Source organism: Mytilus galloprovincialis, chromosome 14, assembly GCF_965363235.1.
Source record: "Mytilus galloprovincialis chromosome 14, xbMytGall1.hap1.1, whole genome shotgun sequence".
Classification (NCBI taxonomy): Eukaryota; Metazoa; Mollusca; class Bivalvia; order Mytilida; family Mytilidae; genus Mytilus; species Mytilus galloprovincialis.
The window spans coordinates 2,267,520-2,555,877 of record NC_134851.1 but is presented as its reverse complement, the minus strand read 5'-3'; the positions used below and the strand labels follow the sequence as shown (position 1 = coordinate 2,555,877).

At 32.3% G+C, this 288,358-nt stretch overlaps 4 protein-coding genes and 2 long non-coding RNA genes across 15 annotated transcripts; 3 read left to right on the top strand and 3 right to left on the bottom strand.

The window, feature by feature from the left end:
• The first annotated feature begins 1,942 nt into the window (after positions 1-1,942).
• Positions 1,943-10,894, top strand: LOC143059520 (uncharacterized). 2 transcript variants are annotated; one of them, XM_076233035.1, is made up of 5 exons: positions 1,943-2,288; positions 3,183-3,409; positions 4,167-4,374; positions 5,166-6,278; positions 8,564-10,894. In XM_076233035.1, the coding sequence occupies exons 4-5, from the start codon at positions 5,666-5,668 to the stop codon at positions 9,931-9,933; spliced, it is 1,983 nt and encodes a 660-aa protein (XP_076089150.1). In that variant the 5' UTR covers positions 1,943-2,288; positions 3,183-3,409; positions 4,167-4,374; positions 5,166-5,665; the 3' UTR covers positions 9,934-10,894. The 2 variants fall into 2 exon arrangements, with proteins under 2 accessions (XP_076089150.1, XP_076089151.1); XM_076233036.1 differs by having other exon boundaries at positions 8,564-9,771.
• Positions 10,895-63,148: 52,254 nt separating this feature from the next.
• On the top strand, positions 63,149-219,994 carry LOC143059534 (innexin unc-9-like). 7 transcript variants are annotated; one of them, XR_012973506.1, is made up of 4 exons: positions 63,149-63,381; positions 94,994-95,133; positions 119,884-120,035; positions 213,338-213,359. XR_012973506.1 is itself a non-coding variant. In XM_076233049.1 (4 exons), the coding sequence occupies exon 4, from the start codon at positions 213,417-213,419 to the stop codon at positions 214,641-214,643; it is 1,227 nt and encodes a 408-aa protein (XP_076089164.1). In that variant the 5' UTR covers positions 63,177-63,381; positions 94,994-95,133; positions 119,884-120,035; position 213,416; the 3' UTR covers positions 214,644-219,994. The 7 variants fall into 7 exon arrangements, 6 of the variants coding, with proteins under 6 accessions (XP_076089164.1, XP_076089165.1, XP_076089166.1 ...); XM_076233049.1 differs by lacking the exon at positions 213,338-213,359 and adding an exon at positions 213,416-219,994 and having other exon boundaries at positions 63,177-63,381; XM_076233050.1 differs by lacking the exons at positions 63,149-63,381; positions 213,338-213,359 and adding exons at positions 63,475-63,576; positions 213,416-219,994.
• On the bottom strand, positions 102,582-110,308 carry LOC143059589 (uncharacterized). Its single transcript, XR_012973527.1, has 2 exons — positions 110,223-110,308; positions 102,582-103,458 (listed from the first exon to the last, which is right to left on the bottom strand). It is a non-coding gene; the product is annotated as an uncharacterized LOC143059589 (long non-coding RNA).
• LOC143058870 (uncharacterized) lies at positions 181,831-183,803 on the bottom strand. 2 transcript variants are annotated; one of them, XR_012973265.1, is made up of 2 exons: positions 183,082-183,803; positions 181,831-182,217 (listed from the first exon to the last, which is right to left on the bottom strand). It is a non-coding gene; the product is annotated as an uncharacterized LOC143058870 (long non-coding RNA). The 2 variants fall into 2 exon arrangements; XR_012973264.1 differs by having other exon boundaries at positions 183,117-183,803.
• Positions 219,995-227,090: 7,096 nt separating the features above from the next.
• LOC143059681 (monocarboxylate transporter 12-like) lies at positions 227,091-247,218 on the top strand. Of its 2 annotated transcripts, none has more exons than XM_076233224.1 (6): positions 227,091-227,189; positions 234,870-235,086; positions 240,017-240,160; positions 241,291-242,172; positions 243,874-243,999; positions 245,197-247,218. In XM_076233224.1, exons 2-6 carry the CDS (start codon positions 234,882-234,884, stop codon positions 245,358-245,360), a joined length of 1,521 nt encoding a protein of 506 aa, XP_076089339.1. In that variant the 5' UTR covers positions 227,091-227,189; positions 234,870-234,881; the 3' UTR covers positions 245,361-247,218. The 2 variants fall into 2 exon arrangements, with proteins under 2 accessions (XP_076089339.1, XP_076089338.1); XM_076233223.1 differs by lacking the exon at positions 227,091-227,189 and adding an exon at positions 230,610-230,849.
• LOC143059680 (solute carrier family 2, facilitated glucose transporter member 3-like) lies at positions 247,206-280,974 on the bottom strand. Its single transcript, XM_076233221.1, has 16 exons — positions 280,875-280,974; positions 272,442-272,533; positions 271,317-271,568; positions 270,192-270,307; positions 269,689-269,854; positions 267,677-267,765; positions 266,902-267,030; positions 263,625-263,791; positions 261,026-261,150; positions 259,822-259,980; positions 259,405-259,548; positions 258,171-258,358; positions 256,751-256,966; positions 255,768-255,843; positions 254,637-254,764; positions 247,206-252,433 (listed from the first exon to the last, which is right to left on the bottom strand). The coding sequence occupies exons 2-16, from the start codon at positions 272,527-272,529 to the stop codon at positions 252,200-252,202; spliced, it is 2,277 nt and encodes a 758-aa protein (XP_076089336.1). The 5' UTR covers positions 272,530-272,533; positions 280,875-280,974; the 3' UTR covers positions 247,206-252,199.
• Positions 280,975-288,358: the final 7,384 nt, after the last annotated feature.

Genomic DNA, 288,358 nt, shown 5'->3' with positions numbered 1-288,358 from the left:
CAGAATTCAATATTTTACAAGGAGTAATCATGGAACTAAGGAAAACTTGCATGAAGTTCCCCGGGATAATGGTTAGCAACGTCCGAGGATATGGGTTAGCAACACCCAGGGGCTATGGGTTTTGTAACGACGTGCGTTAACCAATCAAAATGTACAACACCATGATTCAGAAGTATAAAATGGCTGGTCGTTTAGTACCAGTTACAAATATTTATTAAAAAAAGGTTTATCACCAATACTGGTTTTCCTCATGAAAAATACACAACAGAAAAGAGTTAAGCAATGCTAAATGTCCTGTTCAAGAATCCCACCGGACGGCGGTCTTAGAACTCACTATACACATGATAAAGGGGAAATTCTAAATGTATATCTGTTCTAACTAAATATTTCTAAAATTTTATAAATGTGATCGAAAAAGATTAATTTACGAAAAGCATTATTGCATTGATTTTAAAATGTTAAGTTAACTAGCATGACTATTGCTTTTTTTCCCTTTCGAAGGTGACGTTTTGTGAAACACAGATAGTTCTTAAAGTGTGTAAAACACATATGAAGCATCAATGTCTACATATGCATCAATATCTACATATGCCAGTGGATTAGATGGCACCTGCGTGACCCATTATTCATTAATTAGTCCAGCCATGTAGCATTTTTAATAATATATGTCTTTACCTTTTTTTTACATTTTTTAAATTTTTGTATTGATAAATATATAATATGTAGGACTCTAAAGTGCGAAGGGGACGCTAATGTACGATAATCACGCTAAAGTCCGATGGTATGCACTAAAGTAAAGTGACTCCATACGTTAAAGTATTATGGTTCGATAAAGTATGGAGGTAAGAAACGTAGTTGGATTATGAAATAAAAATGTCGTTTATACATACTAAAATGTGCATGCCAGAAAATATATTAAGAATATTTGGCTAACAACTTTCAAAACAAATTACAGAGAAGTCGAAGGGGGCTTTAAGTTTGCACTACGTCCGTCCGTCCGTCCGACTGTCCAACCGGCAAATTAGTCATGACAAGTTATAAATCAAATTTGAATTTTATTCGGGTCTGATGATTAAGTCCAGAGTTATCATGGTCCATATCTCATGTTAGAGTACTTCATTTTGTATGTTAAACCATATTTCTATACAAAGGGAGATAACTTACTTTTTAAAAGGCATTCTTTGGTCAATTGTTTGAAGAATTTTGTTATTATGTATAAACTAATTTTCTGAATGCTATATATCTATACTCATGATAAATGAATAAAGTTGAAATTGGGTGTCGCGTTTTCTTCTTTTAGATAAAATCCATGAATATTGTTCCACAAAGTGGTAATGAACAACGTAGTTTATTATGTGTTCATTTCAAGATTATTTGGGGGGGGGGGGGGGTATGTGGGGGGCTAAAATCGGAAAAAAAGGCCAGTTCGGATAAAACGTCCTTCACGACGTTCGGCTATGATATTTTGCAAAATTATGTCCCTTAGACATTTTTTGAATAAATGTCTGCTTCTGCACTTTTACTATACTGTGAAGTCTAGAAGTTCACATGCATAATACAAAGTTAAAAAAAAATAAGTTGGTTTACAGTATACAGAATTACTGAAACAAAACGGAAAGTCCATTATCAAATAGCAAAATCAGTCGTAGTCGATTGTTTATGAAATAATGTTTATATTAATTCACAATCAGCTATTTTCTCTACTAATATCTTTGTTAGACAATCTGAATATAAAAAACATATGATATCTTGGACCCAAAAAAGACATGCTGACATCCACTAGAAAATTCTAAAATTGTTGTATTTTTTCCTTTCAGCCAATTTCCAAAGCACTTTTATGTGAAAGTATATACATACTAGTATTATAAAAAATATGATATCATCATCTTGAGCAGGGTATAATAAAACAATTAAACACAGTTTATTCTTATAACAGGTGATTAATGCTAGCCAAGATTACAAAGTTCATTGCTGAGTATTTTTTATACGTCAGAGGTATCCACGTTTTATAATGACGTCAATTTCACAACTTACAGAAGAAGAGAAAAACTTCACCAGATTTTTCTTACTTAACTTTAAAGTATCTCCTGATATTGCAAGGCGATACTTTGATGTCAAATTTCCACCGGCACACTTAGCTTTAACTATTAACAATAATATGAATGCCATCATGAAATTAAACAAATCCAGAAGAATCAATGCAGCCCAACTAGAAATTCTAAGGGGTGTCCCTGGTACTATATGGCCATCATATCTTCCACCTATGACTGCTGGAGTCGGATCAACAGGTATACATTAATAATAAAGTTTATAATTTCCTGATGCACTCTCATTCTTTCAAAAAAAATTTAGTAGGCCAAACTAATGAATGTGACAAATAGCACTTGTTATTGAACCATGTAAAGATTCTTTGTTGATCGTATGTGTGAAAAAATAATGCTCTTCTAATAAAAAAAATATAGAAAGAAAGACATTGTTACGTTAGGAAAAAAAAAGAAAAAAGTAGTATGATTGCCAATGAGACAACAATCAACCAAACAGCTCATAAGAAAATGTAAACGCTACAATGTAAAAGGTTACCGAATAAGTACTTTCAACAATGTGCACACATCATATCATTATAAAAGCTATATGTTGACATGAATTATCATTAGTATGGTCATACATATAAATTAACTGTAAACCAAAACTCGGCATTTTGGAAATACCAAGGCTTTCCTGCCTCAAAATTAGATAACTACCTTAGCTGTAGGAATTTTCGGTCCTGAATTCACTCAAACTTCGTACTTTAATTGGTCTCTTAGTTTTTTTTCAATCGAGCGTTACTGATGAGGCTTTTGTAGACGGTATCTATGAGTTTATATACCTATAATCTGAATGAATGACTTTGCATCAGAAAGATGGTAGATATTCGGATATAACTTTTGTTTGGTTTGGAATATCAATCCTTTTTTTCCAAATAAATATTCTGAATTTGTCAAATTATTTAATATTACAGTATTAATCCAACTTAACTTACATATACTGCTAACGCCGAAATACGAAATAACGTTTCAACTCTACATCTTATAGTTTGATACGTTAATTGTTTTTAAAAGATTAAAGTTTTTTCTCGAAAATAATCAGAAGTGTCAAATAATTTCTCTGAAATTGACCCGTCCACTTTCTATCCTTTTTTCTAGCAACTTCTTCCAAGGACTTTGATCTGACAATGATGATATGTCTGTTACGTAATATAGGAGGTTTACCTGCACCTACGAATGGATGGGATCGACTTCCGCATCCGAATGATACGTTACCGGGAGCGGCCCTTGCTACCCTGAAGTGGTACAGAAACCAGTTGGCTCATACAACAGTTACTTCATTTGATAACAATGAATTCCAAGACAAATTAACTATGGTTGAGACGGTACGTTATTTTAGTCAAAGCAAATGCATATTCATTTTGTTTAGATATTCCTCATCGTAATTGTAATAACCAAAGAACACGTACTTGTTTGGTTCAGAAAATCTTCATTGTAATATATGAAGTAACATCCAAAGCACATGTTTTATTATTGTTTAACGATATTCCCGACATGAAACAATAAAAAATGTCTCAAACAAAATAGTATCACAAAACTACCGAAAGATGGCTTGCATATATATAATGAATACGGTAGGAAAAGTTTAAAATTTATTGTTAGACAAATGTTTTCTTCACCACAATTGAATGCTTGTTTATATGTCCAATGTCATACATTGCATTGCATATGTAACAGCATGAAGCTCATCAGCTTCTATTAATGTACCAGTAGTTTAAGATTAATTCGCATCTTCGGACAATGACAGGTGTACTATCATGGTCTCAGCTACGGCTTGTGACTATAGAAACACTGCGAGAAGTATTCGTGAGCGGATAGATTCTTAAAAACAGACGATATTTTGTGAAATGTATACCCTTGTAAATGCACTTCAAACAAGAGCGTCATAAACCTCAATATTTGATTCATTTTAATTTACTTCTTTTCAACTTCTACAAACGATAAAAGTGATAACATGAATTATGTGATTTTTTTCAAAATAAAAACATAAAATCTGATAAATGTTTAGAAGGATATGACCCATTAGGTATTTTTCATCATCCTCATCAAGTACGCGTATACCATGTACCGTTCTCATTTTAGGCGTTGCAAATTTTAAATAATGGTCAAAGACCAAACGAAGTAATTGAAATATTGAACTACGATCTTGATGGAGACCAAGCAAAATTATTAGCTAAAGATGACCTGGAGCAACTTAAAAAAGTGTATCTGGATCGTGGCAAGGAAAAAGAACAAATAGAAAGTGATTTCTCCCATTACAGGAAAGGCAATCTTCCGATTCACATCGCAGGTTTGTGTCAGAGTTTTACAATATTAACATTTTGAAGTCACTTAACGCAGGTCGAGTTACAGTTGCATACAGTTCTATAAATCGATATTGCGTTTATAAAAAGAAAACGGAAAATACAAAAAATGTGTTCATGGTCAGTTGTATGTTCAGTTTAACCCCGCCACATTTTTGCGCCTGAAGGTGACCTTCTGATGTTGTGTACTCTATGGTCGGGTTGTTGTCTCTTTGACACATTCCCCATTTCCATTCTCAAGTTTATCAGTAACTCAAGTATGACTTAGTTCTGAAATGTACATGTAGTTAATCATTACTAAAAAGTAAAAAAACAATAAAAATACTGAACTGCGAGGAAAATTCAATACGGAAAGTCCGTTATCAAATGGCAAAATCAAAAGCTCAAAAACGTCGAACAACTGGCATATTCCTTACTTGATATAGGCATTTTCTTAGGTAGAGAATGCTGGATTAAACCTGATCTAATAACTAGCTTAACATCTCACTAGTATGGCAGTCGATTATCTTGTCAACGATGTGCCCGAAGTAAAAAAATGTTGAAATTGATCATTTTGTATATAGATAATGCCCCTTGTATTAATAACTTGAGAATACAGCAAATTAAACTATTTGACATTTCAACTTCCAAGAACAAACAAACATTTTAACTACAGATTTGTTTTCCATTATGAAAGATAATTTATAATCTTATTAACGTTAAAATAAGCTTATTTAAAGATTTTGCTCAATATGTCAGTACCAAATGCATCTAAATGACTGTATATTTACTTTTACAGAGGAGAATGCAACTTTGGTTGAAACATGGATGAAAGATGATGAATATTTTCATGAGACAAAGGGATCTGAGCTTGTTTATGATCAAATGGAAGATTGTAGCTGTATTTTGGTGACATGAAATTTAGGATTTGGAAAGACCGCCACCATCCGACATGTCGCAATACAATATAAACTGAAAGGATTTGAAATAATTTCCGTAGAGTCACCAGAGGACATAATCAAATACAAAACAAATGAAAAACAAGTGTTTCTTATCGATGATGTCCTTGGTAAATATGATTTGGATCTGACACTGTTGGATACCTGGGAAAGAATCAACGAAAAGTTAATAAGCAGCATAGAAACAGGACACGGTTCAACAAAACTATTGTGTACACTAAGATTAAATATATCACTTCATCAGAGATTTAAAAATGCAACCACAATTTTAAACAAAGTAGTCATAAATTTAGAACAAGAGACTACAAGTCTTTCAAAAGAAGAGAAGCAGAAAATATTAATGAAACACCTGATGAGAAGTCATTTAGAAACTGAAATTGAAACAGAGGAAGTTGATTTAATGTGTAAAACGAATTATGCATTTCCTCTTCTTTGCAAATTAGTTGTAAACAATGAGGAAAGATTCAGAAAAAGAACAACATTCTTTAAGCAACCATTATCACTTTTAGATGAGGAACTTGATAAAATGAGTAATGAAAATAAGAACTTATATTGTATTTTGCTGCTATGTATGATGTTTAACGGCTCATTTAGTAGAAATATGTTTGACATTGACTCTGATGAATGTGATAAGAAAATATACAAAATGACGCAAACTTGCGGACTTCAAAGAAACATTTCTAAGATTGAACTTGAGAATGGCGCCCTTTCTGCCTTAAGATCTTATTTCAGAAAAGACAGTAACAATTTCGAGCAAATTCACAATGTTATTGAACAAACTGTCGGTTGGCAGTTCTGTACTATGAATCCCAAAGGAATATTTGAAAAAGCTTTAGAAAACGCTGAACAGAAACATCGGCAACACGTATACCAGGATAGTGAAAAGGAAAAAGATCAGATAGAGCATGTTAGCACTGTTGCGTTGAAAGGAAATTTTTTTAAAAACATCGCAGGTTTGTTTCAATATTTATCAATAAAACCAGTTTGAATTGTCTAATCGCTGGTCGGGTTACAGTGTAATAAATTATTTGTTTTTTAACTTCACATTAATTTCCAATCGTAAAGCAGAAAGCACCTTAACGTCGGCTCATGCTAACTTGTTCGTTAAATATTCAATTTAACCTTGACAAAATAAGCATTATTTTGGATATATTTTTATACAAACGCAAAAATTTCCGTATACTGTTGTGACGTTATCATCGTCGTCCTCGTCGTTTACACTCATTTGGTTTCTAGAAAAAAACTAAAGAATAAATGTGTGGATCTCTAGGAAATTGTATCACAAGGTTACATACCACAAACTGAATAGTGTGTGGTGTATTGTCTTAGCTGGGTTTTTTTAATTAGGGGCTATAAAAATTCCAAATTAACCATTATTCTTGTTTTAAAATAATAACTTGGGTTTAACTAAGTAACCATATATAAATTATTTCGTATAGGGACATGTTTTTTTACAAATGATTATAGAATGCAGTGAACTAAAAAAACAAATTAAAACTCCCGACCCTTTGGGTTTATAGGTCACTTTCTTAAATAACAAAGGTATGACGGATAAATAAATCAATTTTATCGAATATTTTCAAATAACTTTTTTTTACCTTTGGGGGTTATGGTCCTAACGATTATGGAAAAGCAATACTTGTATAATACTTTCCAGAAATCGCATATTGTTTTACTAATTTCAGTGCGGTCTAAATTCAAATTCTTTATCTAATATACTTTATGAAGCGGAATTTAATCTTCTTGTATATAAATACTTATGTAAGCCCGATATTTTAATTAGTCTACATTGAGGTCTAAAAGGTTCAAAATTATTCTTTTTTTATTTCATTTAAAATTGACATCTTTGGGATCTTTGATATAACTTTTCTTACAATTAACTTAGACATTTCAATTTGAGGCACGTTGTCGAGTTAGTCAATATTAAGGTAAAAAAGGACCAAAATTAAACATTATTTAGATTTTCACATGGTTCTTTGATAAATGGAATCTAACGGTGTGTTTAGATTTTCGATTTTAGAACTGGTTTTTAAATTGGTTCACATTAAGGTACAAAGTGTTTAAACTTATTATAATAAACTTAGTTTGGTTTTAACAAAAAATAAATGCAAGGAGTTCTTTTATATGTTGAATCTTATCATGTTTCCTTTTTTTTATGAGGCCAATTTTTAAGTTTAGTCAAATCGGGGTACAAAATGTGAAATTTTGCTATATTGTAACCAAAATTTAACACATGGGTTCATTAATATGCTTAATCTAAACGTGTATTTACATTTTGGATTTTACATTGAGGTTAAAATGTCCACAATTAAATTTTGTTTGATTTCATAAAAAAAAATATATTCTGATATGCCTATTCGAACCATGACTTGTAATTATTTTTTGGATATTGGATCGTATTTAATAAAAGTTCAATTTAAAATTTTCAGTTCTATGACCACATGAAACATATATGCTGTGTCAAATATGCACAATCCAAATTCAAAGCTTAATCAATCTTGAATGTTGTGTCCATACCTGTCCCATCTGTTCATGGTTCGGTATATGATAAGTATCAAGCTGCGTCAAAAAAGCTATTAACTAGTCATTATTATGCATCGCGGACGATTTTAATTTTTTCAAATTTGTTAACCAGAGATTTGCCCTTGAAAATGGGAAATACATTGCATAACCAAATTTAGGATTACCATTTTTTACTTGAATATACTTCTATATCGAAATATTTAAAACTTCAACACGATCAGGATGTTAGGAACAACTAACTTTAAAAATGTGCATAGTTAGGTCCGAGACCACAATTATTTCGTAGTGCATTTCTTTTAGAACATAAATGAATATTTAAAAAATCCCACCTGCGCTTTCTCAATTAAATTTTTACAATGTGTTGTACTACTTTTGGGACAAATTATATCAAAATTATAGAAAACTTCATTGGCTCTAACTCAAAATATGGACAATTTTATGTTTAGGGCGTCTTGAAATCTTTTGACAGCTTCCGAAGTGCTAATTTTCAACCTTTTTCAGCTGGACCAAATCACTACTTTCCTTTAAAATTCTGGACCCAAATTTTTTAACAGTGTAATTTCACCCCCCTACTTGCAATTTGAGGCATTAAAATTTTTGTGGTCTCAGACCTAATAGTTATTGCGTATTGTGTCAAATAAATTAAAGCTTGATAATATGAAAGCAATCCGTATTCGGAGGTACAACTTAGTTAGTCAATATATGATTTTTACAGATGCAAATGCAACTTTGGTTGAAACATGGATAGAAGATGATGAAACTTTTTATGAGACACAGAGATCAGAACTTGTTTATGAAAAAATAAAGGATTGTAGCTGTGTTGTGGTGACATCAACTTCAGGATTAGGAAAGACTGCAATTATTCGACATATCGCATTAAAATTCATACAAGAGGGATTTGAAATTATTCCCGTAGAGTCACCAGAGGATATACTCAAATACACAACACAGAATAAACAAGTGTTTCTTATTGATGATGTTCTTGGTAAATACAACTTAAGTCCGACAATGTTGGACACTTGGGAAAAAATCAACGACAAACTAGTAACCTACTTTGAAGACACGGGTATAGGTTCAAAGAAAATAATGTGCACAATGAGATTACAAATAGCACTCCATACAAGATTTAAAAAAGCTTCCACAATTTTAAACAAAGAAGTCATAAATTTAGAGTGTGAGCCTTATGCTCTTTCAAAAGTAGAAAAGCAAAACATATTATTAAAACACCTTCGGAGACGTAAGCTAGAGGAAACAGTTGAAAAGGAGGAGGTAGATATAATGTGTGAAACGAATAATTTGTTTCCTCTTATATGCAAATTAGTTTCAAGTAATGAAGACAGATTCAGAAAAAGAATTGCATTTTTTAGGCAGCCATTATCACTTTTAAATGAGGAGCTGAACAAGATGAGTAATGAAAATAAACAGATATATTGCGTGTTGGTGCTGTGTATGATGTTTAACGGTTCACTTAGCAGAAACATGTTTGACATTGACTCAGGTGAATGTGATAAGAAAATAAACAAAATAATGCAGACTTGTGGACTTCCAAGAAATATGTCTAAGAGAGAACTTGGTGATAGTGCACTTTCTGTTTTAGGATCGTATTTCACAATGGACAGTAATAGTTTCCGACTTATTCACGATGTTCTTGAAGAGACCGTAAGTTGGCATTTCTGTACTATGAATCCCAAAGAAATGTTTTCAGACTGTAATATTTTGTTTATAAGAGATCGAGTAAGAATTTATTCTGATGAAAACAAAAATGAAAGTGTTGGTGAAAATATTGTGATAATTCAGGAAGATGAATTGAACGAGGACCATCTTAGACCGTTGTATAATAGGTTGTGGGCTGAAATAAACAATGGCAGATTTTCAAATTTGTTGATGAGTCAACTTTTAAAGAATAAAAACTTTGTCCATGCGTTTGGAACCCATTTAGAAAAAAACAAGAGCACACTTGGATCCAAAAAACCCTTTTCTAAAATTAGTTCGGAGCGGAGAAATAGCTTCCATCCGTCTATTTTTCAGGAGTTTTTTAAGACTGTATCCATTGATGAATTTCGTGATAAAAAAAGATGCCATTAGTCGAGTTATAGTGGCTAAAGTAAACAGAAGTACACTAATGGACTGGATAGTTGCCTTCGGCTGTTATGAATTATTTCAATTTGCTTGGAGCTCGATTACAACCTCAGAACAGAAATGTATTCTCGGTAGAGGTTATATGTCTAAGTCATTCCTTCCTCTGGCTGTCCTGGGTGGTAGCTTAGGTATTGTAAAAGAATTAATTCGTACTGGAGCAGACGTTAACTGTTTTTCCGAGTTTTGGGAAACACCTTTATTTATAGCAGTTAAATTAGGTCGCTGTGATATTGCACGCTTGCTTTTACGCAATGGAGCACGTGTAAATCTTCGAGGATGGTTTGACATGAAGATTCCAATTTTAGTCACTTCAAACAATTACCATTTAACCCTTTTAATTCTTAAATATGATTTAAACCAGACCAAACTTCATAAAGCAGTCCGACATAACGATCTACATATTTTGAGATCAAATATTTCATCCGATATTATTGATAATAAAACAAAGAGCGGATGGACTGTCCTCCATTACGCTGTATTATTAAATAATTTAGAAGCTGTTAAGATTTTATTCCATGACGAATTGACCCAGAAAGATGAGTCTTATCCTGACTGTTTGCAAGTTGATCAAAGAGAATGTGTGTGGAGAAAGCCGACACCTACAGTAAGCATAGCTGACAAATACGGGTTAACTGCTGTCCATCTAGCAGCTATCAACAATAATACCGAGATACTAACTCTGATGCATCAGCATAAAGCTGACGTAAAGGTCCGTGATACTCTCGGTAGAACCCCTTTACATTACACAACTAGTGAAAGTGCAAAAACATTATTACTCTTTTATAGCGCTCAAAACTAACCTTTATTATAACGCAGATGATAGAAGAGAGAATACACAAACAGACTTAAATCAGCTTTCATAACAAGATGTTTTCTTATTACTCTACAAACTGCTTCAGAAATAAATGTATGACTGTATAACACATACCAGACAGTGAGAGTGATGCATCTTTACCTCTGTTATAATAGTTATAAAAGGTCACATACCAGACAGTAAGAGTGATACACCCTTACTTCTGTTATAATAGTTATAAATGTCACATACCAGTCAGTGAGAGTGATACACCCTTACTTCTGTTATAATAGTTATCAAAGGTCACATACCAGACAGTGAGAGTGATACACCCTTACTTCTGTTATAATAGTTATCAAAGGTCACATACTAGACAGTGAGAGTGATACACCCTTACTTCTGTTATAATAGTTATCAAAGGTCACATACTAGACAGTGAGAGTGATACACCCTTACTTCTGTTATAATAGTTATCAAAGGTCACATACCAGACAGTGAGAGTGATACATCTTTACTTCTGTTATAATAGTTATCAAAGGTCACATACCAGACAGTGAGAGTGATACACCCTTACTTCTGTTATAATAGTTATCAAAGGTCACATACTAGACAGTGAGAGTGATACACCCTTACTTCTGTTATAATAGTTATCAAAGGTCACATACCAGACAGTGAGAGTGATACACCCTTACTTCTGTTATAATAGTTATCAAAGGTCACATACCAGACAGTGAGAGTGATACACCCTTACTTCTGTTATAATAGTTATCAAAGGTCACATACTAGACAGTGAGAGTGATACACCCTTACTTCTGTTATAATAGTTATCAAAGGTCACATACCAGACAGTGAGAGTGATACACCCTTACTTCTGTTATAATAGCTATCAAAGGTCACATACTAGACAGTGAGAGTGATACACCCTTACTTCTGTTATAATAGTTATCAAAGGTCACATACCAGACAGTGAGAGTGATACACCCTTACTTCTGTTATTATAGTTATCAAAGATCACATACCAGACAGTGAGAGTGATACACCCTTACTTCTGTTATAATAGTTATAAAGGTCACATACCAGACAGTGAGAGTGATACACCCTTACTTCTGTTATAATAGTTATCAAAGGTCACATACCAGACAGTGAGAGTGATACACCCTTTCTTCTGTTATAATAGTTATCAAAGGTCACATACCAGACAGTGAGAGTGATACACCCTTACTTCTGTTATAATAGTTATCAAAGGTCACATACTAGACAGTGATAGTGATACACCCTTTCTTCTGTTATAATAGTTATCAAAGGTCACATACCAGACAGTGAGAGTGATACACCCTTACTTCTGTTATAATAGTTATCAAAGGTCACATACCAGACAGTGAGAGTGATACACCCTTACTTCTGTTATAATAGTTATCAAAGGTCACATACCAGAGAGTGAGAGTGATACATCTTTACTTCTGTTATAATAGTTATCAAAGGTCACTTACCAGACAGTGAGAGTGATACACCCTTACTTCTGTTATAATAGTTATCAAAGGTCACATACCAGACAGTGAGAGTGATACACCCTTACTTCTGTTATAATAGTTATGAAAAGTCACATACCAGACAGTGAGAGTGATACACCCTTACTTCTGTTATTATAGTTATCAAAGATCACATACCAGACAGTGAGAGTGATACACCCTTACTTCTGTTATAATAGTTATAAAGGTCACATACCAGACAGTGAGAGTGATACACCCTTACTTCTGTTATAATAGTTATCAAAGGTCACATACCAGACAGTGAGAGTGATACACCCTTTCTTCTGTTATAATAGTTATCAAAGGTCACATACCAGACAGTGAGAGTGATACACCCTTACTTCTGTTATAATAGTTATAAATGTCACATACCAGTCAGTGAGAGTGATACACCCTTACTTCTGTTATAATAGTTATCAAAGGTCACATACCAGACAGTGAGAGTGATACACCCTTACTTCTGTTATAATAGTTATCAAAGGTCACATACCAGACAGTGAGAGTGATACACCCTTACTTCTGTTATAATAGTTATCAAAGGTCACATACCAGACAGTGAGAGTGATACACCCTTACTTCTGTTATAATAGTTATCAAAGGTCACATACCAGACAGTGAGAGTGATACACCCTTACTTCTGTTATAATAGTTATCAAAGGTCACATACCAGACAGTGAGAGTGATACACCCTTACTTCTGTTATAATAGTTATAAAGGTCACATACCAGACAGTGAGAGTGATACACCCTTACTTCTGTTATAATAGTTATCAAAGGTCACATACCAGACAGTGAGAGTGATACATCTTTACTTCTGTTATAATAGTTATCAAAGGTCACATACCAGACAGTGAGAGTGATACACCCTTACTTCTGTTATAATAGTTATCAAAGGTCACATATCAGACAGTGAGAGTGATACACCCTTACTTCTGTTATAATAGTTATCAAAGGTCACATACCAGACAGTGAGAGTGATACACCCTTACTTCTGTTATAATAGTTATCAAAGGTCACATACCAGACAGTGAGAGTGATACACCCTTACTTCTGTTATAATAGTTATAAAGGTCACATACCAGACAGTGAGAGTGATACACCCTTACTTCTGTTATAATAGTTATCAAAGGTCACATACCAGACAGTGAGAGTGATACACCTTTACTTCTGTTATTATAGTTATCAAAGGTCACATACTAGACAGTGAGAGTGATACACCCTTACTTCTGTTATAATAGTTATAAAGGTCACATACCAGACAGTGAGAGTGATACACCCTTACTTCTGTTATAATAGTTATCAAAGGTCACATACTAGACAGTGAGAGTGATACACCCTTACTTCTGTTATAATAGTTATCAAAGGTCACATACCAGACAGTGAGAGTGATACACCCTTACTTCTGTTATAATAGTTATCAAAGGTCACATACTAGACAGTGAGAATGATACACCCTTACTTCTGTTATAATAGTTATCAAAGGTCACATACCAGACAGTGAGAGTGATACACCCTTACTTCTGTTATAATAGTTATCAAAGGTCACATACTAGACAGTGAGAGTGATACACCCTTACTTCTGTTATAATAGTTATCAAAGGTCACATACCAGACAGTGAGAGTGATACATCTTTACTTCTGTTATAATAGTTATCAAAGGTCACATACCAGACAGTGAGAGTGATACACCCTTACTTCTGTTATAATAGTTATCAAAGGTCACATATCAGACAGTGAGAGTGATACACCCTTACTTCTGTTATAATAGTTATCAAAGGTCACATACCAGACAGTGAGAGTGATACACCCTTAGTTCTGTTATAATAGTTATCAAAGGTCACATACCAGACAGTGAGAGTGATACACCCTTACTTCTGTTATAATAGTTGTCAAAGGTCACATACCAGACAGTGAGAGTGATACACCCTTACTTCTGTTATAATAGTTATCAAAGGTCACATACCAGACAGTGAGAGTGATACACCCTTACTTCTGTTATAATAGTTATCAAAGGTCACATACCAGACAGTGAGAGTGATACACCCTTACTTCTGTTATAATAGTTATCAAAGGTCACATACTAGACAGTGAGAGTGATACATCCTTACTTCTGTTATAATAGTTATCAAAGGTCACATACCAGACAGTGAGAGTGATACATCTTTACTTCTGTTATAATAGTTATCAAAGGTCACATACCAGACAGTGAGAGTGATACACCCTTACTTCTGTTATAATAGTTATCAAAGGTCACATACTAGACAGTGAGAGTGATACACCCTTACTTCTGTTATAATAGTTATCAAAGGTCACATACTAGACAGTGAGAGTGATACACCCTTACTTCTGTTATAATAGTTATCAAAGGTCACATACTAGACAGTGAGAGTGATACACCCTTACTTCTGTTATAATAGTTATCAAAGGTCACATACTAGACAGTGAGAGTGATACACCCTTACTTCTGTTATAATAGTTATCAAAGGTCACATACCAGACAGTGAGAGTGATACATCTTTACTTCTGTTATAATAGTTATCAAAGGTCACATACCAGACAGTGAGAGTGATACACCCTTACTTCTGTTATAATAGTTATCAAAGGTCACATACCAGACAGTGAGAGTGATACACCCTTACTTCTGTTATAATAGTTATCAAAGGTCACATACCAGACAGTGAGAGTGATACACCCTTACTTCTGTTATAATAGTTATCAAAGGTCACATACTAGACAGTGAGAGTGATACACCCTTACTTCTGTTATAATAGTTATCAAAGGTCACATACTAGACAGTGAGAGTGATACACCCTTACTTCTGTTATAATAGTTATCAAAGGTCACATACCAGACAGTGAGAGTGATACATCTTTACTTCTGTTATAATAGTTATCAAAGGTCACATACCAGACAGTGAGAGTGATACACCCTTACTTCTGTTATAATAGTTATCAAAGGTCACATACTAGACAGTGAGAGTGATACACCCTTACTTCTGTTATAATAGTTATCAAAGTTACCAGGATAATAATTTAGTACGCCAGACGCACGTTTTGTCTACATAAGACTCATCAGTGACGTTCATATCAAAATATTTATAAAGCGGTATTTTATACAAGCGGATACTAGTGATTGCATAAAAACATAAAGAACATATTGAATGACATGTATATTTCAGCATTTGAGTTAATTATGTCTTTCGACTTTCTGGTGGAAAAACCTTTTGATTTTGTTGTATATTTTCCTTCGATCACATTTTGTATGCTGAGATGTTTTTTTTCAGTTTCGCAAGATATCGAGAAAAAAAAAATGGTACATGATATCGAACACTGAAGACGCTTTCGCAATTGACCCTGTGTAACCGTACACTTCCTCCCGATATAGTTAACTCCCTGTTCACGCTTTTCTTGTTTCTACTTCACCTTTGCAACCGTAAAAAAAATATTTTTCCAAATTGCTCGTTGTATCCTTAGAATGTTTTGTTAAATTTGTGCTGAAATACATTTTGTAATACAGCAATATGAGAGTTATATCCCCTTATGTTATTGACATATTAATATATAAATGTTAATCATGCGCTGTAATTTACAGAAAGGTATTTTGATATGATGTCCTTTGTCCCCCGGCAGAAATTTGAGGTCACGGTCAAGGTCAATGTCGTGATCTAAATTTTTGATGATAGATTTTGCTCTTCTAGTAACTATAGTAGATTAGACGACCAAAAAAGTTTTTACTATATAAAAAAAGATGTGGTATGATTGCCAATGAGACAACTCTCCACAAGAGACCAAGATGACACAGAAATTAACAAATATAGGTCACCGTACGGCCTTCAACAATGAGCAGAGCCAATACCGCATAGTCAGCTATAAAAGCTCCCGAAATGACAATGTAAAACAATTCAAACAAGAAAACTAACATTTATGTGTTCCTGTATATTATCTTGTGTCTATGTGTGTTTTTTTTTATTTGTATTCGTTATGTAATTATCAAAAGAGGGAAAACAGAAAAAGAAACATAAAGTTTTCATTGTTTACATCTTTCATGTCGATGCATCTTATCTTTTAGATTTAATAAATAGCTTAAACATTTACCGACAACAGTATAAAAATGAGGAGATCGTTATAATTGCTAATGAGATAACTATCCACATAAAAGTCAACCGTTCGGCCTGTTGTTGTTATTTGTTTTTTTCTTTTAAAAAGATGATTTTAAATTGCTAAAAACATAAGTTGTAAAAATTGTGAAATTGTTGAATATATTCCGTAAACAGTTTAGTATTGTATAAAGTTGTTATACATTTATAACAAATTAAAAAAAAACTTTGAACTCTGCGTTAAATATATGATATTTACCGCTGGTGCAAACCTACATTCACAAATTAAAATTCACTTTGAAATCTGCGATAAGTATATGTGATATTTGTCACTGGTTAATTAAAATCTGCTTTGAAATCTCCATTAAAAATGTGATATTTGTCAATGATGCAAAGATACATTTCACCAATTAAAATTTGCTTAGAAATCTGCAAAAAATATGTGATATTTGTCACTGGTGCAAAAATACATTCACAAATAAAAACTTACTCTGAACTCTGTGTTAAAGTTTTGATATTTATCACTGGCACTAAAATACATTCTCAAATTAAAATTTACTTTGAAATCTGCGATAAATATATATTTGTCACTGATGCAAACCTACCTTCACAAATTAATTCCCTTTGAATTCTACGTTCAAGTTGTGATATTTGTCACTTGTGCAAAAATACATTTACAAAAACATTTTCTTACTGGTGCAAATCTAAAATACATTCACACATTCAAATTAACTTTGAAATCTGCGTTAAAGTTGTGATATTTGTCACTGGTGCAATAATACATTCACAAATTAAAATTTACGTTGAAATCTGTGTTAAATATTGGATATTTGTCACTGGTACTAAAATACATTCACATCGGTTGGTTCCAAAATAAAGTGCGATTAGGTTATAAAATGTATAGATATATTTTTTCTAATACAAGTTCTTTTGTGGATGATGCCGAATAAATGACAGGAAATCACATCTCACCGTTATAAGTATTACATTTGTGTATATTGTAGTGATATATTCATTCGTTAGCAGTATAGTCTAGTTTTTTTCTATATATTATATCAATATTTCTATTACAGTTATATCTATATAGCAGATTATCTCTCGACATATTCTTCCTCATGCGTAAACACAAATTTTCGAATTTTATGATTTGTTACTGATATATATTTTTTTCAGGACAAAACATTTTCTTATCGTTTATCTTTTTTCTTAAAAATATTTTCATTAATATTAATGGATGAAATTAATATAAAAAACAAGTGATAAGGAATGTTTTTTTGCACTCAATAATGTCTGTGTATTTATATAATTAACTGTGTGCAGGATTTCTGTGCCAACATAACACCGGAATTACCGCTCAAGTTCATCCACTTTAAAAAGAAAAAGAATAAAAAGGCAACTACGTTTTCTCCTTGATAATTGTGCAGTGTGTTGAAGTGGCGAATTCAAAGGAGACCAGCGTCCCTAGTTTGATTGGGAAATAAAATAAATTTGCATAAAATAGTTTAACAAAATCGATTCGCTTTGCTCGGCTGTATGTTTTCACTTTATTACGCCTCCTTTAAAGATCCAGGATCCGTCGCTGGGTGATACTGCTTTTAGGGAAAATCATATTATAAGCATAAAATATACAAAGTGATGCCCCTGCACTCAAATCAAATAACAAAGTCAATGTATAGGACGTTTTGTTTAGATACTATCGTGTCTCAGAGACGAAGATGATGCCCCCGACGATGACACATGTTCTTTTAAAATACACAAAGTAGTGCATAGGAGTACATAGGTCTATAGTTCACTGAAGGAGAATTTTTCGGAAATGTTATGTACTACTTACATATGTATGTATGCTAGTTTAAACTACAGACATATCTCACAAAAGAGCATATATTTATCAAATCAAAACATTGACAACATGCACACCTTCAATATATGTACAAACAAATAGAAAACTGAAAACTTCCTAGAATTCAAACTGTAGAATGAGTTATTCGGAAAGACTATGCGTTTCTTATGACAGTATACACTCTAAAAAATTACAAGTTCAACAATTTTCAAAAAGAGAAAATATTAAAAAAAAAAATGAAACCTTGACCACATGTACACGTACAATATGTGTACAAATATTCACCAAAGTGAATATTTCCTAGCATTCAAACGGTAGCAGGAGTTATCCAGAAAGGCTATGCATCTCTTATGCAAACTTATTCTTGTAAATACTTTAAAAATGACAAAGTTAAACTGTCTTCCAAAAGGGCATGTATTTATAAAAATCAAAACACTGACTACTAGTACATACACACTTTCAGAATATGAGCAAACACCAAGGAAAGTGAAAACATCCTAGCATTAAGACTGTAGGACAGACGGGCAGATATAAAACAATAGCCTTCTAACTTACAGTGGGGGGGGGGGGGGGCATAAAAGCGTTATCAGCTCCAACACAGGATATGGAAAATTTAATGTTAAAGGGGCCATGAATTTGTATGCCCCCGCTGTCGCAGAGGGAGAATTAAACTTGCCAGTACGAACGTACGTCCTTATTTCCGTTCTATAACTTTAGTTTGATTCAATCAAATGTTATGAAACTCATACACAATGATTATTGCCACAACACACAGCTAAGTTTGAATTTTGGTGGCATCACTTTCACCATTATAGAGCTATGCCTCTTTTAAATACAAATGGATAAAATGCTGAATTTTTTTGCTCCGTTCTTGGACTTTTGTTTGCCTCAACCAAATGTTATGAAACTTATACACAATGCTTTTTACCACAAAACACAGATCAATTTTGAATTTTGGTGGCGTCACTTTAACCGTTCTAAAGTTATGACCCTTTACAAATGGAAAAATTGCTGAATTTTTCGTTTCCGTTCTCTAACTTTAGTTTGCCTATACTAATTGCTATGAAACTAATACACACTACGTATAACCACAAAACTCAGATCAAGTACACACTTTGTTACTGTCATTTATTTTACTATAACTTTAAAATATGATAATTATGCAAGTGGGAGATCAGTCATTTCAAAATAAAGTACAAATTTGGAATTTGAACTTTTCCAAAAAAAAAAGTTAAAATAAATGCAAATTAATTTAAAAAACCAATAACATATTGCTTTGTTTATATTTTTTTTCAAAATATGCAATCTTACCAACACCTGAGAAAAAAATATTTAAAAACGGTGTGCCAGCTGGTGTTCAATTTTGTCCATCCTGTAACTGATAGCAAAAGTGATAAGAGAAAAGAAAATATCCAATGAAAAGGGTGGCTCACACTTGCATAGCAGTGTTCATTTGAAATCTCATTGACATTTATTGTTTATGTAGATTACCCCAAAAAAATCTGCAGATAGTCTGTACGTTCAGGAAAGTCATCACATTTCTTATTTTTCAAACTCTCTTAAAAAAAAGTTGTGGAGACAGTGGCAACGAAAATTTACTTGTATGTTCCTTTTCAATGATACTGACTGGAAACTTAGTCAATAGATCAGTTATATTGATTGTCAAAATTATGTTACACATTTTTGGGGACAGGAACGAACAAAGGCAGTAACAGGGAGGACAAGGTGGTAACAGTAGAGACAAAACATAATTTAGGTCACAAAAAATCAATAACAAAATACTCGGTTTTGAATTTCCTAGGGATAAAAACGAGAGATATAAGTATTTAAACATTATACACGAACAATTCATACGTGTATTATTCTTGTCCGGGTCAAACAAACAAAACGAAAACAAATGAAAAATTGGTATTGCTGTTTTTTTTCGTCAAGTATGAAGTAAGATTTGAAGATTTGGTTGCCGCAAGTCGACAAAATCAGTATACATAAGATGACATGCCTTTCTGTGAACTACCGCTTTTAAGATCAAGTTCAGCATGTTGGTTGTTATTTATTTATCATATTCTCTTCCTGAATATGTCTTTAAGTGTCCATGGCACTGGAGGCTAACCAATTACCAGAATAACCACATCGTGCCGTCTTAGAGAAGGTTGAAGATGTAGGCGTAAAAAGCAAAACTAATATCATATGTTTAAAAACATGAGGACATGTTAAGGACACAACAATACAACTGAACGAAAATTCATTATTTTTTTTTTATATTGCCAATGATTCTGATATACATGTATCTAGTTTCTGACACATTTTAACAATTAAATTGAACTAATTTGATCTGACGTTGACACACGGTAATCACTCTCATGTTTTTATTTTCATCGATGTCAATCATCCGGTAAAGATGAATATTCATTACTACCCTCGGTGGTTAACGTCCCTCAGGGCCGTAGCGTAATGGAGGCAAATGAGGCAAATGCCTCTCTTTTGAAAAAACGACCAAACTTTAGAAGTGTCATTTTTTTTAATTATGTATTTTACATTATCAATATGCGAGTTTCGAGTTTCAAATTATCTACCGGCACACTACATAGTGTTGTGTCCAATCTGCAGCCAGCAGCGATTGCAGCTTTTACCATAGCGGTGAAGGTAAAAAAAAAAAATAAGTGTTCCGAATAAAAAAAATTGAAACAAATCTTAATGTCGTTACAAAACTGGTTGAAGACGGGTTCTTTAAAGAGAAAAAAAGATGAAAAAGGTAACTCATGAGTATAAACACCCCTCATAAATAGGCTGGCTTATTACTTTCCTTGGTTTATTTATGAATCGATAACACTGTTAGTTACCAATGTTTACACTATCAACTCACTGAACAACACAATTGTAATGCTAATCGATAAAATAATTCATTGACCAAAAATACAATAATTATTTATAATTAATTTAAACAAAATCATGAAGCGCCTTTTCTATGGAAGTCTTTAATGTATAAGGCAATCCATGATTTTTATTTATCTTTAATAAAAGTATGAACTATATTTTTGGTATTGTTGTCTGATTATGATCAGCATTGTCTGGTTGTATGCTAGCGTGTTCCATTGATTCTAGGTCGTGGGTTCGAACCCCGGTAGGTCAAACCAATGACTTGAAAATTGGTAGAATAGTGCCTGTCTTCCAGCAGAATGTTTACAGGTAACTTGTGATCACTTGTGACAAGAACGTCAAAAATCCGGATAAGTAACAATGTTGGTCTAGTCTTCTCTGTACCTATTCTTATGGTTAATGATTATGTATAATAAATATATCCTAATTGATGCTTAGCTCGTCTTTTAGAAAGCTTATAACTTGCTGTTGGACATAAATATATATATGCGCTGGACATGAGGCTAAGCGATTGGTGATGTAGTGTATCAAAGGTGTGAGTTCGAATCCCGCTGAGGGACGAACAAAAAATTGTCAGTAGAAAATCTAACTCTAACACTGTTTGGAGTAATTTTCAGACTTATATATATATATATATATATATATATATATATATATATATATATATATATATATATATATATATATATATAAGAAAGTGTGTTGAAGCTTTTCAATAGTACTGGTCACAGGAGAATCGGAAAGTTTTGGTTGACCAACAGAGATTAACTTTTAAAATTTGTTTTGTTACTTACTAGGCTAGCTAATAAAAAAAGCCCCGCATTTCTGTTATATATTTTTTTTTTGTTTGTTTTTTATTATGAATAGTAATGCTGAAATATGCTTCTCCCGTTTCAGGCACCCGAACCCCCTAAAAAAAAAGGCTCAAAAATTTCGCTCGTTAACTTAAGTGCCGACCAGATTATTTGGCTCTTCAGTCATGGTCTATTGACTTAGAAACTTGATCTGAATTTACATGTTTTGTGATTGTCTGCGTAAGTTCCCCTCAGTCCTTTAAATTGCATAGTTTACATTTTGAATTTGAGATTACTGTAAATTCAGAAATTATTGTGTGCATTTATTATTGAGATTTTGTCAGTTTAGACTTTTAAAAATGCGATTTTATTTTTTACGATTTTGAGAAAAATCCTGTTTAATTCACATAAAATATTTCAAAATGCGAGATTAAATTATTGGGTTTACAACTTTGTCGCATTTTTCGCAATAATAAAAACCTCACAATAATTTCTGACTTTACAGTAACCAATAACACTAAGTCAATGATATTTAGTATGCAATTGTAATATCATTCCCTCTTATATGGCCCTGCCACCCATAGTTTATTGACTTGGAAACTTTTGCATTGTTTTGATGTTAAAGTTTGTGTTTGTCAGTTTTTAAGGGGAACTTGACATATGAGAAGTCAATGGTATTTGGTATGCAGTTGAATTGGCATTTACAATTTGCGAAGAGGTTATTCAGCCCTGCACCTTCAGTCATGTAAAAAAAATAAGATGTTGTATGATTGCCAATGAGACAATTCTCCACAAGAGACCAAATTACACAGAAAATAACAGTTATAGGTATGGCCTTCAACAATGAGCAAAGCCCATACCGCATAGTCTGCTATAAAAGGCCCTGAAAATGACAAATGTAAAACAATTCAAACAAGAAATGTAATGGCCTAATTTATGTACAAAAAATGAATGAAAGACACATATGTAACACATCAACAAATGACAACCACGTGCACTGAATTACAGGCTCCTGACTTGGGACAGACAAATACATACAGAATATGGCAAAGTCAAACATGTTAGCGGGATCTTTTGCTTTTTTAGTATTTTACTAATAGATTAACTTAGTTTTTTACAGTGAATATTTACACAGTACCAGTCTGAAATTATTTTTTTGTATCAAAAGTCCTTATTTTTTTGCCCTAAAATCTGAACATTTTTAAATGTGATGATAACTTAATGAAGGCATATTTTATAATGTCTAATTGTTTCTGTAAAAGATTTTAATCGATTGCATCATAAGTGGTGTAGTTGTAATGTCAATGATGTAGGGAAGTTCATTATAAACTGATTTTTGTCATAATTTTGCAAAATTAATGACCGCATTTTGAAAAAAAATAACAGTGGCCACCGACATCAACAAATACTTATGTTAGAATATTCCTCATTTACCAATTTTTTTAGTTTTCACCATAATTTCATTAAGCGAGGGGTGGTGCCACAGATAAAATTTAAAACACGGTTTAAAAAGGTTGCAAATCTCTTTAAAAAAATATGATTTGGTGAATCAACTCAATTGTCTATCTGTTAAGATGGAAAAAAAAACATATTATGAGTTTATTACTTTGGAGTTAGTGTAATCTGAAATTTGCCAAAAAAATTTGACATGATTATTTAACTGGAAAATTACATTGAACTGAATGCAGACCTGACTGAATTGTTATATTAATTTAACTCCCACTAGATAATATTCTTCGCACAGAAATAGATTTTTAATTGGGAAATGGACTTTTAAATGTAATGTCTACCAAGTTTGAAGCAAGATGAAGGGAAGCCCTAATGAACTACTGATATTATATACATACCATTATCTTAGTCTGTCCATATCAAAGATTTTGCCAAATCCAAGGATTTGTATATTTAAGTAAGAAGGTTCTTTTACTATACAAATCCTTGCTATGTTTTTCTGCAAATGTCCACCCCACCAGTCACTGTTTTATAAGATTAATTTATTGGGTATCATAGCATAATATACAGAATGGCATTAATTCTTAATTGCCACCAATTGTTTGTGGGAAGAATTTGTAAAATAACTTGTTACAATGTTTGCCAAAATCTACAATAATCCTACAAACAAAAACAATAAAATAAATTAAAGAATAACACAACTTTTCCTGTGAAGAAATGTGTTTACATTAGAACAAAATATTTGGGCCAAAATGGAATCATTAATAGAATATGTGATAAAAAAAAACTTTAGAAAAGAATAGTATGCAGACTAAGGTTCTTAGTGTGAGAAAAGACTTTTAAACAGTATAATTCAAATTCTAAAACAGGCATATAAATCATAACAAAGAGAGACATATGATATACTACTCTCATCCATCCATTCTCATAACTGTCATTCTGATTGGGAATGATTCATCAGGAAACCAATATAATCACAAGTCAGTTGACCTGGTATGTACAAAGAGGGATAACTCGAACATTTTTTTAAAAACATTTTAACACCACAGAGCATATAAACAGAACACATTAATTTATATAATGTATCTAATTGTTATTAGTAAAGGCTTGGGTAAAGATTTGTTTTATATATTTTAAAGACTACAGCTTACATAGCGACAGGGGAATATATGTAGCTGTTACTTCCATTTTAATTTGGGTATTTTTTCCAAACAAAACGGTAACCTATTCTTCAACTTAGAACAAATTGACTTAGCTGGTAATACTATCAACAGTCAGATATATATACAAACAAAGGAAGAAAGATAACTTACCGATCATGATGCCAGTGGTGTCACATTTGGTCTGATATTGGCGAATTTCTGATTTTTTTTTACCAAATCATAGACTCCAGGAACTGTCAAAATGGCTTAGCTGTTTAATTCACCTTAAATTTGACCTTAACCGCATCAGAGACATATATACACATATATATGTCTCTGACCGCATTATTTCATACTTCAATTTTGATTATAAAAAAAGGAGGCATAATCTATAAAGATCCGGAACATGTGAATTATCTTTAACGAGAAAACCAACGACCTGATTTGAGACAAAACAATTATACACTACAAAACAACCAATTACGACAGACAACAAACAACGACAACCAACGAACAACGGAATCCTGACTTGGGACAGCACATACAGATTGTGACGGGTTTAACATGTTTGTGAGCCCCTAACCCGCCTCCTTACCTTGGAAATTTGTGTAACAGTACAACATAAACGGCAAAAATGTTGACGAATTCCGCGTGTCGCATAGCAAATTATTTTTAGCCCATACTATATTGTGCACTGGCAACTATTTGGAAGGGCGACTTGTGAATAACAAATAAACGATAACTCCAATGGATGAAGGCTTGCAAGTTAGGTCATCTGGGATGAAGGGCACAGACTAACGATTTCAATTTATACAAGAGGTTGGACAGGGGTAGACATTTGTCCTTGTTACAGACCTCTTTGAATTGCCTCAATCAGTGGCGGATCCAGAAATTTACATAAGAGAGGGCCCACTGACTTCCTATGAGGGGGCCCGCTCTGGTCATGTTTCAGTGATTCCCTATATAAGCAACCAAATTTTTCACCGAAAAGGGGGACCGGGCCCCCTGCCCCCCCCCCCCCCCCCCCCCCTAAATCCGCCTCTGCCTCAATGGTTGTGCAAGTTGAAGTAACATTTGATAATTGTTGTGTGTCTGAAGCATATTAATCTTGGTTCATTTTCCGCAAGACCGCTGAAACCTTACGTAAAAACGTGTAAATGAATGTGGAATTTGCAAAGAAATAAGGTGAAGTTGAACGTTGCCTTTTTATATAATAATAAATACTATTAACATCGATTGTTTTGACGTTGATTATTTTTCCATAACAATTTATATAAAACTGTTTGTATCTGTTAGTTTTGAACATGCTTTAAGTATTCGGTTAACCGATAAAACATATAAAAATGGCTGTTATTGTCAGTCTGGTCGGATTAACCCAGGTTAACGTGATAACCAACAATGTATACATGTAGGTTAGGTTTGTATTACCGGTCGTTAGGGTGCTTGGTGTTTTTTGAATGAGTGATTGAAGAGAGTATACAGCGCACTGTTTTGTTGCGTAAATTGAACCCAGCATGAAACATAATAAATTGAAATTGCAACAGTATAAATCGACAAACTATAACGTGTATACATATTGCCTCTATCGAGATGATGACATTTTATATTTCTGATAAACCTTTTAAAAAAATGATTAAGTTTTAAATAGTTAATTACTTAACGCCCAGTGTCAAATAGTTCATGCATATTCCAGGAGAGAACAAATTAACAATACATACAATAGGTAGGTTCTTTGGTAGAGGTATCCGAGATTAATGTTGGAGAAGTCAGGAAATGAGAGTACGTTGGAAATGGACAGACATTAAGCCTTACAACAGGTTTAGTACGGACCCCTTAAAAGGATGTTGCACTCTCTTTCGGATTCAACGTCCACATTCTGACCTGGCGTGGTTGCGAATTTGAACATCCCGCATAACCACATAGACGCCTCAACTGCCTGTCGAAGGAAGAGAAATGATACGATACTTATTTCCCAATCACCTTTGGGGGGTTAACAATTTATAGACTGGTATAAGCTATATGTAAAGGTTCCGTGGCTGCATGATATGTATAAAACCACTTAAGGTAAGATGTCCGATTTAAATATAATGTATTAGAAAACGTAGTAACATTCTACACGTACCAATACAGAGACAGATGCAATCACAGTACTAATTTATCGTGTCAAATGTAGAAAAATCCGACCGTTCGGAACACATCTTTAGTTAAGTAGTTTTATTTTTTGCTTACGGTACCAATTTAGTAAGACGATATCCTTCATGTAATATTTATGTCAATGTTCAACCAACATTACTATCTTTAACTCATTATTAGCACTTAATAAAAATAGCTCCGTAATAAAATATACGATCATATAAACAATCAGTGTTGAATTTATGGTTAGCAGCTTCTACTTAATTTCGTTTAATTAAATTGTCGTAAAAAAGCAAATGAAAGACACTTCGACGTAACGAATTAGCGTGTTTTCTGTTGTTGCTAAATTTAAATGATTTTACGGATTTTACGACTGTTGCATACATATAAGTAGCTTCCGTAATTGAGATTCTACTGTTGCAACGTTTTATCTATTATATATTACACAATAACTTCATAAAATGGTTGCGTCTATATAATTTATTTATGATTTTAATTTTTCGAAGCCCTTTATTTCAAATTTCAGTTCCATTCTTATTTTTTTTAAGTGACTCTTAAAACATTTATACGCATATGACGATTAATATGTTCATATTGTCGTTACTACAATCCCGTCCTCTTACCTTGGAATTGGCCATTCCAGGTGGGGATGGATGACAACCCTAAGAATGCGAAGATGTATAAATTTTCCACCCCTCGGAAAGTACCATCCCTCCCCTTTAGCATAAATTAACTAGATTGGCCCAATAAGACCTACCAAATTACACTTATCACTGGCTTTATTATCTATGCTCACAACAATACATAGAAAGCATTGAAAAGTTTCAAAAGAGGGCTGCCCTATGTGTAACCAATCAATATAGGAACACCTCAAGCGTTGGTAACATGTCACAACACTTTGATGGACACAGCCTCTCTGACAAAAGAAAAGATTCACGATTGGAAATGTTAAATATGGGGTTCGTGTTGCTAATTCTTTAGATTTCTATGTTGTGTCATGTGTACTATAATTGTTTGTCTGTTTGTCTTTTTCATTTTTAGCCATTAGCAGTTTATTTTCGATTTATGAGTTTGACTGTCCCTTGGGTATCTTTCGTTTCTCTTTTATATAAAATAGAACACAAAAAGGGTGCAATACATAAAAACAATAAAATAATGTCACAAAAAAGATTCAAATTCGAACAGCTTTCATGGCAATTTCCATCCTGCAAAAAACAGTACAGAACAAAGTCTTTTACCCGAGAACAATAACCGACTCGAACAAATTACATAAGAAATTCATAAATTACATATATATGTTCAGTAGACACACTCAAATCTTCAATTTCAAAACATCAATATTAAACTCAACTACTAACATCAAACTAATTGTAAATTTGTAACTTTTGTTTAATTTTTAATTTGTATATATATTTATATATGTTTTGTAAGTAAGTTAATTTCCTCTGACATTATCTTAAACTTGTTGAAGGCGGTCATTTTTTTTGGTAGAAATATAAATGGACAATAAAATATAAATAGTTGAACAACACAACCGGTGACCATGTGGAGCAGGATATTTTTACTATTCCGGAACACCCGAATTCAACTCCAATTCATTTGGAGTGTTTGTGTTGCTTAGTCTTTGGTTTTCTTTGATATGTTGAAATTATTAAACTGTTGTTTGTCGTTTTTGCCATGGCAAAGTAAGTTTTTGGACTTTTGAATTTTAATACCACTTCGGTATCTTTCGTGTCTATTTTACATATAAATATAATATGAATCTGATAAAACCAACGAAACATCCTTCGTTACACTATATAAGATGAGAATTCAGAAGGACACAAAAACAAGCACAAATTATAAAAGAAGAACTTACACATCGCCATTAGTTCTGTTTAGAACATTGTCGGCTGGTTTCTAAAGTTAGATGCAAAATGTAGAAGGAAAAAGTGGGGGTGGGGGTGGGCGGTTTTTGTGGGGGGGGGGGGGGGGTACAAAATGAAATCAATAAATCTTTTTTTTTTTTTTGTAATTTGCCAAAATATATTTTTTATCAAGAGTTATTTACAAAAATATATACGTTTTCCTCTTCTCACCCTTTTTTTCTTCTTCTTAAATATTTAAATATCTTCAGATTTGATATAAACAAAAGAAAACTTTAAGATCATTCTTTGCAACGTTGACCTCTGGTACAACCAGAGAGGTTATACTGTCTTTTGTTAAAATACGAACCCGTAAATAAGCTAGGAATTATTTCATGTGTTTCGGAAGGGTACTTCTAGTAAGAACGTTCAACGTATATGATATCCGCATGTTTGAAGGGTACGTATATCATTGTGGTGATAACTCTCATTTACGTCATTGTAACTATGATGATTAAAATATTTTCATGGTAATCAATGATACAGCTTGATATTTTAAAGTCCAAAACTATCAGTGACTGAAAGTAAGAATAGCCTTTTCCTGATTTCTGCAACATTTAAACTTTATGATTGATTCAATAAACTCGTCAAAGATGCATGTACCAGGATTGAAATTTCATATTTGCACCAGACGTGCGTTTCGTCTATAAAACACTTAGTGACGCTCATTGAGGACCAACATTTCTTAAACGTTTTGCTAAATACAGCTAAGGTAATCTATTTCTAAGGTACATGTAGAAAAGCCTACGCATTTCAAAAATTCAACGTTTTGTAAACAGTTAATTTATGATTATGAACATATCAAATGCCGACTACTGGGCTGATGATACCATTTTGGAATTAAGTCTCAACCATCAGTGTCATCGACCCAGTGGCAGTAAATAAACTCAGCATAGATACCAGAATTGAATTTGTATATACTAGTCAACAAAAGAAACGATACACGACTATGGAACTAAAATTTATCAAATTTTTTTAAATATAAAACAAAATGTGATACACAATTTTAAAAAGCTTTCATTTGCAATGTATGCACATATGATAATGAAAATCAAAACCTTTTGGAAAGTAGCTAAATTCTGTGTAAACGATCATAGTGTGCAAATTAATTTTGCGAAAAATTACATAAAAAAATGACACACAATTTTCAAGTACTAAATGAGTTTTCATTCTATTTTTAAAAATGTGTGCTAATCAAGTTATTTTCATGTTGTAACTAATGGGTTGAAATGTTGTTTCTTTATTTTTTTTTGTAAAAAAAGAGTTGTTTTTTGAAAAAAAAAAATGCAACAAAAATACTGTTTTTCGTTCCAAATCAATGCTTTAGACATGTTAGATGTGAAAAATGAAAACAACACACTGTAAATTTGGAACCTTTCAGATAAGTATAACGATTGTTAACGTTTTTAGAATTTCCCTTTAACATACTGTCTATGGTTAATCAATTGATAATGTAAGTTATAAATTTTTAACGATTTCTTGTGGGCCGAACTTTGCTTTACAAATAATCGAAGAAACTGTATGATTTTTAAAAGAGAATTGATGGCACACATTGTCTTAACCTTTAAATGAGAGGTTGGCATCATTAGTTGGAACTTCTGATTTTAAAATTGTCGTTTTATGTAAAATTTGTCCATCAATTTAAATTTCGCCAAATGACGTCATGAAAGCCAAAAATATTTTTTCAGACGGATTTATATTTCCATGGTCATTAATTTTAACTACCTTCAATATTGGTCCTATAAACGTAAAACTTCATCTTTAATTTGAAAAAAAAAGTTGTGTATCGTTTCTTTTTTTGGCGAGTATATTTGCCCCGGTGCGCGTTTTGTCTACAAAAGACTCATCAGTGACGCTCGAATAAAAAATATCAAAAAGATCAAATTAAGTACGAAGTTGAAGAGCATTTTGAACCAAGTTCTTTTCGATCGGCTTTTGTGTGAGGATCTTATCACAGTATTTGTAATAATTAATGGTTTATTGGTCCGAAACAACATGAATTACGACTCGCTTTAGTATCTGCATTTATTTTACTAATATTTGTACGGACTGTTGTATGTAATAGAAATAAAATTCCAAACAGAGAGGTTAATGGGTGTTGCTTAATAATGTTAATAATTTCATCACCAAAGTCCTGTGGTCATAAATGTATTAAATGTCAGTAATTGTCACAAGGCATTTTTCATTAACAATTTGTATATATTGTTCACATAATATGGCAATAATAGTATACATATTTTTATCAACACCTTTTGTGTATTTTCTCACATTTTTAGCAACAATACTTTACACAAGGTCATTTTTTTATACTAGTCAGCCTTGAGGGATTGACACCTTTACTCACAACTAAAACGTGCAAAATACGTTTGCAAGATTAAACTTTACAAATAAAATTGAGAATGGAAATGGGGAATGTGTCAAAGAGACAACAACCCGACCATAGAACAGACAACAGCAGAAAGTCACCAACAAGTCTTCAATGCAGCGAGAAATTCCCGCACCCGGAGGCGTCCTTCAGTTGGCCCCTGAACAATATATACTAGTTCAGTGATAATGAACGCCATACTAAACTTCAAATTGTACACAAGAAACTAAAAGTTAAAATAATACAAGACAAACAAAGGCCAGACGCTCCTGACTTGGGACAAGCGCAAAAATGCGGCGGGTTAAACATGTTTGTGAGATCTCAACCCTACCCCTATACCTCTAGCAAATGCAGAAAAGTAAAGGCATACCAATACACACATTAAACTTCAGTGCAAGAGAAGTCCGAGTCTGATGTCAGAAGATGTAACCAAAGAAAATAAACAAAATGACAATAATACATAAATAACAACAGACTACTAGCAGAAGCATACTTATAGTTAAATATTAGATAACTTTATGAAAAAATGAGGTTAATCTCAGTGCTTAAAAGGAGTGAGGAGATCCTGCTTAATGTTGATACTAATTTTTGTTCATCAAAATCACTACGGAGAATATGCATTAAGGTATGATTTAAGGCCAAGAAACTAAACACTTTTAAACATAAATTCAAGTAATCACGTAACGTTTAAAAATGAAGTAAAGACAAAGACATGATTAAGTTTACCCTAGATTTCTGATGTCAGACATGAAATGTGTCTTTTTCATAAAAAATAAAGAAAACTGATTGTTTTATATAGTTTCTTCCCAAATTTCTTTTGTTAAAAAAGAGACACGAAAGATATCAAAGGGACATTCAAACTCATAATTATAATATAAGCTGACAATATGGCTAGAAACTGCAAAAAAAAACAATAAAAAAACCGACGGTACAAAAAACACATAAACATAAAAAACTAAAGACTGAGCAACAAATGCTCAGCTAAGAAACAAATTAAAATAAAGAAACATATTTACATAGTCTCATAATTTTTTTTTGTAAATAAATTAGCCCTTTAGTATTCTCGTTTGATCATTTATATTCGTGCTTTCGGGGACTTTTAAAGCTGACTTTGCGGTATGGGCTTTGCTAATATTTGAAAGCCGTACGGTGACCTATGGCTGATATTTTCTGTGTTATTTGGTCTCTTATGGAGAGTTGTCCCGTTGGCATTCATACCACATCTTCTATACTTTTCAGAAAAAATAATCCATCTGATATAAACAACCAATAACAGACACTTACCATTGTAACAAATGGTCAATCAACTGTATCGAGCAAAGACATATAACATAAACGGTTAAAATTGCCCGACAATCTCACCAAACACACAACAAAAAGTAGTAAACTACTGTTTAAGGCAAGGGGGGGGGGGAGGATTTTGCTCCCTGAAACATGTTTCATTCGGTATTTTTGTTATATTATTTTTTGCTATTTGTTGTTTGTTTGCTCATTGTTGAAAACAGTAGAGTGAACCATAGTTTCAATGTTCTACGTCGTCATTTGGTTTATGGTGGAGGGTAATTTTATTGGCAATCAAACCTCATATTCTTATTTTATGTTGAATAAATAATGACGCTGCGGACGAGGTTGGTACCAATTCCATTTTGCTATAGATTAGCATAAAAAAGAAGAATAGTCTTGAAAATAATAATAAAAAAAATAGGAACCGAAATTTAAAGTATCCAAAATTATAACACTAAATTATCCCATGTTTACGCAAAAACGTAATGTCCAAAAGATCGGAGTTCTTTTTCTTTCCTAGGGTATTTTTTTCTCCGATCATCTTAAAACTTCACCAGATTATAGCTATTGTTATAGTATCATGAGTATTTCGCGTATTAAATCTAATCGATATCACGGAAACCGTTATCCGAAAAATGATATTTTTGAAAATGGTCTAAACAATGTCCAAGTATATATAAGGTTAGCATATTTCGGGTGTGCTTATTTATACCGTGATATTGGAAAACCTGAAAGTAAAAATATTTATTAAATTTTTAAAGTTATTTTTACTTTTCTCCTGATTCATGATATTTTTTGCCGAAAACTATGCGTATAGTTTCTATTGCAATGACTACAAAACGGATAGCCATCTTGTCACTACGAGAAAAAAACCCGCTGTATTTTCGGTTTAAACCAGCTGTTTATCAAATAAGCATTGTTATATCATAGAAAATAAAACTTGGCGGTATTTTTTTTTCTGTTTTTCTTATTGAACAATATACCTTTATTTGTTAGGCAACACGGTTTTAAGATCGTTTCTAAATGTATAGCCGTTTAGTCACAACGTTTGCAAATGTTTGATTACCTATATATTTTGCGACAAAAAAAAAAAAACATCGGGAAAATATAAAATATATAACGGTAACGTAAATGGAAAGAACTGCAACAAAATGAGTATAATTGTATAGATATGCCAAAAAAAGGGAATATAAATTCACAATCTAATATCTATTAAAAATAAATCTGCGTCAATTTGGAAATTGATCTATGATTCATTAATGCAAACTGCTGCCGAAAGGAAAATTATTAGTTATTGTCTGGAAAGACTGACAACTCCTGTAAATGAATATTCATTAAAGAAATATGAATACGAACACTTTGAGTTTTATTTGTAAAACTATGCAATCTCAGAGAAACCGAAATCGGTTACAAAATTCACAACAGTAAATTGACCTCATCAACTATATGCTTGAACGCCTGAAACGTTCTTTGAAATCGTCGTAATCGCCTTATTAGAAAAACCATCGTGTAAACGCTTAGTTAAGTTAGTATTAACATCGTGCGCAACGTAATAGCAATGATTTTCATATATTAATTTAGATGAATTCCCACACATTTCTGACAAAATGTCATGTTTGACTCTATTCGATAATTTTTGCCTTAAAGTGTTTATTATTTTTATCACAAACAATCCTGTGGTCGCTAGCACTTTAATGTGCGTGAGTTTGTTCACATGATTTTTATCGTTTAAGCTTGTGCTGAACATCAATTGAGTGATCACATGTACAGCGGAAAAGGTTTCATATGTGACGATAACAATATGCAGACAACCTGATACTTTATAATCAATACAAATGCTAAAAAGGGTCGATGCCACTGCTGGTGGACGTTTCGTCCCCGAGGGTATCATCAGCCCAATAGTCAGCACTTCGGTGTTGACATACAAATCAATTATGTGTAAATTTTCTGTTTACAAAAGTATGATTTTTTCGAAATACTAAGGATTTTCTTATCCGAGGCATATATTACCTTAGCCGTATTTGGCACAACGTTTTGGAATTTTTGGGTCCTCAATGCTCTTGAACTTTGTACCTGTTTGGCTCAATAACTTCTTTTGTGTGAACATCACTGATGAGTCTTATGTAGACGAAACGCGCGTCTGGCTTGTTAAATCATAATCCTGGTAACTTTGATAACTAATTAGGTATAATTAACAATATGAAGCGTTATCATTTAAACCACGCAATAAAACAAAGACACTCAGTCTCACCGAATATGTCATTGCAGGTGCTAATAACCCTACGATTCATTGTTAATGAATTATAATCTTTCGATTTCATATTAGACCCCGGTATAATCATTGACGTCAGATATGGCTATTACCAATATTACTGATAGGTTATTTTGGGGAAAGTTAAAAGGAAACTTGTGGATAAGCAGACTGACATTTAAAGTATTAATGACCAAACGGAGCTAAGTGTTAACAAGTGTCGATCAATGTAGAAAAAAATATCTTTTAAACAACGTAACTTTAATACGAGACTTCTTACCACCACACTCTTATATTGTGTTATACATATAAAAAATAATTATAAATTGCAACTATTTTAAGATGTTCGCTACTCATTTCAAAATTACAATCTTTTAAAATAGTGTGATAAGTTGATAGAGCATAGATCATAAACGCACAAAAAGTAGAAACGTGCTTCTTTTTGAGCTATAATAGTTATCAAAGGTACAAGATTATAAAGATTATAAGCCATTTAAAATTTTGTGGGAAATCATTCTCTCTAAATTTTTCAAGCATTTAACATAGGAACTCTTTTTCTTTTAAAAAATCTGAGAAAAATAACAAGGATTTTATTTTTTTCAAATATGGCTTTTAAACTATATGTAATAAACAAAAATGAAAGGAACAGTAGGGGTTATCGGGGGAAATTAATATTGACACTTCATGGCTGAAACTAAAATATCTGGCAAAAATCAAAAGGATTATACATAGAGGCAACAGTAGTATACCGCTGTTCGAACTTCATGAATCGATTGAGAAAAAAAACCAATTCCGGGTTAATTTATACTTTTGCAAACAGTAAATTGTATAAAATGACTACATACATTGTACAACGTTTATACCGCGATCTTACTATGCTCCCATCAATAACGTCAACATCGTGTTCCATATAAATACTGATCTGTTCCGTCTATTTCTCATTAGTACGTAGATGTCATGGAAACAACACGGTCATACAACCAAAATATACAAGAACTCGTTGGCGTGGTTGTAGGGGTAGAGGTAGAGAAAGAGGGGCCTCTGATACGAGTCCTAATCCAGTAGAAATGTCTGACCGACTTATCCAATCTGATTCACAACATATTGCTGGTCCATCAAGATCAAATCAATTCATACCTCGTTCATCAACTGATTATAACCAAGGATGAACCCAACGGCGTCTAAAATATGTTTTACGAAATTTTCCTGTGATCTTACTGATTTATATCTTCTTTCTCAGCACAGTAGAGTATTATGAACACAAAAAAAATGGTTGGATCGCGGTGAAAACTTGATGCTCGTAGCAAAGACACTGTGAGATCATAGCACAGTCTCTCTGAATAAAATCGCGCTTTCGCTAAGCTCTCGCTACGATTGTACAGCGACCGTTGGGATCCTACCACGACCTTACTACGCTCTCATTATGATACTACTACTACAAGATTTTACCATGACCGCACCACGATTGTTTAGCCACGTAAATCATAATCATTAAGACCTCCCTAAGAACTTACCACAACCTCTATATGTTTAAAAACAACGAAATCGAAGCCAAATTTGACACCTACCAGAATTAACTCCTTTGACGTTTCTTATGACTTTAAGTCATTGGTTTTAGTTGAATGTAGTACTTAAAGTTTTTTCCTTCATACACCTAGATTTATTGCTAGCTAAACTTCTCATTTATGACGTATTATATTTGACAACGTGTGATCAACACAAACAGACATAATAGGTAAACATGTCAAAAATAAGGGTACATCAGTCAACATTATAGTATTATCTCAAACACTACAAAAATAATATTTAAACACACATCTACCATGGCACTATAACACAATGACATAATGTATAAGTACAGAGCCATATCATATGTAACAAAGAAACATAAAAAGGCATATAGACAAATATTTAAAAAAAAGTTATAGAACAATAACACAATGACAAAGTGCATTCAATGTTTGATTTAGTATTTTTTTCACTCTATGGTCGTGTTCGCCAGCTCGTACCTTTGCCTCGCAGGCAATCGTCAAAACATCTAGGAAATAAGACTCGTTATTTTCAAGTTTTTTCGGCATAAAGTTAGGTCGGACACATCATTCCTGTAACAAAAAAATTGGGTTAAAAAATCTGCCAAATTCTTTGTAAGAATTGCATTTTTTAACACAAGAATAACAAAATCTGTCATTTACCTACCTTAAGGCTGGGCCTTTTTTGTATACATAACCTGACAAAATGCGCCAGCTATTAGTGTATATAAGACTTGTATATATATCGGGGTTATTGAGTAACAAGATGAAACGTGTTTGAACAAAACCCACGAAAGACAAAATACGCCAGCTATTTCAGACGGTCAAAAAGAGTTTGTCATGGTTTCTAACTCTCAGAATTAGGTGTGTGAAATTTAAAGTGTGTGGCTCACTTGCAAAAGGAAATCAATATAAGAAAAGTTATTATCATAATTCTAATTCAAACATTCCTGTATCAGGTATAAAGATACTAATTTATCAGATCAGTACTTAAGTTTCATATAAAAGAAGAAATGTTGGCACTTTTAGTATCTGTCGACAAAAAATTTAGTTTCAGTATACTCAAAACTAAGTACCAAAAAGAAAAAAAATATGATGCCGGTATGGAATCATCAAGAAAAGTCATTGTTGGCATCCTATATCGATGAATACAACACATTTAGCAATTTGAAACTTCAAACTTTTAACTCTAATGTATAATATTCAATTTTGACGTACAAAAGTATCCTACTACCAAGCTGGTACAAGAATAGTAATCAAAAGAAAGAAATATTGTCTCCTTGTATTGTTTTCGACACAATGGAATTGTTTTGAACGTGTTTGAACAAATTCAATATAAGACGAAAGACGCCAGCTATTTCACACGGTAAAAAAAAAAAATTTTTTCATGGCATCTCACTCTCAGAATTCGGTGTGTGCAATTTGAAGTGTGCGGCTTACTTGCAAAGAGGAAATCAATATAGTTCACTCTACCTCATGTTTTGTGTTGTCATGTCTTTTGTTTTCTGTGTTGTAATTTGTGTACTTGGTGTCTTATCGTATTTTGCGAAGGCAATGTCAGTTTGTTGTCCAATGAAAATCCACTTAGTATCATCCGCGTCTCGTATGTAAAATTATAAATATTTCAAGTAGGTTCAATGTTATCCATATTCTCACATAGTTAGACATTCGTCTTCGATTTAAATTTCCTACATAACTTTAAAAAAAAACATAAAAACATCTCTTCATCAGAAACTGTTTTCTTGATTCTCACTTTCAATTGACTGATTAGAGTCATTGGACTTTTAGTTCATTTTTCCACTCATTTATGGTATATTATTATGGTCCTGTATATATTGCATACTTTCTTAAAAGTATCATATATAAGATATAGTTAAAGTACTAAATACCTAAATATAATATTTCAACGATATTAATTTAAGTATATTTTTCGTTTTTTTTTGGCCATTCATGTCATGATATTATTAAATTAAAAGTACTTTATTTATTTATTTTTTGCGCTAGTCTCCCTTATATCGTTAGAGTACTTTTTACTTTTCTTACTTTTGGATACTAATCTCATGATATCATTCAAGTAATTTATATTTTTGGTTATTGGTCATCTTCATGATATCATAAGAAACCCTTATATTTCCGTACTGTTGGGTTTCAAATTAATACCATGATATACATAGTAAAAGTTACACAGTGTGCTAAAGGAAAATACCAAACGAAAAATGACAGTGAAAAATATATACGGGGTCTGGATATTCCAAAGGCAATGGGTGATTGCAAAGCTCAAAACCCATATGGAGTTTTATAACCCCGTATATTTGAATAATAAAAGATTTGAAGTATACCGCATATAGATTAACACATCTAAAGGTTATTGAGAATAAGGAACGGTCTTCATCAACGAATCGTAGTCGGTACCTAAAATGTCACTCTACTACACGTGTCCAATAGTCTTGCCGATTTTGAAATATCTGTTATGTTTCTAAAACGTTAATACGTTGCCATAGTTTTATTTTCGCGAGAACATAAAGTGTTAAGCTTAAATACAAATTTTAGAGCTGCACACCTTTTGAACTTCAAAGAAATACAGGTAAGCTTTTTTTCGATTTTTATCAGGGATGACAATATTTTTTAATGCTATTGTTATGTTTTAATTACAGTATTTTAATAGTTGCTTGATTGTTTTTTTTTTTTTTTTCATCATTGGTCTGAATGGAGTAATATTTTAGCATTTCCTCATCGAAAACATATATATTTTAAGATTTTTTAAAGCATTTAGTGTCGAATATAACCATTGACCCCTTCATAAGTAATGTTTGTATCATATTAGTTCGCTTTGAAAATGGTCTAGTTTATCATGCTCCTGAACTGTTTTGGTTCCTGTATATCATGTTCCGTTCCATATATGGCTTTGAGCGTTCCTGAAGAAAAAAAATATAAAAAGTGCTTCGAAGGCAAAAATTTCGCACAGTGTTTTTTGTTTTTTTTTCCTTTGGTATGTCTATTTATTTGTATTAGTGGATTGTTTGTAATTAAATCGATCAGAGAACTTGAGATCGCTTGAATTCCATTGGGGTTCGTGTTACTCAGCCTAAGTTTTGTATGTTGTGTTTCGTGTACTTTTTTTGTATGTTGTCTGTTTTTTAGCCAAAGCAATATCAGTTTATTTTATTTCTATTAGTTTGAAAGTCCCTTCAGTATCTTGTGCCTCTCTTGTACTGTTAAATATTTTTTTATTAGTTCACGTTATTTTATATATATATATATATATATATATATATATATATATATCTAATGTGTACAATTGCAGATTGTTAATGCACCATATCGTGTGTGTCAAATACAGACACGCTTCTGAATAATAAGGGTAAGAAAGAATTACTGTTGGTTTGATAAACATACTAAAGGTGATGCCAACAAGTTTATAATACTTTAACAAAACTATACTGTTTATACAATTATTGATAAATTGAATATTATAATCACACAAAACATATTATACATAAACCATGGCTGTTGAAGGTCTAGATGTTGCTGATCTCACATTTAGCAATTCGGTAGTGTCATGTTGTCCCTGTTAAACGAATATGACAAACAACATGCTCGGAATATTATATTTGACATTCTAACTGACGTATTAGTTTTATACAGTACAGCCGACATTCGTTATACTGATCAGAAACCTAACCGTTAATTTAAACATCGTAAATTATAGAAATTATTAATACTTTATATCAATTGCAGAGAGCGAAATATAGATTGATAATTATCACATCAAACATGTAATAAAAATTTGAAATTTAAAAACAGTGTAAACAGTAGTAATCTATTGATCATAGATATATCTGGAATTTTAGCTTAACAAAAATTGCAGGCCGTAATTCCTACATTTGGTGCATAGATATAAGAAGATGTGATATGATCCAAGTTACAATTTATAAAGTAAACCATTATAGGTCAAATTTCGATTTTCAACACGGAGCCTTGGTATCGATTATGAGTTTATTTCTAAACTTCTTTTACTGGTACTCGTGTTATAATAACAGAATATGCATTTATAAGTGTAATAAAATTGAAGTAAAATATATTTATTAACAATGCAATGACGTAATGTCAATGACATAAAACAAATGCAAAACCACCAACCATCATTAAAATTTTCCTTTATTGAATAAAAATCATATATCTACAGTACTTCATTCAATGAGTGTAGTAATCATTAAGTCTAGTCAGTAACCTGTCGAGCATCTTTCATGTCCAGCTATATTTGTACATGAAAGCATATCGTGGAGATATAGTTCATAAAACTTTACCAGCTGCATTTATGTTTTTCATTTACAAAAAACTAGCCAGTACATCTGTATTGCATGTGGCTAATTAAAACTTGGCAGAATATTTCTAATTATATATGTTTTCTCAATAGTGGGCGATAAAGAGATTCTTAATTATGTAATGTTTGACTTCTTTTATTTGAGCTCAAATTTCAATAAATGAATGCACATCGTACACGTGTTGAGCTTTTTGATAGGGGTACAATAAAGTTTTGCTCATCGAAAATTTTAGATATACTTGTCACTTAATGCACAAGCTATTTTCTGTTCTATCTTACTTCACATGTAATTCGTTTAATTGATGTTTTAATGATTTAACCCCTTTAAAATAGTCATAATGTTGTGCTTTTTTGTTCAATAGTTATCAAAGGTACACGGATTATAACTTAACTGTTTACAAAATTTTGAATTTTTGAAATACTTAGGCTTTTCTACCTCAGGTATAGATTACCTTAGCTGTATTTGGCAAATAACTTTCAGGAATTTTGGTCCTCAATGCCCTTCAACTTCGTACTTTATTTGGCTTTTTTTTCTTTTTTTTTTTTTAAACTTTATTGGATTCGAGCGTCAATAATGAGTCTTTTGTAGACGAAACGCGCGTCTGGCGTATATACAAAATTTAGTCCTGGTATCTATGATGAGTATATTTAGTACACCAGACGCGCGTTTCGTCTACATAAGACACATCAGTGACGCTCATATCAAGATATTTATAAAGCCAAACAAGTACAAAGTTGAAGAGCATTGCGGATCCAAAATTCCAGTGTATATAAGGCTGGTTTACTTCGTTGAAGCCGTTTTTTTTTTATCAAAGTATAAGCTTAAAACATCTGTATTAAGTATTACAAAATTTAAGAAGTTTTACCACTGTGTTACCATACAGAAAATGTACTAACCATAACGACTTCTGTGTACTGTGTAAACGTTCGTCGACAATAAAATCGTTTATTTTGAGGTAATTTTGTGTGAAGGTTTTTGGTACACTGTATGTTTATGTTTTTTTCATGTCAATAGTTCATATATAACATTCTAGACCACAACGAGTTAGACGCAATGTTTTCAAGTATTAATCAATCCTTTCTGGGTAAAGAATACGTTCGAGAAAAGCCACAAGTTGACATAAAGACACGTTAAAAGAGTGAAATAGAACTATTTGTGTGCAACGTTCAATGTAAAGCCCTAAAAGCAAAGTTTCCAGTCAAAAAGGGTCTTTATTAAGTGTAACAGTTGAATTTCAATTGTTCGTGGATAATTAAAATGTGACTTATTTGTGAAGTCATAACAAAAACTCTTATTCGTACTTTAAAAAAAAACGTATATATCTCCTATTAACTTATTGGGACTAGTCTGATTCAATTATTTGTAATATTGTTTAACAATCCTAATTTCAAATATGAGCTACAACTGAGGGCATGCGTATTGTCTGAACATTATGTTTACGATTGTTTGTTGTTGGAATGTAAAGTATAAACTGAAAATGTGTTGTACGGTAATAAATTATTTCAAAATATATAATGATAATATAAAATTGTAGAAACAAGTTGTTATTTTTGCTTCAAGTATAATAACAATAATAGAAATATATGTTTAGTAACAATATGCCATTTTAAAAATCTACTTTTATGTTCCTACATAGCAATACTGTACATTTATGAAGAAAAAAAAACAAAGGCTGTGCAAATTTACTTTGTTTCAGACATATTATATGATAGATTCTGCGAATTACTTAACATATGAACTTTAGAACTAATCAATAGCATGTATGCTAATTTAATTGCATTAACCAAATTTTGTATTCAGTTTTTTGAATATTCAAAGATTTTCATTATACCAGTTATTGTAAAACAAATGACCGACTTCCGTGACGTGTCACCTCATGTATCTCGACAAAAAAAAACTAAAGCAAAACATGACGTATAATTGCTTGTTAAATATCATGTGACTTCCATTACAAGTTACGTATCATAGATAAAGTAACATTTATCGAAAGCAGATATGCAACAACTGTCGTAATCAAACACACATGGCGTTACATATAGTTATAACTTGCCAGCAGGTGCCCTGTATCACTTTTATGTAACACATGCCAATGCATAAAAATAAAACTTCAATTAGTAAATAGTATTCAAATTAAACGATATATCATACCAACTTGAATAAATAAATAATTATTAGTTTAATAGACAACTTTCGAGTTCATCCGTCAACGGAAAAAAACTCGTCAATTATGCGCCTTTATGACGTCATTTACCAGATAGAGGGGATCGCCTATATCCCTGCAGTATTTACGTCCACCAAGCGTCTTAGTGATCGTCATTGTGAAGGATAAACTAGAAATAATGGTTGTTCTGTAGGTACTTAATAACAATTCCCTAATCACAGCAGTGCTGATTGTCAATTTTGAGAATTCAATTTTCCGAATAATTTGTACAATATAGAATTATAGTTTTCCAACAACTCGCTCAACATTGGAATGGAAGTGACGACGCCCCTAAACGCACAAATGACGTTCACTAAAACCGGAGTTTTTGACGGAAATGCATCGAACTCGAAAGGTGTCTATTTTAATCATATCATGAAATATCTAGACAATAGAAATATTATTAAAATTAGTAAAAATTCAAATAACAGGGAGATTTAGAAAATAATTATTCAATAAGAAAATCTATATAACAAAATGCCTGTACCAAGTCAGGAATATGACAGTTAATTTCCATTCGTTTGAAGTTTTGAAATTTTGATTTTGCGAATTGATAAGGGACTTTCCTTTTTGAATTTTCCTCGGAGTTTTTGTGCATGGTTTTACTTTTTTCAAGCGCTACAGGATAAAATTAAATGTAGAATATACATCCGAGACCTACATAGAGGGTAGCATATTAGAACAGGAAGATGTTATTTCGGCTTTCTGGAAAAATACAAAAATGAAAGATGTCATCTGTGTGATGTTTTAGCAGCGAATGCAAGAAAAAAAGCTTTTGTACATACAAAGAGTTTTCACATAGTTAATACAACGTTGCCTATGATAGCTTACGTATCATTACAAAATCAGGTTACAAGCTTAACCACTACAACGTATAGGCATTAAAAACGTTAAGCAGTACGATAAATTCTGGCTTATTTTATCCCCATCCTGTTCGCTCGCGTCTTTCCTTTTAAAGGTTTCGGTCGCAGAAGAGTGAATTAAATAAATATGTGTTTTCAAGCGTCATTCATGTTTATGAAGAATAATTGACTATAGTACCATCTGGCATCTTCTCTCTTTTTTTCGCTATTTGCTCAAATTAAGTTTGATATCAAATTGTCAGCCAGTTTGATAAAACGAAACGATTTATACCCAATGGCTGATAATATATGTTCAAAATTTCTATGAGCAATCATCCTCTCTGTATAATAATATGATACATGTAGTAGTAACAACATAAAGGACGCCACATTGTTGTTAGTCTGTGCTCATTGTAATCATTCGTATATTGCTATTGTCGTTTTTCTTGTTACAAATTGTACATACCATATATAAAAAGGAAGATGTGGTATGATTGCCAATGAGACAACTCTACACAAGAGACCAAAATGACACAGAAAGTAAGAACTGTAGGTCACCGTACGGCCTTCAGCTATGTGTTACATATTTGATGTTCGTTCATTTTGTTTTATATAAATCAGGCCGTTAGTTTTCTCGTTTGAATTGTTTTACATTTTCTTATCTGGGCCTTTTATAGCTGATTATGCGATATAGACTTTGCTCATTGTTGAAGGCCGTACGGTGACCTATAGTTGTTAATGTCGGTGTCATTTTGGTCTCTTGTGGATAGTTGTCTCATTGGCAATCATACCACATCTTCTTTTTTATAACATCCAACATCTAATGGATTTAGTGTAAAGACGTCATAAACAGTCATAGAAAAAACATGACCTTGTGCGATGCCAAGATACAAGTAGCGACAGATTGTAGATTCATGAATGTGTTTATGTAACATATTAGTAATATGTAGTTTGCTTTTGATTTACTGATAACAAAATCAATATTTATACCAATAAGAACAATATTCAATGATCTTACTACAGTGCTGAATTGGTAACCTTTTTATTCAGAAATAGGAATACTTATGTATGTGAAACAAATCTCGGCCCATGTCACAATTTGAATAAGTAAACCATTATAGGTCAGAGTACGGTATTTACTACGGAGCATTGGCTCACACCGAACAGCAAGCTATAAAGGGCACCAAAATGATTACTGTTAAACCATTCAAACGATGAAACCAACGGTCTTATCTATACAAAAAAAAACGAGAAACGAGAACTATCTAACATCAGGTTTCTGACTTAAAAGAAGAGCAAACAAATGCTGCGGGTTTAAACATTTTAATATGTACTAACCGTCATCCTTATCTGAAACAAAAGTGTTACATAACAACATAGCTAATTAGCGGCTTTGATGTCGTTCAGTGTTGATGGTTGCTCACAGGCACGTCATCTGGACTCTTTTGGGTAGACGTTTTAGTAGCAATCATATCTTATCGCCTTAATTTTATACGTATAGTGAAATGAAGCCAAAAACCAAAATTACAATTACAAAAAAAAGTATCGGATAAGATATTTCATTTGTTATTGCATAATAATAAGGTATGTTTTCATTTACTAACAAATTAGCTGAATATAATATGGACGAGATATAATAAATAAGTAAAGATTGTTTATTTGTACCACCTGTTTGATTATTACACATGCTCGTCAGCCAAATGGAAGTAAATGGCAAAGGCATAGAGTTACATTATAAATAAAACAATCATGCAAAATGTTACCCACAATAGTGTTTTATAGCTATTTTATATTTAGGAATTTTGTTTTATGATGTTACTTATATGTTTTTTGGTGGGGGTGTATTTAACTGATATTTCGGGTCTGTAAATATGCACGTTAACAACTTTTAAAAGCTCGATTTTCATCTCAAACAATATTCATAGTGGAAATTATAACACAAAAAGAAATATTTAAACTTATGATTCTCTTTTTGATATCTATATATAAAATAAATGTTTTCTTTATTATTTTATCTATTTCTGAAAGAAAAATGGTTGAAAGTATCCCTTAAACATGCATTAATATTTAGAACTTTAGTGGTCTCGAATCGAGCGTCACTGATGATGAGTCTTTTGTAGACGAAACGCGCGTCTGTTTTTTTTTTTTTTTTTATTCTGGTATCTACGATTACTTTATTTGTAAATTATGTTTGCTTTACATATCTCAATAAAACATTATTGTTGTCATACCTATGCTCAATTCGACAATAAATGAATTTTCAGTGACACATGAGGCCATAAAAAGGAAGTTTACTGTTCAATTGTTTTGTGTTTTTGTTCATCATTAATTTTCTATCTTGTGTTTTATGTACCTGTATGCCTTTCGTTGTCTTTTTTATTGTTGCAGTGGTCGTTTTTTTTTCAATTTTGGTTTTGAGTTATGATTGTCCCTTTGGTATCTTATGGCATTTTGATCACAGTACCCTAACTTTTCATATACAACCAAAAACGACTTCTACATGGTTGTTTGTTTGATTCTTTTATATGCGTTTGCTCTGTTACTTAGTGTGTATTGTTTTCTTTAAATAAATCAATATATTATAAATCATGATTAAATTGTGACATTAATCGAGCAGTAACATATATTAAACTTAATTAAATCTGAATTTTGCAATACCATTTCACAGATGTACATGTTTTAAAATTGTAAACAGCTATTTAACTAACATATAAAGACTTCCATTGCTCATTCCGCAAACGCAATGTAATTAAATGAAATGAATTACAAAAACAGATAATTATGCCGTCTTAAACTGCTTTCTCTCCCCTGTTGTTTACTACATTGTGACTTTGATATAAGCCATGAAAACGTTGTTCTTTTGCTTAGAATTTTGCCGAACTCCGTAGTGTAGGGCGTTTTAGTAATTCAATAATTTTCCAATATATCACAACACTTCTATCTAATGGAAATAAACAAAACAAAAAAAAAAGAAAATACAAAAGATCAAAAGACCAAATCAAAACAAACGAAAAATGTCGCCGCAAATCTTTCTAAAAGTTTGCACAGCTTATCTAAGATTTTATAAATACTCTTCCATTTTTATCAAGTAATCATTTATATTTACTTTTTACCATTTATAATTAAAAAAAAAAGCACAAACAGTAAAAAACTGAAAAAAACACTTTTCTAGATTTTTAAAAAAACACTGAAATCTTAACATTGGAATGTACAAATAAATTCATCATAGATACCAGGATTGTAACTTTCATTTTTCGCCAGATGTGCGTTTCGTCGACAAAAGACTCACTAATGATTCTCAAATACAAAAAAGGTTAAAAGGCCAAATAAAGTACGAAGTTGAAGAACATTTAGGAGAAATAAAAAAGTTTTGTCAAATACAGGTAAGGTAATCTATACCTGAGGTAGAAAACTTTCGTTTTCAAAATTTCAAAGCTTTGTAAACAAATGACCATATCAATTATTCATGTCAACACAGAAGTGGGCAAAACAAAACTATAAACTAAGGTCAAATTTGCCTAATGGAATATAAACATACGTTATTGATCAGTTTTGAATTTAATAGGATATTTATCAAAATGCGCTGTTTCAAATCAAAGTCAATAACGAAGAACTGACTACTGAACTGACTAACATTTCACCAGAAGAGAGATCGATCCAATGCTTATCAATGTAAATAACACTATAACAATTTCGGGCGTTTAAAGTGCACTTCTAATGCAGTATTTATGGACAAGGGTTTTCTGTTCCGTTCAACTCACGGTTTACATGTCGTCACTAAAGAGTGAGTTACCCGGAGTATTGCATTTCTTAGATAAACAATTGCTCGATTACTCCAATATGATCAGAAAAAAAAAAGAAAAAAAAAATACTTTACAAACGCCGAATTTATGTGATGTGTATGCAGATTTGAATCTATAAGTTAACAGAATAGTCTTTAATTTGAAAGTTTATATTGTTTGACGTCACGTTTAGCTTTGACATGTACGCCGAAAAATCAATCTTGAAATTTCGTGATGTTTTTAAATTTTATATCTATGCATTTTTTTAAATCAATACCCACTTTTGTGTAATGCGTTCGAAATGGGAAGACTGTACGTAGTTGCATTTGCGACTATCTGACAATTGATGGCAGCAACTCTCCTACTGCAGTACTGTTATTCATTAATTTTCGTTTTAAAGAGTCGAAAAATAACAGCGCGACATTCCATCGCATTAGTCGAAAATAAACTGACAACACCTGTCTAATAAAATAAAATACCAACAGGAAATTAATAATACACGAAATATAACATAGAAAAGTAAAGACGACGGAGCAACACAAACACCAACAAAACTTATGGCGGAAGTTTGTTCTGTATCATTTGAAAATACACTATAGAGAGTTGAGTAGTCGATTAATGTTCTGTTTGTGTCTGCACTGTTAACTTTTGTAAGTACATATTTGTTCCAACAAAACAGTGTGAGTTTTCTAGATTAATCTTATTGAAACCTAATTGTTACATTTTAACAAAGTATGCTGTAATTTTAAAATTCATGTGATGAGTATGCAATTTATCAACAATTACTTCAGTAACTTCAAGTAATAAAAATTGATTCATATCTTTCTACAGGTACAAGTTTGCATTATGTAAGATAAAGCTGCCTCTTTTAAATTATGTTAATGAGAGATGATAAATTGTTTATAAAGAATAATATGCATTGTAGGATTTTTACTCTATATTACTAATAGATTGTGACTCGCAATACTATTACTTTTGAACAATTAATTATACGATATTATACGATTTAAAATATTCTAAAAACCAAAATAATTTTAACATTTTATAGAAAGTGCCATTAGAAGAAAATGTTGAAATGTGTTTCTATTTCAACAAGTTGTATAATGGAATCATAGATAATTATTCAGTCTGTTATGGTTACTATAGGTCTTTATTAATTTACCAAAAGCAATACAAAACCAGAACATTATTAGTAGAAAACTTTAATTCAATAAAATATACAGAACATAATTAATACCAAATGAATACGATTACAACACAGAGAAACAAAACAATGTACAACAACATTTAAAAACTTGATCTTTAAACAAGTGAGAGGTTTAGCGCTATAAAAACAGGTTCAATCCACCATTTTCTACAAAAAACATCTATGAAAATGCCTGTACCAAGTCAGGAATATGACAGTTGCTGTTCATTCGTTTGGTGTGTATTATCATTTGATTTTTCCATTTGATTATGGACTTTCCGTTTTGAATTTTCCTCGGAGTTCTAAAAATCTAAAAGAAATGTCGCATAGTTCATTCTGTTCTGTTTGTTTGTATAGCAGTCAATGACTTGTGATGGATGTTGTTGATACTTTCATTTCTAAAGAAAACTATCATAGATGCTCTAAATGGTGGTGCATTATATTCCATAAAAGCGTTGAGTGCAAAAATATTTGAAAATTCGAAATTCAACACAATAACCATAACCAAACGACAAAAGTATAGCTACGAATGAGGGCTATGAACACAGAATGTAATATTTGAAACTTTACCTCATATTTGTGTGCTGAGTAGTAATTTCAATTGCGATTGATAAATATGTTGATTGCATCTACGAATTATATATAAAAAAGAACAATAGAGTCTGTTTATATTTGACCTATACACTTTAATATTGACATGATAGTTGTTTTAGTGCGGTGACAGAAGTGTAAAAAGTCGTCTAGATCGCGAGTTTAATCTCCCCAAATAACACACGGCTAAAAATGGTCTTAACTTAAAGACAAATATGTCTTCTTTAGTTTTTGCCCTGTCGTCAGAATTTCGTACGATCACTTTTTTCTAAAAAGTCGTTTTAATGACTGGTAGTATATTGGAGAGTTTCAACCCCCCTTTTTCAAAATGAAAAAATGTGTATGTTTGCTTACATTTAATTGAAATAGTTTTTCCTGAAGCTATTTTTATATGTCAAAATATTCCATTCAGTATTTTATTTTCTTCTAATCTATAAAATTTGCGAAGTTTAGACTATTTGAAATTGAGGTAATTTTAATTGCAAATTCAGACTCAAACTTTAGTTTCCTCTTCATAGTAGTAATAAAAATAATCCCATAATATTTTAAGCATATAATATTTAATAAAACTAATTAGTGATAAAAAATTTCGGAACCAAAATATGAAAAAAACCTTAAGTTCATTCTGTTCTGTTTGTTTGTATAGCAGTCAATGACTTGTGATGGATGTTGTTGATACTTTCATTTCTAAAGAAAACTATCATAGATGCTCTAAATGGTGGTGCATTATATTCCATAAAAGCGTTGAGTGCAAAAATATTTGAAAATTCGAAATTCAACACAATAACCATAACCAAACGACAAAAGTATAGCTACGAATGAGGGCTATGAACACAGAATGTAATATTTGAAACTTTACCTCATATTTTTGTGCTGAGTAGTAATTTCAATTGCGATTGATAAATATGTTGATTGCATCTACGAATTATATATAAAAAAGAACAATAGAGTCTGTTTATATTTGACCTATACACTTTAATATTGACATGATAGTTGTTTTAGTGCGGTGACAGAAGTGTAAAAAGTCGTCTAGATCGCGAGTTTAATCTCCCCAAATAACACACGGCTAAAAATGGTCTTAACTTAAAGACAAATATGTCTTCTTTAGTTTTTGCCCTGTCGTCAGAATTTCGTACGATCACTTTTTTCTAAAAAGTCGTTTTAATGACTGGTAGTATATTGGAGAGTTTCAACCCCCCTTTTTCAAAATGAAAAAATGTGTATGTTTGCTTACATTTAATTGAAATAGTTTTTCCTGAAGCTATTTTTATATGTCAAAATATTCCATTCAGTATTTTATTTTCTTCTAATCTATAAAATTTGCGAAGTTTAGACTATTTGAAATTGAGGTAATTTTAATTGCAAATTCAGACTCAAACTTTAGTTTCCTCTTCATAGTAGTAATAAAAATTATCCCATAATATTTTAAGCATATAATATTTAATAAAACTAATTAGTGATACAAAATTTCGGAACCAAAATATGAAAAAAACCTTAAGAAATCAATGGAAAAAGAATGGAGTAAATATCTTCAATTTCAACACGGAACTCAATCACTTGCCTTCCGTCACATTTTGTGTATTAGTCAATAATTTGCTCTCAAATGATATATGAAATTACTACCTTTTTCGCTATTATATACACATATTTTCAATTACAGTGCACTGATATATGCCATATACTTTGTTTGTATATGTTTATACTCTATGTTTTTTCGTTATTAAACATCAAATATACTTTGTCAGAAAAGTCTTATTGTAAAACCAAAATAATTGACGGATAGTTTCAGTAAATACTCCGTGATATGTCAAGTCCTTTGCAACTTGCTCCATTAAGTTCAAAGAAAAGACAAAAGTCGTTGCATTTTATGCACTGCATAATATGCCAAATAAAAAAACCTCGATTGAAATTTTGAGTCAATTTACCAGTTTAGGGAATAAAATTGAGAATGGAAATGGGGAATGTGTCAAAGAGAAAGTCGATTTTTGTATCTGCATTGCATAACATATTGGATGAGGTGAACATCAAGCTGTTTCATGCAATAACTGTTAATTTGAAAAACTCCGTGCAGGCAGTTATTCATCGTTCATGCTACAAAACTTACACAAGTAAACATATTTGTTCCCCCTTTTAGAGCGAGGAAGCTTCTTGTCTAATATTTAATGACGACATACAATTATCTGACTGTTGTCCCTCAGTTTCGGGTATTTGTACACGTTCTAGAATGCAGTCGTTCAACTGGAGCGCTTGTATATTTTGTTGCAACAAAACATTTTAGAAAGTAGAACATTACTCAAGTTTGAATCAGATGAGCGTATTAAAAATGTTTTATCCGTGTCAGATAAAGTTACAGTTGAAATAGTTTCCCGTCCATCTTTTAAACTTCAATCACTCTGTCATTTTGGTTGCATTACAAATTATTTGCTTAAAACGTAAAAAAAAAATTCAAACCCGTGGAAGCAGATATCTCAAAACACGATACTGCTTTTAGTAATTTTATTTTGGCTATTGACAACGATTCCTCATTGGTCATTCCTCATGACACCGTTACTCGATAAATATAGATCATTTCTTCCGGCTGATTCTAATTTAAAATATTCTACATGTAAAATGCAGTCTAAACTAATTTATTTCTATAGAAATTCAGTTGTCAAACAACTTCAACAAGTTCAAGGCAAATGTAACATAATATTTGATAGCAAAATAACTATTTAAGATGCCATATAAGCTTCTAGTCAATTGAAAACTGACCTTAAAATCTCAATGTCAACTGTAATAGACACAAATAACGGACAGATATTTCATTCCGCTGCAACTTTACTTAGAAAAGACATCGAAACTCTAAATAAGACTACCCAATTTCGGATGAATTGTCTCTTCGTTCTTAATTCAGCAAATGCCTTCGTATTTATTGCAATTCATTCTATGGTTACTCAATGAAAATGCATACAGCCAAGACTATTCTCAGGACATGGCACCAGAGAAATTGTGGAAATGCTAAGCAATTGTTGAGGCAATCGTTTTTGTTTTACTCCTTTTCATTTAGGATTGGCTTTACAAATGTACCATGAGTTTGGTTCAAAACATCTTGTTGAAACATTGAATGCCAATGGATTTTATGCTTCTTAAAGTAAAGTGCGACGCTATCTAATGTGTTGCCAACCATGAAATTGAGCGAATTCAAGATAGTGCGTACGTCTCGTATAATGTTTCCCCAGCATCTTTGCAGACAAGCATATGGATGTCATCACACCTTCCTAAACCCCCTTTTAGATCTCTTTTAAAATCTTGGATGAATTGATAGGGATGGTTTGAAGCTGGTATTTTTTTAGGAACAAATGTGTTTGGACTTCCTACAATACCTTGTCTGTACTTGTAAAGAAAAACTCAAAATAAAGTGTTTGCTTTGAGCAGAACCTTTCATGTGCAGACCTGTGGCCATGAGTGAAATGTGTAGAAATATTAAAACATGTCTTGTGACGGTTGATGAAAATGAAGATGAAGATGATGGAGATAACGGTTGGTTTGGTATAAAGCTTGTTGCACTGGTACACACGGTTCCAGTCCGAGGTTAGGGGAGTGTTGACGTGCCCTTAAAAAATTTAAACCCTGCCAATATCTGTATGTGTCTGTTTCAAGTCACGAGACGGTAATGCAGTGTTTCTATATACAATATTTGTTTCTTTTTTTATTTATTTTGTACATTAATCAGGTCGTTAGAGTTTTTGTTTGTTTTACATTATTCATTTCGGGAATTGAAGACTATGCAGTATGAATTTTACTCATTGTTGAAGCCCGTACGGAACCTATAATTGTTTTATGTCTCATTTGGTCTCATTTGGAGAGTTGTCTCATTTGCAATCATATCACATCTTCTTTTTTTTTATATGGAATACTTTTGAAGTTTGGGGTACGTTGCAAGGGATAAAAGGGGGGATATAGTTACAAAACCTATAATGTAATAGATATTAACCAGAGTTAAATACACAACAAAAGATAATACTATGGTAGCAGTAATAATTGTGAAAAAAACCCAAAAGCAACGAGTAGTCTATAAAAAACTGAAGTATCCGCAAATTCAATTTGAGGTCATATTTGACTGTAGTGTTCTATGGCTTTGTTTTGATGACTCACCCACTATGATAGTTTAAAAAATAATTTTAAAGTATTGTCCTGCATGACACTTGATTTTGACCTGAAATTGATATTTTTCATAAGGTTAAGGTGCTTTAAACATTTTATAGGTTGAAAACTTGATTTTTGAAGTTTTGTTTATAAAACGTCGTTTTAGGATTTTTTTTGATAAAAAAAATCTCAATGATTAAGGTTTATGTATAAAAACAAACATTACTAAAGCTAAAACAGTATCATTTATATATAGGTAGAGTTTAGAAATAGAAAAAAATGTCAAAATTGAAACCCTCCCAAACTTTCACAGATTTTTACATATGACCTTTGACCTCAATTTTAAAAAAATGTGACCACATCAAGTCCTGACGACAGGCATATTATTATAGTACACAATTTCTTCTTTCCAATGATATATTATGTAGGTGTGTGTTCGGTGGGGAGATTAAATTCCAAAAAATCTGCCTTCAGTCACCGCACTATCTGATATCTTAACCAAACAAGAAAGTTTACTTTTAGGAATTTTGGTCCGCAATGCTCTTCAACTTCGTACCTTATTTGACCTTTTTAACTTTTTTGGGATTCGAGCGTCACTGATGAGTCTTTTGTAGACGAAACGCGCGTCTGGCTATATACAAAATTTTGTTCTGGTATCTATGATGAGTTTATTTATTTGTTGAGTTTGTTAAAGACATCTGTAAAATGTAGGATATAAAAAGTCAAATCACAACAATACAGTTAAATATACAAAACTATAAAAGATACATTTAAGTCTGTGTCATATTAATTGTTATAATTTTTTTTATTGTTTGTCAAATCTTCAGATTGAGCATTGTTGTGCTTTGTAAACTTAACTGCTTTCAGAAAATTATAATACATTTACCTAATGATAAAATTACACCATTTTACTATGTCTGTAATTATATGGCTTTATATTAGATCAGACTGTCTCCACTAAAATTTAGAAGATATGTGTAAAATATAGTGATTAATGAAGTAATTCATTTTCACTAAAGGTTTTGGTTTTATTGAGCGCTGTATCAACTGTAAAAGAGGGACGAAAGATACCAGCGGGAGAGTCAAACTCATAAATCGAAAATAAACTGACAACGCCAAGGCTAAAAATTAAAAAGACAAACAGACAAACAATAGTACACATGACACAACATAGAAAACTAAAGAATAAGCAACACGAACCCCACCATGTAAAACATTCTTTTTGTGAAAGTAATAAAAAGGTTGTTGATATTGATATTCTTCGTGAAATATTTTAAGACTCTTAGAACCAACTTCAAATGTAGGCATGCATACATTATAATATTTTCAAACCTTGAATACTAAACATGCTAAGGTCAGTCACACAATATGCTGGTGGTTTTGAACTTTAAAAACGTTAAGGTATAAATAGTATCCTTCTATTACTGCACAGATTCCTTGTTTGGTATAAATAATTACGCGCTCTACAGTAAAAGAAGTTCCTTATTTTCGAACGTTGCTTGCTGTTTCTAGCTTTTTTAAAGAGTTATACATATAAAAGGACACCACATATGCAATGAAGTTTATTTTTGACCTATACACTTTGATACTGACATGATTGTTGTTTGATACCTAAACCAAACAGGAAAGTTTGGCGCGTTTGTTAAAATTATCTGTAAAATATACGATATAAAAAAGTAAAATCACAAAAATACAGTTAAATATACAACACTATAAAAGATACATTTAAGCCTGTGTCATATTATTTTTGTAAATTTGTGTTATTGTTTGTCAAATCTTAAGAATGTGCATTGTGGTACTTCATAAACTTAACTGCTTCAACAAAGATCAATCATTATACATTTACATAATAATAAAATTACGCCATTTGACTATGATATGTAATTATATGGCTTTATATTAGATCAGACTGTCTCCACTAAATTTAGAAGATATGTATGAAATATAGTGAATAATGAAGGAATTTATTCTTACTAAAGTTTTAGTTTTTATTGAGCGCTGTGTCAAGTGTAAAACATTCTTTTTGTGAAAGTTAAAAAAAAGTTTGCTGGTATTTATATTCTTCGTCAAATATTCTAAGACTTTAAGAACCAACTTCAAATGTAGGCATGCATATAATATTTTTCAAAACCTTGAATACTTAACATGCTAAGGTCAGTTACACAATATGCTGGTGGTTTTGGACTATCAAAACGTTTAAGTATAAATAATACTAGAACACACCCATGATATCGCGGGTCCGTCACTGAATTTAAGTATAAAACTGTGCGTTAACCTTATTTTAGTATTGGTATTGTCATCTGATAAAGTCATGCCGATTTTAAGATACACAGTTTTCTCCGCTTTAAAATCTTTCTGTTTGAACCCGTCGACCTGGAACTTATCAATCATTGTCAATATTAATTATTTAGAAAACAAAAAGGCCTGGAATGGAGTATTTTTTAATGAACAGCATTGTCCTATATTAGTTATAAATAAAGTTGAATTATTTGACTCGCTGTTTTACGTCATCCCCGCTAACAAATTGAAAATTGTAACTACATTTGTAGGTGCCTTATTTTAAGTCCAGAATTTTAGTATTCGTATTGTTATCTTAGAAAGTCTTACTGATTAAAATACTACAATAGGGAACAATTTGACAATGATTGAATTTAGTAGTGTCAACCCTGTGGTTATGACCCGTGTATATAGCAAAATTATAAGGACACCGTTTGGTGGTGCGCCTGTCAGATACGGAATGTACAGATAAAGTAATAGGCAACAGGTGAATATACTTTTGGTATCGGTATCGGATCGACCCGGAACTTGTTAATTATTGGCAATATTAATTATGTGGAAAACAAAAGGGTCTGGAGTGGTGTAATTTTTAATCTACACCATTGTCATATTAGCTATATATAAAGTTGAATTATTTGATTTGTCGTTTTTATCCCATGACGGCTGACAAATTGGACCCCGTTATTTTAGTATTATAGATCCTTCTATTACTACTTGCTAGATATAAATAATAACGCGCTCTACAGTAAAAGAAGTTCCTTGTTTTCGAGCGTTGCTTGCTGTTTCTAGCTTTATCTTTGTTATATTTGTAAGTCAAATTTCTGATTCACCACACGATGTGTTTTCTTTTCGATCAGAACAGTCTTTATGTTATATGTTTTGTATGCACTGCCTGAATCGCTAACCTTATAAAAGAAACTAAAGTGTTTAGGCGGAATTGGTAGTTTTTAAATATCGAAACAAAATAAGCACCAAACAAAGTACATTCTATACATGTAAAGTATTTAAAAGACTCATTTGTGATTTAGTTGCATTATGTCCCTCAACGTTGACATCAAAGATAAACATTCCATGACACGGGTTATGTTCTTCTCATATATGTTATGATGGTATGATACTAAACCCCTAACGGGAAGGATTGTGCCTGATGTCCATATGATGAAATCATAATCTTTCAGTCAGTTTAATTGAAGTCTGGAGCTGGCATGTCAGTTAACTGCTAGTAGTCTGTTGTTATTTATGTATTATTGTCATTTTGTTTATTTTCTTTGGTTACATCTTCTGACATCAGACTCGGACTTCTCTTGAACTGAATTTTAATGTGCGTATTGTTATGCGTTTACTTTTCTACATTGGCTAGAGGTATAGGGGGAGGGTTGAGATCTCACAAACATGTTTAACCCCGCCGCATTTTTGCGCCTGTCCCAAGTCAGGAGCCTCTGGCCTTGGTTAGTCTTGTATTATTTTAATTTTAGTTTCTTGTGTACAATTTGGAAATTAGTATGGCGTTCATTATCACTGAACTAGTATATATTTGTTTAGGGGCCAGTTGAAGGACGCCTCCGGGTGCGGGAATTTCTCGCTACATTGAAGACCTGTTGGTGACCTTCTGCTGTTGTTTTTTTCTATGGTCGGGTTGTTGTCTCTTTGGCACATTCCCCATTTCCATTCTCAATTTTATATACTATGTAAAGTATTTTATTTCTTCAAATCAACATAATTTGTTACACATTGCTACATTCACTTTCTTCGTCGGACGTATCAGGTAATGAACTGTTTGCAAACAAGTAACACGAGAGTGCCGCACGCTTTCACAATACTGTTCTAGAGCACCATGTATCATCCCTTATTTTTGGAGAAGTTTTATTGCTCGGAGTTTGGTTTTCTATTGGATAATGCTGTCAGTCTTCTGCTTGTTTTCGGTTACTCCGTTGCATTGTCAGTTTGTTATCGACTAATGCGTTTGAATATCTATTAGCTTCTATTTTACAAATAAAAAAAAACGTTTCTGTGAATTCAAAGATGCTATTGTTAGAGTGCATTGCTATCTTTGCGTATGCAATACGATTTTATTTTTTGGGGAATAGAGAGAATACGATTGTATAGGAACTGAAATCTTGTTTCTTACAAGCTCAACGTTTTTCTTTGGTAAAATCAACATGTCTACTCCTTAAAGAATTTTGTATATCTAATTTATTGTAGAATTATTTTTTTTTATTTTCAAATACTTAATATGTCATTGTGTGTGAGAGGTGTTACTTGAATATCTTTCGTCAATGTAAAGAGGTGTTAATAGAATAACTTTTGATACGTAAACAGGTGAAAAATAGAGAACCTTTCACCATGTAAATAGGTGTAAATAGAATTTAACATTAACCATGTAAAAAGTAAAATCACAAAAAAAAAGAAGTCAGGAAAAGTCAAAACGAATAGTTTATTATAAAATGCAAAAGCAAAAGCTCAAAACACACAAAACTAATAGATGACAACTATCATATTCCTGACTTGCATGGTATTAATATTTTTCGTATGTAGAAAATAGAGGATTATACCTGTTTTTATAGCGTACTAAATCTCTCACTTGTATGACAGTCGCAAAACTTCGTCATGTAAACAAGTGTAACTAGAATAACTTTTGTCAAGTAAACAGATGCAACTAGACAATTTTCGCTTCGTCACGCAAACAGGTGGAACTAGAAGTACAAGACGAAAGAATAACATAATTTTCCTCAACGTAAACAGGTGTAAAACGATTACCTGTGGACATGTCAACAGCTGGTGTTACTAGAACAACTTTCGTCATGTTAACGGGTATTCCTAGATTAATTTCGTATTATATACAAAGGTTTGAAAACAAGTAGCATAATTGTCAACCAAAAACACTTTTATTTTAACCGTTTTGTTCCGATTTCAGTCTTATTAAATGTTTTACATTTCTGTAAGTAAGTAGCGGTCTTGTAATTGATAAGAATTTCATTTAATTTTAGCAGAAATGGTCTGCAACTCCTTTAGATATGAGGTAGCTTTAAAATATCTCTATATCTTCACATATTATCTCGGTGCAAACATATTTTTTTTGCATGACCGAAACGTTTAATTCGACAGGTAATGTAACTAAACAGATGTAGGTAATGCATTTTCGTATTTACACACAGCAAATTTGAAAAGTCTGAGTGATAAACTTGAATATGTTCCGTGGGTTACTAAGTTTTAGCAAAATACACAAAATGACTGACTCTTTAGATTTAATCACAAAAGAAAACCTTGCAGATTGGCAACCATCTTTGACTAAAGAAAGCGATTAGTGATCGATTATTGCCGGATTATGTGATAAACCTTGGATAACGTCATATGTTATCATGCGGTGACGTAACGAATTGACATATTATCTAAATATCTATGTGCATGAACCTTGTTTCTATTACTGATAAGAACTTAGATTGACATTGCAGTTGTTTTTTTCAGCTTCTTGATTCAAATGTTCTTTTTAATATGTTTTTTTATGAAGAGCAATACGTATATTGTATGAAATTGCTATGTAAAAAGTATTCCTGACTTTGTAAGGCATTTTCAAATGTAGAAAATGTTGGATTAAACCTGGTTTTGCAGCGCTAATCCTCTCACTTTGATGACAGTCTCATCAAATTCCGTTATATTTACAATGATGCGTAAACTAAAGATACATAATAAAGAAAATAGTCAAAATATGGGTACAGCAGTCATCATCGTGTAACAATTTTAAAAGGAACAATTTAACAGAACACAAAAACATATATCTACAAACACATTCATTGATTCGCGTGTCTGACGTCAGAAAATTTTAAACGTCAATAATATTGAATGATTGGGAATTTTTCTTGCTCTTAGTGACAAATATTTTTATTTTACATGACTTTTATTAATCGGTTTTGTAATAACATGAGCAACACGAGCTATTTATACCTCTATATTGGTTCGTAGTAGAATTTAAAAAGGGTATTTATTCATTGTAATAGGGATAGAGGGCATTGCTTTATATATTAAATCGGTGCTGACTTTCTTTTTTTGTGCATGAACGAAGCGCCACATGTGGAGCAGGATCTGCCTACCCTTCCGGAGCACCTGAGATCACCCCTAGTTTTTTGGTGGGGTTCGTGTTGTTTATTCTTTAGTTTTCTATGTTGTGTCATGTGTGTTGTTGTTTGTTTGTCTTTTTTTTCATTTTTAGCCAAGGCGTTGTCAGTTTGTTTTAGATTTATGAGTTTGACTGTCCCGTTGGTATCTTTCGTCCCTCTTTTAATTCCACAAGTAATGTAGCTAAACAGATGTGGGTTATTCATTTTCGTATTTGCACACAGCAAATTTGAAAAGTCTGAGTGATTAACTTGAATATGTATTATATGTTTCGTGGGTTATTAAGTTTTAGCAAAAACCACAAAATGACTGACTCTTTAGATTTAATCACAAAGGATAACCTTGCAGATTGGCAGCCATCTTTGACTAAAGAAAGCGATTAGTGATCGATTATTGCCCGGTAATGTGATAAACCTTGGATAACGTCATATGTTATCATGCGGTGACGTAACAAATTGACATATTATCTAAATGTCTATGTGCATGAACCTTGTTTCTATCACTGATTAGAACTTAGATTGACATTGCAGTTGTTTTTCAACTTCTTGATTTAATATGTTCTTCGATATCTATTTTCATACGTATATTGTATGAAATCGCTATGTATTATTGAATTGTGACTAAAATCTTCCTGCTTTTAAAATTAAAAACTAACAATTTGCAGTATTCTGAATATAGGTGGAACTTTGAGGAGGGTACACTAGTTGAGTTTGAGCAAACGGTTTAACACAGTGAACATATTAAACCCTTGATAAAGATGTATATAAAAATGTAAATAAAGAAAAATATCATATCATCTCCACCAAGCAAGCTTTATTTTCCTTGTAAAATATTTTCAGTATAAATTTTAAATCGGTAATTATTCCACAACGGAATTTATATGTTTGTTATCATTGTGATAGGTATGAAGGGCATTGCTACTTGCATCCGTTTTCAATGGAACTTGAAGTTGTAAACGGAAAAGATCTATATCCTTCCCCCTTTTTTTTATTGAAATTCAAAATGGAAGAACGTTAAAATAATGTTAAAGTTATAAAATTTCAATGAATTTCAAGAAAATGTTTGTACTGATTCAGGTATATGACAGTTGTTATCCATTCGTTTGATGTGTTTGATTTTGACATTTACCTACAACTTTCCGTTTTGAATTTTCCTCGGAGTTCGATATTTTTGTTGTTTTACTGTCTACCGAATGACGCATGTGACAAAAGGTCACTATAATATAAACAACAATTGGCATCTAAAATTTGAAGATAAGTGTTAACTAATATTTCATAACTATACTTGGTGTTAAACGTGTTGCTTCTTCCACTAGAGGTAAGTAAGGCTCCGTATTATCTACTTATATTGAAGATTTTATCAGATGACAACCACTTTGTACACAATTTCCCCTAATCCTGTCAAGCATCTGCCTTATATCAGAGAAACAGTACTGTCGAATCAACATAAGATATGTCTGATTATTTATTCGATGGTGATAAGTTATATGCTTTTGTCAGTAGTCGTCCATCTACAGAATGGTCAGTTTGATTGTGTTAGTTAAAATTGATGGATTGCTCTCCCCTTGAAATTGGTACTGTATAATACTGATTTTACCGCGATAAATTATGTTACAATTGTTGCGTTTATCTGCAAGAACATTATAGTCGAGGCATTAAAATAGACATTTGAATAAGCATTGGAATCAACACGTCTTTTTCGTACATTAATTAATTTAATTATCTTCGTTTTTGTTCTTCATCGATTTCTGTAGACGAAACGCACGTCTTGTGTACACTATTATAAGCCTGCTTCCTTTTATGAGTTGATGATTAGACTTTTTTTTAACACATTCATGCAAAAAGAAGGTGCTTAAATTAAAACTGCGATTCGGTGAGCACAATTGTTGTGCTTCACCTGTGTGATGTCGCCTATTCTTAGTTCCATTTGTGGTTCAATGTATCAAAATAACATAAAAAGCAGAAAATTGTTTGAAGGCTACAATTTGAAATTATACATGTAGGGTTATATCATATACATTAGTCTTTCCAACAGTCTCTGTTTTAAAAATGTACACCAATATGTGAAACCTTTAACCTATGATCCAATGTAAATCTGATAATCCGACACATCTAATTAGTTTTCTAAATTAAAACAAAATATTTTTTTTTGAAGTTTGGACGTACATTTTTATAAGTTAAAAAACTAACAACAGATATTATTTTTGCTGAATAATTGAATCCATAGACAAACGAATTGAAATGTCCAGAAAAAACGCATCTTTTGACGAACAAATAACCTATTAACTCATATCTGCTCTGATGAGGAGTATGTAGTCACATTTAATTAAAACCACATCTTATATTTTATATTAAGCATGCAGTTGCAACCTTGGAATGAACAAACTTTATATTGATTATGCACTTTTATTTGAGAATGTGCTAAATATTTCAAATATCATATACATACATTAACTAACGATATGTCGCGACATATAAGCTCTTTTTAACTACATACCATAAAAATTATTATTACAACAATTAGTATGGGATCACTTTAGCATTCATCTTTCTGGTTAGCTATTAACTATGAACGTCTTTTAATCGTTATGATAAATTGAGGATATCATTTCAGCAGCTAATAAACCTAACGTCATTAACTTTTCTAGCAATAATAACATTTATAACGGTAATTTGTTTTCATGATGATTTCGGCATTATAAGGAATTTGGTTTGTGTATCGACTTATTGTACTAGTTTTTGTAATAATGTAATTATTTTCTGGAACAGAAAGTGTGTAGGAACAAATAAAAAATGTAAAGTCAATACTAATTTCACACACAAAGTAAATAAAAAACATAAAAATGTGTCATATCCCTACTTTCTTCATATGAACAATTGCCATACCAACCAAATAATGAACAAAATACAAGAAAAACTAAAATATTGAATCATTAAAACATAAGGTCCTACGAAAATTTGCTAGTTATTCATTTCGAGAGAGTAAATCATAAACTGATCTGTCAATGGGTTAAATAGTGGCCATCATTGCGAATGACCCTGTTTGATTTTTAAACTGTGTAGACTTGTCAGAGCGATGTTTTATCCTGCAGCTAAATGTTCAGATATCAACAATTACGTATACATTGTATGATGAAAATATATTTCCCTTTCAAATTGTAGTCGGGTATACGTACATATATATGTAATCAGCTCTGGATATTTTCTTACATTTACGCAAAGCATGTAGTTTCTGGTAATGCAATGTAAAGTATGATCTTCAAGTCTGCATGTTATTGAAATGATAATAATCAGTGATAACAAAACACAAATATTTATCTCAATAATAAGAAACTTATCACAACTTATAAAAGACATATGTTGTAAATATTGCAATTATTCTTCAATAATATCATTATGGAAAATTCGCAATGAATATGTCAGGACATTTGCCAAGGTTAAACATGCACGTGTGTCGAATTTATCACAAATCAATCACCAGAGGTGCAAAAACGCATCATTTATAACGGAATAAAAATACCTTGGAAAATAACTCTGACAGTAATGAATTGATATCGACCAATTACCTATAAGAAATCTTGTTATTTACACTGCAAACGATGTATCAATTTATTTACCTGATTTGAGAATAATTTTCAACCACGTGTTTATCTAATTGGCGCTAAAAGCATGTAAACGTCACTTCCTATGAAGGGAGATCCCCAATCTTAGTCTAGCGTAGATACATGTTTCGTATCATCAGACAAATAATAGATCAGCACGTGGTATCCCGTCAATCAAAAAAGTTGCAAAGAATATGGTAACAAGTGCCAGTTGTCATTTTCATCAAATTAGTTTCTTTTTTTTTTCTTTTTGTGTGATTTAAATTCACATATATCTCCAAAGACTTTGCTTTATCTATGATTATGTGAATTAGTTTGGATAATTTATTCTGTAAACCATTTACGGGATTCTTACACCCTAATCAAGGTAAGTTTGTTTTACTCAAATGAAAAAAAAAATAACCACTTGTTGAATAAATTTTTGGATGGTAATTAATACTAGTAATTAGAGCACTAGGGTCTGACGTATCATAAGTGGTTTATTACGTAACATAGAAAGTATAATAAGTATAAATATTATAAACAGACTTAAAGTTACCGCGGTTTCTGATGTAATCTAACGGTAGGTAGTTACATATATTTTATTTTGTATTATCTGTGTTATCTAGAAGCTTACGTTTTAATTTTCTTTTAAATACTAAGGACTTTCTACCCCAGGAATATATTACCTAATCTGCATGTATTTGGCAAAAACTTCGGAATTTTAATCCCTCAATGTTTTGTATATCGTTCTTATTTTTTATCCCTTTTTAATTTTCTATTCGAGCCTCACTGATGTATTTTAAAGACAAAACGTTTGTCTGACGTTATATAGTTTTTTAAATCTTGGTACAAAATGTATATATGATGAGTTATTTTTATAGAAGCTTACGTTTCAAGATTACTTGTGGGCCTATTAGTCCTGACATATTCTGTAAAAGTTATCTTCCTTTCTTAAATTCTATATAATGTATTTCCCTCTAAATGTAAAAAATAAGGTTTGCGACAAAGGTTCATAAACTTTAGAAACAGTTTTTCAAAAAATATCTTAATTAAATCTTTATATCATTTCTGCATAATTTGTTAAATATTAGAGTGCAGTTGGTGAAATTTGGATCGTCTGCAACCAGTCACTAGTTTTGGGAAAGTTTATGAAATATAACGGTATGTGTTATAAGTATTTTGCCTTTATCAAAAATAAGACCCAGATGTATCTGATGAAGATTTTTCAAGTCGCTTACACTGTGATGTTTGTACTGTAATTGTTATGGTACTTTAATTTTAAAACATTTGAACATAGCAAAAAAAGGCATGTTCTTAGTAATTTTATTGGTTGAATAATTAGATCTCGCATACGAAGATGTGTTGTGCAGTTTTTTTCTACAGTTGAGCACTTTTGACTGTCATTTGGAGTTTTATCTTCGTGTTTCGTCATCATTTGTTTCTGACTGATGATTAATAGTGCATTGTCAATGTGTCGGACCTTTTCCCTCTTTAGTGTTTGTCAATTGAATGTTTCGTTAAAACCAACCATGTATTAGTCCAAATAAAACTTGAGTACATGTCATTTACTTATTCAGCGTATGATATACAAGTATCAATGAATATTGGTTAAAACCTAGAATAAATGCATGTTAAGGTCGGCGATTTAAAGATGCGGGTGCCGTAGTAATTAAAGTAGTCGTTAATCATTCTCAACATTTGATATGTCGGACAGTACATGTCTTACCAGCATAGATTTTCATCACGTATGATTTGCTATTATATGAAACAAATGAATGGGGACATAGTGACTGCTGTGGTATTTGGTTATATTTTCTAAAGGTTAGCATAGTTGTGCTATTGTGCTGTTGTGCAAATGTAGAAATTAATGTATATGAGGTGTACAATATGTGACGTTGTCCACGATAATTTGCTAACATTTGAACGTGTTTTAATGAAACGTGCACATTGCATTAATATAAATATATGAAAATGTAGAACAACTTTCACTGAGACACACACCCCTTTTCGAAGACCACATGACGTAGGATTTGGTAACTACATGTTACTGTATCTCCTTCAATAATGACCAAAACCAATACCGCATATCAAACGGTATTTGATTCAGCTCATATGAATTTCTATTTGAAAGTTTAAATATCACTACAGCCTAAGTGGACACAATAAGATATCTTTTGGACTAAAACAGCTTTATCGTTCATTTTTTACATAAATAAGGCCGTTAGTTTTCTCGTTTGAATTGTTTTACATCGTCTTATGGGGGGCTTTTATAGCTGACTATGCGGTATGGGCTTTGCTCATTGTTGAAGGCCGTACGGTGACCTATAGTTATTAATGTCTGTGTCATTTTGGTCTTTTGTGGATAGTTGTCTCATTGGCAATCATACCACATCTTCTTTTGTATATTATGGATAAACAATACAAACAAAACCATATTTATGTAGGTGGCATCGTTCCTGGTTTCTAAGATGAGTTTATTTAGTTTTAAACCAAGTTATGATATCATATTCGATGATCTATAATATTTGTTTTGTACCCAGTTTTATATGTAAATACCGTATAGTAGGCTAGAAACCCACTTTTATATGTAAATACCGTATAGTAGGCTAGAAACCCACTTTTATATGTAAATACCGTATAGAAGGCTAGAAAGATTTTTGCTGCATTATCTCATTTCTGTTAAATTGTGGTTTTAATATTTATGGTAACCACAAAATTTTACGTCCTCGTGCATTAAAGAAAAAGCATAACTGAAAACGTACAGAAGCTAGAGAAGTGGTTTTGTAGAAATTTGGTTTAGTATACACATTGCTCTTGTTAATTTGTCGTCAAGACAGCATTGTAACACGCGAATCCACACTATAAATTATTATCAATTATACATTTATGATATTATTACATATGAACGATAGTTGGCAGGTAAATAACAATTGTATTAACAAAACAAGAGAAAACTATTCTCATTTCACCTACACAGTCTGTGAGTTTATTCATATTCTGAAAGAAAAAAAAGGAGCTTTACTTTTTGGCATAAATGTAGAAAAACATAAATTTGTTCCGTATACATTTGGGGAAGATACAGAACCAAAATGTATGACAAAAACATTGCGCAACACGTATCTTCGCAAATTGTTATGCTAGTTTTTTCAGATAAGAACTGTGTATACAGTAACCAAAATAAATATGCCTATTAGCACCCTTTATGTCATGTTGTAACAATCAGATACTTATAATTAAAGCCCCAACAGACTTATGTCTATCAAAAGATAATAATGACAAGGGAACACTATAGCTTCGTCACAAACAACCTGTTATCTGTTTGATTGGTTGTTGGTTGCTAAACGTCCAGTGACAAATAGTTCTTGCTTGTTCAAGAGGAACTTGTAATATGCATGATTGAATGTAAATAACTATTGAATTGGTGAGTTTTCCATTATAACCACGGCAAATTAATTAACAGGAATAACATAGCATCATTATGAACCAGGGGCGGATTTAGGCGGGGGCGTGGCGGGCGTGCCCCCCCCCCCCCCTAATATTTGCAAAGCATGGATTGTCCTCAGCTCAATAAAGTATCTGAACAGACGACGAATATTAATCTCGTCGCATTGCATCTGTTTTAACATTCAAAGAAGTATATAAAACAGTAAGTTTAACAGAATCAACGTGATTACTAATAACATGAATAAACTGACCTACGGTTTATTTATAAGTTCTATAAATATATTATACTTCATCGCGGTACTCATGGTACTGCGTTTGGTGAAAAAATATCATAGGCTTTTAGCAGTTCAAGTAAAACAATGTGACATGATAGTTGCGGATTTTATAAACAATTGCTTTGATAAGTTTAAAAACAACCCTACCTCACTTTCCCACGAAGTATGTGAAAGTGCCCTACCTGCGGTTGGGTTGGTTATTTCATTTATGGCACGGCCAAGAAAACAGTCCTGTTTAAATTCTTTCTTAATGAAAGATAGGAATACTGGTTCAGGCGAAAAGTTCGTTTATTAATTTGTATCATTGTTTAACATCTCTGTATGATATCAATATATGTTTCTCACTTTCAACATGTAAAGTTTGGCGAAGCATGCATAAACGGTAAAGGCCCCCAACCCGTACTACCGTATTACATAGGATCCCACGAAAATAAACATATCTTCGCAAGGACCTCATTCTGATTTTACTGGTTTGCGGTAGAAATGTATATAAAAAGTTTGACACGACCTCCGGAAATAGAAGAAAAGAAAAATTAAGAAAAGACAATTAAAAATCGCTGGCAAAAGTAGAAATTCTTGTTTCAAAATCTTATATTGGTCGGTGAGCTATTATTGAGTCAATAAATAGAAACTCGCAGATTTATTGTTAATTATACTGATTACAAATTGTCAGGGGTGGATTTATGCGGGTTTAGCTTGAAACTTAAATTTCTCGCTAATTTTACCACAAAATATTTATTTCTCGCCACGCTTGGCAAGATATCTACATTGCACCCTCTCTAGAAGAATATTTCAATAATTTCGATAATAATACCTCAAAAAAAAATTCGCCTCGCTCCGCTCGGCGGAAATTTAAGTTTGCGCCCCCCTAACCGAAAATCCTGGATCCGCCCCTGTGAACATCACATGTGACTAAACAAAATACAGCAACATGCTGTTACTCCCATGTCGAAAAGTATAAATAATGAACTAAACCGCTAATTTTCTAAATACGTCTACTCACACCAAATAATGACATGGGAACACAATAGCATCTCATACGTCTACTCTCGCCAAATAATGACATGGGAACACAATAGCATCTCATACGTCTACTCACACCAAATAATGACATGGGAACACAATAGCATCACATACGTCTACTCTCACCAAATAATGACATGGGAACACAATAGCATCACATACGAACCCTGCTTAATCATGATGTCTGACTGTACTTAAAAAGCAGAACTATGTCCTTGAATTTCAGAATCAGGGCCGTAACTACCTATGAGGCAGGGGAGGCAGTTCAGGGGAGGCAACTGCCTCCCCTGAATTTTCTACACCAAAATTTTTTTTGGAAGTTAGAAAATGATATATTGACAATATGTACACGAAGAACTTGAATTTATATTATAAACAACACAAGTTTACAGTTTTACCATAGTTTTAACTGTGTTATCATGGTATGTGATATATGTCATTTTCCGGACTTTTGATCGATAGTGAAACGTTTCAGTATTATTATTTTTTTTCGTGTGGCCGTCCGTCATGTTATTCGTTATTCGTATGAGAACACATATGAAACTTTGCTTTCGACAATTTTGAATAAAACTTAACTGCTCACATTTATTAAGGAGCTCAATTAAGCAGAGGACGTAAGTTCCCTTTGTATTGTGAATCTTTTATGATATCGGAAATTCGTTACCGGCTGAATCAGCTGTTGGGATATATTTTTAACGTCTCCCGATCGTATGAGAACAACAATGTCATTATGGTCAATGTCTTAGTAGTTTAACACTCCCATTCGTTGTAGCAGGGACTTTCTATACTAAGTATATACTAGTATAGAAATATTATCTTGTTGTAGTTATATACATGTCTGTTCAGCTTTCAACAATATTGAAATTCAAGGTCCTCGATAAAAAGAATATCTTGCGTTCTATGATCTTGCTTTATATGTTTTGCTAACAAAATAATCTTTAAATACAGATAATAATTGTTTGCATAAAAATTGCTTCCAGGATCCAGCAATACTGATGGAAATCGAAGGAAAACGGGTCATTTTTAGCCACTGATTTTATTGAGAGAAAACCAAAAAAATCCGCGTTCACGATGTATTTAAAGTTAATAATTATAGGCCAAAGTACGGCCTTCAGGACGGAGCCTTCGCTCACCCCGAACAAAAACCTCAGCTTGTTTTTGCATAAAAATTGCTTCAAGTTTCAAGCAATACTGATGTTTACTAAAGTAAGGAAAAAGGGTCATTTTTAGCCATTTTACTGAGAGAGAAAAAATCGGCGAGGGGCTGCGCCCCAACCCCCTAATCTTGAGGGCCTCAATCGGCGGCCTCCCAACCCCTGCCTCCCCTGAATTCAAACCCTAGTTACGGCCCTGAGAATGTATATAGAGAACAAAAATTCAGTTTGATTTTTTCGTCTAATCAAAGCAAGTAATATCACTGGAAAACCAAAGCATCATTATAATGCTCACTTGTGACTGTACTAAGTAAAAGCAACAACATATAAATTTCGTGTCGGAATGTACATAAAAAACGGGAGGAATAAAAATACGCCTATTCACAGCAAATAACGCCAATATTGTAATATGCATGTTTACCACCAAACTTTTAAACTTATAATGAGATAAGTCGAACACAATATTACCAATACGAACACCTAATTATAATATTTGACTATACTTAAAAAGCAGAAACATGCATGTCCCTTGCATTTCGCAATGTACATATAGAGAACAAAAATGCAATTTGTATTATTCGTCTAACCACAGAAAATAATATCACGGGAAAACCAAAGCATTCTTATAATTATCACGTAGGACTGTACCACGGGAAAACCAAAGCATTCTTATAATTATCACGTAGGACTGTACTGAGAATAAGCAACGACCTGTACCGTTCATATCGGAATGTACATAACGAACAAAAAAGCAAATTTTATTATTCGTCTAACTGCAGCAAGAATAATGCATGGCAACACCAAATTATCGTCACGTACCTACTGTACGTCTGTCCCAATGAAAAATCAAAGCATCATTATAATTCTTACATGTGACTGTACTAAGGAAATGCAACAACCTGTAACTTTCATGTCGGAATGTACATAAAGAACAAAAAAGTAACTAGTACAATGCTAGTTATTTATTTCATCTGTTTGAGATGGAAGTAATTGACAAAGAGGAAGTAATAACGTATAGGTGATGGTACGTAGTGTGCTGTTAATTAGAAGTAGTGGTATAACTATTTATACTTATCTATATGCTTCGTTTGAAGTCTCTTGCAATTGATTATGAATTTAGATGAAATGCATGTTCCCGACAGTTGGTTTTCTCGTTGTAGAGTATTACATATACATATTGTTGGATTAGTAATTTATGAATCATTGGCTTTCATTTATTTAAATATCGTTCAGAAAATTATGGACATAGACTATGTTTCTTGCTTGTTGAACTTCCTTAACGATTTCACAATTGCGATTTTATCGCCATTCCCACGGTATAAGACAAAGTGGGGTACATTTCATGTTGCGCAAGCTTAAGATTGTATTGTATAATATATACTTACGGTACCCTCAAAATGTTTCATCGTTACAATTTTCATGTTTATTTAATAATAAAATTATGGGTATAGACTATGTTTCATGCAGGTTAAACTTCTTTAACGATTTCACAATTACTAATTAATCGCCATTCCCACGACAAAAGACACAAGTGGTGTACGTTTCATGTTGCGCTAGATGGTATGAAGAAAAATACCCTTAAAGTTCTCCAATATGTTCCATAGTCACAATTTTCATGTTTGCTGAATAAGAAAATTTTGGATATAGACCATGTGTCTTGCAGGTTGAACTCCCTTAACGATTTCACAATTGGTGTACGTTTCATGTTGCACAAGATGGTATTTGAGTACGATACACTTTACGGTACTCTTAAATGTTTCAAAGTCAAAATTTGCATGTTTGCTGAATAATAAAATTATGGGTAAAGACTATGTTTCTTGCAGATTGAACTCCTTTAACGATTTCACAATTGCTAATTAATTGATATTCCAACGGTATAAGACAAAGTACTGTTCGTTTCATGTTGCGCAAGATGGTATTGAGTAAGATACACTTACGGTACCTCAAAGATGTTCCGTAGTCACAATTTTCATGTTTGTTAAATTTTATCGACATTTTAATGATAATGTTCGCTTAATGTATAGAAAAAAGCTATAAATAACCTCGTTTTAAATTTGATTAAATTTGATGTGTGTATTTTTGCCTAGAAAATTTATCAAACTGATATTTTAAATTATATTTCATTCCTGTGGTTTCATACTATATGATATGATATTGAACAATGAATATGCATTCAGTATAACCGACAATGTGGGTTTTTTTTACTCGTTATTGAAGGAAGTACAGTTGTCTATAATTGCTTACATTCACTTCATTTGAACTTGGGAAGATATTTGTTTAAATTCAAATCATACCACATCTCCTTATTTTTGTTATAAATATTCTCGTCTTAGGTCTATATCATACCTGCAGATAATTTTTATTTATAAATCAGGGAGCGAAAATTACCTTTCATTTCTCAGAAAACTCAGAGAGTTTGGTGGGGTTTAAACATAAATAGAAAATAATGGATAAAAGCACATCATATTTTGCTTAAAATCAAGAAATGACAAAATGGGTCAATCTGTAAGTTTGATCTGACTGTCTAAATGACAATTCCAAGATCTAGAGTCGAATACGGAAATTGTTTTAAAGTTCCCGATTTTGTTATTTTTATCTTTTTAATTTTGTCTTTTATAGAGTTTTTTTAAGTCGATGCTCGAGTCATATTTTTTCTTTTTTCACGCCTAAGGATCGTATGTCTATATATATGAAGATTCTAAAATATGGAAACGAAAATTCGGAAATCGTATTTTATTTTTTCTATCTTTTGAAACTGTATTTACAAAGCTATTTGAAACCGTAACTCTGATCATATACTTCGCCTATCTTACGATTTAGACACTTGAGAGAAAGTCAGATATATCTACGTTCGACAGTGTATAATGCTCTTAAGTTTCAATGCACTTAGTAATTCAAAGAGCTAGTTAAAGTTATCAAAAATATAAATTTTCAAAAATATCACAAGATACTGATAAGCAAGGAGAAATACATAGTGAAAAATTATAACTGCTGATTCTATCAAATATCAAGCCGTGTTTTATCATTTATCTTTGGTGTATTAAATATAGCTTCGGTTTATTGGCATTAAATTATAAATACCACTTTGACGTTAGTTTTCCTTGGTTTCAAATTTATGAATGTTGTACGTCTTTAGATATACTGTGTTTCCCACTAAAACTACATAGACACGTTATTTATTGGTACGTGCACGATATATATAGATTATATCATAACGCCTTGGATTACAGTATGTTTTGGGGAAATTTATTCTTTAAAAAAATATAAAATACAAGAATTGACGAGACATATCAAAAGTTGTGGCTAGAATACATGTTTTTTTTTTTTTAATTATTATATTTTTTTTATATTTTTTTTGTGTTCAAATAAGGCCGTAGATTTTGTAAATTAAATTGTTTCGAATATTTCATGGAGGGGCCTTTTATAGCTGACTAAACTGTTTGAGTTTTTCTCGTTTTTTGAAAGCCGTAAATTTGCCTATAATTATAGATTATCGTTGATCATCTCAACGAGATTGATTTTCTCGCTTGAGCCGGTACGGCGAAAGCGAGAAAAAACAATCGAGTTGAGATGACAAATGATAATCTGTTTGTAGCTATTTTACCTATGACGCTGTTGTTAATTTTATGTCAATTTCATCAACAACATCACATGCGTCCTTAGTTTCTAGCGATAATTTTCCATCTTAAGCGAGTAGCATCATATGAAAAATTATCACAAAAAAAGATCAAAGGAAAGATGCAAAAAATAGCGTTCATTTCTTACATCTCCTTCATTTAAACTTTGGTGGATTGTTGTCGCATTTGCAGTCACACCACATCACCTTATTCTTATATTTATTTCCATATATACACTTTTGTTGAATTTGATAGTGCCATATTTTCACACACCATGATTTAACATAATTGCTCATGCATTGTATATGGTAGTAACGCCTACTCGGCAGTTGTATGTTAGAAATATGTATAAACAAGGCAATAACAGCTAATTGTCCGAACGTGTGTACATAAATGTAAAGTATTTTGTTCCAAGGCGATTGATAGCCAAATTATAGGTGTTTGTCAGTGATCAGTTAGCTCTGTATTTCTCTTAAGAGAGTGAATTAGAAACGGAAAGCAGCAATAGATTCGTTTTGTGTCATGACACAAATTAACCTTTTTTTTATTATAAATTTTTTAGATAAATACACGTAAAATCAAAAACCACAAAATATATTGTTTTTGCATTTGACACAGCTTTTCGGAATTTTCGATTTTTTAAGCTTTACAGCTTCGTGTTGCATTTTGCCTTTAATAAACAAAAAAATGAGCTCCACTTTGATTTTTTGTGTTGTAGACGAAACGCATGTCTGGCGTACAAAATCATAAATTTGGAATCTTAAGTGTGTTTCCCCCAAAATCAGTTTGTTGCACTTTATATTTACAGGAAAAGAAAACATGCAGACACAACGAACACTTTTTCATTATCTTTATAATTGTTAAAACATAGATGCATGTCATTTTGTTTGTTTCTTCATCTAGAACAAAGACATTTCGTCTTGGACAATTTCTAAACATAGAGTACGTACTATAATGATCCATTTGACAGATAATGAGTATGCTCTGAGACCACCTGACATCTAAAGTACAAATTGTTTAACCAATCATGGTCCGTATGCATTAAGCTACATAGTACTGAAGAATGGACGATTTTTTCGTCATGGGCAACGATAAATTAGCACTACGATGGGATTTCACAACGTTAAGTGGTTTTGTGCATACGGGCCCTGAACTTGTTACATGTATATTATATTCTAATGAAACAACGTTTGTAACGTTCATTTTGATTGGATAACGTCACTTTTTTTACATGGCATAAATTGACAATTGATGCTATGGGACGTACGCGCAAGCGCAGACGACATATTGCAGATTTTAATTACATGTTTTAACGTTGTTTTCTGTCAGTTTCATTAGAATGGAGATAACAATATTGTATTTTAAGCTCCGACGGCATCAATCGGGGATTTGATGGTCGCAAATACACGTTTACTGTCTCCGCTAACGCGTCGCCAGTAAACTTAATTTGCGACCATCAAATCCCCAATTGATGCCGTCGGAGCTTGAAATACAATACAGTTATCTCCTAAATGGATATCACCGTTAAATGATTAAATTGTATTTGAAAAGTTAATACTAGACAATTTTAACTAAAACAAGATATGACCTGCATCGTAAAGAAATCTTAATACCCTACTCAAATTATTTCAATACATCTGATAACTTGATTTGGCTTGAAAAATCGGTATGGAAAGTATGTTTATGTTAAAAAATTGAGTTGATATATAAGAACCATACAAACAAACCAGAATTCATCTTTTATTTCGTATTTGAATGTTAATAAATCTATCATAGCTGACACATTTACATGTACGTGCACGTGACTTCTATATAGCGCGGCTCATCTATACTATTAAACGAGAAGACCTCATTTTGTGTGTCGCTTCTCTTCCTTCCACAATAAATCAATGCCTCTGTGTCCTATAGGTAACATGCATAGTCGCATTTGTCATCCATTCTTATGATTATTCATATTGAGTTATTTAGGGAGAAAACCGACAAAAAAGGAGTCCGGATATGATTCCGTCATCAGACTGACTTTTAGTCATAGATAAGACTTCCGGTTTGAAACATGCACAAACACAACCAATCGTATAATAGATTACAAAAAATGAAAAATAAATAAGCCAATCAAATCGTTCTTCATATCATGGTGTTTAGATCGCAAGAACCACAACTATTATACCTCCTTATAGAGGACAATTATTTTTCGCGTTTATCTACATGTAAACTACGATTATACTACTTTAATATATAGAGACTCTCTGTGTTCTGTCTACTGTTTTCTTTCAATTGTTTACTATTTAAGGGGTCATACCAGTTGCATATATATTAAAATAAGTAAAACATGTGACACATTTTTAAAAAAACAATCGTATGATAGATAAAAAAAAATGAAAAATAAATAAGCCATTCAGAGCGTTCTCCATATCATGGTGTTTAGATAGCAAAAATAACAACTATTATACCTCCTTAGAGTGCACAATTATTTTTCGTGTTTCATATCATGGTGTAAAGATCGCAAGAAACACAACTATTATACCTCTTTAGAGAGGACAACTATTGTTCGCGTTTATCTACATGTGAACTACGATTATACTACTTTAACATATAGAGACTCTCTGTATTCTGTCAGGGACTTTCTATGTTAGTATAGAAAGTCCCTGATTCTGTCTACTGTTTTCTTTGTAAATGTTTACTATTTAAGGGGTCACACCACTAAACATGCTCAACTTCATCTAAAACTACCTTGACCAAAAACTTTAACCTGAAGCGGGTACAGACGGACGACCGAACGAACGAACGCGCGGATGCACAGACTAGATGGGGCATAACAATTTATTGTTGAAAGTGAAAATAGTGATTTGGCAAAAATGAAAGTAAAGTAGAGATTAGACGGCAGCAGGACCTTTTTCGGGGCGTCGGGATCGGGTGTTTTGAAGCTCGGGATTTGGGGATTGATCCTTACGGGATCCGGGGATATATTTTTCGATTTCGGAATTTCGGGATATGAATTTCTTTAAATTCTGCATCTCGGGATATCGGGATCAGGACCCCTCCGACCACCCCTCAAATTAGCCTTAGTCGGTCTTAGTCATTGATACAAGATTCATATCCTACCATTGGCATGTTAGTAAGGCTCTCAAAAGAAAAAACACAGATGGATTGTCCTCGAAGCATATTATATTAGACTTATAATGGTCTATATAACCAGTTACATTTATTTGATGTTTGAAACGGTGCAAATTTTTAATTTGATTCGACTTTTACCAAAAGAAGCATTGTAGCAAAAGACAAGAATAATTGTGGTCTGAAGCCAGAAACACGAAAATAATTGAATTTAGCAGAAAGGAAACAAATATCGGACTTTGGAAAAAGGGAGAGGGCTTTTGATACCTTTTATGAAATTCTCCATACATAATATCTTTTACAAAAAATGATCCTACAACAGTTCACAAGCTTTATGTGCCCGCGATTTCGCGGGTGTGTTCCAGTATCTTTTAAAATAAAGACCTTTCATAGAGTGTAAAATATAATTGTCTATGAAAGCAAGACATCGTGCATATATAAAGGGCATATTTACAATATATAATCAGTGTTAGCAGAGCTTTCAATTTGCCATGTCAGAATGTAACCGGCGAATTCACTCAGAGGAAAATCAATTCGGAAAGTCCATAATCACATGGCAAAATCAAATAACAAAACGCATCAAAAACGAATGGAAAAGAACTGTCATATTCCTGACTTGGTACAGGCATTTTCAAATGTAGAAAATGGTGGATTGAACCTGGTTTTATAGCTAGCTAAACCTCTCACTTGTATGACAGTCCCATCAAATTACATTATATTGTCACCTATGCGTGAACAAAACAAACAGACACAATAGTTAAAAATGTCAAAAATAGGGGTACAGCAGTCAACATTGTGTTATTATCTTAATAACTATAAAAACAACAAAAGTAACGAAGAAGCACAAAAAGGCATACATCAAATTAACATCCTCATTTTGGTTATATTATACGATTTTATTTGTCTATGTAAAATGCAGCCATCAAGGAAGGAGGGTTTTGATTACTGGTGTAAAATTGCGCGTTTGAAATTCGCACAGGTAGACATGAAATAATTTTGTCGTTCAAAGTATGACGGGATGCATAAATACAGTCACGCAAAATAGATATAACAAAAACTGACTAAACAGTATAAAATAATAATAAATAAAATAATAATGTGGTTCAAAGTATGACGGGATACAAAAGTACAGAGTCACGTCAAATTTATATTACAAAAAAGTGGGTTAACAGTAAAAGTACTATTAATAAATAAAATAATTTTGTCATTCAAAGTATGACAAGATACATAGGTACAGAGTCACATCAAACTAGAATTTATCTTTTATTTCGTATTTGAATGTTAAAAAATCTATCAAATGCTGACATATATACATGTACATGCACGTGATTTCTATATAGCGCGGCTCATATCTTTTAAAATAAAGAACTTTCATAGAGTGTAAAATATAATTGTCTACGAAAGCAAGACTTCGTGCATATATAAAGGGCATATTTACAATTAATATAATCAGTGCTAGCAGAGCTTTCAATTTGCCATGTCAGAATGTAACCGGCGAATTCTGGGTAATGCGCCTATCCACGTTACTTTCTATAAAATTACCAACGAATCTGAAACTGCAAATTAGCAATGGTGAACATTCATTTTTTATTATTGTTTTATCAGCTTCATCCTAATAAACACCGGAGCCATTCCGGGCTACCTCATATTTGAAACGATTTTATGTTTTAAAAGATTTTTTTTAAATTCAAAAGAACTAATCGAATGTATTTTAATAATCGTACATAATTATATACAGTGTACTTTGGTTGTTGTTTTTCTTCCACTTTTTTTTTTTTGTTGGCTATCTGTACATGTACACATGTATGGTGAATGTATGCGATGTACATTTGTAGATATTTTTCATTTAATTATAGAATTATAGCAATTATTATTCATATGAGGAGCACTATAGATTGGCATCTTTAAAGATAAAAAGTTTTAACAATATTGATGATTTAGTCCAAAACATTATAGTACCTAACAAGTGGCAATGTTTTAAAACTGTTGTGCCTCATACAATACGATTTTTTTTAAAATGTCCTTTGAAAATCTCGCAGTTTGGATCGCATGCCTTGGATAGTGTGTTTGTCTATTTTTAAACCTTTAAAATCTAGGGAAGATCTATCGTTAGAGAACACAATTCGTAGGCGTAATGGAGATTATATTAAAAAAAAAATAATATGTTTTTCGATCAAATTGGTAGGGGACGTACCCCACCCTGAATCCGCCATACCACTCTGACTTAGCATTTTGGATTTGGTTGTACAATGAAATATATTGCAACATGTTTTCCATAAAACAACTGTTTAACATTCGACATTCACGTTTTACGCCTGTACCAACTGTAACAAGTACTATACATGATATATTATGTAATATACAAACTACCATTGAGATTAAAATTTTCGATTATGACGTATTTTACATCGATAAGATCCTTATTTCATAATGTATAGTATGTTACTTTGGTTGCTTCGTAAGATGTTACTTGATAACCGCCTTTGTAACGGAAGATGTGTGTATCCATGTACAAAACCTTTGCAGATGCATGTTTTATTATCTAGAAAGCCATGTATCCCTTATGCAACACATGCAACCTCGGAGGTACAAAATGAAGTCTGTTAAAAATAGATTTCGTCATACATCACTTACGTCAACGAAAAATGATACTACATGTATATTGCCTCCGTCATACACCACTTACATCAATGAAAAAAAAAACATCATTCAAATCAATGAAAACTGATTCTACATGTATATCGCCCACATCTGTCAGTTATTCATCACAAAATTTAGACAACGCCTTCAGACAACTAAACAATACCTCCACAGTCAATTTAGAATCCAAAGTGAATGTAAAAATTCATTTATACGTGTACATGTAGATGACTTAACACATGCGTTATTATAAAGAATAAAATCAAAAAAGGAAAATAACATAGAACGAGCAGCATAATAATTTACTTCCCTATTATTTTGTTTAGACGTTTAACATTTATATAAAATTAAAAGTATGCTGTGATGATTTCTATCATTTGTTGGATTACTTATTTTTTAAAGTTAATTCTTAAACAATGTTATAAGAGACTTTTTAAAACAATTTAGTTTAAACATATTTATTTATAGTGGATTGGGAAACAAGTTTTGCAACTTATATTAACCCCTTTCCACTTTGCGGGTGCGAGTGCTGCCTTGTAGCGGCATTAGCCTACTCTTTTTCGAAATCTACAAGGGTGTCTTTAACGTGCAAGAGATATGGCTCTCTCTTAACACAGGTCAGCCAGTTATCGTCCCCTTCCGACGGACTATCATCGTTTCCTCAAGACCATACTCTCAGATGGTGTCAAGGGAGAGCCGAAAATTGAGTTCCTGAAATTTTTATCCCAAAACGGGAATCGAACCAGGAACCTTTGTGTTAGTAGTCCGATGCACTAACCACAACACCACGGCTCGCAAAAATAATTTAGACACTATTGATATGAAAAGACTGTTAAATAACAACTGGTAGCATCCCCCTTTTTACCTTGATATTATCAGTTTTGATATATTAAACTAATATATGATTGGGTTAGACTGGTATCCTTTTCCTATATCAGTTTTAAGTTTTAAAGATCATGATAAGGATTCGGTATCAATTTTTGAAAATTTACTGTTCCAGGGGGTAATGTAATGTCATAAAGTGTTTTGGTCATAGACGATAGTTTCGAATCCATGCATGCGGATATATTCAGACCGAAATCCGAACAAATAGATATCAGAATATGTGGTATGAGTGGCAATGATACAACTCTCCATCCAAGTCGCAATTTATAAAAGTAAACCATTATAGGTCAAAGTAAGGTCTTCAACACGAAACCTTGACTCACACCAAACAGCAATTGATGAGGGGGCCCCAAAATGACTAGCGTAAAACTATTCAAACGGAAAAACCAACGGTCAAATATATATAAAAAACGAGAAACACTTATGAACCACATCAACAAACGACAACTTCTGGTCATCAGATTCCTTACTTAGGAAAGGTGCAAATAAATGCCGCGAGTTTCAACGTTTTTATAGGTACCAACTAACATTACCGCTTTGTAAATACAATAAACATTTTTCAACTTCCGGGACTTAACTTCGACTGACGTCTCTTCTGCGCATGTTGAACTCACAAAATAAGTTACATTAGTCATTTCGGGGCATTTTGTAGCTGACTATGTGGTATTAACTTTTCTCATTGTTGAAGGCCGTACGGTGACCTTGTGTATTAGTTGTTTATATCTATTTCATGTGGCCTCTAGTGAAGATTTGTCTAATTGACAATCATACCAAATCTTCTTTTTTATATATAGCCCTTGTCATTGTTGAAGGCCGTACAGTGATCTTTAGTTGTTAATGTCCGGTTCATTTTGGTCTGTAGTGAAAAGTTGCCTCATTGCCAATCATATCAATTCTTCTCTTTTTTATATATATATATAGCCCTCGTCCTTATATCAAAGATATCAGATATAATGAAATATTTTGTTTCATAACGCTATTTTTTTTTTCTTATTTTTTTTTCCAAACTCACGCCGCTCTCCTCCCACAACTAATAAGATGCACTATTTTAACCGCGAATGCATATTGCAGGTTCGACATGGTCACTTTAAACCGCCGTACCATCCACCGATAAAACTCGTCTACTTCCTCTACTGTGAATTCTGTGATCTAATTATGTAATATGCGCATCATGTTTGTACAAATCTCTTCCTTAATGATGTGATTAGCCCAAAGATAATGTAAGGTACAAAAGGGGGTTGAAACACAATGATCTTTACAATTATCTTCAGCACAAAACAAGATTTAACTTTTAAAAAATGCTTGAATAACGCCTATGAACATATTGTTTTTAAAGAAATGAAATACAACCTCTATACTGCTGTCGTGTATATATGATGAAATAAGGGGAAGGGGATGTTATTTAATTCAGTTTTTCAACGCTGTCAATCAGGTGTTTTTCAATATTTAACATTGTAAGATTTGGGGGAAATATGTATTCAGAGTAGTATTTTTCTTTGTCATCTGCTTTATTAGAATATTTTTGCTATCAAATTTGTGATCAGAAATATTTTTTTAGACAAAAAAACATAACCTCCCTTGAAGTTAAATGGTCGTTCCCCTTATAGTTATCAAAGGTACCAGGATTATAATTTAGTACGCCAGACGCGCGTTTCGTCTAAATAAGGCTCATTAGTGACGCTCATATCAAATATTTATCAAGCCAAACAAGTAGAAAGTTGAAGAGCATTGAGGATCCAGGTTTCAGCCAAACAAGTTAAAAGTTGAAGAGCATTGAGGATCCAGGTTTCAGCCAAACAAGTAAAAAGTTGAAGAGCATTGAGGATCAAGGTTTCAGCTAGGCATATGTGCTGACATAAAAGTTTGTTTGAATCGTAAGAACTCAGACGCTTCACTCTTTACTCTGAACATCTCCTTAATTATCAATAAATATATCAAATTGCCTGCATCCGCATTTATTATAAGATTTTCTAAATATTAATGTTGTAAAATTGCCATGGCGGTCGAGTTACATCAAACTTTCTGGTCAGGCCGGGTATTATGAAATCACAGAAAATTCAAGAACTAAATAATCCAATAATCTGTAGTATTGTTGTCAAGAAATACACAAGTAAATTCACTAATCTATTTATTAAAATTCCATTCCGGACACTATTTACATAACATACAGTTTACAAAAATGTATAATTGAAATATTCATTAGCAAATTACTTTCACACGGTATAAAATCTGCAACAGTGTCTAATACTGTACACACACAAAAACCCACGCATAGCGTCCAATCCTATGCGGACAAAACCACGCAACAGTGTCCAATACTGTGCGGACAAAACCACGCTTCAGTGTCCAATACTGAGCGGAACCACGCAACAGTCTCCAATACTGTGCGGACAAAACCACGCATCAGCGTCCAATACTGAGCGGAACCACGCAACAGTGTCCAATACTGTGCGGACAAAAAGAATATAAGAAATAATAATAATTCCAAAGCTATCAGTAATCTGCTAAGATATATCTAAAAATGTTATGAGCCTAGAATAACAAAAATCCTTTTTAAATAACTTTTCACATTGTATTGTTCTTAAATGTCTTGCCTTCAATCCTCTCTAAACACTAAAAACAGAGGGCTCTTATATACCTATGATCTCCAAATATTCTCCAACTGACCTAAATAATCTCCAACTATTCTCCAACTGACCTAAATAATCTCCAAATATTCTCCAACTGACCCAAATAATCTCCAAATATTCTCCAAATATTCTCCAACTCTTTGTTTACAAAAATAAAACATATAAATCAAATAAAAAGTATTTACTACGTGACCTTGGAGAACATGCTATGCTAATCTCTTATAGCAGGATAGCCATTTGACTTAATGACTTTAACAGATGATAACCAAAACGTTAATATGACAAAATTAATTACAGTGGATATAAAATAACACTTGTACATTCCTTCCCCTCTAAATGATGACTGACCTCAGTCATCGAACTCTACTTCTATAATAACAAAATAAAACCTAAGTAATAAAACAAATTAATTGTTCAAATAAAATCCAGCATAAACACCATTATGAATTGTCTGCACTTGTAAATCTTTTGTTTTAATTTTTTGAATGTTCATTGACTTCACTAACGATACAAGCTGCCAAGGCAGAAAAGTCTATTTCCTCTGGATTCAGTCTGTTAGAATATTGGACACGGCTTCCGCGTAATGTTTCTTTTACCCCATTGAAATAAGAAAAGTCTCTTTGTGTTAATCGATGATAATAGATATGTAGTTGTTTCATCTATAATAACATGAGAAGAACTATTCATATCACCAAATGTCAAAGTATCTGATATAGAAATAATGTCATCACCAGTTTTGTCTTCTTTGTCTTCAGATTTATTGGCACTGTCCTCAACAAGCTGGAAGTCATTTGAGATATCACAAAACGTTTTGTCCAAATTAACTAAATGTTCCTTTTCATCTATTAAAATTTCATTGTCCAAGACATCACTATATAAAATTAGCGAAAATGTTGTATAAGGCTTCTGGTAGTGGTTCCTCATCAGAAAGCTCACCAATTTACTCAAATGTACCAATGTTTGTATCCTTGAATAGTTTAATAACTGGTTTTGAAGTTAGATTCAACACTTTAAACACAATATCTTTGTCACAAACCAAACTTTTGCCAAAACTTTTGCCGGGATAACACTGTATTTAGAAGTTAATTAACACTTGGTTCAACAATTCCAATCATTCCATTTACATCTATTTTTCGAATTAAATTCATCCTGAACAAAGCACTTGATGGGACACTATTTTGATCACCACTTCCTATGAACTCTACATACATATTATTCCAGTTAGCAACTTCATCTTTCATATCAATCACTATTCGAATTTATTCCATAATATCAGTTCTAATGATAGCACCATGAAGCAAATCCATGACTACAAATATATTGTGCACAGACACTAAACACTAATTTTACATTCAATAATTCCAGTAATATATAGAGTCTGTCCCGTTGCCGAAACAATGAATTCTTGCTCAAAGCTCTGTGGGTCGCTCATCATAACAAATCGTCATAAACTAGGATGAAGTTCTTGCAAAAAGTGTTCCATAGCTAACCTGTCATGCTCGTCAAAAGACACGCCACTATGTGCCCGTCTTGCCAGTTTAAAGATTGCATTTCCATAATCTTCAACACTTTCACCAGAAATTTGCTTCCTCTGAAATAACTCACTATAGTACATACGCTCAAGTTCTTTTGGGCACAATCTTTGCAGCTGTATCAAAATCATTTTGAATTTCACTATCCAAATTCTCGAAATAGTCAGCAGCTCTTCCCCTCAGGTATGCCGGCAACATTTCTCCCTTCCTGCCATCACTCCAACGATTGGCTCGGCTGATCCTATCAAATATTTTAATCCAGCTTTCAAAATCTTCCCCAACGTCTCCAAAAAATTTCGACAGTGTTACTTGTGATTTCACTTCAGGCAAATCTCTGCGCTCATGAGGTGTAGATGAAATTGGTGTTCGCACTACAGACACAGATGGAGCAGGTGAAAGACTTCTATTTCTGGTTTTCCTTGTACGGCCCATAATTACGTATTTAAATAATCATCCAATAATAAAAATAAAATGATGAAACACTTACAGTTCAGAAATATATTAACGTACATCCAAAAGTTATATCTGGTAGTCCATATGTTGAATATTAAAATCCACTAGTTGATCCTGTTGTATCCCACTTCTGACACCAAAAATGCCATGGCGGTCGAGTTACATCAAACTTTCTGGTCAGGCCGGGTATTATGAAATCACAGAAAATTCAAGAACTAAATAATCCAATAATCTGTAGTATTGTTGTCAAGAAATACACAAGTAAATTCACTAATCTATTTATTAAAATTCCATTCCGGACACTATTTACATAACATACAGTTTACAAAAATGTATAATTGAAATATTCATTAGCAAATTACTTTCACACGGTATAAAATCTGCAACAGTGTCTAATACTGTACACACACAAAAACCCACGCATAGCGTCCAATCCTATGCGGACAAAACCACGCAACAGTGTCCAATACTGTGCGGACAAAACCACGCTTCAGTGTCCAATACTGAGCGGAACCACGCAACAGTCTCCAATACTGTGCGGACAAAACCACGCATCAGCGTCCAATACTGAGCGGAACCACGCAACAGTGTCCAATACTGTGCGGACAAAAAGAATATAAGAAATAATAATAATTCCAAAGCTATCAGTAATCTGCTAAGATATATCTAAAAATGTTATGAGCCTAGAATAACAAAAATCCTTTTTAAATAACTTTTCACATTGTATTGTTCTTAAATGTCTTGCCTTCAATCCTCTCTAAACACTAAAAACAGAGGGCTCTTATATACCTATGATCTCCAAATATTCTCCAACTGACCTAAATAATCTCCAACTATTCTCCAACTGACCTAAATAATCTCCAAATATTCTCCAACTGACCCAAATAATCTCCAAATATTCTCCAAATATTCTCCAACTCTTTGTTTACAAAAATAAAACATATAAATCAAATAAAAAGTATTTACTACGTGACCTTGGAGAACATGCTATGCTAATCTCTTATAGCAGGATAGCCATTTGACTTAATGACTTTAACAGATGATAACCAAAACGTTAATATGACAAAATTAATTACAGTGGACATAAAATAACACTTGTACAAAATTAAAACCGTCAAATTTAATACACGTTTATGTCTTCACGTGCTGAGCGAATTTTGAAGGATTTGAAATTCGAATGAAAAGTTAATATTGTATATAGCGACTGTTAGCGTACTCTTTCATGAAAATGAAAATTTAATAAATAAATTAGTTTAAATGAAACCATTAACCTTTCTGTACCCTGAAAGGGATATTTTCAAACTTAGCATGTTGTTTTCGTTTACCTTTAAAAACATGTACAAGTATAAAATATTTCAGCTATTTGCTTTAAAATTTATATCAACCAATTTCAACTCTCTTCATTTCTGAAAGTTGTTGAAAACTATGATATATCTGAATATTAAAGCATTGTTTGAGAACAAAGTTTTAGTGTGACGAAAGCTCTAGACAAACTTCAAATTGTAATGACCACACGTTTTTCCCTATCGTGTACAGCAGATGCATGTCTGCCTTTCTGATTACCATTACAGTACAATAGAATTTAAAATCGTGAATTAAAGATTTGAATCTATGACGTCAATTTAAAAATCTGCGGTACCGATAAACGATACACGATAGAAGGGCGTGGTGACACGCTGCATGCAAACGGAATCAAACGTGTACTGTACGCCTGCGTGTACGGAGCACGAATAATTAATTGAAATATATGATATAAAAAGTTATGAAAGTTTTATTATAAATTCATGACTATAATTTTCAAAAAGAATTTAAGCATTATAAAGGAATATATGATATGAAAGAGCACATGCATGTAGATTATACCTTTCAATCATTATATTGAAGTCTAAATCTGGCGTGTCAGTAACTGCTATTAGTTAGTTCTTTGTTGATTATATTTATCATGGTAAGTAAGCTTAGTTTCTTTGGGTAACTTTGTAAGTCTTTTGTTTTGTTTTTAATTTTGTATATTTCGGGGATAAGTGGGGCTTCTATTCACTGATCAGTTTATATTATTGTTTACGGGCCAGCTGCATAAAGCCCACTCCGTGTGCGTGATTTTCTTGCTTTTATAGAAGGTGACATTGGGCTGTTTTCTGCCTTTATTCAGGTTTTGTCTCTTTGACTAATTAATTCCTCGCTTCCATTCTCTGTTCTGATTATCTTACATAAAAATCCACAAACTGGGGAATCATAACACTAATCTATAACCCAACATACGGTTGTTTATTTCTGCGTCATTTGGTCTCTTGTGGAGAGTTGTCTCATTTGCATAATCATACCACATCGTCTTTGTTTATACATATAACGTATAATATACCATAGTTGTAGTATAACATCTATTAATATACTTCTAACAGTATTAATACAAGTTCGCACGCCTTGCTATAAAATATATCATATCTTACCAGAACAAAAACAGAAACATAAACGACTGGTCAATGAATCGTCACACAAGAAGTATGTTTTAGTAGATAAGTCAATTAGAGTAACACATTGTTCGTCAAAACTAATTACAATAACTTTAGATACGTATGTCTGCGTTCATACTTCATAGTACTGTTGTGTGAAAGGACAGATAAAGCATTCTTCGATCGAATATTTATCTTGAAAGATGGCTTAACTGATTTGTCGGGTCACTTCGGTATGTCAGATATCTGGTTTTTGGCAATACACAATCAATAATTACCACAGTCTAGAAGCATTCATTAGTGGTAGAGATATAGTCTTATTTGTTTTTTCAAGTTTCCCTTCATCTTTTTACTTCTGCTTAACCCGAACGTAAATTGTATCTCCTGTGTAGGGGAGATAATTTTATTTATACAATGTAAACATGCATTCAATTTTCCTTACACGTGACTTACTGTGAATTTTCTTTCGGGTTCTAGGCTTTTAATTCGCTATAGTCTTTTAACGAGAGAAATTTATGTATTACTGAAAAATTATTACACCAGGGTTTTCGATATCACAAACTAGTCAAAACATTTACTAAATTTTATCATCGGTATAAAGACATCATTCGTAAATATAGCTCAACATACAGACTTCTAATACGTTCAGGTATTTCACATCCAATTTTTTATGGTAATATTCTTTATAAAGCACAAAGGTGTCAGTATTCACCTCAGAAACTTACAAAACCTTTGAATAGACTTATTAAGAAGGGATATAATTACGATACTGTTGTCAAGTCATTAAAGATTGCATATTTTGGCGTTAATATTGAGTCACTGATAAGGTCTTTGCATCGGAACTAAACACATTTATTCTAAAATACAGTTGTTGGCATGACACGGGTTATGTTCTTCTCATATATGTTATGATGGTATGATACTAAACCCCTAACGGGAAGGATTGTGCCTGATGTTCATATGATGAAATCATAATCTTTCAGTCAGTTTAATTGAAGTCTGTAGCTGGCATGTCAGTTAACTGCTAGTAGTCTGTTGTTATTTATGTATTATTGTCATTTTGTTTATTTTCTTTGGTTACATCTTCTGACATCAGACTCGGATTTCTCTTGAACTGAATAATAATGTGCGTATTGTTATGCGTTTACTTTACTACATTGGTTAGAGGTATAGGGGGAGGGTTGAGATCTCACAAACATGTTTAACCTCGCCGCATTGTTGCGCCTGTCCCAAGTCAGGAGCCTCTGGCCTTTGTTAGTCGTGTATTATTTTAATTTTAGTTTCTTGTGTACAATTTGGAAACTAGTATGGCGTTCATTATCACTGGACTAGTATATATTTGTTTATTTTGTGCAACGAATGTTGTACCTTCCATAACATGTGCCTATATTACCATATGTAGACCCTCTGTTATACACAGCTCATCAGTGATGTCATAATCTAAACGTTATTGGACGGCGAAGCAACACTTCATTATCACTGAACTAGTATATATATTTGTTTAGGGGCCAGCTGAAGGACGCCTCCGGGTGCGGGAATTTCTCGCTACATTGAAGACCTGTTGGTGACCCTCTGCTGTTGTTGTTTTTTATTTGGTCGGGTTGTTGTCTCTTTGACACATTCCCCATTTCCATTCTCAATTTTACAATAAGCGAAACACGGCTAATTTGTCATGAACTTTTTTTACCTTATTTTTTTAATATATTAATTTACACAACAGCAAAAACCTGAAACTAGACTGCAAAATTAATTGATCAGATGTGTTGTTCCTCTATAGCTTGCTGTTCGGTGTCAGCCAAAGCTTTGTGTTGAAGGCCATTCATTTACTTTGACCTATATATAATGGTTTACCTCTTACCAACTGACTTGCATACAGAGCATTGGCACTCATACCACATCTTTTTTTTTTAACTAATTGAATGGCACAAACCCTTTCCCTAACTTGGGACAGTGGTTTAATAGTAAAACATATTAAGATTAAGAACTGTATGCACAAACGACCTATTCGAAACCGTAAATAACGTTCGAGAAAAGAAGTCATAAACTGTTTACCATCTATCAAACTTTCTCATTAAATAAAATTCATTACGTTGTAGCCGAAATAACATTTTCGACTTAATTGTGTCAATGTGTATTACTGCTACTCATTGCTTATGCACGATTCACAGACAAAACAACTATAAGCAACTATTAAATTATTCTTAAATAATAAAGCTGTATTTCAATGATTTTCATAATAATACAAAACTTTGAATTTTTCAAATACTAAGGCTTTTCTACCTCAGGAATAGATTGCCTTAGCTGTATTTGGTAAAACTTTTAGGAATTTTTGGTCCTCAATGGTCTTCAACTTCGTACTATATTTGGCCCTTTGAACATTTTTTGATTCGAGAGTAAATGATGAGTCTTTTGTAGACGAAACGCGCGTCTGGCGTAAGTGTAAAATTTTAGTCCTGATATCTATGATGGGTTTATTTTCATAATGCAACTTATGATTTTCAAACGTTTTGTATTTTTGACTTCACCCTTTTGGTGTCAAAGGCTGAAAGTTTTTCCAAAAAAAAAACATCCATGCGTATTATCATTCTTAGCAAGTGTTGTGTAATGGTTTTTTCGTTGTTTATGTTATTACAATAGTAGGAAGATGTAACATGAAAGCAATATTATCAGCAGGTAAACAATGATTTCAATTATATTAAACATAAATTAGTTATAGAGATTTTAATACAGATACAAATAAAATGTGCACTTTTAGTGCATCATAAAATATTATTTAATCAATTCAATAAAAAAAACTATTACAGATACATGCATTGATAATTTCGTACATATTCTTCACCTCTCTTCAATTTGTTCTCTATTAAAATCAAATCTTCACGTCTGCTAAAGTAATTGTTCTCATCTACAAAATCATCACATTTTTTACGCGAGATGAAAACTGATTAATTATGTTTTCACGATTTTACATTATCTTGGAGTCGAAATTGATTTAAAGCACATCGACCATCTAATAGCATGACCGTGTGTGTCCACGAATAGGAGTCATTCGGCAATTCTCGGTAGAATCCGCTACTCTCCTTAGATGAGGATACGGAATCGGACGAATGGGAGTTTTGTTAAGAGAGATGATTGACAGATTGATATACTTAAAGTCACATGAAACCTCAAATAGAAAAAAAAAAAAATGATGCACACGTTGTTTTTTTTATAACTAAATGGATAGTTTTCATTATAAAACTTATGAACATAAACTTCTTTTCTGAAGTAAATTCTGTTATTTGTCCACATATAGAAAAAGTTTATTTTTTTAATGGCCTGCTTCCAGGAAGCAATTCGTCGACATATTTTCCGTATGCAAGTAACCTTAGCGTTACCCCCTCGTAAAAATCCGGTGATCGCAATATGCATGGATCTGTCATTAAAATAAACTAGTATCTGCCTATACGTGCTCAATGTTCATTCTTCTTTTTTGATTGTTTACTATAGGTGACAATTGGTAAACTACGGTTTCAAAACACGACAATTAAGTAGCCGCCATATTTTCACATCATATCAGACATAGAGAGAAATAAATTGGTGATTGTACGATATATTTGCGTAAAAAATGATAAAATCGTGCACAGAAGAGTAAGTTTATGATATATGCATGCATTGGTTCAAGAATTGGATAAACATTATTTTTCACCAGTCACTCATTTTAATTGCAAGACGTACAGGGTCAACATTGTCATCTACTGTTACAATTTATTTGGGACAATTATTGATAAAGGAAAATATTCATTGTTTGTCGACCAGGATTAGAGTAACATTTTTTTTCATTTACATTGGAAAGAGGGGATTTAAGTTAGTGATGTATATTTTGTATTTCAAGAAAAGAAAAAAAATATGAACACCCTAACTTGCTGGGGCAAAGGTTTTTTGTGCAACGAATGTTGTACCTTCCATAACATGTGCCTATATTACCATATGTAGACCCTCTGTTATACACAGCTCATCAGTGATGTCATAATCTAAACGTTATTGGACGGCGAAGCAACACTTCATTATCACTGAACTAGTATATATATTTGTTTAGGGGTCAGCTGAAGGACGCCTCCAGGTGCGGGAATTTCTCGCTGCATTGTGGACCTGTTGGTGACCTTCTGCTGTTGTCTGTTGTATGGTCGTTGTTGTCTCTTTGACACATTTCCAATTTCCATTCTCAATTTTATTACTATTAAGTCACATCTTTTAAGGTTAACCTACGGTATTCCAATCTGGACTGGTAGAAGAAAAAATAGTACACCTTACATGCTTTCTGTTTAAGTGCGTATAGATATCATAATCAGTCACTTAACAAAATGTGACACGTGGCTGATATCTTATGATGCCGATGTACAAAAACCTGCTACTCATACACCAGACAATGTACCAATCGACCCTTTTTAACATGGGCATTACTGTCTGGTTTAGAGGAATCACATTTCTGTTCACCCTTTTGGGTTTTAGAGTGAGAAAGCAAATGTTATGAACAAGGTTTTCTCTAGCAGGATTTTTATCTATTATTTTGAAAGTTAACCTTACAGATAAGGAAATTACCATGAAGAGTATGTCTTCGGAAAGCAGAGATAGTTTATTAGCTACCTGTTTAGTAAGGTTGTTTTTCTTTGCATGTGTTTGAGATGATAACATACTTTTGGGACAACACATATGTTTTGACGTCAACCTCCAAACGTTTCATTAATATATATCAATATGTATTTTACAATGATCACACATCATCGATTTGGTATTTTATTTTACACACGCAAAATTTGTTTATGTGAGAACTTTTCGCATGAATAAATCGTATTTTTCGTGATATGGATTAGATTTGTAAATTTAGTTTTTTTTTTCTTATTACATTATTTCAAAGATTCACTTTAATTTCACATGAAAATTAAACAACTTATTTCCGGTGAATTTCACGAAAAACTCGTCTGAGGTGAATTTTATATGAGTGAAATTTCCGTGTGTAACTGATTTAGACATAGTTTTACTCTTGTGATTCTTTAAAAAATACAACAACAATTTTTAGGTTTGAAATGCTGATAATTGTAAAATTACTACACTAGCCAGATGCAACAATAATTAAAACATTTTCAAATCTAATACTTCATGGTACATATATTACTAAATGATTTTAAAAGCCGAGAAATCTGTCAACTTAACGATTCCAATCAAAGCTGACTGTTCCATATCCTAGTGATCATGGATCCCTTCTCAATGCGTTGCAAACGATGGACAAGCATCTTACATTACCAAAATCATATAAACGTCAAAAACAATGTGTATCTTATCATATATTAAATATTAAAAGTGATGGGGCGCTGCAACCCTGATCTTCATTTGTTGTCAGACGAGCTGAGAGAACCTGTTTAATATATACTTTATGAGAAATTAATTAACCGTTGATTGACGTTTACTGCTAAACGGTAACTTTAAGCTGTTATAATAATTACCGATCTCTTCATTTAAATAGAATTGTTTATGCGATGGAATTTAAGAAAATGCATTAATACTTGCAAAAATATCTTTTAATCTTTGACACAAAGCTGAAACATTTATAACTTCTATCAGTTGAGTCTCTTGCAGCGTTAAAAGCTGTATATCACACAATGCTATTGACGGCACGCGCGCGTATTACTATCAAATCAATCCATTTACTTCATTTGTAATAAACTTACGCATCAAACTTATATTTGTATATTTATTTCGTGAAATCGTCCAACATCGAAACGTAATTAAACGTTTATATTTGTAAATATTTATTTTAGAAAATAGATAATAATGGTTCTCAATGATGTATGCTTTTATAATTCTTTGATTGTTATTATTATTTGAAATCTTATGGTTGGATTTTCATCAAGATTATATCTGTATATTTCGATAGTGGTTTTAAAGTTAACTCATGTGGTTTCAAAGTATTATGAAATTGATGTAAAGCGAAAACAGACAAATTATTGATTTAACCCTTAGTCAAATGGTATCTTTGTATTGGAATAAAATCTCAAAATTATCTCTTCTTTCAATTACTTCATATACATATTATCAAAAAGCGACAAATTAAGCATATAATGTTCTATTCTTAAACACCTGAACAATCTATTGTAAATGATAAATGTGTATACATGTAAACGACTTTCTAACGCTTTCTATTTCAAGAATATTTACATTGGAAGTTTACTTGGTTATTGGATGAATATTTATAAATATTGTCCCGAGTACAAATGTAGATATTTATATTGCACAACCTTGCGAGTGGTTATTATGATTATTATGGTTATACATTCTGTGAGGATTGATATTAATCAATATTTATGATAAAGCCCTTTAATTGTATAGCAAAGCTGGAAGAAAGCTGTTTGAAACCTATTTTTATTACTGATAACGTTTTATTTCGGAAATCTTAGCAACCTTACATCAATGTAGGTGTGCATATTATTTGTTCAGGAAAATTATTAGCCAGAAAACCAGGTTCAACCCACCATTTTTCTTAAATAGTCCTGTACCAAGTCAGAAAAATGGGCATTGTTATATTATAGTTCGTTTCTGTGTGTGTGCACTTTTTTGTGCTGACATGAATTATCATTGATATGATTATATTTATAAATTACTGTTTACAAAATTTTGATATTTTAATACTAAGGCTTTTCTACCTCAGGCATATATTACCTTAGCTGTATTTGGCAAAACTTTTAGGAATTTGGTCCTCAATGCTCTTTAACTTCGTACTTTATTTGGCCTTTTTAACTTTTTTGGATTCGAGCGTCACTAATGAGTCTTTTGTAGACGAAACACGCGTCTGACGTATATACAAAATTAAGTCCTGGTATCTATGATGAGTTTATTTACATTTTAAGGTTGTCTTTCTGTTGTGTCGTAGTTCTCCTTTTATATTTAATATGTTTCCCTCAGTTTTAGTTTGTAACCTGGATTTGATTTTTTTCTCAATCGATTTATGAATTTCGAACAGTGGTATACTACCTTTACCTTTATTAGGATTCATATAAATACTTTTCATATATATTTGTAAGAATGTTGTTTACCTTACAGAAATTTGGATATCATAACGATACATGATGACTTAAATTTGAAAAAAGAAAAAAAATAATATCTTTATCTTGTATATGGTTATGAATCTTTATAAATCTGTCAGTATGCAAAAACTAAAATTGTATTTGACACTTTCAATTACTAGTACTTTGGCTTTGTGATAACTATACGTATGTTAGTCTGATTAAAATTTTAAAACGTTCCGTCTAACGCAATTTTATGGACTTCAAAATCATTCTTGTTCAATGATTTGTTTTCAAACCGTAAATCAACTGATATATGTCAGTCTTTAATTTTAGACATACAATGAATTAATGAGGACATACATAGTTATAGAACTGAATTTTTCGTGAACCCTTAGAAATCACAATTTTCAAACCAATTATTAAACTTGGACCATCTACAACAAAGGGAAAACATACAACTTTCAACCTGAAATTGACGTAATTGTCTATAAAGATATGTGATTTATAAATTTGTACGCTAGACGCGTGTCTTATCAAATTTAACGCTCAAATCAACATGTCGAAATACCTAATAGGGTACGAAGTAGAAGAGCATTGAGGACCCAATGATTTTCCCAAATATTATTCAAATATATGTCCCCAGGGTAGAATTCCTATGTCTTCCCAATTGCTTAAAAGTATATAAAAAAACACAGTTATTCTGCGTCATGAGAACTTGGATTTATTACCGTCTGTGAGGGTATGGATAGGGTAATGCCTCTAATCATATTTGGGAAATAACTAACGTTTGGCAAACACAGCAGTTGCCGTAATTATATTTTTAGTATTTTTAGGTATTTAAACAAACCAAAACATAAATATGAAATATCACAATTCATGTCCAGAATACTTCTATATTTCGATGATATACAACAGCAACAATTTTCATCATGGATTTTCATCAAGATTTTATCTATATATTTCGGTAGTGGTTTTAAAGTTAACTCATATGTGGTTTCAAAGTATTATGAAATTGATGTAAAGCGAAAACAGACAAATTATTAATTGAACCCTTAGTCAAATGGTATCTTTGTATTAGAATAAAATCTCAAAATTATCTCTTCTTTCAATTACTTCATAAACATATTATCAAAAGCGACAAATTAAGCATATAATGTTCTATTCTTAACACCTGAACTATCTATTGTAAATGATAAATGCGTATACATGTAAGTAAAGAATAAAGAAAAAATGGGATAAAAAAAATTGAATATCGCAGACGCTTATGTGCTGTTCGGAATTGTGTGAACGGCTTTATTCTCAGACGACTTGGGTGTCAGTTGTAGGTGCTTTATGTTGTCTGTTTTGGAGTAATGCCTCTAATCATATTTGGGAAATAACTAAGTTTTGCAAACACAGGAGTTGCCGTAATTATTTTTTTTAATATTTTTAAGTATTTAAACAAACCAAAACATAAATATGAAATATCACAATTCATGTCCAGAATCCTTCTATATTTCGATGATATACAACAGCAACAATTCGTTTTTGCTGTGATGACGTCAATAAAGACAGAACATTTCATATATCATTTTCTTATTTATTTATTTATGCATTTATTTAATTTTTTACAGTTTGAGCAGCTGTTTATATTAATCTAGAATTTTATCTGATATATATGAGTTCAATCATAATAATATTAATTTTAAAGCTATCTATTTTTTTTCATTATATTAGGTTGATCATGTTATTGTTCAATTTCAGTTGAAAACTTGCCATATCCATTTTAAATCGGAATATACTGTGATAACGAAAAACTAACAGAAGAAGGATAACGAAAAAATATAGTTTGGAATTTTAGAATGTTATAAGTTGTGACCAAACATATAAAAGGATTTAGTAAGGTAAGTTCAGAACACAGTTACGATTATACTATTCAACTTTCTGATATCACAAATGAATAAGTGTTGGAGTTTACGTTTAGTTACTGCATACTATTTTACATATGGATTGGTACATATAATGCTATAGATTATAGCTATGTAACTAGAAAATGTCATTTTCCTTTTTTTCAGATTTAAATCCAGTCTGAAAAAACATATCAGTCTAATGAGGGATAATTGTGGCACTCTATAGAAGGGTTATCCCTTAATACACGTATAAACGCCATATATAGGGTTTGTTCCCAACCTTGTAAACAGTTAAATAATTAATCGAAAAACGATTTTAGTGTACATATATTTTAACATCGTGAAATGATAAGAAAGAGTCAAATCAAGGTTCCAAAATTTAACATAGGTTATTACATATAAGATGTAGTACATTAGGTTTACCGAATAGAGAAAAACCATAGGCATATGTCTGAAAAAAAGTCATATGTAGCTCAAAAAAAATATATTAATAAGGTATAAAGGGAAAAAATTCTGGGACGAGTGCCATTGGAAATAACGGGCAAACAATGTAAAAATTAGAAAATGGACCAAATGAATTCGAGAAAGGATGGAGAATAATGAGGTGCTTAAACACAATGAAGAGGAAATAATCGGCAAAAAGTATAAATAATACAAATCAGTGGCCTTACAAGTTAAAAAAAATACTGAACTGAAAAACCAAATATCCCTGCCCCTACTCCAGACCCACATATAAGGATCATTGTCTCTTTTTTTTTTGTGCTTATTTTCCATATTATGCTCCTCGCTTGAGATGGAAAATTATCGCTAGAAACTAAGAACGTACGTGTCGTTGCTGATAAAATTGACATGAAATTAAGAACGTCGACATAGGTAAAATAGCGATAAACCGATTATCATTGGTCATCTCAACTCGATTGCCTTTCTAACTTTCGCCATGCCGGCTCAAGCGAGAAAATCAATCTTGTTGATATGATCAACAATAATCTATAAAGACATGATGCATTGATAGGGTAACCAAATAGTTCCTACTGATCACCAGATATCCTATCAAATTCATATTGAAGTAAGAAGCTTAACTAACTATTAGTACAAGTGTAAAGTTTAGCTAGGTATTAATACTTTTATTCCAACTGAATGTTTCTAGTCCGAATTATGCCAGCTATTTTGCGGTCAATTCGTTGGTTGGGAAGTCTAGTGAATAGTTATATATGACAGTTTTATACATTATTTGATGTTTTTGAGCTTTTATATTTTTCCTTTTTGCTTAGGGACTTTCCGTTTAAAATTTCCTTCGAGTTGGGTATTTTTGTTTTATATTTTTATGAGTTTTGTTGATATTCCATTTTTGAATTTGTGTTTAGGAGGTACTCCTTGTATTACATTTTGTTTAATTAATGGATCCAAGATGCGTCTCCTTGTACACATTACATGATTATTGATTAATAAAGAGTTTTGGTAGAGGAGTACCTTTCATATGATTTCATGTGGCCGGATGATGATAAATACCTTTAAATTTGACGTATGAGTGTCCCTCTTTACTGTTTGATTTTGAAATAATAACTTATCATTGGAGTTATGTCTTTAAAATCTTCAGAATGTGAATTTCGAATGATTCCTGCTGCAAAAAGAAATGCATATATATATATACCATCCTAGAGATGCATTTGTACTTACTTACTTACGTTCGTATCAGATACTTAATCATTTTCCAATGAAACAACCATGACAATTTTAACTTACCTAAATTATTACAATTTTAGTTTCATAGTTATATTAGCTGCGGTTACAACACTTGAACACGGATTTGCCAAATATTATGTTAGGTATAATCAACTATGAGGGGCTCTGGTTTTGCTTATATATTAATTTTTAATTTTTTTATTTAACATTATGTATCAATATAGTTAAAACTTGTGGCCTTCTTCAAGTGTCACAAGTTTTAACTATATTGATACATTACGATCCGGTACATAGTAAATTTGCTGGTTATATATATATATATATATAAAAGTCTATAAAAAAGACCAACCAGCAAATTTACTATGTACCGGATCGTAATGTATCAATATAGTTAAAACTTGTGACACTTGAAGAAGGCCACAAGTTATAACTATATTGATACATAATGTTAAATAAAAAAATTAAAAATTAAAAATTAAATCGTGTTGACAAATATTTCGGCTTGACAAATGGCCTTCTTCAAGTGTCACAAGTTTTAACTATATTGATACATAATTTGTTGAGCCGAAATATTTGTCAACACGATTTAATAACAACATTTTCGTATTATAACATCTTATATCAGTACCGTTGTGCAAATCTTTAGACTGATATATATATATATATCAAGAGAGGGTTTAAATGAAATGTATTTTTCACAGTTCAGGTTTAAATTTCCTTGGAACAAATGCCGAATAAAAGTCCTATACCAATCTTTTTTCAGAACAAAATTTATTTAAAGTTTCAGAAAAAAACACAAATCAAATAATAATATTATTCAAAGACAGTTCAATTGTGTCATTTCATAATTCCAATTTTTATTCATCATCTTATAGAAAATAAAGTTGATAAGATTGTGTTGTTACTTCTGTCATAAATCTATACTCTGTATTCCAGTACTTATGCATCATTGTATTGGTTTGAGCATTGCTTGTGAAGTTAAACACAGAAAAACGCTTTCTTTGCTTGAATTTATAGAGTGCTATAATGATTTACCTGTACAGGACCGATATAACGGCAGGTAGACTGTAAGAAGCCGAGAGTATCCCAAATGCAGTTAAGTCAGGAACCTGATGTTTAGAGGTTGTCCTGTGTTGGTAAGGTTCCTGAATGTTTCTCGTTATTATATAGATTAGACCGTTGGTTTCCCTGTTCGAATGAGTTTGCACTATTCATTTCGGGGCCCTTTAAAGCTTGTTGTTCGGTTTGAGCAAATGCGTGTTGAAGCCGTCCTTTGACCTATAATGGTTAACTTCTTACAAATTGCAACTTAGATGGAGAGTTTTCTAAATGGCACTCATACCACATTTTCCTTATCAACATACATATATGGTATATCACATACTTTCTTTGATTGATTTATAAATAATTGATTTAGAAACTAATATTTTATTCCACCTAGGTTCAGCAACCTTATTTGATTGTTGTTATTGGCCTTGGTCTTGATCTCATCTCTATAGTTATCAAAGGTAACAGGATTATAATTTAGTACGCCAGACGCGCGTTTCGTCTTCATAAGACTCATCAGAGACGCGCATATCAAAATATTTATAAAGCCAAACAATTACAAAGTTGAAGAGCATTGAGGATCCAAAATTCCAAAAAGTTGTGCCAAATACAACTAAGGTAATCTATGCCTGGGATAAGAAAATCCTTAGTTTTTCGAAAAATTCAAATTTTTGTAACAGGAAATTTATTAAAATGACAACTTTATTGATATTCATGTCAACACCGAATTGTTATATCTCTTATCACATACCTTGCTTTCTAACTTTTTGTTGTTTTTTTTTTTTTGCGTTTCACATGAAGGTGAATTTTAAAAAAGCGCAACGGACGCACGTTCTTCTTCAAAAGTTATTTTCATTTACGTGCAGAAGGTAGATAGATTTAAACATGATAAAATTTAAGAAATCAGATGCGGATTAAGGGGGGGGCAGGGGGCCCGAGCCCCCTTTTTGGGAAAAAAAATGGTTGCTTATATAGGGAATCACTGAAGCGTGGCTGGAATGTACCCCCTCTTAGGCAGTCAGTGGACCCCACTTATGAAAATTCCTAGATCCGCCTGTGGAAATAAAAGTTTAGTTCATGTAGGGAATTACATGTAAGCTTTATATTTCGAAACCAGCAAAAAGTGGAAAACCTGAATAATTTGGTGCACATAACTTAAAGATTGAGCAAATCCCAAAAACGCAACAAGTGAAAGAAAGTGTTAAAATAACAGTTTTATAATTCTGACAATAAGTACTTATATCCGAAAAGTACAACCGTTATTATAATGACGTTTAGATACTTACATTACTTAGATAATAATGAAATGAACAATTATACTTAATTAATTCTATACAAATCTATTATTTTCTCTAAAGTGCATATTAAAAGCAGTGGGTGAAAAACATGTAAAGCATTTGATTTCCTTTTGTTTTATAGAAATAACATGTGGTAAATAGAACAATATAACAGAAATATGTATATAATAACCACCCACTTCAGTAATAAATTATAATATATTAAATAGTATTACGTACATGCTTCAATAAAACAGTCTTAGTACGTGCTATTCAAAACATAATACAATATATAAAATAGAAGATGTGGTATGATTGCAAATGAGACAACTATCCACAAAAGACCAAAATGACACATACATTAACAACTATAGATCACCGTACGGCCTTCAACAATGAGCAAAGCCCATACTGCATAGTCAGCTATGAAAGGCCCCGATAAGACAATGTAAAACAATTCAAACGAGAAAACTAACGGCCTTATTTATGTAAAAAATTGAACGAAAAACAAATATGTAACACATAAACAAACGAAAAGCACTGAATTACAGGCTCCTGACTTGGGACAGGCACATGCATACATAATTTGGCGGTGTTAAACATGTTAGCGGGATCCCAACCCTCCCCCTAACCTGGGATAGTGGTATAACAGTACAACATAAGAACAAACTATAAAAATCAGTTGAAAAAGGCTTAACTGATCAGATGGACAAAAATACAAGTGGACGTGGCCCGGTACTTATACACCCCGACACAAAAAGACACAATGAACAGATCTGAGAGTACTCGCAGTTATCTGACAGCTAGTTCAAAGCCACTAACAACAACTAATAAAAAATTCATGCAACTAAGACTAAAATATCAATCCGTACACATCCAACATCCAATGGATTTAGCGTAAAGACGTCATAAACAGCCAGAGAAAACATGACCTTGTGCAATGCCAAGTTACAGGTATCGACAGATTGTAGATCCATGAATATGTATATGCATATAACATACTAGTAACATTTAGTTAGCTTTTAATTTACTGATAACAAAATCAATATTTATACCAATAAAAACAATATTCAATGATCTTATTACAGTGTTGAATAGGTAACCTTTTAGAATAAGTTCATTTAAAGGAGCGACAAGTTTACATTGATCATTTCTAAATTTCTGGGCACGGTTAACAACATTTCCGTAAAAATGAGCATGTGCTATCCCGTTTGAAATAAGTTTTCTACAGGTACAACTTCAAAACCAAATCTTTATATCTATGGAAAAATTTAGTAAAGGTTTTAAGTAATTTATGGTAACGATATCCCTGGTTTAATAATTTACCAGTAATACATAGGTTGCGTTCGTTAAAATCAAAAACGTCACAACAGACACGGGCATAGCGAGCAAGTTGTGAAATATAAACACCGTAAGATGGTGCCAAAGGAACATCACCATCTAAAAATGGAAAAATCGTCTCTTTGGTCGTAAATTTTAGTGTGGAGTTTCTCGTTTAAAACCGAAATATCTAAATCCTTGTGTTTACTTATTATGTCTTTTTGTTTTGTTCACGCAATTTTGTCAATACAATTTAGTTCTATCCCAAGAGATATATGACGATTTCAAACAGTTTGTAGTAACACGTCAGGAATATGACAGATATTTCCAAAAAAGTTTGATGTGTTTCAGCTTTATATTTGTCCATTTAATAAGGATTATTCCGATTGGAATTTTCCTTGGATTTTTTTGTTATTGCACTTTTATATATTCAATAAATGTAATTTAAAAAAGATATAACGATACCAAAAAGGTATATTCTCATACTCATTAGTCAAAACAAACAGACAATGGCATAGCATTAAAACAAAACACAAAACGATTAAAAGATAAAAACAGCAGAGGAAAACTAAAGACTAAGCAACAGGGACCCCAAAGTGAAGCTTTCATCAGTACGCAGAATCTGTACAACATGATTAATAGGAATATGTTGGTGTATACAAGTACATTAAAAAAATATTCATATGAACGGATTACTGAAGCTTTCCAATTTTAAAACAACTATTCTACTTTTCATTTGTCCGTAAATACAAATATTCCTTTATACTAAGCACTTGTTTCACACTAAAAATTGATCAAAGTTTAATTAAAATTCAAAGACAGTACAACGTCTATCATTTGCTAACTTTCAAGAGCAATATTCAAAATACTCAAAATCAAAAAGATTTTTTCTAGTAAAAATTCCATTAAATTTCAAGGAAAGAGACCACCTTTATAATCTTTGGAAGCAAGATCTAACAGTCTAATTAGAAATAATTAATTCGTCCTGCCTAGACAACATAAAAATTCAAAAGTTATCGTTTACAACTATTCAAATCAATACAGACCACTTCTGGTTCTGTGTTGGAATCTAGAAGAAAAGAATCATACTTGTGATAAAATAATTAAACGTTTTGTGTCATATGCTGTTAATTTGTAGCAAATTAACAGTTTGTATATAAATCATCAATACTCGTTAACGAAATTGCTTCCTCTAGTGCAACTACCTATTCATATGTGTTTTTTTTTTTCCTTTTTCATTCTTTAATTTCATATACATATTTCGAATACAGAAATGAATGTATAATTAAGATTTCGCATACCTACTTTAATTTTTATTTGATAAATGATATGCTTTTGAACTATACTAACGATACGTTGCATTAGTCAAAACTGGAATGCAAATAGAAATTGTACATTCGAGTAAAAGTTGAGACACAAGATAAGCAGTTTGACAATTAAGAATCACATCTAAAGCCGATCATTGAAAATTGTATTTGTATTTTAGAACATCAGTAAATTGTTGTTACTTTGCCGGTCATTTTATCATCAAATCTGTTACTGAAATTATCAACACGACTATTATCTCAGGTTGAGTAAGATCAACTCCAATGTGGGATTACCTTACATCACTCCTTTTTTTAAGTGGTGCTCAGTCTTTGGTTTTTTCAGCAGTATTTTGAAGACAATTTTTTGTCAGTTTTTCACCGACTTATGATTTGATGTCCCTTTTGTCCCTTAACGATACTTTATAAAAAGCGAATAAGAAAGTGAAAGCGAGAAATTTAAACTTTATTAATAATAAATCAGATGATGATGCTGAATTACTGTTTTAAATCAGTTATTTTCACACAAAAAAAGAAAAAAAATAAGTCTTCAATGTTATAATTCGTCTACTTTCCGATGAGTACATTTGTACCAAGTTATTAGCCTAAGTTCTTTGATACGATTTGTTTTGAAACCATGTTAATAAACATGATGTGGCTCTTTGTATGGTAGTGTGTTGTCTCAATGTTGGGGTTTCAAAGTGACCCGTGGTTGTCCATCTTAATTTTTGTTGGTCTCGCGTGGAAATTTGTATCAATGGCCATGTTCCACATTTTCATATTGTTTACCCAAAATACAACAAAACATTGCTCTCATGCATACCAATTCAATACATAATAAATTTGAACTTTGAAGACAACTTATATAATGATATGTAAATTGTCCCAAGTAGTTGGCTAATACTGTAATAATCTACATATATAATGTACATTGAAAATGCATTCAATCTGTAATTAGTGCAAGGAGGAAATTACCTCAATTTAACAACCTAATTATTAATCAAGAAATGACAATATATGTAATCACTTGTTATTGTAATTGTTACTTCAGTACCGTATAATTACTTGGTATAAGTACATGTGATTGCACTGACATGCACCGACGTACTAAATATTACTTGACAAGTGATAGGTTAGTTACTTTGATGTTTAATTACAGAGACTGTGTTTATTTTTGATTAGTCAAATGAATGCTTAAGATTCGTTGAAGTTATTCTGTATTTCCTTATTAAGGCTATAAGAAATGTGAACAGACGATCGGTGGATTGCTGATATTAAACGCGTCTTTTCTTACTCCTGTCTATTTCGTAGACACAATGTTTATTTTATTGGCAGAGATGGTCTAGGAACCGGAAGATAACCACTCTCTATCCACAGGAAAACTTGTAATCCTAGTCAAGTAAGATCAGAGTTGAACATACTATGCCACGAACACGGTTAGATCTCACCATCGAAGTTTTGACAGTCTTGTATTTTGCACAGAATTCTGCTCAAGCCGATGCTAGAGGCCATCTTTAACTTGGAGTGAGGTGAAAGTTTTTGTGCTCTTTGTTGATGGCTCTCTGTGACTTTGAGATGAAGAAGCGCTGATTTGCCGTTGTGTGGTGTTTATTTCTCCTTGTGTTTGTGTCATGGATGGATACCCGTTATCCTTTGTGTTTCTTTTATTTGGATCCCAGTAGAGTTATCTGTAAATGCACACAAAGTTATTCATTCAACACCTTAAATACAATCTGTATGTAGTTTTTGTCTTTCGGTTGTTGTGGTTTTTCATAGCGTTGCCAGTTTGTCTTTAAACGTGTTAGTTTGAATCTTCCTTCTCTCATTGTTCTGCTATATTAGCAGGTAAGAGAATCTGATATCACTCCTAATGATGAATGCGTGTTGCTCAGTCTGTATTTTTCTATGTTGTTTTATTAAAGTTAATACAATACACACAGGCAAATTTCACTCACATCAATTTCACGTTAATTTAAATTCATGTGAATCTCACGTGAAATTCATATCAATTTCACCTCAAACGAGCTTATACGTGAAACTCACGTGAAAACAATTTTTGTGAGTTTCACGTGATCATGTAAAAAAATTTCATGTGAAATTCACATAAATTTTTCAAATAGAGTAATTCAAATAACAACTAAATTTTCAAATTTAATCAAAATCATCAAATTATCAATTTTTTGTTGTTGTAAATTTCATGTGAAATTCATGTGAAAAATTTCACATCAAATTCATGTGAACCTCAATTCACGTGAAATTCACATCCAATTTTTCACGTGAGTTTCATGTATAAGCTCGATTGAGAATCTCACGTGAAATTTTTCATGTGAATTTCACGTGAGATTGATGTAAAATTCATGTGAGCAAATTTTGCTTGTGTAATGAAAAAATTAAAGTTTAATAATTCTTAAGTTTAAAAGATTAGTATATAGTACCATTGTTTGTCTGTTGGTATTTTTTTCCTTTTTTTTAGCCACGTCGTTATCTGTTTATTTTTCGACTGACGAGTTTGAATTTCTTTAGTATCTTTTGCCTCTCTATTGTAATACTATAATGTATTGATGACGTTACCACATATTACGTGCGTTACTAATGTCACGTGTTTTGTTTTATAATTTCATACTGTATATACCTTTGTATTTGTACTTTCAACGACAAGAGTTTTCAAAGCAAAATGTGAATGAAGATAACAAAACCATTTTTAACAAAGGTACTTTTGCATGCTATGAATAAAACAACAATCCTTGATTTTTGCGGTTAACCTTTGTCTGGTGTTAATAGCATTAAGAGAAGGGAATGAAAATTGATGATGATACATATAATATGAGTCTACAAGTGAATGGAATGCTTGATCCACTATGTGTCAGTTACATGATACTCTGGTCCATATATGGAATGTTTAAGTGAGATACATTGTAACTCATCAAAAATATCAGGTACGCCAGACGCGCGTTTAATCTACAAAAAAACTCGAGGCAAAAATGTTGAATTGCCACACATTGAGGGCAAAAACTTCCGAAAGGTCTTGCCAAATAAAGCTTAGGTTAATTTCAATATCTGGTATATACAATTCATAATATTTTTAATAGTTTTGTAAACAGTTAATTTATATAGATATGTCAATATCAATGCGTATTTAAGACACTAGTATATGTATACACAATTAAACAATGAAACAAGGAACCATTACTTTTATATCATTTACTTAATAGTAAATACTGTTTCTTGAATCACAAATAAAATTGCCTTGGTTTAGAATAAGTATGGGGGTAGTACATGCATATATCAGAAAATGTTTATCCTGTTTGCGCACTGTCTCCTTCTCTTCTGGTTGTTAAGTTAATGCCATTCGCTCAGGATTTACGAGATTTAAACATCGTTAAACTTCTTTCGTCTTTAGTATTATGTTTAGTGTTGGTTGTGTGCAATATAAAACACAGAAATCTATAGTTTTTAATAGTGTATTAGCATTGCAAACAGAAGAATTATTTTTACTTAAAAGTTGAATAATTATTTGTATAAATGGTCATTGTTTGACATCGAAGGTCAAGCATATTCTAAAGATTAAGCTATGGTTGGTCATGCATGAAAAAAAAGTATGGTTCGATTGCTTTATCCTATCAAATGTCGGATAAAGTTGTTTTATTGTAAAAATGGAAGCAACACCAATTGTATTGCTGTATTAATTAAACAAATCTATATGACGATTATTCTTTAAAAAAAGTCGTTAATAACTGCATGGATCATATTACCAGAAAAAGAAGACTAATCACAACAATTCAAGATCTTTGTATTCTGCTCTTTGGCCAAGATAATCCCCGTTTCCATTCCCAATTGTATCATGAGATTTAAACATCAATAAAATGTTGTTGTCTTTATTTGACCATTGTAGATCATACTTTAAATCAATTCTGACAATTTCTTATAATCTTAATGTTAAAAAAATGTTCATACCATGAAATTTTATATGTATGATAGTAAAGAAATACATAAACAAAGAAACATAAATTTTCATTTTTGAAAGTAATATGTTACTTTTAGTAGAATTTATAGTCTATGAACATATGTTTAATGAATTAATACATAATTCCTGAAATAATGCATAAACCTTTTTCAATTATTTTCATGATTATTTAATAATAAACTATGATTTTAATGCGCAAAGTAATGTTATCCGATATTATTATGTAATAATGATTTTGAATTAATAAAATGCATACAGCATGCTGCCCAATTACCATAAATTATATTAAGTTGTTCATGTAAATCAGAAAATAATTACTTGCAGAAGTTGACAAAACATTAAGAACAGTATCAAAATGAGAGTGTGGGAGTGTTTACGGAATACAGAAATATAGACTATTATTACAGAAAATTGGTAAAAAAAATAAAGAATACAAAACAATAAGCTGCAAAAAGTAAATAAATAATTGGATGCTAACATATAAAAAAGGGGAAAGATGAATAACAAAATCAAAAGGAATATAAAGTTGGAGAACCCTCTATCAGACCCTCTTAAAAATTTATACGTATTTAAAAAAAAACATTATGAAATCAGGATGTCGCATACATAATATCAGCGTGGAGTTATATTGTTACATTTCATATCATGTAACATTATAAATATATCAAATTCTAGTACGTGTGTACTTGGAAATTGTAAAACCACTTCTGGACATCAAAAGAATTCCGACTATGATATGTATTTGCTTCCAAAATTACGAATAAGATACGTTTTGCTTAGATATTACTATCCAGTGATGGTAGACTGAATGTATCAATCAGTTTAATTGAAGTCTGGAGCTGGCATGTCAGTTAACTGCTAGTAGTCTGATGTTATTTATGTATTATTGTCATTTTGTTTATTTTCTTTTGTTACATCTTCTGACATCAGACTCGGACTTCTCTTGAACTGAATTTTAATGTGCGTATTGTTATGCGTTTACTTTTCTGCATTGGCTAGAGGTATAAGGGAGGTTGAAATCTCACAAACATGTTTAACCTCGCCGCATTTTTGCGCCTGTCCCCAGTCAGGAGCCTCTGGCCTTTGTTAGTCTTGTATTATTTTAACTTTTAGTTTCTTGTGTACGATTTGGAGTTTAGTATGGCGTTCATTATCACTGGACTAGTATATATTTGTTTAGGGGCCAGCTGAAGGACGCCTCCGGGTGCGGGAATTTCTCGTTGCATTGAAGACTTGTTGGTGTCCTTCTGCTCTTGTCTGCTCTATGGTCGGGTTGTTGTCTCTTTGGCACATTCCCCATTTCCTTTCTCAATTTTATGTACCAACTCTTAATTGCTACGATTTTTTTTCGATTTGGATCGATTAAACAAAGACTATCAAAGATCTGCCATCGACACAACATTCTCCAAAATAAATAAAAACATTTAAGATATGACACGTACAACTACTGACGCAGTTCTTAATGAATGACGTACCAGTACCGGACTACCTGCAAACGTGGCAGTGTTTGCCAGTTTATTTAGATATTAATCTAATCACTTTAAAATTCGTATGATCCCATGTAGCTGGGGGTTCATCAGTTATCGAAGAAAAAGATCGATTAGTAACAAGTTCTAAATAACTATCGTCACCAATAATCGACTAAAAAGTCCGATTAGTAATAAGTTCTTAGTAACTAGGGGTTACCAATTATTGACGAAAAAGGCCGATGAGTAACAAGTTCTAAGTAACTTGGGGTCAACAATTATCTCTGAAAACGTCCGAAGTAACAAGTTCTTAAGAAACTAGTGGGTCACCAATTATTGGCGAAAAAATCCGATGAGGAACAAGTATCGAAGTCAGATGAGTAGCAAGTTGCAAGTAACTAGGAGCATTCAATTATCTACGGAAAAAAGTCCGATGAGTAACAAGTGTAGCTCGAGACCATCAATCATTGACGAAAAAGAATTCGAAGAGTAGCATATTTCCAATAGATTTCTATCTCTAATTGCTCTAGTTTATCTCCAGTAAATACATACTATTAGCATTACTTTACTGCTATTAGTCAATAATAGCAACACATATCTTATCTAATGTAATAAATAACGCAATACAAATGTGTATCCAAATTAAATGTGGTTCTAATTCAAATTATAACTGACAGTATTAATAGTGGAGGATTACTTATATAAACACCAACCAATCTATATTCATATCTTATTAATTACATGCAATAATTTAACGATTATCTGAGAGGCTTAAGACAGTGGGTGTTCATATGATAAATTATATTTATTTAGTATCGGCCCGTGTGTGATAGGAGTTGAGTCAGCAATGTGTGTAATTTTATACATGTATAGTACCATATTAGTTTTGATACTTCTTACTTCCATAATAATAATTCGCCGTTCATACTTCTTTTATTAATTGAGTTTTACTGTGCGTATCGATGTATGTTTGTTTGTTCTACATTCAATTTGGCTATTGGAAAAGGGAGAGGGTTGTGATCTCACAAAACATGGTTAACCCCACCACATTTCTTGCTCTTGTCCCAAGTCAGGAGCCTCTGGTATTTGTAAGTATTGTATAATGGACAAACAAAAGATATGGGGTATCCATCCATGACACACCATCAGCATTTGCACAGCAAAAAAATAAACCACACACAATAAGCAAACTTTAAGGTTTAGCGCTTTTATTGTTGTTTTTCATCTCAAAGTCACAGTGATTTTTTAAAACAATTTTGGTTAATTTATTTGTTTTAAAGTTAAGTGTGAGGTCCATTTTTACTGCATCTAGTAAACATTTTTGTCAGCGGACGCCCGCCGTCGTATTTGGTGTTTTTCGCTGTATCGAACACCCATTGGTGGCCTTTTGTCTGTGGTCCGGTTGTTGTCTCTTTAACACATTCCCCATTTCAATTCTCCAATTTATTTATAATTAAACATATGAATATTGGACCGCATTTCCTCATATTTGAATGCTAGTAGACAGATAGCTGCAAACTATTACGAACAAGTTTTGTTTGGCGAAGAGAAACTGACATCGTCCTGGAAACCTTTTTTTTTTTCTTTATTTAAACATTATTGGCAAAAGAATATTCTTTTGTATAAAACTATCTAACACATTTTTTGAGGTATACACGCCTTTAAATTATGGTAGCTGAGAAAGAAATTCTGTTTCCATTTGATAGTAACATTTCTGTTTTTATTTGTTTGCAGTTAAAAAAAGACAGATGTGGCCTTCCTTTAGAAAAAATCAAAACCAATATAACAAACCGTTTACTTCCCCGCCGTTAAATTATTGGGTGTTCCCTTATGTTTTTATAACATTAAGCCAGGTAGTAATACTGAAAAGTGAATAACGATTTAGGAAAGATAAAATCTTTATCTGTGTATAATTTGACCGCTAGGTATATTTAAGTGATGGGATCCTACTGCTGCGGCACGCGCCCGCTCTTATCTTTACGATTATGAAATATTTCTACTGATATAATTTTAAAAACAAATCTTGAATTTCGTTATCAAATTACGTAAACAAAATTTCCTTGATAATAACGATTAGACATCATAAGCGATAATTCATTTAGAAAGACGGTATTTTGATTTTTGTAATCATTATCGTTTAAGATTGTTGCTTTTCATTAAAAATTATCGAAAAGGTTACAAATGTTACAAATGTACTTCACCGCGAGCTAGCCAGAAAACATCACAGAAAGTTATAATGTTGATGCAAATACCGCTACCTTCATAAACAAATATATAGTACGGTTCAATGATAAAATATCTGTGAAAATGATCATTAGCTGTAACCATGCTTCACGAATGGAGAAATAACGTGAGATAACGCGAGATATCGTGGGGGTTTGTTATGTTTTGTCTGATTATTGACTCGTTAACGTAATGATGGACAACTCTTTATCACAAATACATGGGTTTATGATAGATTCTAGACACCCTCAATGGCATGTTAATTGCACGCCGCATTTTTTCTATTTCTATTCCTATTCTATTACCTTCCAAAATTTAACAAAATTATAACAAATACATGATTTTTGGATAGATTTTAAGACACCTTCAAATGTATACAAATTGCGAAAAGTTTTACTTTTACCTTTTCTACTACATTCTAAAAATTAATGAATTTTTATTTTGTACCTACACATTGCAATTTAATTCAAACAAAGACCTCTTTACCCTAGAGCAGATATCAAAGGGAGGCAACTCCGAAAAGATAAGTTAACGAAAAACAGACAAAACAATAGGACAAATGTAGAAATAAAATATTACAATAACACTACATACAATTACAATGTCCATAGATTTACGAGTTTTGAACAGCGGTATACTACAGTTGCATTTATTAAGCAGGACACACCATGTTAAATTCAAATTAAAAAAAAGTGGAATGTGATTGCAATTTTCATATAGATAAAACATGTATTTGAAACATTCAAATATTTCTGTAAGTGTGTTCCTAAGATTCGTTAAAATCTATGAGTCTGCTTACCTTTCCGGAACACCTAAGATCTACCTCAGTTTTCTGTGTGATTCCTATTTTCATCTTCGCTAGCCAAGGGTTACTGTCCAGTACCCATTGTGAAGAGGAGGAAAATGAATCATATAGCCATTGGCTAGCGTAGATGATAAGTTAAAACATCTTATCTTTTTATCATAGAAACCACAATTGGCCTTGTATGTCTAATTGACGGTTGTCTCTTAGTCATGTTTAGGCTGTACTTTTGTGTACATTCAAACCTAAATGACCTTTATATGTCTAACTTTTTGTCTCATGTAGCCTCGATACTGAACTTTTGTGTACATTCATACAGAAACCTTCACTAATTAGTGAATCATTGTTTAGAATGTTCCCTTGACTTTCTGTCTCAAGGCTTGATTGTTTTAAAGGAAGACGGATATTTAAGTTACATCATCTTGTAGAAAAGCCACAACACCCCTTTGTGTTTTTAGTTTTCAAAAGACAGCTCTTCAATTGTTGCATATCAACATTAAGCCTAATACAAAAACAATTCAAAAAGAAAGTTTTTTATTCGTGTTAACAAACTAAATTATACTCATTGACTTTGTGTTGTGGTATTCTATTCTACAACAAAACCTCTTTGTAATGTTATAAACATATGTTCCCATCAAAACTTCTGAAAACACACCTTTATTTTTAATTGTGGTTATACCAACATTTGTTAAGAAGAAAATGTATCATTTTGTTTAATTACATAATGAGAAGCCATTAGTTAAAACGAGTGCACTGTTATATGCATTCCTGTCTTTAAAAAAAATGTGCAGCGTCTGAAATTTAATTTTCTAAGACTCTTTTGGAATGTGAATAAGGCAATGTGCATTTGTATTCTGAACAGTTTGTAGTGTAGAAACAATCAATATTCATCGCTTGTCCTTGGATACTGACTATCTACGAAATAGAGTGGTATACATGTATAAATAGTTGATTTAACTTTTATAAAAAAAAAAGTGATAGTTTTTTTCATGACAATCTAGTGTATCCGGGCAACCAGAGTTCATGACATTAACCATGCATTTATTCTTATTCTCACATCAGGATCTGTACATTTATGTAATTTTACATCGGTCTTAGATGGTTCGAGTGTACTTGATTTTACATCGGTCTTACATGGTTCGAGTGTACTTGATTTTCTGTTCCTTATAATCTCACGTATCTCTAGGACCACAAAGTTTATCGGCGTTTTTTTCTCTATTCTCACGTCAGTCCTAGGCAACGAAATCTTCTTAACAATTTCAAGCCAAGTCTGAGACCACGAAATTTACGTTTACTTTATATTCTCACTTCAGTCCGAGACCACGAGAATTACGTTTACTGTATATTCACATGTGAGCTCAAGAACACGAATTTCACGTCTTCTTGATATTCTTACTTCAGGATATTAAGTTCGTCATAAGTTATGTGAGCCGAAATCTTTAGAAGATTGTACCTTTATACTATAGTGCTGTAGAAACCCAGCAAAGATTGTATCTTTATACTATAGTGCTGTAGAAACCCAGCAATGTGTAAGTGCATTAACGTAAAAGTTTAAACAACTGATCGTCTGATAATAAAATGTTACACTGTACCTGGTATACTGCATGGTAACATGTTGTATGGAATACGAGGATTTTACTATCAATACACAATGTATAGTCTATAGTTACAGCATAAATGTAAGTTATATTTTATTTTGATTGATTAATTAAGGTCTTTCCCCTACGTGAGGAAAGACCTTATTGTTTTTCTAATGTTTTTTTTTCTTTTTCTTTTTCTTTTTTTTCTTCCAACATTTTTTTGACATGCCCGCCTCTTGTTTCTGTTGAAGTTATTATGACCAAATATGGACCATCGCTAGACCTCACCAAGATGCATTACCAAATGACCCTGTTAAGGATTTCATCATCCCCTTTAGGAGTTATCTCCCTTTTATTGATTTTTTTCAACATGACCCCCCCCCCTCCGTTGGTTTTAAAGATATCATGACCTTAATTGGACATAATGTAGATCTTGTCATGATGTATTACCATGTGAGGCTGAATAGGATTTTATCGTCCCCTATGAGAGTTATATCCCCTTGAAACAATTTCTTTTCTTTGCATTTTTCTCAAAAAGTATAAGGAATAGAATCGATTTGAAAACGGCAACATGTACAGGAACAGATGGCAATGTTAATGAACATGTACAATCATTTTGTTATTAACCCTTATAAGGAGTTATTCCCCTTGAAAAATTGTACATAATTTTAGAAAAATTGTATTTCGAGAACCAGAAGTCGTAGAGACTTGGGACCTTCACCAATAATCTTTAATTCATGTGACCTTTAATATGCAGTCAAGGTCAAAGGTCACTGAGTGCAAAAAAAAAAATACGCTGCAATTTCAAGCTTACATATTAGGAAAACGATAAGACTTTGCTGCATACTTACAGAGTATAAAATGTTCCTCTCGACGAGCTCTACATTTTATATGATAAGGCAAAAAATGTCCGACTGTCTGTTCAAAAGTTACAACGGGATGATTCTTAAAAGTATAGTATTTTGTGTATATTTAATTTATTTCTTTTTCTCTCTTTTTTGTCTTTCTTTTTTTTTTATCATTTTTCCTATTTTTTATTTCTGTCTTTTCTGCATACTTTTGTTTTTACTTTTTTGCTCTTATTCTTACCTTCTTTATCGCTCTTAATTTATCGTTATTTCTCTTATACTTTGATCGTACTTCTTTCTTTCTTTCTTTTTTCCTTTCTTTCTTTCTTTCTTTCTTTCTTTCTTTCTTTTTTCCTTTCTTTCTTTCTTTTCTTTCTTTCTTTCTCTCTTTCTTTCTTTCCTTTCTCCTCCATTATTTCATTTCCTTTCTCTTTCATTCTTTCCTTTCTCTTCCTTTTTTATTGATAGTTTTTATTCATTTAATATATTCCTACTTTAATACTGCAAGATATAAAATGATTTCGACATGAATTATATTCAAATATTGATCGCTAAAAATAATACTCGAGATGTTCGTAATAATCGTCGGATCACCCAACTTTACTGTGAAAGAATTTGGAGGAATTATCCTTGTGATAAAGAATACCCTTTTTAATGATTTGAAGACGACAAACCATCACCATATAGGTAATACTATTTTTTTTTTGGGGGGGGGGGGGGGGCGCTGACTGACCTAAAAAGAGGGGCTCCAGTCATGCTTCAGTGATTCCCTTTATAATCAATCAAATTTCCAATGCTAAATAACTTATAGCAAAATAAATAATCAGTCATGTGAGAAATTGAGGGGGAGGGGGTTGTAACGTTTTAACAACCTTTGATATGCATCTTGGCTGTAATATGACCAAACATGTTATTCGAAAATTGCATGTAATAATTTGTAGGATACAAGTATTGGAACGTACTACATTTCAAAGAAATAAATGCTGGCATCGCAAAGTATATGATAGCAAATTTTGATTGTTTTTTTGAAATTATACCACACCTCATTATTTATATTTTCAAATGACATGATTAGATTATGTAGAGTTAGTTTTAATCAGATGTAAAATTCCAAGTTATATAACTTCAAAAAATATAATGTTGTTTTGCTTTATTTTAAAAAAAAATAACATTGGTTTCTCTTAATTACACTAATCCTAATATTAAATATTTATCAAAATAAAATTTTCTGACGAAAAGAATGATGCACATCTTGCAATACTTGCACCTTCCTTTATGACGTTTCATTGGATTAAATATTTACTTCGGTTAGTAGCCACGCGTGGGTTAAACATGAATCAACACCTATCATACATGTACATGCATGCATAGGCTGCTTCTGAAATGATTAAGTCATACATGCAATAAATGTGATTTGAATAATAATTTTACTATCAATATATGGATTTTCATTTGATTACATAAACTCAAGGCTCCAGTAAAACAAAATCCCGATGCATGTGCTTGGTAGCAGGTGTTTGCATATTGGTGAAATAACATTATATACCCCGACCATATGGCGCGCAGCCGATCGATGTTTCAAATACTCGCCACTACAAACATGTTTTTAAAAGTTCTTTAATTTTATTGGTTGATAGAAAAATGTTTGAGTTAATGGATAAAACAATGAATGTGATAGAAATATGATCATTTATATTTTATATTCCTTTGGTAAGTTATATGCATTTTTTTATAATGTAATAAGAAATTAAGACTTTTAAAGGTTTAGAAGCAAAAAATGAAATAATACCACAGCTGATTCCTTGCACTAATTTTAAAACTTTGGTCCCTAAACTTAAAAATGTGTGAAAAAAATGTCCATCTGGTGCACATGCGTTACTCATGAAATTGTGCATTTTTTTTTTTTTTTTTTGGTCTTGTCATGTCAAAATTGATGGGGTGCATTTTTGGTCTATTGTTTTTCTACTCTTTTACCATTGCGTTGCTTTTCTTTTCGGCTATTTTTTCTTTCCGGCTATTTCCCCCTTTTTCATTGTTATAGTTTATCCAGTAATCTATGCAAAATTGATTGATTTATGACAACAATATACCTATCGTGTCTAGCCATGACGTTGAAACATAATTACAATGTAGATTTAATTATTCACCATTTATTAGTGATAAATTGATGTCTGTAATACAGCGGCAAATATTACATGTATATTCCAAGACGATAAGACATTATTGAGAAATAAATAAACCCTATATTTTGTGCATGTGTATTGACACTCAAAGTATGATATTTTAATGTACCAGCTCATAACGTAATAGTTCGAAGGACGACATACCCCTCCTAAAAAACATTAAATTGACCCTTGAGAAGACCCTTCAATCTTTCCTTCTGTGAGCAGAAAATATCAAAATTTACAGAATTTAAATCGTTTTACTTGATGCGGTGTCCTTTAAAAAAGAAAAAAAGTTAACTAAGGCAGGTGAAATCTTTTGGACTCAATGCTCTATACTGTCTTATAAATAAAACAAATAAGTAAAACGTTATCCTATACATGCAGTACCATTACGTCGTACAGTCTATCCTTTTCGAATTTAAAACTTTTGTTGAAAAAACGTATGCAATGTTGATAAATAAAAGTGCTAAGTTATTTTTTTCAATTCAACTAAATATTCACCAAACGCGTTCGATTGTGATCATGAAAAATGTTTTTTTTAGTTTTATTTTGAAGTAATAAATCAAATTAAAAAGTCAGTAAAGATTTCTCTGCTCTTAATCAAAGACATTTTATTTTTATTTTTATCATCTATCTTTTTCAGATAAGTTTTATTGATATTTATTAGTATAACGATTTTGAAACATTTCTATTTGCCTCCCATCTTCCAATGCAGAGTGTAAGTTTTATTGTTGCTTGAACTTGGTTTTAAAAGTGGTGTTAGCGGGTTGCCATTTTTATAATTTACGTTATTACGGTAAGCGAAATTATTACATGTACAAAAATCAAATCTTTAATGAATGCATCAATATGAATAGAGTTACGCGGAGGGACATGTAAAGTGACCATCTACAACTTACATTTTACACCAGAAGAGTATTAATTTCATAACCTCAATAGTTGTGTATCTCCCATTTTCGATCTCTCTTACTTGCAAATGTAGCCATTGTAGAGCAGATGAATAAAGACAGAACTATTTTGGATAGGAGCAGTGGCGGATCCAGAAATTTTCATAAGGAGCTCGAGGGGCAATGACTGCTTAAGATGGGAGTCCTATAGTCAGTAACGGATTCCCTGAATAACCAACTAATTTTTTTCACAAAAGGATGGGCATAGCACACTTCCCCCAACTATAAATCCGCATCTGAGGCGTGTTAAAAACACGTTGATGTTGGTTTCATTCTCCTAAAACTATTTAAATTGTGTTTCTCATCAAGAGTTTTCAATAATTTACATTCTGTTATATATGGTGCTTATTGATGTCCTTTTGTGTGTGAATGTTTAGTTATCGCTCGCTGTAATTTATTAAGACACAGTGATATGTAGTTATGTACATTCTGTTAGGGTCACTGTCATGGTTTCAAAGAGGTCTTTAAAAGCAAATTATGATAAAAGTCTCTTTAATTTGTCCAAGGACATACCTATAATATTATAAGGTTGTACTGTAAGTTAACCAAAGCGTTCCTTAACCGAAAATGTAATAAAGTGCATTACGCTACTTTTGATATATTTTTTAAGTCTTAGATCAGTTTCATGAATATGTACAGGTATTCAGTTTGTAGGACTTACTTCAAACACGTTCATTTTGATCTAGTGGGTGGTACGATTTTTTACAATTTTCTGATAGCCCCACTAATTGCTTTTATATATATTTCTGACTGATTTTCCTCCCTTTTGAAGATTTCGCAGGAATTTGCTTCGAGGTATAAAACAATAAACGGACATGTGCACCTAGTTTTAACCTGATCGTAACAATCTATTTATTACATCAACATGACGGACATGAAAGTTCAGGTCTATTTCTGTAGTTTTTGTTTCTAAACGGTTTTACAACTACTGAAGTAATGCTTTACTTTACCAAAACGATTTGTGCTTTGAATTCAATGCACAATTATCAATCGGAATATCGGTACAGTGTTTCATGTAAGTGCCATTATAAGAACATGGAAACTATTAAGTAACAATAAAGTTGGATTAGATATCTTTTATTAGCCTGTATATATAGTGCCATCGTTTTAGACAGTATGTAAAGGCAGCTACAGGGCTTCATGTCAGCCCATTTATCCAGTAGGTAAAGCTTAAAGTAGTAAGTAACAATACGTTAGTCACGATAAAACGTTTAACTTATACTATTCTAAGCTTTAATGGAAAACTTTTTAGGTATAAATGAGGAAGGAGTGTACAAAATTTTTGAAGAACAGAACTTTTAAAAGTTATTTTAGTTATTTTAAGTAAAAGGTACATATGTACCATGTTATTTGACACACAAGTAAAATAAACATGTATTATATAGTTTTCCATAAACGAAATTTGATTTGTAGTAATTTCCCTTGTACACCATATTGGAGGTCACGCTTTGTTTGAGTAACGGAATTTAAACATATACAAGCAAGTTTGATAAAATGTGTACATCGTTGTGACTAATTATGGCATGAGCTTGTTGTTTAAGTCGTTTAAGTAGTCAAGTGTGACGTTAAACAACTCCAAATATTTAAAATATATCATATATTATTGAAAATTTCGAAAGCTTTATCTAATTTATTAGGACAAGGAATAACTCTATCGTCCTTATTTCCCGTAGAGCTGGTTGGAACTTTTCATGATGTGATTTTTCACAACAACTCTTCGACTGTTTCGGCTCTTTTGCATCATTGGCTTTTTTAGCGTTCCTGTCGTAGGTACACACAGGACAGCGATTCGGGCGGATGGAATTTATAATTGGTTGTTTTCACTTTTTTACTACAAATCTGTAACCTTATTTTAACAACTGAAGGAGAAATGAAAAATAAGCAATACTCGTGATTTTTTGTTTTCACCTCAGAAAATAATATCTGTATTCTGTGGAAGATCTGCAAATTTTAAATTTTCATAATTTTACTTGTCGTATCTTCGAGACTAATTTATATCTGTCTGTGAGTCTATATGACGTCATGACATTCAAGTAAATATACAGAAATCTTGAGAAAACTTTGATAATTAAAAACTGAAAGATTCATGTTTATAAATAAACACATTTAGTTGTATTTTGATTTTTTTTTAATTGCTGGCCTTCTCTGTCTAATTTGCGTTTTACCTATATTTCCTTCTATTCACATGAAACATTTGCCACTGGACGTTACGCAACCGACAATCAATCATCCTGATATTCATATATATGACGGCAAATCTGATCTGCTACCCAGTTTTTTATATCTTCAGTTTGCCAAGTATTTTTTTATTATTAAAAGCAAATGGTGCATCCTATCAAAAACAATATACAAGAAAGCTACTTTGAACAATAAAATAAATTTGGCGCCATTCCCAAATTATAAATCTTTATGGTATTTATCTTACTCATATCGAAAATTAGATAAACGTCAAAACTGAATTATGTAACGCGATAGCCTTCAACAAGGCGTATCTCCAGCAACCTGCAATTGTATAGAGGGTCTGGAACGTAATCTGTAAATTAAAAGAAGATATGGTATGGTTGCCATCGAGAGAACTCTTCACAAGAGAGCAAATGACACAGGAATGAACAACTGTAGGTCACTGTACGGCCTTTAACATTGAACATAACTCATACCACATATTCAGCTATTAAAGGCCCCGACCTCATAAATTCAAAATAATTTAAACGCGAAAACTAGAGGCCTAATTAATGTATTCTTTATGTATATGAATTTTTCATTTAGAATTTAGTTTTCAATAATTGTTGTTAAGAAATTAAATAGATGTATAATTCCCCTAGGTGTAAAAAGTAAAAGAACAACAATACCGAACTCCAAGGAAAATTCTAAACCTAAAGTCCATAAGCCAATGTCGAAATCAAAAGTTCAAATAAATCAAACGATTGGATACCAACTAGCATTTTCCTGACTTGGTATTATTCAGGCATTTTCTTATGTAGAAATGGCAGCACCTTAGTTAGTTAATTCAAGCTGAAGGGAGTTTTCATATATGTATATTTACTCAATATATTGAAATATCAATCATAGCTGATACAAATGATGCCGTAGTTATAATGGCGCCAATAGTATGCTGAAAAGTTCACACGTGACAGTGTACAATGTACATGTGTCTTGCTGTCGGAAGATCTGTTACCTTCCAAGGTATAATCATTTGTATTCTCTATAGCTTATCACAATGTTTTACAGACACTGAAATCTTTCCCACCAGAGACTCAATATGTAATGTCTAATTATAATATGATTACAGAAATCATTTTTAATAAATTGCTTGTTCTTTTTGCATGCAAGTAAACCTGTTTTATATAATTTTGGCAACAAGATGCACTGCCCTTTTCATACGTATCTTTGATTGTCTATAAACTTCAGTTAACGTATTTAAGAAAAAGCTACATGATCAAATAACTTATTAACAGACGTGTACATGTGAAACTTAAGCTTGCATTGCTAAGTAGTTATTCACTGTATGGACGTGTGGTTAGTATATATAATTTGATTTACTTTTATTAGTCACATGGAGTATGCTTGCTACTAAGTACAAAGAACATATAACTTGTAGGTTCTTAAAATTTATTTTTATGAATATTATCAGTAAGTTAAGGATGTATGTACATTGTATGAAGTAGAACTGTATAAAGCTGATATAATTTTTATTCAATATTTATCTATTTAGTTTCTTACTTTTCTATTTTTTCATTCCTTTATTTCTTTATTTCTATATTTCTTTTTTTTTTTTTATTATTATTTTATTTCTTTATTTCTTTATTTTTTTTATTTCTTTATTTTTGGATTCATTAAATACTTGATTGATTGATTGATTGATTGATTGGATTTATTTATTTATTTATTTTTATTTATCTATTTATTTACCAATTAATTCACTCCTAGATAACAAGCTGCACGTTTATTTCATATCTAACAGCTTTCAAAGATTTTATATATGAATGTAAGAAAAATATATATGCATAATATGAGTTCGCAAAAAATATCAAAAACACATAATGCCGGAAAAATATTAATTGAATTATATCTTTAAGAAAATAAATCTTTTATATAGTAATTGATGTTTGTATCCACAGATGGCGTTTACTACGACGACACGTGCTGGGGATTACAACTTTGTCTAAAAGTGTGTAAAGGATGTATAAAGTGTATACACAGAATCTAACTTAGAATGTGATTAAAAAAAAGAATAATTTCATGAAGGGTGTGGAACGGACTAGAGAACTGGGTAAGTTTATCTATTTGACAATTTCCCCGCTCAAATCGATATATAATACGCCAAACATCTTGTCGTTATCATACTTTATACCATATACAGTTGTTTATTTTCATACTGCTTTGAAAAAGTGAATATTACATAATGCATAGATCTAGAACTAATGTGGTACATGTATACTGTATACAAGACATTTTTTCATATATGATAGCTTGTATCGATCAGTTATTTTTTTGATAACTGTACAAAAAATTTGTTTAACCCCTATTGGACTAACTTTATACTTACCGTAGCTTCTTGAATCCTTCTTTTAAAGAAGAAATTAAAGTCAGTCATTAAGCAGAAATATTGGAGTCCTTATACATTAAGAAATAAAATAATAAATCAAGTTTTTAAAACATTTCTTATTCCTGTTTATAATTTCAATAAAATCGTTTTGAAAACAATCGAGAGAAAATTTACTCTGTAATGTGAGTTTATGAAAGTTTAACAAAAAAAAAAAACACATTGTGTCATAAGGGAAACGGAAAAGAGGAATTTTCCCTTCAAATAGAGAGAACGAACAAATACGACATTGCGTATTGAAAGATTTCTGAATCATGTATATCATGGGAAATTATGTTTGTCCCTAAAAACCAACCCATGCTCACAAATACAAAAGACAAACGGTCGATGCCTTTGCCTGCACAACATGCACGACACCTTCAGCTGTTGCAGGGTAATATTTACATAGACATTGAAGCGTAAGGAGAGACGTGTGGTTAAAGTAAATCTTAACACTTTTTTATGTGCGACATATTGCCAATGACGCTATGTTTTTTTATATCTTCCTTTAGCACGGGACCGAAGTATTGTTTATATCACGTTCGTATAACGTTAGCGTTTTTTATGTGAGGATAAATCAATGGCTTTAGTGATTTTTTAAAGTGTCAAAAAGATTAAATTACATTAGCTATATAGGTTGATGACAAAATAAGAGTGCATTAAAAACTGACAAAGTCTGGGAAATACATTTGCATGCAAGCAAATTCAAAAATAAAAAGTTTGGGACCACATTCGACTTTTAATTGGAATAGAAAGTTAAAGTTCTATGCCAAGTTTGCGACTTCCAATAGGGATCGAGTTGGAAATAAGAGGAATGACATCAAATGTCTATACACCGTACATAAATAATGATGTAAGGAATCATATATTTCATTTAAACAGTTCGGTTTTTATACCACGTACTGACTACATGTAACTGCACTATAATACTTTATAGATGGTTAAATATATGCAATTCGTGATCTTATGTTACCTTGATGAAATATTCTTGATTTTATATTGTTTATAGTTTCAATAACAGCTATCACGATTTTAAGAATCGCAATGTGAGCACATAATGTTGACTACTGGAAATAGTGTCATATAGATAATTTTTTGCATTACGTATCATATATAACTGCTAATCATATACACCTGATATATATGCAGCAATTGAATTTAACATCATACTTTATGATTCTGTATAATTCAGAGGCGGATTTAGAGGGGTTTTCAGCGGACCCAAAACCCCCCTTTCTGGGAAAAATTTGGTTCATTATATAGTGAATCACTGAATCATGACTGGATAAGGCCCCGTCTTAGGCAGTCAGTAGACCCCCACTTATAAAACAATTCTGGATTCGCCACTGCAATTATGCTTAATCTACTGTTTGTCTTTTTTTCATCGAGTCTCATTTATACAAGACAAACTTTGTCAATCGTTCAAGATGTTCGCTGTTTAAATTAGTATGTATTAAAATACATCAATATAACATGCCACTACTTTGTAAGTATATACAACGGCTTGTGCATATGTACTTAATGAATATGCACCTATTTAATTAAACAGCATATTTAATCTAATATTAGTTTTTGTCAATATACTATGATAACTATCATTTAATACTAGACAAACTATATTGATCGTCAAAAAAATGCTCGCTGTTAAAATTGTTATGTATTAAAACAGAATTATCAATATATCATGCAACTACTTTGCAAGTATATACAACGGCTTGTGCATATGTACTTAATGAATTTGCAACTATTTAATTAAACAGCATCTTTAATCTAATGTTTAGTTTTTGTCAATGTACTATCATTTAATACAAGACAAACTTTATCAATTTTATCTTTTGCCTATGCGGCAGATGTTGCCTTTTAATAGTGTCGTTCAAAGCGATTAAGAATAAATCCATATGAACGGCTCTTCATAGATTTTTGAACAACAATAATATAATTTATTATGTCTTATTTCCCAATAATAAAGCTTAAGATTTATTAGGAGTTTTGCTACATGTTTTACTTTGTAAATATACCAGCTTCTTAAATCTTAAAGTGTGGGCGGTTCCATAGTTCAAGGAAAAGGGAAGGAGAGTAATTTGTAGTATTGTAAATGAAGAGAATAGCAACTCCAAATAATCATAATGCCGATTACAGATAAGGGTCAACGCCCTAACATGAGTTGACCATTATATAATGAATAAAAGATAGTTTTCAAAAGTTTGTAACAGCAATTATATTTTATATGAATCAACATAAAAATAAATATTCTTACGAAATATACATCTACAATGAATTGATTCAATTCAAATGAAATGGTATATCAATATAGCATCATATTTTATAAATGCTATAGAGTTATCTCTCTTAGTTCGGTGAAAATTGTGCTCTTTACTGAGATTAAAAAAGAGTCCAACTTATGAACAGAAAGGAAAATGTGTTTTCATAATTAAATTGTTTTGACTTTTCTGTTATGCATATGCAGAAACAGTAACTCTGATATGTAGAAACAGTAACTCTGATATGTAGAAACAGTAATTCTGATATGCAGAAACAGTAATTCTGATATGCAGAAACAGTAACTCTGATATGCAGAAACAGTAACTCTGATATGTAGAAACAGTAATTCTGATTTACAGAAACAGTAATTCTGATATGTAGAAACAGTAATTCTGATATGTAGAAACAGTAACTCTGATATGTAGAAACAGTAATTCTGATATGCAGAAACAGTAATTCTGATATGCAGAAACAGTAACTCTGATATGCAGAAACAGTAACTCTGATATGTAGAAACAGTAATTCTGATATGTAGAAACAGTAACTCTGATATGCAGAAACAGTAATTCTGATATGTAGAAACAGTAACTCTGATATGTAGAAACAGTAATTCTGATATGTAGAAACAGTAATTCTGATATGTAGAAACAGTAATTCTGATATGTAGAAACAGTAACTCTGATATGCAGAAACAGTAACTCTGATATGTAGAAACAGTAACTCTGATATGTAGAAACAGTAATTCTGATATGCAGAAACAGTAATTCTGATATGCAGAAACAGTAACTCTGATATGCAGAAACAGTAACTCTGATATGTAGAAACAGTAATTCTGATATGTAGAAACAGTAACTCTGATATGCAGAAACAGTAATTCTGATATGTAGAAACAGTAATTCTGATATGTAGAAACAGTAATTCTGATATGTAGAAACAGTAACTCTGATATGCAGAAACAGTAATTCTGATATGTAGAAACAGTAATTCTGATATGTAGAAACAGTAACTCTGATATGCAGAAACAGTAATTCTGATATGCAGAAACAGTAACTCTGATATGCAGAAACAGTAACTCTGATATGTAGAAACAGTAACTCTGATATGCAGAAACAGTAATTCTGATATGTAGAAACAGTAATTCTGATATGTAGAAACAGTAATTCTGATATGTAGAAACAGTAATTCTGATATACAGAAACAGTAATTCTGATATGTAGAAACAGTAATTCTGATATGTAGAAACAGTAATTCTGATATGTAGAAACAGTAATTCTGATATACAGAAACAGTAATTCCGATATGTAGAAACAGTAACTCCGATATGTAGAAACAGTAATTCTGATATGCAGAAACAGTAATTCTGATATACAGAAACAGTAACTCTGATATGTAGAAACAGTAATTCTGATATACAGAAACAGTAATTCTGATATACAGAAACAGTAATTCTGATATACAGAAACAGTAATTCTGATATGTAGAAACAGTAACTCTGATATACAGAAACAGTAATTCTGATATGCAGAAATATTAATTCAGATTTCTGATATACAGAAACTGAAATTCTGCTCCAATAGTTGTTTAATTTTGATTTTATTTCTTGTCTCCTTTCAAGGAAATTGATATGTCTTTGAACATCCAGCTTGATCCAACCTCGCAAAACAGTTGGTGACAATAATTGAAATAATATTAAATATGAAAATCGTTATGTATTTTAAATCAATGTCAAAGAAGAGGGGCGAAAGATACCAAAGGGACAGTCAAACTCATAAATCTAAAACAAACTGACAACGTCATGGCTAAAAATGAAAAAGACAAACAAACAACAGCACACACGACACAACATAGAAAAGTAAAGAATAAACAACACGAACCCCACCAAAAAACTAAAGGTGATCTCAGGTGCTCCGGAAGGGTAAGCAGATCCTGCTCCACATGCGGCACCCGTCGTGTTGCTTATGTGATAACAAATCCGGTAAATAGTCTAATTCGGTAGGTCACATTCATGAAAGGGAAGGGGATTGTAGTTACGACGTAAGGAACATATCCGATATCATTTGTGAAACGGTTATTCCTTAACGGTCAACCAACTCGTGATGGCGTCCGTAAAATTTACGAAGGGATGGAACTCTTGGTTTAATAGCTTCCTTGTGAGCAGCAACCCTCTATCAAGAAAATCATGATAGGAAATGCAAGCACGGGAATATCGTATCAATTGGGAGATATATACCCCGTATGCAGGTGCTGCTGGAATGTTGCTACTTAGAAATGGAAAGTTCACAATTGGAAAGCTGAAATCATCTCTTTTGTCGTAAAGTTTTGTTTTCAACCGACCCTCATTGTCAATTTCTAGATGTAAGTCAAGATATGAGGCCGACTTAACTGTATCTGTAGTATCCTTTGTCTATTTCAAATGATCATTGAAAACAATAGGAATGGATCATCCAAATGAGATAGATTTAGAAACATTTATATTTCTCAAAATCTATATTAAACAATTGCTAACAAGCAAAATATATACCCTGAAACCAGACACAGTACTAAGACTTCATATCCAAGACTCAACAATACATCAAATGTACGTATTGAACATTTCAGGATTAATATGTAAAACACATTATTAAGTATAAATTTTTGCAACCTTTTTAAAATAATCGTAGCTTAAATACCAAATGAAATGACATTTATCAAAGAAACTAGTTTATGCGTCAGTGCGTAACTTTATTCTTGATATAGTCACCACTGTTTTTATAAGCTTCAAATCTACTGTTGATACTCGTAATTAAAGGTAGGGTTTGATTTTTTAAATTATCAACATTTTGTACTAGAAGTCCATTACCCATTATTTGTAAACCCTTTAAGCTCTTCTGCGATTTTATTAGGTTATAGACTTTCAAATAATTTGGCTTATTATAGCCTTATTGAATAGACATTAAATATCTAAATGCGCATCTGGTGCACTAAAATTAATATCATCTTAGTATGTTATTGTGACTGGACGAGATGCAGTTTGTGTACACGTCTTATAATAGGAGAAAAGACTTAAATAAAAAGTTAAATCACAAAAAATACTGAACTCCGAGGAAAATCCAAAACAGAAAGTTCCTAATCAAATGGCAAAACCAAACACATAGAACTAATGGATGACAACTGTCATATTCCTGACTTGGTAGAAGCATTTTCTCATGTAGAAAATGGTGGATTAAAAATTAAAATATTGTCTCACATGTCTTGTCAAATAAAACAATACTAATATCCTTTTTGGAAATTAAGGGTTACAGCTGGTCTTAAGCTGCGTTGTTGATTTGGATATCCAACTTTTTTAATTGAGTACCACTGATTAGTGTTATGTTGTCGAAACATGCGTCTAACATATCACATTATTAGACTAATATCTTTGATTAGATTTTATAGAGGTAAATTATTAAATTTATAGACTTAAAATATTAAGATAAAAAAATACCGAGTTTCGAGGAAAATTCATGACAGAAATTCCATATTCAAATAGCAAAATAATAAGGTCAAACACATCAAACGAATGGATAAAACTGTCATATTCCTGACTTGGTACAGGCCATTTCTTATGTAGACAATAGTGGCCTAAACTAGGTGAAAAGCGAGCTAAACTTCTTAATTGTGTGACAGTCGCATGAAATTTCATAAGAACATAAACGATTGTTATATTGTTGTTTTTTAAGTGTCCATCGACAAGTATTTGAGGCATAAGAACATAAACGATTGTTATATTGTTGTTTTTTAAGTGTCCATCGACAAGTATTTGAGGCATAAGAACATAAACGATTGTTATATTGTTGTTTTTTAAGTGTCCATCGACAAGTATTTGAGACATAACGTTTTATTAGTCATCTCTATCTCCATGACAACCGATTACTCATAAGAAAAATGAAAACCGTTTTAGCATAACGTCGCTTGGCTTCTAAAATGTTGTAACTTACAAATTTTTCAAGAAAATTTTTTCTCACAAACAGGCTTTGAAAATTTTGGCAAAATGCATGCTTCCAAAATGTCGTATGTGAACTTGAACATTTTTGTAAATAGCAGTGAAATAAAAATGTTGACATTTCTGGATTATCCAAGAACTTAAATTATTTTCACAGAAATAAAGAAATGTACAATTATTTTTTTCCCAAAGCCATTCTACAACGATTTTCAAGTTTCCAACCAACATTTTGGAAGCAAACTTTATAAACAACTGACATTGGCAATTTTGTAATATGTCTTATTTCACACATTGTGATTGGTCTAACTGTATGCTATTTTGCAATACCAAAGATTTCCTCCCGCCCAGACCATTTGTGTCAAAAAGTATTTTTAGCCAAAAAAGTCATATACGACATTTTAGAAGCCCAGCGACGATAATGAGGTATCTGTGTGGTTTAAATAAAGGTATTAAAATGCAAAAATGACCAACCCCAAACACGTCAAGAACACTTCTCAAATAACAAATGGCAGAGTTAACGTATAATTGCTCTTATTTGCCTTACACGGCTGCATGCATTATTAATATTTCAAACAATTTTCTGGATTTAAAAATGTAAGCATGGAGAAGCAGCCATTACAGTTGCTGGTCAAGATAACATCAACAAATTTTTCTCTGGATTGACAAAAAGTTGCGTTTTAGCCTACAATATTTAGAAAATTGATTGTTAGGTTTATTATTAAACCACAAAAGATACGAACTGCTTCTCCTCTTGAATAAAAATCTGACTTCCCATTATCTACAATGCAGAAACTAAACAAAAGGACAATACCCTTCTATCTGATGTTACATAACTATACAAAGGACGATGAATTGTTTCCTGAATATAAATAAACCTTTCATTTACAGAATTGCAACATAAACGCAAATTGATTTCAGGGCTAACAAATCTACGTATTGATTAAGTGACAGTAAAACATACTGTAAATCTTATCTGTTAAAAATGTTTCTAGGTCGGTCCCTCGAATGACAATAAAAATATTGTAAATCTTATAGAGTAAAAACATATTGTGAGTCTTATCTGGTAAAAAGGTTTCTAGATTGGTCCCAAGAATGACATAAAACATATTGTAAATCTTAACTGGTAAAAATGTTACAAGGTCCCGGTCATGGGATTGGTTCGTTCTGTATTAACTGTAAATTCAGAAATTATTGCGTGCATTTCTTATTGAGATTTTATAATTGTAGACTAAAATGCGACTTCAATGTTTGCGATATTGAGAAAAAATCTATTTCAAAATGCAAAATTAAATTATTGCGATTATAACCCTGTCATATGTTTTGCAATAATGATAACGTCGCAATAAGTTCTGAATTTAAGTTGTAAATTTAAGGTGTTCATGTTCGTGAATGCACGATGTCGGTTTTAGACATGTCTATTAATTAACTTTTAAATTTGCATAATTTCTGGCCAAATTTATCAAGACCTAAAAGGAACTAACTTGTTGTATGTGTATGAAGTCGTGTCCAAATACAAATGTAGTATCGCATAAATGGTCCTTTGAAGTGTTCTTCTTATGGTTTGTAACCAGGATTTGTTTTCGCTTAATCGATATTTAATGTATGACTATTGAACAGCGGTTTACTACTGTTGCCTTTATACACAAGACACAATTTGGGTAAACAGATTACAAAGCTGGTATCTTTGAAAACGAATAATGTAAATGTACATTTTTTTTAGTATATTTGGTAATTTCTAAAATTCTATGAAAGAAAGTCATATCAAATCCTCAAACGTGTAAATACGGTTGTGTAAACAATGCATATTTTGCTGGTGCAGGAGGTATCACCAATGCTCATCACTGAATGCAGTTGTGATAAATTGAATTATTCTCCCATGAATACAATTGCACAATTTTGTAACGAAGTTGAAAAATAATTTTGAGACAATTTCTATAAATCAAAACATAAATGATGCCGTTTAATCGAATACTCTCTGTTTGATTTCTACAGTGACAATAAATCATTTCAAGAATGATTTTTATTTTTTGAATTGTAAAGGAAAAATTCTCTGTATTAATGATAAATTTGACAGGCATTGCATTTCGAGTTCCTAAAGAGAATTTTTTTATTTTTTTTTTTTTATTTTGGAAAAATTCCATGGCAAACGCATAATATACCATACTGATATACGAGCATTCACCTTGAAATAGGATATAAATTGTTGTTTGTCTGTTATGCATTGTAATATATTGGGTCTATATGAAGACAACGCTGAAACCCGCTGTATTTGTTTGCACCTGTCCTAAGTCAGTAACATGTTGTTCAGTTGTTGTCGTTTGTGGATGGGTTCGTAAGTATCTCTCATGTTTAAATAGATTAGATGTAGAATTTCCGTTTGAATGATTTTACACTAGTCTATTTGAGATGCCTTTATAGCTTGCTGTTTTGGTGTTTGCCAAGGCTCCTTGTTGAAAACGGCACTTTTAACTATAATGGTTGGTATCACAAGCCCAGTAGTCAGTTTGTGCTGACAGGAATTATCATTGATATTGTTATATTTATAAATTAACTGTTTACAAAATTTTAATTTTTTTGAAATACTAAGGCTTTTCTACCTCAGGCATAGATTACATTAGCTGTATTTGACAAAACTTTTAGGAATTTTGGTCCTCCATGCTCTTCAACTTCGTACTTTATTTGGCCTTTTTAACTTTTTTTGATTCGAACGTCACTGATGAGTCTTTTGTAGACGAAACGCGCGTCTGGCGTATATATAAAATTTAGTCCTGGTATCTATGATGAGTTAATTTACTCCTACACATTGTGACTGGGATGGACAATTATCTCATTGGCTCTCATACCACATCTTTTTATATTTATAAGCACACCTGTCCTGAGGTTTATTTTTTATTCTATTAACGCATAGAATCTTCAACCGACCCTTAGTCTGTTCTTGAGACAGTTTTTTTTTCATCTTTTTTCGGTGATATGTAAATTTATTTGAATGTCTGGATACTACGTTGACGGCTAACTTTTGATTTTGTCAGTTTAAATGGGCCTACTCTTTTGAATATGCCTTAGTTTAGTTTAAACATATTTATTTATAGTGGATTGGGAAACAAGTTTTGCAACTTATAATAATCCCTTTCCACTTTGCGGGTGCGAGTGCTACCTTGTAGCGGCATTAGCCTACTCTTTTTCGAAATCTACAAGGGTGTCTTTAACGTGCAAGAGATATGGCTCTCTCTGAACACAGGTCAGCTATTTATCGTCCCCTTCCGACGGACTATCATCGTTTCCTCAAGACCATACTCGCAAATGGTGTCACGGGAGAGCCGAAAATTGAGTTCCTGAAATTTTCATCCCAAACGGGAATGGAACCAGGAACCTTTGTGTTAGTAGTCACGAATATGCCTTGGAGTAAGGTATTTGTTATAGTATATTTTCATGGATTTCGTCGATAAAAAGGAATCAAGTATTTAAGAAATCAACAAAGTATTCAATTCCTAATTAAGTTTCTACAAGCATATGAAGTTCCAAACCCACGATAATTAGTTTACCTTTGGGATTAATGAAGCTATAGCAAATATTTAGCCGATATCAATGGCAACTTTAAACCTCAGATTTTCAACTGTAATGGTTTATCATTTTGTAGGGTTTCTGAAACAAGGAGTCAGATTAAACGCCCTCACATATTATACTACATTGCAGTTTATGTAGATACACCTATATCAAGTTGTTTTTATGAATTAGTTACACCGGTTGACCCGCAGTCAATCGGCATTAATGACGTCATCGAACAATCTTCTCGTACTATTATGTTATAACATACTTATTGCGACGTAGAAATTTACGGGCAGGTGTAGGAATTTGAAATTCGTTTACTAGTATATGCTATCTTTATCCTTTCCATAAACAAAACTCATCCAAAGTATATCAATTCGTTTCTAAGTTGTTGCTATTGTGTCATATACTTTTGATATGATTATTAAGATGGAATTGATAAGTAATCGTATAGATCATGGCTAGTGTGAAATTTGGCGCTTTTTCAAACGTTTTAGATCTGCTTTGTTTTTGTGGTTCATTGGTGGTACTCCTTTTTTTGAAAGATTATACAATTGTTTTTCCCATCTGAATTGTTTTTACATTAGTAATTTTGGGGCTCTTTAAAGCTCTGTTTGTTGTGAGCCAAGGCTATGTTTTAAAGGCCGCACTTTGACCAATAATTGTGAACTTTATATTCCTTTGTGACTTGGACGGAGTGTTGTCTCATTGGCACACATACCGAATCTTCTGATCTACAGTGGAGATCACTTCTAACCTCTCATTAGAACTGTCAGAATATTCTGTCATAGAACTGTTCTAACCTGTCCTAGAACAGTTCTACCTAGAACAGTTCTACCCTAGAACTGTTCTAAGTAGAACTGTCAGAATCAGTTCTAGGTAGAACTGTCAGGATCAGTTCTAGGGTAGAACTGTCTAAATCAGTTCTAGGTAGAACTGTCCAAATCACTTCTAACCGTAGAACTGTCAGCAGAACTGACTAAATCAGTCAGGACTGTAGAACAGTTCTAAATGACGTCACTGCAGTAAGGGCACTTTAGAATTTAGAAGAAATAAATCACTTCCAATTACTTTGCTATATATTAAATAGCAGATTTTCTATATTTTTTACTGATCAAACGACTTTTATTACGTTACATGTACAAATATCGAAGTGAATAGAAGGTTATCCAACTCATCGGAGAAATATTTTTATAAGATTGCATACGGAAACATCATTGTTTACGTTTCTTCGTTCCCCGTTTTTAACAGTCTCTTCCTAAATAAAACTCTGCATTTAATTCATGGAATTTTAATCGTAATTTACCTTGTTTGCCTTGGATTTACATTCATTTAAGATTCTGTTTTGACAAATGTTCAAACGAAAATTGTACAGTGGATGAATTATGGGATATTAATGAAAAAAGTGTTGTACAACGTAAAAAAACTATATATACATTTGCACCATCTCGTCAATTTAGCCAGACTTATCCATAACGATTATAAATGATATCTGGGAGTCTGCAACTCAGAAAAATATACTGGATCTGAACATGAATGAAACATTTGCCCCTGGACGTTCGGCTACAAACAAAATCATGCATTTTTCTTTGCCTTCTTCAAATTATATTAACAGTATACTATTCCAAGAAGAGAACTTCCCATACATGTACTTTTTATTTTATTTTTAAAATAAAGTATATGAATCAGTCATGTGAGTGTTGGATGATGCCATTAAATAGTTTTGTTTTAAAAAAAAACCATCACAAACTACTGACTTAAACATGTTAAAATGTTAAAAAGTCACTTTAGCATGTTTAATGACGGTTCATTATTATGGATACAGAGAGGAAATAACGGCGAGCTAAATTCTTAGATATGGTATAAATACACCTTGTCGCTATTTGTCTGCCAGTACTGGATATCACACAGGTTCCCGTAAAATTTTGACGTCATAAAACAAAATATCTAACGCCACAATGGAAAAGTCATTGTTGTATGCTTCAAAAGTTCAAGAGGTCGGGTCAGCCAGGATTAGCGATAAGGTGTATTGTGTTTCAAAGTTGGTGTCATTCACATAGAAATAATATTGGTTTACCATGTTTACAATGAGGCCATATACATGTATATTTACATGATAAAGTGTAAATAAGTTCAGTTTTGGTTGATGCGGTCAAATAATTTTGTTAAAACAACTCTCACTCAGTCTGATATATCGAAACCACTGAAATTTGTTTACAATTCAATATTTTGAATAAAAAAGGACTTGAATGACTTGCTGATATTCTAAATTGATGTGGAATTTTTTTTGTAGCCAATGTACGTGTTCCAATATTCATGATATTCATTGATATTGCTGTCATTTGAATTATACAATCCATCGTAATATGTATTACTATAAGTGATTTAGTATGCGGCTATATATATATATTAAGATTTACATAACAAAGTGTAAATATGGTTAGTTTTGGTTGATGCTGTCACATATGGTCAGTTTTGGTTGATGCTGTCAAATATGGTCAGTTTTGGTTGATGCGGGCAAATAATTTTGTTATATTCATGAATCAGTCTGAGATATCAAAACTACTGAAATTAGTTTACGATTCAAAATTTTGATGAAAAAGAGGACATGCTGTCACTATAAACTGATGTGAGCATAATTTTATTTTCCAATATTGCTTTCATTTATATTAAACAATCCATCCTGATATAAAAATATAGGTGATTTACTTTGCGGCTATTAAGATTGACATCATGTACATAATAAAGTGCAAATATGGTCAGTTTTGGTTGATGCGGACAAATTGTTTTGTTATACCAGTCAGTCTGAGGTATGAAAACTACTGATATTTGTTTATGATGCAATATTTTGAATAAAAGGAGGACATGCTGGCATTCTAAATTGATGCAAATGAAATTAGGTAGCATTGTGTTCCAATATTTCTATCATTTGTATTTTCATGATTTTACAATTCATCCTTACATAAAAATATTACAGATTTACTATGCGACTATAAGAGTTACATAAAAAAGAGCAAATATGGTCAGTTTTGGTTGATGCGGTCAAATATGGTCAGTTTTGGTTGATGCGGTCAAATATCGTCAGTTTTGGTTGATGCTGTCAAATATGGTCAGTTTTGATTGATGCAGACAAATAATTTTGTTACATGATTACATGTTACTGTCAGTCTGAGGTATGAAAACTACTGGTATTTGTTTCTGATGCGATATTTTGAATAAAAATAGGAAATGCTGGCACTCTCAATTGATGCGAGAAAAAAAATTGTGGTCATTGATTTCCAATATTGTAGTTATTTATATATTATAACTGAATTACTGTGCAGCTATTTAGATTTACATAAAAAAAAGCAAATATGGTAAGTTTTGGTTGATGCGGTCAAAAGATTTTATTATACGACTCAGTCTGAAGTATGAAAACTACTGATATTTGTTTATGATTCAATATTTTGAATAAAAAGAGGACATGCTCATTGGCAGATCAAGGGGGGGGGGGGGTTCAGGAGTTGGAACCCCCTTTTTTTGACGATCAATGCATTTGAATGGGAACATATAGTTGGACCCCCCCCCCTTTTTAAAATGGCTGGATCTGCCCCTGCATGCTGGCACTATAAATTGATGCGAAGAAAATTGTTTTCCAATATTGCTGTAACTTGTATAGTACAGTCCCTCTTGACCTAAAATTAAAACTGAAGTACCGTGTGCAGCTATATAGATTTGCAGAAAGAAAGAACAAATAATGTCAGTTTAGATTGATGTGGTCAAAAGATTTTTGTTAAACAGGTCCGTCCGATGTATGAAAACTACTCGTAAACAGATATTACATTTGGTTAATGAGGTCAGATAATTTTGTTATGTGATAACGAGCCATCCTGACTCCCAGAATAACAAATGTAAAACAATTCAAATAATACCCCCCCCCCCTTCCCCCATAATACTAATTAACGGCCTAATTTATGTACAAAAATGAAAGAAAAACGGGAAATATTTTATGTTACACATCAACCAAAGAAAATCACTGAATTACGGGCTCCTGACTTGGAACAGGCACATACATGCAGAATATGGCGGGGTTAAACATGTTCTCTTGCCGATTATAAATCTGAAATAAAACCGGCAAAATAACAAAACTCTATATAATATTAATCGCTATTTTGCCGAAGCCTTTATATTAAGACAAATATTTCTTAAAACTTATAAATCAATTCTAGCCGTAGAATTTATAAATCAATTTTAGCCGTAGAATTTATAAATTAATTCTTGCCGTAGAATTTATAAATCAATTCTAGCCGTAGAATTTATAAATCAATTCTAGCCGTAGAATTTATAAATCAATTCTAGCCGTTGAATTTGAAATCAATTCTAACCGTAGAACTGTTCTAGAAGTAGAACTGACCAAAGATTTGGTCAGTTCTAGCTAGAACTGTCTAAAACTGTTCTAGGGTAGAACTGTCAGGATCAGTTCTAGCTAGAACTGTCCAAATCAGTTCTAGGTAGAACTGACCAAATCAGTTCTAGCTAGAACAGTTCTAACCTAGAACTGACTAAAAGGTGTCAGGCTGACAGTTCTACATACTGTTCTAGAACAGTTCTCCTGACAGATTCTGACAGAATTTATGAGAGGTTAGAAGTGATCTCCACTGTATATATATATATATGCATATATTTAAGTAGACAGCTTTATTGTTATGCATATAATAAGTGACTGTGAGGGGTAAAGGGTTTCATTATGACTCAGTTTGGGTTGTAAGTTTTATTAGTTTTTCCATATGAGTCTTTTTTTAATTTCACGTATTTCTTACCTTACCTACGTTTTGCGGATAGGTGACAACCGACTTTTGTTGTTCAGTATAGTCATCTATTATAGATAACAGATTCAACTTTTTTACGCTATACTTGTGTTTTGTCTACAAAAGACAAATCAGTGACGCTAAAAAAAAGCGAAACAGGCCAAATAAAGTAAGAAGTAGAAGAGGTTCAGATTTGGTATGTTTATGCAGTTCCTGTTGGTTTTCATGCTGTTTTATGTAAACCGTGTTGATTGTGGTGTTGTTCTGTTCAAATAATGTTGATCTTTATGATATTCACTTTAGTCCAGTTTGGTTTTGATTCTATTTTATATTATTATATATTATATATATATTATTCTATTCTACCCTGTTGGTTTTGATGTTATTCTGTTTAAGCAGGTTGGGTTTGATGCTGTTGAGTTTAAATCTTGTTGATTTTCATGCCGTTCTTTCTAAACCCTGTTGGTTTTGATGCTGTTTAGTCTTGACACTTTTGAAGTTTGATGTTGTCTTATTTCAACACTGTTGTTTTTGATAATATTTTAAAACCCCTTTTGGTTTTGATGCTGTTCTGTTACATTGCTGTTGGTTTGAATGAGCCAAATTTTGTTTATACACACGTATATGTAGTTAGTTGTCTTATCTTTGATTCAATTTGCGAAATATCATTGGTTAAATGCAAACACGTGAAACCGTGAATTTATGATATAAGGTCAGTCGGCGTGTTTTTTTTTATACGCAGTTTTTTTTTTATTAAATCATCATTGTTGGAATGTGTAATGTATAAATCACTGCAAGTATTGTATGTAAAGTATTTAATTGTTCAGCTTTGGTTGTTATTGCTCCATATGGAATTTATTGACCCCGTATATATACTAGTAGGGTACTAGCACACCGTATAAGTTATAATTCACGTATAAGTATATATATGATAAAAGATCTCAGATAGCAAAATAAAAATTGTTAGCTGTTCAGAGTTTAATGGAAGGAAAAAATATATACCGGGAACGAAAAAAAATCCCTTGGTGAATAATATAAGTAGCCGATGAAAACAGTAAACATTTCAAATAGCATTAAAAATGATATTTCTCGTTAGGATTTTATCCAGTAATCTATCATAATTGACAATCTGAATACGTCTCATATGACAGCGTTGTATTGTTCAAATCCCGAGAGTACTCGAATAAACAAATTACATCCTCTCGAACAATGACTGCTTTCTGGACAAAACTTGATTCTGATAAGGCTCGTTTCTATTGCTTTTGTGAAAAAATGAAAAAAGTTCAACAACATAAAATATCTATTTTTTTATTTTTTTCTTTGCAAATAATGTAAAAAAAATAGAAAAAAGTTCAACGACATAAAATTTCTATTTTTATTTTATTAATTTGTGAATAATAAATTGTTGATACATAAAGGCAGCGATGTTAATCATCGTATTAGGATCAATATTATATTGTATCGTACAAAGGTATTACTCTAATCATAGTTTAAAACTAATAATTATCATTATTGGAAATATAAACATGTTTTCTCACAGGACCAATGAATTAATCAATTCCAAGGAAATTGGTTTCTATTGCAGTTGCTGCAGAACGTTTCCTGAACTGATTTTATCTATAAGCTTTCATTACAACTAAGCTATATATGGCAAGAAGAAAAACTAAATGTTTCCATTCTCAATTTTATACTTCATACAGCATATATAGAAAGAAAAAAAAAAACGATTATATAATCAAGACATGTTTGAAAGAATAAAAATAATTTATACAGTAATATATATAGAACAAAAATATCACCAAGACGTATATGAAAGAAAAAAAACTATTTCATATAGGAATGTATATAGGAAAATATAACATATGGTGTATAATACACCAATATTTATAAAGAAAATATAACCTAGACATATATGAAAAATAACCAAAACTACTTCATACAGAAATATATAAATATTTTTAAGTAAAATGATTTCTATTGCAGTTGCAGAACGTTTCCGAAACTGATAGTATCGTAAAGTTTTCATTATAACCAAGTTATATATGACAAGAAGAAAACAACTACTTGATTCAGCAATATATATAGAACAAAAAGTAAAATCACAAAAATACTGAATTTAGAGGAAAATCAATTCGGAAAGTCCATAATAACATGGCAGAATCAAATAACAAAACGCATCAAAAACGAATGGACAAGAACTGTCATATTCCTGTATGGTACAGGCATTTTCAAATGTAGAAAATGGTGGATTAAACCTGGTCCTATAGCGCTAACCCTCTCACTTTAATGACAGTCTCATCAAATTCCGTTATATTTACATTGATGCGTTAACTAAACAGACACAATAAATAAAAAATAACCAAGAAATGTATGAGAGAAAAGATAAGAAAATTTTATTCAACACTACAATGTATATAAAAAGATAAAACTAGTTTATTCAACACTACAATGTATATAACAAGAGATAACTAAGACATGTATAAAAGAACAAAATATTACTTCATACAGCAATATATAAAAACAATATAATCAAGACATATATGGAAGACAAAAACTTCATACACACAATACATAAAAAGAACAATCCAAAAGTATAGCAAATACAAGTATCAAAGAAGAAAAACACAGATTATTGTGTGCATACTAGCATTATAACCAAGCTATGTGTGGCAGGGGAAAATCCCTACTTTACCATTAGACCATTTTACCATTTTCATAGTTGTATGAAAGGAAAAAAAAACTACTTCATACAGAAATATATAAAAAAGAAAAAAACAAAACAGAAAATATAACCAAGACGTGAATGAAAGAAAAACAAAATACTTCATACAGCAATATATGAAGCAAAAATATAACCTACACAAATAAAAAAGAAAAAAATATTTCATACTGCAAAATATTAAAAAGAAAATGTTTGGAAACAACAAATCACAGATTGGGATGCCCCATCTTGCCTTATAACCAAGCTCTATATTAAAGGGAAGGAAATAAGTTATTCAGCATGTATAGAAAATAAATCCGATAACAAAGACATGTATGAACAGAATAATCACAAACTGTTTTATTCAAGCTTGCTTTATAACCATGCTATATATGGCATAAAACACTCCTTTACATATCATATATAGAAAGAAAAAAATCGAGAATAGAATCAAGACATGTATGGAAATTTCACTTTGTAAATATAGCTGTTTCACAAACCACGCCTCTTTTGGGAGATATATGATATTCATAAATATTTTGTTTTCTTTACGTATATGATGTCTGTGTTTCATCTCATTGAGACATAAATATTACCAGTATAAATGTACATGGTAGGCACTGGAATTGAACACTGGGAAGAATAGAAGTAACAGAAGGAGTAGTGCACAATTTTAGGTTAAATTAAGATACAGTTTGAGGCAAATAAATATTGAAAATTTGCCGGACAACGCTTTGTTTTGACCTTTGAATACAAAAGTGATGCATATCAACTTTCCATTATAGGGTATAATTTTTACGAAACTTGTCAGTAAAAGTGGTACAGTTTTCTTGGCATAGATTACCGTTGTACAACTTTTTACGATTTTGGGTTCTCAATGCTCTTTAACTATGTATCTGTTTTGGCTTTCTAACTATTTTGATCTTAGCGTCACTGATAAGTCTTATGTAGACGAACCGCGTGTCTGGTGTATCGAATTGTAAGCCTGGTACCTTTTATAACTATTTTAGCCGTAAAGAGAGATCCTATGGGAAATTTCATTATCTATATTTTACGGATATGCAACATGGAAAGACCATATAACCAAGACACTTTTGGAAAGTTTGACCAGAGAAAGACAATATTATTTTGAATTCTTAGATAGCTTGGATTTCATAAATTTTTACTTTTTGACATGAGAAACTAGTAAATGTCAAAGATGAAGATGTTATCTCAATTTGTCACCTAAATTTCAAAAAGCTATCATTTTATATTGTGGGAGAGGAGGAAAGGGGGTTTTGGAACGACAATTTTGACCAGGTAAAAAAAAATACCCAAAAAAAGGATGGTACAAGGCCCGACAAAATACAGGAACTATATGTGTTCAAAATTGAAAAAAGGATATAGAAAAATTCCTTCGGTCTCTCATTATATTAAATGACCGGCCCCTTAAATTATTATTTTTAAAAAGGGGATACATGTTTCTTATGGACTGCTCTATACTTGTTCGTGTTAGAAACCAGTGATACAAGCCTATATCTCAGTTACTCCCAATCTGATTAAAATTAGTTCTCCACACTTATTCCGTAATTTCGACGGTTGTTTATCTGTCCCAAGCGCGGCATATAAACAACCGAACGAAGATGAAAACTAATTTTAATTAGATTGGTTTGCTTCTATTAAATGTTCAGTTTATTTTTTACGAGGTGACAAGTATCACTTAACTTTACTTTATCAATATCCGCCTTAGCTTGAAAAGTTACATTTATGCTGAGTTCACACGTAATTCGAATTCGATTCGCATTAACTAATTCGAATTAGTTTAATTCGCATTCGAAACGTTTTACGTACTAACGTCAATTCTAATTCGAACTACATTGCGCGTCAAATTCGCTTTACTGTCCAAACGACGTTAACTTTTAATTCGTATTCGCTAAAAAAAAATTGTTAATTCGAATTAGCCATTTCGAATCAATTCGAATTAAAAAAGAAGTGTGTGTGAACGCGATTAGCGAATTCGATTCGCATTCGATTCGAATTGAATGTCCGTTTGAACGAGGCATTATATTCATGGTACGATGTGAGGAATCACAAACCCAGTCGGCGACGTCGTCAATGGTAATGTACAAACTCAAGAACCTCTTTATCCCGCGATAATCTCGATAACTTCTGTGTTGACATGAATAATCATTGATATGGTCATAATTATAAATTAACTGTTGACTTTGAAATTCCTACCTCAGGAATATATTACTTAAGCTGCATGAGGCAAAACATTTAGGAATTTTTGGTTATGAAAGATTTTCAGCTTCGTACTTTATTTGGCCTTTTTGACGTATATTTATTGTAGCGTCACTGATGAGTCTTTTGTGGACAAAACACACGTCTGGCGGAAATACCAAATTTCACTCCTGGCATCTATGTTGAGTTTATATATACGACTTTATTGTTTTGTGCCATATTTTGTGGACATGTTTGTCTTAACGTCGTTTTTCGTTTTGTTTCCTGTTTTTGCCACAGCTCTATTAGTTTGTAATGTTCCTTTGGTCAATTCCAACTCTCCTATTTTCTTTCTTATGAGTGAAAGTATGCGTTGTCGTGTAATATTTCTTTGACTCTCATTTGGGTTTAATCTGAGCTGAAAAATAAAGTGTATTAAAGTGAAAAAATAGAAACACAAATAGCGAACTCAAAGAAAAATTTCAAACGGAAAAGTTCTAATCAAAAGGCAAAATCGAATGCTCGTACACATCATATGAGGGAAACAACTGTCATATTTCGTTGTATGTGTTACAAAATTGTCTCACATATTAAAATCTATTTCCATTTATTTGTATTCCCTTTCTATGACAGAATATTCAACTGATTAAAACAAGTAAAAAGTGTATTTATGAGAACAGAATATGATCAGTGATGCTGGGAATAGACATTTGTGATGAAAATATTTATGGAAATGATAAATAATTCGTAGTCAATTTCCTATATACTACAAATGAGTTCTTCCATACAAATGAGTTCTTCCATACAAATAATAATACGACTGCAACTACTGAAAATTTTACCGCAGATATTAATATGATTATAATTGTGCACGCAAACAACATCCTCATAAAATTTTTTTTTATTATTTTCCACGAATATTATGTAATCGCATTTTATTTGAAAGAACTGCATGTCTGATTTAAAATCATCTTTAGCGAAATTGAAGCTAGAATATAAAAAGCAAACAGCAATATGGAGGCGAAAAACTCAGCAACAACCTTTCAGATTTCTTTAAATTGAAACATGCCAACTGTTCTGTGACTGAAAATGTGCACCATCAAATGTTTACTTCATATGCAATTTCTTTTAAGGATGGTCGCTTGTCATGTTTTGGAATTTTTGTCAGATTTTCGGAAATTCTCTGGTTTTATGAATTTGAATGCCTTGAAAAATTTTGCCTATTAACCCCCTTTTTTTCTTTATAAATCTTTTACATGTATAATAATAAACCATCAGTAAAAGTCTTATAAAGTCGTTCTTATCTTTCAATAGTTTCTGAGAACTTGTTAATAATAAAGCTATGAAAAGTCAAGAGAGAACATTTTCCCGCCAAAATTTAAATGGCTAATACTAGTATATAAAAAAAAATTAACACATTGACCTATACATGTATATTTTTTTTTTTTTTTTGCTATTTGGGTTCCTCCATTTATCCCCTATAAATACGTAATAGTGTTATGAAAAGCTTGTAATTTTGAATAGCGAACGTTCTTAAAACTGCTATTCTGTATAGCTTATCTCATATATTCTGAGGGAATAAAATCTATTATTAATAACCTCTTACTCTCTATTGTTACGACATATTCAAAGGGTAAATAGTTACAAGGTACCAGGCTAATAATTTGATACGTTAGACGCTCGTTTCGTCCACCATAGTCTCATTTGTGACACTCATATCAAAATAATTAGACGCCAAACAAGTATAAAATTAAAGAGCATAACGCAGATCAAAATCTGTTAAACAAAAAAGCAAAATCCATTGATTTGCTATGCTAACAAGAAATGCAGATAAAATTCTGCTATTCACAATTACGTAAAATGACAATTGAAAAACACATATACTATTATATTATGCTGGAGTGAAATATTCTGGCTGATCCTACATTAGGAATGGTTACGATGGCAAGGTATATGATGCCACATACCCTGTGAATAAAAAGAAGATCAGAATCGTAATTAATGTTAAAAGCAAAACACTCCTGTATATTATTTAAAAAGAAAATGGTAGGTTGAACCTGGTTTAGCTGTTCCAGTGCATTTACTTTTTAAAAAAAGTTTACTTTATCTGGGATTCAGAGGTAGCAAGATTGATTGCTCTAAAAGTACAGAAAAGTTAATTATAGTTTCCGACAGACTATTTTATGTTTTACGGTTAGTAATTATACTGTCGCTCAATATATGTCTGGATATGGCATCTATATAATAGGATTTTGTCTTCGTGTTTTTTTATAATTTAATTTTACTCCAATTGAAACATAAAACAAGATTCTATTACCGTCATATAAAACAAATTTGTAATGATCTAAGTGGCTATTTTTTTTATACCTGCATAAATGTTTCACAAAGCCTCGTACAATTGACAGATCACTTTATAAATACTTTATACATTTTACCACTGCTAGTGGATGTTTCGAAGGTATTACCTGCCAGGTAGTCTACACTTCGGTTATGACATGAATATCAACTATATGGTCATTTTTATAAATTTCCTGTTACAAAAAATTGAATTTATCGAAAACCTAAGGATTTTCTGATCCCAGGAATAGATTACCTTAGCCGTATTTGGAACAACTTTTTGGAATTTTAGGATCTCAATGCTCTTCAACTTGGTATTTGTTTGGCTTTATAAATATTTTGATATCAGCGTCACTGATGAGTCTTATGTAGACGAAACTCGCGTCTGGCGTATTAAATTATAATCCTAAAACCTTTGATAACTATTAACTACGTGAAAGTGAATCTTTCTATGGGAAATGTTAGGATTTATTCATTAACTGGGAATTTAAATTTTAAGATTGACCAAAATATTTTTTTTTTATAATGAGAGCTGGCAAGAAGATATGTTTTCATGATGCAGTGTTTCAAATCAATTAACCTTTAACCTTTGTGGAGTTCATAAGTATGCCTTTCGGTACCTTTCATATATAATAGCCATACTAATGTCTTCTGCGTATCCGATGTATGCTTTTTTTTTGTTTTCCTTTATTGCAATGTTTAATTAATTTAGGGGAAATGAATAAAATCATACACCTCTATAAAGTGTTCCTAGTGTCGACCATTGTTTATCTTGTTTATATAAATCAAGATCTTGAAAACAAGTTGTGTTTGTGTGTATCGCTGCAACACGACGGGTGCCACATGTGGCGGAGGATCTGCTTACCCTTCCGGAGCACCTGAGATCACCCAAAGTTTTTGGTGGGGTTTGTGTTTCATAGTCTTTAGTTTTCTATGTTGTGTCTTCTGTACTATTATTTGTCTGTTTGTCTTTTATTTTTAGCCATAGCGTTGTCAGTTTATTTTCTATCTATGACGGTTTGACTCTCCCTCTGGTATCTTTCGTCCCTCTTTTACTCTTATGCATCCTTGTTACAGAACCTTTTCATCAATTGAACGGAAAAGGACATATTATCTTATGGTATAATACTTAATGGATTTTTTCGTTTCCTATCTATCTAGTATATAAATAGAGGAAGATGTGCTGTGTTAGTGCCAATAAGACAACTCTATATTCAAGTACAGTCAAATCTGTTTCAAGAGACAAATTAAGAGAAATAAAAAATATGGTCTCTTAAGACAGATGGTCTGGTCTTTTAATACAGGTTCAATTTATATACAATGCACTACAGAGAGATCTGAAATTGGGGTCTTTACACACAGATTTTTGCTTAATACAGGTAGTCTCTGAAGTATGTTTGACTGTAATTAAAAAAATATGTCTTTATTTAAGGGACCACGAACCTTTTTGTCTGACAAAAGTAGAAATTTGAGATTGTATTGGATTTTGCTGGTTCGTTAGTTTTGTTTTAAAAATTGACCAATTCCAACTACAATATCCACTAACTAACAATATAACACATTACCATTTTCTGCATTTGAAAATGCCTGTTCCAAGTCAGGAATAGGACAGTTGTTTTCCATTCATTGGATGTGTTTTATCCTTTGATTTTGCCATTTGATTAGGGACTTTCCTTTTTGAACTTTCTCGGAGTTCAGTATTTTTGTGATTTTACTTTTTAAACCTCTGTTTTGATTTGAATATATCAAATTAACCGGCTAACCAATGCCGTGATCGTAATAGGTTGATGCCCTCTCTATTGTTTGACATTGCTGTACCAACTTTGAACAAAATTACATAAGAAATAAGAAATAATTTGTCAATTTCGATTCAGTGACTTTGTATTGATAAGTTGACAGTTAGGGTGGTCTCTGGAAATTATATGATACTCAACCGCCTCCTTGGTTGTCCTAAATTTCTCAGTCTAAAAGCGTTTGTCCTGTTTTTGGTATTCTGTATGAAGACGATTACTTCGTTAAGTTTGAGTTTGATGGATTGCTTGTTTGATTGATACATTTATTTTTTAAGGAATGACTGTAATATTTTTTTTTTGTCTACGAAGAATTCAAAATAACAGCAAAAATGTGGTGCACACTGAACAACCTGGTGCACACTGAATAACAGGAGTAAATCATGAAAAAAGTGATGACGTCACGATCAAATGACTTAATTATGTCTATGAGCTGAAAAACAAAACGACGTCAGCCAATCAGAAGACGCGTAACATCCAACATTAAATTGCATAGTATTATCATTATTTTAAGGTCTAAAATAAAACAATTGTGTTCCAAACTCAAATCAAGATATAAATGTACACACATCTAATCAAGGGGTTACAATGTATCTTAAAGTTAGCGCTAAAACTGACCCGTACTTATGACGTCATCAATTTTAAATTTATGGCCTTTATTCACAAACTCTACAAAAACCAAAGGTTGTTACTTTCCGACCGGAAATGTTCTGTTGTTTCCTCAAAGCTTTAATTACGACCTTGTTGGAATTCAAGATATTTCCCCTGAAAGACTAATTCCTGGAATTGCTAAAATATAGAACAAATTCATACGGATTGTATTTTCTTACTTGTGCTAATGGCCGATCACACGATATTGTCATATTAAGAGCTATTTAGGAAATTAAACAAACAACCTGTTATAGGAACTTAATAGAGCTATTTGGTTTCATCGATTTGAAATTTTTACTAGAATCTGTAGCTCAATGAAGGATTTGTATGAATAATTAATGGGTAATTTTAGTACAAACATACAGTACTCATTTATATAACACTTAACATTGATTGAATGACTGCAAAGCTATTCGTATTTTTATGTAACGAGATCATGAATTTTCCTTATGAATAAAACGAGATAGGTGTACGATATACGTGAATGAAATTGCAGACATCAAAAACGGCATATAGGGCACGTTGTTACTTTAACATGTAGGATGTTAAACAATGAATGCAGAATACACAGCCTTTAGTTTAAATAATGTGCCTTATCCTCCTGTTGGACTATTCCTTTGCAAGATTGTATGTGAAAACCCTATGTATAATTAATATGAACACAACCAACGTGTTACAGACGTCGATATGCATGTTGAAGACCGTACTTGGACCTATACGTTAATGTTTACGCATTGTGACTTGGATGGAGAGTTGTCTCATTGCACTCATACCCTATTATCTTAGAATTTCAGCGAACGTTGTGCAATAATGAGTTATAACATAGAACCGGTTAAATCTTTCTCAAAATCAGGAAAAAGTTACACAAGTTTTTTTAAGGTCTACTACTAGTATAGTATTTTAACGATAATTTTAGACTTGTTGTATCATTGCTAATTTAGTTTCTTCGACTGGAACTATACCCCGCATGGAAGCATTCAATTATAAATTGATTGACGCCTTTATAGATTGCATAACAACAGAAAAAGAAAATAATATTTCCGATAAATGTATGAAAATTGATTAATTGTCATAAGACATATTAATTGTACCGTCAGATTTTTCTTTAAACATTCCGTGACCGACCATATTTACACATCCAATAAAACACGCTAGAATCAATCGTTTAGATTTAAGAAACAAATCAAGATATTAGCTCGGAATTCATGTTTAACGTTTTATTTGTATTTCAAAAGAAACACAGTGGAAGCCAATAACTGATGACCAAAAACAATAGAGTTATTAGCGCACCTTATATCATATGATACGCCCTGTATAAACGCACTTTGCCGCATACAATACAACCTATACAAACAATGATACGTATATAATACACTCCGTAAAACGAACTTAGTCTCGTATCAAACACCCAGTAAAATGCATGTTGCCCCATGCAATGCAACCTTTACAAACACCATTGATATCTATGAAATAATACACCCTTTATAAACGAACTTAAAATCGTATGACACAATCTGTAGAGACGCAGTTAACACTCGTCGATATAAATATAAAAGAATATATATTCTGTATAAAAGAATTTAGTCTCGTATAACACACTCTGTATACATGCAGTTAACATCATAAAATACACCCAGCTGTATTCAACCCCATATGATACAATATGAAAGTATATAAACGCACTTACTCCAATACTATGTATAAATGCCCCCAGTGCATGCACCCCGTAAAAATGCCCCCTAAGGAAAAGCGCAACTAAGTCCATATAATACGCATTGAATACACGCAAGTTGAATTATAAAGTACGTATTTTTTGCTTCCTCTGAACTTGTTTTGTTTTTTTCTTTCTTTTAGTTTTTCTTTCTATCTTTTTTCTTTTTGTTTTTCTTGTAGAAGCGAATTATTTTACTATAGATTTTGTCAATCAAGTTTTAAATCCAAATGATCTTCTTCAGTTTAAAACGTTTAGTGAAGAGACACACATACAGGATAGTACTCAAGACACTAAATCAAACCTAATTAATGGCCCCATTGCTTTCTATGTTAAATTCCTCAATTTCGAGTGGTCACAGCTCTTTTATCTTAAGTTCAAACAAAGTGACAATCATTGCATGTCAAAGCAACACCTTTTGGTGTCCTGTACTGAAAAAATCAACATACCTTACATTGCATATAAGAAAGAACTGGTTCCCGGAACTTCGGATGTACCAAAACAGGTACTTCTGATCTGAAAAAAAGGCAAAATGTACCCTCCTTTTTAAATTTCATGCCATTTTTTTATTATTCAAATTTATCAGTCAAAAATTGTTCTACAATGATCACCAGTCATGAAGCTTTCATTTGATACCAAGATTAATAAAATACTCTAAATGTTTTGAAAGTTATGTCCATGCGTAGGAACTATTTTGTGTTAAATATGTACTACTTTCTGGTATGTGCTTTCTGGCCGGGCCCGAATTAGTGGTGTTAATGATCTTCTTCAGTTTAAAACGTTTAGTGAAGAGACACACATACAGAATAGTACTCAAGACACTAAATCAAACCTTAAGGTGGTACCTAACACTACAGGAGATAACTCTGTAAAATCAGCTAAACGTTTTAATTACGTTGTGTTGTTAAGGGAATATTAAGCTTCTAAATGATCAAAATTAGTATTTTTCAAACTGCTATATAACCAGTGTAATTTTTCTGATAAAACGGTTGGTTCAAATTTTTTGAAATTTTTATATTTTTGTCAAAGGTCAAAGAAAATACCTTGTCAAAATTTTATGAAAATTAAATGAGCCAAATTAATTTAGTTAAAGTGTTGGGTACCACCTTACATATAACCCAAGACATACACTTTCGATATATTATCATTACTCTATGTAAATAAGATGCATGCTTTTTCCGACATAGTTAAATCTTCATGTTGACTCACAGCAGTTCTATTTTCTCACTTTTATGTTTTGTAGAATCTTAAAATAAGATAAGCTTGTTGTAATTATGTGTCTTTGAAATCGTTCCTCGTTGTAATCCTCAAATATTTGATGTCATAACAATTTTACTGGCGCAAAGAACATATTGCCCTTCAATCTGGCAAAATCGTTAAACGTTAATTTTTTTATTGACAAAAAATGCATGATTTCGACATTATCAGCAACACTTCAATCTATAACTTCTGCTAAAGCAGATTTAGAAACTTGCATTTTTTTTCAATATATCACGTATCTATGATACCTTAGCAAAATGAAAGTGTCGATGATTGTTTTAGCTGAATCTCTTTCTGTCTTATATTGGTTTTAGTATGAAGAGTTTGGAATTATCTGTTTATTTATAATTTACACAAATGATTCTATTTCTGATTTTAAAGCAAATCGCTGCTTTACAAAGAAAGTTAAGTTGTAAAAACGTGGCTAATTAGTGTTTGGATGCATTTCAAGGAATAACGATTGTTTTAGAAGATTGCACTGCAATCTAGATCTCTGAAAGTTTCTTTAAGGAAACGGGCTAATTAATCAAGGTGAAGAGAGGCCTTTTTCCGTATGTTTTAATCATATTTTTCTTAAATTATATTCCTGGTGATGTGTACAAGGTGTTTTGTATTTCTCAACAGTATTTCAGGTGTGTTAGTCATTATAATACAAGTGTGCATTGTTTATTCTAGTTTAATTTAAACTTACTTGGTGCTGAAACTCGTTACAACAAATGTGCATGCCGATGTAGGCACGGTACTGCATGAAGCATTTGTTCTTTTTCATTGTCTTCTTCAATGTGGATTTTATTTATGATATTATTAATGTATACAAAGTTGGAATTTATAATTATACTTTATTGTTGACGTGATACCTTTCAAATGTTCAAAGAATTAGAAGTGAAAGAAAAAACTAAAAGTGAAAGAAAAAATTAAAAGTGAAAGAAAAATAAAAGTGAAAGAAAAAATTAGAAGTGAAGGAAAAAATATTGAAAGTTTTTTTTCAGTTTGAAAAGGATATAATTCCAGAACTTTTTGTTGATATTGAAATTATTATGAACCCATGCTGCTGTTGTTAAGACATCAAACAGACGCCTGCAAGAGGACGGAAATATATTTCCCGCCATATTATATGAAATGAATTTTGAACGATCATGACGTCAATGGTACGATTTTTCGGTGACATCACGGCATCAACTGGAGGTCAGGGAAATCGTAGAAAGAGTTTGAGAAGGGGTTCTGAAATCGGCGAAAGGCTTGAACATACAATCCATTTGACATCAAATTCGTCTGCTGCATCTGCTTTTGACGCGGGAGTTGCTGAGGCAACCGGGGCACATTTGTAAGTATTTTCAAGGTTAAATAAAGACATGAGCGTTCTATGGGTTTCATTGACACTAGACACGAGATTATGCATATTTGACCTATTGACACGTATACAACTATTCTTTTGTGTCATCAGACAATTTCTGCTGTGTTCAAATTTTAAATGAAATTTTGTTAGAACCAGTAATGACCACCAAATTGCGCTAAGGTGTAGTTGAAAAAAAAATATCATTTTATTGGAAGACTTACATTAGAATTATATCAAGTGTGTTTAACTTTTGCATGTCCCCAAATCTCGTTCAATTAGCTTGTAGGGTCAATTATTAACAAGAAAACACAAGAGAGAACAAAAGTTAACATATTAAAATGGTACATTATTATAAACATAGGTACAATGGGTGTTAGTCGATACAAAGAGGGAACTGAAAACTATATATCAATTGAAGAAAGACCTACATAAAATTGAGAATGGAAATGGGGAATGCATGTATACTGCGATGACTAAAATGTACGAAATAGACTTATTAAGAGAAATATTATTCAGTAAACTGGCAGTGTATACAACTATAAGTTAATAAAGGTGCTTTTCACCATTAGGTCTGTTCATCTTAACCTAAAGAAGACAATATATCTGGTAATGTTATTTATTGATACATTCGGAATAGTATACAATTACTACAAAGTGCGTTGTGGCAGGGTAATTTCCGAAAGGTTTCAATTACATGGTCTTTTGTACTCTTGCTTGCTAGAATTTCTATAGCACTTTACATGTACCATATCTGATATTGATCCATTGTTTGATTTGACAGATTACTTTTTGTTTGTGTCTGGGTGAGGTCACCGGTGGGATTATTTGTAGTCTACGAGGAGTGAGAGAAACACCCAAGGTTAACTGATTTTTACTCAAGTTTGTGTGTCACAAAAAAAAAAATTTTCTCATTATAAAACGAAAATATTTTTCATACTTAATATTACTGCAGGAGAGTATACTGACAGTTTGAAATGTGCATATTTAGTCTACTCATATGGCTAGACCTACTGTAGTATGGCGAGAACTTGTTGATCCTGTTTTCTAAATTATTTACAAACTTGTATGTACAGATCTGTACTTGGTAATGTTATAGATATGTTTTTGTCCTCTGGAATATGCAGATTTTGATGAGGTATATTTTTTCACAGCATTTGGTTATGAAATTCAAAGGATAACAAAATGGGGTATTCGGCATACATGTAAAACTGGTTTAAAACGTTTAAACCCGCTGCATTTGTATGAACCTGTCCTAAGTCAGTTGTTCAGTAGTTGTCGTTTGCAATTGTTGATAAATGGTTCTCGTTTCTCGTTTTTAATATTAATAAGACCATTTGTTTTCCTTTTTGAATTGTTTTACACTATTTATTGTTGTGTCCTTTGTAGCTTGCTGTTCGGTGCGGTGTAAGCCAAAGCTTCTTGTGAAAGGCCGTACTTTTGACCTATACATTTTTGTAATTGTGTGTTACTTGTTACACATTATGACTTCGACGGAGAATTGTCTCATTTGCACTCATACCACATCTTCTCATTTACCTTACCAAATGCTGTATTGTGTTGCTGCTTTGCTTTCATTTAACCTTCTTTTTGACGGCAAAGTTTAAGACTAAAGAAGTGAATTCTGTAATCGAAAAATAACACTGAATCTATGGATATATTCGTATCGAAGCTGTATTTAAGCACGTTAGATATTTAGTCAATGTATCGATATAAGTGTATTATATTAGCAGTTTTAGACGATATAAATGCTCTTTTACCATATAAGAGGATTTTATTATCTATATCTAGGTGTATTCAATCCAGTTTTACATGTTTTAGCTGAACATCTACCATCTACAGAACAGCTATAGTGAATCTTTCGATATCAGTGTATAAGACTAACGCGTTGTAGCTTAACTTTTACCATTATAACTATTGTCAGTATCGGTATAGCTTTATTGGATCTTTCAATATATATACAATATATGTACATTGTCGAAAAATATAAAATGTATTTGTATAAGCTTTAGAAACAGGACGAAAAGCGAGGCTGCGCCGAGCTTTTCTCCTGTTTCGTAGCAAGAAAAAAAAAATATTTTCCGACAATATACATATATTTTTTTCATCCTGAAAACACCCAACACTTGAAATTCTGGTTGTCAAATGTAAATCATTGTTTCTAATTTTTCAAACAAATCGACATAGTTTAAACACGGACCGCGAAGATGACCCTAAAATGAACTGGCTCACTAAATGAAAAATCCACATTACCCCGTGCTCAACATGGACGCGGGATAACAGGACACTTTATTTGTACATGTACAAATAAAACAAAAGTTTATTTGAATACCTGTTATTTGTACAATAGTTGGCTGATTGCAGGATAAAAGTGTTTAAAACTAACAGTTTTACATGTTATAACTAAACGTTTACCATCATAACTATCTACAGAATAGCTTTATCGAATCTTTCAATATAAGTGTATGAAACTAACAGTTTTACACTGATCTTTTATCCTTATTTATACTGCAGTATTATGTTTATTCAATCTATATTTATCCTGCAATCAGCATTATATTGTACAAATAACAGGTATACAAATAAATGTGTGCTTTATTTAAGAATTGAATGCTTCTTTTTGCAACTTCATTGTGTAAAAGCGTTGACCGAAGTACATTTTGCGCTTTATTCTAAAAATGTGCGCACGGTCAACGCTTTTACAACCCTATGAAGTTACAAAAAGAAGCATTCAATACTTATAATTAAATTTTAGCTAGGATCATGAAAACACGAATTTTATCATTTTTTTTAATTTAATTATAATTACATTAGATGTATGATTCATTATGATACTTTATTCTGATTGGCTAACTGCACATCACGTGTTATTCCGTAAGCAATTGCATTGCTCAATAAAACTTTTCATTCATGATAACACGTGGTCCCACAATAAAGTGCACAGGTGAATTAAATAAAACAATAATAAAATTCGTGTTTTCGTGATCATTGCTAAAAAAATGTAATTATAAGTATTGAATGCTTCTTTTTGTAACTTCATAGGGTTGTAAAAGCGTTGACGATGCGCACATTTTTAGTATGAAGCGCTTCCGCGCTTCATACAAAATGTACTTCGGTCAACGCTTTTACACCCCAATGAAGTTACAAAAAGAAGCATTCAATTCTTAACACCTGTGCACTTTATGGTCGGACCTTGTGTTATCATGAATGATAAGTTTTATTGGGTAATGCAATTCACGTGATGTGCAGTTAGCCAATTAAAATAACGTATTATAATGAAACATACATCTAAATTATAATGTAATTATTTGTACATGTACAAATAAAGTCTCCTGTTACCCGCTTTCACGTTGAGCAAGCGGTTAGACGGATATTTCTTTCTGAGTAACAGTTCATTTTGGGGTTCTCATCGCGGTCCGCGTTTCAACTATGTCGATTTTTTTTTTTTTTTTGAACAGCTAACCTCAAGTATCGGGTGTAAATTTCAGGATAAAAAAACAATATATGTACATTGTCGGAAAATATACAATTTATTTGTACTCGCTACGAAACAGGCTCGCTTTTCATCATGTTTCTTAATTAGCTCGTACAAATAAATTTTATATTTTCCGACAATGTACATATATATTGTATATATATATTAGTATGTTGCAGTTTAACACGATATAACTGCACTTTTACCATCAATGCTATCTACAATAACACTTTATTGAATCTTTAAATATAAGTGTATAAAATCTTTCGATATAAGTGTATAAAACTAACAGTTTTACAGGTTATAACTGAACTTTTACCATTATAACTATCTGCAGAATAGGTTTAGATAAAGAAGTCATCACTCACCCTGTTTTTATCTATAATGGTTTGTTGGGATAAGTTATACGCTAGAGATTGAATGCTTGATTGATTAATAGTATTAATGCTATACTAGATAATGATAGAATTGTTTTCATCTTGTTTACTGTACGTCATCAGGGTTCCGTTTAGGACGTTGAACGATGGATACAACACAAATGACGACTATGTGTACTTTTTAACGTCAAGTAAGCAGCTTAAAAGTGCAGAGAATCAAGAAGAATCAATGATATTATTTGAAGTGAAAACAATTTGAGAATTTTCTCTGTAAATAAAGACTTATTTCAGTTAAGATAAAAGGATTCAGTCAGTACATTTACAAATAAGGGGCACAGCTGGTAGTCAGCTACATCGTTTCCACAAACGTCAAAATTATTCAATCGTGTAGTGGAATGAACTAGTTGTGGATTCCTATAATTTCTATATAACTTTTGGACTATTTAAAATCTCGGTCTATTTCTGAAATTAAGTCTTACATACTTTGATTTTTTAACCCTGTATGCTAACATTGCCCATGTGAAATTTTTAAATTGTTTGTAGTGTCAGAAAATCACATTTCAAATGATTTTTTTGCGATTTTCTGATCGGCTTGATATCTGCAAAAGGGACTTTTTAAGAACGTTAAATATTACTTTAACGAAAAATCGTAGCTTCTACATCATTGTATGTAACATATTATCTACAAACTAAATCGAATCTGCGTACAGGAGGTTCATGTCTTTCCTGTTACAGCTACTTAAATCAGCCGTTAAATTATTCTCCCTATGAATATTGAATCAGTCAGTGTTGATCTCAAAAGTACAAAGTAATCTTTACATTTAAAACGCCTCGTTTCTTGAACGACAGTGTAGAGAAAAGAAATTTCAAGACATTTAGGGAAAAAAATATAGCGTACTTTTTTTCATGTCTATGCTGTTACCACCAATTTTGATTAAATACACCAACAGTATACTTGTAAAAAGTGCAATAACGTGTTGGAAACCAAATTCACAATAGAAAAACATAATCACTTCACCAAAGGGAGTAGTTATTTCACAACAGCAATCAAAAACGAAGAAATTTGTCTATCCTGTTATGTCTATCCTGTTACTATGGTTACTATGGTTACAGTAACAGGATAGACAATTGTAGACAAAAACGTCGTTAATTTTTTTATCTTAACATATAGGTGCAAAACGAATGAAATATTTCGTTTTTTGAAGTCATCTTAAGGTTATAACGTCTTAATCTTCCCAATTAAGCATTCGCAGGTGCAATACTGATATCGGTAACAGGATAGACAAAAAGGTAACAGGATAGACTTTTATATAGTAATATATCAGAAACGTACGTTCCTGTTACCAATGAAATATAGAGAAAAGTAAACTAACTTATGAGGGATTTACTTGATGTTGGGTTTATTTGAAAGGGTGAAAAAATGCCGAACAATATAAATTGCTATCTTAGACTTGCATTACTGGTGGTAATTTTTACAACCTTTGAAAATCAATTTTTAGAGGCATTTTTCAGTACAACCTGGAAAATTGGCAAATAATCTATCATATTACAGAATGAATATATATAGAAGTTTATTCTCTTGAAACCCATCTAATTGTCTACTGAAAACAAGCTTAACATTTTATCTAAACCTTTTCTTAATAACCCAAAATTTCTTTTGAAAATGGTAACAGGATAGACAAAATAATGTACCACCGATCAAAAAATGTTTCAACATATTCTTGTATGACATCATTAAGATTGCATCTTTTAATATGTTGTTCTTAAAGTACTGTTTGTTTTGATTTGTTTATGTAGAGGGTTGTTTGAATAAGTAACTTTTAATATTTTTTTCAATTTCAAAATTCGACATTTTTTGAAAATGACCCATATCATACATTGAACGCCAAATTTATGTGACGTATACAATTTTTGACGTCAGACACGCGAATCAATGAATGTGTTTATAGATAGATGTTTTTTGTGTTCTGTTAAATTGTTCCCTTTAAAGCTGTTACACGATAATGACTGCTGTTCCCATATTTTGACTATTTTATTTATTATGTCTGTTTAGTTCACGCATCATTGTAAATATAACGGAATTTAATGAGACTGTCATCAAAGTGAGAGGATTAGCGCTTTAAAACTAGGTTTAATCCACCATTTTCTACATTTGAAATTGCCTGTACCAAGTCAGGAATATGACAGTTCTTGTCCGTTCTTTTTATATGTGTTTTGTCATTTGATTTTGCCATGTGATTATGGACTTTCCGGTTGGATTTACCTCTCGAGTTCAGTATTTTTGTGATTTTACTTTTTTTCAACTGATGGTGTGGGTTCGAGCGTCGACGAGATGTGTTGTAACAGGTTTCTGATGGGTTACATGTAGCAGTAGGTTTCTTGTTTAAAGGTGAAATTTCTGCACCTTTTCATCATAGCCTATTTTTCAATTGGCAGTTTAAGTTTATCACCATTTATCCCAGTGAAGCTATCAAGTTCAGATTCTACCTTTTCTATTGATTCGATACATTTGGAGGCCGTTAGGTCGAATGGGTATATATAGCTTATTGTCAATGTTGAATTATAGTTTTCGATAATTCAGAAGAGGGTGGTCCTTCAGCGGTTTGACGATATTTTATTGCTGACATCTTGCAATTGTTGTAAATATTGTTAACTGAATCTTGTCTATTATTTGCATAAAACGATTTTCGTTTAGCTACAATCAATCATAAACGTATTATATTTAACCCCACTTACATAGTTCTGAGGCTGATAAAATAAGCATTAACCTCTCTTTCATCACCTATTATAAACAGTTTCATACATTTAATACTTAATAGCCCGTCAATCGTGCGCACGTGCCGGTAATAGCTGCTGTAGTGTTCGCACGTGCAAGTAATGGCTGCCGTAGTGTTTGCACGTGGATGCCTCATTAATCATCGTATACTTATAAATGGATATGCCTTTTCTTGTTCAGATAATCTCATTTAGGAACATGGCCGATACATTTGACTTTGAACGTAAACCTTGTTTCGACAATTACACGGCGATATAATTTGCATAGTGTATGGTCATAGCTTTATATAAAAGATACCCTTGTTTCGGCAATTACACGGCGATATAATGTAATTAGTTGGTTCGTTTACAATGTATCTGCTTTTGTTAAGGAGGGTACAGGATTTGTTTATCATGCGTTTGGTGTTGTTGTTTGTTTCGATGTCAATCGATCAATGAATCGTCACACAGATGTCAATCGATCAATGAATCGTCACACAGATGTCAATCGATCAATGAATCGTCACACAGATGTCAATCGATCAATGAATCGTCACACAGATGTCAATCGATCAATGAATCGTCACACAGATGCACAAAAGCTTAAGACTATAATAGTTCCAATAGAAAACAGCAACATAGTATTCTCTTTCGAACATATCATAGAATAATTATCACTTTCTGATTCCTCCGATTCCGATCTGATTGACATTACAATACAAAGTGCATTGAGTAATACATTCGATGCAAGGATGTTGCACTTTCATTTATCAAAAAACAAGCTATAATTGACAGATTTATTACATACAGCTTGTTAGTGTAGACTTGTGCAATTATTTGATAAAAGCGAAATAAAGATCAATTTGTTTCTTATTTCGTTTATGTCAGATGATCGAATGAGATTTCAAATTACTCTTACGGTCTGTTTTTTAAGTTCCTCTTTCGACATTGCTTGTAATTTGATTCATTGAATTTAGGAAAACAGATGACGATTAAAATAAAATAAATCATTATTGAGCGATCAATCACGAAATCTCATATCTATATGCGGATCCAAAATGTTAAAGTCTTACCTGCAACCTTGGGGTTTGGCTAGTTCCCCTACCACATGACGTCCCATTTAAAATAAAATGTGACCTGCTACCCAAAAAATTATTCAAATCTTGCTTTCAAGTGACCTTGTGATCTAAAATAATTTTTAAACGTGAAATTGTGTCCCATGCATGGAGGTTACTCTATAGGACCCTCATTTGTGTCATTCGTCTCAACTCGGCCGATTTCGTACCAGCGGATTCTACCGAGGATTGCTGAATGCATTTATGTATGAATAAAATAGGGTATAGGTCAATACAAAACCTCATAACAATACAAAAATGAAACTGATACAGGTTAATAATATCAGCTAAGTGGTGGATTGATGGATTAGTGTTCAACGTTCAGTGACAAATATTACACTGTTTATATCAGGACATCTTGATGAGACAGGAATAGGAACCTTTTTTAACCAACACGATGAGCCAGAATTTAAAAAGTTCTAGTTCATGTATAACAGTTCACAGAAAGACATGTTTCTCTACCATGCAGACCACACTATTCTTACTCCGAGTCGAATACCGGTGGTCGATTAACTATAAACTACTATAAAACATCCTGTATTTGTTCTATTCATACGTTATGCAACTTTTGTTGAAGAAGGTGTGTTGTCTGTCAAGTTGTTTAATTACAGCGCTGCTTTCTCCTATATATTATTTGGAAAATCAGAGTATACTTAAGGTGGTACCCAACACTTTAACTAAAATCAATTTGGCTCGTTTAGTTTTCATAAAATTTTGTTTATTTACTTTGACCCTTTAACAAAAATATTAAAAATTCAAAAATTTTGAACCAACCGTTTTATCAGAAAAATTACACTGGTTATATAGCAGCTTGACAAACACTAATTTTGATCATTGAGAAGCTTGATATTCCCTTAACAAGACAATGTAATTAAAACGTTTAGCTGATTTTCCAGAGTTATCTCCCTGTAGTGTTAGGTACCACCTTAATAGATTGATACGATTAAATTTACATCAGACGGATGAAGATTATATCTGCTATCCGAAATATTTATTGATACTATTAAGTCTTATATTAAGGATGTTCGATCACCTTGATTTTGATTTTTTACCAGATATTTCAGAATCATCTGCTTTTATCCATTTAGTGCCTTTAAAAAAAATCCCATCAAACCCCTACTTTTTTATAATTTTATTACACATAGTTCAAAAGGCCATTTTTGAAAATGCTATAAAATCCTTGTATTATTTTCATATTTTTTTAAAGAAAAAGGGTGCCAATCTTAAATGTATGAAGCGTTTGGAGAGAATGATTTCTCGCCAAATTTTCAATGGCTTATATGGCTAATAACAATTTTTAGTCGTGTATTATTACTCAACATTGGCTTTAATTAATATATTTATATCAATAAATATTTAAACATCTCTTTGATTATTTATTGAATCCGAGTTGTATAACGTATGGATACAACCACCAGCATTATAAATGATCTTCAAGATTCCATAGTTAATCTTTGACTAGAAAACAATCTGCGACAATCTATCAAAATGTCAGTACGGATCCGAGAAAGACAGGAAAATGCCAACATTATGGTCTATAAAAATGATTTTTGTTATCTAAAATGGCATTTTATATTTGTCGATCAATTATTATAAGTTTTACTAATGTCTCTTAAACAATAGGTCAAAGTTTAGATATTTCATTTCATACCGATGAATATTTTTATTACAGTTCTGGCAGACGACTTAAGATAACGCGCAACATCAATTAATCCTGCCAATCAAATATTGATCGATTATGAAAAAAGCATATAGAGAACTTTTGAATTATTGTTAAATGTATAAACGCTAAATATATTTAAAATGATAGTTTAAAGTGTTTCTTTCTATGTTGTAATCTTGCACTACTATTTCAGGTAAGGGTGAAGGTTGGCGCCTGTTAAAATGTTCAAACCCGCTGCATTTGCTCAATGCTATCCTCAATCAGTTACCTGTTATTTTGGTGGTTATCTTTTGTTGATGTGGTTCATAAGCGTTTCTCGTTTCTCGTTTTTTATATAGATTAGACCTTTGGTTTTTATGATTGATTTTTTCACAGAAGGTCATTGTGGGGTTCTTTATAGCTTGCTGTTCGGTATGACCAAAGGCCTTACTTTGCAGGGACGGATCCAGGATCTTTGAAAGAGGGGCGTAGTTTTTAAAGATCGCCGATCGGAGCGAGGCGAACAATTTTTTGGACCCTTTTTAGGACTAAAAACATAAAATAAACATGTTTCCGTAGTTAGATTATATTACTGTGGAACTGTTTTTCATGAGACTGTAAGAGTCTATAGAGCATTACTTTCTGTTTGGTGGAATAGTGAAATAGAAGTCAATATGTTCTTGCTAAATCCTGTGTCGCTTTGAAGGTGTCATGATTGTCATCCTCAGCCTACGCAATGTGTTACTGTAATTTGAATTTCAAAATGACTGAGAGACGTTTTATTCGACGCACTACAGGTCAACTCCACCATAGCGAATCACGTGACTTTGATAATCAGTAAATTCCAGCGACAAATATCTTTATAAGTCAAGAATTGTCGCATACAAATTAAATAGTAGTACACGGGAAATAGCAAAGTTCACGAAGTCTAGTCTGATTAATCATTTTTAATCATTTTACAAACAAACAAAAAGTCCGAGCAAAAGGGGGGGGGGGGGGGGGCGTACGCCCTCTACGCCCCCATCTGGATCCGCCACTGCTTTGATCTATAACAGTTTACTTTTACACATTGGGCCTTGGATAGAGAGTTGTCGCATTGCCACTCATACCGCATATTTTTATTTCTAATTATTAATATTTTAAATCTGAAAATAAAAACTCGACACATAAAACTTCGTCGGCAGATATTATTGACTGATATACATGCAGCATTCTCCCACGAGCAATGAAGTGTACGTCATTTAAGTGAATTAAGATGATTTCGAAGTAGATAGCTCATAAAGTACATGTATTTATTACATTTCAATAATTATATTCAGTGGCGGATCCAGAAATTTTCATAAGTGGGGGCCCACTGACTGACCTAAGAGGGGGCCCGCTCCAGTCACGCTTCAGTGATTCCCTATATAAGCAACCAATTTTTTTCCCAGAAAGGGGGGGCCCGGGCCCCTTGGGCCCCCCCCCCCTAAATCCGCCTATGATATTATACATATAACAGGATATTTTATCATTTTATTTAATACTATTTATAGTTATTAATATTAACGAGATATCTACTATCAACAACGTTTTCAAATTAATAAAAGAAGCAATATTTTAAAACCGATTATTGCAAGCTCACGAACAAAGTTTGAAATAATATGGATACTTATATGTGCATGACCAAAGGTACTAGTATTGCACACACAAATGAAGCGTGTTACCAAAGTACAAAAAGCTGTGATTTGAAGTTCTTTGGAAAAATAAACTAATAAGTCTTGAGACGGGCGGACAGACGTACACACAATAAAGAAAAGTTCGTTATCCGATGAAAGATTTAAAAGTTACAATGTTTTGCCAGATCTGATAGGACACATTATTGTTCAAAACCAAACAGAAAATTCTGCCAGAAGAAGTAAAAAAGCCAATTACTTAAATAGCATGCAGACAATCTACGAAGAAAAGTAATAGGCAATGGTAATTAAAATGTCTATGCCATAATACGACAGATTGTAATTAAAAATAACCATTATGTGTAACGCATGTATTTTTTTACAATCTAAATGTTCGTCTGTTATAACTTCTTTTAATGTCTGGACTAGTGTTTAACGTTTGTCGATGAAACATGTTGGGTTTTTTTTTTGTGTACAATAGTCTTATTACTTAGCCGAAGCCCTGATGTTTATCATTAAAAAAAAATCCAAGATTATGTTCAGCTTATAGTTCAAATACCGATGTTATATAATTGGCCGTTTCAGAATCTAAAGGACTATGGGTAGTTTCAATGTGAAAATAACGTTACGTCATTGGTTGAATTTCCATTGTTAAGGATGTATTTAGGCGAGGTTTTGGAATTTGTGTCAAATGTTCGGACTCCTTGGTGTTTTCCCATACAATACAATGTAAAATATTTTGCCCCATAACACCCACTTATTTTTTCATATAAGACTTAATAGCTCATGAAAGGTTATTTACCATAATTTTAGAAAATTCTTAATTTTCTTTCTTTTGTTTTGAGACCCAATAATACCAATGCAAATATAAGGTAAAAGTACGAGTCAGCCTTTTCCCGCCATATTTTAATTCTCAAATATCTCGAAAAGGAGGTCCATTACCTATCAATATTTTTAGCTTATGTTTATCCTTAATTGATGCTCTACCAACTTATAGTATCAATTTTTACTTCTTAATTCATCAATTTTCACCTAACCTCAGCTAAGTACACCCTTAAGAACGTTTAAACCAATCACAACGTTTTGGGGTACGTTTTTGAAAATATTACCCAGACTCCATTGGATTCTGAATAGGCGAATTGTACACCGACGTAAATATGAAGAGAAAAATGGAGAAAGATATGGGGGAATATGGACTCAATTAACTCCACATTTTAAGCTTAGTACCGAGCTTCATGCATGTCTTCGTGTAATTTTCTGTTGAAGTCAGGATGGTCTTTTGATTCAAAATGAAGCTGTTGCCGGTTACTTGTAAATAATACACCGCGTCTAACATAAATGACGAACATGTTTTCTTTTACCCTAATTGTAAACGAGTTCCTATTGTTGAATCATGTTGTTTAGTCATATCTTATGTAGGGGCGGATCTAGCCCTTTTAAAAGGGGGGTTCCCAAACCAGGACAAAAAGGGGGGGGGGTTCCAACTATATGTCCCTGGATCCGCCACTGCTTATGATAAACAGATTGAACGCATCGAAGTGCATGAAACTTGAGGCATACATCGTTTGATTACATTCAATAGTAAATATCTGCTCTTTGAACGTAACAATTCATTGATTCAGAGTAATCTAGACTTGATGATAAAACGTTCAAATATACAGTTTTTGCTTTGTCAGATAACTCCATTTTCATTCAGGTGGAAATTTATTGAAAAACTAATAAGAAAGGTAAAAGGAAATTAGTATGAAAAGAAAATTAAGTCACTGATTATAAAAACTAATCTTCATGTTGTTTCTTTTTTAAACATAAACGAACTGCTGTTGATAGCTTTATTAAGCGAAATAGCAACATACTCGTTCTAAAATCAATATCGGTGGTTTTATTATAAGGAAACCGTATTTTTGAAAACAGAATTGTATCTAACTTGGGGGTCTTTCTCAATTAGTAGTCTGTTGTGACGTCATTATGTTAGTTAACTATATTGGAAAAGTTGTTTTGATTAATTCTTCTCATGGAAGAATGTTTGTGCTTCTGTTTCCGAAGTCGTTTCAGGATTAGAAAGATAAGCACGTTGTTAAGGATGTTCGCTTGTCAAGTTTGTTGGGTTTTTTTGTCAGATTTTCGGAGTCCTTTGGTTTGAATGCCTTAAAAAAATTGCCATTGACCCCTATTTTACTATTTTATAAATCGTTTAAATCTATAATGATACACCATCTGTAAAAGACTTAATATAATATTTTAATTATTTTCTGATAATTTTTGAGAACTGAAAAATGTCAATGATAAAGCTATGAAAATTCAAGAGAGAATATTTCCACGCCGAAATTACAATGGCTAATATCTGGAAAACAAGCACATTGACCTGTATATTTTTTTTGCTCTTTTGATTCCCTTATTAATCCCCTATAAATGTAAACTAGTGTTTCTAAAAGCTCATTTTTTTAAACTGAGAACACAGGCACTTGTCTCAGAAAAAAAATTTCCTATATACCTTATTATAGTATATAGGAAATTTTTTTCTGTGACAAGTGCCTGTGACTGAGAAGCAAACTCCATTAAGAAGAAGATATTACACAATGCTGAAACACATTCGGAACTTTTATTTGTATTCTATATAAGAAATGCAAAAATAGAAAGAAAAAAAAACCATCTGAGTTTGATTCGGTTGAGTAATGTTTTATTTAGTTTAGGATGATGATAGATTTACACGATTGACCAATGTATATGATGCATGCCTATTGTAATAAATCTTTTTAGACGTGTTTGGTTCAGCCCAGATAAAGTCCCGTACATTTCCATTAGTCTTATTCAAATTGAAAATATGTTACCTCACAAGAGCAAATTTTGAAATTACATTTTTTTATTTTCAGTACTGTAGTATAAAACTAGCTACCTTCATCTAAAAGTTGTCAATATAATGTCTTCTTCTGTAACAAAACTGATCACAATTTATTTTGAAATAAAACCATAATCTATACAAAAACTATGAACTATTTTAAAACTGTGTTACTTAGAATTTTACCATGAAACTATACAAAGTCGTGTTCTCTTACAATAATGTATTTATATATCGAGAACAATAAAGTATAAAAGCCTGTTACACTCATATTTCAAAAAGTTATTCTGCAAATTCTTGAAGATAACCTCCTTTAAGGATAAACATACAGCAATATTAAGAATGTTTCTAATAGCCCTTATCATGATGCATTTTGCCGAAATCAAACGATTCGTTACGAATTGTCACGACAATTTGCACTTTTTGAGTTTGCTTTCTTTGCTCTTTGTTTAAGAACCTACGGTGTCCTATAGGTGTTATCTAACTTTTATAACATTGGGTCTCTGATGAAGAGTTGTCTCCTTGGCAATTGTACCACTACTTCTTATTTTTATGTTATTTACTTCTCAAGTGTTTGCTTCACATAGAATTAAATGTTCGGCACTTAAATTTTCATGAAGCATTTTAGAGAAGGCATAATTTTTACAAATTCTGAATTGGATGGAGAGTTATCTCATTGGCACTAATACCACATCTTCTTATATCTATAACATTTACATTAGATGACACAATACTATATAAATGTTCACCTAATATATCACCTTAATTTTACGTGAAATATTGAATTTTTCTGTTCTAAAATAAAAAGTAATTTTTCATACAACTGCAGTTTCCTTTTAATAAATCCCTTCAAGTACAGATGTCAGCTTTTAATACTGCAATGAAATGTTTCTCATCATTTTATCAGGTTTAGATTGTAATTGAATAACACAAAATCGTCTTTTGTCTGTCAGGCTGTGAGTAATTGAATAAGACGATTACTAAACAGCAAATACAGAGCTTATTACAGATTTTTATCACGAAATGATGTTTGAAGAAACGAACAAATAACAGAATTGAGACATTCTTTATGCATCAGAGCTAATAAAGACCTTAGTATAGACTAGAACATTTTAGATTAGAGAGAGGTTATAAATGCATGCATGAGACAAGATAAGATATAGAAATACAACGAATTACAATACATCATTGATTTTACTTCAACAAAAATAGCAGGCATATAATACTGTATGTTAGACACGCGTTTTGTCTACATGTACAAACGACTCATCAGTGAAGCTCGAATCAAACCATGTGTAAAGGACAAATAAAGGACAAAATTGAGGATCCTAAATTCCGAAAGAAATTAACCAATAATATCATAGGTATATATGTATTGTTTAGATCGTGGTGGGATCTTCACGGTCTTGGTCTAGTTCGATGGGGCTTGTACGGATTTTCAGTACATTGACATCTGATACCCTGATATTTCTTAGCAATAGTACCTACCATGGTTATCAATAAAATTGTCATATCAATTGATAGTATACTCATGACTGATTGGAAACAATATGTCAAATTTTGGAACTGTACTGTAAATAGTATACATGTACATGTTCAACTACTCGGGCATACGGTCTCGTGTTGTATCCTATATAATAATATAATGATATCTGGCTTTATCTGTTTACTCAATCATTGAAAAGGGAAGCTCTCGTGTTTGAAGTAGAATACCATGTGTAGAAAACCAGACATTTGAATAACTTTATATACGAAAACCAGATATTTGAATTATTTTGCATACGAACTTTTTAACGTTATAGTTGTTCTTTCCATTCTCTGATTGAATGGCAATGAAATAAAAGATCAATTAAATGCAGCTTTTACGGTATAATAAATGAATGTATATAAATACAGTGAAATCGACTTGAGAGTACGGAGCAGTGATTTATACATATATCATGGTTAATGTCACAAAGAGGCTGTTGAAAAAGACAAGATTCTGGAAAAATATAAAAACCAATAATGGTGTTCTGTTAACTGTATTTCTAAAATCAATTTACTGTTGAGATATTATTGTATTTCTGTAGAGGAATGCATGTGGAATTTATGAGAAAAACTTGAAATTGGCAAAGTACGTTTACGCAAGCGCAATTAAAAAAAAACAGTGCTCTGACGGTGTGTATGGAGGAAATAAAATACTTTCTGGAGGAAATTTGATATTCTATAGATACTGTTAGAACGGTGATAACTTTACTGCATGGTCATTTGGATTAGTGAAAAATTGCGGGAATAGCTAAGATAATTGTTCGTGTATTAATTGCGGGAATTAGCTAAGATAATTGTTCGTGTATTGATGTAGGAATAGAGTTAAATGCAGCAATGCACTGTATTCAATATTCTTAATTCAATTTGGCAATTGCTACATATAGTTTCGACATAATGCAATAATTTAAACGGCATATCTATTAAAAAATGTTTGAAATACTCGAAACATAGATTTAATTGAAAGAAATAACGACAAATACCGCTTTCTTGTGTTTAATTTTGTTCTTTTTTGTCAACGCAGAATACTAATTTGATTGTCAGCCGATTGACATTTGATGGTACTTTCAAACAGACGAATGCTAATTGGAAAGCTATCAAGAACGATAACTCAATATTTCCCCCCGTATTGAAAATAATTACGGAATTGTAATACGAGTTGAAAGACGGAAACTGTTTGTATTTGCAATATCTTATAGATTTAATAAAATGACAGTGCGTGAGAACGTTTTTTAATATTTACAATTAGTGTGAGAATTTACATACTGGCTGGAAACACACTCTTGTTCATTATAAAGGCTCATATTGATTTTAGCTACAGCTTGAAAAAAAAGTAACAGGTGACATCGGATGTTGGCATACTTATTAAAAAAAAACGTAATTTCAGGAAAATAAAAATCTTTGGCTTTAGTAGAAACCTAAACACAAATGGTACCGGAATAAAAGAGGACATCTTAAATTGGAAATTTCCTTTATTAATACTGGCTGTTGTAGGAAAAAAAAAGACATCGTCAAAGTGAAATCAGCTTCAAATAGCGGAAGGATAATAACTGAATGCACATTTTTTACCTCTACAAAAAAGAGCGATCATGAGGTTAATTTAAGAAATCACTGTTATTGACGTTTAAATACGAGGGCTGATGTATGGTTTATCTCATGTGTTATGCCAGTTCAAACCTCTGATTCTATTATTATATATGTAATAATTATCGATAGAACAGGTGCGCGTGAGGTTGATGAAAATATGCTGCTACACAGTCATTTTTGGTAAGTAGTTTTTATAATATAAGAAATCTTAGTTTCGAACAAGTTGTGTATCAATACATTTAAGTTTACACAAGTTAAGTTAGATGTAAATATGCTGCTAATTAGTCATTTTTGGTGAGTAGATTTTAAAAGTAATCAAGTTTCGAACAAAAAGTTGTGTATCAATACATTTAAGTTTACACAAATTAAGTTATAACTATAAACAATGATAAAGAAATGTTGTATGCGGTTTATTTTTAGAATAAGATATTACCGTTCTGTTTTTCATAAAATGTTTCTGTTTTTTCAATAGCTATAAATGTTACGTCACGGCGATAAAACTTGAAAATTCTACATGTGTTTCAAACTAAACATTATTAGTAAAGATAAGATAGTAATAAGCCTCCTTTGCGCGGGTATAACGGATACTTTAAATTTATAGTTATTGAACATTATATTTTGAGATTGAATAAGTGCATAGAGGTTGATAAAAATTGCGAAAGTTATACACTCATTTTTGTTTATTTACATCCATACACTCTTGCCGTTCAGCAGCATTCCTCTATTTGCAGAGATTAAAGGGCATGGATTTTGTTTTTGTTCTCGTATATTTTTTTAAAGGGTACTTATTCCTAGAGCTTGATGTAAAACGACTTAAACGACAATCAAAAGTTTGCTTTTACTTTATGTATTCTTATAATTACATTAGATGTATGTTTCATTATAATATTTTATTCTGATTGGCTAACTGCACATCACGTGTTATTCCGTAAGCAGTTGCATTGCTCAATACAACTTTTCACTCATGATAACACGTGCTCCAACAATAAAGTGCTTAGGTGAATTAAATAATAAAATATATAAAATTCGTGTTTTCACGATCATAGCTAAAAGTGTAATTATAAGTATTGAATGCTTCTTTTTGTAACTTTATAGGGTTGTAAAAGCGTTGACCGTGCGTACATTTTTAGAATGAAACGCTTCCGCGCTTCATACAAAATGTACTTCGGTCAACGCTCTTACACCCCAATAAATTAACAAAAAGAAGCATTCAATTCTTAAATAAAATTGTTACGAAAATGAATTTTCTCCTTGGCAAACTTAAAAACAAAACAATTACTCATCAGTGTGTGGATTTCAGAAATTACGATTTGTACAAAAAGGGGGGGGGGGGGGGGCAGGAGGATTTGTTTTTGATCGGTTATTTATTTTTGTAAACTAAGAGGACAGATTATTCATTTTCTGCACTGTTGAAGCAAGATTTTTCATTTTCTTTAAAGCAAGGGACTGATTATTCATTTTCACAACTATATTTTTGATATTCGAAAACATACAATTTTGAAATGATTTGTTTATTATAAATAATACATAAAGTATAGTCAAGTCATTAATTAGATTAACCCTCCCCCTCTGCAGAAATGAATCTTTTAAATTCCCAACTGCATAAACATGTATTGCATACATACATAGTATTAAAGTTTTGTTATAACTAGGCACTTTTAAATGTATTGGCAAACATACTATGCCGAGCGGAGCGAGGCAAAATTTTTTTTGAAGGGTTTTGGAGCCACTGAAGGCCCAAGAAGCTATAGAACAAATGTTGCAAAATCATGCTTTCTGGGTGTTCTGAAGACCCTTTCATAATCTGAAAAATGAAGTTTTGTTTTAATAATTTTTTGACAATATTTATTTTGGTCTCAAAGCAAAATGTATAAATTCAGTATACATGGTGTAAAACTGAAGTTTCTAGGGACAACATCAAAAGACCAATGTGCATGATAAAGCAAAAATGGAATTCACACAGTTAAGTCTGTGGCTGCTTTTTTTTAAACTCATGATCAAGTTCATAACAAAATTAAAAGGAATGCAACACTAACACTAACACTACAGAAGGGCAGTCAATGAACAAAAGACAAATAAATAAGAATTACTGATCCCGAAAAATCAGGGCTATAAGTCTGCGGGAAAAGAGGACTTTCTTCTTGCAAGGCCGTGAACACAATTTGATATGGAGACAAGCTTTTGGTTTTGAAATTTCCTACATGTAGTTACAGCCCTGTTAAAATAAAAGTGAGGTAAGGTTTCCTGAGACAATATATACCTCAAGTTAAATGAAACCAATTTTCAGACATTTCAAGTATATTTGAATAATATTTATACTTTTGTTATTAAAAAATTTGGGAATTGTTTCCCGATTTTTTTGGGGAAAAAAGTTGAATTTATGAAGAATCTGGTACCATCTCATACTTAAGATTAGACCTGCTGAGTTATTTATTTTCAATACATTGTAGATCAGGTAATTTATTTTCAAACTACCACAGAACAAACCATTTATTTTTGTGATTATATATTCTGAGTTATTTATTTTCAAAATCCTCCTGCCCCCCCCCCCCCCCCCCCCAGAATATCAAATGGTCGTCCCCTAAGAGGGACTGTAAAAGTATAACAGATTTGAAAAGCAATCAAAGTTCTATCTGAAAGGATCAGAATATCTTTGTCATTTGTTCTCTTGTGAAGAGTTGTCTCATTGGCAATCATACCACATCGTCTTTTTCGTATAAATTCACTTCATACCTACTCCGTATTATCTGCGTTTCTATGAGTATGTTTCACATGGATGTTTATTAAATATTTGTCAATTATGACTTCCAAATATTAGTGTAATTACTCAAAACCTTTTTATTTTTCCTCGGTTGAGAACAGTATTACATTGGAAACGAAAATCCGACAAATCTGTGTTACCATTTAATTGCAAAAATTCCAGGAATAAAATTGTTGATATCATTGTATTTAAAAGATGTGTTATATATAGAAATTAACTATGTCATATTATTCACAGGTATCTACTCTTTATTCGTAAAAAATGGTTTCTGTGCTAATTTATGTTTTATCTGTTGAAAATCTTACCAAGGAATTTTTGCTACAGATTCTTTTAAACTTAAGGGTTTGTTTTGAAATAAAATTGAGAATGGAAATGGGGAATTTGTCAAAGTGACAACAACCCGACCATAGAAAAAACAACAGCAGAAGGTCACCAACAGCCTTCAATGTAGCGAGAAATTCCCGCACCCGGAGGCGTCCTTCAGCTGGCCGCTTAACAAATATATTCTAGTTCAGTGATGATGAACGCCATACTCATTTCCAAATTGTACACAAGAAACTAAAATTAAAATAATACAAGACCAACAAAGGTCAGAGGCTCCTGACTTGGGACAGGCGCAAAAATGCGGCGGGGTTAAACATGTTTGTGAGATCACAACCCTCCCCGTATACCTCTAGCCAATGTAGAAAAGTAAAAGCATAACAACACGCACATTAAAATTCAGTTCAAGAGAAGTCCGAGTCTGATGTCAGGAGATGTAACCAAAGAAAATAAACGAAATGACAATAATACATAAATAAAACAGACTACTAGCTGTTGAAACACAATTAAAAGTATAAAAAGATAGAACTGTTATCTTTATCAAGTTCGTTTAATGCCGACAAATGCATGTGATCACTGATATAATTGTATATGAAAAGGGGAGAAGACTGGGATAACTGTCAATGAGAAGGGGAGATGACTGGGGTATAAACTGTCAATGAGACAGCAACCCAGCGATTCAAACTATACATAAACATCTGGAGATCAACATGGCTTTGCTCACTGATGAAGGCCGTACGGTGACATATAGTTGTTAATGTCTACATGTCATTTTGGTCTTTTGTGGATTGGCAATCATACCACATCTTCTTTTTTATATTATATTTATGATAGAAAACAGGACCCGGTTTATAGAAATTGCAACTTTCTTAAATAAAATTAAACATCATAATGTGTATCTCAATTACATGTTTATTTGCTGTTTTCATTTTGTAAATTATTGGTTGATTTATGACGATTTTAATGATTTTATTTACTCAACCCTTACATTCTTAAACTACTTTTAAAATTTGATTACTGTAAAACATTTAGCATTCTTTATTTTTGTAGTGCATTTACAATTTTATAGACTAGGGGCGAATAACAACTATACTGTAGTCGTATCAATGTACATGTATCAAGGATTTGTAGATGAACATATTATATACATATTATAGTTTAACCATTTGCATGTTGGTCAAATGGTATTCTGGAAGTCATTTGTTAGGGTTTGCACAATCCTAAAACATCTAGTTATTTTCTTGAACTTGTGTTCTTCCTTTCTCTAGTGTGTCTTCATGGAAAGTTTATCGAAAAAGCAGGAAAATAAGAGAATCAATAGGAATAATATAACAAAAAGAACATGTGGTATGATTGCCAATGAGACAACTGTCCACAAGAGACCAAAATGACACAGACATTAACAACTATAGGTTACCGTACGGCCTTCAACAATGAGCAAAGCCCATACCGCATAGTCCACGAAATGACAATGTAAAACAATTCAAACGAGAAAACTAACGGCCTTAATTTGGTACAAAAAATGAATGAAAAACATGAAAATAAGAGAATCAATAGGAATAACCCTTTGATATAATTAGAAGTTACTAAAAGGCAAACACAGAGATTCCACTGTACCATAGATGTAATATTACCATTTACACAACATAACTACTTAAATGTTATAACCTCGTTTTGATCGATGAAATTAAAATAATTGAATAACTATTGTATCGAACATGAATCAAAAACTTCATCCGCATTCATCTGTTCTATTTACCGTTTGATAAATTAAGGAATCTCAAGAAGTTCTATGGAATACATGTCTAAATTATCAGTCAAAAACGATAACAAAGTGAAAATATTCTTTTTTAAAAATACATGTACCAATGACCTTTGCTCATCAGTGCAGTATCTTTATTGATACTTGCATGGTATCTTTGAGGTTGTATTGGCGGTTAATCACTCTAAAGATCTCCGCCTTAAAGAGTTTAACACATGACCTCACACGCTTTTGATCTTTATTCTGCACGATATATTGGTAATTCATTATAACAATATCAAAATAGTTCGATTAAGTGTGGCTAATTTCACTGTTGATATGAATTTGCAAAACCATGTTTTTTTCTACCGTCTCTCTCACTCTTATTCTATAGAATGTATGGTCATTAAGTGCATATAGATTTATAGTTCTCTAGATTATATTTAAAGAGCAGGATTCTTTTGAAATCTTGAACAATATTCAATGTCTAAACATTTTTAGAATTTAATTTACTGGCTTATTGGTTTTAAATCTGTCTATTTGATACGTGAAGTCGCTACTTTATAACGACGTATTCTAAGAAACAAGTGTTTATTTTTAGTATACTCTAACATAGATATGCCATCTAATGTAAACATTTTATAAAGATGCAGATGTTTTAACTGTGCAATGGATTCTAATCGGCTTTTATTTTTAAGTCCAAAGATGTAAATGACATGTCATATACGTATGGGGGTCTGGATATCGATGTTTACTATCATTTCTAAGTCCGTCTAAAGATGTAAGTGACATGCCATATTAGTATGGGGGTCAAGACATCGATGTTTACTTTCATTTCTAAGTCCGTCCAAAGATGTAAGTGACATGTCATATTAGAATGAGGGTCTAAATATCGATGTTTACTTTCATTTCTAAGTCCAAAGATTTAAGTGACATGTCATATTAGTATTGGGGTCTAGATATCGATGTTTACTTTCATTTCTAAGTCCAAAGATGTAAGTGACATGTCATATTAGAATGGGGGTCTAGATATCGATGTTTACTTTCATTTCTAAGTCCAAAGATGTAAGTTACATTTCATATAAGTATAGGGGTCGAGATATCGGTGTTTACTTTCATTTCTAAGTCCGTCCAAAGATGTAAGTGACATGTCATATAAATATGGGGGTCTAGATATCGATGTTTACTTTCATTTCTAAGTTCAAAAATGTAAGTGACATGTCATATTCGTGTGGGGGTCAAGACATCGATGTTTACTTTCATTTCTAAGTCCAAAGATGTAAGTGACATGTCATATGTTATATTAGTATGGGGTCTAGATATCGATGTTTACTTTCATTTGTAAGTCCAAAGATGTAAGTGACATGTCATATAAGTATGGGGGTCAAGACATCGATGTTTACTTTCATTTCTAAGTCCAAAGATGTAAGTGACATGTCATATTAGAATGAGGGTCTAAATATCGATGTTTACTTTCATTTCTAAGTCCAAAGATGTAAGTGACATGTCATATTAGTATGGGGTCTGGATATCGATGTTTACTTTTATTTCTAAGTCCAAAGATGTAAGTGACATGTCATATTAGAATGGGGGTCTAGATATCGATGTTTACTTTCATTTCTAAGTCCAAAGATGTAAGTTACATGTCATATAAGTATAGGGGTCGAGATATCGGTGTTTACTTTCATTTTTAAGTCCAAAGATGTAAGTGACATGTCATATAAGTATGGGGTCTAGATATCGAAGTTTACTTTCATTTCTAAGTCCAAAGATGTAAGTGACATGTCATATTAGAATGAGGGTCTTGATATCGATGTTTACTTTCATTTCTAAGTCCAAAGATGTAAGTTACATGTCATATTAGTATGGGGTCTGGATATCGATGTTTACTTTTATTTCTAAGTCCAAAGATGTAAGTGACATGTCATATTAGAATGGGGTCTAGATATCGATGTTTACTTTCATTTCTAAGTCCAAAGATGTAAGTTACATGTCATATAAGTATAGGGGTCGAGATATCGGTGTTTACTTTCATTTTTAAGTCCAAAGATGTAAGTGACATGTCAGATTAGAATGAGGGTCTAGATATCGAAGTTAACTTTCATTTCTAAGTCCAAAGATGTAAGTGACATGTCATATTAGTATGGGGTATATATATCGATGTTTACAAAGTAGATAAAAATGTGTTTCAGTCTTTCGGATAAGGGAGAAGGTTGGTACCTATTAACACGTTTAAACCCGCTGCATTTGTTTGAACCTGTTCTTTAATTGTCGTTTGTCGATGTGGATTATAAGCGATTCTCATTTTTTTTTAATATATTAGACGGTTGGTTTTCCCGTTTGAATGGTTTTACACTAGTCATTTTGAAGCTCTTTATAGCTTGTTGTTCGATGTGAGCCAAGGCTGTATTAAAGACCGTACTTTGATCTATAATGGTTTACTTAAAAAATTGTTACTTTGATGGAGAGATGTCTCATTGGCAATCACACCTTCTTAAATTTATAATGAATTTAAAAAAATGGAAAAATGGGAGAAAAAACAAAAGGGGTGCTAAAATATACAGAAAAACAATAACCGACAGAAAATAATAAAGAATACAGAAAATGGCAAAAAAAATTATAAAAAAAACATCCCATCGAGATCCTCATAATATCGTATCTGATTGACTAAAGATCCAATAGATGCCATGTTTGTTGCTTATAAACATTTTATTTTCCTTTAATGCACATACTTATGTAGAAAATGATTAAGTATACTTTAACATGCAATCTGCTATCGCGATTTAAAGTTTAATAAGGATGGATGGATTAGTTTTTTAATGTCCAGTGGCAATTATCAGAACAAGATAATTTGTATGTGATATGAACATGAGTTTGTCCTATACAAAAATGCTGAGCAGATTGTTAACGTGCTTCATGAATTCACCAGGTTACATTTTCTTCGAGTTGTCTAATTAATCTCTCAGAAGCGAATCCAGCCATTTTTTTAAAAGGATCCCCCTCCCTAAAGCCGGTTATATCGGACACTGACTCTCTCATTAAGGTAAACTCAACAGCTCTTTTCCAGTGTTTTCAGTGGCGGATATAGAACTTTTATCAGGGGGAGGGGACGCTGACTGACATAAGTGGTCCGCTCCAGTAACGCTTTAGTGATTCCCCATTTAATCAACCATTTTTTGTTCCCACAAAAGTTGGTTCCGAGCCTCCCAGCCCAATCTGGATCTGACTATGTTTTTATTCCCATGAACATACTGAGATGTTTTTAAAATGTCATAAAGTTTGGCCTTACAGGTTTAATATGCAAGATCATTTAAAGGAAATCAACATGAAATATATATATATATATATAAGAAAAACTATAAGAAGATTATATATAATTAACTGCGACACTTACATCACAGTATCACGTAAAAATTCGGTTGGTATAATTCTATTTGTGTACACAAACCTTTTTTCATTGGTTGTAGTATAAAACAAATAAAATATCTCCAATTTCAGTGAGCAATTACAAATAAAAATGATCTTTGTTCAATGTAAATTTGTTTCCTTGGTAACGTTTAATAAGAGGATTATGTAGATAAGGTTTAATGTTGATGAACAGAAACTAAGATTTCACTAATTCACATGCAGACTATTATCAAACGTATCATTTACAGCTAAAATATAAAGCTTGTAATGGCCTGACCATTAAGTATAACCGACGATTGGGCTCAAGCAGAAAAGACTATCAGGTGCTGATACTTTAATCAAGAGTCAATCTAACAAATGGTAAAAAGCTGAAAAACAAATAAAATACAATTTTACAATGTGTTCAATTAATGTTATTAAAACGAAATGTCAAAAGTAATAGATAGCACAGTCCGTTGAATCCGAGAAAATGTTGTACTTTCAAGAGCAGTTAAATTTCCAGTGTTTCACAGAGAGAATGTTCAAATATGTATAGAGTAATTTGAAGGCTTCAAAAACAATGTTGTAAAGTTAACTCACTCTGTGGTTAGCCACGAATTGTGTCCTAGATGACGTTTGTCCTTTGAAAAGTTCTCCAGAACTGGTATGACCTTGCAATGTTCAGTTTGAGAGAGGGAAAGGTAGCGACGGTACGATGTTTTAACGTTAAAGATGAATAATCCTCCTAGGTTGGAACACATAAATAGATTAAGAATATAATCAAACGAACTATATAAATTACGGAACGGTGTAACAGAATACTCCCCGTCTGATGTCTATCTGATATCACTTTTCCATAACTTAATCGCATATGAATATATGAAATAAATAAAATCCGAACATAAATTGATTATGTACAAGAGTAATGTCCACTATTGGTCGTATGAGAAATGTCTCAACTTCCGGCATTTCACTATAAAGTTTCCAGAATAGATTAATTCCACGGAAAACTGGGTTTGGCACAGCTTCTTGTCCTATGAAGAAGGATCTCTCCAATGAGATCGCTGTGATTTGTAGAATGTTCCATAGCTGTTGTTGAGGTAGTAGGAACTGTTTTCTCCAACGTTGTTAGACGGCGACGACGGTTGAAGGTGGTCCTCCGGTGGGTATGAAGAGAGCTAATACTCGGTCCTCTTCCAGTTTGGCGAAATGTAACATCTTTTTGAGTATCAGACGAAATTAAGCGTTTCGTCCTAACGTTCCATCCTGCTGATCCAGTTGTTCTATCTGTGAAGTGGGGTCCTCTATGTTTGATTTTGTTGTAGTAATGTCCAAGAAAAGGTGTTACTCTGTGACGATGTCCAGATAAGACTACTTGTTCCTTTTCACTTATATTCAAGTCAGATTTGGCAATACTGCTTCCTTCTCGTAGTAGACGTTGCTCATGCAAGGGCAGATTGAGATTGGCAATAGGTCCTTCTTTCGGAATAGGTTTGTGAATGCTATTGATTTCCTCTCCATGAACTTTAGGTTCTGTTGATTTCGGATTGAAACTTTCTTTATCTATAGATTTTTCTATAGAAGTCACAGATTTTGCTTTTAGTGACGCGAGTGATGTCCCTTTAGATGAATTTGTGCGTTTACCAGGCTTGGTACTAGGTCCTGTACATTCAAGGGATTGTATTGAATGAGATTTAGCGACCTTGGCATTCGAATGAAGGTTTTTGTCGTTAGACTGAACAACAATTGGATTATTGTCCTTAACGGCTATTTCCGGTCTTGAGGCAAGACGTTGTTTTGATTCCGTGATTGAAACGTAAGTTATCTTTGTGTTGACTTCAATAGGAACAGTTTGTTTGTCAATGTATGTATTTCCAATTATGACCCAACCAAGTCTCAACTTTTGGGCAAATGGAGTTCGTGATGGCCCTAGGCGTTGTTCAAGGACGTGGTGTGCCTCTATAAGGTCCCTTCCAATTAGGAGTCGAATTTGACAACGTTCCTCTAGTGGTGTAATACTTCCTCTGAGTTCTGTCAGATGAGGATGATGCATTGCAACTTCAGGAGTAGGAATTTCGTCTCGATTATTGGGAATATTATTACATTCAATTAATGTAGGCAGATCAAATTGTACGTCACTATGTACAGATTTTATGACGAAATCTTTTCCTCTTTTCCCGGAAGTAGCTACTCTGCCGGAGCATGTCGTAAGAGAGTAGTTTTCAGGTTTCTCCCGAACGTTGAACAGACTGAAGAATTCAGGCGAGGCAAGAGACCGGTTGCTTTGGTCGTCAATAATGGCGTACATCCTGATAACTTTGTACTGGTTATCTTTGTGATAAACATTCACAGGAAGTATTTTAGCACAAGATTTTCCACTATATGTATCTTTGCAGATCTCAGTACAGGTAGAGTTAACTGAGGTTGCCTTAGTTTCAGCCGATTCTATAGGCTCCCCGCCGTAGGCTTGCTTAGGCGAGCTAGACTGTGAACTTGCAGGTTGCTGTGGTCTAGTGATGTGAAGTGCGGTAGTGTGTTGTTTACTTCCACATTCTTTACAACTTATGCGTGCATTGCATTCCCGGCTCCTATGTGTGGTAGAATCACAACACTTGTAACATACATTGTTTTCTTTTAAAAGACCTTTGCGCTCCTCTATTGACTTGGCTCGGAACGCTCGACATTCATTTAAGGAATGCTTTGTTTTGTGAAGAATACAAAGACCTTGTTTGCTGGCGTCTCCAGATTGCTGCTCAACTGCTGTTTTATGAGCACCAACTTTAGTCTTAGGGTAAGGCGTAGACCTTGGCGCAGCACCTTTTGTATTTGGTGTGACTTTTGACCCAAAGATGAACCCAGGATCGTTCTTTGTTTTGCTTATTTCCCTGATGAAGGCAGAGAATTCTGTGAAAGGTGGAAAGGCAACTTCATATTTGGACTTGTATCTTGTAGCCCTTGTGGTCCACTTTTCTTGGAGTCCGTACGGTAATTTTTCAACAATAGGATTTATCCCGGACGAGGAGTCAAAATATGCTAGCAAACATCCCAGCTTGGGATTTTCCTTGTGATATTCTATTTCAGATAGAATGTCAGACAGTTCGTAGAGACGTGCGTTGTCCTTATTCGTTAAGGTTGGGAATTTTGCAAGTTTACTCATGAGAGAGGCTTCCAACATTTCTGGAGCACCATACCGCTCGTCAAGCCTCTTCCATAATCTCTGTATACCTATGGTAGGATTATTGGCGTTCGACGCTCTTATACTAATGGCGTGTTTAGCAGACTCTGGACCGAGCCACTTGATCAGTAAATCGATCTGTTCTGAGTCAGAGACTTGTAACTCATCAGTCACATTCTTGAAGCTTGCTTTCCAAGTATGGAAGGATTCTGCCCGATCGTTAAAGCTTGTTAACCGGGAGAAAAGCAGGTCCTTACGTAAGAGGAATCTAGTTATCTCCGATGTGAGGTTGATTTGTTGCTGGTGTGCAACAGGGATCTCTTCTAGTACGCCTTGTTTTTGGTGTGAAACAGGGATCTCTTCTATAAAGTCTTGTTTTGTGCGTAAGACAGGGATCGCTTCTTTAACACCCTGTTTTTGGTGTTCAGTAGGGCTCTCATCTGAAAGGCCTAGTCTTTGTATGCCAGTTACTAATCCCAGATCTGGGATTAAGGTAACTTCCGGTGACTTAGTATCGGAAGGTAAGACAGCAGATGTCTGTGACAGCAAGTTCAGTGCCACTGACGGCACGAACGCTGGTGCTTCGTGACTCAGCTCGATCTTAACAGGAATTTGTTTTTTCTTTTGAGGTCCTGTTACTTCCTTAACAACAGTTGATACAGGAAGTTTATTGACGAAATCTTGCACACGCTGGAGCGGGTCTTCCTTTTCGTCAGGGAGATCGCTATACGCTTGGCTATCATCGTATTCCAGGATACGAGCCTCGGCCTCTGCGGCTGCAGCTTCTCTCTGTGCTTCAAGAAGGTTAAATTTGGCTTTAAGCTCGGCCTTTTCCCGGCTTACTCGTGCGGCTTCTTGTTGCATTTGAGCCTTCCTGCGCATAGCCTCTTGTTCTAATTGTTGTTCTAATTGCGTTTTTCTGTAAGCGGCCTCTTGTTCTAATTGCACTTTTCTGTGAGCAGCCTCCTGTTCTAGCTGAACTGTTCTCTGTGCGGCCTCATGTTTACGTTGAGCGACTTCTTGCTCAATTTCTGCCTGTTTACGACTGGCTTCCTGTTCCATTTCAGCCTTTTTGTGTGCTGCTTCCTGTTCCATTTCAGCCTTTTTGCGTGCTGCTTCCTGTTCCATTTCATTTTGTCTGAACAGGGCTTGTTCTTCTAACATTGCTTCCTGTTGTAGGATAAGGGCATGTTTTTCGACAAATGCTATCTTAGACTTTGCAGCCTCTGCCTTGGCTCGCTTTCTCCGTGCCAGGCTTGACATGTCTGACACGTTAGAGCTACCGCTGTGCGAGGTTTTCTTGCCCCTTGAGGTCTTTGTTTTAGTGGATTTGGCCTTTGTTAGAGCGAGGCGATGCTCGTGTAGTTTTTCCATAACTAGCTCCACTTTGGACAGACGTAAATCCAAAGAGAGTTTACATGCATCAATTTCTTTTTGACTCTCCAATGTTCGGGTCCTTTTCAGAAAGTCTAGGTATTCATCTGTAAGCCTACGATAATTATTACAGGCTTTAACAAGTTTGTCCTGGACTGTTAGGAGTTGCTGGAGATCGTTAGGAGGCGTTGTTACTTCCAATAACTGGGATTCAATGTCTGCCCAGAGAGCCTCTAGTTCCTGACAAAACTTGTCACGTTTTTCAGTGAAAGCTCCTTGTCCTTTTTCCGTGAGGTCACGTACTCGCCTAGCCTCGGGAGTTTCATCTGACTGTGATGTACTAGACGGATTTTCTAATAGTTCCGGGACATCTCCTTCTTGGGGCTGAATCTCTTCTTGTTGTTCCACATGACTGGGATCCATGTTGACTCAACGTTGTTGGGTTGCTGTCGAGTTCACACAAGATATGTAGTCCACTGTCAGTGTAAAGGCATGTACGTATGTACGTTGCTACGTTGTCGTTCCTTGTCTGGATATGTAAAGACAGGTTGTCGTCAATTTACTGTACGTCAAGGGATGACGCGTACATGCAGGGCTCAACAGGTAGGTTGCTGTGTAGCTGTGGAGTGGCGTTATCTGTGAGACACAACAGGCAAGTTGTAGACTTTTTACTGTAATGGCCTGACCATTAAGTATAACCGACGATTGGGCTCAAGCAGAAAAGACTATCAGGTGCTGATACTTTAATCAAGAGTCAATCTAACAAATGGTAAAAAGCTGAAAAACAAATAAAATACAATTTTACAATGTGTTCAATTAATGTTATTAAAACGAAATGTCAAAAGTAATAGATAGCACAGTCCGTTGAATCCGAGAAAATGTTGTACTTTCAAGAGCAGTTAAATTTCCAGTGTTTCACAGAGAGAATGTTCAAATATGTATAGAGTAATTTGAAGGCTTCAAAAACAATGTTGTAAAGTTAACTCACTCTGTGGTTAGCCACGAATTGTGTCCTAGATGACGTTTGTCCTTTGAAAAGTTCTCCAGAACTGGTATGACCTTGCAATGTTCAGTTTGAGAGAGGGAAAGGTAGCGACGGTACGATGTTTTAACGTTAAAGATGAATAATCCTCCTAGGTTGGAACACATAAATAGATTAAGAATATAATCAAACGAACTATATAAATTACGGAACGGTGTAACAGAATAAAGCTAATGTTGCGTATATCCTTCTGATCATTAAACTTAAAAGAAATATGGTGACCACTCAATGCGTTGTACTAAAATGTTCAAAATTTCGAAAAGTGATGAAAACTGATGAACTAAGAGCCTATATATGATACTTAAATAAAGTTGTTTAAGCAATTATTGAAATATCCGTCAACTTGTTATGCAATTTTGTGTTTTACATTGTTGCTGAAGATATAATTGTGCCGTTTCTGAATCTTATTCATTCTGGGTTATATTTTCAAAAGCGTACATTTGGTTAACGTCATAGACAATAGAAATTCAACCAATGAAGTAACTTTTTTACTCATTTCGGAGTACGAACAATGAAATTACTCATTCATGTTGTCCTCCATAGCTAGATTCTGCAACTGCGAATCAAACAGAACAATTTTGTTGTTAAATGGACGCCCATCATCAACATTAATTGGTGTATACATGCATATCTGAATGACTTTTAAACATAATTTTGGTTTTTGGTGACATCTCAGGATAAGAATGTCCTTATCATTTGTGTTTATTTGAATAAATACATTAGCCCTACTTTATAATGAAAATAATGAAATGTTTTATAATCATTTATCATTATATGCATGTAAATCTGACTGCATGAAATAAGTAAGAAAAAGCTTTATGCTACATCATTCAAAAGAAAGCATCACTGTATGTAGCTTTTTCTTGTGTATAATTTGGAGTTTAGTATGACATCCACTATCCCTGAACTATATAGTATACCGATTTGTTTGAGGCCAGCTGAAGGACGCCTCCGTTTTTGGGAGTTTCTAGCTGCATTGAAGACCCATTGTTGGCCTTCGGCTGTTGTCTGCTATATAGTCGGGTTGTTGTCTCTTTGACACGTTTCTTCTTTCCATTCTCAATATTATTTAAAGCAATAATTTGAGCCAAAAATATCTATATTCCTTTACCAATAACAAAACAAGATGAAATGTTATAAACATTTGAATGTTAAAATAGAACAGCTTTAAAAGTTATTGCCATAGAAACATGGTTTTAAATTTTATATTTTTGTAATGAAAAAGACAGCAAATTAAATAAGATCGATTTCATAAGATATTCTGCCACAATGTATTTGTATGTCGTAAGATATAGTAAATCAAATTTCTTTTTGCTGTATATTAGAAAATCTAGCACAGCTATAATACGGTACATCCAAGTACGATGTGTGATTGATGTTTCTATGTCCGTCGTATAAACATGTACAGTACTTATAAAAAACAAAAAAAGTAAAATGAAACATTAAGGTGCATCATTTAATAAAACAAAAATTAGTGTTACTGTACTATAGTGTTGGTACTTACACGAACAACACAACAGATGCCACATGTGGAGCAGGATCTGCTTACCCTTCCTGAGCAACACAACAGATGCCACATGTGGAGCAAGATCTGATTACCCTTCCTGAGCAACACAACAGATGCCACATGTGGAGCAGGATCTGCTTACCCTTTCTGAGCAACACAACAGATGCCACATGTGGAGCAGGATCTGCTTACCCTTCCTGAGCAACACAACAGATGCCACATGTGGAGCAGGATCTGCTTACCCTTTCTGAGCAACACAACAGATGCCACATGTGGAGCAAGATCTGATTACCCTTCCTGAGCACCTGAAATGACCCTACTTTTTTGGGTGTTTTTTTTTGTGGTATTTCTGTTGATCAGTTTTTAGTTTTCTTTTTTGTTTTTGTTTTGTGTACTATTGTTTTTCTGTTTGTCCTTTTCTGTTTTAGCTATGGCTTGTAAGAGCATTTTGAAATGTGAGCTTGAATGTCCCCTTGGTATCTTTCGCATCTCATTTTTTGATCATTCGAAATTCACGTCATCTTTGAACTATCAATGAACTGATATTGGTCTAATTGATTGCAGTATGATGCGGTTTAAATTCGATTGGTTAGAATAAGATATGAAATTGGGATCATATCCCGGTCAGGATAAAATGTAAAATTTCAGTATGGGTATTCAAGAACCGAACAAAAGTTATGTTGACGTACGTATTTTATGACACCGCATAGCCCTCTACACCATTTTAGAAAGGTAAACCTTGACAATCATTTTCATTATGGGTAATATTTATAACAGTACCCGGATGTCTCGATAGTAATTAAGATAAAATATTAGCGACACTTGTATACAAAGAGTACATGTATGTACCATACAACCATACGAGTCAATTAAGCTATGATATTTAACAATTTTAGTAAAAGATATAAAAAATTATGTTTTCAGTACTCAGTCTTGCTACTTGATATCAAAGCCTTTGAACAGTTAAATGCTGCATATTCATTCTTCGTTGTTCTACATGGTCTGACTTCTGAATAAGTTTCATGTCGATCAGCTCTTATAGTTCAGCTTGGTTGTCAGATGCTGTAAATGTACAGGACAATACAAACAAAAGAATCAATGATTTAGTTGTCTAGATCGGATGTCCCATATTGTATATGTACAAGACAAAATATAAGGAACCGATGATTTATTTGTCTACATCGGAAGTTCAACATCAGTTACAATGTATTTGAAATTGCTACAGTGAATAAAACGGTCGTATAAAATTGTTTCACTGTATCAATTTTGACAGTACTTAACTTTACAGAGCTAGGTTGGTCTGTCGTGTGAACGAATTAGACAACAAACCATTACGATGACTTTTGTATAGTGAAGGCGGTTTTATTCTTACTGTCCTGAAGGGTTTTTTTTCTCATATTAAGTTTCCATTGATTTGTGTACAGTTGCAAATATTTTAACAATATATCATCATGCGGCATACAAATACCGTTAAAGATATATTGAAAGAGACAAAAATCTTTTTTTTTTCAATATTATGTGACTATTTTATTCAATTAAAATGTAATTAAATTTAAAAAAAACACAAAAACAAAAAGAAACAACTTTTATTTCAGATACAACAACTATGAAAAAATTATCAAGATGTAAAATTTCTCTATATTTTTTTTTATTGCCTTCTGGTTTCTTCCTTTAAGATCGATCACCTGGATGCACTATTAGCAATACCTTTGAAATAAACAAACAGCAAGGTATCTGTTTTATTATACCAGACTTCTATATAAAGATATATTGGTTAGTAACCGTAACTGAGGATTAACTGGTTTTTAATGCAATCAACTTCTATATTCTAAACATGCAGTATTTTGATTTGAACATGATCAGCTTTAAAATTAGTTTGAGATTTCTTTCGCAGCAAATCCAATAAGTTTAGGCTAATTTGCTTACCGTTAATAAATAAACATGTATTTTACTAAACTAACCACAATTGTATTTAGGGGCCAGGCGAGGAACTACTCTGGGTGCGGGATTTACTCTCTGCATTGACGACCCATTGGTGGCCTTCGGATGTTGTCTGCTCTTTGGTCGGGTTGTTGTATCTTTGACATTCGCTATTTCCGTTCTTAATTTTATTTATATACATGTTTCAATTTACTCTGAAATGAATACGAAAGAAGATGCGAGACAGTAAAACAAGCAAACAGGTTTATTCGCACATCAAAATATATCCATGAGATCGCAATTAATAGATTACCTTATCTGGATTGGACAGACTTTTCTGTCCTTAATCATTAATGCAAACTTATTTTGTTCTTGATTTGTCCTTTTCACTTTTTCATTCGAGCGTCACTGATGAGTCTTATTGTAGACAACACGTGCGTCAGCGTACAGAGTTATAAGTCTGGTATCGTTGTCGTTTTTACACCACACTTGTTAAAAAGCCTTTTCAATGTCATTTGACAAATTGTTTATATATTTGTACAAGATATATCAAATATATCGAAAAATCGTGTATCGTAAACATACATGTAATTGAAACTCAAAGATGGAAAGTTTATAATGATTTATTTGTCTGAAGCTTTGCCAAACACCACTTCTATAAAGGTCACAAATTACTGATGCCTCAAATGTTCATTGTGTTTTTCACAAAAAAAATAAAATATGTTGCATAAGGGAGCTACTATTTGATTTTTATGGGGGAGGGAGGGGGGGGGGGGGGGGCTAGGATGAAAAATCGTGTCCTGCATTTATTTTTAGTTGTAATCTCTGTCCTGCCTTTTTATTTTTCACTCCATTCGGTCCTGCCCTTCTTTTTTTTTTAGTTTATCCTGACTTTTTTTTACCTAAATTGTCATCCTGCCTTTTTTTTTTTGCAAGTGTCTCATCCTGCCTTTTTTTTTACTCAAAATTCCTGTCCTGCCTATTTTTTCAAATTTCATCCTAGCCCCCCCCCCCCCCCCCCCCCCCCCCCCCCATAAAAATCAAATGGTAGCTCCCTAATTAACATCAATACAGATGTTTAGATCACAGGTATCGTGTTCTTGGCTGGGGGACTATGGTAAGATGTTTAGATCACAGGTATCGTGTTCTTGGCTGGGAGACTATGGTAAGATGTTTAGATCACAGGTATCGTGTTCTTGGCTGGGGGACTATGGTAAGATGTTTAGATCACAGATATCGTGTTCTTGGCTGGGGGACTATGGTAAGATGTTTAGATCACAGGTATCGTGTTCTTGGCTGGGGGACTATGGTAAGATGTTTAGATCACAGGTATCGTGTTCTTGGCTGGGGGACTATGGTAAGATGTTTAGATCACAGGTATCGTGTTCTTGGCTGCATGGGAGACTATGGTAAGATGTTTAGATCACAGGTATCGTGTTCTTGGCTGGGGGACTATGGTAAGATGTTTAGATCACAGGTATCGTGTTCTTGGCTGGGGGGCTATGGTAAGATGTTTAGATCACAGATATCGTGATCTTGGTTGGGGGGCTATGGTAAGATGTTTAGATCACAGATATCGTGTTCTTGGCTGGGGGACTATGGTAAGCGCAAGTAACGAGAGACGAATAAACTGTACGTTGTTAAAATCAATTCTTTATTACAGGATGACCATGCTCTTGCATTGGCAGACGACAACTCAACGTCATGATAATAGCTAAAACATGCTCCACGTTTTCTGACATAATAGTATAACTTGTGTTAGGCAGTCCCAATAACCAGAAGACCCAAAATAGGAATATAACACAGGGGCGGAACTATTCATTTTCATAAAGGGGGTCCAACTATATGTCCCCATTGAAATGCTACGATCGTCAAAAAAGAGGGGTTTCAACCCCCGGTATCCACCTCCCTCTGGATCCGCAACTAGATCAACTATTTCTGCTTTAAACATGTATAGCAGATGCATATTTCCCAATACCTGTCAGTTTTAATAGTATATACGTAACTTTAAGTTGGTTTCATTTCAAATTAAAGTGAGTCATTTACTAAAAATAAATTGTCTATATGCATTTTAATACATCTGTTTTTATAAATATAGTTTTCTTACTAAAATACATTGCTTTCATTTGTTTTTGTGATGTTTCAATGGCAATAAAGAGTCTGAGCAGACATTGTCACATTCTTCAGTCTCGCCAAATATTAAAAGACTTTTAGCGATTTAAATCACACTGACTGACACAATTGGGACTCAAGTTAGTAGTGGTTGATTTGGACTGTTGCACTGTTTAGTATGTCACATATAGAGTAAATAGATATAAGAAGATGTAGTATGAGTGCAAATGAGACAACTCTCCATCCAAGTTACAATTTATAAAAGTAAACCATTATAGGTCAAAGTACGGTCTTCAACACTGAGCTTTGGATCACACAGAAGAGCTCAAAACTTGAAAAACTTGTTTCAAGAGATTGTTAAAAGGAGAAGACAAAAGCGGTCTCATAAGACAGGTGGTCTTTGAATCCAGGTCCAATCTATATGAAATGTTTTTTTGTTTTTTTTATGTACTACAGACATAACAGAGGGACCTAAATTCTTAAAGCTCAGGTTTTTGTTTAATACAGGTTCTTTTCTTCTAAACAGGGTTGGCTGTATATTTAAAATCTCCCAATTTGAAGCAAAGGCTCCGGATTATTTAAAAAAGCACAGAAAACCGTCAGTATATACATGTACTTAATCCTTTTTGGAAATATACTTTTGAGCGATCTTTTCCTACATCCCAAAAAACGTAATACTGACTATAGTATTCAAGTAAACTAGTATTTGTGAAAACTAAGCATGGTGGGTTTTCTGTTGCTATTATATTTCTTCATAGTTATTTAAGGGCCATATTTTAAAATCTGTTCGTGGTCCTGGTCCGAAATATTACCTTATGACTATATGTCTATACTCTGATGTCATAGTGTGCATGATTTGATAATAAAATGAGTCTTTAATGGACACCAATAAAGGTGATGTCGTCAGCTAATTTAAAAATATACGGAGAGTGTTTCCTATGAGACCGATAACGTCTCGCTGTTCCATTATATATGTAATAATGTATGCTATAATTGACGCTGTCTTTATCCGGTCAATATATTGAAAATAAGGTTAACATTATTTTTTGTTTAGATTGCGGTAAATTTTGCTGTTCTTTCACTTTCCGGTCGTTTGCGATTTCTTATTTTAAGCAAACACATAGTGACTTATACAATTTTTATATATTATATAGTATAGAAGTACCAACCTAGTTAAAATTGCAACTGAACAGATATACAAATAAAAACCATTAATTTGACACCCTGTCCAAGATAACAGAACAAAAAGCCTTGATATATATATTTTTTTTACACTGAACCAAAATATTCATGTAACACTTCTACCACTGGTTCGATGCATTTGCTGGTGCATTGCTAGCCCCTGGGTACATCACTAGCTCAGTAGAAGGTATTTCGGTACCTGCATGAAAATACAGCAGTCACTTAATGTGCTGTTACAAAATTTTGGAAATAATTTTCCAATAAAAGGAAGTGCCTCCCACATGCAAAGTGCTGATGCATTGCCCGATTTTGAGTATATTCCTCCTCCTTTTTTTGAAAGTTTTGTATTTTAAAACATTTTTGCATCGGACATAACTGAAATGACATTTTTTTTGTTAAAATACGCATGTAATGACGAACCATTGGTACAGTTACTGTTGTTACTTAAACACAGGCCCTTTCATGGAATGAGAATATGTATAGTCTTAGGGTTATCAGTCTTTCGTTCCTTGCAATCTTCCCGCACAAGGGTATAGAATATAGTTAAGTTAAAACATTCCGCGATTCACTTTTTCCATTAAGATAAAGTCCCTTGTGATTTTAAAACTACTATAGGAATGAACTTCAAGGAATGTTTCAGAATTGTAGATTAGAGTTTGTTATTAAGATAAAGCATTTAGTAAATTGCCCTTTGTGTTTTCTGAGTTAATTTCATACTCACCAAAGATAAAATGGTAATCAGGATCTATTTGTGATGGCTTTCCCATGTTGCTTTGAAATGGGAGGTCTCGAAGGGCGTGCACAAAAATGGCTGTTATTTAAATTTGAATAATGAGGTGCTTATCTATGATCATACGAAAAGAGGGTCAAATGGAGTTTTGCTTTTCATTACCATCGTCAGTTCTGGCTTTCTCATGTTGCTTTGAAATGGGAGGTCTCGAAGGTTGTGTACAAAAATGGCTGTTATTTAAATTTAAATAACGAGGTGCTTATCTATGATCATACGAAAAGAGGGTCAAATGGAGTTCTATTTTTCATAACCAACGTCAGTTCCAGGTTTTTATATGACTCAGATTTTTTTTTCTTTTTCACTTCTCTCAGATACCTGTACTACCTTAAACTAGATTTAATGACGACAGCATATAAATATTGTTAGATGTATCAGTTGTTGTTCATTCGTTTGATGTGTTTTGTCATTTGATTTTGCCATGTGATTAGGGACTTATTATGGGGGAAATTGGTCCCGTCTTTGTAACTCGTGTTGTAGTCTTTCTTTCATGGTTTTATCAATTCTTTTTGCGGGGAACTGCTCACATTGATGTTACATTATTTGGACACTAGCTTGGACTCGACATGACAACGGGACCTTTAAAAAACAATCCACTCTGCTAACTACATTTTATTCTGGTTCACAGTCTGATCAATATTTACAACAGTTACAATACATTACTTTTCCATCATAGTTATACATCAAATAATTCGCGATATAAATTGAACAATAATACAAAACCCGACAATAGTATACGCGCCATAAATGAACAGTCGTGTCATCTGTTATCTCCCCTTAATTCGTTTACTTTTAATATTAAATCAAATATCAAAGTAAGAATTGTATTTTCAGTAGTTATCTATACGAATAAGTTAAATACCTATTTTTATAAGTTAAGAACCTTTTATACAAATCGTTTACCCAAATATCAATTCAAACTTTGCCTATTATTTATTTAATCTATATTACGATTTCACATGCGAATGTGATTAAAATTACTATACTGGGAAACCTCTTTTAATTCTTTAAACTCGTTTCCTCCTCTAAATTTATAAAACAAACTATTAAACAAATTAACATATTTACTAACCTTTAAAAGACAATCCAGTCTGCTTACTACATTTTATTCTGGTTCGCAGTCTAATGAACCAAATAGTTTTGCACGACTTTAAATAGCAGAACTGGACTTAATTTGACACGTGAATATTTTGTTACTCAATACAATAGCTGGACTTTGTCGGTTAAAGGCAGAATTACTTAATCTTAATTGTTCAAGTCTATTAATTTTAAAAGTATATACAATTGTCTTTATGCCTTCGAAGCTGACACATTTATCAATTAGCTGGGGGACATCTTTGAGACAACGTTATCAAATATGCTTAAAAGATTAAAACTTTACATTTATATTTTTAGAAAATTGTTCTATTAACAAGTTAAACTTTCTTTAATTTGTTTTATTTACGTTTATTCTTCTGTCATTTTATTTTACAATTAAATGATAAATATTCTTTTTAACTTCTGTGCAATTCTTCCATTATTTACCACAGCTTTACTTGTAATTTATAAATAAATATTATATTTAGATATCACGCATTTTTGCATCATTATATTCTTTCCGATTGAATTTTCCTCAGAATTCAGTATTTTTTGTGATTTTACTTTTTTTTTATAGTGATCTTTACAAGCACCTGTCATTTCATATGAATTATGTCGATATCACAGCAGCACTAATTTACATTTCCAGAATGGTCAAATTAGATAATGATTTGTTAAAGTGCTGATGTTCTGAACATGGAAGAAAAGTAACTGTATTTTGTATAGTTAGTATACCATAGGTGTATAATATATCAGTGCAAGCATTGACCTCTATTTGATTCTGTCAACAAAACACCGATAATATTTTAAATAGATTGGACACGAATATACAATGTATTACAGTGAGAATCTTATCTGAATGTTATATTTCTGTTTGAGACAACAAATGAGAACTATATTTAACCTTTTGTGCTCTGACCTTTATGAGCAAGAATAATTCAGAAATGAAATTTGGCATATGGAAATAATAAAGTATTGGTTTCTTTTTATGGTAGAACATGATGACCTTAATCTTTTTATTTTTATTCAGTCTTGGAAGTCATAGATAAAGATTTCTGTACACATGATGAATTGCAAATTTGTACCAAAAATATATAGCTCATACAAAGCTTTAGTTTTCAGGGGTAATAAAATATTTGCTATACTCTGAACTGTACATATCCAAGGAGTCTAGTTTTTTTGCTAGTAGACAGAGAGGTGTCTGTAGTCATACACTTGATTGCATGTAAAAAAAATAAAAAAATCCAAGAAGTATGCATTTTTATACAGCTGCATGCATGCAGGTATGATAACTGCAAATAATGACGGAAGTTTTAGTTATAGATGACTGCCATAGGATTTTACAGTGTATCAAAGTGCAAACGCAATAGCTTATTGCTGTAGTATTAATGAATGGGTGTTTTTATAATGGCCCTGTTATATGTCCAAGGTCTGTAATAATGGTCGAGGAAGTCTGTAATGGCCTGAGGCAACGCCGAGGGCCATTACAGACATCCGAGGCCATTATTACTGACCGAGGACATATAACAGAGCCATTATAAAAACACCCATTTCTTAATACATTTATTAACCAACTGAATAAAAGTGTATGTGTTAAGGTAGCACAATACAAAGATTTTGTCACTCCAAATCAGACAACTTTAAACTGATGTAATTCATTTCATCCTTCTTTATATTTTATAAATGAGGTACCAAAAGAAAGAAGAAAGATTAATCTTTCAAATTGTGATAATTTCATTATGACATAATAATTACATAATTAATTATTATGTAATTAGTTGCTATATTGTGATGTCCACACTTGAATGAATTTAGCTTCTTTGTTCTTCATAGCATCCCAAAATATTTTATATATTCTTGTACATCACAGCTTGACCTCCAAAACTGTGTCTCAGATTTCCAAAAACATCAATAGAACAAATTTTATACCCAATTGAATTTAGTGGTCTCTTATGAATTGATGTTGCAAACTTCATTGAAGATTTATGAGAGAATGAAATACAATAGGAAAAATCTGAGACACAGTTTTGGAGGTCAAACTGTGTTGTGCAAGAATCTATAAAATATTTTGGGATGCTATGAATAACAAAGAGGCTAAATTCATTCAAGTATAGACATCACAATATGGCAACTAATTACATAACAATTAATGATGTAATAGTTATGTCATAATGAAATTATCACAATTTGAAAGATTAATCCTTCTTCTTTCTTTTGGTACCTCATTTATAAAATTTAAAGAAAAATGAGTGGAATTACATCAGTTTAAAGATGTCTGATTGGGGATGAAAAATCTTTGTATTGTGCTACCTTAATATACCAAATATCAAAGATATTAAGTTGACAGAAGTTACATGTATGTGTTGAAAAACAGGATGAACAGTGATCCCTATATACATGTATGGTTCTTTAATGTTGGTTGCTGGTTACCAAATTAAATAAAATACAAAAAAGTATTATACTCTTTACAATTTAATTTTATTAACTTTATTAAAAACCCTAACTGTGCTTTAAACCGGGCATTAATACAGGGCCATTACAGAAAAACAGGGCCATTACAGAAAAACAGGGCCATTACAGAAAAAACAGGGCCATTACAGAAAAACAAGGCCATTACAGAAAAACAGGGCCATTACAGAAAATATATAATTTTTAATAAACAGTCATTTTTGGCAATAATGTACTTAGTTGGTTAATAAATATATATATTATATTATATAGGATAAGTTTAGTCTTCTATTTCAATGTTGGCTGAAATTAATATTTCACCTTAATGCGGACAGGAATAGAATTTATGCAAATCATAAAAGATCATAAAAGACCTTAATGATATATTATGCTCGTATTAATGTGTACGGGAATAGAAATTTTTAATATTGCAAATCATAAAAGACCTCAATAATGTATGCTAACATTAGATTCAAAATTTTACAGCAAATATACAGCGCGTGTACGCCGTAGTCCCGTTATTAAATGGGGAAAACGACAATAATTGGTTATTCTGATTATGGACAATAAAAGATTTATAAATATTGCATAGAATATGGTTCTGAGTCTAAACCGTCTCTAGATTATTCATAGAATATGTTCTGAGTCTAAGCCGTCTCTAGATTATTCATAGAATATGTTCTGAGTCTAAGCCGTCTCGTTCTGAGTCCAAGCCGTCTCTAGATTATTCATAGAATATGTTCTGAGTCTAAGCCGTCTCTAGATTATGCTTAGAATATGTTCTGAGTCTAAGCCGTCTCTAGATTATTCATAGAATATGTTCTGAGTCAAAGCCGTCTCTAGATTATTCATAAAAGCAAATCAACAAAAGGTTACAAATAAAATTGAGAATGGAAATGGGGAATGTGTCAAAGAGACAACAACCCCACCATAGAAAAAACAACAGCAGAAGGTCACCAACAGGTCTTCAATGTAGCGAGAAATTCCCGGATCCGGAGGCGTCCTTTTGAATAAAGTTATTTATATTTTTACGACATATTCTTAGATATATACTGATGGTCTGAACGGAGTTATTAGAATAAAGAATAAGCAAAATAAGTTTAAGAACAATTGGCTGAAAGAATGAAAAATACAGAAACGTAACAAAAAATTTGAGGAATAGAGAATTATGTGTAAAATAGATAAAGAATAGAAATAAAAGTCTAAATACCAGCCGCATGTTTACGCCTGTCCCAAGTCAGGAGCCTTTGTTAGTCTTGTATGATTTTTAATTTTAGTTTTTTTTTATATATATATTTTGGAGTTAAGTATGACGTCCATTATCACTGAACTATAGTACACATTTTTGTTTAAGGTCCAGGATTTTCTGGTTGTTTTGAAGACCCATTCGTGGCCTTCGGCTGTTTTCTGCTCTTTGGTCGGTTGTTGTCTAATTTGACACATTCCCCTTTTCCATTCTCAATTTTAGAATGAAAGAACAATGAATTCAAGGCCAACATGAATAGTAATGAGGTTTCCCATCCAAACCCTCATTACTAGACATATTGATAATCTAACCACGTATCTCTGCATTTTATTTTACCGCCTTTTAAGATATCCTATACGATTCATATCTTGAGATCGATGCGTTATTCATCTTATATTTTATGGATGTTTTTTAATACAAATTTCTATATCAAATTTAATAATTAATTGTTTCTGAACGAAATGACAGTTTATATCTATCGGGAATATCACGGACACGAGACTGTGTAACTCAGTTATAGGTTTCTTTTGTCCATCAACAAATTTAATTGTAACTCCATTCTGCTATGTACAGAAATCAGACATGATTTTTTCTCGATTATCCTGCTGTAGTGGCCCCTCAGATTTGAAGATTTGAATTTCTTGGTCTATTGGTCTTTAGTAGATATTTGTTATCCGAGGCGTTTTTTTTTTTGTAATGCATATATAGAAATGGAAAAAAAATGTTCAACCCGGCCGTGGTGGCCCTTCAGATTAGTAGACGTTCAATTCCTTGTTTTGTTGGTCTTTGAAGATGTTTGTGTCATTTTTTTTTCTCTCTCACTTTTCTGCGTTGTACAGTAGTCCGACGTGAAAATAAATTACATACAATACTGCCTTGGCCGTTCAGATTTGAAACCGTCCAATTCCTTAGTCTGTTGGTCTTTGGTATATTTGTGTCATAACCACGTATCTCTGCATTTTATTTTACCGCCTTTTAAGATATCCTACACGATTCATATCTTGAGATCGATGCGTTATTCATCTTATATTTTATGGATGTTTTTTAATACAAATTTCTATATCAAATTTAATAATTAATTGTTTCTGAACGAAATGACAGTTTATATCTATCGGGAATATCACGGACACGAGACTGTGTAACTCAGTTATAGGTTTCTTTTGTCCATCAACAAATTTAATTGTAACTCCATTCTGCTATGTACAGAAATCAGACATGATTTTTTCTCGATTATCCTGCTGTAGTGGCCCCTCAGATTTGAAGATTTGAATTTCTTGGTCTATTGGTCTTTAGTAGATATTTGTTATCCGAGGCGTTTTTTTTTTTTTGTAATGCATATATAGAAATGGAAAAAAAAATGTTCAACCCGGCCGTGGTGGCCCTTCAGATTAGTAGACGTTCAATTCCTTGTTTTGTTGGTCTTTGAAGATGTTTGTGTCATTTTTTTTCTCTCTCACTTTTCTGCGTTGTACAGTAGTCCGACGTGAAAATAAATTACATACAATACTGCCTTGGCCGTTCAGATTTGAAACCGTCCAATTCCTTAATCTGTTGGTCTTTGGTATATTTGTGTCATTATTTTTCTGCAGTGTACACGATTTAAATAAAATGAATATTCTGCGGTGACGTTTTCATGCATACATCTCTTTTATTCGTATAACTTACAGCACAACAAAAAGTACATTTACTTCACAGTATTTTAAAGCAAGCTAGAAACTATACCTGTTGCTATATGGAACTGCAACATACTATAGAGAAGTTGCATGCATGACAAAAACTAATTTAAAAACCCAATACGGCCATATTGATACATTTTGTTACATAACAACTTGCATAATTGCAGTAAATATCAATTATTCATAGCGCTGATGGGACATGTTGTATTGCTAAAATATAATTTCCAGGGAAATTGAAAGATCTTGTATGGGTTATAAACAATATTCTTTTATAGTGATATAATCTTTATTGGTAAAAAGAGCACTGATTTATAATCGTAGAATTTAAACACAAACATAGTACATTTGGTGCTCCGAAAACCAAACGAAAATAATTACACGGTAAAACGTTATGATATATATATATATATATATATATATATATATATATATATGCTTAAATATGAAAATTAAAAAAGTGGCTTTTTTATGAGTTCAAAACTTGATATATGTATATAGGTCTCGATGGCTGCATGGTCTTAAATATTCTATGTCTCTATGATATTGAGATCTTTGATAGCCTCTATGTTAAAGTTCTGCACAACGTGTGTAAACTCTGGGCTGTTTGAAACTTGACATAATATTCAGACACTTGCCAATCAGTTAAGACTCTGCATGTAGACGTCTTTTTTGCTACATGCATGTTTGTTGACTGCTCTTTTGTTTATGAGTACTCCACAGACATGTACCCTGAGCTGTGTTTGACAAATCTTTAGGAATAGGTGGTCATTTATGTTCTTCAACTGCGTACTGTTTATGACCTTTTATTTGTTATTTTTTTTTCATACGAGCGTCACTGATGAGTCTTTGTGGTACAAAATGCGGGTCTGGCGTACAAAAGTATAAGCCTATAACAAGATGATGTGGTATAATTGCCAATTAGACAATTCTACACAAGAGACCAAATGACACAGACATTAACAACTATAGGTCACCGTACAATCTTCATCAATGAACAAATCCACATACCGCATCGTCAGCTATAAAAGTATATTTTATGAGTTATCGTTCATACACAATCCTACGTTGATTACGTACGTTTTGTACGTTTAAATTCTGTGAAGATTACACGACATTTCTGCTCTCTAGCATTTATACACTAATGAAAAAGAATACCTAATTAATCAATGCAATGAACAACATCGGATTTAAGCCGGGTAATTCATAAGAAATTCAGTCTTAATGAAATATGTTTCTTCAGAACATCATTAATTTCCTTTTGAAATGAAACAAAATTTATTTCCAGATTATAACCTAATTCAATGTTACGCAGTGTTAGCTTTATTGAAAACAACTAAATAATCCGCGTATCTGTGCGTGGCAGGATCTAAAACAACTAAATAATCCGCGTATCTGTGCGTGGCAGGATCTAAGAACATTGTATTTCAGAATTTCTTTTTTTTATAAAAACTATGTAATTATCATGTGACAGACTGGTTATATCTTTTTAAACGTTGTAACTTTTAATTTGATATAGTAAACAAAATTATAAGGATATATATAAGGACCGAAATTGTTGAAGAGCTATACAAACCAAGAAGTACCTAAATATTAAAAGTTATAGTAACGAGAGTATAATGATGTCTGAATTTAGCCTTTTTTTGGTCAGATCTTTTATCTATACCGACGAAAATTTTACTCTTGTCGTATTGGTATAGATATGTATATAAAAGTAACGCATCATAAGTATACAGGATGGAGACCGATTCTGAGGGAAGGGGGGCCAAATTTGGAAGAACTCAATTTTCGGCTCTCCCTTGACACCATCTGCGAGTACGGTCTTGATGAAACGATGATAGTCCGTCGGAAGGGGACGATAAATGGCTGACCCGTAGAGAGAGCCATATCTCTTGAACGTTAAAGACACCCTTGTAGATTTCGAAAAAGAGTAGGCCAATGCCGCTACAAAGCAGCACTTGCACCCGCAAAGTGGAATGGGATTAATATAAGTTGCAAAACTTGTTTCCCAATCCACTATAAATAAATATGTTCAAACTAAATTTGGGATAATAGGTCTCCGTTCTACGCCAACCTTGAACCCGCTACTGATATATTCGAATATCATGCATACATTTTTAGAGCCTGTTTGAGATATCCTCTTATCGGATATATTTATATCAAAGATACAGTCAGCATTTCTAGAACGAGATAATTTGATCGTGTTATTGGGTATAATCAATTTAATTTAAGAGCACTCTGGTATTTTGAATAAAAAACACCAGCTTTAGTCTGTATAATTTTTTAAATGCAGTTTGATTGTAAGCAATTAGTAGGATTTTTATTCTCCCAGGACAAGATGCTACTTTAAGCTACTTTAAAGGCATTATAGAAAACATTGGTAAATAAAATACATGTGATCTTTAAATGTAATGCGGGCTATAAGTACACAATTGGTAGAGATTGGAAGTTTTAATATTGTCGGACAATTTATTTTGGCATGACTGAAGATATTTGAATTGTTAAGGAAATTGTGTTGGCCTATAGAGTTGAGCGATGAATAAATTTCTACACGGGTATTCATTAAAAAGCCTTATAATTTTGGGGGGTGGTTAGGGTTGGGGTACTCGCAAAATTATTTTTCAATCTTGTTTTTTTATTATTAAGGTCTTTCCCCTACTTGAGGAAAGACCTTATTGTTTTTCTAATGTTTTTTTTTTTCTTCCAACATTTTTTTGACATGCCCTCCCCCGTTTCTATTGAAGTCATCAAGACCAAATATTGACCATCGATAGATCTCATTATGACGTATTACCAGATGAGGCTGTGTAGGATTTCATCATCCCCTTTGAGAGTTATATCCCCTTGAAGCATTTTTTTTTTATTTGCATTTTTCTTTAAAATTATTAGAGATAGAACAGAATTGAAAATGGCAGCATGTACAGGAACAGATGGCAATGTTAATAAACATAAACGATTAGTAGGTTATTTACCCTGATAAGGAGTTATTCCCCTTGAAAAATTATACATTTTTGGAAATTTTTATTTCGAGAACCGGAAATCGTAGAGACTTGGGACCTGCACCAATACTCTTTAATTCATGTGACCTTTAATATGCACTCAAGGTCAAAAGTCACTGAGTGCAAAAAAAAATATGCTGTAATTTCAAGCTTACATATTAAGAAAACGACAAGAGTTTGCTGCATACATACTGTGTATTAAATGTTCCTCTCGACGAGCTCTACATTTTATACATACGCTCAATAATGTCCGACCGTCTGTTCAAAAGTTGCATCAAGATAATTCAAAAAAGTATAGTATTGTGTGTATATCTTTGAAAAGGTAACAGATATCAACCTACTATAATTGAAAAATGAACAGTATTTTAAGACCTTCAATTTGAGGTCAATGTCAGGTCATGATGAAATTTCACCTTGACCTTCAAAGAGTACTATGACCTTGACCTTGTGACATTTAACAGATCAAGTGGTCCTGAGTTGAATGGTAGTAGTCCCATGTCTCTACGACTTCCGGTTCTCAAGTTTGGTATTGCATCATATATTTGATGATTCATTGTGACCTTGATGAACTTTGAAATTGTCCCAAATTTTTTCTACAATGATGTCCTTTAAGTGCAGATCATTTATCATTTATCAGATTTGAGATATCTATTGTCGTTTTAGAGGTAATGCAGTTTAATATTTTGCGAGCGGAGGCATGTATTTCTGAATCAACAACAGGATACCACCTAAAATGTTTAAGAAATTGAAGAAGTTAACATTGTTATATGTTTGACCAAGTACAAAAAACTTTCCATGAAAAAAAAAACCCAAAAAATCAATTTGAAATTTTCATGTTTTGCATTGACTTTTTGAAAGGAGAAGTCATGATGTATACATTTGAAATATCAAATTCCTGACCTCCAAAAATGAGTTGGATGGGGTTATTAAGTGCAACAATCAAACTTTCTAGAACATTGCATTGTCGCATATCAAATGAAAGATCATCAAGTCTATGTTACATATATCAAACTTCCGATCTCGAAAATGTAGGCGGATGAGGTCATTAAGTGTAAAAAGCGAAAAGTTTCAGAAGGTATGCTTGTCGTATATCAAACGAAAGGTCGTAAAAATTACATTACGAAAACATCACTTTTACAGGAAAGACCTTTCAATTGTTTTACAAACAATTGAGATACTAGTTTTTATTATTTTTATTTGCGAATACATTTTACTTTCTATGCAATTCGCCGTTTCAAAATGGGTAAACTAATATTATTAAAAGCTTACACATAAACGTTGTGGTTGGTTAAAAACATTAATCAATGGGAATTCGTGTACGAACAATGAGATAGCTTACACATAAACGTTGTGGTTGGTTAAAAACATTAATCAATGGGAATTCGTGTACGAACAATGAGATAACCCATAATCCTTTACATTATGAAAATGCGAATCATAAAGTAAGTGTGATAGTAAGTAACAATTTCTGTTTTTATTCTCTGGAGAACAGAATGCGGCTATGAATACCGTCTAGGGTGATAATTGTATAGTTAACGGTGATAATGGCTATAATTATCAATATAATTATCAATATAATAACGTAAAATCTATTTTTTTCGCGACAAGTCGAAAACAATTTTTTTCTTTCAATTTTAGCATTACATATAGTGGCAGCTGAGGGTGAAACAAACAATTTTTTCTTCTCAGAATCAAAAACAAATTATTTTTTTCTCCAAAAACTGGAAACAAACTTTTTTTTCCAAAAAAAACCATAGCCCCCCCCCCAGAAAATCAAATGGTTGCTGCCTTATCAGTAATTGTATATAATCAAAGCGTCATAATACGTGCTGATTTATAGGTATATTCACCTTACATAGGAACTGGCTATAACTGTATAACAAACAGTATAGGGCTTTAAGCTACATGTATAATAGCTATACCATGAACCTATTGCCTTTAACACACACTTATTCTAACAAGTAGAACATATCATTTCAGATAGGTCAAATGCAAGGAATTAAAAAAAAATAAAATATAGAAAATTGTAAAGAAGTCCGAGGCAACATCTAATAAAACAAGACAGGGGAAAAACCTTCACAGAATCGTGTAGGTATAAATCGAACTAATTGAGGACAAAACGAGTCCTTACAAAACCGAAAGTGATTTGAAATCTTATGTTTTTTTTTTTAACAAACTTGAAAGTATGCTGTGGTGGAAAATTAAGGTATGTGTAGGCAAAAACATACATATCGTATAACAATGATAAACCTATTTGTTTCAAGGTAACGTTGAAATTTTGAAAGACAGCGACATGATCTTTTTATTTTGTTATGTTCACCCGACGCGAATATCGGTAGTTTGTTCCGACCTAATCTGGCATGATCACAGTCTATCTCATCATATTAAATATAACTGGTAACCTTTGCAACATAGATGATAGTTTATTAAAATATGATTAATTATATCTGACATGATGAGCGTATCCCTTGACAGTATAAATTGGCACATCGTTACTGAATATACCACGTGTTTATCCAAAACTTGCTGCCATATTGGATTTTTTGGCGGGAATTCAATTATAGGTCTAAATGTTGACATTCCATGATATAATTCGATTATACGTCTAGATAGTGACATGTTAGGGCTCTTCGATAGTTATAAATGATATTTATTGCATTAACGGGACTGTTTAATCATCCACGGAGATTACTAAGTGGTCAAGGGGGTATTTTAAGGAAAGTCACAATGCAATGTTGATGTATTTATTTCTCGTCATTCTTTCAAGCTTAAAATAATACATGTTAAATGTTTATCTGAAGCAATTTTTCCATGCCTCATGTTTAATTCATTTCACAATGTTGGATTGAAAATAACGCTTTTTATTTAGAATGAAATTCAAAACAGTGTGGCTGTGGCCATTGATTGACACATTAAATTCATCCATTGACTGGGACAATTTACGTGAACGTTTGTCTGTAACGACCACTGTTCACAACGTACCTACGATAGACATTTAAACTGTGGGGTCACCAAAGGTTTCTTAACGCCTTTAATTATAAAATAATTCGAAAAATTAATCAGGTATAACCTTTATGTTTTGATTTATATAATTGATATAAATCAAAACATCCTGTTATTTCTGATTAATTTTTCGAATTACTTTATTAAGGTGGTGAGAACCTTTAGTGACCCCATAGTTTAAGTGTCTTTAAAAAGTACATAGTGAGCAGTGGTCGTTACATACAAACGTTCACCTAAATTGTCCCAGTCAATGGATGCATTTAATGTGTCAATCAATGGCCACAGCCACACTGTTTTGAATTTCATTCTATCATAACTTTTTTCATCTTCGTAATGTTTATCTTTCAAAATTCTTCAAATCCACATGTACCATTTTAAACCCATTTAAAACGAGAAAGTAAGATAAGGATTCAATTTGTTTTGTGACAAGGAAAATTTAATTGACTTTTTTGTAAAACATATATATATTTGAATATAGACGATATAAGGACTTCCGTCGTCGCCATTTTCTCAAGAGATCTTTTATACGATAAAACACTATTGCATGTGGGCATTTTAATGTTATTGTTGAAAGATTTTCTGATTTTTGTATTTTTGCTAGAATTGTAGTTTCATCTTAATTTTTAAAGTCAACCGAGGCTGACTTTTGTACGGTAAAACACAAAATTAAATGCAAGTGTACATCCTAATGTTGCTGTTGAAATATTTCCTTCTTTTTGTTCTTTGTTGAAATTGTAGTTTCATCTTAATTTTTAAATTCAATCGGTAAGATATGAATATCGTTAACTCCACAAAAATAACTTTGATGAAATTATAACAGCGTAATAGAAGCATATAACAATAAAGATTCATATCCAAGACTGATTAAATACGAGATCATAAATATCTTCTTGATCTTTGATAGAAAGTTACCTTGTTTAATTTCATCCTGTCACAAGAGTTAGCTAATAATAAAACCAAAAACGTGATAAAAATATTTCCATGGAAACATATGCTATTATTTTGCAAATTGTCAGAAAAATAATGTAATTAGAGATACATACGCATGTCACGATGATAGTATACATTTGTAGTTTAGGACCAAGTGACAATTATATTCAGTATCAATTACATTGAGATTGGTCAATACTGACTGATTAGGAAGCAAAAGTTATGTTTATAAACGATGTCTTTATACTCAGCAACCGGAGTGCAGCAAGAGACATATATATCCACAGAGATTGGCAACTCCGTGAAATCCCGTTAAAAACACGACCCTGAATGAGATTCTCGTCGATAATTACTACAACATGTAAACAAATCAGGGATGAATAATAACCTGGATAGCTAACCAAGAAAAGCAATCGGAAAATTATTTCAGATCATGTTTCTTCTTGAAAAAGCTACTTGAAATCGTTATATTTATTTTTGTGTGTATATGTCTCTGGTACAGCATATATATTTTGAACGGAAAATAGAAAGAAAGAAAATAAAGAACATCTAATATTGTTTCATATGAACATGGACATTTAAGTATTCGTACATTATTCTAAAAGTTCTCTTGAATAGAATGGATGGAAAACGATGAATTGAAGAGAATATACAAATAATAAGAAAAAATGATTGAGTGCTTTGCAGGCAGAATTAGTCTACACAACAGGTATACAGATCAAATGAACTGAAAAATTCAAATTGCTTAAACTTTTGACCGAATATAAACTGTTTAATACAGTTGATGGGTGACATGCAATAGACAAATCACTTTAAAAACATTTTATTGTCGTTATTTATAACTGCATTATCTACAGGAGTCGGGTATAGTTTATTTTCTGTTGTTAAGGAGCACAATCATCACATTTGTGTGAAAACTAAGCAGCGCATCTCCTAATTTGCTTTTGGGAATTTGAGGGGAGAAGGGGATGGTATTTCAAATTTCAAAATAACCGTTTCAGAGTCTAAATGACTTATAATTTTCATAGGTAGAACCCGTTAGGGACGACATCAAAAGATCAATGTAAGATAAAAAACTTAATTCAAATAGTTTGGGGGTGGGGGTTGAACTGCTGCAAGATTTGGTTATCCGACATTGATTTTTACATATATCCATATGGGTCAATCAATTTTTCCCAAATTAAGTTAATAAGGGGGTAGAAGGGTCAGTGAAAAAACTATTTGAATTAAGTTTTTTATCCTTCATTGAACTTTTGATGTCGTCCCTTACCGAAAATAACGTCAATGTTTATGACGTTGTTAGCAAGTCTTTTTTAAAATTTAACCAAGAATGCAATACATTAATTCTGAAACGGCAAATTATATTTTGTTCACCTGATATAAGTTACGTATTATTTGTGTTGCTGAGTATACATTAAAGTATATTAAGTGATGTGTATTGGTTAAACCACCTGGCGTTTTTATGAAAGGATGGATAGAAAGGCAATATGATATTTTGTCAATATTTATAATAGAAATATCCGGCTTAAGATAAAAATCAGAAATGCTAGTTAGAGATTAGAAAGAAATCAATTAATTAAGAATTGGAACTGTAATCTACTTTGGATTAGGATGTCTTCATGAAAAAGAGAATAGTGATTTCATTTTCATTTCTGATGTATCTCTTGTCTTACAAAGTTTTGAGATATTGATACAGGTCTGGAGTTCTTGCTGTGCTGTGACATTTTAACAAGGAAAACTTTTTTCTTGATGATTATATCGTTTTCATGGTTGTACCAAATTTATATAAAACATCAAAAGGATAAACAAATTTCATGACTTAAAAATTGGATTTTTCAGTACATTGGATGTTTGAAGCTATATATTGTGATTAGAAACTAAATTGACTTTGTATACATATTTTGTTTCAGATTCTGTACTAATTACAGGAGTTTCAATCGTATACAATTTTCAAAGAAAAATAACATGGAATAATTTGTTTGATTTGGAAAATACTATTTGTAATATTCGAATAAGTTTTGAACTTTTTTGTAAAGAACAATTGTGGTGAGTTGAAGTCATGCATTAAAAAGAGAGTTTTTATTTGAAAATATGCATGAAAATGAATTTTAAAAAGATGGCCAGTGGAAATCGTGGACGTTTACAGATGTTTCAGTTGTGAAATTTAAAAAAAATATTCTTTATAGACGTTTATTGAAAACAATACTTTGAACTCATAACGCAAAAATAAATTGGAATAAGAAAAATGATCAGCTGCATGCAAACCATTTAGACCAAAATAAAAACATAATACGTCTTAAAATAGATAACCTATATATTCAGCCATGTTTAATACCGTTAACCTTTACATGGAAGATGAATCCATACAAACTAACATATGTTACAAAAAACTGTGGAAAAATGAAATAAAATCCATAGTATTGTTTAGTATTCTTTAAATGGAGATATATTAGTTTGATGTTTTGAAACATTATTATGCATCCATCTGCAATGTTCAATGATATATATGTGTGATAGGCTTTGAGAACTGTGTTGGTTAAGGTGTTCAGTTGAGTGACAACATGTGTGAACTAAGTAATGATTCGAAATAGATTTGTCTAAAATAAGTAAAGGATTTCAAATTGAATGAAATATGACTTAAGGATTTAATACAAACCAAAAATTAGAACAGGAGTGAGTGTAACTTAAAAAGCGCCCTCTGGTGGAGACGATGACAGGAGGGCACTACCATCATCATCATCATCATCATGGATCTGGTGTAATAGGAAAATACTCTGTGTAAGTATAAATGTCATAAAATCCTGGACACACCAAGGTCAAACGCTAAAGCAAAGCAAATGGAGTGTATCATTATTAACTTTTTATTTAAAACGGTGTGATCGTTGCCTGAAAGTAAAACTTTCAAAAAGGTGAAGGTCATATCGAAAAAAGGTTCATGGCATGGCAAAGTTCAGAGTCAAAGTTCAAAGGTCACACATTATTATTTGAAATCGTTGATATTAGATAAACTATTAAGAGAGATGAAAAAATAATGACATGCATGATGATACAGTCTGGCCTAGGGGTCGTGGTTATGTGGAAATAAAGAAAATTGAAAAAATGAAATCCGTTAGAAATAAAATGTTGCTAACGATCATCGAAGTTCGCTTCTCTAACACAAACAAATTTTGAAAGAGCAATACTTCTCAGGCTTTGGTCTGCAAAGTGTTTACTGTACTTAAAGTACTAATATCAATATTTTTCTTTGAAAGAATTAACGTTACAACAATGTATTCTTTAACTATCACAAAAAGGATTGTACTTATACATTTGAAATGAAAACAACTAAGAAGTATTAAAACGAGAAGAACAACTTGAACAGCTGATCCTAACGAACATCGACATTCTGGTCGCTGTTGGTCCGTCTACATCTTGAGACTGTAACTGATGTTATATAACCTTCACACCTGCTTCTCCACTCTTACCGAGTTCATAGCGTGTTTACGCCGTCATTGTCTCTGGAACTTCCATAGTCACTTCCGTAGTTTTATTGAATTCCATGCGTCAATATCAGTCATAATTTAATCAGCTTTGTTTAGACCAGCGGTTAATTAATTTGTGCGGAAATTGTGTCAGTGTTTTAGTTCTATTTCAGAAACTTGAGTTTTGAAACAGTCTAGGGAATTTTATCGATATTGTTGAACCGTTCAATATTTTAACCATTTCTTTTTATTTGATTTCTTTGATATTGTCGAGTGATACAAGAACTTTGGTTTGTTTCTTGAGTCAGTTTGTATTAAGGAATAATATCAGCCAAGTTTACTTTAGCATTAATTTATTACATCAACTACTGACTCAATCCAAACAATATAGTGACTCGGTATCTTTGTTTGACTATACCTCTGATTCAAAGCAAATATGAAATATGGAAAGTCACAAATCTTATCAATTGTTTGTTCTTTTTATATTCATGTAAAGATACATGAACCAAAGAGACATTCAAACGAATAAGTCGAAAATAAACTGACAACGTCATGCCAAAATAACAAAGAGCCAAAGAGACATACATAAAGCTCTATAGCATCTCTGTAAGTCTATGGCGAATTTGTTATTCATTTTCCTTACATTTCCTTTACAGGACGGTGTGCTCTGTATGACCTTTTAAATTGAAATTAGATAAGCAAAACAAAATCGATTAGCCAGGTCTAAATTATACGAACTTGCACATAAGCGGGTGCATTTTGTCGTCTGAAAGTAACTTTATATTAGAACTCCATATTGATTAACCGTTCTGTATGAAAGGTTTTTCTGCAAGCCATGCAGCTTAACATCTGTCGAAGTATCCGAACACATTTGCAATGCTAAATGTGACCTCTAACAAAGTTTCACCAGATCTCTAGAACGCACTATAATAATTTACAAAACCAATTTTAAATTATAATTTGAACAAAAAGTTAATTTGATTATTTATTAAGTTGTTACTATATTTGCAAATATCTATTTATTTATACCACAGAATTTTAATATATTAAGTTAATAACAAATTAATATCGCTTACACAATTTTGTAACAGCATGGAGCAGTTGATTTAGAAGCAGCACTGGTTGGGTTTTTAAGTAAAATTTTATATACGAAAATTAAATCGAGCGTTATTTTGGTTTTGATATGAATAGTATCGGGGCTTCAGTTGAATTATATAGATACTTTTTGTTCAGAAACAAATACTAGTAGTCGGTTTGCCTTGTGCGCTTGGCATTTCATGTGAATCGCGTATCATGATATTATATAAGATTTATATAAGAATGATTTGGATATGGTTTTGATATCGATATCATTTCTACCGTCGTATACCATTATAGTATCTTTTTTTGTCTTTATATTTCATTATTGCGATTGTTCAATACCTGTTATACATGTTCTTTGAAATATTTGGCTTTTTATTTATTTTTTCAAAAATAAAGTTGATCGAAGAAAACTGAACCACTAGCAACATTGATATAAACGTTATATTTAGCTGCAGTTATAAAAAGAGGAGATAACAAAACGCATTAAACAATGTTAAACATACTTGGGTTATAAATTGTTAGACGTGCGTTTCATCTACACTTCGACACACCAGTGGAACTTGCACAAAGGCATTTTGGTATTTAAAACAGAACACAGATTCTAAAAGTTGTATCAAAATTGGATAAAGACATACTGCAAATATACATAGTAAAATCTTAGCATATCAAATGGTTTTAAAGAGTTATAAATACGCATTTAACCCTCGAAACTAATAAAAGGTGGCTAAAGTTATAGAACTAGGGCATACTGGCAGAAAAAAAAAAAAAAAAAAAACAAACAAAAAACAAAAAGCTGAGGTTCCAGTCAAAGTTCAAAACAACAAATACCCCGAAAAATGTTATGCAGTTTATTTTCTCAACAAAAAACCTATCCATCTACAAGTGAACATTTTAACACAGATTTGAATCGTTAATGCGAGCAGCATATGGATGTACAAGGTAAAAAAACATGTAACGTTATGACTGTTCAAAGCATAAATGTTTTAGTAAATTTATGGGAAGTTAATTACAAAATCAATATTTCTATATGAATCAAACAGAAAAAAATATTAGTTTACGGAGCTACCATTTGATTTTTATGGGAGGGATAGGATGGAAAATTTTGTCCTGCCTTTTTTTTTTGGTTGTAATCTCTGGCCTGCCTTTTTATTTTTCACTCTATTCGGTCCTGCCTTTTTTTATTAGTTTATCCTGACTTTTTTTACCTAAATTGTCATCCTGCCTTTTTTTTTTGCAAAGTGTCTCATCCTGCCTTTTTTTTTTTCACAAAACTCCTGTCCTGCCTATTTTTTTCAAATTTCATCCTAGCCCCCCATAAAAATCAAATGGTAGCTCCCTTAGACATAGTAATGGTTTATGTGAAATAATAAAGAAATTTGTTTGTAATTACAAAACAACGAATACACACAAATATATAGAAAATCTTTAGAAAAGAGGGAATGCACTTTTGTTTTAATGCAGATATTTGATATTTGAGTTTTATGATTTGCTGATTCAAACCTTGCAAACCCTTTTTTTAAATGCATATTTGAAATTCGAATTTTTATGGTTTGCTGATCCAAACCTTGTAAATATGTCAATGTATCTACTGTGGCTACCTATCATAAGTAAGCCATGGAGTAAATAACTACAGTCTGTATCACTTATGATTCGATGAAAGCCGTTGTAAAATATTCCACGATAATACTAACTCAAACAATTTATTCCAAGCCCGATGTATATTAATCATACAAGTCAGAGATATGTTAAAATGCACGAAGAATTATCTATAATACTAAAATTACGAGGTCCAATTTGTCAGCCGTCATCACGTAAAAACGACGAATCACAGAATTCAACTTTATATATAACTAATATAGTACAAAGGTGTAGATTAAAAATTACACCACTCCAGGCCCTTTTGTTTTCCACGTAATTAATATTGCCAATAATTAAGAAGTTCCGGGTCGAGTCCGCTACCGATACCAATAGTATATTCACCTGTTACCTATTACCTTATCTGTACGTTCCGCATCTGACAGGCGCACCACCAAACGTTGTATTCAGGATTAATTATGCTATATACACGGGTCATAACCACAGGGTTGACACTACTAAATTGTCAAATTGTTACCTATTGTAGTATTTTAATCAGTAAGACTTTCTAAGATAACAATACGAATACTAAAAATCTGGACTAAAAATAAGGCGTATAGGTACAGTTTTCAATTTGTTAGTGGGCATGACGTAAAACAGCGAAGCAAAGAATTCAACTTTATTTATAACTTATATAGGACAATGCTGTTGATTAAAAAATACTCCATTCCAGGACCTTTTGTTTTCCAAATAATTAATATTATTGTTTCAGTTCGACGGGTTCAAACAGAAAGACTTGAAAGCAGAGAAAAACTGTGTATCTTATAATCGGCATGACTTTATCAGATGACAATACTAATACTAAAATAAGGCTTGCGCATAGTTATATACTTTAATTCAGTCACGGACCCGCGATATCACGGGTGTGTTCTAGTACTAACTTATACTTATACAATGCAGTATGATTTTAAAATATTTTAATATTTCATGATAAAACTAACACATTTTTTCGTTCGCTTTTTGTACATAAATTAGGCCGTTAGTTTTCTCGTTTGAATTGTTTTTCATTTGACATTTCGTGGTCTTTTATAACTGACTGTGCGGTATTGGCTTTGGTCATTGTTGAAGGCCGTATGGTGACCTGCAGTTGTTAATTTCTGTGTCATGTTTGTTGCCTCATTGGAAATTATATCACATCTTCTTTTTATTCAAACAATTTATTCCAAGTCCGATGTATATCAAATCAAACAAATGAGAGCTCTGATAAAATACAGGAAGAATAACAAACTTAGAAGATTATAAAGGAGTAGGTTCAGTAAGACCCCTTTTTGGCCCCAAAATATAGCAGTTTTACAAAATTGTAAGAATTTAAACTATTAGTTATTTATTGGCCAGTAGAATGGTTCTGCTACATAAATATGGCCTGTTTCTGACAATACAATGCACAAATATCGGGTACTAGCACCATTAAGTCATGCTAAATTACTGAAATCTTCACTATTCTATCATTTTAGTTAAATTTTAGACGGTTTTCGTGTAAAACAAAAGTGGCCGCATTCGTGTTCATCCTCAATATTGAAATGTAAGTTGTATTTGATGATAATACATAACATATACATTGTATAAAGGTTGAGGATGAACACGGATGCGGCCACTTTCATTTTTGACAAAAACCATCTAAAAAGTGACATTTTTCGGCATATTTTGTAGATTTTTCATATTTGAGCTTGAATCAGATCGTTTTTAATGACTAAATCAGTTAAAATCTTTCACATAAACTAATTGATTCCAATGAAATAGACACTTAAGTGTTTAAAAAGAGTTCAAAATCTTATGTCAGATGAACCTGAAATGTGAGGCCAAAATCGGTCCTTACCGGACCTACTCCTTTCTAATAAACATCAATGCAGTATAATTTAAAAACTAAATACAGTACCATGCATGTTCTGCTAGAGAAACAGCTAGCACGAAATATCCAAGAGGAATTTTAGTAATTTGACTGAAATAAGGCAATTGATTAAGACAAAGAACCAACACGCCACCTTAAATTACTTGATTATCTAAGTGCAAATATATTAGTGGATAAATACCCATTATAGTGCTTGACTTTGTTAAATACATTGCATTTTCATTTGAAGCTTATTTACGAGAAATGTTTGCACTTAGTTTACATACAATTTAACTATCTACTTGGAATTCTTTAAGCTTGTTTCACTGTTAATTAGATCTTCCCAACAAATGTTTCGAAAGTTGTTACTTCTTTCGGTGTTGTTTGTCGTTTTCATTTCTTTCCCGTTGTTTTTTTTAAGATTTAAATTTCACGTCATAAGCGGATTCAAAGGGTGTAGGAAGGGTGATGGAATAACAGTTTATATATAGTTTATGCAAAGACTTGTCAAAAAGTCCCACTCCTATAACATTGCCTGATCTTGACTGGTTAGTCACTCTATATTTTTATTTATCGAATTCCCTGGATCTGCTTCTGTTTTTTGAGTTCTTTCAAACAAAAAGTGCAATATTTTCTGTATGAAATTTTGTGTGTACATTTTCATCTTTGTTAACCGTTCTATGATGACCGAACCAAACCCCACCCGGCTCATGACTTTACAGATCCTCTGTTTTGTGAGTTATCGTGTTTTTATCCCTCATGTCTGTTTTCATTTATGCAGAATATATAATGTTTCATCTTTCATGAACTTGCAATTATCAGATAATTTTCTCCTTGAAAAAAACCGAATCTCTGTTGCATCATAGATCTCTTATCAGGAAGGTGAGAAAGGTATTCGAACACCCACTGGCAGCCATGATGCAATCAGAGGATTACATGCAAGGAGCTCTAATCAAATACCGAAAAGCAGATAAATATGAATAAACATAACGTACATAGTATGATCTAATTATTGTACGGACAGCTGTTGTAACGTTGAATCAACATTTATATTATGGGATGGTTTATTCTTAGCTTATGTTTAGTCTGAGCATGAATAACTTTTGTTTAGCACTTGTTTGGAGAAAGCTGGACAATTCTTCATTATTTAATTGTGGTGAGTGGACATATTGCTTGGATAATGCTTATGCTGTATGAGTTTGTTTTATTTTAGTATAAATTATAAGAGTTCTGCATAAAAAGTATTTTTTACACTTCCTATATATCTCTTAACATAATAATTTGTAAACATGTCTTAGAATAATCGAACTTTACTTTATGTACAATGTCCACAAAATCAAATAACTTTATGAATGTTATGTGGTTGTCAAAGTTTTGGGTATCATACATTTATGTTTAATAGAAAATATCTTTCAAAACCCTGTCTTGAAATGTTTATATAAAAACGAAGATGTGGTGTGATTGCCAATGAAACAACTGTCTACAAGAGACCAAAATGATACAGAAATTAACAACTATAGGTCATCGTACGGCCTTCAACAATGAGCAAAGCCCGCACATCAAAGTCAGCTATAAAAGGCCCCGAAATGACAATGTAAAACAATTCAAACGAGAAAACTAACGGCCATATTTATATTAAAAAATGAAATTAAATTCATTTGTATACACAAAAATGGTCTTCTCTTTATACAGCTAAATGTACGTTTTGCAAAGTCAATGGGACTACAACCCAACAATTTGACTCATTAAAGCAAGACGTCTCGGGGTCAATATCTGGTATACAACAACCGAGTCTATAAAAGTTCCAAATAAATTGTATTACCAAAAACTGATTTTATTATAAATTTCGAAAACAAACCCAACTTTTTAGTCCCAAATAACATAGAAGTCACAACACATGTACAAGCAGAATATATTATACAACATGACACCATAATATTGTTTTCCCGATTATATTACATGATATGATTATACATTTGCAACACATATTTTTATGTTTAATTAAAGGGGGAATCATTGTATTATGGATGTAATTAAAGGGGGAATCATTGTATTATGGATGTAATTAAAGGGGGAATCATTGTATTATGGATGTAATTAAAGGGGGAATCATTGTATTATGGATGTAAAATATGATACATCTGATCACTTCTGTTGTTGAATTATACTTGTTTGCTCATTAGAAGTTCCTACTGTTTTATTAAGAAAAAAAAGTTTTATAAGTTTAAATTTTCATCTTTTTTTTTTTATTGTTTCATCATACACATTCCATATATGTAATAAGCGTTGTAGAACGTTCTAAATTCTCAGCATTTCTAAAACACAGTGGTTGAGTCATCTTGGCAGTATACTATGTGTAGAATTAGATATAATTAACCTAGTGTTACGAGGAAGAGTACTTTGAAGTTGTTTACCCTCATAATTACTTGTTTTGTATTTAGTGTCTACTAAATGACATACTTCTGATATGCATGTGCATTCTCATTGATAGTAAGTGAACACAGCGATGGCGTTAGGGACGATATCAAAAGTTCAATGAAGGATAAAAAACTTAATTCACCTAGTTTTTTCACTGACCCCCACCTCCCCCCTCTTAACTTAATTTGGGAAAAATTGATTGACCCATATGGATAAAAATGAGAATGGAAATGGGGAATGTGTCAAAGAGACCACAACCCGACCAAATAGAAAACAACAGCAGAGGGTCACCAACAGGTCTTCAATGTAGCGAGAAATTCCCGCACCCGGAGGCGTCCTTCAGCTGGCCCCTAAACAAATATATACTAGTCCAGTGATAATGAACGCCATACTAATTTCCAAATTGTACACAAGAAACTAAAATTAAAATAATACAAGACTAACAAAGGCCAGAGGCTCCTGACTTGGGACAGGCGTAAAAACCAATGTCGGATAACCAAATCTTGCAGCAGTTCAACCCCCCACCCCCAAACTATTTGAATTAAGTTTTTTATCTTACATTGATCTTTTGATGTCGTCCCTTATAACCTTTGAGTTCGTATAGTAATAAACTTAGTGTTACGTTACATATAAACTGAAACGAAAGACTTGAAAAGGGAACAAAGGGTGAAGGTAAAATAATGTTTAATTCAACTTTTATACCAGACCTTATAGATTCAGTGTTTTTTAAAAGAAAATATGACGGTTGAAATATAAGAAAAGTAAAAGACAAATGTTGTCAATGTTGATTTTTATTTGGTGCCGGTGTCATGGCTCAAGCAACAGACTTGGTGTCAGAAATGATCACAAGTTTTGAGATAGTCTTTATGTGTAATTCATTTTGTGGACCTAGACAGTAAACATCATTATTCAGTGGTCAGCTAAAGATTTTCCGTTGAGCTGTAGAAGCATTCGTGTCCTTGGGCTGTATTCTGCTCTTTGACCTGGTTGTTGTCTCTTTGTGACATCCCGCGTTTTTATTCTCTAATCTATTAATTCATAGTAAAAATTGGACTCTGAATGACTGGTCCTAAATCATTGATTAATGACAAAATCCAAAATAGCTTTAGGTTTTGAAGCTTGCTTCCAAATATTGTTCGCCGAACGCTCGAGTCAACAAAAGATTGACAATATTTTGATAAAGGTGCGTCCGATTGCCTCCATCTCTAAATAATTATCTACGGAATACCTGAACAAAGTAATGCATTATAAAAAGTGTTTCTGGTCAATCAATTACCATGCCTTAATAATTATCCCATTAATAAGAAATATACGGTACCACATGCGCATTGTTTACATAATCTTATGGTTTGTTTATGTCTTCGATGTACCGACACATTCGGACAGGTCTAGTTACACGTACTAATGTGTTATACATGTATTGTCTCTGACAGAAGTTTGGATGAAGGCAAGGAATATTGAATAGCTCATATAATAATGTAGTGTTAAGATTTTTCAACAACATGTAAGCTTTGTTATTTTTTATTTTGGATATTTTGAAAAGGTACTTAAACACTTAAGTTTTAGATAGGTAAAATATGTTTAAATTAGTTAAGCAGTTAGACCTCTACCCCCTTTTTCCCTTTGAAATGTCTCCTGTTTTAATATGGTAATTTTGACAAAAGTTTCGATGAAAGCATGGAATATTGAATATACAAATGTAGTGTCAGAAATCTGAACAACGTGTAAGCTTTGTTATAATTATAATTATAAATATATATATATATTTTTGGATGTTTTGAAAAAGGCACATTTATAACACAGAAAGGTAAAATCGTAGATTCTGTTTAATGGATTTAGCAGTTAACCCCTCCTTTTACCCCAGTAATGTCTCCTGTTTTTATGTGGTCCCTATCAATGAAACCGTTCTGTATTATCCTGTATATTTTACTTATTGCACAATCAGGAATGTTACTAAGCTCAATGATATGACTCAGAGAAACTGAGATTATAATTATTGAATAGTGAATCTGGAAAAAGATACATCCATACATTGTACATAGTGAATTTAGTTTTATAATATTATATCCATATAGAATAAAAAAAGAAAAGGAAAATAACAACAGTGAACACGCGCTGTTAGTGTTACAGAACTTGAACTCAATCCATTTTGAATACATACTTTTTTGAGGCCGTACATTGATCATGACCTATAATGGTTTACTTTTTTTAAAATTGTTATTTGGATGAATAATTGTCTCATTAGCATCCACACCACATTTTCCTATATCTTTATTTTGATGAGAAAAATAATTCGCTGACTCAATACAAGACCTGTGTTTGATACTTTTAAAGAATGTTTCGTTATCATATTTATTAAATGTTCTATATTTTTTTTTAGGATGGACAGTATTATTGGGTCGGGTGGAGATTCTTTAGATTATCATATTTATCAAATGTTTTTATTTTTATTTTTCAGGATGGACAGTATTATTGGGTCGGTTGGGAGAGTTGCCAACGTTAAAGTACGTAACGATGATGACATTGTTGATAGACTAAATCATTTCTATACCACTGGAATATTGATTATATTTACTGTAGTTGTATCCGCTAGGCAATATGTCGGCGATCCCATTAGGTGCTGGTGCCCTGCAGAATTTCCTGGTACCCATGTCGATTATACAAACAATTTATGTTGGATAAAAGACACTTATTATATTCCAATGGAATCTCAAGTTCCCTCACTGGAGCATATGCATCTCCGAAAAGAAAAGGAAATTAACTATTACCAGTGGGTACCAGTTATGCTCCTCATTCAAGCCTTATTATTTTATTTACCTTGTATAATTTGGCGGATTTTGAATGGACATTCTGGTATAAATGTGGATAGGATAGTAAGCTTGGCAAGCGATGCCATGATGGAAAGCCCAGAAAACAGAGCCAGGAGTCTCAAATATCTGGTCAGACATTTGGATCGTTGTCTTGACAATCAACGAGAAACGAGACATGCGTGTTGTGTCAAATTAAGACACATCCTGTCTGCAAATTTAAATTTGCTTTGCGGAAGAAAATATGGAAATTTTCTTGTAGCTGTGTACTTTCTGATGAAAATTTTGTATATCATAAATGCAATTGGACAACTTTTTCTATTGAATGAATTTTTAGGATCTAATTACAAGGTTTATGGATTCGAAGTGCTACAAGAACTAACGGAGGGAAAGGAATGGTCTGGTTCACATAGGTTTCCCAAAGTAACAATGTGTGACTTCCGGATCCGGCAAATTACAAATCTGCAGCACTACAGTGTTCAATGCGTTCTTCCGATCAATATTTTCAATGAGAAAATTTATATATTTATGTGGTTTTGGTTAGTATTTGTATCTATATGCACGTGTGTTAATTTTGTTATGTGGTTCTGGTACATGCTTTTTCCATCGACAAGAATTCATTTTGTTAAAAAGTTTTTAAAACTTATGGAACGGATCACAACTGGTCCCGAAAGAAAACTTGTAGGTAGATTTGTGTTAGATTATTTACGACATGACGGTGTCTTTACATTGCGACTCATTGGAAAAAATTCTAGTGAGATAGTAGTAGCTGAAATAGTCGCTGGCTTATGGGATATTTATCGCAGCAAAAAATCAATACAGATCCGAACTAACATAACTGGACATGATCTAAATGTTATAGAAGGGGAAGATGTGTGACTAGGCCGAAATGGCACCGGAACTGAAAGTATGCGCAAGGATATTCTTGACACAGAGATAGCAGAGGAAGTATGTGCATCAACGGTATAAATCTGTATTTGGATATATAGTTCCAAATTTTGATAGCACAAATTCGGTGTCATCGAAAGCTAAATAATGTGGGGTTGTGGAAAAGAAAAGAAAACTAAGAATCATTCCAGTTAACAGAATGTTGATGAATTTCCGAAAATCAAAAACACAAAATATCGTTTCATGAATACGTTTCAAATGCATAATATATTCTATTCACAATAGAAAGTTTTCCTGATATGGAAGGTCTTAGAAATATTGTTAGTATATTATTAAGGCCATTGCAGGTCATAGAAACGAAAACTATTGATGGGTATTTAAATAAGGGATAACTTATCGTTCTGTAATCTCTACATTGCTCCATTCTGACAGACACAAAATATAACAGTGTAATGATGGTACAGACTCTATAAAAAAAAAATAATATTGAAATTAATAGAATATGAAACAGTAGTCTGCAATCTCTTGTAATTTCATAAAAGGTAACAATACAGTTGGGGAACAACCATTTAACTACAAAAGGGGGGATGTTATTTTTTCCCCTCAAAATGGGAATCAGAATGTTTGGTTGGTTTTTTTTTTTTTTTTTTTTTTTTTTTTAGGAAAAAACATGTTACGGTCATTTTCATCTACATATACCAGTGGTTATGAGAGATATGATAAGGATGCCAAAAACAAATGTCAATTTTTATATAGCCTTATTTTGAAGATATGCAATTAGAATCATGAATTTACTAGGCACTTGTGTATACATATATCTATACCATGCAATTATAAAATCATGTATTTCACAGCACGTGCATGCATGTACCATGTAGTTAGAATCATGTAATTTTCACGACACATGTGTACATGTACCATGTAGTTAGAATCATGTATTATTCACTACACATGTGCACATGTACCATGTTACTATAAATTTGTGTCTCATCACGTCACTTGTGTATCGGGGCATAAAGACATTCGTTTAAGTTTGGAACAACTGTTGATGTTCTTTTTGAGAGGCTTTATTCTATGCGTTCTTTCCAAATTTCTGTAAGTTTTTATATTAGTAGATACTGTTCTAAAGAGGTGTTATATTTGTGACTATTATAAGCTTTAAAATGTTTGCTAGTTTTTTTCGACTTTTATTACAGATATTCGAAATCCTCTGGTTTTTTTTTATACATTTGGTACAATTTGAAAAAAATGCCCGCTAACCCCTTCTTTTCTTTCATGATTTTCATACATGTAGTTTAAAAAGCTTTAATTTAAAATTACAATTTTTTGTGATTTCCTTATTTTTTTAAAGAAAAAACGTACCAATGTTAAATGTGTGAAAAGTCTATCAAGAGACAAGAGAGATTCCCTCCCCCCCCCCCCCCCCCCCATTTGACTATATCACATAAATAAGGGCACACATGGTTTATTTTTTCTGCTTTTAAGTTCTGTTATGTATAGTATATTCTCTTAATTTATAACAGCTTTCGTAAAAGCTTGTTATTATGAAGTAAAGTAGCGAACATCTGAACTTTAAAATGTATAGTGTTGGTACACAAGTGTTTATGCATATAACATTTTTACATTTTAACATTTTTCATGTTTTTTATATTTCATACAGGAAACTTTAAAGAAAAACAAACATCTATAATGATTGTGAAATTTGAAAAAAAAGCATTAGAAATTATATGACATTGTTTGCTTCTGTTCAGAAGATATGGTAATTTAATCATGTTAATGTGTTACTCATTTGTACTTCAGTATTGTTATAATGATACTTTGTTGAGAGAGTTCAAATCTTAAAACAATTTAATGATATAATCTTTGAATAAGCGATAAATCTACAATGCTGGTGTCTACGCTAAATCGCTACAGTATATATGATAAATAATTGTATCTCTGGCAACATCCGATGTATGGGAAACAGTGGCAGATCCTGAAATTATCATAAAGGGCCTATTAAGGTGGTATGGGAGTCTAAAATAAAAATGATAGAATTTGTTCATACTTTGCCAAAACGTAGTACCTATTGATATATGTTCAAAAATAAAATAAAAATGATAGGTCACCGCGCATTTTCTCAAGCTACAGGACGTGACAAAATGACACATTTTGTATGGATTATACAGGAAAAAACACAATTTTGTGATTAGAAACTAAACAAAATGATAGAATTATTAAATACTTAAGGAAAAGATGGCTTTCAGACAATGTTTTGAGAATATCAAAAGAAAAGATATGGTCACCGTACGTTTTTTCTGGCTAAAATACAAAATAGGAAAATTTCTTGCAGAATCCTTTAGAAAATTCACTTGTTTTAGAGTTACCTCCCCTTAAAATGACAATTTAATTTTTTTATAAAAACAACCAAAAATAATCAACATTTGCAAAAATATTAATATTTATAAGTTACAATCTTATAAATTGGTTCTTTTAAATGAAAATTCACATTAAATATCTACATTCCTGCATCAAATTTTGCTAGCTTGATAGAAAATATGGACCTTTGATTCTCTGTTTGTTACAATCCAAGATGGAGGAAGACACCCATACCACCCTAAGAGGGGACCCCAGTAAAGTAATAAAACGCGGCTGCCATGATATAGCCATGTTTTCTAAAAGTGGCGTTTAACACAAACCTCATACAAAACTTATTTCGGCAGTTATATGTACAATGCATTGTAAGTAGACATGTATATTTAAAATCAACTGCACATACGATGTGCGCATGTGTGAATCCTGCTATTTTCTACATGATCTCTAAATGATGCATATCAAAAAAATATATTTAGATAAATCACGCATTTATACAGAACAAAGGCTTGTCTAATAACAACGCCATTCATATATTTATATGCAATTTCTGTCCATTTTATTAACTTTTCTTATGAGTATACATCTTTTTGTAAATAAATCATTCAGTAAAGTAGATATAAAAGGCGGATGTATCCCAAAAGTTATAAAATTTTAAAATCTGACTTGTCGCCCGCTAACGCGATCTGCTATCGGAAGGGGGATAATTCGTATTTATTTTTCTGCTGTTGATAGTGCTTGAGGAGAGGTGTTGAACAAAAGGCTGTCAGATATTTTGCTTTAATTTTTATGTTTAATTAATTATAGCACTTGTTACATCCGACAATAAATCTTTCTACCTTTAATGTCGAGGCTTCTCAACTTTGCGGGTTTCTGGCAAAACCTCCTCTTCTGATGTTGATCTCATGCAATGGGCACTTGGTAGAAATGAGCACAGCTTTAAAATATGTAGGAGTGCAAATCAGCCCTTATAACGTATTAGTTTTTGATTGGAACTTTGAAAAAGTCTTCTAATCAATATGAAACTAACGTCCCTCAACACATGTTTTACTATTTACATGCATCTATGTTATGGTATCCTATCAATTGGACGGTTTCATGGGGGTGGGGGAGTAAAAAAAATTATGTCTTTTTCTAAACATAGGAAGGGGATAAGTGTACTCTTCTCAAATTAGATCTTCTATTCATAGAGGCGGAGGAGAGGATAAGTACAAAGAGGGATAACTCTAATTTGTAATCTTTCTTACCTTAGCCATGTTAATTGCAGATAAAAAAAAAATAAATCTAAATTTCCTTTCATCATAGGAATTCAAAAATACAGTCACTCTGCTTTTTCTTTAGGTTTGGAATTTTTTTATTAGATTTTTTACGTTTTGGTTTCTTAGTGAATTATAAATAGGACATCCAAGAACAACATGCAGTTTATTTAAGATCGAGTAATGAATGCAGTTTGACAGAGCCTTTTACATCGGGACAGCAGCTCTGCGTTATTGGTCCAACAAAGATGGGTTAGATAAGGATTAGCATTTACAAATTACAATATCATATTTATTTGATGAATTTTTATTACAAGAGGTACATATATTTCAATGTATTTATTATTGTTTGTTTAAGTTTCTGTTTACTTGTTTAGCTGGTTGTGTTTATTGTTTATATATATATATATGTTTATGTTGTTTAGATGAAATTTTGTGATGCAAATACGAGGGTCTGCATGGGGTTTATAGAATAAAGAATAATAGACAAACAATTCAGATTGAAATACTTTTTTTTATAGAAAAATAGATAAACAGTTATAGACGAAAAAATAAAGAAGAATTAAAAGTTCTTTAAAAAGTGAATAGATAACAACAGACAAACAACCTTTTGATTAAAAATATGGGAAATGGCATAAAAATTGAAAGAATACAGAAAAATGGCATTAACATTGAAAGAATACAGAAAAAATGGCCTTAAAATTGAAAGAATGTAGAAAAAAACCTACAAATTGGAAGAGAACAGTAAGGGAAAAACCCTTTCCAAACCCTCATATATATACTGAATGTGATAAAATGTACACTAGTAGCATGGAGTTGTGATCTTGTTTGTGATGGACGTCATTATTAGCTGTAGTATTGATTAGACTTCCAGAGTTAATAGAATGTATTCCATTTTATCGTTGGTTTTTTTTTGTATTAGTTAAGAATTTACTGTTCGCAACTTCAGTTTGAAATGAAGTCAAAAGTTTAGGTAAAGTGTATAAAGAAAGATAACTCTAGTATATAATCATGCGTGGTTTGACCACGACCTATTCAACGCAAGTAACTTCATATTATTGAAATAAAAGTTAATATTACAAATCAAAATATGCTTCAATTGAAGGAAGCTACTTCATTACACGTAATGAACACATTTTAACAGTAAACTGTCTTTTATAACTTATGCATCAAAGCTATGCTATACAATTTAAAAAAAAAAAAATAACGAGTTCTGTTTTTTGAACATCCCTCTCTTTTCTAGTTTGACCAAATTCCGCACAAAATATTTTTTTTGAAAAAAAAAACATCATTTACTATTCTCTAAATTTTGTTGGTGCTTTTAAAAAAATCATCATGACTTGCTTGAAATATTTTAGGAACATCATTCGTCATCTTGTATGCGCCAGAGTATGCGCAATTCATTATCTTTTTTTAATATTACAAGACTGAAAGTCTTTTTTTTTTACACTGGTTTAAACAAATGTGTTCTAGTTCATCATATACTATCTGGTAGTTTTGGAGGTATATAATTGTGTGTGTCGTAGTAACGGGTATAAAATACCCAAGAGATGATTTTTTTTTATTACATTGATTGTTATTAAAATATTCATAATATTTGTAATTTATTCACATTTCTGTTATACAGTCACGTATTCCTATTTCATGTTTTGTAAATACACACATATATATATATATATATCAAATGTCCTACTTGTTGCCAGATGACTATTTGAATACAATATTTATTTAAAATCTTCTGTTTTTCTTTCAATTTCCGTAAAAAACTGTCATATTCCTGACTTGGTACAGACATTTTCTCATGTCTTGAACCTTTCTTAGTACAGATATTTTCTTATGTAGAAAATGGTTGATTAAACCTGTTTTTTTGTAGCTATCTAAACCTCTGAATTGTAAGACAGTCTAAAAAGAGAGGAGAATTATACGAAAGGGATCATATTCAAAATCGTGACACTGTCATGGCAAAGGAAGCCGCACAAACGACGGAAAAGAAAAATAATAGTACACAAAACACACACAGAAAGACTGAGCAACACGAACTGGAATTGTTCTCGTGCATGGGCTTTAAAACTATAAGTAGATTCTGATCCATATACGGCACACATCGTGTTGGTCATATAAGTCAAAAACACAGGTGTTGAGTTAAATTCGGTAGGTAAAATTAAAAATTTCGAAAACGGCTTCCAGCATTATGGACATATTTTTTTTAAAAATCAGGATTGATGTTATCATGTGGATAGATAGACAAGCATGGTATCAGTCATATATTTAAAATGACCTCGAGTAAATGTGAGTTGACAGGCAACTTTTAAAAATAAGTTTCAGTTGGAAGAAATAGTCTGAAATATTGCTTGTTTTATTTCATTTGAAGGTATAATTTAAGGGAACTTCCGTTTCCATTAAAGTTTGATTCCTAAAATAATTAGCGTCTCCATAAAGGTTATAAATACAGTATTTGCCATGGGATATAGTAAACTGTCTCCCTCGTATTAACCAATCAGAATCTCTCATTTTGACATAAGGTATAATAATCACAATTTTTATTACAAAATAAACTTACAACGCTATCGCAAACTATGAAACAAGACAAACAACAGTATACAAAACACAATATAAAAAGTGTAAACAACACGACACAACCAAACAATCAGGGGGCCCCGGTAGGGTTCTTTCAAATCTTTCTGCACATCTGACATACGTTGTCTTACTCCTCTAAGTATGTTAACAAATCATATCAAGAGATGTCGTACCAAGGTATGTGTATGTTTTCCTTTTTTAAATACAGTTTCGCTAATTAGATGCTTGGTCGTTTTAATATCTGCTATGAAAAAAAAAAAACATATGTATTTCAAAAGTTTTCGATTAAAATTGAACGCAAACGTGATCTCAAATATGCAACGTTATCTAGATCGGATACATGGTTTCCGCTTTCTTGTTTTAAAACTTCCATAATTTTAAGAGTGGATTTGTGATGCTCATTTAAAATGCCAGTTTTCCTTGGATATAAGTTTTGGTTACTTGAAAAATCATTGTGTTACAATTTACTTATCTTATATACTCGTACGGGACCCTGTATGTGCATGCTACCATTAGTATCATCTAGTGTCAGCAGAAAAAAAAACAAAGATCTACATGTACTCGGACGGGACTACCTATGCAGGCTACCACTAATATTCACTAGTGTCAACAGAAAAAAAAGATCTACATGTACTCGAACGGGATCATCTATGCAGGCCACCAGTAATATCCTTTTGTGCTAAGAGAAACAATTAAAGATCTACATGTACTCGGACGGGATCATCTATGCAGGCCACCAGTAATATCCTTTTGTGCTAAGAGAAACAATTAAAGATCTACATGTACTCGAACGGGATCATCTATGCAGGCCACCAGTAATATCCTTTTGTGCTAAGAGAAACAATGTACTTACCATTAATATCCTCTGTCTTAGTATAAACAGAAGCAACCAAAAATCTACAGATACCTTTATGAAGACTACCATAAAAATCATGTAGTAGCAACAGAGGCTCAATATAACGAAAAGATATATATATAAGACAACTATATACTGACTATGACCTGATTCGGGACAGGAATAACTTGTGTGGATCCAAACCCCACCCAATATTTTTAATCTCTATCATTAGATTTATCAACAAACTGCACACACCAATAAACAGTACAGGAAAACACTCAACTTTTGAATAACGCTAAAATCACACGCACTTGTCTAAAAAAAAATACCTGTATGCAACCAGGTTGTTTTTGTCGTATATTAAAATAAACACATCAGGATCAATGGATTCTAATTTAAGTTGCCCTCCACTACAAATACGAATAATCACTACAAAGAAAGATAACTGTATTCATTCTAGGTGACAAAACCTAAAATACAATACTCAAATATTTCCTACTAGACAACTATGGTTTTCCATGTTATTGACTTTTTTACAGATCTATTTACAGAGAATGTGAAATACGAGAAATATTGTTCTCATCGTAAATTACACATCTTAACATTTAACATATTGCATTCCACCAAATATTCTTCTGATAGCCATGTACAGGTCATTCCATTCCAATTGATACAGTAACAACATTGAATTAACTAGTACACTTAAAGCAAAGCGTGCAGTAAAATGACACAATAAGCTTATAAAACAAATATTATAGCCATGCTCAAGACAAATGTAAATCACAAAACACCTACGGGATTTTTTAAATTCTGAATACTGCAGGTTATAAATCATTTCATGGTTTAAAGAAATGGGAGAAAGTATTATAAAAAAAAAAACATTATATAATTTATTATAAGTCGAATAAAAATGGACAACACCATGACCTTGTTGTTAGTCTTCAAGATTTCATTCAATTATATGTGAGATACTTCATATGAAGCAGGATAAACACAGGTGCTCCGGAATGGCAAGCAATTCCGGTGAATCCGAGTGATGTGCACATGTGCTCTGGAATGATAAGTAATTCCGTCGAAGCTTGGGTGTGAACACAGGTTCTCTTGAATGATGAGTAATTCCAGTGAAGCCAGGGTCGAACACTGGTTCTCTGGAATGGGTAGTTATTCCAATAAAGCCGGGGAAAAAAAGGGGGAGCTAAACACAGGTGCTTTGGAATGGTTAGTAATTCCAGGGAAGCCGTAAGGGGGACTGAACACGAGTGCTCTTGAATGATAAGTAATTCAAATGGAGCGCGGGGTGATCATAGGTGCTCTGGAATGGTGATTAATTCAAGTGAAGCCGGGGGTGAACAGAGATTCTCTGTAATGGAAATAGCTGTCAAGTCGGTGCTGAATTTAGGGGCTATGGAATTGTTAGTAATTTCGGTGAAGACGTGGGGAACACAGATACTCTAAATTGGTAAGTTATAATTCAAATGAAACAGGGTGTGAACACGCACATGTGCTCTAAGATGGTAAGTTATTCCACTGAAGCCGTGGGATAACACAGCTGTCTGGAAATGTAAGTTATTCCAGCGAACTGGGGTTGAACACAGGTGCTCCGGAGTTGTAAGTTATTCTATTGAAGTTATATCGAAAAGTGGTACGAGTGCGCGAGATCCGGAAGAACTGAATTTTAAAAGTATTGTTTTTGCTATAACTACAAGTATATCCATAGATCGGTATGATCGGAAATAAGGTGGATGTAAGCAATTATAGGTAACGTATTGTTGTATTTAACAATGAGAAATACATCACCTCATATGAACAATGGCAATCAAAGATTAGATTGTGGTAAAATAATAAAGGTATTCTGTTACACCATATTGTGTAAGAGAACGACCATTTAAAGAGAGGGTGGGCTTAATTTTTTTTGTTTAAATATTCTGATTTCTAATTTGTTAAACAATATATTCTGGTCAAGCAGATTAGTTTTTTTTTTAATTCTGAACCCTTATTTTTATCATACCTTATAGTGTTAAATATTGAAAAATAATTTGATTCAGACAAAAACCCATTACACCACCCTCCTTCCTTTGAAGTTTAAATGATGCTCTAATAAAGTTTTATTTTTATATTTCTAGAGAAGACAGTACGTTCCATTAATTAAGATAGGTCAAGTAATTTGTTGACCAGGTATTCTTACACAGAAACTGCTCAAACAAAGTTATGAGGAGGACAGATTAAAATTAACACTCCGTAAATTTTATGGACACCATCACGAATTGATTGATCCGTACGATGTGTCTTTGACCGAACTAGCTCAGTCTATGGAAGAAGCAAATCGATAAAAACTTTTCTTATATCACATAGCGATATTGTCTAATATCAATTGTAAATATGCAGACATTCCATGCGGAAAATGTTGTTTTCGGCTACAAAAAAGTAAGAAAATACTAACTTTAAAACTTATTAATCAAATATAAACAACAATTGAGTCTAAATATACATTCAAAAGTTAGTTAGAAGCAAACGTTTATGTCCGTGTAAAATTTGAAGTGCAGTGTTTTTCTTATATACAAAAATATACAAATGCTATTATTTCTAATATCAATGCGATACTTTTAAAATATCATAGCGGTGTTTTTCTTATATCAATATTAGTACTTATTAGTATTAATATTTGACTCCTGTACCCATATTTTGACAATTTTACCTATTATGTCTGTTTTGTTCACGCATCGTTGTAAATATGACAGAATTTGACGAGACTGTCATAGACGTGAGAGGTTTAGCGCTATAAAACCAGGTTCAATCCACCATTTTCAAAATTTGAAAATGCCAGTACCGATGGGGTTTAATAAACAATGTCGTAATCAAATAGCTAAGTATCAAAATTATTGTTCACATATATAACATTTAGCAAATTTTATAATGAACGCACCAAAATAATATACATCTGATATGATCGCAACGCACGCATGGAAGACTTCCTTAATTACAAATGTATGAAACTAACTTGTGACGAAGATGAATCATACTGTCCTCGTTCAGATTGATTCGACAAAATCTGACCTGTATTTTTTTATACAAACTAGACCGTTGGTTTTCCTGTTTGAATGGTTTAACACTAGTATTTTTTTTATGTTTCTATATAGCATGGTGTTCGCTGTGAGCCAAGGCTCCATGAATTAATACATTGATGGAAAGTTGTCTCATTCGAACTCATGCATCATCTTCTCATATCTTTAAATCTTGAAAATTTCCCCTTATAAATAACTGCTTTTCAGTCCTCCAAAACGTCTTTGGGTGCTGAATCTTTTTTAAAGTGCAATATGAAGCACAATTCTAAAGCTTAAACGGTAACGACAGTTATGATGGTACAAGAACGATTGCGTCAATAAAATTAACAAATAAACAGCACTGAGCGATCTTAATTGATAAACTAAAGAAAAGATACGGATTGTTATTTTGCACTAAGAAATGTTCGCGTATTTATACGATCGGTTACTAGTAAAAATCGAAAGTCAAATCTCTGTGGCAACAATACATCGGAATGCCCCCATGGTCATCGCGATGTGAAAGAGCGTCCATGCGTCGAGCTGATTATGTTCATAGAAATATTGATTTACCAACGGGAAAAGTCTTAAATATCCAAAAAGAACTGTTTTCCTTGTCAATATTTTTTTCTATGTTAATAATAAATATATTTTCTGTTTGCCAAGATTTTTGATTTTCGTTGTATCTGAAGTTGTTCAATTTATAGTCTGAGGCTTCAGTATGGTGTTATCACTGAACCAGTGTATATTTGTTTAGGGGCCAGCTGAAGGACGCCTTCGGGTGCGAGAATTTCTCGTTGCATTGAAGACCTGTTGGTGACCTTCTGCTGTTGTCTGCTCTATGGTCGGGTTGTTGTCTCTTTGGCACATTCCCCATTTCCATTCTCAATTCTACTACTCAGTTGGTATCTTGAAAGTTCGGGACATCAGCATTTGTACATTTTAATTTGTTTGGAATATTTATTTTACCATTTGAATATTCATTGCTGTTTGGAGCTGTATTGGATTGGATTGTTTGAATGAATGTTTTTTTTTTTCTTTTAAGTAATGATATTTTTTGTCTATTTCGATATTACCCATGTGGATAGGCTATAGCAGTGTGACCTCAAGGGTGGATCCAGCCGTTTTCAAAAGGCGGTTCCTAACCCAGGATAAAGGGGGTCCAACCATATGTCCCTATTCAAATGCATTGATCGGCCAAAAAAGGGAGTTTCCAACCCCCGGAACCCCCATCCCTTGGATCCACCACTGGACCTATATTAGAATCTAATAGGTCGGTAGACTATTTACAACCGCATTTAAATTCCGCCATTGCATCATCACTTCAAATAAAATAAGTCGGTTAAACAATGTGATTGAAAACAGTAGACTGAACAGGTTATTAACACTTTCAACTATCAATAGGGTCAAGCAACATTTTCGAAATGATAAGTTCATGTAAGCGTTAATTTTGTTACAGATACGATATTTTAGTGTTATTGATCCTCAAACATTAAGCCAGTCATGAACTAAGTTTGTGAATTATGTTTGCGGTTTTCTTGACATGCATTGTGACGTGTCATCGTATTCATTTTATATTAGAAAACTATAGCAGTTATATTAGAAAAGTATCGCATTCATAAATTTTTGATATTAAAAAAAACATCGCTATGATATAAGACAAACATCGCATTGATATAATAAAATATAGCAGTATCTTTGACTTATAGGTGATTTTGGCTTAGCAAATAATTGAATTCATCTCAATTGCATTCCATTGAATTTCCTACGTGATATTTATTGAATGTGTGCATCTACAAATGATAAATCGTGCATTTATGATGCCTTTATTCAACAATTCAATTTTCTCGTTTAAATACACCTTGCTTGTTATTACATAAAATAATTCATGGAAATTATACAGCAGACGTATGTCGTCTTAAATGTCACCCTGTTTTAAGAAAAGAGTCATTTATTTACTTTATACCTAGAAAGCTGCCTTTCTTCGTACAGATGCTAACATTCGTCTGAAATTTCCCACAATGCAACTCATTGATATAAGACAATATCGCTCGTTGATATAAGAAAAGGTTTTATCGGATCGCTTCTTCTATAGACTGTAGCTAAGGACATTTTTACCACATGGTAGATTGTGGTGTGTCATTACGTCGTCTAATCTTTTAATTACCGAACGTGACTTATTCCCGATTGTGACGGTTTTGCTGAGTGTGAATTCGCATTACTATAAGACGTGTTACGGTTCTAATCTATTCCAAATTCATGTGTTTAGTTTGATGTTATAATTGTAAATCTCATCGGATTTTGTCAAATGTGTTGACGTCTTTTCTATTATATTCATGTGTTGTGGTAAAGAAATGTATCATGTATATCTTTTATATTCATTTGATAAAATTTACTGTTTGCAATAGCATGAATTGTTCTAAATAATAAGGATATTCTTATCCCAAGCAGAAAACCATATATCTTGGCGTCACTGGTGAGTCTTGTGTGGACGAGTCGCGTTTCTGGCGTATTGACTTTTAAATTTGATGCCTTTTGTTAGCTATTATTCATGTGTTCCGTTGTCTAATATGTTCTCCTATTTATTTGTATTGTAGTCCTGTACTATTATATTGTCATTTTAATGTTATATTTAACATTGCCATTAAAGTGCGAGGTTTAGCATGCCACAAAACAAGGTTCAACCCACCATTTTTTTCTTTAAAAATGTCCTGTACCAAGTCAGGAATATGGCCATTGTTATATTATAGCTCGTTTCGTAGTGTGTTACATTTTAACGTTGTGTTCGCATCCGTTGTGTCGTTTGTTTTCTCCTATATTTGAGTGTGAATTCACATTACTATAAGACGTGTCACGGTACTTTTCTATCCCAAATTCATGTATTTGGTTTTGATGTTATATTTGTACGGAAGCGTATTAGGGACATAGAAAAAATAAAATTGGCAGTGAACTTTTTTTTCAAAGTCGATATTTTGACATTTCAAATCTCAAAATTTCGACTTCAACTCGAAATTTTAACTTTTCTTATCTTGAAATTTTGACTTTCTAAAATCTTGAAATTTCGACCTTTTTTAAAACTTGAAATTTCGACTTTTTCTAAACTCGAAATTTTGACTTCTTTTAAACTCAAAATTTCGACTTCTTTTAAAGTCTAAATTTCGACTTTTTTTAAACTCGAAATTTCGACTTTTTCTAAACTCGAAATTTCGACTTCTTTTTAACTCAAAATTTCGACTTTTTTAAAACTTAAAATTTCGACTTTTCCTCAGTATTTATACGTTTGCGATTACCACATTCACAGTCATTTATATCAACGAGGCGGAGAGTCATTTACATCATAAACTTCATAATATAAAAAAGAAGATGTGGTATGATTGCCAATGAGACAACTATCCACAAAAGATTCATAAGCATATTTTAATAAACTAAAACATTTTAAAGAGGTTATTTTAGATAGAAAATCTTGTTCTTGCCAAAGAATAAATAAAATATGTTTCACGTTCAAATACATATTTCAAGTCTGGACTTCAGATATGTGTATCAAGTAACCCCGCTATTCCGACACACCTATATTACGACATACTTTTATTCAACAGTCTAATATATAAAATCAAGGGTTAATAGTTGTGTTATAAGAATGCAAACTTCCAAAACTAGAAAACTGGGGCAGCTCATTGGTCGTTCTGAATATGCATGGCATTTTGGGCTACTTGATTTACCATTGTTTAAACAAGGCAAAGTCAGTGACTTGCTATTGGTATACCAAACAGGCCTTTGCAACTGTGATGCTAAATGTCCTCAGGTCTGACGATCCTATGACAGTGTCGTGGAAACTAAAACATGGAATATGCGGTGGGGGGGGGGGGGGGGGGAGGGGGGAATTCTGTCAACATGCATGTTCTTTACGAATGGTTTCTTTAATATTAAATGCTAATCCATATCTTAAGAACAAAACCAGTTTCTGAATATAAATTGCCAAAATAAGTAAATGACGCTTTAATAATTTGCATCCATGTCTACTCCTTCTAAATTTGTAATAACTGTTTGAATACTAACATCAAAGTTTTAAGAGTACTTAGAAAAAGTAAAAATTTCGAGATTTCAACAGTCGAAATTTTGAAATCAAAGTCGAAATTTCGATTTAAAAAAAAATCGAAATTTTGTGTTTATTAAAAATAAGTTGAAATTTCGAATTTAAAATAAGTCGAAATTTCGAGTTTTAAAAAAGTCGAAATTTTGAGTTTAAAATCAGTTGAAATTTCGAGTTTAAAATAAGTCGAAATTTCGAGTTTTAATTAAGTCGAAATTTTGAGTTTAAAATAAGTTGAAATTTCGAGTTTAGAATAAGTCGAAATTTCGAGTTTTAAAAAAGTCAAAATTTTGAGTTTAGAATAAGTTGAAATTTCGAGTTTTAGATAAGTCGAAATTTCGAGTTTAAAGATAGGTCGACATTTCGAGTTTTAAAAAAGTCAAAATTTCGAGTTTAAAGTGGAAATTATGAATTTTTATATGTTGAAATTTCGAGTTTAAAAAAGTCAAAATTTCGACTTTTTGAAAAGTCGAAATTTCAATATTTTAGAAAGTCAAAATTTCAAGTTTAAGTCAAATTTCGGGATTTGAAAAGTCAAAATTTCAAGTTAAAGTCAAAATTTCGAGATTTGAAAAGTCAAAATATCGACTTAGAAAAAAAAGTTCACTGCCAATTTTATTTTTTCTATGTCCCTAATACGCTTCCGTATATTTGTTATTCTCATCGGATTTTGTCTAATGCGTAGTCTGTTTCTGTGTGTGTTACATTTTAATGTTGTGTCGTTCGTTGTTCTCCTCTTATATTTAACGCGTTTCCCTCAGTTTTAGTTTGTTACCCCGATTTTGTTTTTTGTCCAGAGTTTTGAACAGAGGTATACTACTGTTGCCTTTATTCGTCATACTTTAGCAACACAAAACTGTACACATTAGTACATTATAACACAAAACTGTACACATTAGTACATTATAACACAAAACTGTACACATTAGTACATTATAACCTTTTACATACCGTCTACAACGTGTTGTACTAAATTCACACATTCACTTGTTGCTACAGGTGCACCAAGTAAGTGATTTGATCATATGTGTGTTGTTGAAAAGCATGATACATTATGTAGTGGTTCTAATTTCTTTGTGTTAATTTTGCAACTATCGAAAACAATTTTAGAATTACATATAGAAGCAGCTGAGGGTGAAACAAACATTTTTTTCTCAGGTTCAACAAATTATATTTTTCTCCAAAAACTAGAAACCAACTATTTTTCCATCATAATCCATATCACCCTCCCGAGTTAATCAAATAGTTGCTGCCTAAGTTTTTCATACAGTTTGTTTTTGTTTCAATTAAAGTTTTTAATAATATTTATCATTTAACAAATGTCGGATTTATCTAAAGCAATACCACAATATTTATAGATTATCGTTGATCATCTCAACTCGAAAAGCAATCTGTTTGTCGCTATTTTACCTATGACGACGTTGTCAAATTCATGCCAACTTCATTAGCAACGTCACGTGCACGTGCCGCCTTAGTTTCTAGCGATTATTTTCCATCTCAAGCTAGTAGTATGATATGAAAACTTACAGCGAACAGGCTCCACGTATTTAGAACAATGAACAAAATTCATACAAATACATAAGAATAATGTCTAGTGAAAGAATTTCTTGATTATATTTTTAATATATTTAAATCATAAAAATATGCTAAGTTTTAAAATAGTGTAATATATTATAATAGTCTCTCATAATTCTTAACGAATTGGAACTTGTACAAGTTTTTGTATTTTAAAAGGTCATGATCTGTAACTGCTAGTTGTATAGACGCTATGTTTAATATATGTATTCGAATGCTTTATATCATACATGTATTTAGACTTCCATAAGATATTTAATCTTGAAACCCGGATCCTGATAAAATACAAATGCGACAATAAAAAGTAAACAGACTTATTCATAAACACACGGTAAAATCTATAGCATATTTGAAGAAAGTAATACATATTACATGTACATCTCAGGAAATGACTATGAAATAAACAACTTAATTTACAGAATTCACACAGTTATAACAGTATTGGATAGTTCAGTGGAGAAGGTACATGAGGTAAGAAATCTAAGCATAATCTAGACGTATATTAGACCGGAAGTTCCCATTTAAAATCATTAATTGTCAAACAAAAAGGGGGAGGGGTTCGAAACTCCCGGAACAACCCCCTGGATACGCCACTGCAAACATCTATTTTGTTTATTTGTTTTGTAAGTTAAAATCTGAGATTTTTTTTTATACAAGTTTGTTTTGATTAAGTTTTTAAGAGGTGGATCCATAACTTGTTATTAAGGGCCAAAAGACGGGGGGGGGGGGGGGGGGGGGGGGGGGGGGGGGGGGGGGCTCCAGTCATTGTTCAATATAAGTAATCAACCAATTTTTGTCCAACAGAAAAGGGGAGGGGGGCTTGTTCCGCCTTTGTATTTAACAAGATCTAACATTTAAGATCCTTTAACAAAATATAAGAGTTTCTTCCCCTTAATATGCTGGTTTTTCTTAAAGCATGGCTTTGGTTCTAGACAATAACACAATGCATATAACAGCATAGAATATGCAATAAATAATACTTTTTTTCCAAATTGATGGGCCCTCAAGAGTCAGTATGAATTTAGAATGATAAACCAAACAACTATTTGAAGTAAAATACAAAAGAGCAATACTGAGGGCAATTAATGAATGGCTATTATCTATTTTGAATTTATTGAACCATAAAACTAATTTTTGACTCTTCACATTGAATAATCCGCGAAGCGGATTATGTAAAATGTGAAGAGTCAAAAATTAGTTTTATGGTTCAATAAAATCAAAATAAATTATTGCCATTCATTATAAATAAATTTCTATCAAAAACAAGGCTTACAGAACTTTTTATATTATTTATATTAACAATAACAACGTACACACATGTTGGCGTATGAATACACAACGTCAGAGTGGGCGTGTCGCCATCAAAATTGACAACATTGAAAATAAAACTAATAATTTTAACCAATCAGAAAACAGCAAATACACCAAATTTATTTATTAATAATTGATTGTATTTTTTTTTAAGATATAGCCGTTGATGTAATTTATATCTTCAAAATATTTTGTATAGTGTAAAATGATGTAAAATATTTTCTCTAATTCTTTGGAAAAATATCCCTTTCCGAACCCATTGTATAAAAAAAATTTAATCAACGTGTGGTTGCCGGTGATCTCAGAAGATGATTGGCTGAGTCAAAGGGTCATAACCTTTCTCAGCTCCTTGAAATGATCAAAATGTTCTAACAGGTGTTAATGAAATTGACAACTTCGTGAAAAGTGGAAGGCACTCGAAGGGGATTTTGGTTTAGAAAAAAGGAAATTTATCTTTTAATCATTAGAGAAACAGATTATTACATAGTAACAAGTGGATTATCAGATTAATCCAATCTCGATAGTTAAATTATAAATTTTAAAGTCTTCGCCGAGGCTCGGACTTTAAAATTGATAATTTAACTATCTCGATTGGATAAATCCGATAATCCACAGATCTTGTATCAATGTAATATTCTATATATAATAGTCTCTCATGACTGCTAAATTTGATATAGTTACGATTTCTTTTATAATATATCTATTAAAATGTGTTATTTTATACAAGTGGTCTGGTTTGACTTTAATGAAATATTTAATCTTGAATCCTGAATCTTGACAAAATATAAATGAGGCAATAAAAACACTAAAACAGCACGTTATTGATTATGAATACAAAATGATTACAAAATCAATAAGCACATTTACACAAAGTATGTATACACAATACATCGCTCAGGTAAGAATTTACTATACAGATAAAGTTAAAGTCATAACGAAATGCATTCACAACATATAAGATATCTCTCATTGTTCAATATTAAAGAGAAATTACCTCCTCATTTGAAACTGTCTAAAATGTATCACTTCATATACACACTCAGATAATGTCAGGGTCTAAAACTGCAGAAATTGGATGAATTGAACTACGGTGCTAAATGAATCAAATTTCTACGGGAATACTTCCGTCCGCACTATGTGCAATGGGAAGCTATGTATCTGAGGTCTAATGGAGAAACACATCTAGGTTGTTGTTCGGCTTAGTTTTTGTTTTTACAGTAGGTCAGGAGTTCGGGTGGGACACCTAACCCCATATCCTTCCCGAAAATTTAATTAAAAAATTCTATGGAACACTTTTGTTCGTACTAGGTGTAAAGGGAAGCTGGTAGCTGAGGTCTATAGGAGAAAAGTCAAGGGTGATGCTCGGCTTAGTTTATTTTTCTAAAGTACATAAGTAGGTCCAAAGTTGAAGTCGGATACCTTACCCAACCCTTACCGAACAGTTTATAGATACAAATCTGCGGGAATACTTTTGTCCGCACTAGGTGCAAACGTAGGCTAGAGATCTAGGGCCTATTTTATCAAAATTACAAGTTTGGGTATAGCACGGATTATTTTTTTTTAAAGCTAATAAATAATTTCTTTGTCTACCATTCCTTTGAATACAAAATAAAAACCTTTCGTCGAATCATAAGTAAGCGAAATCCACTGGTTCAGAAGTAGAATGTTTAGTCAAAACAGATTTGTGTGGTAAAAACAAAAGTTAAAGCACGAGTGCAACTTTTTTTTCTAATGCAAAACAATTATTACTTTTTATGAACTATTTGACAGGATGCCGATAATATGGAAAGCTATTTCACACAATAGTTCAATTTTGGCAACATTCAAATGATTTCATAATTATTTATGATTATCGCTATTTTGTACATTTTCCCTTTGATCTTTATTTGTGATAATTTTTCATATCATGCTACTCGCTTGAGATAGAAAATTATCTCTAGAAACTAAGGAGGCACGTGGCGTTGCTAATGAAATTGACTCGTCGTCATAGGTAAAATAACGATAGACAGATTATCATTGGTCATCTCAACTCGATTGCTTGTCTCGCTTTCGCCGTCCCGGCTCAAGCGAGAAAATCAATCTCGTTGAGATGATCAACGATAATCTATAATTCTATATACTTATTTACAATTCTATATACTCAAAGTGTTGACTCTTTAACATGCAAAGCGTGGAGCACGCTGTGTGATACCGGTATATTAAAATGTATTTATGTGGGAATGAGTGGGTTGATATTTTGTGATCATACAAAAAAAGTTTTTTGAAGCAAGATTTTGTTTAATTACTAAATCGAAAAAAAAAAAAAAAATAACATCACAAAACATCTACCATTTTAGGTCTATTTAAAACATCCATTGCATTTTAAAAACATATTTCCGAATTAATTGGACTTTTGAAGCCTCAAAGTAAATAATTTTCATTAAGTTTTTTTTAAACAACCCATGCATTTATTTATTTTATTTATCTGTTTCATTTTCATTTCGGTACAAACAGTTCATCTAAACTTTAAGCCTACGATTCTTGCAGCCGATTTCATTGACATTATTAGGTAAGGTATACTACCCTCATTTCGAAGTAGCCTAGTCCTACAGACGAATGGATTGGATATCAGTAGGATATTATTAAAGGATGGTACTTTACCTAATCTGATAATATCTTCCCGGTTCAGCTGGCAAGTAAGCTAACCAAAGATATTATCTTTAGCTACACACTCAATGAAATCGGCTGTAATATGAAAATCATATCATATATAGAATACAGATAATACATGACTTCTGAAGATGTATCTTTTTGTTGATTTAGAATTGATATGTACATGCAATATTTGATATATAGTAACTATTAAATACTTTAACTACCGTCGTTCATTTTTATTTCGGCTTCAAAGATTCGAATCCATGTCACAGATAACGGTGATAAAGGTGGTGACATTTGACAGTATAAGGAATACACTATAACCAAGTCGTGTTAGGACATTTATGTCATTTAATGAGGACACATTATCCATGTGTAGGCTATATTTCATGTAGGACTTTAAACACACGTGGTTATACTTTTGATATTTCAATTTTAGATCACAAAAATATGGGACACTGACACATTACATCCGTGTGCAGGCTATATTTCATTTATATAGTACTTTAAACACACGTGGCTATATATTTTGTACTACAATTTCAGGATCATTGAAATATGGGAACTCAGACACCACAGGTCTCCCCGGACGGCGGTTGGGGCTGGGCTGTGGTGCTTGGTTGTTTTCTAGTACATCTGATTATGGATGGGTTTGTGTATGCGTTCGGAGTTTTTTACATTGAATTCCTGGACTATTTTGGAAGTGACAAGGGAACGACTGCATTGATTGGTTCGTTATTGAATGGGATGTATCTGTTTGCAGGTATTTATAAATAGATAACTGTACCTGTACTACCCGCCTCCCCCCTTTTCCAAAAAAATATGAATAAATAAATACATACATTTATATATTAGGTTATTTTAACAACAACAACAAAAAAGCGATGGACACAAAATCTGAACAATATGCTGATCCGAGACAAAACAAATATACTGTTTACTTTTGAAATTACACCTTGAATTCAAAAGAACTATAATAAGTTTGTTTAGTGCATAGATAAACTTGATCTATGTTTTATTATATCATTGTTAACGATTATAATTCAATATGTATTTAATTATAATAATTCATAAATATAACTTTGCATATATACATTGATATAAAATTTAGATATACTGATATACATGTAATATTTGTCACTGTACATTAAACGGCAATCTATCAAAATATTCGATGGTAAGCAATAAGTAAAATATGCTGATTCGAGACCAAACAAATACATACTGTATACTTGTGTAATTACACATGTAAATCAAAAGAAATTACACCCAAAACTAAATAACCTTTGTTTAGTGCAAAGAAAACACTTATCTTTGTTTCTATTATATCATTTTTAACGACCGTTATTTTTTTTTCTAATCTGTTTTATGTTCATTTATAGTTTATCAAGTGCATATGTACTGTTAAAGTCTTGTACTAGGAAATAAACCACCTGCATTACATGTTTAGTTAAGAGATGTTTAGGGTTGTGTTCAATTTCTAAACACAATCTTCAGTAGGCACATCAACATGTCTTGAATTAAACACTTTTAAATTGTATGATGAAAGTGTTTAGGATTAAAAAAAACTTATTTCTAAGCTTAACACGATTCTTATCACAATCCAAACACATTGAATTGAGACACGTTTGGACCAAAGCATGTAAAATAAGTGCTGACATATGTGCTTAGAATTATTTTTATGATCTTAACACCCTTTTTACCGTGTACACAATTAGAGAAATTGGGCATATTGATAAACATCTAATATGTGTCACTGAACATGTACATTACACGCTGCTCCACTTAAAAATCTTTTCAAATTTTTATGCTAGATTGCATATAAATATATAAAAAAGAAGATGTGGTATGATTGCCAATGAGACAACTCTCCACAAGAGACCAAAATGACACAGAAATTAACAACTATAATAGGTTTCCGTACGGGCTTTAAGATTGAGCAAAGTCCATACCGCATAGTCAGCTATAAAACCGGGCCCCGAAATGACAATGTAAAACAATTCAAACAAGAAAACTAACGGCCTTATTTATTTTAAAAAATGAATGTAACACAGAAACAAACGACAACCACTGAATTACAGGCTCCTGACTTGGGACAGGCACATACATAAAAAAATGTGGCGGTATTAAACCCTCCACCTAACCTGGGACAGTGGTATTAGTGGTGTAAGCATTTTAAATATCATTTATATCGTTTCAATACAAGATCAATACATCCTGTCATATCGTTTGGGGTTTACATAATAAAAAATAAAGACCAAAGTGTACAGAATAGAGAAAAATAGGCAAACAAAAGGATTGAGAATAATGGGGTACTGAAATACAATGTATATAAAAAGGGGATAAGTATTAAAATACATAGAGAAATAAATGTTTAGATAAATAAAGAATACAGAATTCAAATATATGACCCCCCATTCCAGTTCATCATAAATGGGAACAAAATCTCTTCACGTAATTGATGAATTTCAAAGCAAAGGAACAACGATTTGGTTGATGAAGTCTAACATGCACTACAAAATCTCACCTCAGTGCATATATAATTTGGAAAAACATACTAGTATTTTATTATATAATTATGCAATTCAATACAAAAGTATGGAGAAGTGGTATGATTGGCAATGAGATCATATGAAGTGTATGAAAGTTATATTACTTGTTGTTGTTTCGTTTAAATACATTTATGACCTTCATTGTCGAAACTTATCTCTGTTGAATGAAGTCGGTAATTTATTACTTAACTACCGTAAAATTGGTATCTGCGATGTACAATGATATTATTCATTTTCGTTGATCAATTATTTTTAAAGTCGTCCCTTATTTACTTCAAATATTTCTTATCTAACGTTAATTATGGAAGTTAATCGACTATGTTAAGATTAATACATCGAAATTGCAAGAAAAAAATATCAACATTAAAACTTGCTATGCCCTCCTTAGGGGCTTATGCCTTTCTATCTGTGCGTCCGTTCTTCGTCCGTTTGTCCGTTCGTTTATTCGTCCGTCTGTCCCGCTTCAGTTTAAAGTTTTGGTCAAGGTAGATTTTGATGATTTATTATACCGATAGTTTATGAATCTATTATAGCTACAAGCTATGAGACAAGGTTGATACAACAAAAGAAGAAACACATCAAGGTCATCAGTTTCTTAAATGCCATACTGGTAAGCAATTCGATCCACATTTTTTAAAGCATCCGCTTTGTAGTGGTATATCGGTATTGGTACGATTTAAAAACACATTTAAATTACAAATTATAAGTTTCAATCTCCATTTTGTATCAATTGTCTCTCTTGTAAACAAAACAAATCCTAGCTGAAATTAAATAAATTAGATAATTATACTACTACGCATGCTCTTAAAGTCCCAGTCCCACTAGACGACGATCGCACCACGCTCACCGCGATCTAAAATAAATTCAGATCGTGGTGAGATCGCGGTATGAGCGACATGAAAATGTAAATTTCTGTTGCTTTCACGATCATGACGATGCTACTACGTCCTCATTACGCTTCTACAACAATCCCGCTACGATTATGCCACGTTCTCACCGCGCTTATTCTGTGACCCCACTACGCTTATCAAGATCTTTCTACACTCATCACGTTCTCACTACGACCATACCACGAGTTATCCGATTGCAACACGATCTTACCACGCTTCTACTGCGATTATAGCACGTTCTTACCACGATTATACTACGTTCATACCACGATCTTACTACGTACGTTCTTAAGCAAAAACGTCAACATCGTGTTCCATTTCAATACAGTTCCATTCCTTCTTTTTCTGATTAATACGTAAATTTAGCGGAAACAATACTGTCATGCCACCAAAATCTACTAGAACACGTGGGCGTGGTGGTAGGGGTTGATGTAGAGGCAGAGGGAGCTCTGATAGTAACGAATCAGGATCAAGCAGAGATGTCGGACCGACCAATCCATCCTGAATTACAACCTATCGCTGGTCCTTATAGCTTAAATGACGATATTTTAGTGAACGATAGCAGAGATGACACAAATGTGTCAATAGCTATAGGAAGGTGTGATATGAGTGCCAATGAGACAACTATCCATACAAGTAACAATTTATAAAAGTAAACCATTATAGGCCAAGGTACAGCCTTGAATACTGAGCCTTGGCTCACACCGAACAGCATGCTATAAAGTTCCCCAAAATTACTAGTGTTTAATCATTCAAACGGGAAAACCAACGGTCTAATCTATATAAAAACGAAAAGCATTTTTAAGCCGATAGAGAAAATGGACAAGAAGTATAATTACATACAGACAAACTTAACCTGGAGAGATTTAATATATTTTATGTGAAAATGACAATGAGATTAATGGTTGTAGTATGAACGTATTCAGGTCGTAAGAAGAGCATAAGGAGGACGGCAAGGGCGTGCTAGAATCGTACTATGGTCTTGAACAGCGTGATGTAAACGTGGTATAGTGGTAGTGGAATCGTAGTTGGGTCGCGGTGAGAACGTGATGGTCGTAGTGAGGTCGTAATAACATCGCTGTGAAATCGTAGCGCAGTCTCTCCGAATAGAATCACGCTTTCGCTATGATCTCGCTACGATGGTACAGCGACCTTTGCGATCTTACTACGACCTTACTGCGCTCTCACTACGCTTTTACTGCGACCTGATTTCGCCACAACTGCGCCACGATTGTTTTGAACATGTTCAAAGTTGGCAACGCTCATCACGATCTCGAAGACCTCACCACGACCGTGATACGACCTCACTGCGATCTACACGATCGTACTACGATCATCAAAATTTGCTTTTTTTCACAGATCGTAGTGCGATCGTGGCCTAGTGGGACTGCGGTATTAACCAATGGTGCTACTTACAAGACGACGTTAAAAGGGGTAGATTTTGATTGATCTCTTCTGGCTCTATGGGTTTAATGCTCAAATAAAGTTCTGTGTATGTTGGCTTTAGGTATTATTTTACCGTTCAGTCATTTCTACAGATCTCGAGTTACAAGTAGAGAAATATTATTGTTTGCTCCATTAACCCGTTATATCGAGCGTCATTGATATTTTTAGGTAACAAAAAAAGAGGCGACGATCAATTGATTAATTGATTGACGTTTAGCGTCAATTTCAGCACTATTGTGCTATTTTCGATTGGTCGCTTTTTATTGGTGGAGGAAGCCACAGTGCTCGGATAGAACCACCGACCTTCGGTAGGAAAACAGATTGAAATATATACCGTATAGCTGGTTATTTTCGAGGGTGTACAATTTCGCGATTTTCATTCAATGAGGTACATTGTATACGAAATATTTTGGCGGTTATTCTTTTGGCGGATTCAAAACCTTTATAAATACCTTTGTATGTACATTTTATAATTTGGCGGAATTTATTTTGGCGATTTTGTTCTTTCCTCGAAAATAAGCGAAAATTTACACCCCACGAAAATAACCCGCTATACGGTAGTGCATCTTGACAGCAATGAAAGGAAGAGTAGCATTGCAGAACTAAACAAAAATCGTAAACAAACGTAAGTTGAAAAAACACTACACAGAAACCTAAAGACGGAGCAACACGAAATCTGCCAAATGAAGTGATAAATCTCTATAGCTCTGGAATAGTAGGCAGATCTTGCTCTCGTGTGACCCCTGTCAAATAGCTTGCGATATTGAACTCAACCCGATTGTTTATTTAATTTGTATGATTACAGGTCCGATAGCAAGCGTATTGACCAATCGATTTGGACCTAGAGTTGTCACCGTTGTTGGTGGTATTATATCATCCGCTGGTTTTGCTGCAAGTGCCTTTGCTCCTAATATATACTGGTTGTGTGTTACATTTGGTGTAATTCCAGGTGAGTTAAATATGTATATAATTTGGTTATAGCTTCACGCTTTATGCTAAACTTTTTTGTTTTAGTTTTTACGGTTTACACTTATAAAAGTGGGGTTTTATGAGAGAAAAAATAACACAAAACGTAGAAATTGGGTCGATTGTTTACGTTTTTCATTACCATCAAGGTAACAGATTGGTTGATACACCAAGAACTAAGTCATTGACCATAATATGCTTATTTTACCTTACTAAAAAGGAAGTTTATGAGTCGATAACATGAGTTTTTAGAAAAATCTATATATTAAAACTTAGAAAATTTATGATTCAAGATTTTAACTAGTGAAACGAAAGTTAATTTTGTATGAGTGAGAGAGAAATGTGTACAGAAATTTGTCAGTTGCAGGCATTTTTGAAAATGTCTATCCAAACTAGTGAATTTTAGTTTGGCCTTTGTGTATCCAATCAGAAGGACACAGTTAATGCCCCATAGTAAATATCAATTCAGTGGCGGATCCAGAAATTTTCATAAGTAGGGGCCCACTGACTGACCTAAGAGGGGGCCCGCTCCAGTCACGCTTCAGTGATTCCCTATATAAGCAACCAAATTTTTTCCCAAAAAGGGGGGGCCCGGGCCCCCTGGGCCCCCCTCTAAATCCGCCTCTGCAATTGACGATATACATTATCCATAACACGAACATACGTATATTTTCAAACGAATACTCTATGCTTTAACCATTATTGCATGTATAATTAATGCCAATGTTACTCACCATTGCAAATATAAACAACAAACCAATCACAGTCTGACAACAATAACTATACTGTTAGAGACATGATACTTTTCAATTTTTCTCTTTATATAATAGTTATCAAAGGTACAAGAATTATAGTTTAATACGCCAGACGCATGTCTCTTCTACATAAGACTCCTCAGTGACGCTCAGATCAAAATAGTTATAAAGCCAAAATAGTTGAAGAGCATTGAGGACCCAAAATTCCAAAAAGTTGTGCCAAATACAGCTAACAAAGGTAATCTATTCCTGGGATAAAAAAATCCTTAGTTTTTCGAAAAACAATGTCAGATATAAATTTGTCTTGTTTTATTTCAAAAGTTTAATCGATGTTCAATGATATTCTCAATATTTGAAGGAATTGGTGCTGCCTTTATGTACGTCGCAGCAATATCATGTGTTGGACAATACTTTGAAAAGAAGAGAGCTTTTGCCATGGGCATCGCTTTATGTGGAACAGGCATTGGCACCTTTGTTTTGGCGCCATTAACTGAATACTTAATTGAATTATACACGTGGAGAGGAGCTGTTCTAATTGCCGCTGGTATAATGTTAAATTGTGTAGTTGGTGGGTTATTTTTCAGACCTATTAATTTGAAAATGATACATGAAGAGACAGAGAGCTTAGACATTAACAAAAGGGAGGTAATACATGCTCAAGGTTCCTCCGAAGAAAAATCTTCGTTAATTGTAGGGAAAAGTGACAGTTATCTTTACCAGAAAAGTTCAGATTTGTGTGATCCTAATGTAACTAGATCTCAGTCCGATATGGATACACATACAAACAAAGACTTGGATTTAAACACAAGCATATCGTCCATTTCAAGTCCAAAAACAATCAACAGTACAAAAAGAAAGATATATGTAAATATTGATCATTTTAAGAAGTTATATACAGTATTCGGATGTGCCATGTGTTTAGATGTAGTGTATATATTTTTCGTGATAAGTAGTTGTTTCGGATCATTAGGTTCAGGAATACCTTATATCTATATCCCTGATCGAGCATACGAAGTGGGTATATCGAAAACAGACGCATCTTTTCTACTATCAGTAGCTGGCATGGCTAACACTGTTTCACGATTAGTATTTGGGTGGATTGCATCTCGACAATTTGCAAACCCATCTATAATATATGGAATTAGTATACTACTTTGTGGAATATCAACTTTTGTTTCACCTTTCAACGATAGTCACGCCTACCTTGTGTGTTATAGTGTTCTATTTGGTGCATCCTCAGGTAAGTAAATTCTTGAAAAGATATTCATCTGTTTTACCAAAAAACTTTGTACACAAAAAATGAATATACATAGCAGTCTATTTTATTTAAAAAACAAGCAAAACACTTTGACCAACTCAATACCGAAGAAAAAGTGAATTCAAAATATACTATTACTTTAGTATTCAATGTGTATAAACACAACCTTTAAATAAAGGCAACAGTAACATACCGCTATTGAAAGTCATAAATTGATTGAGAGAAAAAAATCCGGGTTACAAACCAAAACTGAGCGAAACACATCAAATACTAGAGGAAAACAACGAAACATCAGAAACACTTTAATAAGTGCAACAAAACAAATAGCAATGCAACATGCACAGAAACGAACTATAAGATAACAACATGCACAGAAACGAACTATAAGATAACAACATGCACATAAACGAACTATAAGATAACAACATGCACAGAAACGAACTATAAGATAACAAGTGCCAATTCCTGTCTTGGTTCAGGACATTTTAAGAAAAAATGGTGGGATGAACCTGGTTTTGTGGCTAGCCGAACCTCCCGCTTTTATGGCAATGTTAAATATAACACTAAAATGACAACATGACATGACAAGCTAATGACTACAATATATATTGGAAGAACATTCAGGACACCTAAATAAACAAAATAACAATACAATAGAACATTACGAAAATCTTATAGTTATTAAAGGTACCAGATTCATAATTTAATACGCCAGACGCGTATTTCTTCTACATAAGACTTTAAAGGTCAAATGGTAAAATAAATGGAAAAACCCTTCAATTGTTTTTATTGCATTTTATATTTAACTAAAACAGCCTCAAAATCGTTTTTCTTAATGACAATATGGGCATTTGGTCGCATCGTAAGCGATAGTTCTCTGTCCTATTTCCAATCAAATTATATAAAGGCCGAAGAAACCTTGCCAAAATTCAAGCATAATCGATTTTTGATAGTTTTTGCTAATTTACCCTAAACATGGTAAAGGGATTTTTGAATTATAAACAATATATTCGAACTAAAGCTTGGAAATATATGTTTTTGACGTAAATTAATTTTTTAACCTGACAATGTAATGTATGTCGTTTGTTGCTGTATATATATATATATATACATGTATTTGGTTATTTTTTAATTTTTTGTTTATTGTTTCGTACATACATGCGGCTGTTAAGTTTTTTGTGTTATGAAATGTTCTCATTGTTAAAGAACCTACTGCGACCTAGTGGTCATTTGGTGTTTGGAAAGAGTTCATTCATTGACGTTTTTCGAGAAAATCCCGAAACTTCTGTCTTTGTCCCTAATAAGTCTTATGAAGACGAAACACGCGTCTGTCGTACTAAATTATAATCCTAATACCTTTGATAACTATTTGTCATGCTTGGAGTTATACCCACAACTGATTACAGGAGATGAAAATATCAATTCAAATATTTTAACAAGGCTTCCTAGTGGAAACAATGTTGAAGCACATTCCACTAACTTCAAACGGTTGCTCTTACCTGCTTTGATTTAATTGAGATTGAGATTATACCATTTTATTGTTTCAGGAGAAAGACATGTCATAAACTAAATGGAAATCTCTATAAATTAGTACAACACAAATTCAATAGTACACTTGACTCAATTTTTATCAAATCCCGACAATGAATTCCAAAGGAATGACATGTATCTTTATAATTGTAGGTGTATACATATGTTTAAACGCCATTGTTTTAGTTCATTTTGTTGGAATAGATAATCTGACAAGTTCCTTTGGTAACATGTTGCTATTCAAAGGTCTTTTCCTATTAATTGGAACACCGGCTGCAGGTGAGTAAAAGCTTTTTATATTACATTTTCGTAAAAATTCTCGAAAAATACATACAAATTCACACACATTTTTAAGATGATTGTTGTTGTTTTGTTCAAATTACCTCTTATGGTACCAAGGACTTTTTTTGTTGCCTTATAGAATGCACAAATTCAAAATCACGAATATGTGGCACGAATACGTATTGACATCCGTTGCGTCGTGTAGAGAAGAATGCCATTATATGCTCATTAAAGAAACATGGACACATGAAGCTGTTACAAGGCAACATATGAAAATAAGACGACGTAGTGCGGTTCTACTAAAAAGCGCCTGGGAGCGCCCGAGGATAAGAAAAGGCGCCCGGGGAAGAAAAAACAACGCCATGGAGGATAAAATGATAATATTTGTTTTTCTTCCCTTGGCGCCTTTTCTTTACCCGTGCGCTTTTTAGTAGGACCCACTTAGTGTGATTGCAAATAAGACACTCCACCGTAGTCCAAATTAACATGTCAGCATCTCTTTTCTCACAATAGCAGTCCAAAATAACCTACGTCTATACCCTGTCGACCCACTCTGTGAAACCTATCTATTCGTTCGATCTCATGCAGACTATTCACGAAATATGTGGCAGTAGACGTTAGGCAAACTAAAATCAGTCAGTCTCGAATCTGGGAAAACTAGAGCTTAAAAAAAAATATTGTAGATAAATCAGTCTATTGTCAACGACCGTATTTCTTTTGATTTTGCTACTTTTGCATTGATACAGAAATAATTGACAAGATAAAAAAAAAATAACATACATGTTTTGTCGGAAATTATGTATTATTTATTGAATTTATCTCTATTTAATTTTACGTATTTATGTTAAATTTTGTACATGTATGTAATATGTACTTATATTTATAAGTGAGTATTATATATTAAATTGCTGTTTCTTTGGTTATTTTATTTTGGCAAATTAAGACAAATATGATGTCCATAGGGAGCTGTATTTCCAAGCGCGTGAATTTCAAAGAACATTCTATAAATTTTGACCTTACTTTGCAAATAAAGGTCCAAATGAAAAAAAGTACAAAAAATTTCAACATATCACATAGATATGGAACAGTTTATTTGTATCCCTTCTATCAATGAATCAGATTTTCCATGATAATTAAAAATATATATGACGATTAATATTGTAATTGAAATGTTTACTTTTTGTTTCTTTTCAGGATGGCTTTTCGATGAAACCGGAAGTTACGCCATTACTTTTTATTCAGATGGGATCATTTTGTGTTTGTCATCAATATTGTTGTTTATTGGATATGCTCTCAATTTAAATAAGCAGAAGAAATCAAGAGACACAGCTGATGTTTTAAACGAAGGAAATGTTTGAAAATAAATATAAAAGAGTTTGCAAACATAATATGGAATCAAGGAATTGTATATTCAATATTTTGATAGAATTAACAGGAATGCTGTTATTTTTAAATGTTCCATATTCATGATAATGATCTTAAAAACACTAAAATTTCGAAGTAAAGTTGATTTATGACGTATTTAGCAATTTTTTACATTTCACCCACTGCAGGTGAGAAGGTACAAACTCATTCTGTCCTAGCGTTCGAATTATCCACTTAGGATTTCGAATACGTGAACAACACTCTGAATGAGCGATTGTAAGTGACTCAAATGACAATATCGAAAAATAAAACGCAAATCTGACACAAAACAGCATATCAACAAACTGTATTATGCAAACATACCGCATCTTTCTATTTTTATATTGTTCAATGTCATTGAAGCAATAAGAAACATCTGCCGGACCACGAACAATCTAAATAATAAGTAATTCATAGACATGCTGCACAAACAGATGGACGAATATCTACATCATCAGGACAAACAGAAAACTTTAAGTAGTCCAAAGCAAATAAGCCCTCTCGACGGTATAAATAGACGGAACGAGCTTCAAACAATTTATACTAAGACACGCGTGTCGAAAAATAACGTATTCTGGTACCTCAGAAATAATTAAACGTAAACGCAGGGACATCATTCGAATAACTTAGTGGAATATCTTATATAACTTTGGTATCGACGTCAGGCGATGGAGCGATATGACAACGTCAAAATTTTATTGTAGAAAAAATATTAACAGTTGTTCTCATTTGGTGTTACGAAAGATGTCGACAGTTTCTTTAAAATTTAAATCACTTAATTAATAGTTATCCAACGAAATGAGATAATTAGCTTACTAAACGCCAATCATCCCGATAAACTTTTGAGTCCACCAGCCCAAAGCTCAATTTTTTGAAAATGTTGGTAGATTTCTGTTGGCTTGTAGGGAAGAATTATAAATAAGCATGAAGAAAGCATTTTTTTAACCATGGCTGTAGGACTTGAGGTTAAGCGTGAAGAATGAAACGGACAATGATTACCCTAAATGTATGTCTGGTTGAAAGCAATCATCACCAATTTGTTAAAATGAGAAAAGGTCGCGTTTATCTTGTTTAATAGTGCCAAAATCATTCTGTAGATTCATATTATGTTTCAACATTGAAATCTGGCAAAGACTTCCGTCAATGGTACTGGTATAATAGTATCAGGTTATAACACAAAACTGTTGGAATTCATTGTAACAAGTGATTCATAGTATGTGTTGGCTGCAGAAATTGTTCGAAAACTCCAACAATTCACGAATTGTTTCTCATTCAAGATGACAGTTTTACCTTACTTGTTTTCTTTACTATATGAAAACCGAACAGGATGATAATTCCATTACGAACTATGGTATTTGACTGGAAACCTAATGGTTAACTATCATGATCGATACAAGTTGTAACCATGTAAGAATTGTAAAAATTCAATATTTCAAAATCTTTCGGGTTTCAGGATTATAAAATTTATATGATCAATGTTATACGAATTTGGTGATGTCTAATTAGATAAGGCAAACGTAAAATAGCAATAATATATTGCGTTGTTTCTAATCCTGATATAGGTGAACAATGTTTTTTTATACGAGAAAGTCGACGGGTGTCACATTCAAAGCAGGAGCTGCTCATTCTATCTTGAAAATATTTTTGGTTGGTTTCTGTCTTCTGTTTTTAAATTATGTATATTGTTTACTATTGTTTGCCTTTTGGTATTTTCCTTTTTTAACTATGGCGTTGTCAGTTTTATTATCTTGACAGCTTGATATTCCTGTGCATTGTTTAGTCATAATAAAATAAACATAAACATTAAATCAACATTTTTATTTATTGTATATATATAATTGAATACTATCACTTTTTCTGATTATATCACATAATTAACACACCAGCAAATGACTGGTTCTGATTTATACAACTTAAACAAAAATTACATTTTTTCAATAAATGAAATACAAACAACATCATTAAATTATGCAAATAATCCATTCAGGTTTTTTCATGCACGTGCAAGCAGATCATAAATTGAAGTGGATATAATGTGTCTTTAAATATACCACACTTATACAATGAAATAGCTACTTTCAGTACAGAAAAGATTCCTCATAAAAGTTATTTTGTTAAAGAAAATTCATAACGGTTTGAAATTATTACTATAAAACCAATTTCTAAATAATGTCGCCTAACTGGGTTTTTTTTCAAGGCTTTGCACTCTCTGTTTCAATTAGTCTAATAGTAAAATAGATGCTGTTGATTAAAATATAAGTCATTTATTAAGATGCTACATAGTATATCATTATTTAATACCTTCATAGGAAACAACCTCAGTGTTAGAAACTGATGATAAGCGACAATCATTAGTAGTCTACAGTAACAGTTAGAACTTATTAACAAGGATTAACTAAGTGGTCCGGTAGAAGTTATTAACAAGGACTAAGTGGTCAGGTAGAAGTTATTAACAAGGACTAACTAAGTGGTCAGGTAGAAGTTATTAACAAGGACTAACTAAGTGGTCAGGTAGAAGTTATTAACAAGGATTTACTAAGTGGTCAGGGTGACATCCATATTCATGCTGAGACCTTATAGTGTTATTTACCATGAATGAATTTAAATATTTGAGTTGGTCCATTTAGTACATGCCAGATAGTTATACTAGATATGGTTTAAATTGTAAACATTGCACTTCAGAAGCCTTGGCATTTGAAATAAATAATTTGATTATATTCATACTTTCAAAATGGCATCCAATCATTTCATGGTTAAGTGCACCAATGAAAACTTATACAAATCAAACAATACTTATACTTTACAAATCAGTAACTGTTGCCCAATCATACCTTTGTCAAGTTAAAACCATAACCACGAACTGGTACCTATCCAATTATACCAATATTTGGACTCAATGAAAACTAATTCCCAAACATTTTATAACTTGGTCATAAATCTACAATACATAGTATTCTTCCATTAGTACCCATACATAAAATATCAATGATAATTGGTTCCTCAGTCAAGTCAGAGTAAATGTAAACTTATATACCTTCCATTTCTGGGAAAAGTGGTACAATGCATCTTGATAACTAGCATTCCCCCATTTTATGGTTAGTTAAATCAATTTTAACTGTTAACCCACCATTTCATGGTTAGTTTGATCAATGATAAATGGTACTCACTATTCTATGGTTAAGTAAATCAATGATTACTGGTATCCCACCATTTCATGGTAATGATTATTATTATTATGCGGCTAGTGTATGATATGTAACATAATATCAATTCACATATACAAGTACTTACAACAAATTATAAAAGCCCATGATGAATATATAACATACGAGAAATAATCACTTTTAATTTTGAAAAAGAAGAAAAAGATATGTCAAAATTTATATAAATTTGATTTAAAATATCTTGCATATTAAACTATACAATTGAAATAACTTGACTGATAACAATATAATTATGTAACAATTATGTGTAGTACACAACCACTTCATGATTTTATAAAGCAGTGATGACTAAATCTAATACTATTAATACCAGCATTAAAATAAGGGTTTTAAATCTTGTATCTATTATCCTTCCCATGCTTAAAAGACTTGTACAAATCTAAAAGTCATTTGATTTTTTTTTTTCAAATGAGATAACATAGGTAGAAATTCATATAACCAACATTAAAAGTCTATATCTAATGATGAAAACAAATTATTCTGATTACTTACATAGGTTTACGTTCATGACTTGTACATTTTGTTGTAGAGATTTACTATGAATGATTTTTTTTTAGAAAATAACTACTTTACAGTAGTATACTGGTTTTCAAAAGTTATAACTAACATTAATAAACTGTTATCACAGAGATATGTCTCGCTTTTGTGTAATTTTGATTATGCAAATGTTGAAATCAAAATAGCAATACTTTTAACATCTTACACAAGTTATGAAAATATTCAAAGTCAATGAACCATGACTGAGTTACATGGCTAAACGATCCCCATGTAAATGAGATGTGCCAATGCTCATACAACTGCATACCAAAAACCATCATGACCATTGACTTATAAGTCTTTCCCACATCTTAATACAAACATTAACTAGTAAACTATAGAAACTTTCAAAGTCAATAAGAGGGAGTGGGACTATATATTCTTCATGGAAACAATACTTGCAAATGCCAATAAATTTTCAAACCAAATATCATTGACTTAACATTAGCAGTTCATCTTAAATTGATCTTATCACAAACATGACAAACTAATACATGTAAACTAAGATAAGTTTCAAAGTCATTAGATTGTGACTGAGGGGTGAGGCAAAATATTCTCCATGGAAATGAGATGTGCCAATGCTTATACAACTGAATACCAATTAACACTAGCCTACTACTAATGGTTCCCCTTGAATTGACCTAATCACAAACTAATACATGATAATTTAGAAAAAAATTCAAAGTCAATAGACCACATTTAATGGGGCGGAGCCAAATTATCTCCATGGAAATGAGATATGCTGATGCTTACACAACTGCATACCAAATGTTATTGACCTACCACTTGTGGTTACTCATGAACTGACCTAATCACAAACTAATACATTGTTGACACCGTCGCCGACGCCGGAAACAGCATACCTATGTCTTGCTTTTTGACTCCGTCAGTGCAAGACAAAAACCTATATCTAATGATGTCATTCTCAAAAAAAGCATAGATGTTAACAATGTTATCACTAAAATACCTAGTTCTTACAACAACGAGGACTTGCTTGTCAGAGCCACCCCTTTTCTCAAAATTGTGTATCTGCACCTGACAATTATGAGTTTAAACATCACTGTTGTTATGTTTTGCCTCTCATTTTAAATATAGTCATTTAGCAGTTCAGGTAAACACTTATAAAATATAATCAATATTTACATTTAGAGACATCATAAATATTTACATCAATTTTCTTTGAAATCATCATAACTAGTGGGACAATATTTATTTTTTATGGATTTCATTGATATTGGTAGAACATGAATATGAATTTAAAACAACTGATTTATAGGCTTGTGTGTACGTTTTGACATAGCAACTAAATCAAATATCCCCAAATTAAATTTCCCTACATATCAATAAAAATATAACAGTATTAAAAAGGAAGACTAATGATTATCAGAATCAAACACTGACTTCAGTCCACCTTAGATTTCTTAAACAATATTGGGAAAACCTTCCAAGTATACTGTCAATATAAATATATAAATATATGTGATTCCTTTAATTGATAAAACGTTTGGTGATCACATTAGGATAAAATAATGGAAGCAAATTACATCTGATAGTTGCTATTGAAATAATGATTTAAACCATGGTCAATGATTTCGAAAATAATTATCATTACCATGGTCAATAATTATGCAAATAACTACATGTATTATAAACATGGTCACAGATTTGCTAATAAGGATTTTAAACATGGTCAATGATTTTAAAAACATTGATTATAAAAATGGTGAAAGATTTTGCAAATAATAATTTTGAACATAGTCAATGATTTTGCAAATAATAATTTAAACCATAATCAATACTTTTGCAAAAAATGATAATAAACATGGTCAAAGATTTGGAAAATAATGATTATGACCATAGTCAATGATTTGCAATATTATTTTAACCATGGTCAATAATTTTGAAAATAATGATTATGAAAATAGTTAATGATTTTGCAAATAATAATAATAAACATGGTCAAAGAGTTTGCAAATAATGTTAATAAACATGGTCTATGGATTTGCCAATAATGTTTACAAACATGGTCAATGGATTTGCCAATAATGTTTACAAACATGGTCAATGGTTTTGCCAATAATGTTTACAAACATGGTCAATGGTTTTGCCAATAATGTTTACAAACATGGTCAATGGTTTTGCCAATAATGATTATAGCTATGGTCAAAGATATGCTAATAAGGAGTTTAAATATGGTTAATGGTTTTGCTTATAATGATTATAAACATGGTTAATAATTTTGCCAATATAGAATAAAAAGAAAACAATAAATAAACAATATATATAAAAGCAAGTAAATACGCATAAAAACTGCTGTAAATAAGTGAGTAATAATCATTGCAATGCCCTATAAAAACATGATATTTTAAAACTACAACAATATCATTGGCATCAATAAAAAAATACCTGTTAATGTGGCTCGGAAATATTTGACTGCGCATAATTTCACGCCTGAATAACAATGCACACGAAAAGTTTGTGTTGTAAATTCACTATTATTTTTTTTAATAGTTTGATTGATTAAAAATGTTAAATTATTGTACTTTTGTCAATAACAAATTATTATCGTTATTATGTGTATCTGTGAAAAACTCTAAATGACATTTCACCAAATTTCACCATTTTTCCGCCAAAATTTTGGGTTAAAGGCTAAATATTTTTTTGCCTTGTCAGTGACCTATGTTTTTTATTTGCTCATTCTTTGAAGCAATATTTCAGCTTTTAATATGACAGTTTTGAACTAAGTGTCATAGAACTTTTTTTTTGATATTCTGATAAAAATATGCTAACATCTCTATTTTCCCTATCATTTAATTGAAAAAGTCCCTTTACATACCTCTTTAAAAGTAATATTTTAAGCTTAAATGGCCTGGGACCCCCTATTCTTTCGACCAATTTGATTAACTCTCTTTAAGGATTAAAATAACAAAAAATATGGCACTTCTGATAGAAACTTCAAATAGGCCCAAGCCACCTTAAGGGTTCTGCATGTGCCTCATCTTAGTTTGCTGCTGTCCAATAAAGTCTCTCTTTTAGGTGGGATTTTCCAGTAATATATCTCCTTCTGTAGCACTGCTACTACTTTGATTATCTGTTGTTTCATCCTTATTTTGACAAAGCCACTTTAGCAGACATTTGTATTCCTTAGAATTCTCAATATCTGTTGCTGCAAAGTCTTTAGTTTCTGGCAGAATCATATACATTATACCACATAAGACAAAAGTAATGGCACTAAACATAAAGTAAACGTAACTCTCCATTGACATCTGAAATTAAACACAACTAATGATTGGTAATATATAAGATGCATAGGATACAAATCGGCCTAATACAAGTGAATGTTTATATGTACATGTAAAATGTATTTTGGAACATTCAAGGACGAAATAAAAAAAAAAAATTGATCTGTTTTGTAGGATTCTTATATCAACTCAATTATCAAACAGTAACAGACTTTGCATTGAGATTTGTTCAATCCAAAAAAAGTTAACAGATGTACTGATATTCATTCAAATATGGTCAATTTTAATCCCCCAGCTCATATGCTGATTAAAGCAAGATTGGAATTGGAAACATGATATTAATCTGTGAATAAATTTTTTGATTATTTTTTGTTTATACTTTGATGCATATATTAATTATAAACAATAATTATGTACATAAGAGTAATGTGTGTGTGTATGTAAGTAAGAATTGTATGTGTGTATGAGAGACTGAGAGAAACTGATAGTGAATGCAAGTGGTTCTCATTTCATTTTTTCTTTTTACACTTTCCACTTTACATTGGTATTTCCTGATATTTATTTATCTATTCATAAATTTTTACCCTTTCCTTTTTTTTCTTATTTCTTAAAATTACTTTCAGAGTGTTTTAAAGTTTATCTTAGTTATTTAATTTAATTATTTTCTTTATTGTTTTTCTTTGGAGGGAGGAGTGTTTAAAATTTAATAAAATCGTTTAAACATTTATTGCATTAGAAAAAAGGGGAGTCAAGAGAGAAGAAAAAGAAAAAAGAAATGAAATTACTCTTGACTTATAATCTTTGTTAGATTCTTTAAAATCCAAAACTAAATAATATTATCTCATTGATGAAGAATTGTTTATTAAAAAAAACAACCTATGGAAAATATTCAATGTTGACCAAGTAAACGTACAGGGATAAATAATGTGTGTGGGAACAAAACATGGCAATGCTACAATAATAAAAATGCATACCAAATATAATTTACTTGTAATAAGTGATTATCTATAAATAAATTTAATCACAAACTTTACTAGTTACATTTCGGTATTGACATGAATATCAATAATGTGGTCATTTTTATAAATTTCCTGTTTACAAATCTTTGAATTTTTAGAAAAACTGAGGATTTTCTTATCCCAGGCATAGATTACCTTAGCCGTATTTGGCACAACTTTATGGAATTTTGGATCCTCAATGCTCTTCAACTTTGTACTTTTTTGGCTTTATATATATTTTGATATGAATTGTCACTGATGTAGACGAAACGCGCGTCTGGCGTACTAAATTAAATTCCTGGTACCTTTGATTACTATTTACTATGAATACTATGCAAACGTTTTTTTTAAAAGTCAAGAGACAATGACTTAGGGGCAGACCAAATAATCTCCATGGAATTGAGATGTGTCAATGTTCATACACCTGCATACCAGAAATATTTCTCCTTCAACTTGTTAAAATTACCTATTTACAAAGAATCTACATAAAAATGAGATGTGCCAATGTGTATACAACTGCATGCCACATATTATGTATTATTTATTTACTATTAGTGACCTGTTTTACTATGCAGTATGTTTTGATGATTTCTGATTATTTCATTGTAAGTTTGTATTGTTTGTTTGAGCTTGAATGTAAACAATTTGTCTGCAAATAATGCTGCAATCACTTTGACTTGTAGCTAGTGGTTTGCTATATCAATCGTGTTTGCCTTCAGAAAGCTTTTGTTGGCCAATAATAGGAATATGAAGTTTTGTTTGTAATATCTAAATGTGTTCAAAAATTGTCCTAATAGTCCTAAGAGTTTTGTAAGAAAAATTTGAAGCTCTTATACATACTTAAAGAGTAGTCTTCTACGCATACGATTAAGATAAATGAGTTTTTCTTTTGTACTTTAATGATGAGTATCTATGAAGTCTATCTTAAACCACTACTGGAAAGGTATTACCAACAGAGTAATTAGCTTAGTACTTCTGTAATGTCATGAAAATATAGATATTGTTTTAATGTGACTTGCTGTCATAATAATGTTTAAATTAACATAAATTTCTCCAGTTCTGAATCTGTGTCTTAGGTTGGCTTTACTTTTGGTCTTTAAGTTGATATCTGCTTTGCAATAATTGTATACTGTTTTGTATTTTCTAACATGTTGACCTCATGCATCCAATTGTAGCATTACTTTTTTCATAGATGAAAATAAAACATGATAAACATTGATCAGACTAACCTGTAAAACTCTAAAGACTAACATCACAAGAAAGTTGAATATCCAGTTCAATGCGACTGATGCATTAAATGCAGCACCCTGCGCTTCTTGTCCAAACAATTCTTGAACAATTATATATGGTATTGGACCTGAAAATGTAAAATGACTTTTGTAAAACATCCATCAGATGTCAGATCCTTCAACAAAATTACATAAAATGAGCTGTGTCGCATAGAAATCCACCTTATGTAAATGAATATCAATACATCTGTCAATCTACTTCCGGTTAAATAAGTCTCTATAGAAAATCTGATACTGTTTGACAATTTGATTCTTATAAGAAGCCTACAAAACAGACCAACTAATTGAGCCTTCATCTTTAATAGCCATAAAAAGAAAATTCAGACAACTACATAACTTATATTTTTTTATTATTGACAGTATACAAGCAACCACTGTTAGAAAACTAGATGTGTCAAAGTGACACGAATGGTCCTGTCTCAAAAAGTTGAAAAATCTGCAATTTCACTAACAAATGTTGATACAAACATGATGGTAGTCTCGCATATAAAAAATCAGTTCAAAATCTGAAGGCGTGTAGCAAATAAGTCCGTAAAACTGAGATTTTCAACAATTTTGAAAGTTGTAAATCCTTAATTTTGGCAAAAATTAGAGGAGCGGAACGAAACTAAACTTAATCTGTAACTCATCATGGTTTGCTCACATACAAAAAATCAGCACAACATCTGAAAGCATTTAGAAAAAAGGTCCGTATAACTGTGATTTTCCAAAAAATATTAAAGTTCAAAGCCTGAAATTACCTCAAAAATTAGCCGAGCCGAACAAAACTTAAACTTGATCTGTAACTCATCATGGTTAACTTACATACCAAAATCAGCCCAACATCTGAAAGCGTTTAGAAAAAAATCTCTGTATGATGGTTTGTAGTGAAAGCACCACTCAACAAGCATTTGTTTAATTAATTCATCTTTTTAAGAGTTCTGTATACGTACTAGCCCAATGTTCATTATGGAAATGCTTGATGCATTCCCTTAGAATCTAAACTAGTTTATACCCCTGCTTTATTTTATTGACTTAGCAGTTGTTAAACATATTAAAATTAGAAAACACAAGATGGGTTCTTACACTTACCTAGTCCTATAGAGAAAAAGACAATATATGTAAAGACTGATACTATTGCAACATATGGACATATGGTATTATAGTTCTGAAAAATACAACACGTACATTATTTCATATACATATGTTACATGTACAAGGAAATAGTATCAAATGAATTTAAAATATTCAAGATAGCAAAATGTTAAAAATTCTTAAATGCTGTTTTATAGTACATATAGAACTGCTTCTTTCAGAAAGTGTTTTGTGGTGTCAGGAGAACTGTTTTATAGACTGTTCCAGAGCAGTTTATCTGATAGTTTTGGTCAATATTCTAAGAAACTGACTCCAACTATAGATTTCAAAAAGGTGGTTTAAAACATCTTACATCAGATGTAAAAGAAAAGACAACATTCAAATCATTGTACATATTTCAATTAATCAATCATTTGTATTACATTGGTTGCAATGGATTACATTGATATCCCAGTTAAAGAAAAACCGATTAATTTCACATGTGAAATAAACGTGATTATTTTACTCTTTGACGTCATACAACAAGAGGTGTTGTCAAGACTCATTATAGCAGGGGCATCATTTATTTAGTAAGCAAAATTTATTTCAGTTACCTGAGAAAACTACAGATCTAATATACTACAAACGCTAATGAATCAACAAATATGTTATTGTTGCAAGAGGTTGTTAACTCATGTATCCTTCCTTTTCTTATTTTCAAATGTTCCTACCTGCCAACTTTTCAAAATGCCAATGGGGGTTTTGCGTGCAAGATGGCTGTCATAGTCTTAAAAAACCTTCAAGGGGGCCTGTAAATACATTTTAATGTTGTTTTTTTTGGCTTCTTTATACTTTTATAAGCCTTAAGTCATTGTAAAATTAATTATTTTGTTTAAACTGTGGACAAAATTGCTCTTTCAAAATTTTAATTTGGGAGCCTCCATGGGGGAAATTCCCCGCAAATAGTGACAGTAGGCAGGTATGAATGTTGTAATATGTACCTGACAGAGATTACTGGAGACAAACAACACAAAAAAAGCTACAGCCATAGATAATGTAGATGCCAAAAGTACAGATCTTCTTCCATTTGTCTGCATCAAATCCAAGGAAAATGTTGTCATGATTACATTTATCAATGTTGTTCCAAATACCATCCACTCAATCAGGTCTATTTCTACCCCTGAACTTTGGTATATAAATCCTGAGTATGCAATCACCTGTAAACAATAAACACCACTGATTGTCATGAGGAATTCTTAACATTAAGCTGCCTAATAAAACTTTAGGATTATGTGTGAAATTCTAATGACACGTAACAGTACACTGTTTTAAAAGACCAAAACATTGCTGCTTGTTTTATTATTTGCTTGCAAACATAAAATATTTAAAGATTTACAACAACAAAAACCATTCAAAACCATTATTTTACTTTTTCATTTGCCTCTTAATTCATTTTAGAGAAACAGACAAAATTTCCATAGTTATTGATGTATGAACAAGAGGCTCTCAAGATTTCAGAGGAGAAGATTTTTAAATGTTAGCAAATTTGATCAGCAAATTGTGTAAAATTGTCTTTAAAGGGCAATAACTCCTTAAGGGGTCAATTGACAATTATGGTCTGATTAACTCTTTTGTGGATCTTATTTGGCTGAACATTATTGCTGTTTACAGTTTATATCTATCTATAATGTTATTTCAAGATAATAACAAAAAGCTGCAAAATTTCCTCAAAACTACCAGTGGCAGCATCCCAACAATGGGTTGTTTGATTCGTCTGTAAAATTCGTGGCTGATAGATATTTACCAATTGAACAATTTTACCCCATGTCAGATTTGCTCTAAAAGCTTTAATTTTTGAGATGTAAGCCAAAAACTGAATTTGACCCCTATGTCATATTTTTAGCCATGGTGGCCATGTTTGTTGATGGATCAAAACTTCGGATACAATTTATAAACGAGACACCCTAAGGAACATTTAGTTTAAGTTTGAAGTATTTGGTCTAGTAGTTTAAGAGAAGAAGATTTTTGAAATAGTTTATGACGACGGAAGCCAAGTGATGGCATAAGCTCTCATGGGGGCCCTAACCCGGTGAGCTAAAAATGTAAACCAGACTGAAACATTAATGTTGATGATGGAATATTCTCTAATAATAAAGATAATGCAGAAACTTTTGTAACATATAATGACAATAAATTTTTAAGTCCAGACAACTTTTAAAAGTAAAATCTCACTAAGTCTTCATTTAACTACTGTAATCTGTTTTGCTTCAATAGCACATAGCCATATCAGGTAATGAAAATTTTCATAAAAGTTTTATTTACAATCTGGAAAGCAAAACATTGAAAAGAAAAATAGATGGACAATCCACTTCTGTCTAAACCTGGAGTATACTAGTCTATTATGCTTAAAATCATACTTACAGTATTTATTCCTGATAACTGTTGAGCAATTTGCAGGAAACATACTAAAAACAGGCATACTTTTAACTTTGGCTCCTGGAAAAGTTCTGAAAGACTTAAAAACTTTAAGTTTTTCTGCTTTGTTTCCTCGTCTTTCAAATCTGACATTTCAGACCTAACATTATCACACTCACATAATCTCTGCAAAGCTAGAATTAAAGATTTATATATATATAAATAAGGATCATAAAATGCTATGCAAATGAAGTAGAAGCAAAAGGCTGATTCTGGAAAATGGGTCAATCTCTTTATTTTATTTCCATAGGCTGTAATGGTAACCAAATTAAAATGTCTAAAAAAGTAACAAGCAGTGTTAAAGCTATGCTACGCAATATAGCTTTAAAATAATATAGGAATATGAAACAAATTATGAAACAGTATCTTATTTAGTAGAGAGTCTTATAACAACAACACTTTAGGGACTGCTGCAGATAATTTATTGATCAATAAATTATCTGCAGCAGTCCCTAAAGTGTTGTTGTTATAAGACTCTCTACATTTTATGTTTTTTTATCATAACGACCCTGCATACCCGGCGAAGTATCCACTTTATGGACTCTACCGTACTACAGACTCACCAGGCGTTGGTTCACTTTCGTTTGTAATGGAAGTATCTTATTTAATGTAAAAAACCGCTCTAATATTCAATTTCAAGTTGTATTTGACAATATTTTTTAGTACTGATAGTAATGCAACTTCTTATAAATAACATTGATCTATCACAAGAAGATCCTATGAAACGAACTTAAGAAGAAAACTAATTTTTGAAAATTGCTAATTAAAACAAAGTCACTGGACCATGTCCATATCTTTCTGTTCTATTTATTTGCAACCTTAATGCCCTCTGTTCTAATATCCACTACAGTAATCACGATAGCCATTTCATGTTTTTAGCTATTCACTTTGGCAACAAAATGTATCTTCTGATTAGCTGGAATGCAAAGCCCTTTCTTGTACCACTCAAGTTTTTCCTTAATTGGATACTACTGTTACATAATATGCTGATAAATTACAATATTAAACACTACATATAAACTCTTTCAATTCATTTATCTATCGAAAACCTCTAGAGCCTCCCAAATTGTTACACACATGTATGTTACATCCTTTTATTGTGAGTAAACAGAAGGATTTCTTACCCTAGGGGGTCCTTATACAACTATAAATAGCAATACAAATTTTGAAATTAAGCTACCTTTTTCAGCATTAGAAGTTCTTGACGGATCTGATGTCTGAAGGTGCAAATAAACAGGACTTTCAGGACACAAACAGAGAAACCAGTTAGATATTGCTGGTACTGCATTCAGAACTAATAACCATGGCCATCGCTCCCTATTGCCTATTAAAAAAAAGGATAAGTAAATGTTTCGGCACATAATACAAAATTTCATACAAGAAGTCAGCTGTTCTTTCCAAACTCAAAATTGCAATGGAAATATTCATTCTAATAAAATAATAAATTTATGAGCAAGAACTTTACATTGTATACTTCACTGCTTCAAAATTGTTTTTAAATCAGTCTGTGGCATCTTAAAGATCATTCTTAGGGAATCACTTCAAACCTGGTATATTTTCCAATTAATTATATATTGTTAAATTGATGTTATCTTACCTAAGAGTTTATCAATACCCAAAAGAGAAGAACAGCAAATTCCTAGAGTGATAGAAAGCTGGAACCATCTGTCATATGTGCCATATGATCCTTTGACACTATTAATGGTAAACTTGGAAATTTCCATGGCATACATTCCAGACAATATCAAACCTATACCTATAAAAAAAAAATACAAAAGAATTAATGGAGAATGTATCCATATGACACAGATCGATGATACCTCTGTTTGTATAATTATAATGTTATATTAAAAGGGACAAAACAAAAGAATGGTAAAAGTAACACAACCAGAATTAAAAATTTATCTAAGTTGTGTGGTTAATAGAAAAGAGGTGTCAGCAATTTTTCCTTTTAATAGGGGAAATTTCAGTTCTCTGGTTTGAATCGTTAAACATGTACACTTGTCATTTTTGGGCCTTGAATATTTGACTATGTGGCATTGGTTTTGCTAATTGTTGAAGGCGATATCGTGACCTATAGTTGTTAATTTCTGAGTCATATGGTCTCTTGAGGGAAGTTGTCTCATTTGAATTCAGCTTTTTATTTTAGGTATTTTTGACATATAGCTCTTCAACGATTTTCGGTACTTATTCATCTACGGATTTCAAATGTTTGGAACTTTGAGGGTTCCTGATGAAGGTAAATCCAGAAAAGCGCTTTGGACGCAATAAATTATTAAACGTGTTGTTTTCCATTTTTTTGGCAATCATATGACATCGTCTTATTTTGATAACAACTCTAAAACAGTAAAAGTGATGCCACCCAAATTCAAACTTGATTTGTGTTTTATGGCTATAAGCTCGCCTCTGGGTGCATTATTTTCTCTCTGTGTTGAAGACCAATGAGGGTTACCCACTGTTTGTCCTTTGCAGTTTTCTGCTTTTAGGTCGGTGTTGTTGTCTTTTTGACACATCCCGGTTTCCATTCTGAATTTTACTATGTATAAGTTTCATAACATTTGGTTTAGGCAAATTTAAGTTACAGAACGGAAACCAATTTCAAGACGTACTTACGTACAGAGGTATAGATGGATAAGGGTAACACTTAATACCCCTTCTGCTTCAGTGGTGGCATAATTATAATTAATATACCACAAATTTGCTCTTAATGACATTCTTTCAATTTCCCCATCAAACAATAATTGATTATAAAATAACTAGTGACATCAATGTTAACTAATCTAAAAGAAAGATATATTTACCACAGTAAAATCCAGATAAAATCCTGTGAAACAGCAACACAGCAACTGAGTCTGAATAAAACATTATTCCTCCAACTCCAGAAGCTAGTAACATCACAATAGAATTCACCATCATAGGTTTGCGTCTAAAAAGAAGAAATAAAATGCTTCGCTAAGCACAGCCTGATACGACCACAGAGGTCGAACCAATAACAGTTGGGGTAAATTTAGACACAATATTCAAGCTTGATACTGAATTTGGATTGTGATCAAATTTTTAACCCAATATATATGTATCTGACACAAAATAAATGTGGTCAAAGATCTTACAAATCTATTGCCCAGTACTGTGCAATTAAAGATTTCTTCTTGAAACTTTTCAAAAACTCAAATTTAAAAAAAAAATTGAAAATAAATATGAATCCCTTAAAAATTTGGACCCCCTCCAATGTTTTGAAACCCCCTTGGAGCAATAACCCCAAAAATTTATCCAAACCTTTCCTTTGTAGTATGGAACCTTTTAGTACAATTTCAGAGAGACGGATCCATTCACTTAAACACAATTTATTGCCCTTTTTTGGCCCCCTAATTCCTTCATGTTTGGAGCAATTACCCTCAAACTCAGTCCCAGCCTTCCCTTTGTGATATGGAACATTGCGGTACAATGTCAGAGAGATCCATACACTTACAAAGAAGTTATAGTCTGGAAACTAGAAGAATGCTTGTTTTTGGCCCCTTTTTGGCCCTTAATTCCTAACATGTTGACATTTTTTGGACATGTTGGCAATCTTTGTTTGCAAACAGAGTCTGTAATATCAGACAGATTTTTAAAACTAGATATCCACATGATGACTGTAACACAGTTTGGTAAATATTTAGTCCAGTAGTTTCACAGAAGAAGATTTTTGTAAAAGTTAACAAATGACACGTCAACAATTGACACCAAGTAATGAGACTAGAGGCTCTTGAAGAGCCTGTGTCGCTCACTTTGGTCTATGTGCATACATGTATTAAACAAAGGACACAGATGAATTCATGACAAAATTGTTTTTTGGTGATGGTGATGTGTTTGTAGATTTTACTTTACTGAACATTCTTGCTACTAACAATTTTCTTTATCTATAATAAACTTTAGTTACAGAGGAAAATATTTTGTAAAAATTTACAAAAACTTACCAATTGAAAATTATTAGAAAATTGTTAAAAATTGACTATAAAGGACAATAACTCCTTAAGGGGTCAAATGACCTTTTACGTCATGTTGACTTATTTGTAGATCTTACTTTGCTGAACATTATTGCTGTTACAGTTTTTTCTCTATCTATAATAGTATTCAAGATAATAACCAAAAACGGCCAAATTTCCTTAAAATTACGAATTCAGGGGCAGCGACCCAACAACCGGTTGTCCAATTCATCTAAAAATTTCAGGGCAGATAGATCATCACTTGATTAACAATTTTAACCAGTCAGATTTGCTCTAAAAGCTTTGGTTTCAGAGTTATAAGCCAAAATCTACATTTTACCCCTATGTTCTATTGTTAGCCATGGCGGCCATCTTGGTTGGTTGGCCGGGTTGTCGGACACAATTTTTAAACGAGATACTCCAATAATGATTGTGGCCAAGTTTGGTTAAATTTGGCCTAGTAGTTTCAGAGGAGAAGATTTTTGTAAAAGCTAACAACGACGCCGGACGCCAAGTGATGAGAAAAGCTCACTTGGCCCTTTGGGCCAGGTGAGCTAAAAAGGGGGTCAACATTTCTTGTCACTTCATTACCTTTGATATTTTAATAAACTCATGTTAAAAATTGTAAAAGTATTTAAACCTTAGAAGAAACAAGAACAAATCAATTAAAATTGATCTTGATATTGAAAGTTTATGTTCCTGAAGTCAGAAATTGAATTTCAATCAAGTATTTTCTATTTAAGGGTGAACCTCGGTGATACTAAATAGATCAAGAATTTAAAATTGGTACTATTTTCCAGAAGAGCATTAGTAAATAAGGATCAAATAAGCTAAAAATATTGATAGGTCATGGAGCTCCTTTTCGAGATATTGTATTAAAAAAGGATGGCAGGAAAAGGCTGACTCGGACGTTTACCTTATATTTGCATTGGTATTACTTAGGTCTCAAATCAAAATGACCTTTTATGAGCTATTAAGTCTTATATGAAAAGATGAATAGGTGTTATGGGGCAATTTTTTTTTACATTGTATCGTAGGGAAAAACATCAAGGAGTCCGAACATCTGACACAATAGCTCAATCACTTCAAACAAATTGATATCTTACAAAAATGTGTCCATAGTACATGATGCCCCACTCGCTATATCATTTTCTATGTTCAGATGCTGTAAAATTGGGGTCAAAACTCTTATTTGGCATTACAATTAGAAAATCATGTCATAGGGAACATGTGAACTAAGTTTCAAGTTGGTTGGACTTCAACTTCATCAAAAAAAACTACCTTGACCAAAAACCTTAACTAGAAGCGGGACATGAATGAATGGATGAAAGTAATGGTAGCAAAGAATGAAAACCATAATGCTCCTAAGTGGGGAGTAACAAAAACAGCTGTGATTGAATTAGGATATTTTAAGCCTTTGTATTGCATAACTTGCCTTCCAAATTTTACAGCAATCCATTCTGCTAACAGTACACCAAAAATTCCTGCAAAAACATACACTGCCGTGAAAATCGAAAATAGAAAATTAGCACTCTTATTGCTTTCTATATACATTCTTGTCTCCAGTTCAGATGATATTCCTTGATAAAATGCAATAATAACCTACAATATAAAAGCATCATTGCATTAATAGATAAATCTTATATTAATTTGCTAAAGAAAAAAAGCCAAAATGCAAATTGCTATCAAGCTTCCAAAAAAAGTAAAATATGATAAATAAGCATTTAACTTTTTTTTAAATAGTCTTTGTGTCCCAACAATCTAAGAATTTGAGCTTTGATCAGGAAAAAGCATTTATATTCAAAATAGATTATTTCAAACATAGTTTAAGAAACTCATAAGCACAAACCTTTAAAACCGTGATTATCCTAGGTTTGTTTCACCCAAAAATGGTAAATAAATCAAACATGGATAACAAACATCATATATAGATATAGAAAGATGTGGTATGAGTACCAATAAGACAACTCTCCATCCAAGTCATAATTTATAAAAGTAAACCATGTTTGAATATTTTTGCTATCAAAATTGTTAAATATTTACAACTTGCAACAACTCTGTGGGGGTCCATATAGGTGGACTGTTGCAAGGCCAAATTTCTGTACCTATCCAATTTACCCCCATTTTCTAGTGGTAGTCCAAATTTCCCTAACCTTCAACCAGGAGGACATTCTATAACATGACCCATGCCACTATTGTTTTTTTACTTTAATTTGTGCTGGTCCTGCACATGCATGAAATATTTGCCACTGGACATTAAGCAGACAACAATCAATTAATCAATCAATTAAAATGAACAACATAAATTTGAAATAGTTAAAACTAAGGAATTGTAAAGACATCAAGTATTAAGGAAATCAATTCTTACTTATACCAGTAAAGAAACTGAATCAAATGTAATCATAAAACCTTTATGCTGAGAGAGGCTATATATGAAATAACTAAGAGACATTAATACTCATAAGATAAAAAAAAACGGACAATGCCATGTTAAAATAAGTAAATTCTTCTATAAACCAAATAATAATAACCTCAGCCTTTAAGGACTTCAATATTTGTGAATGAAAAATGAAAAACAAGAATGTGTCCAAAGTACACGGATGCCCCACTCACACTATCATTTTCCATGTTCAATGGACCATGAAATTGGATAAAAAATATAATTAGGCATTAAAATTAGAAAGATAATATCATAGGGAACATGTGTACTAAGTTTCAAGTTGATTGGACTTCAACTTCATCAAAAACTACCTTGACCAAAAACTTTAACCTGAAACATGCACTTTCATTTTCTATGTTCAGTGGACCGTGAAATTGGGGTCAAAAGTTTAATTTGGCTTTAAAATTAGAAAGATCATATCATAAGGAACATGTGTACTAAGTTTCAAGTTGATTGGACTTCAACTTCATCAAAAACTACCTTGACCAAAAACTTTAACCTGAAAAACTTTAACCTGAAACATGCACTTTCATTTTCTATGTTCAGTGGACCGTGAAATTGGGGTCAAAAGTTTAATTTGGCTTTAAAATTAGAAAGATCATATCATAAGGAACATGTGTACTAAGTTTCAAGTTGATTGGACTTCAACTTCATCAAAAACTACCTTGACCAAAAACTTTAACCTGAAGCGGGACAGACGGACAAACGAACGGACGAACGAACGAACGAACGAACAGACGGACGAACGGACGCACAGACCAGAAAACATAATGCCCCTCTACTATCGTAGGTGGGGCATAAAAAACTAAATTTGAGGTACTTTTTAGAAATTCCCTATCATAATGACTATGTATGTAAAGTTACAAATGGATGCAACTATAACTTCATCATAAACTACCTCGACCAAAAACTTTAACCTGGCAAAGAGCTGTTTCACACAATCTCATTTTCATGTTCAATGAACCATGAAATGAGGACCAAAAAACTAAATTTGAGGTACTTTTTAGAAATTCCCTATCATAATGACTATGTATGTAAAGTTACAAATGGATGCAACTATAACTTCATCATAAACTACCTCGACCAAAAACTTTAACCTGGCAAAGAGCTGTTTCACACAATCTCATTTTCATGTTCAATGAACCATGAAATGAGGACCAAAACCTAAATTTGAGGTACTTTTTAGAAATTCCCTATTATAATGACTATGTATGTAAAGTTACAAATGGATGCAACTATAACTTCATCATAAACTACCTCGACCAAAAACTTTAACCTGACATGGGACAGACGGACGAACGGACGAACGAACAGACGAACGAACAGACGAACGAACAGACGGACGAACGGACGCACAGACCAGAAAACATAATGCCCCTACTACTATCGTAGACGGGGCATAAAAATCAATATAAGGTTGCCCTGTCATACAGACATCACATGTTAAAATCACTCTATAATGAAAGATGGTTGACCATTGTAACTGAGATTTACAACATCAATAAACCATGCAAATAAGTTTCAGGTACATATACACTTCCAGATTGAAATTAACCCAATCAGTGATTCGATAAAACAAAGATCATGTTTGTGTATTACTCATAAACAAGAATGTGTCCAAAGAACACGGATGCCCCACTCGCACTATCATTTTTCATGTTCAATGGACCGTGAAAATGGGTAAAAAATATAATAAGGCATTAAAATTAGAAAGATCATATCATAGGGAATATGTGTACTAAGTTTCAAGTTGATTGGACTTCAACTTCATCAAAAACTACCTTGACCAAAAACTTTAACCTGAAACTCGCACTTTCATTTTCTATGTTCAGTGGACCGTAAAATTGGTGTCAAAAAATTAATTTGGCTTTAAAATTAGAAAGATTATATCATAAGAAACATGTGTACTAAGTTACAAGTTGATTGGACTTCATCTTCATCAAAAACTACCTTGACCAAAAACTTTAACCCGTGAAGCGGGACAGACGGACGGACGAAGGAACGGACGAACCGGTGCACAGACCAGAAAACATAATGCCCCTCTACTATCGTAAGTGGGGCATAAAAAACCTATGGCAAGATTCAAGCCCTATTGGATATATCAGGTCACTACAGACATCATATGTACAGAAAACATAATGCAACTATCAGTATCTCGATTTGATTTGAAACAAAATCTCTAATTGACATGCTATGTAAATATATGAAGAGAGAATGTTGTTTTTTAGTTTGATGTCAGTTGAAATATAATATTATTATATAGTGTCATTACCACAGCTGGATTGTTCAGAACAGCCATGTTGTATCCATAAGAAAAAGCATTTCCGAAAAGTGCAACTGCTATACTAAATTGTTGAGTTTTCGTTGCAGAACTTTCATGACTTTCTTCCTGCGGCTGATTCTGCAAAGAAAAAATATATATTTTTTCCAAGTTATGCAGGGAAGGAAAATATCAGCCACTTAGGTCAACATGAATTCTGAAATATATACTAATTTTACAAACAATACACAGCTTTAAGTATTATCATTCACATGTTTTATAATAAGAAAATCTCTTTTATTTGATTATAAAACATACAATTAAAATTAAATCTATTGAGAAAGCAAATTTTGTTTATTCAAAACAAGGAGGGCACAATTTTGTGCAAGGCAAAGAAAGAAATGATTTATACACATGCATGTGTCTCAGGTATACTTTTTCATGGCTTTCTTGATACAAGAGAAACTTGAAACTTAGTGCTTTACCAAAAAAAAGCATATGTTCCTTTCAGTTTATCCAGAAACGAAGGCTGATTTAGTGGGAAGGAGAAGGCTCTCCTTATGGGGCTATATATATGATAAATTAGTTTCCGTAGAAATTTGGCTGCTCAGGCCACCCCCCTTTTTTAAATCCTTAACATGCTAAATAACCATCTGATTGAATCCTCCTATTTTCAGAAAAAGTGAAAAACATTAGTATAAGCATCTGCATATGAAGAACTTAACAATATAAATATTGCAATTAATGATAACAAATGAATTAAAACAACTATGACAACAGTACTTACAGTAAAGTTTTGATTAACTGACCATAATACAAATATCACTAAGACTATGACTACAAGTACAAATACTCCCCAAAATGATTGTTTAGATTCTGAAAAATCAAAAGTGTTTGTTAAGTCGTTGACAGTGATGATGAAACAACCAAATATTGTCACAAAATAATGTGTTTTTTTTTATGTCTAAGAGATCTATCTGTGTTTTACTGACTACATGTAGCTGTCTTTATCTTGGTTACCATATAGCAATTGAACATTTTATAAGTTTGTATACTTTTTTTCTAGATCTTATCATGCTTATTGTATTATAACCATGGCCCATTAATACACATACTTGATAAAATTGCAAAAGTCTTTCATGTAAAGTTTTTGAGCCAGAGGTCAAGTTAACCATGGTTAACAGATCATTCTAATATGTGTATTTTTTCTTTCTTTAAATGAAGGCTTCAATGCAAAAAGAATGTAATTCATAATATAATATTATCAATACCTCCAAGGGGCTGTCATCACTCTTATAGAGATAGTTGATACAGACTGATTATTTAGGCTTGTCATGCTTAGATGCAGTAATTTCCTTAAAATTACTAATTTTAGGGCAGCAACCCAACAACAGGTTGTCCAATTTTTCTGAAAATTTCAGGGCAGATAGATCTGACCTAATAAACAAATTAAGCCCACGTCAGATTTGCTCTAAATGCTTTGGTTTCAGAGATATAAGCCAAAATCTACATTTTACCCCACTAGATACCCCAATGATGATTGTGGCGAATTTTGGTTAAATTTAGCCCAATAGTTTCAGCGGAGAAGATTTTTGTAAAAGTTTACGGACGCAGAACAACAGACGACGGACGCCAAGTGATGAGAAAAGCTCACTTGACCTTTCAGGTCAGGTGAGCTAAAAATCATACTTTTGTAAACAATGAAAGAGGGACGAAAGATACCAAAGGGACAGTCAAACTCATAAATCGAAAACAAAAAATACATTGTCATATCAGGGCCTTTTATAGCTGACTATGCGGTATGGGCTTTGCTCATTGTTGAAGGCTGTACGGTGAACTATAGTTGTTAATTTCTGTGTCATTTTAGTCTCTTGTGGACAGTTTTCTCATTGGCAATCATATCAGATCTTCTTTTTTATATATATTATATATATATGTATATTAACCTTTGATATAAATTTAATGAAAATCCAGCAACAATTGTACACATGAGACATGTTCATAGCATTTTTTTTTATATAATTGATTCTCTTAGTAAACTCTTTGATAAAATATTTATTCAACACTGATTTTCAAACTTGTCCAAGAGCAAGACAATCTGACATTGTTGTTATAAGTTTAACAGAAATCTGACTAGAACTTTAATATGCAAGACTCCAGTACTAGGACAACCGATTTTTTTAAGGGGAATACAAATAAAAGCAATAACTTATTTTTACTATAATCAATATTTCCAAGGTGCGTACCTCTTTTAGAAATAGTTGATGAGCACTGATTTTCGGAATGATTTAATACTTTAGTATGGTGGCCAGTTAAAATCATTTCGCGTTTTTGCGTTTCATATTCATATATTCTACAGGACGAAAACGCAAAAACACGAAATTGCAAAGTCGAAAAAACAAAGTCGAAAACGCCCTAAAGAATATGAAAGGCCAAAACACGAAAATGCCTAAACCAGCCACAATAGTATGGATCAGTACAACAAACTTTTAAGTCAAATCAAGTTTTTAAGTCAATAATTGTTTATATGATGCACAACTGATTACCTTGATTGCCGTTTGTTTGTAAGTGTTAAGGGATTAAAATAAAAATAAGAAAAAAAATTGCAGCTGGCACATTCATTTTTGGAAGTAAAAAATGGAAGTTATGTCGCTGTTAGTAATAGTCATTTAGATATTTAAACCAATTTTATAATTTAATTTTAAATAATGGTAATTTTTGTGTCTCCCAATCTGCAACTTTTGTCACAGATGAGTAAAAAAACATTTTAATTAATTATTTTAAATATTGTTATATTACCTGGACAAGGAACTTTTGGTAACAAGTCACTGGGTATTTCTCTATTCTTTATACGACATTTAAGTTTTAAACTGTTGTCACATCTGTAAAACCTCCTTAGCCACTTTTCTCTGAGTAATACATTGTAGTATGAGCCGTTAAATGAACTGGCTATCTGTTTTATCTCCTATTAAATAAAGTAAAACACAAGGAGTCAATCTATTGCACACTTTGCCTGCGGCATAGTAGTTATGGATTTTGGTGATTTTATTTTTGTATTTGATTAATTGAAGGTTTATAGTATGGGCAGAGTCATTAAATTAATTTTTTAAACTAGTTATACTAAGGATAATTTAGGCTGAGGGTGGTTTAATTTGACCTAGTAGCTATATAGTTTCAGAGGAAATGATTTTTGTAACATTAAAACAATTGTGACGATCAACACCAATGGATGACCGATATCAAGTGAGCTACAAAGAAACCTCAGACTACAATTTTGTTCGAAATCAATGTAAACAACAAACCTTAGAGAACAAATAACAAGTTGGTTCAGGGTAAACCTTTTGGAAATGCAATTCGAATGTAATAAAGCTGTTATCTTGGGTATAATTGCTCATTATCTCTTCTCTGGTCGGCATATCTGGAAATATAAATGAAAAACATGCTGTGATGTGTATTAACTTATTTATATTGATATCAGGCCCGTAGCCAGGAATTTCCAAGGGGGTGTTATTTGGACTCATGAACTCGACTTTAAAAGTCACAATTTGAACAGAACGTTGACTTTAACAGTCACAATTTGAACAGAATAAATGGATATGTTATATATGCAAGTGTCCCTAATAATTATCTAAATGATTTTTAAGCACTGCAGTTGAGATGCCTATCAAAATTGATTAATCATGTTAATTAAGGAATAACTATTCCATGTAATGATCTTAGATAATTTTAAGTGGACAAGGTATTTATTTCAATATTATTTCACTTGTTATAGGAAAATTCTGAACTTTTGAATTTGGAATCAGGTCAATGAGTATAACAAGCGTTTTGACAAAACATAGTCCCAATTGTACTAGAACATAAAGCTAATCTGATCTATAACTTGTCCTTGTGTAAACTATATAACAAATGTTAAGTCAATATCTTCAAGCACGATGAACAAAATAAAGTGTGGAAAACTTATTAAGTAAAAGGAACATAACTCTGCACAAAATTATCAGACCAGAACAAAATTTGGAACTTGATCTGTAACTTGTCATGATAAAAAAATGTATCACTTATAAACATGATAAAAGCAATATCTTCAAGCATGACCAACAAAAGTGTGAAAAACTGATTATTTGAGTGAATTTTCTAAATCCAAGGACTATAACTCTGCACTGCACAAAATTAATAGACTGGAACAAAATTTGAACTTGATCTGTAACTTGTCATGATAAAAACAATACACTAAATATCAAATCAATATATCCAAGCACAAAGAGTGCAAACCTCAATCCCCCTTCGACTTTGATAGGGGACTAATGAAGACACAGTCCAAAAGTAGCCATGTTGATTAGAAGAGACATACATTTCTTGGATTGTCAGGGATGGAGAGTTGTCTCATTGGTAATCATACCACATATTCTTATATCTATATAAAAACTTACATGAGAAAATATCATTGTATGAGGTTCTATTAATGATGTCAATTTCATTTGCATAGGTACATTTCACTTCTTTATTTAAGTCTGTGGTATTCTGTAGAGTCCACAATGACACGTCAGTGCTATTATCCATCGATGTATATTTCTTATCAACAAACCATTTGAAGAAGCTTTTATGACTACTACTGGTTTCTGTACATTTGAAAGTTACAGGACTGCCTATGTCTACATCTGGAGTCAATACACTGATATGAACTAAAATAAATGCATGTTTTTTTTTAAACCGCTACACATGTTATTCAGTTTACACCACATTTTGTATGTTATTTCTTCATAAAAATATTACAGTCATTCCTTATTATTTAATTCTAAATTCCATTTTCAGCAAAAGAAAATCATGACAAAAACGTTGATGACGTCACATGACAAAATTATGTCTATGAGCTGATAGACAAAACACTGTCAGCCAATAAGGAGATGTGTTACATCCAAAATTAAATTATTTAAAAATATAGATCATTTGATGTTTTTTATAACATAATATAAACATGGATCTATAACCAATTGATAAGTAGAGATTTCTGAAATTCTTATAAAATTGATCCTAAAACATTTATGCAAGTTTTCTCCAAATTTCATCCCTATATAACACAACACACTCATTAATAAATCCTTAATTTTCTCATTGTTGAAGGCCGTACAGTGATCTATAATCAGCTTCTTACTATCATTTAACTCTGAGGGGTAGTCTATTCCAAGAGAAAATAATTATTTAACAACAATAATCTTGAATATTCACCAAAACCAATTGGATTTTGAAAAAAACCCAGCATCAAACATTTTACCATTATTATCATAATTATATACACTCAAAGTATTATATAGGGTAAAATATATTACTTTTCTTCATGCCAGTACATCCAATCTTTTACCCTAATACATTTAAAAGCAGGCGGTATTTTGCAAAGATGTTTTTTTATGCAGGATATGTATGCTGTTTTATTCAAAATCCAATTCAGATAGAAAAACATACTGAAGTCATGTATATATATCAATATGGAATAAAACTGTTTATTAAGTGATAGAATTTGTATTCATCGTACTTGGAAAAAAATTTAATATATTTACCTAATGCCCCACAAAGATTCAGCAAGCATGTCCAAAATACAAACAAGGTAAATATGTGTTGTTTTGCTTCAAACACCATCATGACCATGTCCCTAAAGTAAAATTACACAATATTATATACATATCACAGGGGCGGATGCAGGAATTTTCGAAAGGGGGGGTGCTAACCCAGGCTAACCCAGGGCAAAGAGGGGGTGCAAAACATATGTCCCGATACAAATGCATTGATCGGCAAAAATAAAGGGGGGGTGCGCACCCCCGGAACCCCCCCCCCCCCCCTGGATCCGCCACTGTATCATTAATTACAAAATTATTATAACAGTCAAATCTAAAAGTCATTTTGTATGATTTCAACTTAGAAACAATGTCCATTAGAATAAACCAAATACTAAATAAATAAACAGCTGCGCCATGAGCCCATGATACGCCCGTCACATTTTGAAACAATAAAGTTCAATTACTTTTCAATGTCATATATTACACATGTATTAGAAATTTATGAAAATATAAAAGGAGCTTACATCAATAGATATAAACAATTTACCAAAATTTCATGAGAATTGCTGTAAGCATTTTTGAGTTGTTGTCAGAAAACTGGAAAATCCCCCTTTTTTAGGAAGAAAACCCAGTAACCTGGAATCGTAAAATCTAAAGTTTACAAAACTAGAGGCTCTCAAGAGCCTGTGTCGCTCACCTTGGTCTATGTGCATATTAAACAATGGACACAGATAAATTCATGACAAATTGTGTTTTGGTGATGGTGATGTGTTTGTAGATCTTACTTTACTAAACATTCTTGTTGCTACACTTATCTATATCTATAATGAACTTGGCCCAGTAATTAAAGTGAAAAATATTTTCTAAAAATTTACAAAAATTTATGAAAATTATTAAAAATTGACTACAAAGGGCAATAACTCCTTAAAGGGTCATTTGAAAATTTTGGTCATGTTTGACTTAATTGTAGATCTTTCTTTGCTGAACATTATTGCTGTTTACAGTTTATCTCTTTCTATAATAATATTCAAGATAATAACCAAAAACTGCAAAATTTTATTTAAAATTACTAATTTGGGGACAGCAACCTAAGGGGTTGTCTGATTTGTCTGAAAATTTCAGGGCAGATAGATCTTGATCTGATAAACAATTTAATCCCTTGCCAGATTTGCTCTAAATGCTTTGGATTCAGAGATATAAGCCAAAATCTACATGTCACCCCTATGTACTATTTTTAGCCATGGCGGCCATTTTGGTTGGTTGGCCAGGTCACGCCACACATTTTTTAAACTAGATACCCCAATGATGATCGTGGCCAAGTTTGGTTAAATTTGGCCTAGTAGTTTCACAGGAGAAGATTTCTTTAAAAGAATACTAAAATTTTTGAAAAATGGTTAAAAATTGACTATAAAAGGCAATAACTCCTTAAGGGGTCTAATGAAAATTTTGGTCATGTTGAATTTTATGTAGATCTTAGTTTGCTTAACATTATTGCTGTTCACAGTTTATCTCTATCCATAATAATATTCAAGATATAATAACCAAAAACTGCAAAATTTTCCTTAAAATTTCTTATTTGGTGGCAGCAACCCAACAACGGGTTGTCTGATTTGTCTGAAAATTTCAGGGCAGATAGATCTTCACCTAATAGACAGTTTTACTCCATGTCAGATTTGCTTTAAATGCTTTGGTTTCAGAGAAATAAGCCAAAATCTACATTTTACCCCTATGTCCTATTTTTAGTCATGGCAGCCATCTTGGTTGGTTGGCCGGGTCACGCCGCACATTTTTAAAACTAGATACCCCAATGATGATTGTGGCCAAGTTTGGTTATTAAATTTGGCCCAGTAGTTTCAGAGGAGAAGATTTTTGTAAAAGCTAACGACCACGGATGACGCCGGACAACGACGACGCCAAGTGATGGGAAAAGCTCACTTGGCCCTTTGGGCCAGGTGAGCTAAAAAGAAAGGGAGCTCATGTCAATAGACATATACAATGAACCAAAATTTCTTGCAAGTTGGTGAATAACTCTATAGGGTTATTACAGAAAATAACTTGCGTGTGTTATTACAGATACTTTCATGAGTTGTCTACTCTTTATTCCTTAAATTTTCTAAATCTGTAATAACATATGTTTGTTATTTGTAAAATTATTTCATGTAGTGGGCTCTAGGGAACTCTTGAGACTTTGCGCAGAAACTAAATGCATAGCCTTGATAACTAATTTTCTAATTAAATTAATACATTTTTGATTAACCATGGTAAATCAATGAGACAAGGCTATTAAGGGATAAACTTAGCTTTGATAACAAGGCTTGGTTATTAAAGGAATGTAACTTAGTATATAACACAAGACACTTGGGAATTACTGAGAAACTTGCGCAGAACCTCATTACATGCTCTGGTCATTATTTCTTACAATAAATTAAAATACATTGTTATTAAGCATGATGTATGTCTGAGCAAATGCTTTGAAGTGATATAGAGAAGCTGTGATAACACCCTTTAGTTATTACAGGCATGTTTTTTGCATGAACCCCCTGAGGGGTTCATGCTTATATATTGGCGAGTTTTGGATGTGTCTATAGACCACTCGATATCTCTCGGCCAGAAGTCAGAATAAAATTCTCGGAACGTCTCGAAAGTTTTTGGTCATTTATACAGGTCTCAACAGGTTGTTATCTACATCTTTGATATGATCCCTTGATGGCCCTTGACGACACAATCATATTTGTTTTAAAACGACCACTGTACACTTTGTGTATCTGGGTCAATTATAACGTGGTATTAATGCATATTCTTTTCCTGAGTATCAGTGAGATGCTTTCTATTTACTATTTTGTGCGCTAAGATACTACTTGCATGCGATACTATTAAAATCACCCGTGAAAGCTTATTTTCGTTTTTGTTATCTAAATTCAGGACACGGCAAAAAGAGCTTCACATGTGACTTTCAAGCACGGTCATCATTTCAAACGGTATTCCGACCTCGAGTTGCTTCTCTTGTTTCTTTTTTGAGTCACTGTCCTATTATAAACTTTGACCTTTTCGAAAAACTAAGGATTGTCTACCCAAGGAATAGATTCCTTAACTTTGTAATGTATTTAGCCTTTTAACTTTTTTCATTCGAGCGTCACTGATGCTTTTTTGTATCTACTGAACTCCTATCTGGTATCTTTTTATATCTACATACCTTTTTATAAAAATAGGTTATTTTGAAAGTGTGTACAGGTATTCATAAACTTCTGAATTAAGAAATTCTTCGGCAAAACTAAGTTTCCCTGTAGAATGTTTGAAGTAAAATCAGGAAATCCTTAAAATTTGAGATGTTTTATTGGACCAAAATAAGTCTCTCCTTAAGAGGTCCCAATCAATTGCATGCCACAGGTTTCACCGCATACAACATCTACCATGAGTAAAGACAGCTTCAAATACGAGTTGAGAATATAAAGGCATTCATGTAGGAAACAAAATATAAAGATATGATAGATAAAATAAATGCAACCAGAATTCCACATTATAAAGCAAACTGAGTAGGTTTGTGCAATTTGCATAAGTCATCCGGTTCTAGTAGAAATAAGGATTTGCCAAAGGGTTATAATCGGAAAAATTATGTACATTCCCAAGTAATAAATAAAATAGTCAAGCTTTAAAATAACTATTCAAATAGAAGCTGTGAATATATACTTTCAACTGGCTTCTTATATTCAAAGTCAATTATTTCAATTCAAAAGCAAACACAAATTCAGCAACAATCTTTTGGTGGCCCGGTAGTCAGCGGTCTTAGGTTCATGTCAGAGTTCGCGAAATCTTTTTTCCCCTGGTGGTCCTATTGAAAAATACTAAATTTGTGTCAGTCCTATGCAAAATTTTGGTGGTAAAATCCTGAGGACTGACACTTTTCGCGAACTCTGTCATGTATTGCTTTTCTTTTTTTAAAGTAAGCAACTTGTTCTGTAATAACATATAGGTGTACTATGCAAAATTGGCAAACTATGAACTGTTATATCTTTCAATTAAGTTAAGTATACATATATAGAAAAAAGTAATATCAATAGAACTTTTATACATTTTAACTAAACTTATGATGTATATTGTCCCTTTGAAACATGTAACATACATATGTTATCACAGTTCCTTGATTTTTTAGTCCACAATGTATGTTATTTTTTTGTAATAACCCTATAGAGTTATATCCCTGACTGACAACAAATAAAAAAAATAAAATAAAAAACTAGAGGCTCTTAAGACAAATGAAAGAGCCTGTGTCGATCACCTTGGTATATATGAATATTAAACAAAGGAAGCAGATGGATTCATGACAAAATTGTGTTTTGGTGATGTTGATGTGTTTGTACATCTTACTTTACTGAACATTCTTGCTGCTTACAATTATCTCTATCTATAATGATCTTGGCCCAGTAGTTTCAGTGGAAAATGTTAGTAAAAATTTTATGAAAATTGTTAAAAATTGACTATAAAGGACAATAACTCCTTAGGGGATCAATTGACCATTTTGGTCATGTTGACTTATTTTTATGTCTTACTTTGTTGTACATTATTGCTTTTTACAGTTTATCTCTATCTATAATAATATTCAAGATAATAACAAACTAGATGCTCTTAAGAGCCTGTGTCGCTCACCTTGGTCTATGTGCATACATGTATTAAACAAAGGACAAACGGCGACAGATGACAGACAACGTCAGGTGGGCCAGGTGAGCTAAAAAAGAACAGACAACAACAGAAGGTCACCAATAGGTCTACAATGCATCGAGAAATTCCCACATCTGGTGGCATCCTTCAGTAGGCGCCTAAAAAAATACATTGTATGTATACTAGTTCAGGGATAATGGATGTCATACTGTCACGAAATAGAACTTCCTTCATAATATAAGTTCCAAATGGAAACAATAATCTTGAATATTATTTCCACTGGAATAAATATTACAGTAAATGTTCCTTACGGAATTACATGAATAAATGGTATAGAATATTTGTTCCAACAAGAACATATATTATGACATTGTTTATAACAAAGTATCCAGCATGTCCAGTGGAACTTCTGTTAGGTGGAACAAATATACGTTGACAATTCTAAACTCCAAATTGTACACAAGAAACTAAAAGTAAAACAAAATACAAGGCTAACAAAGGCTAGAGGCTCCTGACTTGGGACAGGCGCAAAAATGCAGCGGTTTTAAACATGTTTATGAGATCTCAACCCTCCCCCTTTACCTCTAGCCAATGTAGAAAAGTAAACGCATAACGATACGCACATTAAAAGGCAGTTTAAGAGAAGTCTGAGTCTGATATAAATTTTTTTTCAAATGATGTCTGACATGTTGACGACGAGCAAACGGAAGGTCAGAGGGAGGGACAGGCAACTGTATACCATAATACGTACTGTAAACCATGTAAACAGGCGTGTAAAAATTCTAATATCTTGGTTATAGCTATCATTATATATCATGTATATAGTTACAATGCTATGTGAAAACTCTGTCTAGAGAAAACAACTAGAGGTCAAAAACTGTAGCTCTTTAATTTTGTGTGCACATACCAATTTTGGGACATACATACAGATAGACAAGGGTAAAACTTAATGCCACTCCCCTATGGTGGGGCCTAAAAAATTCAATTTGTTACCAAAATGGACCCATTTAATATGAATTTGATTCCTTAATTACTAGTTATTTGGAAGAAGAATGGACACTAAGAGGGTAGTAATGGCTTTAACATCAGGAGTCAAACAGTCATTTTCGGCTACCATTAGCGTCAAATTGGTTAAAATTTTACTGCGATTCATCAAAATATCCTTATCCTTATTGTCACGATTCGTGATCAGTCAGGGGTCTCAAATAATTATCGTTACCGTTATTTTTGGAAAAACATTAACTTGATTGGTAAAAATCAGTCTATGTTGCTATAGTCTAAAAGAAAGTGTACATTTCATCGTTAAACACCAAAAATGACTATTAACGTCATTTGGCAAGATTTTTTTATGTTATTCGTCATGATGGTACACGGATTCCTTAGATTCCTATTAATAATTTTACTTATCCCATGCAGTCCCGCCTAATATCTCTCCTATCTGCTTATAAATCACACTGGCTTGTTTTTTTTTTTAATTTAATGACATTAACTGTCATAAGCACACACAGTCATGTCATTATAGAGGGGGGGGCAATAGTGGGTCCGTTAACATGTTACCAACACCTCGATTTTGGCAAAAAAAGTTAACAAAAATGCAAAAATGCTGATAACAGTTAACAAAGTGGCTTGAAAACAGTTAACAGCTTTATTTCATCTCAGATAACAGTTAACAACACCTTGAAAAGGGCCAAAACAGGTTAACATAAAAAGGTATTGCGGAATGCTCTGCCTACTTTATTTAGTATTGTGTGAGTTCGTGGTCTAGTCGTTAAGACCGATGGCTACAGTGCTGAAGGTCCCGAGTTTCGATTCTCACTTGGGGTGCTAAAAATATCAGCACATCAGAAGGGTAATTTTCACCCTCTTACACAGCTTTCGAGACGCGACAGCCATACTTCCATGACGGCCCTAGGATGTGTCGGCCATACCGTCATATCGTCCATGGGACATATCGGCCACACATTGTGAGACGTATCGTCCACACTTTTAATTTTTTTTTATTGAGTTTATTACATAAAATATAACAAAAAGATGATATTTTTTTTAATATATTTTATTTATTCATTCAGTCATACAGATAAACAAATAAACACCAAACATATAAAACCTTCTTCATACATACAACATACACAAACCATTCATATATACATTTCGTTCATACATGTAGGACATTCATCTTATATACATTTTTTAAATTAACAATCTCGTACGTTCTCTCATATGCTCTTGTCACTCATTCATTTATTCCACTGCATACACATGTCTCCCAATATTCAAACATTTATATTCACACTCACACATATAACCTATATCATAGAGCACTAAAATACATAAACATGCAGTTATAAAAGTCACAACATAAACACGCAGTTATAAAAGTCACAACTGAAACAAAAGCACTAAAACATACCAAAATGCACTATATTACGATCATGAACTCATTAAAGTTACTATTTTAACAAAGCACTAGTATACACATAATAAGCACAATCAATATGTTCATCAAGTCACTACAATTAACACTTAATCAGACTCGTAGTCGGAATCTTCAGATAGCACACAAGGGTACGACATGATGAACAGCAATTTCCCAAATGATGGCCACCGACATTTCTGGTTACTTTTATAAAGCAAGGTCGGTACATCAAAAAGACTGCTCAAACAGCTTGTATTTTTACAAGAATTTCACTACCAAATGTATGTTTTCACTCCGCTTGAACTCAGCTTGGGAGTTGTGTTTTTATAGTGATCTTGAATTGTATTTCCTTTACAATTTCTTGACAAAAGCATAATTAATACTTGTGTTCATCAAAGAGGTAATAATAAGCAATCAACAATCTTCTTAAATTTCCAACTTAATCATTACTTGATTACAGCTGATTACCTAGTTTTATATTTCAAAACTTAACTCATTGTTTTAATTATGACAGAAATTAGTCTCCCATTCGGATATAGTCATTAATATTTGTTAAATTCGTTCTATTTGCTATACGCAAGATATCAAACAATCATTTAGAAAACAATATGATATTTTAATATTTTATTAGATTAAATACATTCATTTACATAAATATATAATGAGTAAACAAATGATATAACAAAAATTAAGATGAAAAATAATGTAAAAACAGTATAATTTATTTAAAAGTTATAATAACCATCTATAAGTATCAAAATAATTCATCTATAACATTTAAAAAAAATTAAAAAAAACCATGGACGATACGTCTTTACAAAGTATGGCCGTTTTTGTACTATGACCGTTTCATCCTATGGCCGTCATGGTAGTATGGCCGTTACGTCTTGCATCGCTCACACACATCTCTGGTACCCAGACCGGAGTTTAAACTAGAATGGGTACTTTGGGGGCCTCGGTTGGTCAAAGTTGTCCCTTACTTTGACCTGGAGATCAATCTTCTGATATCTCTCTGGTTTGTCTGTTTCCACCGAGTGGCCTGGTGGTTCTCTCCGAGTACTTCGGTTTCCTCCACCATAATAACAGACTGCCCGGTGTCCTAGCACTGCCTTTGTGTTGGGTGGGGATTGATTGTCCTTGTAAAAATAATTGTCGTATAAACATACGTTAGTGACACATCTCCATTAATCCCGTTAGGGAGTGTACATGGATGCCACTGTACCCTTGCAGTTTTCGAAGGGTTCTTCGGATATCGGAGGCATTTACAAGTACATACATACATACATTGTAGTGTTTTCTTTTTCATTGAAGGGATTAATTACGTCTAGACCGCACCAAAAAGGTAAATGAAGTGTGTTGCTTACTTTGTATTATAGGCTAATCTAAGTTCCAAATAAATATAATGAGAATATTAAAATGAAAGTACAGGTTCCGGTGTTGGGCTGTGTGCTGTGCTTGTGCTAAATTTAGCCCCAAAAATTTCCCAGCTAGGCGGGTTATAATAGCCTGATCGTGTAGGGTACGGCACCGATATTTATTCTCAGTCGTAACTACTCGGTCATTCTTCTTCTTCTTCTTCCGAATACGGGAGTAGACTCCTAGGTAGGAGTGTAAAACTTCCCGGAACTTGTGCAGTGGCGGATCCAGAGGGGGGGTTCCGGGGGTCCGCACCCCCCTTTATTTTGGCCGATCAATGCATTTGAATCGGGACATATGTTTGCACCCCCCCCTGCACCCCCCTTTGCCCTGGGCTAGCACCCCCCCTTTCGAAAATTCCTGCATCCGCCACTGTTGTGTGCTATGTACATATGGACTTAATTTAAAAATCGTTATCAATAACATATATACATTATGTACAGTGGCTTTAAAGTTTAATAAGTTGCTGTGGATCCTTCAAATGTTAGAGTGGATATGCCACTTTTGAAGGATTCCAGGGTGTCTGACATACCTATTGCTTCAGGTAGTGAGTTCCAGTCTGAAATAGTGCGAGGATAAAATGAAAATTTATAGAAATCTTTATTTGTTGATATTTGCCTAAATTTATGTTTCCCCCTAGTGCGTCTATTCTCTATGCAGTACAATTTCTTCGTGCAACCAGAAAGGCCGAGTAGTTCCGACTCTGAGAGTTCTGATTGTATTTATTCTGTTATTATTCCAGTTTAAATTGATTGATTGAGGGTTGCACTAATGACAGGATGATTGCCCGGATAGTGACAGGACGGTTGACCGGACGACATATAAATAGTCATAACTTTTTTGTTATCCGATAGATTTGTTTAATATTTGTAAACCTGAAAGATATTAAACTATATTTTATGAATATAAAAAAAAGAGGAAAAATAATTATTTTTGAGCAAAAAAAGTTGACCGGACGGTAATCACACTCGCCAACATACGCTAAATATATATTCAACTGGTTGACGACAAGTGTTAATATCTCTTTTGTTTTACAATATTTGTCCATGAAACTCAGGAATCTGTGAGATTTATAAATATATTATACGAAAATATAAACTTGATTGCAAAAAAACGTGTTTTTCTCAAAAAAAAGTTGACCGGACGGTATTCACCCTCGCCGATATACGCTATATATATATTGAAATGGTCGACGACAAGTGTTAATATCTCTTTTGTTTTACAATATTTGTCCATGAAACTCAGGAACCTGTGAGATTGAATAATATATTACACGAAAATATAAACTTTAAAGTAAAAAAGAAAACAAATCTTCAAAAAAAGTTGACCGGACGGTATTCACCCTCGCCGATATACGCTATATATATATTCAACTGGTCGACGACAAGTGTTGATATCTCTTTTGTTTTACAATATTTTATCATGAAATTCAGGAATCTGTGAGAATAATAAATATTGGATACGACAATATAAACTTTATAGTGAAAAAAAAAAGTTTGTCTCCAAAAAAAGTTGACCGGACGGTGTTCACATTCGCCGATGTACGCGTTAATTATATTGAACTGATACAAATAAGTGTCAATATCTTATTTGTTTTACAATATTTTTACACGAAACTAAGAAATCTACGAGATCAATAAATACTTGATATGAAAATATAAACTTTATAGTAAATAAAAATGTTTTTCTTCAAAAAAAGATGACCGGACGGAACAAACATTCGCCGTTATATGCCTTAAGGTAGATAGGGTGTCTTCCTCCATCTTGGATTTGGAAATACCAGAAAACAAGGTCTAGATCTTTAATAGAATGTGCAAATTTTTAGAGAAGTAGATAATTCATGTGTAAGAAATTCCACTTCTACATAGAAAATGACATGTTTTATCATAATTATGATTGTATTTTACAAAAAACAGAAATTTTTCGTTTGAACAATTTTTTTCCAACTTTGCCACATAAGGGGAGGCAACTCAAATGCAAGGGCAGATAATTCAGATTAAGGTATTTTTACAATAGAATGTGTTAGGAATTTCTCTATTTTATTATGTAACAAGAAAACAGGTCCGGTGACCCCATTTTTTCTTTTTCTTAACTGAAAGCATACTATTAAAGCTATCATCTCATTTGTTATCTCAAAATTCTATGGTGTAGTTTACGCTTTATTGCAGAAAATTGGGGTTTCCATGCATAATCTATACAAAATTTGACAATTTTGAACACCGTGTAGCATGAAAAAAAGCCCGGTGACCCATTCTTTTTATTACTTTTTTTTAAAAAGCATAATATAAACTTCATTTTGGCAAATTATTAAAAAATTCTATGGATTATAATTTAGACACCCCATCTACCTTAATCTAATTTTGACACTTGATGTAATCATCAATCAAGCCAAATAACATGTCATTAAAGTTTTCACACCTGAGACATCAAATAGATTTAATTGAATTACCTTATAATCAGTTGGTAATTAGTATCCAATTAAAGAAGAAATTTTATGAAGTTCAGGATTTCAGATTAACATTTAACTCACCTAATAATAACTATTCAATTGTTCAGTCATTTATGCTCTGACTTTCAACCAGTTCAGATCACACAAATTATATTTCTACTATATTTTGCTTTTAGCATGTTTTTTTAAAGACAATTTTCAATATATATTCATTATTGAACTATTGATATAGATAGATTGATAATTGTGTTACTATATATATTGCTTTATTCAAAAGCATGTCTTTTTAAAGATAGTTGTCAAACATATATTTATAAATACAAAAGTAAACAGATTGATATTAGTGCTACTATATATTGCTTTATTTAAAGGCATGTCTTTTTAAAGACAGTTGTATAGCCCGGCATCATATTAGTACAACTTACCAGTAGACAAAATATCAAAATGGACAGTGGGTCTATTGTCTGTATGCATACAGATGTATTACATCAAACAGAAATAGTAGATATTTTAACTAAACCTGAAACATCTTGTACATCGAATGTTCCCCCTTATAAGCCAAAGGCAAACGAAGTTTACTTGTTTCAAACTGGTGCAGATGATTGGAAATGTGACCAATATCTGTGGATAAATAATGGTACAAAATCAGTCACCATTGGTAATGATGTTCTTAAAAAACATTTTTACAAAATCCGATTACCAGGAACAACAGACAAAACAAACGGTAGAAAAAGACCAGTTGGTTCTTTACAGTTTAAGAAAACTGCATATAGTTTGTTTGAAAAGTAACAAAAGTTTAATACTTGTGCATTATGAGGGAGATGAGACGGTATATGTACCCGTTGGCCATGGGAACAGCAAAAAGTCAGATCCCCCTGAGTATACACGCACTGCTCCTTCTGTATTAAGAAAAATAGAGCAAGACATAAGGTCAGGTGAAAAAACTGCCATGGATGTTTACAGAGAAAGCATATCAAATGGTTCAGTTTCTGGTGAACACCAAGGGGTGCTAAATGCTAGAAATGTGAAACAAGTTGAGAACCTAGTAAGGAAAGTCAATGAGGAAGAAAGACTGAGCAAAGATGATATATATAACCTTTTGCTATTGGCATATCATATGGATGGATTCATCCATGAGGTGACAGTTTTCCCTGATTTGAGTTCAATCATTGCTTTGCCAGAAATGATTTCTATCGTTAACCAGTTACTTGATGTTAACACTGAAGATGATGTTCCGTTTGTTTTCTTCTATGATACCACTTTTAAGTGTGGAGACTTCTTTGTTTCACCACTAGTTTTCAGAAATATAATTTTTGAAGATAGACCTATAATGCCTGTAGCTTTCTTGATACATAGTAGAAAGAAGGAGAAGACACATGCACGTTTCTTTGAATTCGTTAAATCATCATTTCCAAAAATAAACAAAACCTCAGTCCCTTTCGTAATTGATAGGGAGATTGGTCTTGTAAATGCAATCAGAAAGAACTTCCCATCTTGTGATGTTCTTATGTGCTGGAATCATTTAATAAAAGATTTAAAATTTAATCTCCAACAAATGGGCGCTGATCAGTCCCAAAAATCCCTGGCCAAGTTGACTGTTGATAATGGTCAAGTGTCGTTTATTGAACAACACAAGGCATTTATGGTCAGAGGCATGCAAGGAAAGGTTTATGCTGTAACCCTCCTTCCTAAAGAAACTTGCCAGTGTCCAGCAAGTTCACAATGCTACCACATCCTGGCTGCAAAACTATACATTGGGGATACAGATGATTCAAAACCTGTAGTCAACCTTAAAGCGCTTTCGAAGAGAAACTTAAAGAGAAATGATAAAAAGTCTGGTAAAAAAAAACCAAGACCGAATGATGGTGATATAGAGATACTACCAGCTCCAGATTCTGAGGAAGCTCAATTAATTGAGCCTCCTCTGGTACCTCAGTCTCCAAGAACACCCAAGCTGAAAACACCAGCCAAGTTAAATACACCATCAAAACAGAAGGCTTTGTCAACACCAAAATCTACTAAGAGATTGAGGTTTGCTGATAATGGTAATAGTCAAGATCATCAGATACTTGTTACTGGTAGTCCACCTCCAGTAAAGACACCAGCCAAGCTGAAAACACCAGCCAAGTTAAATACTTAGATAAATAATAGATTGGATAAAATCATATTTGTCTGACAGACAACAAGAAGTCCAATACGCTAACATTAAATCTGATAAATCGTTTGTAAAGTATGGAGTGCCTCAAGGTTCTATTTTAGGTCCGCTGTTATTTTTAATATATATAAATGATTTACCACTTCATGTTAAACAATCCAATATGGATTTATATGCTGATGATTCAACATTGCATTTTCATGATAAAAACATTGAAAAAATAAACAGCATATTGCAAAATGATTTAAATGCTATACAATCTTGGTGTAACAATAACAGTATGAAAATCAATGCACAAAAAACTAAGTGTATGAAATTGGGTTCAAAACAAAAACTTAAACAACTATCAGAATTATGTATTACCGTCAACGAAACATGTATTGAGAATGTCCATTCTTTCAAATTACTTGGAATAGACATTGATGAAAATTTAAGCTCGGAAGATCATGTTGATCGTATATGTAAAATTATCTCATCTAAAGTATCACTTTTATATAAAATTAAAGTATATTTGCCAATACACACAAGGCAACTATTTTATAATGCATATATTCTACCATATATAGACTATTGTAGTTCAGTTTGGGGAAATTTATTACAAAAAGATTCAGATAGAATCATTAAACTTCAAAAAAGAGTAGCAAGAATTATACTGGAATGCGATATTTCTATTCCATCTAATTTCATGTTTTCTTCTTTAAAATGGCTATCTTTTACCATAAGAATAAAATACCAACAATCAATTCTAATGTATAAAATTGTAAATGGGCTAACACCTGATTACTTAGCAATACTAAATATTGATGATGTGCAACGCCACAACTTACGATCTGTCTCTAATAATGATCTTTTTGTTCCAAGACCAAATACAAATTTTTATAAAAAATCTTTTCATTATTCTGCAACCAAAGTATGGAATAATTTACCACTCGAAATAAAAAAATGTCCTAATGTGGAATTATTCAAGAAACATAGTTATAATCATTTTCTTGAAAATTATATGCAAGTCAACTAATTTGTTTTCCTCTAACAAAACTATATCAAATATTGTCATTTATTACCCTTTGTATATTTCAATGATTGAATTGTGTATATACTAGTAATATATATTGTAAATTAATGTATGAATGTATGAATGTTAACTGTATGCATGTATTTTGTTTGAGGGCCTCAATGAAAATTAGACTATGTCTAATTGAGTTACCCTCTTTAAATAAAGAATTTATTATTATTATTATTACTTACATTTTTTGTCGCTCAGTTCAATATAATCAACGCGTACATCGGCGAGGGTGAATACCGTCCGGTCAACTTTTTTTGCAGATTTTTTTTCTTTTTTACTTTAAAGTTTATATTTTCGTGTAATATACTATTCAATCTCACAGGTTCCTGATTTTCATGGACAAATATTGTAAAACAAAAGAGATATTAACACTTGTCGTCAACCAGTTGAATATATATTTAGCGTATATTGGCGAGTGTGAATACCGTCCGGTCAACTTTTTTTGCTCAAAAATAATTATTTTTCCTCTTTTTTTTTATATTCATAAAATATAGTTTAATATCTTTCAGGTTTACAAATATTAAACAAATCTATCGGATAACAAAAAAGTTATGACTATTTATATGTCGTCCGGTCAACCGTCCTGTCACTATCCGGGCAATCGTCCTGTCATTAGTGGTTCCCATTGATTGATTGGTTGTGGAATTCTTTACGCCGCCAATCAATAATTTTAATTTGAGTTTCTAGAAACGCATTACTGAATATTTCTAGACCAAAAAATATGTTCAAATATAAGAATTTAGCATATAAAGCAATATCCATTTAAGAATTTAAGTTCTATATACACGAATCGTTTTGTCCTCAATGCTCTTCAACCTTGTGCTTTATTTGGCCTTTTTAACATTTTTTTTATTCGAGCGTCACTGATGAGTCTTTTATAGACGAAACGCGCGTCTGGCGTAAATATTAAAGTTCAACCCTGTTATCTATGATGAGGTTTATTTGTGATGAGCCCGCCGCATGATTATATAAATAACACATAGCTGAGAGTGTGATAGAGAAGATTGTTACCCCGCGAAACATTGTCAACCGCGGCGAAGCCAAGGTTGGCAATGCCCTTTCGAGGGGTACCAAAAAAACCTTGTCACCCGCTCAACCATGTAATAGAGTAAATTAACACCCTCGTATATTAGGCAATCAAAATATGGCATTTTAACATGAACTGTATAATAGAAATTATACTTTTAACACAGTTTTGAAATTTATAACGGATCCGAAGTATTTGAATCTATCACATAAAATCAGTCTATATAAAGTTATTGTGACCTGAGACTGAAACACATATAACACTGAAACATGAAATTATTTACCTTTGGCAATTGCAATGAATTATATCTAAAAATGTGAAAGCAAAAACTACAGAGTTATTGTAATTTGTTTGTAGAAATAGAAGAAAGAATAGAAAATTTCTTTTTTTTTAAATGTAGGAATAACAGGAATTAAGACACCCTATTATTGACAGTTTTCTGGCCAAATTTCGGTGGTTCTCTCCAGACAGGTACACTATAGTTTCATCCCCATTAAAAGTTGGCTGCCATGAAAGAGCCATTATGATATGTCGTGAAACGAGAAACACTTATAAACCACATCAACAAACGACAACAACTGAACAGTCGGTTTCTGACTTAGGACAGGTGCAAAAAAATCAAAAAAAAATCAGCGAAATTAAAACCTTTTAACAGGTGCAAAATGCCAGCCTATTAAACCTGTATATGGGTCATTATAAAAAAAAGTGCAAATTTCGATAAGGTAATATTTTTAAAAA

Coding starts and splice junctions, on each gene's coding strand:
- LOC143059520 (XM_076233035.1), top strand. CDS start 5,666: ATGAAACACCTGATGAGAAGTCATTTAGAAACTGAAATTGAAACAGAG. Junction 6,279..8,563: donor TTTTTTTAAAAACATCGCAG/GTTTGTTTCAAT, acceptor TGATTTTTACAG/ATGCAAATGCAACTTTGGTT.
- LOC143059534 (XM_076233048.1), top strand. CDS start 203,243: ATGACAGGAGGGCACTACCATCATCATCATCATCATCATGGATCTGGT. Junction 203,311..213,415: donor GTAATAGGAAAATACTCTGT/GTAAGTATAAAT, acceptor TTTATTTTTCAG/GATGGACAGTATTATTGGGT.
- LOC143059681 (XM_076233224.1), top strand. CDS start 234,882: ATGGGAACTCAGACACCACAGGTCTCCCCGGACGGCGGTTGGGGCTGG. Junction 235,087..240,016: donor TGGGATGTATCTGTTTGCAG/GTATTTATAAAT, acceptor GTATGATTACAG/GTCCGATAGCAAGCGTATTG. Junction 240,161..241,290: donor TACATTTGGTGTAATTCCAG/GTGAGTTAAATA, acceptor CAATATTTGAAG/GAATTGGTGCTGCCTTTATG.
- LOC143059680 (XM_076233221.1), bottom strand. CDS start 272,529: ATGGTCATGATGGTGTTTGAAGCAAAACAACACATATTTACCTTGTTT. Junction 269,855..270,191: donor CTTGTTATTTGTTCTCTAAG/GTTTGTTGTTTA, acceptor TTTATTTAATAG/GAGATAAAACAGATAGCCAG. Junction 258,359..259,404: donor AACTTCTAATGCTGAAAAAG/GTAGCTTAATTT, acceptor CTTTAATTCTAG/CTTTGCAGAGATTATGTGAG.